This window comes from Eschrichtius robustus, chromosome 14 (genome assembly GCF_028021215.1).
Source record: "Eschrichtius robustus isolate mEscRob2 chromosome 14, mEscRob2.pri, whole genome shotgun sequence".
NCBI classification, from domain to species: domain Eukaryota; kingdom Metazoa; phylum Chordata; class Mammalia; order Artiodactyla; family Eschrichtiidae; genus Eschrichtius; species Eschrichtius robustus.
Window position 1 is genome coordinate 16,088,126 of NC_090837.1, and position 236,605 is coordinate 16,324,730.

At 41.7% G+C, this 236,605-nt stretch overlaps 2 protein-coding genes, 1 non-coding gene and 1 pseudogene across 6 annotated transcripts; 3 read left to right on the top strand and 1 right to left on the bottom strand.

Annotated features, from left to right (window-relative positions):
* Positions 1-5,817: 5,817 nt before the first annotated feature.
* RPL6 (ribosomal protein L6) lies at positions 5,818-11,597 on the top strand. The gene is given in 8 exon segments (XM_068562480.1): positions 5,818-5,926; positions 5,929-5,993; positions 5,995-6,042; positions 6,133-6,231; positions 8,400-8,543; positions 9,118-9,166; positions 10,183-10,367; positions 11,404-11,597. Coding segments are annotated over 8 exon segments (852 nt in total). The 3' UTR covers positions 11,557-11,597.
* TRNAR-CCU (transfer RNA arginine (anticodon CCU)) lies at positions 9,529-9,601 on the bottom strand. Its single transcript has one exon. It is a non-coding gene; the product is annotated as a tRNA-Arg (tRNA).
* A 19,526-nt stretch (positions 11,598-31,123) lies between the features above and the next one.
* HECTD4 (HECT domain E3 ubiquitin protein ligase 4) lies at positions 31,124-230,911 on the top strand. 4 transcript variants are annotated; one of them, XM_068562278.1, is made up of 76 exons: positions 31,124-31,464; positions 80,299-80,816; positions 84,725-84,814; positions 85,487-85,617; positions 88,755-88,863; positions 89,539-89,677; positions 92,570-92,740; positions 109,817-110,009; positions 114,281-114,439; positions 119,545-119,658; positions 120,395-120,535; positions 124,529-124,761; positions 125,523-125,668; positions 126,500-126,570; positions 127,473-127,578; positions 128,171-128,291; positions 128,980-129,108; positions 131,099-131,223; positions 132,794-132,947; positions 133,406-133,506; positions 135,089-135,287; positions 137,420-137,539; positions 138,671-138,775; positions 139,851-140,014; positions 140,605-140,838; positions 141,843-142,035; positions 142,227-142,331; positions 142,811-142,899; positions 143,284-143,459; positions 145,661-145,796; positions 145,890-146,031; positions 146,121-146,287; positions 148,529-148,675; positions 149,360-149,544; positions 151,496-151,649; positions 152,551-152,831; positions 153,063-153,252; positions 154,246-154,327; positions 155,348-155,550; positions 156,277-156,412; positions 157,216-157,398; positions 157,865-158,029; positions 158,427-158,596; positions 159,505-159,620; positions 168,296-168,399; positions 169,866-170,027; positions 170,143-170,291; positions 170,586-170,665; positions 172,753-172,916; positions 175,315-175,552; positions 176,336-176,472; positions 176,961-177,087; positions 184,216-184,353; positions 186,565-186,701; positions 188,247-188,407; positions 200,201-200,382; positions 201,615-201,820; positions 202,107-202,237; positions 202,532-202,737; positions 204,332-204,511; positions 206,825-208,131; positions 209,143-209,350; positions 213,328-213,551; positions 213,640-213,791; positions 215,449-215,555; positions 216,252-216,375; positions 218,924-219,114; positions 220,233-220,379; positions 221,535-221,654; positions 222,340-222,495; positions 224,133-224,236; positions 224,489-224,710; positions 226,635-226,801; positions 227,088-227,283; positions 227,865-228,087; positions 228,659-230,911. In XM_068562278.1, exons 1-76 carry the CDS (start codon positions 31,288-31,290, stop codon positions 228,793-228,795), a joined length of 13,257 nt encoding a protein of 4,418 aa, XP_068418379.1. In that variant the 5' UTR covers positions 31,124-31,287; the 3' UTR covers positions 228,796-230,911. The 4 variants fall into 4 exon arrangements, with proteins under 4 accessions (XP_068418379.1, XP_068418381.1, XP_068418383.1 ...); XM_068562280.1 differs by having other exon boundaries at positions 215,452-215,555; XM_068562282.1 differs by having other exon boundaries at positions 158,499-158,596.
* On the top strand, positions 118,105-118,586 carry LOC137776949 (large ribosomal subunit protein eL36-like; annotated as a pseudogene).
* Positions 230,912-236,605: the final 5,694 nt, after the last annotated feature.

Sequence of the window (236,605 nt, forward strand, 5' to 3'; positions counted from 1 at the left end):
CCACTACAACTAAAAGAATAAAATACGTATGAATAAACCTGCTTAAGGAGACAAAAGACCTGTATGCAGAAAACTATAAGACACTGATGAAAGAAATTAAAGAAGACACAAAGAGATGGAGAGATATACCACATTCTTGGATTGGAAGAATCAATATTGTGAAAATACTATACTACCCAAAGTAATCTACAGATTCAATGCAATCCTTATCAAACTACCAATGGTATTTTTCACAGAACTAGAACAATTTGTATGGAAACACAAAAGACCCCGAATAGCCAAAGCAATCTTGAGAAAGAAAAACGGAGCTGGAGGAATCAGACTCCCTGACTTCAGGCCATACTACAAAGCTACAGTCATCAAGACAGTATGGTACAGGCACAAAAACAGAAATATAGATCAATGGAACAGGATAGAAAGCCCAGAGATAAACCCACGCACATATGGTCACCTTATTTTTGATAAAGGAGGCAAGAATATACAATGGAGAAAAGACAGCCTCTTCAATAAGTGGTGCTGACAAAACTGGACAGCTACATGTAAAAGAATGAAATTAGAACACTCCCAAACACCATACACAAAAATAAACTCAAAATGGATTAAAGACCTAAATGTAAGGCCAGACACTATCAAACATGTCATGTCATAGGTAGAACACCCTATGACATAAATCACAGGAAGATCCTTTTTGACTCACCTCCTAGAGAAATGGAAATAAAAACAAAAATAAACAAATGGGACCTAATGAAACTTAAAAGCTTTTGCCCAGCAAAGGAAACCATAAACAAGACTAAAAGACAACCCTCAGAATGGGAGAAAATATTTGCAAATGAAGAAACTGACAAAGGATTAATCTCCAAAATATACAAGCAGCTCATGCAGCTCCATATCAAAAAAACAAACAACCCAATCCAAAAATGGGCAGAGACCTAAACAGACATTTCTTCAAAGAAGACATACAGATTGCCAACAAACACATGAAAGAATGCTCAACATCACTGATCATTAGAGAAACGCAAATCAAAACTACAATGAGGTATCACCTCACATGGTCAGAATGGCCATCATCAAAAAACCTACAAACAATAAATGCTGGAGAGGGTGTGGAGAAAAGGGAACCCTCTTGCACTGTTGGTGGGAATGTAAACTGATACAGCCACTATGGAGAACAGTATGGAGGTTCCTTAAAAAGCTAAAAATAGAACTACCATATGACCCAGCAATCCCACTACTGGGCATATACCCTGAGAAAACCATAATTCAAAAAGAGTCATGTACCACAATATTCATTGCAGCACTATTTACAGTAGCCAGGACATGGAGGCAACCTAAGTGTCCATCGACAGATGAATGGATAAAGATGTGGCACATATATACAATGGAATATTACTCAGCCATAAAAAGAAACGAAACTGAGTTATTTGTAGTGAGGTGGATGGACCTAGAGTCTGTCATACAGAGTGAAGTAAGTCAGAAAGAGAAAAACAAATACTGTATGCTAACACATATATATGGAATCTAAAAAAAAAAAAATGGTTCTGATGAACCTAGGGGCAGGACAGGAATAAAGACGCAGACGTAGAGAATGGACTTGAGGACATGGGGAGGGGGAAGGGTAAGCTGGGATGAAGTGAGAGTAGCATTGACATGTATACACTACTAAATGTAAAATAGATAGCTAGTGGGAAGCAGCCAAATAGCACAGGGAGATCAGCTCGGTGCTTTGTGACCACCTAGAGGCGTGGGATAGGGAGGGTGGGAGGGAGACTCAAGAGGGAAGGGATATGGGGATATATGTATACATATAACTGATTCACTTTGTTATACAGCAGAAACTAACACAACATTGTAAAGCAATTATACTCCAATAAAGATGTTAGAAAAATAATGCAATAAATGTAATATTTCACTTTCACATTTTTCAATAAAAATAACTGTAGTTTCTTCAAATAAATTTAGGGAGTTATTAATATTGTCAATATCCCCATTTTATAAATAAGAAAAGTCACGTGCAGAGATTTATCACAAAATCAGATAGCAAGTGATCCCCGGCTAGAAGGATAATACCCTTTCTGCAGCACAACTGCCTACTTGTTTTCTGTCTTTCTGTAGCACAAAGAGATACGATTCAATGTAAATGTATGTGTGACCTCGGCTAAATCATTTATTGTAATCAAGCCTCAGTTTTTTCATCTTAAAGTCCTACCTCATAGGGTAGTTGTGTTGAGGCTTAAAATGATTTAGTGTCTGCAAAAATGTTTACTTTGTAATTAATAAAGCACTGAACAAATTTATGAGCACTTTATAGTGGCAAAACCCGGTGCTTAATCATACCGTTTATAACAGAGTGATGATATTTTTCCCAACTAACGAATGCTAAATGTTGCAATACCGCAAAAAAAACACAAGAGGGTGTTCATTATGTTTTGATTTCAATGGCAAGTCATTTAACAAACATTTTGGGGCATTGACTATGTGAAAGTCTCTGAGATTGTCAGAATTTTTGAGGGGCTCAAGTAAACAATTCTGCACTTTATTCACTGTGATACGTTTTCTGAAGTCGCAGTTTCTAAGAGGTGCTTTGTTCAGGAAGCTGGACAAATAAAGGTGCTGACATTCCCATTCTCAGAAAAGAGCTGTGCCTAAGCTTTTCCTTGATAATATTACATGCCTGGACAGTGAATAATCCTAAATGGGTATGAAACGGAGCAGGACCCTAGGGTCCTTGCCCCCCTTGTCCTCAGCCTGCCTTTTGTCTGTGGAAAAACTTTAGACAAAGAATAAGTTTAATCAGAGAAGTGAGAAAATGCAGAAGCAAAGAAAATCAGTCAAACAGGACAAAACAATAATAGTTTAGTCCGTAAGCAAAGTCAAGGACCTTTAGTTCCTTCTCAAAGACTACAGATAATATTCTGAGCCATATCCTGTGAGCTGTCTTACAGATACTAAAACTCCACCAGGTGGAAGAAGTTAACTACATGATGACCAGACTGTAGCCATGACATAAGCTGCCATGATTCCGAGAATTGCCCTCAAGAAAATGGGAACAAACCAACCCTGGAACTGAGAATTAAGTGTACTTAAAACAATCAAGATGACACTGTTCAGACCACCGAAAACCCATTTCAAGATGACTGTCAGAGCTGATTGTGCTGTTTCTATATGTAGCCCCCTCCCTCAGCCTATAAAAACTCTTGCCCTTGATTGTCAGGGGTGGGTGGGGTGGAAGTCGGCCCTTTGGATAGGAGTTCCCCCCTCCCCCTCCCCCTGCCCCGTTGTCGGCATCCAAAATAAAGCAAGCTTTCCTTTTCACTAACCTTGCCTCTTTAATGGCTTTTGAGCGGCGAGCAGCTGAACCCACTTTTGGTTACAGGTATAACATGCAGCCTATTAAGATCACACTCATCCTTAATCTGTATGGGAGGCAGACATGTTTAGAAGTCACATGTTTCAGCAAACGTGGCAATTCTGCCTTTACAGTAGTCTGAAGGATCCCACTGAAATCTCTGAGGCTTTCAGAAGCATCTGATCACTGTGTTTGTATCCTCAGTCAACCAGAACCAGAAAAAGGCTACATAATTCCAAGGGATACAGCCAGGAAGCTATGGTTTGGATACATCAAGGTGAAAAGCTCTAGCCACCAGCAACAAGCAATGGAAGAGAATGGAAAATTCAAGCCAAAAGATGTCACATTGTGTACATGTTACCTTACGGGGTTCGATGCAATTAAAAAACAAACAAACAAAAACTATAAGATATACTGTGCTGTTTGTTTTGCAAAAGACAATAACTATTCTTATTTTTAATTCTAATATGAGCAAAGAACTCTCTTATTCACCTTCATTAGTCAGCTCTTTAATCTTTACAGACTATTGATTAAGAGTGCACTCTTTGGAATCAGATCCATGCTGTGGGCAAATTACTGCACCTCTCTGAGTCCCAGTTTCCTCATAATGGTATCCTCTATAGAATTTTTGGAATTTTTGGAATTTATTTTTTAAATAAAATAAAGCAAGGCTCATAGAACAGTTCTAAGTACATAGCACATAGCATACAGCATTGCTCTTATTTATCCCTGGTGTATAATATTAGCAGAATATTTGGCACATAGTAAGATCCCACAGGGTCCTGCTCCATTACATTATCCACAACCATGATGTAGATGGTGATGCTGGTGGTGGTGACAAGAACTAACATTTAGCCGTTACCATGCATCAAATACCATTCTTAGTGATTTTATGTACATTAACTTATTTAATCTTCCCAAAAACCCTGTGAGGTAGATATGGTTATCTCCATTTCAGAAATGAAGAAACAGAGTACAAAGTGGCCAGAAATGCTTGTAGAGGAAATGAACAACCATGCTATTTGATGCCTCCATGCCTCTTGCATTTACTGTTCCAATTGCCACTTTCATCTGCCAAATTTGTATCTATTATTCCAAATCCAACACAAAAACAAACTCTTCTGCAAAACTTTCCTAAATCTCCCAGAAGAAATAACTTACAATTATTAATTTACCTGTTTGCTTTTCCCTTGTATGTGTGTTCTTCAGAACAGGAATATATTTTATTCATTTTAAATTCTAGCTTTTTTCCTACTGTATAGCACAGGTAAGCAAATATAAAAAGTTTCAACTTTATGCCGGTTCCCAAAAGTACTTTGAGAATTCTATTGGTCTATAAAATGAAGCATTTTCAGAAAAAAGTTCTCCACTTTCGCCTCCTATTGAGAAAATTAGTTCTGTATACAGTACGAACGAGGAAAAACTACATTTCCCATGATGCCCCTGACCCGGAAGGAAGTGAGACGACACCTCCCGTGATTGCTTATAGACCGGAAGCTGGGGCGTTAGTTCTTTTTCCCATCTTGCAAGGTAAGAATGGCGTGGCTTCTCCGCAAGACTCGATTTCAGGATCCCAATCCTTCGCCATCCTAACCAGGAGGGTATCAAGTCGACAACTGCAGGGGTCGGACACGCTCAGGGCCATTTGGGAGGCCTCCCAGACGCTTCATTTCTCTTGCTTGGGTTTACGGTGGGGCACGAAGAGGGTGCTTTGGGGCATGAACAGTGTGAGGTGGAATGCTGCAGAGGCTCCGGGGCTCCGGTTGCCCGCCACTCTCCTGGGCCAGGGAAACAGGGATCCGTAGGGGTCCAGTGGGGCAGCAGGGACAAGGGCGGCGGCGCGCGCTCTGAATCCCGGACCTGGGTTCCAAAAGACGACGCCGAGCTTGTCTCCGCCACGTTGTGGATTTGAGGCTGAGGACAAATGCAACTTTTCCCGTCTCCCCACGTCCGCGGCCGGAAGTCGCCTCCTGGGCTTTGCGCTTTTTTCAGTTTGGCCTGAGTTTGGGCCATTTGTGTGTGTGTGTGTCTTCGCCTCCTAAACGGAATTTCTTGAGTGAGACAGTCTGATAAGAGCAAAAGTCCTGAAAGCAAACGGTTTCAAGTTCCAGCCTCGCTGCCTCCTGGCTGTGGAGATTGTTAAAGCTAAGTCTAGGATTTCTAATTCGTAAAACAGAAATAATGGAATAGGGACTTTTGACCTCTAAATATATGTAGCAAACAAATAATAGTAGTGAGATATATTCAAATCGTCAAGAAGGTTATACTGTATTGGGGAGACAATCCAAAAGTGAACCATTTATGGATGTTGTTGCAGATGTGTGGCGATTTGGAGGAAGGCCTATATCTTATAGTGGGAGGGATGTAAAGGATGGAGAGGGAGGATGGGGACTTGTAGTCTGGGAGGCCTGTCGATGTATAGCTATGAGATAATTGGTGAAATGCCTTTTTAAAAATATATGTATTGGTAGATGGCGGGTGAAAAGGCTGAGAAGCCAGATACTAAGGAGAAAAAACCTGAAGCCAAGAAGGCTGATGCTGGTGGCAAGGCTAAAAAGGTGAAGCAGGTTAAGAAGGGGAAGCCCCACTGCAGCCGAAACCCTGTCCTGGTCAGAGGAATTGGCAGATATTCCCGATCGGCTATGTATTCCAGGAAGGCCTTGTACAAGAGGAAGTATTCAGCAGCTAAATCCAAGGTAAGGGATGAGGGGAAGCCCTGAGCGTTATGTCTGAACATTAAAATGTTTGTCTGCCTTTGACTTTTTGACGCATTTGTGTCCTGCTAGGTTGAAAAGAAAAAGAAGGTGAAGGTTCTTGCTACTGTCACAAAACCAGTTGGTGGTGACAAGAATGGTGGTACCCGGGTGGTTAAACTTCGCAAAATGGTAAGATTTGGAGGAGATTGTAATTTGGGTGTTGAAGCTTGAATCCTGTGAGGATTTTTTTTTTTTTTTTTTTCCTGGCTGCGTTCGGTCTTGGTTGCTGCGCTCAGACTTTCTCTAGTTGCGGCGAGTGGGGGCTGCTCCTCTTTTTGGTGCATGGGCTTCTCATTGCGGTGGCTTCTCTTGTTGTGGAGCACGGGCTCTAGGTGTGTGGGCTTCAGCAGTTGTGGCTCGCGGGCTCTAGAGCGCAGGCTCAGTAGTTGAGGCACACGGGCATAGTTGCTTCTCGGCATGTGGGATCCTCCCAGACCAGGGCTCGAACCCGTGTACCCTGCATTGGCAGGCAGATTCTTAACCACTGTGCCACCAGGGAAGCCCTCCTGTGAGGATTTTTGTGTGTGTGCTCAGGTTTTAGAAGTGTATGTTTACCAGAGGATTATTAATGGAGGATAGTTCTGGGTTTGCAACTTGGCTTTATTATTTACTGTACTTTTTTTTTTTTTTTTAATTTATTTATTTCTATTTATGGCTGTGTTGGGTCTTCGTTTCTCTGTGAGGGCTTTCTCTAGTTGTGGCAAGCGGGGGCCACTCTTCATCGCGGTGCGCGGGCCTCTCACTATCGCGGCCTCTCTTGTTGTGGAGCACAGGCTCCAGACGCGCAGGCTCAGTAATTGTGGCTCACAGGCCTAGTTGCTCCGCAGCATGTGGGATCTTCCCAGACCAGGGCTCGAACCCGTGTCCCCTGCATTGGCAGGCAGATTCTCAACCACTGCGCCACCAGGGAAGCCCTACTGTTCTTAAGTAGAGTTACTTTTCTGTGCTTTTGTTTCTTGTAAAATGGGGAAAAAGTTTTGATTCACAGGGTTTTTGTGAGACTTACCATGCATAGAGCCTAGGATGCGACCAGGCCTGTAGAACATTTGTCCACTAGAGTGGGTGTTTCTTGGCCCCTCTTTACCATGCACAAGACCCAGCGTTTTCTCTGTGAAAAATAAAGGTTTGCTCTGTGATTTCCATTATGGGACTGTTCCAGATGTATTACACTCTTCACAGTTGAATATTACTGCACCAGAGGGAAAATGGCGCTTTGATTCCTTCTTGTTACGGGTTTTGTGAGCTGATTCTTCTATTAGGTATTAATGTTTGTGGTAAAAGCAAGACCGTCCACTAAAATGATACAGTTAGAAATAGATTATCATGAGTTACTTGTCATAAGCGAAAGAGTCTTTGTGTGGGGTCTTCTTTTAAATTTTATTTATTTATTTTTGGCAGCATTGGGTCTTTGTTGCTGCATGCGGGCTTTCTCTAGTTGCGGCGAGCAGGGGCTACTCTTAGTTGCGGTGCGCGGGCTTCTCATTGCGGGGGCTTCTCTGTGGAGCACAGGCTCGAGGCGCGGGGGCTTCAGTAGTTGTAGCATGTAGGCTCAGTAGTTGTGGCTCGCGGGCTCTAGAGCGCAGGCTCAGTAGTTGGGGCGCACGGGCCTAGTTGCTCCGCGGCATGTGGGATCTTCCTGGACCAGGGCTCGAACCCGTGTCCCCTGCATTGGCAGGCGGATTCTTAACCACTGCGCCACCAGGGAAGTCCTGTGTGGGGTCTTATTTTTACAATAAATGAACTGGCAGTCTTGCTCTAAACTAATGTGTATGGTTTTATACAATTTATTCTTTGTGGTTAAGATGGAAGTGATGCATGTTAATGTGAAGCATATGAACACACTTAATTTGAGTTGGAAAACAAGCCATGCCTTTTTCATAACATACAGAATTGTGTCAGGCGTGTGTTTCTGGAGAAGTAGGGACCCCAGAGGTTCAGGGACCCCAGAAAAGCTTAAGAATCACTGCTACACAACAGTGTATAATGATAGCTTGCCATGTAATCTCTAAAGTTTGGTTTATTCCAAATTTATAAAGGTAACTTGCTTGATGCTTTCCCTCTTTGCTTGGACACAGCTCCTTCAGTTAAATGGATTCCACCCTATGTTTTGCATGTAAAGCTATTGAAGCAGCGTTGGTCTTTTCTACCTTTAAAATCTTAGAAGTGAAAATGCAATAGTGTGAATAAAGTGTTTCAAGTAACTACAAGATTGTAGTGAAGGTTTCACTGACCTCACAACCAGCTCTACTGACTTGATTAGATTATTTAAATAAGTTGGACCTATGGCCTCTCTCCAGCCTAGGTATTATCCTACTGAAGATGTGCCTCGAAAGCTGTTGAGTCACGGCAAAAAACCCTTCAGTAAGCATGTGAGAAAACTGCGCGCTAGCATCACTCCTGGGACCATTCTGATTATCCTCACTGGGCGCCACAGAGGCAAGGTGAGCAGAGCATGACACTTGAGATACCTGGAGTACTTGATCCAAAGTACCTGGAGTACTTTGCGCTCTGGATAGGATTTGTTTACCTGTGTTAACTGCAGTTAGTAGCAAGAGGTTCTATGGGAGAGGTGAGAGTGACCCATAACAAAACCAACAACCCAGTCACTATCATAACGTGTTTAGTCAATAGTAGACAATAGCTTATTACCATTTCCTGTCATTGGTAATACTACTTGTTACAAGTGATTCAGATGTCCCTGTACCCAAAAATGTTTATGTATTTGAGCTAACTTCTTAGGATGGATTTGCAGGGATAGAATTACTGAGTTAAAGGGTATTAGTTTTTTTTAATGTTAAAAGTAGTGGCTGCTCATTAAAAATCAAGCATACAAAAGTACTGCTCGTATCCTAGAGTCACCCCTGTTATTAGTTTGGTAAGTTACTTCCAGAACTGCTGCACGCATACATATGTAGAAATTTCCTTTTTTACCAAATTTAGGAACCTGTGATTTGATTAATTCAGAAGTCAGTTTCTAATTTGTGGAACCATCTAGCATTTCTTTTTAATCTACAGAGGGTCATTTTCCTGAAGCAGCTGAGCAGTGGCTTGCTACTTGTGACTGGTAAGAAGATCCTTGGATTTAATATACTCTGAAATTTGCAGGTCTCCCCACCTTCAGTTTTACTGAGAAATAATTTATATGCATCACTCTTGCGAGTTTAAGGTGTACAACATGATGGTTTGGTTTATACATATTGTGAAATAATTACCGCAATAGGTTCAATACCCATCTTCACATTTAGATAAAAGAAAAAACTTTTTTCCTTGTGATGAAAACTTAGGATTTACTCTTTTGAAGGTTGTGTTTTTATTTAAAAAAATTTTTTTTTAATATTTATTTTGGCTGTGCCTGGTCTTTGTTGTGGCATGTGGGATCTTCATTGTGGCATGCGGGATCAGTTGTGGCATGCTTGTGGGATCTAGTTCCCTGACCAGGGAACGAACCTGGGCCTCTTGCATTAGGAGCGCAGAGTCTTACCCACTGGACCACCAGGGAAGTCCTGAAGCGTTAGTTTTTAAATGCTTGAAGTATACACTTTGCTCCCACCTAAACAGAAGTTTCAGTGTCATGAGATTCTTTGCCCGATTTCATTGCCTTATGTACACGGGAGTTCTGAAGAAGCAGGTATTTAAAGTTTGCATGGCAACATATCACCAGCTATAAATGCCACCTAAAATGCAGAATGGTTGGCTACTAACTCCAAAGAATGCATCCTTCATAAGACTTGTAATTGGTCTGCCACTTGGCACCAGGATGGAGTTCCTGGATAGGGGAAAAGTGAACTGTTTACTCCAAAAAACAGCGCTTAGTTTAAATTTGTCCTCAAGGGCCAGTGATTTTTGACCAACCTCTATAAGCAACTATGCTCTCTCCTAATCTGGGTAACTTTAAAATTTGAGGGTTGGGGGAACCTTGGACAAACAGATCTTGAAAAAAGCCTTGATGCTGACAGTAGAAAGCAGTTTGGAATTTCTTTGGATCCAGAGAAAAGTTAGAACTTCAACAGGTTTCTTCAAATCCAGTCAGTTCTTGAATCTTTGCATCCCCTTCCCCCTCACTATATTTTCCCCCCTTAGGGCCTCTGTCCCTCAATCGAGTTCCTCTGCGGAGAACACACCAGAAATTTGTCATTGCCACTTCCACCAAAATTGATATCAGTGGTGTGAAAATCCCAGAACATCTCACTGATGCTTATTTCAAGAAGAAGAAACTGCGTAAGCCCAGGCACCAGGAAGGTGAGATCTTCGACACAGAGAGAGAGGTAAGCTGTTTCAGTCTTTGCCTCTAATAGCTCTGGCTCTCCTACTTGGGAGTGAAAATAAACAAGGTTAAGAATTGTTGGAAAAAGAAAAGCTGTAAATAATGAGGACTATCTGGGAAATATTTTTCCAGATTCTGCTAAATTCAGTAGTTCTTAATGGGAGCTAGGAGCTCAACTCAGAATCCTGAGGTTTTAGTGAAACTCCATGAACTACTGTCCTGTTGGGAATTTACGATCATTTATCCTTTGGGTATTAAAGTAGACAAAAGGATAAGAGTTGCTATTTTTAGTATTTTTTTAATATATTTATTTTAATTTTGGCTGCATTGGGTCTTCATTGCTGTACGTGGGCTTTTCTCTGGTTGTGCCAAGCGGGGGCTACTCTTTGTTGTCGTGCGTGGGATTCTCATTGTGGTGGCTTCGCTTGTTGCCGAGCATGGGCTCTGGAGCGCAGGCTCAGTACTTGTGGTGCATGGCCTTAGTTGCTCCACAGCCTGTGGGATCTTCCCTGACCAGGGCTTGAATCCGTGTCCCCTGCATTGGCAGGTGGATTCTTAACCACTGCGCCACCAGGGAAGCCCAAGGGTTGCTATTATTATATTAAAAATAGGTTGTATTTCACAGCCCTCCAAGGAGAGGATTATCAAAATTGACTTCTAGGGACTTTCCTTGTGGCGCAGTGGTTAAGAATCCACCTGCCAATGCAAGGGACACGGATTTGAGCCCTGGTCCGGGAAGATCCCACATGCCGCGGAGCAACTAAGCCCGTGTTCCGCAACAAGAGAAGCCACCACAATGAAGAGTAGCCCCCGCACCACAATGAAGAGTAGCCCCCGCTCACCACAACTAGAGAAGGCCTGTGCACAGCAACGAAGACCTAACACAACTAGAAATAAAAATAAATTACTTAATTTTTAAAAATTGCCTTCTAAATATTCCTGGGTTTGAGTACTTGTGATGTAGGATTTCTTAATTAACGTGGAGTTTGGTACTTGTGCCCTTTTTTTTTTTTTTTATGATTTTTCTTTTTCTTTAGAAATACGAGATTACAGAGCAGCGGAAGGTTGATCAGAAAGCTGTGGACTCACAAATTCTGCGAAGAATCAAAGCTGTTCCTCAGCTCCAGGGCTACCTCCGCTCTGTGTTTGCTCTTACAAACGGAATTTATCCTCACAAAGTAGTGTTCTAAACTTCTTACAAAGAAGCTAATTAAATAATTCTGGTCCATTTCCTATGTGTCTTTTTTCTTTTTCTTTTTTTTTTAATCTGCCTGGAGGTGTGGTATGACTCAGCTAACTTGATGGGATGCTAGCCTCTACTAAGAGGAATGGGACTGGAGGGGAGTGCTGTCAGCTGCAGTGGAATCCCCTCTTTGGATCAACATTCTTAGCTTCCTAAGTGTCTTCTCAGCTTTTTCACCCGGCACCTACCAATACAAAGCAGTGGCATTTCCCCAGCCATCACTGAACAGGTCAGTACTAACTGTACATGGATAAGAAACAACTGTGGGCTCTCAGGCTACAAACTTTCCTCCCTTTCCATGACTTAACATCCATTTCTGCCCAATTCAGTCCCTCTCCATAGTCATTACTATTAGTTTCTTGTGTATCTAGTTTCTTAAAGCATACACAACAGATTAGTATAATTATTTACCTTTCCCCGTTTTTAACCAAAAACCCCATGTGCAGTACATGCTGTTATATAGATAACAAATGAATTTGATTATTCCATATGAAGTGTCCATCTTTACTGCTGCATAGTGTAGTAGTGCATTGTACGGATTTTTGGGTTTCCATCATTTGTAATTATACAGGTTTCCCCTGCTATCCAAAAGTAGAGTATGCTTCTGAAACCTTTTGCAAGCCAAAATGGCATAAAGTGAAGAAATTACCTTATGACCCATCTTGCTAACAGAGGCATAAAATGGGATAAAACACAGATGCTCACAGTTCAAAGTGATGGCTCTGGATGCTGAGATGCCAAAGTGTAGTTCCAGGGAAGGAGCTTGGTGGTGCCACTCCCATTGCCCAGACATGCTGCCATCTCTAGTGGCTCTCTGCAAAACAAACCGCTGTTTTCCCCCTTTGCCTCTTTTCATTAAAGTGAAAATCTTGATTTTTTTCCAGTTAACAAAGACAGGTACGAATGAAGTTCTTTCGGTTAAAGCAAACTTTCAGAAAGTGCTGGGTAACGGAGTGCGATGTAGTGAGTAATTTGCGGTGTGCATACAGATGAGCAAGCACCAGGTAAGAAGTAGCTTTTTGCTGAGTCAAAGGATTTAGGCAGTTTTGGTAGATGGTGCCAAACTGCCCTCCATGGAGGTTGTACCAATTTATACTCATGTATAAGAGTGCCTGTTACCCTACAGGCTCCCTAAAATGATGGGTCATTAGACTTGGGTTTTTGGCAATAGATAGGTGAAAAATCACTGATGGGTTTTTTTTTTTTTTTAAACCAAAGGCACATTTTGGCCAACCCAATTTTTTTTTTAAATTTTATTAATTAATTAATTTTTTTTATTTATGGCTGTGTTGGATCCTCGTTTCTGTGCGAGGGCTTTCTCTAGTTGTGGCAAGTGGGGGCCACTCTTCATCGCGGTGCACGGGCCTCTCAATATCGCGGCCTCTCTTGTTGCGGGCACAGGCTCCAGACGCGCAGGCTCAGCAGTCATGGCTCACGGGCCCAGTTGCTCCGCGGCATGTGGGATCCTCCCAGACCAGGGCTCGAACCCGTGTCCCCTGCATTGGCAGGCAGATTCTCAACCACTGCGCCACCAGGGAAGCCCCCACTGATGGGTTTTTAAAGTTGGTTTTATTGATAATTTACATTTGGTAAAATTGATTTTTTTGTGTGCAGTGCTGTGGCATCTGTGCAGTTTGGGAAGCACCACCAGAGTTCCTTCCAAAAGTCAGTTCCCACTCCTAGTAACCACTGATCAAATTTTTGTTTTTCTAGTTTTGTCTTTTCCAGAACATCATGTAATATGTTTTGTGGCATAATATCTGCGACATTTGTTCACGTTAATGGTTCAGTAGTTCTTTTTATTGTCAGTCAGCATTCTATTGTATCAATGTGTCACTGTTTATTCTAAAATAATACCCATTGAAAGATATTTGGGTGGTTTATAATTACTGGAGATTATGAATAAAGCCACTATAAACATTCACATACAGGGTTTTGTGTGGACACATGTTTTCATTTCTCTTGGGTTAGAATACTTACAAGTAGGATTGGCTGGGTTGTGTAGTTCAACTTTGTAAGAAAGTTTCAAACCCATTTTGTATCCCAGCAATGTGTAACAGTTACAATTATTCCACTTCCTTCTCAGCACTGGCTATTTTCAGGTGTTTTTTTTTTTTTTTTTTAATTGAGGTATGATTGACAGGTTAGTTTTAGGTGTACAGCATATTTGTTATTTGTATATATTGCAAAATGATCACAGTAAGTCTAGTTGACACGCAATACCATACATAGTTATAAATTTTTTTTTTCTTGTGATAAGAACTTATAGAACTTTTAAGATCTATTCTTAATGACTTTTAAATATACAATATAGTGTTATTAACAATAGTCATCGGGCTTCCCTGGTTCCGCAGTGGTTAAGAATCTGCCTGCCAATGCAGGGGACACGGGTTCGAGCCCTGGTCTGGGAAGATCCCACGTGCCGCGGAGCAACTAAGCCCGTGAGCCACAGCTACTGAGCCTGCGCGTCTGGAGCCTGTGCTCCGCAACAAGAGAGGCCGCGACAGAAAGAGGCCTGCGCACCGCGATGAAGAGTGGCCCCCGCTTGCCGCAACTGGAGAAAGCCCTCGCACAGAAACGAAGACCCAACACAGCCAAAAATAAATATAAATAAATAAGTTAATTAAACGTTTAAAAAAAAATACTTTAAAAAAAAAACAAACAATAGTCATCATGCTGTACATGACATTCCCATGATTGTCTTTTTTAATTCTAATGGTTCCAGGAAGTTTGTACTGATAGGTATGTAGTGATAGGTTCTGATGCATTTTTTGAAACAAATCCCAACATCACTTCTGACTAAAGCCCTTCAAGTGGCTCCTTATCACTCTAAGGTTTGGCTCCAAAATTATGGCCACGAGTCCGCTGATTGGCCCATTTCTCCAGTTGACTCATTTTTACTCTGCCCCTCACCATATTAAGTTTCTTTTAGTTCCTCAAATTGGGCTGTTTTGCCTGCTTCATAGCTTTTGCACACCCTGTATGTTGAACTGCCCTTCCTACCATGTGACTGGCCCCTACTAAATAGTAATGATAATTTGACTTGTCAAGTAGGTTACCCAGGAGCAAGGAAACATTGCTCAGGCCAATGCAAGCATCTGGTCCACTTGACAGATGTATTTGTTATGATAAAGAAAAGGTATTGTGATTTATCAGTGTCTGTGAGCTTAGGGCTAGAGCTACCTTCAGGGTGTTGAAAAGTAAGGTTTGTTTTTCCTGCAGATTCACACCAGTTCTTAAGTATATGCAAGAATGTTCATTGCAGCACCAAAGGTTCCATCAGTAGGGGATCAGTAGTTTACATCCATACGTTGGAGTATGATGTAGTGTTACGAAGAGTGAAGTAGCTGCATAAGAACTGTTAAGAAGGGACTTCTCTGGGGTCCCGCTGTTAAGACGCCGAGCTTCTACCGCATGGGGGCACAGGTTCGATCCCTGGTCGGGAAACTAAGATCCCACAAGCTGTGTGGCGCGGCCCAAAAAAAAAAAAAACGACAAGATTGATACCCACAAAATATAAATTGTTAAAAATTCAGATTGGTAAGAAAAAGACTAAAATCTTGATAGACAAAAAGGCAATTCACAAAAGAAGACATATATTACTAGTATTTACGAAAAAAGATCGTTTCCCTAGTAAAGAAATGTACATTTAAAATGAGATAGTTTTTACCTATTAAGATTAGCAAAATATATTTTAACACTTCATGTTGTTGAAGATTTGTTGAACATTCATGCACTGCTTGTGGAATATAGATGGGCAGAATATTCAAGACAGCAACTTTATAATATGTATCAAGACTCCACTTCTAGGAATCTTGAAGAAATAATCACAAATATACAAAAAAAAGTCATGTCAAAAAAGTACATAGTATCTCATTTTGATAAAAAAAATTATGTGGTAGATTGTAAAATTGGCCACAAGAAATCTTTCTGTACATTAAGCAGTGGTTCTCAGTTTTTTTTGGTCTCAGGAGCCCTTTACAGTCTTAAATTATTAAAGATATGAAAGAGTTTTTTGTTTATGTGGGTTATATGTCTATTGATACTTAGCATATCAAGACCAAATAATTATTAAAAGATTTGTTTTTAAATGACAACAAACCGTTCCATGTTAATGCAATATTTTTGTGAAAAACATTTTCCAAAACAAAAAGAATGGCATTGTTTTACATTTTTGCAAATTGCTTAATGTCTGGCTTAATAAAGCTGGCTTCTCATATGTGCTTCTACGTTCAGTCTGTTGCATTATCACATATTATGTCCTGCAGCCTCTGGAAACTATTCAACACTCATGAGAGAATGAAAGTGAAAAGACAGTGTCTTAGTAGCAGCATGATAAATGGATTTCACTTCATGGGTTCATTTTAAGAACCTCAGGGATGCTAAGGATTCCCAGATCATACTTAGAACCACTGCACTAGTCCCTTAGCAAGGTTCCAGAGGTGGAATCCATATCCCTACCTTGGAGATGTCCTCCTTTCCATTGCACCTGCTTCCTACAGCTCTGGTGCATCTGTGCAATACTTAGGGCAGGACTGCTTGTTGCGGACAAGGCTGGGAACCTCGTGCCTGAGATCCTACTTCCTTAGCATCCAAATACCTCTTGTTTAGTTTTCCTGTTGCTGCTGTAACAAGTTACCACGAAGTCTATGGCTTAAAGCAGCACAGATACATTCTCTTACAGTTCTGGCGGTCAGAAGTCCAAAATCAGTTTCAGTGGGCTAATGTCAAGCTGTTGGTAGTGAGGGGCCACCCATACCCCTTGACTTGCGATCCCTTCCTCCTAGGTATGCCAGTGCAAATGCTTCTGTCTTCACATCACCTTCTTCCTCTGATCCTAGATCTCTTATAAAGACCATTGTGATTACATCCCAACTGGATAATTCAGGGTATCTCCCTGTGAAGATCAGTTTCTCCACTCACAATACTTATGACACCAAAATGTGTGGGTTTTCCACACCAAGCAGTTCTCCAGTTCTCTGCAGATACCTACTGAATGTCCTACAATTCAATTCCGATGCTACCTACCCGGGGTAAGCATGGACCCCGCAAGTTAAGGGCTCGGTCCCACAAGACTGCCCCTCACATCAGATGCCAATCACCAGTACCGGGTCCCCAGGTTACCCACACTTCTGTCTGACTTGGCTACACATGGAGGGTTCCCACGACTCCCTCCTCAAGTTTGATAATTGGCTATGATGGCTCACAGAACTCAGAGAAACACTTTACTTAACATTCATTCACCAGTTTGCTATAAAGGGTACAACTCGGGAACAGCCAAATGGAAGAGAAAAATAGGGCAAGGTAAGGGTGGTGCCTGGAGCACCATACCCTCTCTGGGTGCACCACCGTCCCAGCACCTCTTGATGTGTTCACCAACCAAGAAGCTCGTCAAATCTTGTTCAAGTATTTATGGAGCTTAATCACCAGCACTACCACCCCTTCCCCACCTTCCCTTAAGTCTGGGTAGGGCTGGAAGTTCCAACCTTCTAATCCCTTGGTCTTTCTGGTGGCCAGCTAGGGGTCCCTAACCTAAGTCACCTCATTAACCTAAACTCAGGTGTGATCAAAAAGAGGTCCTGGGGCCTCCCTGGTGGTGCAGTGGTTAAGAATCCGCCTGCCAGTGCAGGGGACATGGGTTCTAGCCCTGGTCTGGGAAAATCCTGCATGCCATGCAGCAACTAAGCCTGTGCACCACAACTACTGAGTCTGTGCTCTAGAGCCCGAGAGCCACAACTACTGAGCCCACGTGCTACAACTACTGAAGCCCACGCGCCTAGACCCATGCTCCACAACAGGAGAAGCCACCACAATGAGAAGCCCACGCACCACAACGAAGAGAAGCCCCCGCTCGCCGCAACTAGAGAAAGCCCGCGCGGCAACAGGCCCAATGTAGCCAAAAAAAATAAAGTTTAAAAAAGAACTCCTTATGAATAACAAAAGACGCTCCCATCACTCAGGAAATTTCATGGGCTTTAGGAGCTCTGTGTCAGGAACCCAGGACAAAGACCAAATATATTTTTATCAGGTCTTTAACTTAATCACATCTGCCAAGTACCTTTTGCCATATAAAGTATTGATAATATCCACAGATTTGAGGGGTTAGGACAGGGACATACTTTGGGACTATTATTTAGCCTACACCACCTGCCAAGCTCTGGTTACAAGGGTTTGGGGAGGGTTGCTGCTCCATTCCAAGGCCTGATTCTCACCTTTAGAAGCTCTAAGTGGTCTGTTCCTCTGTTTGTTTTTTGGTCACACCTCGAGGCTTGTGGGATCTTAGTTCCCGGACCAGGGATCCAACCCACGCCCCCGGCACTGGAAGTGCAGTCTTAACCACTGAACCGCCAGGGAAGTCCCCTAGAAGCTCTAAGTGTTGAACAGACCCCAGTGCTACCTTCCATGTATATAGTTCAAAATAAAAACAGCGTCAAAGTGGAAAATTCTTGTAAGGAAAGGCAACCATGTTCTGAATTTCCCCATAGATTGTACAAGTATAAAATTGGAATTTCTTTGGGAAAAGAGGGTGTGGAATAATTGATTCAAAAAATATTCATTGAGTGCAGGTCAATTGAAAATGGTGTAGAGGTTAAAGTTACAGCTTTGGGGATCCAATGGACTTGGATTTGAATCCTAATTTTGCTGCTTATTCATTTACCTTTCAGATAATCAATATGCTAATAATGGCAAATGATGTGGTCCTGACTATTTGCTAAGCAAAGTATATACTTTTTTTGTAGAATTGTTTTATTGTGGTAAATTATATATAACAAAATGTACCATTTTAAACATTTTAAGTATATAGTTCAGTGGCATTAAGAATTTAATATAAGGACTTCCCCGGTGGTGCAGTGGTTAAGACTCTGAACTCCCACTGCAGGGGCCGCAGGTTCGATCCCTGGTCGGGGTACTAGGATCCCACATGCTGCACGGTGCCCACGGCATGGCCAAAAAACAAATAAATAAAAAATATGAGAAAGTCATTAAAAAAACGTAAAAAAAGAGTTTAATATGTAATATTTAATATATATGTATTTAAATATATAAGCATTAATTAATATATAAGTATTTGGTTAAATATATAAGTATTTAATATATTTAAAAATACATTTAATGTATACAGTCTAACAAAAGAGACAGGCATCTAAATTTTTATTAATAATTATTTAGTTGCAGTTAAGATAGGTACAACTAAGAAAAAGTATAGTGTGCAAAGAGATTGAGAAACAGGAGGATTTGTCATGTTTGGGGGAGCCAAGGAATTTCCCTATGAGGTAGCTGAGACCTGAAGGATGAATAGGAGTTTGCCAAGTGAAATAGGTGGGAAGTGCAATCTAGGCCAGGGAGCAGCATGTGCAAAGGCCCGGAGTAGGAACAGTTGTACAAGTGGTAAAGAACTGGAAAGAAACCAGGGTGACTTTCTTCGATCAAGATTGACATTGGCTTGAGGTGAGGTAAAGAAGCAGATGAGGGGTGGGAGCAGAGGGAGCCTGCAGCGGCTGCAAAAGGTGATACAACATTGTGAATTCATGTGTGAACTTTTTTTGTAAGGCATCTTCAAAGTCATTTAGCACTAAGAAGCCTTTACAAAGCAGCTACTTTAAGCACCATGCCAGGCACTAGGGACTTAGGGTTAAAAACTCAATAGCTGATAATAACAAGCATGTAGTTGACCCTTCCAGGGTCTGTGGGTTGGCTCTTCTTCAAGGATGAGATCTGCAGGGCTTGGCTCCAGGCTGGTGGCTCAGGGCTCCCCACATGTCCAATTCTGGGACCAGCAGCTCCCAGAGTGTGTGCTTTTCTTGACAGATGCCGAACTGAACAAGAATATTTGACCTCTGCTCACATCACGTCTGCTAAAATGCCATTGACCAAAGCACGTCACAAGGCCAAGCCCAGCTTTATGGGGCAGGGAAATTTACTCCGCCTGCTCTGATGGGAAGTTTGGGAAAGACCCTGTATTTGTTTCCTAAGGCTGAAGTAACAAAGTATGACAAACTGGGTGGCTTAAAACAACAGAAATCCATTGTCTCACAGTTCAGGAGATTGGAAGTCCAACTTTAGGGTGTCAGCAGGGTTGATTCCTTCCAGAGGCTCCGAATGAGAATGTATTCTATCCTTCTCTCCTAGCTTCTGGTAGTTGCCCACCAACCTCAGTGTTTCTTGTCTTGTAGAAGCGTCACTCCAGTCTCTGCCTCAGTCATCATGTGGTCTTCCCTCTATGGCTCCTCTGTATCTCTGTGTCCGAATTTCCCTCTTCTTAGACAAGTATCATATGATATCATGTATATGTGGAATCTAAAATATGATCCAAGTAAACTTATTTACAAAACAGAAACAGACTCACAGACATAGAAAACAAACTTACGGTTACCAAACGGAAAAGGTTGGGGAGGGATAACTTAGGAGTTTGGGATTAGCAGATATAAACTCCTATATATAAAATAGATAAACAACAAGGTCCTACTGTATAGCACAGGGAACTATATTCAATGTCTTGTAATAACCTATAATGGAAAAGGATATGAAAAAGAATATATATATGCATAACTGAATCACCTTGCTGTACACCAAAAACTAACGTAGCATTGTAAATTAACTATACTTCCATAAAAATAAAAATTTAAAAAAACTTATCATAAAAAAAATTTCAGGACTTCCCTGGCGGTCCAGTGGTTAAGACTCTGCACTTCCACTGCAGGGGGCACAGGTTCGATCCCTGGTCAGGGAACTAAGATCCTGCATGCCGCATGGTGTGGCCAAGAAAAGTTTTTTTTTCCTCTTATAAGGACACCAGTCTTTGGATGAAGGTCCACCCTAATCCAGTATAACATCATCTTAACTTGATTACATCTGCAAAGGCCCTGTTTTCAAATAAGGTCACATTCACAAGTTCTGGGTGGACATGAAGTTGGGAAACACTATTCAACCCCCAGTACAGTCACATAATAAAGGGTATGGATGTATGACTTTAATAAACGGAGAAAGTAAAGAATTGAGAACATTTTCCAATCTACCACAAAGTTACAGCAAAAGCCCAGAAAAGGGAAAGCCCAGAAAAAGGGATGATATATGTGAACTCTAAGTATTTTAGCACGTTCAGTGGGTGGAAAGGGGCTGAGGACTGTGAGAAGTGACACTTTGCCCAATAAGAGCCTGATCCTGAAGATTTTGTGGGGCCCCAGAGGAAATCAAGAGAGATCACTACAGGATTTTTTTAAAAATTAATTAATTAATTAATTAATTAATTTTTCTGCATTGGGTCTTTGTTGCTGCGCGTGGGCTTTCTCTAGTTGCGGCGAGCGGGGGCTACTCTTCATTGCAGTGCGCGGGCTTCCTTATTGCGGTGGCTTCTCTTGTTGGGGAGCATGGGCTCTATGTGGGCAAGCTCAGTAGTTGCGGGGCACGGGTTTAGTTACTCCACGGCGTGTCCCCTGCATTGGCAGGTGGATTCTTAACCACTGCACTGCCAGGGAAGCCCCTCACTACAGGATTTTAAGGCCAGGAAGTGACTTGATAATCACGCTTGCATTTTATTTTTATTTTTTAAAAAATTCATTAAATAAAGAATTTTGTTTATTTGGCTGCGCCAGATCTTAGTTGCAGCATGCATGATCTTAGTTGCGGCATGTGGGATCTAGTTCCCTGATCAGGGATCGGACCCGGGCCCCCTGCACTGGGATCGTGGAGTCTTAGCCACTGGACCACCAGGGAAGTCCCCACACTTGCATTTTAGAAAGATCACTCTAAATGAGGACTGGTTTAAGGAGGACAAGGAACAACTAAAATACCCTAGCAATGTGAACAGTGGCAGGAATCGGATCAACTTATTGATTTTTTTTTTTTTTTTGCTAATTAGAACATTCAATGCAAATTTTTATGAAAAAGAAACAAGCTCTGATATAAAAATAAGTAACTTCCAGGGCACAGCCTAAAATAATCCTAAAATTGTAGGGAAAAGAACCCCACAAGTGTGATCCTGGAGTCCTAGTGCTACTTTAGATTGAATTCCTTCGTGACAAGGATATTAAAAAGAAAATATCCACCCGCAGATTCTCCTCCTCACATAACAGTTTCCTCCTCTGTGCTTTTTTCAAGTTATTAGGTGCACACATGTGTAGTCCAAATTAGTGTAGGTAAACTCCTGTGTTTTGATTTTCTTCATAGACTATTATTTCATAAATGTTTATATTGCTGTCAAAGTTTCTTAATTATCCTTTTTAATGACTTCATACTATTTCATTTAAATGTACATCATTATAAATAAATAGCCTTTTGAATACAACTGTTTTCTTTTGAATTATAGTTTTCTGCTCTGTTCCCCCACTCATTTTCCTTCCCTAAAACATCCTATTTCAGGGAATCATAGCTCCATCTCTGTTATGGATTGAATTGTGTCCCTTCAAATTCCTATATTGAAGTCCTAACCCCCAGTACCTCAGGGTCTGATCTTATGTTATGGAGTAGGATTTTTACAGAGGTAATAAATTAAAATGAGGTCATTAGAGTGGCCCCTAATCAATATGACTGATGTCCTTATAAGAAGAGGAAATGTGGACACAGACCACATTGAGGGAAGACAATGGGAAGACACAGGGAGAGGACAGCCAGCTACAAGCCAAGGAGAGAGGCCTGAAATAGTTCCTTCCCTCACAGCCCTCAGAAGCAACCCACCCTGTTGATTATAGACTTCTAGCTTCCAGAACTGTGAGACAACTTTCTGTTGTTTAAACCGCTCAGTTTGTGATACTTTGTTATGACAGCACTACCAAACTAAGAAAATCTCCCAGGCAGGTGCCCAGCCTTTAATCCTCATAGCCCCACTCAGCCACTCCCTAAACTCCCATATCTTCTCAAGTGCTTTTGAATTCACCCACTTCATTCCATGCCACTAGACACTCACCTAAGCCCAAGTTCAAGTTCACGTCTGGATTCCTATGACAGCCCAAGTAGTCATCCAGCCTATAGGCTGAGCCATTCTCCACAGGGCAACCAAAAGGATCTTTCTAAAATGCAAAGGCAAATAATAATAATAATAATAGTAAATTAAAAATTTTTTTTTAATTAAAAAAAAATGCAAAGGCAATTCTCTCATTCTCCTTCTCAAATTTCTCCGCTGATTTCTCATTGCTCTTTGGGGAAAATTCCTTTAACATAGCTAACAAGCCCCTTCCTGATCAGACTCCTGCTTTCCTCTCAAGCCTTATTTCTCTCCAATATACACCCTACACCCTAACAATCTCTGCCCTTCAACTCTTCAGCTAGAAAGGGCAGCTTCTGGCACTAGTTTGGGGTTCAGAGGACTGGTTCCAGAATGAGCTTCCCTGGGTTCAGAGGGTTCAGATCCCAGATCTGCCTCTTCCTAGCTGTGAGAGCTTCCTCCTTCAGTGCCTTTATGTCCCCATCTGTAAAATGGGATAACAGAAGTGCCTACCCCGTTTGGTTGTGGTGAGTATATTTGAAGCATCCCTGGCACATGGGAAGTAACAAATATGAGTTATTATTCTTCTGGTCTCTAATCTACCCTTTTCTCTCTCACCTCTTAGATTTTGCACATGTTCTTCTGAAGCCCTGGAATGCTCCTCTCTGCTACGAGCCTTCCCCCCACCTGACTAATTTCAATCATCCCTTTGGATCAGTTTCTCAGCCTCAGCCCTATTGATATTTGGGGCTGGATAATTCTTTGTTGGGTGCAGGGGAGGCTGTCCTGTGGATTGTAGGATGTTTAGAAGCATCCCTGACCTCTACTCATTAGATGTCAGTCACATCCGACCCTAGTCATGATGGTAATGATCATTTCCAGACGTTGCCAAATGTCCCCGGGGTTGGTGAAATAACCCCCAGTTGAGAACCGCTGCTCTAGCTCTTCTGTGCCCCTGCCCCAAGCCTCACCCCAAATACAGATCAGCTGCTCCTGCTCTGTACTCTCAACCTGTCCCATCACTGACAGGACTTCTTGCCCTGCAGCATATATTCTGATTACTTGTCTTCTCGCCCATTAGATTTTAAGCTCCTTGAGGATAGGAGCTATGACTTAGTTATAAGAGCCTAGCAGAGGGTAGGAACTTAATAACTCCTTGTTTTTTTTTTTTTTTTTAAATTTATTATTTTATTATTTTTTAAAATTTTTGGCTGCGTTGCGTCTTTGTTGCTGTGCGTGGGCTCTCTCTGGTTGCGGCGAGCGGGGGCTACTCTTCGTTGCGGTGCGCGGGCTTCTTATTGCAGTGGCTTCTCTTGTTGCGGAGCATGGGCTCTAGGTGCGCGAGCTTCAGTAGTGGTGGCACGCGAGCTCTAGAGCACAGGCTCAGTAGTTGTGACGCACGGGCTTAGTTGCTCCGCAGCATGTGGGATCTTCCCGGACCAGGGCTTGAACCCGTGTCCCCCGCATTGGCAGGTGGATTCTTAACCACTGTGCCACCAGGGAAGCCCCAAAATTCCTTGTTGGATGAAAATTTTCCATGGGTAAATTTCTAGGAGTGGAACGATGGATCAAAAGGCACGGTCCTTTTATGCCTTTTGGATACGTGTGGCCAAAGTGCTTTCCCCCAAAGACCATGCTGATTTAAAGTGCCACCAGCAATAGATGGTGTGTTTACCCCAGAACTTCACCATGCCTGGGTTCAAATGAAAATCTTTGAATTAATAGGTAAAAAATGGTGCCACATTTAATAATAGCTCACATGTATTGATAGCTTCTTCATTCCAGGCATGGTGCTAATGGTCCTGCCCGTATTAACTCATTTAATCCTCACAAAAGCCCTATGAGGTCGGTACCATTACTATCATCCTATTTTAAGGTGGGAAAATGCAGCACAGATGTGAGGAATAACTTGTCCAAGGTAACACACAAGGGAGGTAGGACCCAAATCCACGCAGGCCATGATTCAAGCGCTACACATCCTGCATTTCATGCAAATGCTTTTCTTTGGTTACTAAATCTCCCCACCCACCATCCTCACGTTCCTTTAGCTAACTCATACACACCAGTTACCAGCATTAAATGTGACATCATGGTGGTCATTTTGTAATGTGAAGAAATATTGAATTACTATGTTGTGAACCTGGAACTAACACAGCGTTGTAGGTCAATTATGTTTCCAAAACAAACAAACGAACAAACTCATAGGAAAGGAGATCAGATTTGGGGTTACCAAATCTGTGGAGGTGAGAGTTGGAAATGGGGGTGGGGGAGAGGGAATTGGATGAAGGTGGTCAAAAGGTACAAACTTCCAGTTATAAGATAAATAAGTACCAGGGATGTAATGTACAACCTGATTAATAATCAACACTTCTGTATGTTATATATGAAAGTTGTCAAGAGAGTGAATCCTCAGAGTTCCCATCACAAGGAAAAAACATTTTTTCTTTTCTTTTGTTTGTATATGGGATGGTGGATGTTCGCTAAACTTGTGATAATCACTTCATGATGTATGTATGCAAATCATTATGCTGTACACCTTAAACTTACACAGTACTGTATGTCAGTTATATCTCAAAAAAACTGAAAGATCAACAACAACCCCCCCCCCCCCAGGACATCCTCAGGGAACCTTCCTCATTTCTCAGATCAGGTCCCTGGACTTCTCATCCCCTTTGGAATTACTTGTTCCAAGTCACTTCCCCATCCTAAGCTTCTGGAGGGAGGGAAGCTGCCTTTTTCCTAGAGAGGAGTGCCAAACCTAACATTTTACCGGCACAAAGTAGGCACTCAGTGAATATTGAATGAATGAAAACATAGAGTGTTTGCTTTTCCTCTTGTGCAAACTCTAAGATTGTGTCTTTTGCCCACTTTTCCTTTGTGAGGGCTACCGTTTTTTAATGTAAGTTTTTGCAGCAGGGAAGTGCTTGCAAATTTGTTAAGTAAGAATTGGAAATTCCAGTGCGGTACGGCCTCTGATGTCCACAAGGGGGCGAGAGAGGACGTGGCATCTTTCGGAGCTGCAAGGTGCCGATTCCTCCAATGACAGTTGCACGTCATGCTGCTTCATCGTTGGGCTTTTCATCGTTGAGCTTTTCATCACCGTGGAGGCTTGTCCCTTAAGTTACCATAATCAAGGGAGCTCTAAGGAGAATTTCTCCCTCTTCATTTTCAAATATCTTTTTCATCCGATTTCCTTTCTCTGCTGCCTCATAGACTCACCTATGAGCTGACAGAATCTTCCTTGAAATAAATTTTTTAAAAAAAAGAAGAAGAAAACAGGGCCGACCAGATCACTTGGAAAAAAAGATTTTGAGTAGGTGTGTGTGCTTCCTCTTTGAGACTGTGATTAGTGAGATGGAAATACTCAGTCTCCCCCACAGGTTCTGTCAATGTGTGTGCACGTATTTATTTAGCAGATGTAGGCATGTGTTTTTTTTCCTTGATGTTTTGAAAGGCTTTAAAAATTAACATGGCTGCTTTGTTTAAAGCTATTTCAAGCTCTATTAAGGCTTATCAAGGACCACTTATCTCCAGGCTACACTCGCATTTTTGTGGGCCTGGTAAGGATTACAGACTCATTTTAGACAGTCAGCTGGTGCAGAAAAGCCAGCAGAAGGGAGAGATATTGCAAAATCCCAGAGGGGCCCCAGCTTGAACCAAGGCCAGTGAACACTGCGTCAGCAGCTGAGGCAGTGGGGAGACAGTCTCCATCAACAAGCTTGCTCTCTCCTGGGGAGATGCCTCCCAGGGGAAACTGAAGTCCAATCTACTCATAGCTCTTCTTCCTGCTTTCTCATGCTTCCTCTAGAGGGTTGCCTAGCCAACACCTTCCCTTGATCCTTTTCCCATCCCGAGCCCCCATTCTCAAACGGAAGAGTGGAAAGGACAATTCCGAAGAAAATAAGTCATAAACCATAAACCTTTCCTTTCTATGATTCCATGAATGGATGTTTCCTGTGTGCATGGGGTGTGTGTGTGTGTGATCTTGACTAAATTTGGATTCTCTGCCTCCAGGCTTCCAGCAGAGAGTTCTTTTGAGCAGGGACTTTCTTTGTCTTGCTGATCTGTTCTAGAAATTCCCAGTAAATGGTCTTTTTCCAGAGGGGGTTCTATAAATATTAATTCATCAGCTGCCTCATCGTGGTACAGTGGCAGCCATGCAGTCCTATGACTAATTAATTACTGTTGCTAAAATATTAAATAACTATTTTTTTTGGAGAGGCAATAAAAAGACTATTATTTTAAGGTTTTTCCATTTTACAGAAAATGGTAAATATTAACTCTATGTAGACTGTGAAAGTTTAGATACATATATTATAATCCCTAGAGTAACCCCTAAATATAATACAAAGAGATACTGCAGAAAGGCTAATAGATAAATTAAAACGGAATAATAAAAGTTTTTCAAATAACCAAAAAGAAGGCATCAAAAGAGGACCATAGAAACAAAACACAAAGGGACAAATAGAAAACAGCAAAATGGTAGATGTAAATCCAAGCATATCAATAATTGTATAAAATGTTAATGACTGAGACACTAAAATTAATAGGCAGAGGATGACTGAGTGAATAAAAATAAGACCCTACTACATACTATGAGACATACATGTTAAATATGAACACAGGTTGAAAGTAAATTGTGGGACAATATATACCATGAAAACAGTAAGCATATCAAGACTAAAGTGGCTTTTTAAAACTTCAGATTTAAATAACTATTCATTATGCAGTCTAAAGACTTTCAGCCTTGGATATGTGCTGTTTTCACTAAGTGAAGTGAAGGACATTACAGACTGTCCCCGACCTAGGATGGTTGGACTTATAGATTTTTTGACTTTACAATGGTGCCAAAGCGATATACATGCAGTAGAAACTGAATCTCAGATTTTGAATTTTGATCTTTTTCTGGGCTAGCGATACGCGGTAAGATCCTCTCTCGTGATGCCAGGAAGTGGCAGCAAGCTTCCACTATAGATGAACAACCTATATACTTACAACCATCCAGTATCTATGCAACCATTCTGTTTTTCACTTTCAGTATAGTATTCAATAAATTACACAAGATATTCAATACTTCATTATAAAAGAGGCTTTGTGTTAGATGATTTTGCTCAACTGTAGGCTAATGTAAGTGTTCTGAGCACGTTTAAGGTAGGTTGAGCTAAGCTATGATGTTCAGTGGGACTTTCTACTTTCGATATTTTCAGCTTATGATAGGTTTATCAGGGCATAATCCCATCATAGTTCAAGAAAGATCTGTACTTCTTCGGCATTTAGACTCCTGATCTTGAAATATAAACAATATGAGGAGGAGAATTTATTTTGAGCCACACAGGAAGGTTATTTAGATTCCAAAACCTGAGCATTCAAAAACTGATGGTTGCCATTGGATTTGGAAGTTGTGAGACAAAATAAGGAAGCTGGGATTATAGAATCAGACAGACCTGGGTTCACATCTGAGATATGATGTTTACTGTCTGTGAGATATTGAGTAAAGTAACCAACTGAGCCTCAGTTTCCTAGCTGAAAGTGGGGGTAATAATATCTCCATTCTGTACACCTCCCAGGATTTGACACCTGCTAGGAGCTTAGCAAATGAGTGTGGGATAAATATCATGAAAATGAAATTCACAGTCATTGTAAGGCACATGAGATTGTTGTAACAGTGCAATGTATATGAATTACTTGTTTGGGAGGGAGGCAGTACAGGATGGAGCCAGCTATGTGTTCAAATCTCAATTCTGCCAATTCCTAGGCAGGTGCAAGCCACTTAATTCTGAGCCTCAGTTCCTTATAAAATGGGGCTATTAGTGAATACTTGGAAGGGTAGTATGATGGTTATATGAGTGGAGACACTTTGATTCCTAGTTGTTCAGTAGATTTTTCTTTTTTGCTTTTTGATTTTTTCAAAAGTAGTGCATGCTCTAGGAGAAAACTTGGAAAACATTGCAAAGCCCAAACCACAAATCCCCCAGTCACCTACCTGTAAATGCACTGCTGAAATTCACCCAAAGATAACATGCTACCTTCCCTGTCTTTCCTTCTGTACCTATAGTCATACATCCTTGTAATTTTAAAAATGCAATCATACAGTAAATACAATTAAATTTCAAAATTTCCTTACTACTTTAGCCTGATTTTTTCCATTCACCAATATATCTTGAACGTTCACTTGTATTAATATTCTTCATAAACATTATTCTGAATGGCTCCATAATATTCCATGTTATGGATATACTGTTATTATAGTTAACCAATCCCACACTGTTGGATATTTAAACTGATTATAATTTTTCCTCTTACAAACAATACTGAGCTGCACATCCTTGTATGTACATCCTTGACTATGGGTCTGATTATTTCCTTTGGACAACTTCTTCAAAGTTGAATTGCTGGATCAAAGGGTATGCACTTTAATGTTCGAAAGTATTCATTCATTCATTCTTTATTAAAACTTTATTTTTTAGGGCAGTTTTAGGTTCGCAGCAAAATCGAGTAGGTGCAGAGATTTCCCACATACTCCCTGCTCCCATGCACGCATAGTCTCCCCCATTTTCAACATCCCCTTCCAGCGTGGTACATTTGTTGCAGCTGATGAACCTAACTGACACATCATAATCCCTAAAGTCCACAGCTTACACTGTGGCTCCCTCTTGGTGTTGTATATTCTGTGGGTTTGGACAAATGTATAATTTCATGTATCCAACATTATGGTTTTGTACATAGTATTTTCACTGCCCTAAAAATCCTCTGTGCTCTGCCTACTCATCCCTCTCTTCCCGCATCCACTAGCCACCACTGATCTTTTTATTATCTCCATAATTTTGCCTTTTCCAGAATATGACATAGTTGGAATCATACAGTGTATAGCCTTTTCAGATTGGCTTCTCTAACTTAGTAATGTGCCTTAAAGTTTCTTCCATGTCTTTTCATGGCTTGATAGTCACTTCTTTTTATTTTTATTAATTTAAATATTTATTTATTTATTTATTTAGGCTGCTCTGGGTCTTAGTTGTAGCATGCAGGATCTTTGTTGTGGCATGTGGGCTTCTTAGTTGCGGCATGCGTGCGGGATCTAGTTCCCCGACCAGGGATTGAACCCAGGCCCCCTGAATTGGGAGCTCAGAGTCTTACCCACTGGGCCACCAGAGAAATCCCAGGTAGTCATTTCTTTTCAGCACTGAATAATATTCCATTGTCTGGATGTACCACAGTTTATTTATTTATTTATTTTTCAAATAAATTAATTTTTTTATTTATTTACTTTTGGCTGCGTTGGGTCTTCCTTGCTGCGCACGGGTTTCTCTAGGTGCAGCGAGCAGGGGCTACTCTTCGTTGTGGTGTGTGGGCTTCTTGTTGTGGTGGCTTCTCTTGTTGTGGAGCACGGGCTCTAGGCACGCGGACTTCAGTAGTTGTAGCACTCAGGCTCAGTAGTTGTGGCGCATGGGCTTAGTTGCTCCGCGGCATGTGGGATCTTCCCGGACCAGTGATGGAACCCGTGTCCCCTGCATTGGCAGGCGGATTTTTAACCACTGCGCCACCAGGGAAGCTCCTGGATGTACCACAGTTTATTTATCCATTCACTTACTGAAGGGCATCTTGGTTACTTCCAAGTTTTGGCAATTATGAATAAAGCTGCTATAAAGTTCCCTATGCAGGTTTTTTGGTGGACATATGTATTCAAGTCCTTTGATACCAAAGAGCGCTTTATTATTATTATTTTATAAGTATAAAAGCAATACAAAGATGATCTCACCTCAACCATTCCAGGCTTGTCCTACTGTGCGTGGCAATTCACATTAACAATTTGGTACTTATTCTCCCGCACATTTTTCTCTACACGCATAGTTCTTTCCTTTCTTGTTTTAGTAAAAGTGGGATGGCGGGCATATTTTTAAGGTGTATGTCAATCAGTGTTGAATACTGATGGAATATAACAATAGTTTTAACTCCCTCTCGGAGCGTTTATTAAGTGCCAGACACTGGACATCAAACACTGTGACCCATGCTTTATCTTCACCAGATTTTGAGTGCTTATTTGGTACTAGAATTTGTAGTAAATATGAAGCACCTACCGTGCGCTTCTACCAAGTGCTTATGAACAAATGTGCAGCGCTTTCTCTGCGCCAGATTTTTGCACATATCTCATTTAAACGTGAGAGTTAAAGTGAACCTCCAGGCTCTGCCCAGGGGCCCAGGGTGGGGACTCCGGCCGGAGAGAGAGGGGTGCACACCTGAGCAGGTGGGAGGAGAGGAGGCGGTGCCCTCTTCTCTTCGTGCACTGCAGACCCAGGGCGCCCTCGAATAGCAAGGGGTGTGGGAGGTCACTCTAAGGGGAAGATTTAGTGGCAGCCGAGGCGGAGGAGGTCCTGCTGAGCCAGCTGCCCCCGGTCCGCGGGGAGGAGGGCGGGGCAAAGCGGGTGGGCGGGGCCTGTATTGTCCGCCCCGCGGGGCATGCCGGGAGCTCCGCCCCCAACATGGCGTCTCACTGACAGTTGGCTACCGAGAGGCAGAGGCGGATCTTGCTGCTCAGGGCGGCGGCGGCGGCGGTGGCGGCGGGGCCAGGGTCTCCGGGGCCAGGGGTGGGAGGATGGCGGCTCGGACCTCCTAGGGCGGAGCTCCACGGGCGAGGCGGCGAGCGGGGCGCTGCAGGCGGGCGCGGCGGCTGCTGCCATGGACTGGTGATCGCGGCGGCTACTGCTCGCGTCTCCCCTGGCCGGGCGGCTGCTCCTCACCGCCAACCCCTCAGCCGGGGCCATGGGCTCGTCGGCGGCCGCGGCGGCTGCGGCGGCGGCAGCCGCGGACTCGGCGCAGTGGCTCTCAGTGAAGGAGGAGACCATCTTCCTGCACGACGGGCTGATCCGGGTCACCGACCTGGCCGAGCTGCCCAGCGAGATTCTCGGGGCCCCGGAGGCCGCCGACACCGACTTGGAGGTGAGCGAGGCTGCCCCTGGCCTCCGCCATCAGATTAGCCCACCCGCGCCGCATTCCCGGGGTCGGGCCCTCTCATCTCCGCTTCACCCCGACCCCGAGGCCCACGAAGGCTGCCCCGGCAGGTGTGTGTGGGCGCCGGGCAGGCAGGTGCGGGCCGCGCCGCGAGCCTGCAGACCACCCGCCTCCCTCCCTCCTCGGGGCCTTAAGCCCGCCGGGGATTTCATTTGTGGATTCATTTTGAACGTTCCGACTCCCAGCATTTTATTAGACCATCACCCGGCACGGCCTTGAAGCCCCGGAGGAGCCGCCGCCGCCTCCTGGGCCCGGTCTCCCTTCCCCCACGTACCCCTTGGACGCACTTCCAGGGCACACCCAGGCTGCTTAGCTTTGGGGACATTTTAATTTTAACGCTCTACACCTCCCCCCCGTCATTCCCTAGTGCTGTGCGTGTGTGTGTGTATGTGTGCGTGTGTGTTTTGTTTGTTTTTCTCGGGAGAAGGTAGTGGCAGCTGCCGGTCCGCGATGGGCAATCCAGCAACTACTCCGTGTCGTGCCTCGGATTGACACGGGGCCTTTGTCAGGGAAGCGGGCAGTGTGGACAGCGAGGGGGATGCTACAGCGGCCCTCGGTGCGCTATCCGCAAGGGTCACGGGAGTTCTAGGCCGCAAGGCCTTTTTATGAGCTCGGGGGTCGCGGAGAAGCCCAGGCTTAGGAGCTGTGGCAGGTGCAAAAGCAAATCTCAGCAATTGTGCCGCTGGGTTTGGGGTCAGAAGGAAACCAAATATGCTGGGTGGATGGGAACTTTCCACCGACTTCTCTTGGTTTCGTGTTTGCCCAGGGGTGGCAGTACTGGCAGGATCGGTTCATCGAGGCACTGCTCCCCCTCCACTTTGTGGGGTGACATTTTGATGTGTAGGTAGCATGGGGTGTCACGAAATTCTTGTTGTCGCAAGGAAGACTCTCTGGGGTAGGGCGCAGAGAGGATGGCTTGTCTTCTGGCTATAAACGGAATGCGAGGAATCTTTTGTGTTTTGCGGTTTTGCGGGCACTTTGGCTTTCAGCACAAGGAACATTTATAGAAATGGATTAAAACCCATTACTATGTGTTTCTGGAAACGGCAGTGATGGGATCCCGTTGGCGGAGACATTTGGACGTGTCTGAGATGCGAATACGTTCCTCTATATTTTTGTGTCTGGATTTGAGGTTGAGGTTACGGCATTCCCATTGTGAACTCTTAATGACTTATTTTACAGTCTGGCCACCAAAAAATAAGGCATGTGCAAATTGGTAGGGAATTCCTAACATGGAATCATAGTTTTATTATGTCTCATTTGGGCCTTTTCTATAAAAAGCAAGGTGTGTCTGAGGGTCTTATATGCTTAAAAACTCAAGGGGCATTATGCTATGATGGTGGAATCTTTTGATTTAATTGGTTCTCTTGTATGTGAAATGAGGAAAGCAGATGCTCTTTGTTCCTTAGAGACAAAGTTCACAGATCCAAAATTTCTATATGTATGTAACTTATTTATTATTAAAAAGTGTAGGGTTAGTTAAAAATACCTGAGCTGTTAAGCTAGCTTTCCTAAGATATTTACTGTACAAATGTACTGAGTGTTTGTCAGGTATTTCCACAGAAGAATGATTTAATAGAAAGAACCTCTCCGGCCTGGAAGATTTTTTAAAAACTTAAAAAATTTTTTTATGGTCTGACCTCCCAGAAACCAATATATGTATGGGTGATAAACATTTCTGAATGTAGTCAGAACTTTTTTCATTTCTTTCCATATGTTATACAGGCAACATAGTATCAGGAGAAATAGCTAAGAATGTTTTTGTGGCTGTTAGGTTTGTGTTTTGCGTATTTAATGATAATAATATTGAGTAAGTGTATCCTATGTGTCAGGCATTGTCTTACTAAATTCTCCAAGGGATCCTGGTTTAAAAAAAAGTGGGGAGGGATCCTGGTAGCTAAATATTGTTACCTGCTGTAACAATTGTAAATATTGTACCCATGTACAGATAAGGCAAGTAAAGTACAGAGCAGGTATGCAACTTGCTCAAGATCACACATAGTTGGAGAAGAGAGCCTGGACTTTAACTCAGGTCTGTTCGGTCTCAAACATATCTGCTCCTAATCATAATATTCCACTACCTTCGTGCATGTATGATACTCATATTTGTAATTGTTTTAAGTTTAATAACTGGGTAAAGATAGGGTAATAAACAGGTATCTTTATTTCCTTTCTACTGACTTACTCTTTTTACATTTGAGGAAGATTAGAGGTTCATCAACTTTTTAAAAACTAACTTCTGAAATGCTACTACCCCTATGAGGCTCTTCCAAGCCTCTCCGTCTACTGGACATCTGGGTGGAAAATGACCAATTTTTACAGGATTTTATAGTTATATAGAATCTTTCAGTTAACAATTTTGGATTAAGAAAGATGAGACTCAAACTGAGGTGACTAATTTATGATTGGCAACCTTAACGCGTAAGACTGCACTAGCTGCAATAGAGTCTCAATTTTAGAGCAAGGAGGAACCTTAGAGATACTTGTTTCTCTCATTTTAGAGAGAAGTTATCTGAGATCAGGAGAGGTTTTGCTTGGTAGCATAGCTAGTTATGGCAGGGCAAGTGACTAGACCCTGGCTTTCCTGGCTTTGAATTCCAGTGTTCTTTTCACTATGTAAGTGCTGCTCGAAGTTAAATGTCAATCCGAAAAAAGAACCCATCCTAAGAAGTAGATCAGCGTTAACTTAGCATTTTAATTTAAGCAACAGCAGAGAATTTGAATTAAAAATTTTCTTCTCAGTGAATTTCAAAGGGAAGGTTTTTTTGTTTGTCTTTCAGTCAATAGTGTTTAATCAACAAATTCATTAACAAGTGTTTGTGGAATTCAGAGGTGAGCTGAGCCCACTTTCGTGGGTGTTGGGGACATAGCAGGGGGTAAAATAAAATCCTTGTTCTTAAAAAAGCTTTTATTTTAGTGGGGGATATAGACAATAACAAACTGTCAAATATAGGACATGTGAGTAATATGTCAAATGATAAGTGCTATGGAGAAAAGTATAGCTGGGTAAGAGGGATGGAGAGTAATGGTGTGGGGAAGGGCTCTGTTTTACATACAATGGACCAGAAAGGAAAGACCAGGATGGCATTTGAGACCTGAAAGAAGTGAGAGTGTACCATATGGCTACTGGGGGGAGCACATCCCAGACAGAGGACAGCAAGAGCCAAGTCCCTGAGAGGGAAGCATCCTTAGCATCCTTAGTGTGGAGCTCTGAGCCCAGTAAGCAAAGGGGGAAAGGAGAGTGAGTGATGGGAGATGGAGGCCGGGGCTGCAGATCAAGTAGGGCCTTGTAGGTAAGGACTTTGAATCTACCTGAGTGAATTAAAGATGCAGAGTGAAGCTCTTTCTTGGCCTTTGAAATAGTTATCTGTATTTAATGTTTTTGGCAAAAAGCAGGCAGGAAATTTGTTTCTAAGTGTTGAAATAAATATAAATTCAAGAGAAATAAAAAAGCAATAGCTCAAAAATGACAAATATTATTGAATTTTGCATTACATTTCATAGACCATTAGTCTTTTTAAAATTAAGGGAATTTACAAGAAAAAAGTATTAGTTTCTTTGTGGAAGTTCCAAAAGAATTCGGCTTCCTGTCTCATTTTTCTTTACAAATTCCAGGCGGGGACAGGCGTCGTACATCTTGATGTTGATAGAGAAGCTAATTGACTTGCTCAAGGTGGCCAAGATATTTTTTACTCCGTAGTTTAGATTAATTTTGAACCCAAGCATTTTGGTTAGTGTTTCTCATCTTTCATTGTGTTTGTTTGTAAGGACACCCCCACACCTGCCCGCCCCATTCAAAGACTTGAACATGTATGTTCATGTTCATGGCAGCTTTATTTGTGTTTGCCAAAAACTGGAAATAATCAAAATGTCCATCAACAAGTGAATGGATAAACAGGTGTGGTACATCCGTATAATGGAATACTACTCAGCGATAGAAATGAATGAGTTGTTGATGCTGACAACTTGGATTTATACTGAGTGGAAGAACCCAGTCATACAAGAGTGCATACTGTAAGATTCCATTTATATGATGTTCTAGGAAGTGTAAACTAATCTGTAGTTATGGAAAGCAGATCAGTGGCTGCCTGGGGATGAAGGCAGGCAGGAAGTGTTGGGAGACAGGATTACAAAGGTGCATGAGGAAACTTTTGGGTGATGGCAATGTTCCCTATTTTGATTGTGGTGATGGTTTCATGTTGTATGTATACATATGTCGAAACTCCTGAAATTGTACACTTTAAATACGTGTAGTTTATTGTATGCCAGTTATACTTCAGTAAAACAAGCAAAACCCGCAGAAGCCCAGAATGCTTTACGGATGTTATTTAGGACGTGAAAAAGGCTCAATAGGTCTTTGGGTTTGTTTTTTGTTTTTAATCATGTAAGGGAAGGAACCTTTGGGTTTAGAGGTGATCAGCTTAAATAGTCAAGGCTTTGAATACTTATGTTACACTCAAGTGAAAGCTTTGAGATGATATTTAAATTCATAAATGTTGATCTGTCCCCCTAGGAGGATACTACCCCCTGTTTATCCTTTGGTCAGAATTCTTTGGAAAGTGTTTATGTATTTTTAGAGAATTCCAAATTCTAGATTTGGAGGAGTTAATGAATAAATGAATAAACTGCCTTTGTTCACCAACAGAATTAATTATCAGGTAATTAATGAGCACTAGAATAAGAGTCACTGAATCTTGGTACTGTGTTCTGTGACTTCAGCAAATGGCTCAAAATTTCTCAGGTGAAAGAATATAAAAAAAGAATGTATATATGTTTATAACTGAGTCACTTTGCTGTCCAGCAGAAATTAGCACAACATTGGAAATCAACTATACTTCAATAAAAAAAAAAAAAAAAGGAAAAAAAGAGCTCTCAGGTATGACTGACTAGCTGTAAAGTTAGGACGAAGTATTTGAAGACTGTGGGAGGCAGTATTGCCTAGAGGTTAAAGTCAGGTTTAAAGAGTCAGACTGGGATTGAAACTCTAGCTCTGCCCGTGACCTTGGGCAAGTTCAATTACCTTTAATAATCCCTGGTTTCTTCCACTGCAACTTCTTTGTCATCATTGTCACCACCTCTACCACCACGAGGACAACAATGTCAGCATATTGCATGCCAGGCTCTGTGCTAAGCACTTCCCACCCGTTATCTCATTTAATCCTCACTGCAACTTTATGAGGTTGGTACTATTGTTATCTTTATTTTACAAATAAGGAAGCCATGGCACAGAAGTGAAGTAACTTGACGAAGGTCATAACAGTTACTAGTAAAGCTGAGGCTGAAATAGATCTGTCTGATTCCAGCCCAGGGTGGAGGCTTCAAAACCATTGTTAGACTGCCTAGTCATCTGTAAGAGGGGGATAATAACAGGGTTAACGTAAGGATTAGTTAAGGATGGATGTGATTATGTACTTACAGTGTATGAACTCTCTTTGGAAGGTGCTATGTTGCTGAGAAGTTATTTTATGTATATTCAGTTAGCTGCCCATTGTATATGAAAGCAAAACTATCCCATCAACAAATTTTTTTTCCTAGTAGTGAATAGTGGAGATAGTGCTTTTTTTGGTGTGTTTGTGATCCCTTTGGAATTTTCTTCTTTCCCAGTTTGTTTGGAATCTGGCTGGCAGATGAGATAATAGTCTTCATTTCAGTTTTTCTCCAATTGTATGCCTAGGGTCTTGCTAAATAAATCAGTTTTGATTATTATCTGTCTTCTTGGCTTCCATATTGGCTGCCATAAAATACCACCTGTTGGCCAGGGCTACTGGGGGGATTGTCATGCACCTGTTCTTTCCTAAGTCACATAAGGTACCTGTGGTGATAATTATGAAAGGACTGTCAATTCCTGAAAGTGCCCCATGCTTTCTCCTCCCTCCCCCCCTCTTTCTGGCTTGTTTTACAGTGGTGATGGTGGGGTGAACACAAGGAGTGTAGTCTGCTTTGCAAGATGTTTAGTCAATAGTTGTAGACAAATGTAAATAACAGCAGGTGATCAACTATGGGACAAATGCATAATTACTTCAGAAGGAGAGAAGACTGCAGAAATTGTATCACTATTACTTTGATGCTGCATTGTTAACATTTTTATGTATTCATTAAATTCTTTAAAAACCAATACATAAATACATTCTTATAAAAAAATGCAGGTTAAACTGAAGTTCCTTTTGACTACCATCACTAGTCCTGTTTCCATCTACTCCCCACCCTGGTTAAATCAATGATAAATTTTTTTGGTATATTCTTCAAGACCATTGTTGAATGGGTATGTTTATGTGTGTGTGTGTGGGTGTGTGTGTGTGTGTGTGTACATAACACTTTTTATTATTTTTTCTTTTTTGCGTAATAAATTTGATTCTAGGGACTTCCCTGGCAGTCCAGTGGTTGAGCCTTCGCCTTCCAGTGCAGGGGGTGTGGGTGGGTTCAATCCCTGGTTCGGGAGCTAGGATCCCACATGCCTTGCGGCCAAAAAACCAAAACATAAAACAGAAGCCATATTGTAACAGATTCAATTAAGACTTTAAAAATGGTCCACATCAAAAAAAAAAAAAAAAAAAGATTTGATGCTAGACGTATCATTCTTTAACTTGCTTCTTAAAAAAAATCAATGATATGTTTTGATTTTTCTATGTCTCCACATATAGATCTATTGCAATTTTTTAAGTGCTGCGCAAGACTCCAGAAATGCCATAGTTTATTTAGCCGTTCTCCTACTGATGAGTGTGTTAGTTTCCTGTTGCAATGCTAACACACTGTTACAAACTTAGTGGCTTAAGACAACACAAACTTATTCTCTTACTTTTCTGGAGATCAGAAGTCCTAAGTGAGTCACATTGGGTTAAAGTCAGGTGTTGGCAGATCTGGTTCCTTCTGGAGGCTCTAGGGGAGAATGCATTCCCTTGCCTCTTTCACAGCTTCTAGTGGCCACCTGTATTCCTTGGCTTGTGGCTCCTTCCTCGAACCTTCAAAGTATATCACCCTCGTCTCTGATCTGTCATCATATCATTTTCTCCTCTCACTGACTCCTCTTGCATCCCTTTTACAAGGACCCTTGTGATTACATTTAGAGCCCACCCGGATAATCCAGGGTAATCTCCACATCTCAGGATCCTTAATTTCATCACATCTGCAAAGTCCCTTTTGCCATTTAAGGTCACAGCCACAGGTTCCAGGGATTAGGATGTGGACATCTTGGGTGGGGGGGCGGTGGTCATTATTCAGCTTACCACAATGGGTATTTTGGTTGTTTGAAATTCAGTTTTTCACTATTAAAAATGGTCCCTCAGTGCACATCCTTGCACGCCTGTTTGTGCCTATGTGGGAGTATTTCTCTAGAGCAGTTCCTGAGAAGTAGAATTGCTGAGTCATAGGTGACCATTTTACATTTGAATAGACACTGCCAAATTGCTCTCCACAGTGGCTTATACCAATTCATACTCCCAAGTAACAGTGCTTGATAGGACCTCTTTTCCTCACACCCTCATAGAGACCATTTTAGAACTTATGGATTTGCTTAAATTTATCATTTGCTTAAGTCAATGGCTTTCACTCCAAAAGATGAGTCCAATAGATACAATTGGGTACCTGGACCTGCATGCCAAATCATGCTCAGCTGAAAGAAGCCACGGTTTTCTGTTAGTGCTGCCTAGCTGTTATCACTTCACTTCAGAGGACTTCTCTTGTGGCTTGATCGCCTTCACCTCCTGGCATGTACTCATGTTAGTCAGTAATCCAGTTAATACAGACTATGTCCATATATAGGCAGGAGAGAACAACAACTTTGTATTCTGATGGTCTGGGGATGCTGCCAGAGGCCAGCAGAGCCAGGGAGCTGCCCACCATGGGAAGAGATGCACTGGCCCCTGAAGTGTGTTCAGAGGGCATAGCAGTTGTTAGGCAGACTATCTGGACTCAGATTGTCTTAAAATTTTCTCTCTTATATGCCAGTATAAGGAGTAATTCTATGTTTTTCTGACCTATATAGAAATAATTGATAGTAAGTTCATTATATTTTTATGCTATCAAAACTTTTTTGATTATAAAGAAGTAACACATGGATGTTGTAGAAAATGGAGAAAGCACTAAATGTGTAAGAGAGAAAAGAAATATCCTTTGATTGCACTATCCAGAAATAGCCATATTAACTAATTTTTTTTACTATTTCCTTTTTAAATTCACATTTATATATATTATTATAAATAAATCCAAAAGATTTTTAGCGTTTGGAGTGTCATTTTCTTTTTTTTTTTTTGCAGTGTTTTTTCTTGATAAAGTTTGGTAAATTACAAATTTGTGGTAATTATTAAAGTGTGTTTCAATCAACTATACTTCAATAAAAAATTTTTTTTTAAATTTAAAAGCAACAACAACAATAACAACAAAAAAGTGTGTTCCTGCAACATGTTATTATTGGCAGTTTATAATTGAAAAGGATTTTTATAGTGCTGTTATAATTCCCCTCCCAATAATGTTGAATACTTGTGTGGAGCTTTGAGTTTATGAAGTGCTATTAAGCACAGTTGTAGAATAATTGTGATATTTATTATTTTAGAAAAAAAGGCTTAATGTTCCATGATGGGACACTTTGAAGTGGACACAACTTGAATCCCTGGTGTTTCTACTGAAACCTGCAATCGGCTGAATTACCAGGTCAGAGCACAATGTGTAGCAATTTTAGATTAACAACAAAGAGATACATAATTTGCAAACTATTTTATGCAAATTGTAGGTTTAGCAACACTAATAACTACAGATGTGTGGTTCAAGTAGTGGTTTTATACCAACAAAATATTAACATTCAGCTTGTATTTGTAATGGATCTTTTCTGTGTTTACTGTATTTTCTTTGAGCTCTGTGGTTTGCTTTACTGATTTCAAATGAACAAAGTCTCATATAAAAGATACAGCTATTTACAGGACAGACTAGAAAATCTGGACCTCCTATTTCTATTGATATATTTGCTTTTCTTATTCCTGAAATAGAATCATTAAGGATGTTAAAGGAGAATCTGTCAACATATTTTCATCAAAACAGTGGCCTATAATAGAATAATTACCTTCTTTATTTCTTGATACTGATTCCTTCCTGATCATCCAGTTGTGGTGTGGCTGAAAGACAACTTACTGGTTTGTTTAATCTAGAAAGGAGCAAAATGGGTGGTGGAAAGGTAAAAATACATTTGGGGAGCTTTGGAGGGAGAATTTTTTTGGATGAGCTTGTAATAAAAGTTTGCTTTCCCTCAGGAGTTCCAAACCTGAATAGAATTCAGGGCGGTCTGTGAACTTGGATGGGAAAAATTATATGTTTATTTACTGATACCTTTAGCTAGAACTCAGCATTTCCTTCTATTATGAATGTAGTCAACAAACTCTAGTAGTATTGGCAGTACCTGTGACCTTGTAACCAGTAGAAATCATAGATATTTTCATGTCATATTACAGTTGTTGAACATATCTTGAAATATTGTTTATGCTCATCTCACCACCACTTAGAAATTATGGCAAGTATTAGATCTTGTTATTCAATGTACTAATAATGAAGCTCCTATGTTGATATCACAAATTTGTTTCTTAAAGTATTTTGGTACCTGTATTTTAGTATACTGTAATTGGTTTCTTATAATTCTGTGTATTTTGTTTTATGCATTTAAAAATGTAACTGGAGAAAGGTTGGTAAGCATCACCAGACTTGTGAAGGTTAGAGGCCCCTGAGATAGACTCTCTTTCTGCCAGCATCTCTCCCTTTTTTGGTCGAAGTTTGCTGACGACTAGCATAGTTTGCAATTGTTTGAAAGAAAAGTGAACCACATTTTGGAAAATCCCTAATGTCTTCTGTGGTAGAAAATGTTATTTTTCTACAGTTTTTTCCATTATCTACTAACTGTAAGCTATTAGTGAATAATAATTTTCTTGGGTAATCTGATCTTTGCCCATTTGCTAAATGTGGTATCATTAACCAGGAAACTATTTTTTTTAAGAAAATTAAATACTTGCTAAAAAGTGACAAACAGTTCTTTTGAAATAGAACAATTTTTTGTTCGCCAAATATTTTGGTTTTTTCCCCCTTGTCTGGTCAACTGAAACTATGGGAATAAAAATTCATCAACATACTTTATATTGGTATCTTATACTGCTAATAATGAACCGTTTTAAACAGGTGGCCTCAAGCAGTAACAGTTGGCATCCCAGGAGAACAGTATTTTTCAAGTTCGAAATTCATTTTGCTTTCATCTTCTCCATAGAGTACAGTTATGTGATTTTGGTTTCATTTATTGTTCAAGTTGTTGTTTTACGCTTGAATTGTCAAAAGTTTAGCAGTTTTACTTAAGTAGCCTCCAGAACTGTGCTGTCCAGTGGGTAGCTACTACCCACATGTGGCTATTGAGCACTCGAAATGTGGCTAGTCAGAAGTGAAGTGTGCTGAAAGTGTAAAAGATACATCAGATTTTGAAGACTTCACACAAAAAGGATGTAAAATATCTCCCTAATAATATTTAAATGGATTAAATGTTGAAATGGTAATATTTTGGATATGATGGGTTAAATAAAATATGTTATTTAAATCAAAATATACTAAAATTAATTTCATCTATTTCTTTTTACCTTTTTAAATGTGGCTACTGGAAAATATTAAATTCCATATGTGTTTCACCTATTTCTATTGGCCAGTGCTTCTGTATACAGAGGGCAGCAAGCTATGGTCCTCATGGTCATATCCAGCTGTCTGTTTTTGTAAATAAAGTTTAATTGGAACATAACCAGTACGTTCATTTACATATTATCTGCCTTCATGCTACAATGCAGAATTGAGTATTTGTGACAGAGACCTTATGACCAGCAAGCCTTCCAGGGGCTTCCATATATACTATTTTCATTTCATCTTTTCAGTGGCTCCGTGAGGCAGTAGAGGAGATATTTATTATTTTAGAAAAAAAGGCTTAGAGAAGCAAAATGATTTGTACAAGGTCATATAATTAGGACTCTTTCATTTCTTGAGTGATTTTCCACTATACCTCTGCTTTAGGTTGCACTTGATCTTAATAACCTATTGTCTCTGAGACAGTAGTTAATGGCAGCTATTTTAAATAAGAACTACGCAGCCCAGCCTACACATGGCTGCCAGAGTAATCTTCCTAAAGCAATTATGTTACTTTCTTGCTCAAATCTTCAGTGGCTTCCCATTTCCTGCAAAATAAAATAATAATTCAACGTAGCTATGCTTTGGCTCCATCTGCCTTTCTAGTCTTATATCATTAATCCTTGCCCATCCCCCCCTTTCCCCATATTTTACAAACTCACCACATTTACTCCTACGACCTTGGCTTAAGGGGTTCCATTGCCCTGCGGTACCCCACCTCCACCTTTGGAACACTACTCTTTATCCTTCAAGTGGCAGATCAAATGCCACTCCTCCATGAAATTTTCATGATGCCTACAGTTAGAAGCAGTCATACTCTCTTCTGTATCTCCATAGCACTGCCTTATATATACTAAAGTTATTTCTTTGTATCTTGATCACCCTTACTATATTATAAGCTCTTTGAGAACAGCCATTTCATATTGTATGTTGAGTACCTACTAATATAGTAGGAGCTCCAACTTTGGATATTGATTGAACTGAATGTTAAAAGGGGCATTTAAAATGTGTGAAAGAGTGTGATTTAATGAATAATATCATGAGTTGAGGACATAGGTGAGGAAAAATTCGTTAATAGAGAATAAGAATAGGTAGTTATTTTTGGTGAACTAAAAGTAGTTCAGGTGAGACTTTAGGAATTTTAATAATTGCAGTTATGCTTTGCATTTTAGATACGAAGAGAGAACACATCCCAACAGTTTTCATAAATGTTGTTAATGCTTGAATGTGGATAATATGGGGTTAAGACCTTTGATTTTGTGTAGAGCATAATGACTTTTGTGTAGAGAATGATGGATTCCCAAGAGATTTCTGAAAACAGCTAGATTAGAGGGAGTCAATTGAAAATACCTGGCTTTGCTCATCATTCGAAAAATCTTAATGAATTTGAATGAATTTTTGTTTAACTTAGTTGTTCTGTGGTTAGGTAGTGAACTTGAGCACTGCTGTGTTTATTTAGAACATTTCCATGTAGAGATTTTTTTTTTCAGGGTTTTCAGTCAACTGTGTCCATTTACCAGCTTTTATTGAGTGGCAGTGCCTTGAGGACTGAACTGTCACTAAAGTTATATTATAGGATTTAGCATAATCTAGTTACTGATTAGCATAATAAGGCTGCTAGTCATAATTTAAAACATTACAAAATGCTTAAAATTTTAAAAATTAAAATGTTAGAATTTTAGAAAACTTGCAAGATGTAAAAAAAGTATAAAGAAGAAAATAATATTACCACCTAGAGATGAGTTTAGTTTGTATTTTAATGTGTTTCCCTTCAGACTTTTTTCTATGCATGTACACTTACACTTCTATCTCATGTACCAGAGATATTTTAAGAAATCAGGATCATTATACATTTTGTGTCTTGCCTTTGTCACTTAACGTTAATGTTATTTGGGGGGCATTTCTCCAAAACTTTCAGTATTGTTGAGAATATAATTTTTAATACCTGCATAGATATTAAAGTCTGCATGGTATTTCATTATATGGATGTTCAATGATTTATTTACCCATTCCTCTATTGTTGGATATTTAGTCAATTCTGTTGAAACGTTTTTAAAGTTAGGGAAGTGGTTTTATAAATAGTGAAATTCTTCTCTTTAAGTATGCTATGACACACATATATGACCATCTAGGTTTATTTACCATAAGTCAGAATGAGAAGCTTCAGAACTGTGCCGTAACTGTATAAATTGATAGGATTGTTTCACTGTTTAATTGTACATTTGTATATGCATAATCAAGTTCATATTTCTGATCATGTAATAATACATAAATTACATGTGAAGTCTGTGGATTCATTAGGTGCTTTATTAAAAATTTTAGGAAAGCAACACATGGTTCAAAATTCTTAAGGTTCAAAAGGGAGTTCAGGGAAAACTCTCCTTCTGCAGGAGAGAGCGGTTCCCCCCAGAGGTATTTAACGCACATAAAAGCCGGTGCATAGCGGATATCTCTGGACTTCAGCTCCCACTACACCCACCCTTCTTCCCTTCACTCCACTGCAGCCGTCTTGGCCTCCTGGTGTTCATCATAGGTCAGGCTGGCGGGTCCCAAGGGCTCCCTTCTTCAGGACCGTTGTTCTTCCCTTTGGATGAAATTAGCTTCCATAGGGCAACGATCCACAAAGGTGATAGAGGTAGTACTTCTGAGAATATTAGAGTATGAAAAACTTAGAAACTTAACATATTAGAAAACAAAAATAGCCATATTACTAAGGGCAGCTTTAACTCTGATAGTAGACCAGTGGGAAAACTTTGAAACAACTGAAACAATGAATCTTTTCAAACAGATATGTACAGTTATATGTGTAGCACAGTTCCAGAGCGTACAGATAGAAACCGTACTTTGAGTACCACCCCATGGCAAAGGAGACAGAGGACTTTTTAGTTCAAAGGTTCTCTGGTTGCAGGACTGTGTGGTAATTCCACATAATTGGGACATACAGCGTTACTCAGAACTAGAATGGTTCTCCCCAAATTCTGATCTACAGATTCACCTTTCTCGAAGTAGTTCTGTTTGGTGCTAAAATGTCACCCTTTCTGCTACTGGAGTCAAATAGGCACTTACATGATAAGCAACTATATATTTATCTTGCACAAGACTGGTTTTTAAATGTGTATAAAGTACTATATTGTATGGCTCTTTCTTTGCCTGTTGCTTTTAGAATGAATGTTAATATGTGGGGCCGTACAGAATATCGGATTTAAAGAAGGGTGGTATATTGAGTCAGTGACAGATCTGGGACTTCTAAATGCAGGAGTCTTCAGGGCATGTGTTGACACAGAGGGCGAGCCTAGTGGTTAAGCCTTTAGGCTTTGGCATTGACACACATATCTAACCAACTTTTGATCACCTGTCAAAACTTCCATTTCTTGGTTATATTTTAATCTTTTTTTTCATGACTTAGATTTAATTATTACTACGTCCAGTTTTTAGAAACTGATTTGTTTGTAGGAGAGTTGCACCCCACCCTGAATGCTCCCAAATAAAAGCCGTGTTAGTTGCTGTTTATCCCTCTTACTCGGCTACATCTCCTCACTTTCGGTATCTGCCTCCCAGTTAAATTCTTATTGCTTTTCTCTGAGCTTATTCTTCCCTCTTCTTATTGCCTGTCCTCTTTTTAGTCACTCCACTGGGGTGACAGAAGTGGCTGTCATTAGGCCGTTTATTTGCTGGTCACAGCACGTCTTCAGCATTCAGAATCATAGAATTTGTGGGGCTGAAGAGGATCTTGAGATTATTTAATACAGCTTTTTTTTCAGAAGACACTGAGTTCCTTTAGCCTATTGTGGTCATTTACTAAGAGTTTGGAGACTTTGGAAAATTACTTTGGAAAATTAAATAGGTTGCATATAGAGCAATGCTACTCAAAGTGTAGGCCACATACCATGAACTTTTATCCGTAACAAAAAGGTAAGTACAGAAATTGAGAGTAAGCACTTAGAAACTTCATAACAGATTGCTAGACTAGTTTTATATCTGTTGAACATAATAAAACTTGGGACTTGAATTTTATGTCTTTTTTCACTTTTTTGGAGGTGCTAATTGATTTTATTGTATTTTACAAAACTTTTGTTCTACAATGGATTGGGAAAAACCAATCCTCCGCCCAAGACAGTTTAAGAAGCACTGATATAGAATATCTAACACAATATTTGGCACATAGTAGGCTCTCAAAAACCAATAGCTTCCTTGTTTCTTAAAAGTTTGCATTTATTTTGGGTGAGGAAGCTAGAGATTTGAGTAGTAGGTAAATGAAACATTATAGAAATGGGGTGATTAAAATCGACACTGCTTGTTTTCAAATACAAGCCACTCGGTTTTTTCCTTTGTAAACTTAGCCTATGCTTTGAAGAGAGATTTATACACAGTAGAACTGTAATATATATTTGCACTGATTCTTGGAGATACTTTATAACATTTAATGTGCTACTAAACCCTTAGCTCAGCAAGGGTGAAGGAACTTAAACTCTTTGGTAGCCAGCCATATCCATAAATATTTGAGTACATCATTATGCAGTATGCATATATCAATATTATCTCCTTGGATAAGGGAAGGAAAAGATCTAGCGAGAAGCACTGGGGCTTCTGTCAGTTTTCTCATGTCACTCAGCTTTTGGAAAGTACATAGCTGTAATATTTTTTGGCATTCCCCTTTTGAAGCAATTTAATGCCACATATAATAGCCCTTATATTTTTAGCAATCCTTGGCTATTTTTTGAAATTAGTCTTGTCCTGATTTTTTAATTGAATTAAATTGTAGTTAAACTTACATATGACATAGTGAATATAGACTATCAAAGGCTCTTAGCTTACTGTGGTTTACAGGTTTGAGGGACATTTTTCGTATTACTCAAGATTATGAAACTGCCACTCCCTATTTAAGGATAAAGAAAGGTCAGTGACTGAGCCTCAAATGTCACCCCTTTAAAAATTCTGTTTATAACCAATAATCCTTAGAAATGAGTCCCTTTGATTTATGCAATTTCATTTTGGCAAATTTAAAAAATTATTTGAATGTTAAGAAACCTGAAAGGATTGCTTTTTGCTTGGCAATACCATCCACCTCCATATGATACCATACACATAATGTAATAGGATAAATCTTTATCCATATAATGAAATAGAATGACACATTAAAAGAATCCTATTTGGAACATCCTTAATCTTATGCTGATTTAAATGTAGAATAAATATTTGGTCTGTAGGGCGTATCAAATATTTTCGTTTTGAGCCTCGTTTTTATTTTGACAAGGCTCACTTTTTTTTTTTTTGGTTATTTCATGTCTTTAAAAAATTAATTTTTAATTTTTTTAAATTGAAGTATAGTTGATATACAATATTTTATACAGGTGTACAATATAGTGATTCACAATTTTTAAATGTTATAGTCTATTTATATTTACAAAATATTGGTTATATTCCCCATATTGTACAGTATATCCTTGTAGCTTATTTTATACATAATAGTTTGTACCTACTAATCCCCTACCCCTATTTTGCCCCTTCCCCTTCCCCACTGGGAACCACAGTTTGTCCTCTATATCTGTGTGTCTGCTTCTGTTTCGTTATATTCATTAGTTTGTTGTATTTCTTTAGATTCCACATATAAGTGATATCATACAGTATTTGTCTTTCTCTGTCTGACTTATTTCACTTAGCATAATACCCTCCAAGTCCATCCATGTTGCTGCAAATGGCAAAATTTCATTCTTTTTTTAAATCAAATTCTTTTTTATAAAGATTTATTTTTAAAAAATTTATTTTAATTAATTACTTAATTTATTTATTGGGCTGCCTTGGGTCTTAGTTGTGGCACGTGATCTTTCGTTGCGGCAAGTGGGCTCTTCGTTGTGGCACACGGGCTTCTTGCTAGTTGCGGTACGTGGGCTTAGTTGCCCCAACCAGGGATTGAACCCTGCATTGGAAGGTGGATTCTTAACCACTGGACCACCAGGGAAGTCCCTCAGGTTCTTAGTATCAGTGGTGTTTGAGACTGAGCTAGGATTTGAAATAACCAGCATATACCATGTTTGAGAGTAGTTTTGAAGTGATGACTTAAAACAATTTGAGATTTGAAGTGTCACTCCCTGGTTTTAGTAGGAGCGTTTGAATAACACATCCAGGTTTTCCTCTCTTTCTGTTTCTTTTAGGAGTCAGGCTGAAGAACTTCAGAAGAAGAACCAGTATTATTATTATTATTATTATTTTTAAACAATCACTTTTGTTATTTATTTATTTATTTATGGCTGTGTTGGGTCTTCGTTTCTGTGCGAGGGCTTTCTCTAGTTGCGGCAAGTGAGGGCCGCTCTTCATCGCGGTGCGCGGGCCTCTCATTATCGCGGCCTCTCTTGTTGCGGAGCACAGGCTCCAGATGCGCAGGCTCAGTAATTGTGGCTCACGGGCCCAGTTGCTCCGCGGCAGTGGGATCTTCCCAGACCAGGGCTCGAACCCGTGTCCCCTGCATTGGCAGGCAGATTCTCAACCACTGCGCCACCAGGGAAGCCCAAGAACCAGTATTATTAATCCTGTCGAGCACATATTACATTTTGGCAAATTTGGCTGATGAGATTAAAATTACCCTTCACGTTTTAAAGGTTATAGATCTATAATGTCATTAGCAAGCAGGTAGATCTTAGTCCCCCTGAGAAATGAATGCTCTTTTAGCCTAACTTTTCAAAGTCAAGGTTTAGAATTTATTTTGGCATTTTGCTTTGACGCATGAAAGGATCTGGTTGTAGTTTCTTAAAATAACTAAATTTATCTCTGTTCAGCAGTCACGTTGAAACTCGAGGAAGAGCCACGTTTTGGAAAATATGAAAGACAAATAAGAAACTAGAACTCTTTTAATGGTATAATATGTTCTTCTGTGAGAGAGCTGATAAACACTAAATAGTCTATAATATAGACTAATATATATAATAGGCTACTCTTCATTGCGGTGTGCGGGCTTCTCATTGCAGTGGCTTCTTGTGGTGGAGCACGGACTCTAGGCACGCGGGCTTCAGTAGTTGTGGCACGCGGGCTCAGTAGTTGTGGCTTGCGGGCTCTAGAGTGCAGGCTCAGTAATTGTGGTGCATGGGCTTAGTCGCTCCGCGGCATGTGGGCTCTTCCCGGACCAGGGCTTGAACATGTGTCCCCTGCCTTGGCAGGCGGATTCTTAACCACTGCGCCACCAGGGAAGTCCCTCCTTTTTTTTTCTTTTAATATTTATTTATTTATTTGGCTGCATCAGGTCTTAGTTGTGGCATGTGGGATCTTTGTTGCGGCATGCTGGGTCTTTCGGTGTGGCATGCAGGCTCTTCATTGCAGTGCGCGGGCTCAGTAGTTGTGGCACGTTGGCTCTAGAGCGCGTGAGCTCAGTAGTTGCAGCACGTGGGTTTAGTTGCTCCACGGCATGTGGGATCTTAGTTGCCTGACCAGGGATCGAACCTGCGCCCCCTGCATTGGAAGGCAGATTCTTAACCACTGGACCACCAGGGAAATTCCTAGATTCTTATTTATCGAATTGTGTTCTTGGATATTAAGGAAAGACTTTGGCTAGTAGTTTATGTTTCTCTAGCAAGGAACTGTCAAAGGAATTTCGGGTCTTGATTTCAAGATGTTAAATGTTCTGAAAGAGCGAGTTTTTCTCCCCCTTTCTTAGATCATAACCCATCCTGTGTAAATGTCACAACATAGTCCAAAAGCTTTGGAACTTTGAATGTATTTCTTACCATTAAAGTGAATCTGAATGAATTTTGTTTTGAGAATTTTATAAACCTACCTTGAGGTAATGGAGAATAGATGGAGATTCTTGCTTTAAATCATAGTTTGGCAGCTCAGAGATGTCGGATGATCTTTACCATTTCCTCTTATCCTTTCATCAGAGTTTCTCATTGTTATCCTATCATATTTATTTGAATGGATACAAGTAAATAGTAGAAATAAATCAAGAAGTGAAAGACCAGCTTGAATATAGCCTTATCATAAGGTGTAGTTTCTGTGCATATAGAAACTATATATTTCTATACCATCAAAAAAACAAAAATAGCATCCTCATCAACTTTACAAAGTAAAATCTACCCTCAAAAGCTTGTTTACAAGCTTTTCCTATTTTATGTAATCTAATATTCAGTGACAGTAATTCATTCATCTAACATAGTAAGTTTTTTCGTTGGATGTTTCTGTTCCAGCCCTCCTATTTTTAGGCTTTTCCATAGGCTTGCTGGCCTATTCCTAGGCCAGCAAGGGTTGTACCTAGTCATCTTATTTTGGATTATTCTTTTTCTTTTTCTTTTTAAGGGACCTCATGTGGCCAAAACTAAACAGATGTCTTATGTTTATTGATGATTTTCTTATTTATAAGTCATATTGAAACTATGACGTATTTTAAGTTTCCTGATATATTTTAAGGGCTAGGCATTCTGTAAAATAAAAAACAAAAACCTACTTAGTGGGAAATTTCTCAGTTTTCCCATAACTGCGTGTACATTTGTGAATGAGAGCCCCTCAGCCTACTTACTATCCACAGTGTGTTATGTTTGCTGAATATTTGTTAAATTGAACTAAAGCACCAATATATGATAGAGAATGGGCATATTAGACATGTACGTTATTTAGTCACATTTCTGAAAGGTAGCCAGCTATGGGTCATTCTGTCTTTGTTTTAAAGACTAGGAAGCTGAGGAACGGGAAGATGAGTGACTGACATACCTTGGATTAGACTTTTTGCCTCTTAAACACAGTAAGTGTGTTTTCTCTGTTAAGCTGTGTTACCGAGTAAGTACATATGATGGCATTGGTAATGAAATCTTTCTTGTGCATTGGCACAATTTAAGTCAGGCAGTGTAGCATAAAAAATATGTTAAAAAAAAAAAAAAGTAAAAATATTCTGTTATGATCTTTCATGATTTATCTGTAGCTTTTTTAAAAATAAATTTATTTTATTTTATTTATTTATTTTTGGCTGCATTGGGTCTTTCGTTGCTGCACACAGGCTTTCTCTAGTTGCGGTGAGCGGGGTCTACCCTTCGTTGTGGTACACTGTCTTCTCATTGTGGTGGCTTCTCTCGTTGCGGAGCACGGGCTCTAGGCACGCGGGCTTCAGTAGTTGTGGCTCGCAGGCTCTAGAGCACAGGCTCAGTAGTTGTGGCGCACGGGCTTAGTTGCTCCGTGGCATGTGGGATCCTCCTGGACCAGGGCTTGAACCCGTGTCCCCTGCACTGGCTGGCGGATTCTTAACCACTGCGCCACCAGGGAAGTCCCTATCTGTAGCTTTAACGGGGAAAAAACCAACTAAACCTGCTGAATTAAAAACTTTTACTTTTTGGACTTCCCTGGCGGTCCAGTGGTTAAGACTCCATGCTTCCATCTCTGGTTGGGGAACTAAGATTCCGCATGCTGTGCGGTGCAGCAAAACAAAAAACTTTCACTTTTACCCCTTTTTCTAGAAATTTCTAGGTATTGAAGCATGAGATTCATTTGTATATAGCTATCAGTTTGTCACTATGAATAGTTGATAGATCTAAAAGTCTCCAGAGCTGTCTTTGTTGGGGTACCGGCTTAAATAGTCCTCTTTCCTAAACCCCTCACCTGATTTTTGTTTTGTTTTTTTTTTTTACTATTAAAAGATTCTATAAATTGGTTACCTAGAGGAGAGCTCCATGGCATTGTGAGCCATATTCTGAGATAGCAGAAGGAGGGCCAGCTGTACACCTTTATCTGTGTCCTGGCAGACACTAAACTAACTCCACCCTGGCATATTTGGTGAGAAGTGATAGTGTGTCAGAGCTGATGATGACCTCTGGCCTCTCCTTGCACTGGGGACCTCTGTTCTCACAGGAAGCTTGATTTACTTTGGAAGCAAAGAGATTTGAGTTCTTTGTAAACACTAATAAAGTGAGGCAGGAGGGCTGTGCAAGGGCTGGCTACTTGATGCATCTACACAGAAAGCTGGGTTCAGATCATTTAGATCTGCAAGGTATAGAAAATAAACCCTTACCTGAATTGAACTGATGGCTAGAACAGGAGACGAGGTGGCTGATAAATGAAGGTGACGATTTATGCTGCCATTCACACTCCGTTGGATTTCTGACACAGGATGGAGCTCTTAGGAGACTGACAGGCCCTTAATGTATTGGGTTGGCCAAAAAGGTCGTTCGGGTTTTTCTGGAAAAACCCGAATGACCTTTTTGGCCAACCCAATAGATTGAACCACAACTTAGTATTTGGTTCCAACTGACTGAGCTAGTCATGTTAGCCCGAAGAGTTGATCCAGCCCTCTCACTGAAAAGTCTAATAACCAGGAGAGCAAAGGGTGGTGTGATGTGTGGCCCAAGTATTGGCATCATAAATCTGAGCTGATTGCATGTGGACGTAAAAACTGAGGGTGTGTCTTGCTGACAGCCTTAAGCTTTTAAAATTGGATTTTTTTTTATGATGAAATAAAGTCGTATTCACTTGAGGGGTGCTGTAAAGATGTTTGATTCTTTTGAAGCCTAGAAAAATGAATCCATCCAAGAACACTACAACATAACGTTTATTAGATAAAAATATACTGAGAGATTGGGGAGGGCCTCTTCATTGGCTTCATATCCTTAATAAAGAAAAACAAAATAGACACTTTAAACCTCTAAGAAGCAAAGTCTGGAATTTGCATTAGACTGCTTAGAAGCTTAGGAGAATATGACAGTATTGCTTCCTAAATCAGTGAAATCAAAACAAGAAAAGTTACACAAAATAATAATTTTTTCTAATAACATATGCTTTTTCCTCAGAAATGATCATTACGTTCCTCCTTTCAGCATGTTGTGAGAATGGCATGTTTATTTTGGGTTTTGAGTCTAAAAAGACATTTGATACCAAAATAAAAAGTGCTGTATATTTATTACCAATAGGCTCTCCCCCCAAATAGAAAAATTTTGAAATATAAAATAATTTGAGGTATTCTCAACATTATTGCTTTTCTAGAATTAAGTAGGTTTCTTTAGTCAATTCATTTTTCTCCTTTGCACTCAGACCTTGCCAAAAATAAAATCTTCCTACACTTGCTCATCCAGTTTTACTCCATAACATTCCAGGCACTGTTTCTAGGAAAAGGTTAAAATTAAGAATAATGTATTTCCTGCTGACCACCATGTTGGTACTGCCTCAGCTGAAGTCTGCGCCAATTTCTTTTGCCATCTGTTCTCAGCATGGATAAGTTGAGATTCACTCAACAAGAGAGAAAAGCGAAACTAAATGTTTTATCTGACTTCTTCCCCAAGAAGCATGCCTTATCTTTGCCAGTTAGAGTCTTCACTGGAGAATAACTTGACATGGAAATATCATGCAACAAATTTTTTAAAATTTATTTTTATTTTTTAATTTTGGCCGCACCGTGCAGCATGCGGGAATCTTAGCATGCGGGATCTTAGTTCCCTGACCAGGGATCGAACCCATGTCCCCTGCATTGGGAGCACGGAGTCATAGCCACTGGACTGCCAGGGAAGTCCCAACAAATTTAAAAAAAAATTTAAAAAATTTTTGGCTGTGTTGGGTCTTCGTTGCTGCGCGCAGGCTTTCTCTAGTTGCGGCAAGCGGGGTCTACTCTTCCTTGTGGTGCACAGGCTTCTCATTGCGGTGGCTTCTCTTGTTGCAGACCACAGGCTCTAGGCATGCGGGCTTCAGTAGTTGTGGCACATGGGCTCAGTAGTTGTGGCGCACGGGCTTAATTGCTCTGCGGCATGTGGGATCTTCCCAGACCAGAGCTCAAACCCGTGTCCCCGGCATTGGCAGGCAGATTCCTAAACGCTGCTCCACCAGGGAAGTCCCCCAGCAAGTTTTTAAAATGTTGATTTTGGGGTATTTCATTCTAGTCTTCTCTATGTATAATTTTTTTAAGTAGTAAAAATATTTATGGACTTCCCTGGTGGTCCACGGGTTAAGACTCCCTGCTTCCACTGCAGGGGGTGCAGCTTCCATACCTGGTCGGGTAAGTTCCACATGCTGCTCGGTGCAGCCAAAAAATGAAAAAAAAATTATTTTTTGTTTTGTAGCCTGCTTTATTTACCTAATGCTATATTTTAAGTATTCTTCCCATGATATTCTATCCACCTGTTCCCCCAATTCAAAGGCAATTTGGGCTTATTGTACACAACTTGAAAAATAAAGAAAAAAGAAGATAAAAGTCAACCATAATTCCTCCCCTCTTACGATTTTGAACCTGTTCCTCTTCTCTCTCTCCCCCATATATACACAATATATATACACACATACATTTATATTTAAAACATGTATATGCACATTTGAAAAATAGGATTATGCTCCATCTAACATTTTAGTGAATATAAATTTTAAGTTTTCGATCCATAGTTCTGATTGATACAACATTTAGGAGCATCATAAAATCTATTTCGAGGACATACTAGAATCTGCTTGATGAGGCTTATTTCTCTCAACCATAAAATCAATCAGTTCCTTAAATCTTACTTTAGAGGTTGCTTACAAAAATAGAAAGCGGCTAGGGTCTCCCAGATAAAATATATAGTCCTCTCAATGTATCCCCTTGTAGAGCACTTCTTGTGTTAATCTAGTTTATTTCTTTTTTCTTTTTTGGCTGTGTTGGGTCTTCGTTGCAGCGCACGTGCTTTCTCTAGTTGCGGGAGCGGGGGCTACTCTTCGTTGCAGTGCGCGGCCTTCTCATTGCGGTGGCTTCTCTTGTTGCGGAGCACGGGCTCTAGGCGTGCAGACTTTAGTAGTTGTGACACGTGGGCTTCAGTAGTTGTGGCTCCAGAGCTCTAGAGCGCAGGCTCAGTAGTTGTGGCGCATGGACTTAGTTGCTCTACGGCATGTGGGATCTTCCCGGACCAGGGCTTGAACCCGTGTCCCCCGCATTGGCAGGTGGATTCTTAACCACTGCGCCACCAGGGAAGCCCAATCTAGTTTATTTCTTAATATCAAAGCAATCATAACTTTGTGCTGCAGTGATCTGAATAAATAAAAGATAAAGATTTTCTACTTCAATTAGAATGCTTGGTCTTTAAAAACATTCAACCTTTATGTTCACTGTGCTCCACTGTTTTATCTCTGTGGTTTGTCCAAACTAAGAAGTGAGCTGTTTCTGCTCAAGCCTGGGGCAAGGACTTGGCAGAGCCAATGAAGTGACAGCCTGAAAAAGCTCAAGCAGGGAATTCTGTGTATTGTACACGTCATCCATATAAATGGAATGTGTTTATAGTTCACATGGCAAGCAATTGGCATGAGAGCGAACACAGCTTGGGCCAACATACTGTCCTTATGTTCTAAATCAGCAATTCTTAACACCTGCCATGGGGCTCCCTCTCCTTCTGCCCCGAGCATCACTGTGTTAGGAAACCACGGTGACTGGGGGGACTGTGATGTATCTCTCAGCTCTGTTGGAATAGAAGGAAGGTTGTGAATAGTAGCTCCAAGTTCTATCCACTAGGTGTCTGATATTATTCCTAATATCAATGTGTGTATTGATGATTAGTGGTAGGTAAGTGAAGTGCAAGTAAATTCCTCATTTTACCTGGCTTAGTATTTCAATCACTAGGTTATTCCCAGTCCTGAGTTTCATTTTTCAAAGAGCCTACTTGACAGATGCCAACTCATTTATCATCAGAGGGTTTTTTCAGCTTTATTGAAGTATGATTGACAAACAAGAGATATTTAAATTCAACATTTGTCCCCTGCATGAAATATAAATATATATTTTATATAATAAATGATATATATTTTTGTCAAAAGAAACTGAGGTAACAAGAATTTGGGCCCACAGGGATTGCAAAGTGTACTCAGAAGGTCAGATTCAACCTACAAATAGGTTTTGTTTGGCATTCAGAGTTTTACAAAATGTTTGAATGCCTTTAGGAGGAACTCGCATTTTCCAGTTTGCGGTGGACCTCACCATTGCCTGTATATATGTATGTATGAAATAATAATTCAAATAATTGATAACCTGTTTCTACTAGGAAGGCTCTTATTTAGGAATATGAAATTCCGTATCCATATTTCATTTTCTCCTAGTTTCAAAAATGAGAGCAACAGAGTAGGGAGGTCACTGAACTCATTCTCCTGCTCCTTCCTCCTTTCCTCAGCCACAGTTTCCCCAGTTTGTGGTTGGGGAAAACAAGCCACCGGTGACTCTCATCAGAACAATTGCAGAGGCTGTAGAAATTCAGAAACTATGGCAGCCTCAACACAAAAGCTTTACCTCCTGCTTCATGTTATAAAGTAGTCATTGTCTCTGTTTGGAAACCCAAGAGTGGCTTCAACCAATAGACTGTCTTGGTTTTCTTTTGTTTTGTGTTTTGGAGAATGTAGTATCTGGCATTTAAACAGTTCATAGAAATTAGGGCCAATTTGTATGCTGCAATAAGCTTCATCCTAAACAAAAAGTTTGAGTGGTAGTAGAGGATGGACGGGTTTTCCAGGTTATAGCTGGTAAGAATTACTGGGACACCTATTAAATATAAGATTTCCAGGTCCTCTGATAGAAGGTGTAGGGGGGTATGTTTTTCTAACTAGTGCTCAAGATGATTCTTTTTTTTCTTTTTATAAAATTTATTTTTTTTTTTTAGTTTTGGCTGTGTTGGGTCTTTGTTGCTGCACATGGGCTTTCTTTAGTTGCGGTGAGCAGGGGCTACTCTTCGTTGCGGTGCACAGGCTTTTCACTGCGGTGGCTTCTCTTGTTGCAGAGCACGGACTCTAGGCGCGGAGGCTTCAGTAGTTGTGGCATGTGGGCTCAGTAGTTGTGGCTCACGGGCTCTAGGGTACATGCAGGCTCAATAGTTGTGGCGCACGGGCTTAGTTGCTTCGTAGCATGTGGGATCTTCCTTGACCAGGGCTTGAAACTGTGTCCCCTGCATTGGCAGGCAGATTCTTTTTTTTTTTAACATCCTTTTTGGAGTATGATTGCTTTACAATGGTGTGTTAGTTTCTGCTGTATAACAAAGTGAATCAGCTATATGTATACATATATCCCCATATACCCCCCCTCTTGTGTCTCCCTCCTACCCTCCCTATCCCACCCTCTAGGGGGACACAAGACACTGAGCTGATCTCCCTGTGCTATGCAGCTGCTTTCCACTAGCTATCTGTTTTACATTTGGTCGTGTATATATGTCAATGCTACTCTCTCACTTCGTCCCAGCTTACCCTTCCCCCTCCCCGTGTCCTCAAGTTCATTCTTTACATCTGTGTCTTTATTCCTGTCCTGCCCCTAGCTTCTTCAGAACTTTTTTTTAGATTCCATATACATGTGTTAGTATACGGTATTTGTTTTTCTATTTCTGACTTACTTCACTCTGTATGACAATCTCTAGGTCCATCCACCTCACTGCAGATAACTCAATTTTGTTTCTTTTTATGGCTGAGTAATATTCCATTGTATATATGTGCCACGTCTTCTTTATCCATTCATCTGTTGATGGACACTTAGGTTGCTTCCATGTCCTGGCTGTTGTAAATAGAGCTGCAATGAACATTTTGGTACATGACTCTTTTTGAATTATGGTTTTCTCAGGGTATATGCCCAGTAGTGGGATTGCTGGGTCGTATGGTAGTTCTATTTTTAGTTTTTTAAGGAACCTCCATACTGTTCTCCATAGTGGCTGTATCAATTTACATTCCCACCAACAGTGCAAGAGGGTTCCCTTTTCTCCACACCTTCTTCAGCATTTATTGTTTGTAGATTTTTTGATGATGGCCATTCTGACCGGTGTCAGATGATACCTCATTGTAGTTTTGATTTGCATTTCTCTAATGATTAGTGATGTTGAGCATCCTTTCATGTGTTTTTTGGCAATCTGTATATCTTCTTTGGAGAAATGTCTATTTAGGTCTTCTGCCCATTTTTGGATTGGGTTGTTTGTTTTTTTGATATTGAGCTGCATGAGCTGCTTCTATATTTTGGAGATAAATCCTTTGTCAGTTGCTTCGTTTGCAAATATTTTCTCCCATTCTGAGGGTTGTCTTTTCGTTTTGTTTATGGTTTCCTTTGCTTTGCAAAAGCTTTTAAGTTTCATTAGGTCCCATTTGTTTATTTTTGTTTTTTTTTCCATTTCTCTAGGAGGTGGGTCAAAAAGGATCTTGCTGTGATTTATGTCATAGAGTGTTCTGCCTATGTTTTCCTCTAAGAGTTCTATAGTGTCTGGCCTTACATTTAGGTCTTTAATCCATTTTGAGTTTATCGTTGTATACAGTGTTAGGGAGTGTTCTAATTTCATTCTTTTACATGTAGCTGTCCAGTTTTGTCAGCACCACTTATTGAAGAGGTTGTCTATTCTCCATTGTATATTCTTGCCTCCTTTATCAAAAATAAGGTGACCATATGTGTGTGGGTTTATCTCTGGGCCTTCTATCCTGTTCCATTGATCTGTATTTCTGTTTTTGTGCCAGTACCATACTGTTTTGGTTACTGTAGCTTTGTAATATGATCTGATGTCAGGGAGCCTGATTCCTCCAGCTCCGTTTTTCTTTCTCAAGAGTGCCTTGGCTATTCGGGGTCTTTTATGTTTCCATACAAATTGTGAAATTTTTTGTTCTAGTTCTGTGAAAAATGCCATTGGTAGTTTGATAAGGATTTCATTGAATCTGTAGATTACTTTGGGTAGTATAGTCATTTTCACAATGTTGATTCTTCCAATCCAAGAACATGGTATATCTCTCCATCTATTTGTATCATCTTTAATTTCTTTCATCAGTGTCTTATAGTTTTCTGCCTACAGGTCTCTTGTCTCCTTAGGTAGGTTTATTCCTAGGTATTTTATTCTTTTTGTTGCAGTGGTAAATGGGAGTGTTTTCTTAATTTCTCTTTCAGATTTTTCATCATTAGTTTATAGGAATGCAAGAGATGTCTGTGCATTAATTTTGTATCCTGCTACTTTACCAGATTCATTGATTAGCTCTAGTAGTTTTCTGGTAGCATCTTTAGGATTCTCTATGTATAGTATGATGTCATCTGCAAACAGTGACAGTTTTACTTCTTCTTTTCCAATTTGAATTCCTTTTATTTCTTTTTCTTCTCTGATTGCTGTGGCTAAAACTTCCATGACTATGTTGAATAATAGTGGGTGAGAGTGGGCAACCTTGTCTTGTTCCTGATCTTAGTGGAAATGGTTTCCAGTTTTTCACCATTGAGAACGATGCTGGCTGTGGGTTTGTCATATATGGCCTTTGTTATGCTGAGGTAAGTTCCCTCTATACCTACTTGCTGGAGGGTTTTTATCACAAATGGGTGTTGAATTTTGTCAAAAGGTTTTTCTGCATCTATTGAGATGATCATATGGTTTTTATCCTTCAGTTTGTTAAAATGGCGTATCCCATTGATTGACTTGTGTATATTGAAGAATGGCAGGCAGATTCCTTTTTTTTTTTTAATCAATTATTTATTTATTTATTTATTTTTGGCTGCATTGGGTCTTCGGTGCTGTGTGCGGGCTTTCTCTAGTTGTGGCGAGCGGTGGCTACTCTTCATTGCAGTGTGCGGGCTTCTCATTGTGGTGGCTTCTCTTGTTGTAGAGCGCGGGTCCCAAGCACGTGGGCTTCAGTAGTTGTGGCACGTGGGCTCAGCAGTTGTGGCTCATGGGCCCTAGAGCGGAGGCTCAGTAGTTGTGGCGCACAGGCTTAGTTGCTCCGCGGCATGTGGGATCTTCCCGGACCAGGACTCGAACCCGTGTCCCTGGCATTGGCAGGCATATTCTTAACCACTGCGCCACCAGAGAAGTCCCGGCAGGCAGATTCTTAACCACTGTGCCACCAGGGAAGCCCAAGATGCTTCTTAAGATGTGTTGGAAACACTGGTGGTGTGGTTCAGTATGTGGTCTCTAAGTTTACAGACTGCCTTTTAATCCCAGTTCACCATTTACTAGTGAAGTGATTTGGTCATTGGTTTAACCTTGTAAACCAGCCATTTTCCATTCATTCATTCATTCATTTATTGATTTATTGAAGTATAGTTGATTTACACTATTTCAGATGTACAGCAAGTGTTTCAGTTTTATATATATATATATATACACACACAGATATATATATACACACACACACACACACACACATATATATTTTCTTTTTCAGATTCTTTTCCTTTATAGGTTATCACAAGATAGTAAATATAGTTTCCTGTGCTATACAGTAGGTCCTTTTTTTTTTTTTTAAACTTTGGGTTTATTTATTTATTTATTTATGGCTGTGTTGGGTCTTCGTTTCTCTGCGAGGGCTTTCTCTAGTTGTGGCAAGTGGGGGCCACTCTTCATCGCGGTGCGCGGGCCTCTCATTATCGCGGCCTCTCTTGTTGCGGAGCACAGGCTCCAGACGTGCAGGCTCAGTAGTTGTGGCTCACGGGCCTAGTTGCTCCGCAGCATGTGGGATCTTCCCAGGCCAGGGCTCGAACCCGTGTCCCCTGCATTGGCAGGCAGATTCTCAACCACTGCACCACCAGGGAAGCCTGATCCTTGTTTTTTTTTATCTGTTTTCTATATAGTATTGTGTATCTGTTAATCCCAAATTCCCAATTTATCCCAACCCCCCTAAACAAGCCATTTCCTTATCTCATGGGGACAGCACTACTACTTACCTGCCTCATGCTATGATTTTCCAGATTAAGGACCACAGTGAATGGAAGCTTTTTGGCACAGCTTCTGGAACGTAAACATTTGGTAAATTTTGTAAATGTAGTTCCCTCACTACCAAACACTACCTCTTCTGTGAGCTCCTGAACTACAGCTTTCTAGTGCCTTTAGGAAAGACATTTGCTTTCTACTCTTTCTAAAATAACTTCTTACAGAGAACTATATTCAATATGCTATGATAAACTATAATGGAAAAGAATATAAAAAAAGAATGTATGGGGCTTTCCTGGTGGCACAGTGGTTAAGAATCTGCCTACGAATGCAGGGGACACAGGTTTGAGCCCTAGTCCAGGAAGATCCCACATGCCGTGGAGCAACTAAGCCCATGTGCCATAACTACAGAGCCTGCGCTCTAGAGCCCACGAGCGACAACTACTGAACCCACATGCCACAACTACTGAAGCCCGCGCGCCTAGAGCCCGTGCTCCGCAACAAGAGAAGCCACCGCAGTGAGAAGCCTGCACACCTCAATGAAGAGTAGCCCCTACTCGCCGCCAACTAGAGAAAGCCCGCGCACAGCAAAGAAGACCCAATGCAGCCAAAAATAAATAAATAAAATAAGAATGTACGTATATGTATAACTGAATCACTTTGCTGTACAGCAGAAGCTAACACAACATTGTAAATCAACTATACTTGGATTTTTTAAAATGAAGAAAGCTTAAAAAAAATAACTTCTTACAAGAGTAATACATGTCCTCTGGAGAAAATTTGAAAAAGCAAAAGGAAGAGAAATATAAATTAATCGTACTCCATAATTTCATGAATTTACTTGCAGTCTTTGTAGACAAATGTTATAATGTGATTAATATATAACTAGTAATTTTCTTTTGTAAAGTACTTAATTGCCCTTGCATTGCTTATTTTGCTATTTACCTTTGTGCTTCTTATATCATTAAGGTTTTGATTGGTTAGTTTTTGTTTGTTCTTATAGATAGCGTTTAGAGTCTTGTTTATTGTTTTTGTATTGTTTGATTGTTCATGATTTTTTCTTAATCCAAAAATTTTGTATGCACTTAGGAAAAACTCGAGATAGTCCAGAGACCTACAGCCATTTTTTGTTTCCAGCCTCCTTTCTTTTCTGTTATTACCTATGTGCCTCTGCTGTGTTGAGCTTTTTATGAACTCTGAGTTAAGCTAGTCTTGAAATTTGTATTTTGAACAGAGACACTGCTGCTTTGCTTAGTTTCTTACAGTGTGGCTGTTTAGCAGGCCGTATTCTTTATGCTGAACATTCATCCAAGTTGTTTTAGAAATCACAGGACCGGTTATAACCCCCCTGCAGTTTTTGGTTTACAGCTTTAGTTGTTTCACTAAAGCAGGACATTGTAGGATGCTTCTGTGGCCGTTGATTTTTTTCCTTGAAGCCATTAAGAGTTGGAAATGCTTTGGAGTTTAAGTTTTCCCAAGAGTGAAAGTTCTACGTAAATGGAAATCAAAATTTATTACAGAAATTTAAGTGATCTGAAATTGCCTCAGGAATTCTTTGGAGAGATACTTAGGATTCACATTCAGCCCTATTCAAATCCCATTCCATTGTCCCCCTGCCATAATTGGCCTCCTCCAGGCATGTTCATCTCCGCTCTTAGCTTGCTCACGGAGCCTGAAGATGCTACCTTTTGAAGATGTGTAGTATTGTTTTTTTTTTAAATCAATGTTGTTATATGCATGGTTTTTTTTTTAACATCTTTACTGGAGTATAATTGCTTTACAATGGTGTGTTAGTTTCTGCTTTATAACAAAGTGAATCAGCTATATATATACATATATCCCCATATCTCCTCCCTCTTGCATCTCCCTCCCACCATCCCTGTCTCACCCCTCTAGGTGGTCGCAAAGCACCGAGCTGATCTCCCCGTGCTATGCGGCTGCTTCCTAGTAGCTATCTATTTTACATTTGGTAGCGTACATATGTCCATATATGCATGTTTTTGCAACTTGTTTTCTTCTACTCTGTGTATCTTAGAGCTTAATTCATGTATGTGTGTGTGTATGAATTATATATGTGAATATGAATTATATTGAGTTATATATAATTGTATATGAACTGTGTATATATGAATATATGGATTATATATAATTATATTTTATATAATTCATTGTGAATTATATATAATTATGTTTTATATATACAAATTGCTTATTTATTTATTTATATGAATTGCTCAGCTTTGTTCTCTCAAACTTCCTCACAGACTATTTAGCTTTTTTCCTGTTGATAGACATTTTAGGTTAATTCCAATTTTTCTCCAGTATAATGTTCAATGTCTTTGTACCTCCAAATGTTTCTGAATCCTCACAGTGCTTATCAGTACTTTGTACATCAGAAACCACATCAGAAATAAAGTTTGTTGAATTGAATTTGAAGAATGTGGATTTATTTATTTGTTTATAAATAGAATTCAGTAGTATTTGTCAAAGTAGCAGTATTATCAAAAATTTGAAGTATAGTTTTGAGAGAATGTCAGTATCACTAGCTACCTATATGCTCTAGGACATCATGCTAGTTGAACCCATTTACAACAAATCTTTGTAACAAAAAAATATATATATATTTTAAAAATTTTATTTATTTATTTATTTTTGGCTGCATTGGGTCTTCATTGCTGCGCGAGGGCTTTTCTCTAGTTGGGGCGAGCAGGGACTACTCTTCGTTGCGGTGCACGGGCTTTTCATTGTGGTGGCTTCTCCTGTTACAGAGCACAGGCCCTAGGCGCATGGGCTTCAGTAGTTGTGGCACGCGGGCTCAGTAGTTGTGGCTCATGGGCTCTAGCGCACAGGCTCGGTAGTTGTGGTGCACGGGCTTAGTTGCTCCACGGCATGTGGGGTCTTCCCGGACCAGGGCTCGAACCTGTGTCCCCTGCATTGGCAGGCGGATTCTTAACCACTGCGCCACCAGGGAAGCCCAACAAAAATATTTTTAAACCTAGTTGGTGGTAATTTATTTTCTGTTAAATTTGGTCCAGCACATTTTCCGTGCAATAAAAAAAAAAAAAAAAATTGAATGTCTTTGGAAGTAATTTTGTCTATAGTTTTAAGAGTTTTAGTGAAATTTGAAAATTTGAGTTATATGATTTTGAAGAAAAAGAAGGAACCTCATTTTTCATTTTATCAGTAACCCCTGGGTAGCATAGAATGTTGTAAGTTAAATATACATTGCATTGATGTGGTAAATTGTAGTGTTTTTGAAATAAATTCCAAGATGTAAAATTTTTAATGCTTCATTTTGTTGTCTGTTTCATTGCTTACTAGAGAAAGGATTTCTCTGGTAAAAAATCATGTTGGAAAGAAAAATTGAACTTTAGATATTTTTTGATGTTTCAGGACATAAGTATAACATGGTATAACTTGGTACATGTGGCTTTGGCAGCAAAAATTAATCAATCCAAAACCTCACAGAAGCAGCTTCTGGCTGTTAAAATCCATAATGCGATAGGTCTTTTTCATGTGTTCCTCCTTTATCACATCTAGGCAAGGACTTTATAACTCAGAAGTGATAATAAAAGTTGCATTAAGAGGGGGAATTTTATTTTTTTTGCTGTCATAATTTATAAAACTCTTAGAAGTTTGAAGTTGTAGGTTCCAGATAAAGGCCGTAAAAAGTGGATTTTTTTCTTATGTTTTTCTGATCATGGGATGGGACCAGTAGGTCAGCAATGAATCATCCGTATTTTAGATATCAAAAGTGAAGCTATAGGTTTTGAGCCAGTTTAGGTTTTCTAATGTTCAGATGAGAGGAAAATGGACGAGCAAAACTTTGGGGTTGGTAGCCCTATGCAGTTATTTTGGAAGAGCAATGCTTGACATGTGTTAAATTCTCCAGAAAGTTGCCTTTAGACGTAAATCTTTTTTAGCCACGAGTTTCTGGATTTGTCCCTGATTTGCTAAGATAGGAGTTGCATATCTAATATGTAATCTAATATGGTTAAGTATCTAATATAGTTAAGCTTTGTGTTACCTTCTTTTTTTTTAATAATTATTTTTTTTTAATTAGTTTATTTATTTTTGGCTGTGTTGGGTCTTCGTTGTGGTGCGTGGGCTTCTCATTGCAGTGGCTTCTCTTGTTGCGGAGCACGGGCTCTAGGCGCGTGGGCTTCAGTAGTTGTGGCTCACGGGCTCTAGAGTACAGGCTCAGTAGTTGTGGCGCACGGGCTTAGTTGCTCCACGGCATGTGGGATCTTCCCCGATCAGGGCTGGAACCCGTGTCCCCTGCATCGGCAGGCGGATTCTCAACCACTGCGCCACCAAGGAAGCCCTGTTACCTTCTTTTTTTAGTGGTTTATCCTTATACTCCTTGCTCCCTGCCCCCAACAACATATTAAGTCTTAGCTACAAAAGGTACATTTAATTTTAGCTAGCTGGTTAGTTTTACTGAACATTTGTTCTTTGCAGACTGAGGGAGACAGATGGATTTGAATTCTAAAGTGGAGTCTTGATTTAGTAGAAGAAATAGCCAGTAAAGTGATAGACGAGGTTTCCAGGCAGTTTTAATTAGTCAGGCGCAGCTGTGAGCAGGAATTGATGAGAAGGGCAAGATTTCGTGGCATAAAAGATGCAGCATTTCTTAGAGGTATTTAGGGGTCAGCCATGGTCATCGGTAATTTTTACTGAGTAGTCGCTTGGTGCCTATTCATGTTCTTGCCTACCCCAGCCAAACGATTACAGGCTACAGGTTTAAAATGAACGTCTCTGATCTTATAATCTAAGTATGGATGACACTGATTTCAGCTTCTTTGTTCATGTTGACTAAAGAAGTCATTGGAAGTACTGATCTAGGAGTGTGTTTGCAAATGGTGCCTTATTGTGTCTATTGCTTTCTGTTGTTTGTTTTATTTTGTTTTGTTGGGCATGTATGCGCACTGTCAGGTAGCATCTTTAGTCATTTGCTCATTCAGTAAATATTTATTGAGCACCTGTCATGTACCAGGTTCTCTGGTGTTTGGGATACACTAGGGAACAAAATAGACAAAGTTGTAAGCCATAATGAGAGAGTTTGAAATAAATTTGAAAAAGATATTTTTCAACTAATATTAACTAATGTTATTGAGTGCTTACTACATGCCAGGTGCTGTGCTCTGTGCCTTATTTCGGGAGAAAGAATTCAAAACATGCTGAGATTTTAGTGCAGAAGATAAAGAGATGAATGAATCTAAGTGTGCACCCTTGAGAAGTTTACAATCTATCAGAATCCCTCTGGTAACAATAATTATCTGTAGAACTTGTATTTTAATTGAGCATATGATTAGAATCCCTCCTGTGCACAATTCTGAGGATTGACAAATTTTGCAAACTGGGACTTCCTATGTCCCTAATGGGAGGTTGTTCGTCACACTCAATGTCAGGTGGCAGTAGTTAGTTAGGCTTATTGCATGCATTCAATCAAATGGTTACTATAGAGCAGTATTTTTTCACCCTCAGCTAGATGATTCTCTGCTGCAGGGGCTTCCCTGTACATTGCAGGATGTCCGTCCCTGGCCTCTACCCACTAGATGCCAGTAACACCTCTGTACTTGTAACAACCCAAAATATTTCTCGGCATTGCCACACATCCCCTGGGAGGCATCAAGAGTCTCTGTCTCCCTAGACAGTCAGCACCTCCTCCAGGAGGCAGAGCCAACTGCAGCATCACCCAAAGCTTAGCTTGTGCCACCTGCTCACACTCTTCCTACAAATGGGAAGTGCTTGGGCTATTCACACCTGATACTGGGAATACTCTCGTTAGACAGTGACTGTGTTTCTAGAGAAACCACTAAGTGCTTATCAGCAGTGGGGATGATGATCTTGGTCTGCTTTTCAGAGCTAGAATAAACAATGGGAATTACAACATTTTCATTATTAAATATATCATGAATTCAAATGGTATATATGGAAGGTATGTATTTTTGGGTAGAACTTTTGAATATATAAATTAAACTAAATTAAAAAAATATATTCTGTTATTCCACCACCCAGTTAAGAAATGGGTCCTTACCAATCCCTTTAAAGACCCCTGCATGCTCCACCATTCAACCCTCCCTCTCTCCCACATAGGATACCACTATCTTGAATTTTGTGTTTGTTTTTCTTTTGCTTTTCTGTATTGTTTTATAGTATGCACACAACTCTAAACATTACAGAGCTCAGTTTTGTGTGTTTTAAGACCTTATTATGTAAATGTAGTATGCCATATGTAATTTTTGTGACTTGCTTTATTTTCTGCTCCACATGTGTTATATGATTCTTCCATGTTGATATGTGTAGCTGTACTTCTGTTTTCACTCCTGTGTAATTATATGAATACATCACAGTGTATCCATTTTGTTGATGAATATTTGAGTTGTTTCCAGTTTTTTTTTTTGTTATTGTAAACAATGTTGCTGTAAATATTCTTGTACTTGTCATCTGGTGTTAATGTGCAAGAGTTTCTGTAGGGAATTACCCAGGAGTGGGTTGCTGTATTGTAGGCTATATGCATGGAGCAGGCTGAAGGATGGCCCCTAAAGATAACGGGTCCTAATACCTGGAACCTATAAATGTTACCTTATGTGGAAAGAGGATCTTTGCAGGTGTGATTAAGTTAAGGATCTTGAGCTGGGGAGATGATCCTAGATTATCAGGTGGGCCCTAAATGCAGTCACAAGTGTCCTTAATAGAGGAGAGGCCAACGGAAATTACACCAAGTATAAGAGAAGGCCCTGTGATCACAGAGGCAGAGATTGAAGTGATGTAGCCACAGCCCAGGATGCCAGCAGCCACCAAAAGGTGGAAGAGCCGAGAAACAAACTCTTTACTAGAGCCTCTGGAGGGAGTGCAACCCTGCCAGCAACACCTGGAATTTGGCCCAGTGATACTGATTTTGGACTTCTGGCCTCCAGAACTGTGAGAAAATAAATATCTGTTGTTTTAAGCCACTAAGTATGGTGATTTGTTATAGCAGCCACCAGGAGCTAAAACAATTCTTTTTTTTTTTTTATTTTTTATTTTTTTCATTTTCATTTTAACTGGACAATACCAATTGTTTTCTAAGGTGTCTGTACTAATTTATGTTTCCACCAGAGGTGTCTAAGAATTACTATTGTTTCACATTCTTCTCAGTAGTTTGATACTTTTGCATTTTACCAGGAGATTTTTCTAAGCAATTTTATAAAGTTTAGTACAAACTTCAAAAAATTTAGTTCAGAATGCAAAAACAAACAAAAAACTACACTAATAAGGTAAAAATGTTGATATTGAATACTGTAGTAATGTAGAGAAGGGGTTTGGTTAAATTAATACATATGCTACAGATACTGTGTTATACATATTATTTCTCTTGCCTCATCTCCTAACCACTAAACTTAATATTTTCTGCACACATTCTTCCTTCTCGTGAAAATAATCCAGTGATTCTTTGGTACTCATTACATGAATTGGCATGCTTTTTAGGTTTCTGTTTGGTTTGTTTCTGTTTTTACTCTATCCCATGTTCAATCTTTTTGGCTAAACATAAGTTGGTAAAATAGTATTTTGAGGGGGGAGGCAGTAACTCTAACCTAGCTGCTCAGGAAGATAGTATATTTGTGCATGTATTTTGAGGGAACAGATGTTTAGTCATCAATCCCAGAAAATGTTATCATGCCCTTGTCTCATGAAGTATATTGTTTGATGATAAACATACTGCACATACTAACAATAATTGTACCTTAGGGATGAATTGCATTTGGCACTTTAAAAAGTAATTTTAAAATGTATATCCTCATTTGATTAATTTGTTTGTTCTTTTGTTGTGTTCCTTAAGGGTAAGCATTTAAGCAAATATATTTACTTAGGAAACTAGATTAATCATAGTTGTTTTTACACAATTTTGAGAGTCTATTAGCAAAATTAAGTTTTTATTAAAGTTTCTATTAGCAAAATTAAGTGGCAAATTGAGGTGATTTAGCTAGTCTTTTTAAAGACTGCTCACTTTAATAGAATCCTAGCATTGGAAGAAGAAATCCTTGTGTGTCATTTACATTACAAGAACCATAATAAAGAGCCATCCAGTTTCTTCTTGATTGTGACCAGTGGAGGGGCTCTTAGAGCCTCTTAAGCTTTTGGTTTTGACAAGCTTTTTTTTAAAAAACCCTTTTCTTATAAAAATTTGGAAAATTTCCCCAAAATATTAAAGTAGACAGAATTGCATAATGAACCCTTATGTACCCATCACCACCTTCGACAATTTTCAACTCATGGCTGATCTTGTTTCACCTATGCTGCCACCTAGTTCTCTTTCCCGTATTATTCCCATATTATTTTAAAGTAAATCCATGACATCCTGTCACTTTATCCATAAGTATTTCAATATGTATCTAAAAGATGAGGACTCCTTTAAAAAACATAATCAATAATATTTCATATCTTTAAAAATTAACAGTATTTCTTTAATATAATTAAATATGCAGTCAGCATTCACATTTCCAATAGTGATTGTGCTAATATTTTTAAAAGGTTGTTTGGATGAGGATATAAATGAGGATATAATTTTTTTTTTTTATAAAGGTACATTTATTCTCCAGTCTTTTCCTTTTTTAAAAAATAATTAATTAATTTATTTATTTATGGCTGTGTTGGGTCTTCGTTTCTGTGTGAGGGCTTTCTCCAGTTGCGGCAAGCGGGGGCCACTCTTCATCGCGGTGCGCGGGCCTCTCACTACCGCGGCCTCTCTTGTTGCGGAGCACAGGCCCTAGACGCGCAGGCTCAGTAATTGTGGCTCACGGGCCCAGTTGCTCCGCGGCATGTGGGATCTTCCCACAACAGGGCTCGAACCCGTGTCCCCTGCATTGGCAGGCAGATTCTTTTTAGGGGGGGGGTTATTTGTTTATTTATTTATGGCTGTGTTGGGTCTTCGTTTCTGTGTGAGGGCTTTCTCCAGTTGTGGCAAGCAGGGGCCACTCTTCATCGCGGTGCGCGGGCCTCTCACTACCGCGGCCTCTCTTGTTGCGGAGCACAGGCCCTAGACGCGCAGGCTCAGTAATTGTGGCTCACGGGCCTAGTTGCTCCGCGGCATGTGGGATCTTCCCAGACCAGGGCTCGAACCCGTGTCCCCTGCATTGGGGGGCAGATTCACAACCACTGCGCCACCAGGCAAGCCCAGAATATAATGTTTTTTAAACTACATATTACTTCTCCTTCTCTTCTCTCTTTTTTTTTTTTTTTTCTCTGCCTTGCAATTTATTTGTTGAAGAAAGTTGGTTCTTTGTCCTGTTGAGTTTCCTATGGTCTAGATTATGCTTATTGCACCCCCTTGGTATAGTTTAACATCTTTTTTCTGTCCTCTCTATTTCCTGTAAATTCACATTTGGATCTCACTTCTAGACCACGGTTCCATCAGGTTTAAGTTTGATTTTGTTTTTCCCTTATTTTTTGGCAAGATTGCTTTACGGGTGGTGGTGTATATTTTCATCATTAGGCACATAATGTCAGCTTATTTTTGTGTGATGTTTGCAGCTGCTAAAGCTCAATGCCTAGATCTAGTACACTGAGATTGCAAAATGGTGATAGCCTGTCATTTCTTCATTTATTAGCTGGAATTTTTCTATACAGAGAAGTTTTCTTTTATCAACTGTTTGCTTACCTAGGTGGACAGGTCATATAAGAAAGGCAGGGTAAATGATTGACTCTTTCCCTATATTAACCAGTTTACCAAAAATAGAGTTGGTTTGCCAACATCCTCCAATGGTGGGGTTTTTAAAAAATATTATAAATTTGTGGATTTAAATGTATTTGATGTGTTTCTGTCCATTGAACTTACTGTCCTTACTGGCTTGGCAAAATTATTGTTTCTTAAAATGGACTATCCTTTTTCCAAAGAAGATATGTGAATGACCTTATGAAAAGATGAAAAGCTTATGAAAAGATGCTCAACATCATTAGCCTTCAGGGAAATGCAAATCAAAACCACATGAGTGGGGCTTCCCTGGTGACGCAGTGGTTGAGAATCTGCCTGCCAATGCAGGGGACACGGGTTCGAGCCCTGGTCTGGGAGGATCCCACATGCCGCGGAGCAACTGGGCCCGTGAGCCACAGCTGCTGAGCCTGTGCGTCTGGAGCCTGTGCTCCGCAGCGGGAGGGGCTGCGATGGTGAGAGGCCCGCGCACCGCGATGAAGAGTGGCCCCCGCTCGCCGCGGCTGGAGGGGGCCCTCGCACAGAGATGAGGACCCAACACAGCCAAAAATAAATAAATAAATAAATTAATTAATTAAAAATGCAACTGCGGGGGAAAAAAAACTAAAAAAAAAAAGTTTAAAAAAAAAACCCACATGAGTTACCACTTCAAGCCCCCTTGGATGGCTCTAATCAAAAGACAGATAATAACAAGTGTTAGCAATAATGTGGAGAAATTGAAAACTTTATACATTACTGGTGGGAATGTAACATGGTGCAGCCACTTTGGAAAACAGTTGAACAGTTCCTCCAAAAGGTAAACAGAGTTACCTTATGATTTGGCAGTTTCACTCTTATGTTTTCATCCCTCTTGGTTATAAAGCTATGTCCATACAAAAACTTGTACTTGAATATTCATAGCAGCATTATTCATAATTGCCAAAAAATGGAAAGAACTTGTGTCCATCAACTGATGAATGGATAAATAAGATATGGTATATCCATTAAATGGAATATTATTCAGCAATAAAAAGGAGTGAAGTACTGATACATACTACAACATGGACGAATTTTAAACAGTATGCTAAGTGAAAGAGGGCAGTCACAAAATACCCCTCAGAGTATGATTCCATTTCTATTAAATGTAAAGAAAATAGGTAAATCTATAGCAACAGTAGATTAGTGATTGCCTAGGGCTGAAAGATTTGGGGGGACATGGGGAGTGACTGCTAATGGGTACAGAGTTTCTTTCGGAGGCGATGCAAATGTTCTAAAATTGTGGTAATGAATGCACAACTGTGAATACGCTAAAAGCCATTGGATTGTATACTTTAAGTGGATGAATTTTATGGTGTGTAAATTACATTAAAATAAGCCTTTTTATAAAGATCATTATATTAAAAAAAAAAAAAAGGACTACCCAGAGTCATCCAGAGAGCCTGCTTTAGATGCAGATTACAGGGTATATCCTAGACCTTTTGAAACAATGTTTACAATTGGATCCCAAGAATCTTTTTTAAAGAGTAAATACATCCAGGAATTCTGTTTGAATTATTATCAAGTTGTTTATTAGGCTGTGCATCCCAGTAACTTCCTGTTTCTGCCTCTCCTGGAGCAATAAGGGAGGAGAGTAAGTCTTCCTCTTCCACATGACAGCCCTTGAAACTTACGAAGGCAGCTCCCCCTTCCAACTCACCTTTGTAGGCCACGCATCCCTAGTTCCTTACCATTTCTCATGTGATGTGATTGCCAGATTAGTCAAATCACCTCTTCTGGACACACAGTCTGTTAAAGACCTTTTAAAATGAGGTACTTTGAACAGGATATTCCAGTTATCGTTTGACCATTGCAGAATATAAATGGGATTATTACCTCCCTTGCTTCTGACACTGAAATTCTACTAATGTATTAAGATTATATTAACATTTTTAAAAATAGTGGTGGCTCAAATGAAGCATGTGTTTAATTCATACCTCCTTTACCCCACCCTTAACACTCCCAGGTTTTATCTAGTCGGGTCTTCCTTATAGGGTTATCTGGAAAAGTTCCCTTTCTTTGTGGTGACCTGGTCCAAAATAAGGAAGCATCTTTAATGTCCTAACAATTATTTAGCAGTTTCAAGTTTTTCAGAGCACTCCCTATACATTATTTCCTTTGATCTTAACAGTGTAAACCCGTCATTTTATAGATGTAGAAACACAGGCTGAGAGAATTTAAGTAAAATGCCTAAGGGGAGAGTTATTTGCAGAGGCTGGGCTAGAACCTAGTTTCCTTAACTCAGTGGTTTGTAATCTTGGCTCACATCGCATTCACCTGTGGAGTTAAAAAAAAACAAAAACGAAAACTAGGTTCCATCCCTAGATATTTTGAGTTAATCGGGCTGGGGTGGGACCTATTCGGTATTATTTAAAAGCTCTCAAGGCAGTTCTAATGTTTAGCCAGGGTTGAGCAACTGCCCTAACTCATATCCTCATGTTCCCTCCCTGTCACGTATATTTTCTTCACCTTATTGAAATAGTCTTACGTGGAAGAGGAAGAATTATTTTCCATTGCTCCAGAAGGCAGAATTACAATTAGTCCAAGTGAGAGAAGGTTACTCAGATGTACAGTGGGAACCAGATGTACATCTTAAGAGAATTATTCTTGGAATTTATGTATCTTCTCATTCATTAATTTATCAAACTTTTATGTGCCAGACACTGTGCTAAGCTCTGGGGGTACAAATATGAAGAAGACATGGTTTCCCCCTTTCAGAGCTCACAGTTGAAAGGGGGGACAGATTTAAATAACATTATAGTAGAGTGTGGTATGTGTTACACATATTGGGAGCTCTGTAATTTCCTTCTTTGTTATATTTTTGTATTTTTAAATTGTCAACAGTGATTTTCTTACTAAGATATATTTATGCTAAGCATTTGGTGAATATGTCACAATAGTCTTTACATTAAGTATGTAATTCAAGCAATAACAGGTAAAGTTAGTCTCTGCATAGATATCTTTTTTCTTTAAATACTCCTAATAATAAAATTTATAGTGTTGAAACCATTTTGAGAGTTCATTTCTACATCTTTCTCCGAATTTTATTCTGTTGATTACTAAGCATAGGAAGATGATCTGTATTGGCTTTGTCAAGATTTTGTGTTGGTGAAAAAAATGATTTTGTAACAGAGAAATTTTTAGATTTGGACTCTATGCCTCAGATCAGCTTTGAAGAGTCACTCTATATACCACTCACTACATTTCCTTTATGGACATCATTTATTAAAAACAAATCATTGATACATTTCCTATTGAAATACCAGACACATTTATCCTTAGAGTTTGTATCTGACCCTCTGATAGAGGTATCTGACCCTCAGATAGAGGTATATCCTGGACAATATGGGAACACCAAAAAATTATTCTGTGGAGGGGAAGAGGGAGGAAGAAAAGAGGGAGGAAATCAGAGTTTTTCAAAGTTGGCGGTGGGGCAGAGCTGGGTTCTGAATGATAGGTGGGATTTAGACTGAGTGGTGTGGACATTCAGGCCACATTAGCAGGGAGATGGAAAAATGGGACCCTGATCATGGAACATGACAAAAGATGAAGACTGGGCAGGGACAGGACAAGGTGGAACTTTTATGAAAAAGAATCTGAACAGTGATTTCTTATATGTGGGAGTCCTCAGAGTCCTAACAATCCTGCTCTCAAAAGCAGTTGGACAGAGATCTAGGAAAAATCACCATGTGCTGGAGAAAGCTTTATAGGGCTGAGCCAAAGCTAATTAGTCTGGTGACAAGTCAGGGTCCATTCCTAGTTTTGGCACCAAGCTAGGGGCTAAAACTCATGAGTTAAAATAAAGTGAAATTTAATTGTGGTTATCAGTTAAGACCCTTAAAGGCTCTTTTATTTTATTTTATTTTTTTAAACATTTTTTAAAATTTTATTTATCTTTGGCTGCGTTGGGTCTTTGTTGCTGCGCATGGACTTTCTCTAGTTGTGGCGAGTGGGGGCTACTCTTAGTTGCGGTGCACGGGCTTCTCATTGCGGTGGCTTCTCTTATTGCGGGGCATGGGCTCTAGGCGCGTGGGCTTCAGTAGTTGTGGCTCGCGGGCTCTAGAGCGCACGCTCAACAGTTGTGGTGCCCATGCGTAGTTGCTCCCCAGCATGTGGGGTCTTCCCTGACCAGGGCTCGAACCCATGTCCCCGGCATTGGCAGGTGGATTCTTAACCATTGCGCCACCAGGGAAGTCCAAGACCCTTTTAAAAAAATAGGTGATGTTGAGAGTTTGAACACGTATTTCCAAGATTGGATAAGGTCATGCAGCTTCAGGGTCTAATTTAATTGATAAGGGATCCACTCTTGATTTAGGCTTTCGTTTTAGAGATAGAATTCCATCCTTCTATTTGTGATTCATTTACTTGGTTCACATGAAATCTTTCTGATCTTTGAGTTGCCACATGCAATTCAATTTGGCCATGATTGCCATCTTCATAATGTAAAAATGGTAGGAAAATCTGTAGAAGGGTTTAAAAACTCACTCTAACATTTGAGAGGGTTTCGGTATGCTATAGACTCTACTGAAAAGTTTTGTCCTGGGCTTGTGAGTCTGGCCAGTTGATCTGCTTTGGAATAATCCAGGTATAAATTTCTTTTATGCTGACAGGTTCATATAATGAATTGAATCAGTTACTGTACCATACTAGGGAGTATAGTAATTTATTTGGAGCTTGAGTGATCCTGAGTTTTAAATATCATTTCTTTTTGGAGAGTGAAACGTTTTATTGTTCACTGATAGTTCCCAGCATCTGTGGTGGTCTCTCCCATCCCACCACCAGTCCTACAGTGAGAGAAACTGCTGCCAAAGTTCAATAGATGGGACTAGTGAATTGATTTAAGGAAAGTATTTCCTATGGTACTTGTGATTGTTCTTTGTCAGATATGTCCCCCAAATGTTGATTGTATCAATTGTGTCACTATTTGTTTGACTAGCAGTTATTTAAAGGTAGTGTTTGCTTCTGTAAAATACCAGCTCTAGTTAAGACTGCTTTTCTTCAATATGAACTATTCAACTTGTCATCACTATTTCTTTTTTTTTTTAACAGAGGAAAAAAACCCCTCATGTTTCTATTACCACAAATACCAATGACATTTCAAAATTGAATAAGCATGTTTTACATAGTCCTTTTTATGGGGCATATACAGTTTTTATACTCCTTTTTATTGCTGTGTAGTTTTAATTATTTTTTATTTATTGCATAATATTCCACTGTGATATGTTATAATTTAATTGAACACTTCTGAATATTGAGATTGCTTCCACTTTTTCCACTATAATAAGACTGCAGTGAAAATCTCTGTGCATTTTTATTTCTGGAATGTTTCTTTAGGATAAATTCTTAAAAATGGGATTACTTTCTATTTCTTTCAGAGGTAGGAGATAATATATCTTTTAGCGTCTATCTTGATTGACCCTTTTAGAGAATTACATCTCTGCTATTCTGAAGAGCAAAGTAGATGGAAATTGAGATTAACATTTAGGGGAATATGGTTGTTCATTCCCTAATCTTGAATTTTCTACTAATTATTAGTCTAGTTAATTTCCTTATGTGTTTATACAGTATTCTCTGTTACTTGAAAAGCCTCTATATGCTTATTCTCCCTACCATATTTACTTGAAATGCATGTTGGCGTTTTACATTTCTCATCATGGCTGACAGGTATATGTTCTGTGTTTTCCCAAATGAAAAAAAAAAATTGGCTAAAATATGATCCTCTATACTTCTTTTTTTTAAATATATTTATTTATTATTTATTTGGTTGCGCCAGGTCTTAGTTGCAGCAGGCGGGTTCCTTAGTTGTGGCACATGGGCTCCTTAGCTGCAGCTTGCAAGCTTCTTAGTTGCGGCTTGCTGGCTTCTTAGTTGCAGCATGTGGGCTCCTTAGTTGTGGCATGCGAACTCTTAGTTGTGGCATGCATGTGGGACCTAGTTTGCTGACCAGGGATCAAACCCGGGCCCCCTGCATTGGGAGCATGGAGTCTTAACCACTGCGCCACCGAGGAAGTCCCGATCCTCTGTACTTCTTATGTCAAATATTGGAGTCTTGTTCAAAGCCAGATTTGGCTGGCAAAGAATATTTTGCCTACCTTCTCTTAGCTTTCCAGAATGATTGTTGTTTAGCTTAAAAACACGTATGTCATGTATGATAAAATTATATTAAGGCTACAAGTTGCTTTGAGTGTCGTTCCCTTAATTGGGGTGACTTCAGCATTATCACCAAAGTACAGTTAGCAAACCTGTCTTCTGATTAAGGGTGACAGGGATCTTCCCTTTTCCTTAAATAGCCTTTTTCCTTTTTAAAGAAAAAGTATTAATTTTATAATGACATTACAGTCTTTTATCTTGGTCAAGAGCCATTACTAAGAGCAGTGGTTTTATATGAGGATCTGAGACAAATCATTTAATATTCATAAGTACCAGAATAGATCCTCCATAGCTGACTTACTAAAACCCAAAGGTATGATATCTTTATGAAATGATTTTAGGCCATGACCTTCAAACTTTAGAATTCTTAAAAACAGCAGCATATCAGACAGTTCTTAGTTTTCATAAGGCCATTGAAATGGATAATGCTGAGTAATCTAATGGATTTCTGAAAGCATAGTGTGCTTTAGATACTGTTAAATCAATAAACATAACAGTCACTTAAGCGTGTATATTATATAATATTTGGTTAATTATATTATAACTCAAGTCCTTTCAGAATATTTGTCTTTCAAGTGGAATGCCAAAGATATAATTGAAGTGCTTGTAAAAATAGAACCATCAGAAAAATACAGAAGTATAGTATATATTTTTTCAGATAATCTTAATATTTGGAGTTAGCTACAGATTCTGTCATATACATCATTTTATGAACCATGAAGTATCGTATTTCAGAAGCACTTATGTTTGAGATTGGTAATAAAACTAAATATCTGGGTTTAATGTTACTGAATTGTTCTTTGATTCTTGTGTCCAATAAAAGCCTGTATTGAATTTTTTAGTAGTTGCTTCATATAACATAAGTCGCTGCTCAGTGTAGCATAAGTAAAAATGTATTTGGAGCACATATGTATTTAATTAATTAATTTTTAAATAATTTTTAAAAATTAATTAATTTATTTATCTTTGGCTGCGTTGGGTCTTTGTTGCTGCGCATGGACTTTCTCTAGTTGTGGTAAGCGGGGGCTACTCTTCGTTTTGGTGCATGGGCTTCTCATTGCGGTGGCTTCTCTTGTTGCAGAGCACAGGCTCTAGGTGCAAGGGCTTCAGTAGTTGTGACACGCGAGCTCTAGAGCACAGGCTCAGTAGTTGTGGCACATGGGCTTAGTTGCTCTGCGGCATATGGGATCTTCCCGGACCAGGGCTCGAACCTCATGCCCCCTGCATTGGCAGGCGGATTCTTAACCACTGCGCCACCGGGGAAGTTCACATATGTATTTTATATCAAAGAGTTGTATTGGGTAGAGATCACAAAATCAATATTGAAAAGCATTTTAAAAATGTAAGTACTCAATAAAGGCTGTTTCATCATGACTTTAAAAAAAAAAAACCTACTGTATAGCACAGGGAACTCTACTCAGTGCTCTGTGGTGACCTAAATGGGAAGGAAATCCAAAAAAGACGGGATATATATATACGTATAGCTGATTCCCTTTGCTGTACAGCAGAAATTAACTCAACATTGTAAAGCAACTATACTCCAATAAAAATTATTTAAAAAAAAAAAAAAAAAAAAAAAGAACCTACTATATAGCACAGGGAACTATATTCAATATTTTGTAATAAAGTTACAAGGAAAAAAAAAAATGCAACAAAATTTATTTGTTTAGATCTTCATACCTTGAGATGATCAAATTTAAAATTTTGTCACTTTTCATAACATTAAAAGTATCTCAGTCTTTGGTTGTTGATCATAATGGTGGAAGCTGGTTACTGACTTTTTTGGGGAGCGATCTTAAAAAAAAAAAAAAAAAGAAGGTAATCTAGCTTCCTTAGATACGATTACTTCAGGGTAGATGGTTGCCCTTGAAATGCGATCGTTTTTAAAGGAATTTGGAGTTATTTTATCTGCTGTCATGTGAAAAATAATCAAAAGGGTAATTTGTGTTTGATGAGTCAAGACAAAAGGGTAGGGAAATACAATTTGTATGACTTGATGATAAAGGACATTTAATCAATCATTATTTGATACTGTTGTATTAAAAACTAAATAAAAATGTTCCTATTTCTTATTTTTAATAATATGATTTGCAATATCGCTTTACCCAATGATACCTAGTTGAATGCAACCATAGCCTGATTAGAACTGTTTTAAATTTTATTTTAAAATTATCATATGGTAGACTTGACCATTTTTGGGGGGGTGGGTGTGCAGTTCCATGAATCTTAACACATGTATAGATTCATGTAACCACCAGCACAACCAGGATATAGAACAGTTTGTTTGCCTCCCCAAACTCCCTCATACTATCCCTACATAGTCACACCCTGCCTGTACCCCAGCCTCTGGCAACCACTGATCTGTTCTCTATCACTATAGATTTTTTTTTTCCAGAAAGTCATATAAATAGAATAATGCAGATGGAACCTTTTGAAATTGACTTCTTTCACTCAACAAAATGCCACTGAGATTCACTGAGGTTGTGGATATCAGTAGTTCATTTCTTTTTATTGCTACGTTGTTGGTTGAAATTTTATGGCATTTGGATATTATTTCTGATCTGACACACTAGAACTGAAGCTTGAATTGGTTACTTATTAAAACAATGAATATTTTTTCAAATCAGTTAAATGAGATGCATATGTAGTTCATTTTTTGAATTGGAATTTGTTTTCAAACTGAACATTTTTTCAGTTCAGTTTAGCGACTTGCATGTATAGCTAAGCTAGGCAGTTACAGGGTTTACATTTCTCTGGAAGTTCTTGTTGTTTTATTGGGCTAACAGTTTTAAGGGCAAAATTTGAGATTAAAAAAGAAGTATTTTGCAGGTTTATGAGAGAAATAAAGTGACCTGTGACCCTTTAAAATGTCAGTGCCAATGACTTGACAGAATTTTCTTTGCTTTTACTCCAAGCCTCTCCCCACCCTGACTTTCTGGTCTACTGAGAACCAGACACCTCTGGCGCCTGATAATCTGTTTTAATGTGCTTGTTCCAAGAGTGGCCTCTTATTTGCTGGTTACAACAGTCTGTTCATTTTAACTTAGTCACACTTACATGCGTAAATTATTTGCATCATAAATTTAGTTTGATTCTTTATCTTCATAGCTGTTTCCTTTCCTAGTTGATTGAGGATTTAATGGTTTTATCATTTCCCCAGCTGCTGAAAATCTGAAGGAGGTCTCCTGATAATTGTATGTTTTTGGTGAGAAAATAAGGGTGGATCCATTATCAGTGTGAACTGGATAAATCTATACCATGTCACCAATTGAAATAATGGATTAACAGTAGTAAGAATGGAGTGTTCTTCAAAATCAAAGAATAATAAACAATCATTTATTAGTTGGTATATTAGATCTTGAAGATGAAACTTGTTCTGTTTTCACTGACAACCTACCTGGTAATAGAAGTTAGAGACTTAGATTTATAACCTGAGCATTGAATAAATATTTATACCTCAACTTTCTAAAATAAGCTACTCAAATTAACTTTTGACCTCCACACTTAATTATTTTCATGATTTGGGTTCTAATCTCACTTTTAATAGGAGCATTAGCAGAAATGCCAAGGAAAAAAATCTCCATCAGCAACCTGGCTTTGGCCACAATTAAAAGATTTTTTGATGTGGACCATTTGTAGATGCCACTGGATAGATTTGCTTCCATAGATGAGAGCAGTGGTGAAAGCAGTACATACCAACTTCTTCTCTATTGGTTCTTTCCTTAGATTTTAACATTTGAGACCAAGAATCCGACGGAATTAGCAGAACGTTTGCGCTCCGTTTGTGGGAATCAGAGCAATGCGTATGCCCGCCTGCTGGAATACCGCCTGAATGCCTTGCGAGGACTGTGGAATGCCCAGCGCCAGCTGGCCTTGGAAGAACAGCATGAAAGGGAAAGTTCGGGTGACGAAGAAACTTTGGCCCTGCTCAAACGCCAGGGCTTGTTGCAGCAACCCGAGCAAGCTCCCTTCACGTCAAGGATGGGGCTCCTGCTGGTCTTCCCCCTTATTCAGTCCCAGAGTAGAACGGACCCTTCTCTCTGTAACATAACTGCTGAGGTGCTATTGAACTGCCTTCGCGACTGCCAGCCTTTGAGCTTGACCAAGGAGCCTGCTGACTGTCTGAATGGAATCGAAACTTTGCTGTGCTCTTGGCTAGAGGAGACTTCTGACACAGGCCGACACATCCCACATAAGCAAAAAGAAAATGCTGCTGCTGCCCTGGTGGCTTTGGCATGTGCCAGGTAAGGAAAATCAAAGGTACCAACTGGTGACCTCGTGATGGCTGCTTCCTGGGTTGGGTGAGTGAATAAGAGGGCAGGCGTATTAGTTGGAAGTCTTAACATTCAGAAGTCCTTCTTCGTTTTCAGTATTGAATTTCGCAGCCTTGACAATGCATAAGATGCTTCCACCAAAACTTGGTACCAGGAGCTGGAGTTGAAACCCAAGTTCAAGTTTTTGCTTTCTGTTATACCATGATAACAGCTTAAACAGTTTAAAATGGAGAATCAACACTTGCCATTGTCTACTCAACCTTAGATGGTTACTGTTTTACATCAGGTAGTTAGTAGAGGATGTTGTATCTGTATTTCTCCTGGAAGGACAGTCAAAAAATATGTAGAGCTTTTAATTTTTTTTCCTGCATGTCTGTAAGGAGTATGTCAGTGAGTGAATGGGTTATTACTCGCCTGGACTCAGTCACACAGACTTGGTCACAAATTATATTTCTGGACCTTGATGCTTGGCTCCATCAATTTAACTGAAAGATCTCTCTGTGTGTAGCAAGATTTAATAGTATACTGTCCTTCGTTTGTAAGTTGATGTTACTGATGTACTGTCAATAGGAAACGTGCTTGGAGTTACTTTTCCAGGAGAGGATTTCTTACATTCTCCTGCCCAGTAAACTGTATGATCATTCTCACATATTTGTGAGAAAAAATTTCACTACCTTTGCTTTCTTCTAACCTAATTGTCTGGGGACCAATTAGGACCACGGTCTGATAGATTAGTGTCACTAATCTCTCTCCCTCCATACTTTTTTCTTTGATTGAGTTCTTCCTTTTGTTAGCAAAGCAAATGTGGAAAAGTTCTTCTTGGAGGATTATGAAGTTCCTAGCTATAAGACTCCTTTCCCTATTTTTATGGTTTCAAAGTTGACCTTCAAATGGTTGAATCTGAAGCTATTTTTAAGGCACAATGGCACCAGCATTTATTGTCAGTTTCTTTGCCCTGAGCAAACGGTCATAGCCTAGTTTTAGATCCTTGAAGACTGTGGTTGATTATGGAAATCCTGACATGAGCTTAATTCTGGAGACATTATTGGGCGGTACTGAAATAAGTTTCCCTGTAAAGGCTTTATATTGGACTGATTTATTTTTTTTTGGATATGCAGAAGACAGTTTTGAGCCCTAAATAGATTTGTTATTAATGCAAAAGTCCTACTTTGGGAAGTTTTGCTTTTAGATAGTCCTATCTTTAGACAGATTTAGGATGTTTGGAGTAATTATCAACTCTTTAGTTTCAAATGTTTTTAATGAACATGGGATCATAAAACTCACTTTTTTATTATGTACCCTAATTTAGTCTGAACCAAGAGAGAGTTATTGAAATCGCTTCATGTACTTGAGATTCCAAATTCCGTTCAGCAGAAACGTTGAAATGAGTGTTTTTTACTTTCTTCTTCTTGGGTGTGTATTTTTGTTTTTGTTTTAGATGGTACCTACATTATTGCTAATATTATCACCTTGTTCTGGACTTTATTTACCTCAATCATGTGCTTTTCAGTGTTAGATCATCTCCTTAAATGAAGTTATTTAGGAGCATATCATTGAACTTTTGAGATTGATGCTCTCAAAGACAGAACAACGTTTCCAAAAAAATATTTTGAAGATGTTCATTCATTTCAACCAGCTAACATTTATCGAACATCTTTGATGTGCCAGGAACCTTGCACGTCTTAGGGAAATAATGACTCATGGTGACTCATGGTCTCTAATCTTACAGTTGAATGGATTTCATTTTGTCAGTCATTATTGCTCATTTACCACGTGCAAGAGACTCTACTAGGCAGTGCGGATACAGCAGTGAGCAAGGTAATGGTCCCTAAAATTGCAAGGTTTACATGAGACTGAGAGAGGCAGACAACTAGCAACAAATGCATATATAGGATAATTTCTGAGAGGGATGTTCACTGTAAGAAGACAAATCAGGATATTTTAATAATAGAGAATGACTTAAGTGGAGGTGGGGGTCCAGCATTAGCTAGAGATACCAGAGAAGGCCTTACTGAATAGGAGACATTTGAGCTGAGGCCTAGATGATGAGAGAGAGCCAGCCATGCAAAAAAGCCAGTGACAGGGAGTTCCAGGCAAGAGGAGCAGCAAGTGGCACAAATCTGATGCTTTTTCTGTGCTTGGGGTAGGACAGCAAAGTGAGCAGGGTGGCTGGAATGCAATGGTAGGAGAGAGGCAGGAGATGAGAGTCCAGACCATGTAGGGGCTTAGGAGTCATGGAAGGAGTTTAAATTTTACTATTTATTTATTTATTTAGGCTGTGCCAGGTCTTAGTTGCAGCATGTAGACATAGTTGCAGCATGCATGTGGGGTCTAGTTCCCTGACCAGGGATTGAAGCCGGGCCCCCTGCATTGGAGCATGGAGTCTTACCCACTGGACCACCAGTGAAGTCCCTAAATTTTACTCTTAAAATCTGAATCTGGCAGCTAATAATATCTTATAGTTGGTTTAATGTTTTAAATGTTCCATTGTGCCTTTGCCCCTTTCTTTTAACCTCGTTGTACCCTGGGGAGGTATCCCTATTGGACAGATGAAGGACATAGGAATTTGGCAACAGGACTGACATGGTGCCGCTGGTGAGTGGCAGAGCCGGGTTTCAGAGCCTGTGGGTCCTGACTCCCAACTTGTGCTTTTATACTGTGTCTGCTGCCTCCCTGCCTTATATGGTTCTTTGGTTTTGATTCTTTGAACACCAGAGATAGTGAAAGGGGCAATTAAGAGGAGGGTTCGGGCTTCCCTGGTGGTGCAGTGGTTAAGAATCCGCCTGCCAATGCAGGAGACACGGGTTCAAGCCCTGGTCCGGGAAGATCCCACATGCTGCGGAACAACTAAGCCCGTGTGCCACAACTACTGAAACCCGCGTGCCTAGAGCCTGTGCTCCCAACAAGAGAAGCCACCGCAATGAGAAGCCTGCACACCACAACGAAGAGTAGCCCCTGGTTGCTGCAACCAGAGAAAAGCCCACGTGTAGCAACGAAGACCCAGCGCAGCCAAAAATAAAAAATAAAAAATAAATAAAATTTAAGAAAAAAAGGAGGACTCTAGGCCTTCTTGGTCCTGTGTTAGGTATTCCATTTCTTTTTGGGGTTTAGGCGCATGATACCTAGCAATTAAAGCCTTGGCTAAGAGAATAAGGTAGCAATCTGAAGTCAGCCCATCTGATACTGGTGATCATTTAGCTCAGGAAATGTTCTTGGGGTGATTTATACTTGGGATCTGGCCAGGTAAGTCTTGTGCATCTTAAAAGCACCTTCTTTTAGATGCTGCTGACCAAACTATAGACTTCCCAGAGCCTCAAGCTTTGGGAACCAAAAGGAAATGGGGTCTTAGTGAGCTCTGCAAGTATTACAGTCACATACTGCACAGCCGGGGGAAGCAGAAGGAACACCTCTTAGCACAAAGTATTAATTATTTTTGAATGTTTTCCTCTTCAGTCATATTTAATGTGTGAGATGTTTATGTAAAATGGATGAACTTAACAAAGATATTAAAAAATTAAGCCTAGAAATACTGCTACACTTCAAATATGACCTCTTCCTATGAAATATCTCCTTCAGCTAGAGATCAACTTGATGATGAAACCGTATCAGGCATAATAGCCACACATTCTTTGTGCTTGAGCTTTATGTTTTGAACTTTTATGTTAGGGGAACATTATTTACCTTTGCAAATACAAGAAGAATATCATAACTGGCATGGTAAGAATCACGTCTGTTTTGACATTTTGTACAACACATCTACTGATTGGCAGAAGCAGACCAAATTTGGAAGCTCTCCGTGTGGTTAATAAAAATGACATTAACAACCTTATTTGACGTTTCAGTTTTGATGATTTTCTGTTCCTTCCTTTTATTTTTAGGGGATCATTGAAAACTTTTGTTCATACAGTCCATCTATTACAGAAACAGACAGATCTAGGGTCCCTGCCTGTAGCCGATGTGCTGTATAGGTAAGTTGTCACTTTGGATCCTCACCCTCCTTCTACACAAGGGAGCCTTGTGCATAAAAGCTCTTGTAATAAGTAAATTGCTAAACTCTTTTTTTTTGTCAATTAATGACTCATATTTTAAAATAAGTATGTTATTCTTTTCATCTTAAGTGAGAATTTTGTTTCTTTCCTTCTTGGAAGGTGTTCCTAGAGCATGTTATTTTTCATTTTTTAATTTTTGTGGTAAAAAAAGTGCAATAGCTTGTAATGAATTCTTATTGTAGGTTTCAAGATGATAAGATGTTAAGGTATAAAGAAAAACGTGAACGTCATTCATAATCTCACTACTCAAAGATAACCACTCCTAGTGTTGTATGTGTTATATGTGTTTCCTAGTTCATACCCCTTTCTCTCCATCCCTCCCCTTCTCTCTCTCTCTCTCTCTCAGATATGTATACGTGTAAAATATATACATTTTACACACAGCTACAATTTTATTATAACATTTCCATAAGCACTACTTTGTAATTTTCTAATTTAAAAATATATGTATTGTTAATGTCTTTTCAGATGTATAGTATTTGTGTAGAACTATTTTAGTTTTCTGCTCTTTGAGATGTTAAGTAGACTTTTATCTTCTTGCTGAAATGGATAGTCTCGGTGTCTTTATGATTCTCTGTCTCCCCTATTTAGGCTGTTGCTTTTGGAAGGGGGACCTGGATCCCCCTCCTGTTTGCTTGGTGGCAAACACATAGTATCATGGGGGTATGAAGACATGTTGCCTGCACCAGATAGCAACACTGGCTCCAGTTCTGAAAATAAAGGTAATGCAAGGGTTTTGGTCCTGTGATTGAAATTAAGATATGAAAAGAGTGGTTTTAGATAACTGTGGCAAACGATTTAGATATAACTCTGTATTCCTTTTAATTAAGAGCTCAAGGTTCCTATACAGGGTAATCATTGTCTGCTTTATCAGTAAAAGTATAAAAGCTGATACTCAGTGAGGTAAGAAAATGGATAGGTTTTACTATCGCAAGGGAAAAGGATCATCCATACACTCCTGCCAAGGAGGCATGAATTACTTAAATTCCTGGGTATTTGAATTTGGGCATGGGAGCCTTAAGTCCACGAATAGAGTATCAGGTCTTGTTGCCTGATACTGTTTCTTTTAGTAATTTATTGTGTGTATGCTGGTGAACCTCTTGTCCTAAAAGCAAAAAAAAAAAAAAAAAAAAAAGAGATTGTTCAAAGGAGCATGAATTGTTAAGTATCCCCTTTAAATAAAGGGGACTAGATTAAAATGTTTTTACACAGTTTCACAGGTATTACATATCTGTTTATTCTGTGATCTCAGTGAAAATGGCAGAAGGTCTCTGAAATGACCTGCAGTTAACTGACTTACCAGATGAATTAGGCCTCTTTATTTGCTTGGTAGATGTACTGACCGGTGCCGTGGCACACAAAACCCATGAGGCCAGTAGGCTCTTCTTAGAGTCTGTGCACTGCTGCTCCCACCTACGGAGCTGCAGGCTTGCCAAGAGTTTGCCTTGCTTCCAAACCTGTTTGTTATTGTAATTGGTACTTGTGATTATATCATTAAATATTACATAAGTGATAAAGTAGGAATTTAAAAAACCCTAGGAAATTATTTACATTTAGAAATGGAATGCTTTTAGGGCTTCCCTGATGGTGCAGTGGTTAAGAATCCGCCTGCCAATGCAGGGGACATGGGTTCGAGCCCTGGTCCGGGAAGATCCCACATGCCGCGGAGCAACTAAGCCTGCGTGCCACCAACTACTGAAGCCCGTGCGCCTAGAGCCCGTGCTCCGCAACAAGAGAAGCCACCGCAATGAGAAGCCTGCGCACCGCAATGAAGAGTAGCCCCCGCTCACCGCAACTAGAGAAAGCCCGCATGCAGCAATGAAGACCCAATGCAGCCAAAAAAAAATTAAATAAATAAATTTATTTTTTTTAAAAATGGAATGCTTTAGAATGATTCAACAAAGCCAATCTCTAAGAAATTGGTATTCTCTAAGAAATTAGAGTGGGATTCAGAGTCTATTCTGCCCACCCCTTCTTCTCACACTTTTGATGGGGGCAGCTTTCCTAGGTAACTATAAGGGAATGGGGTTCAGTCTAAGCAGTGGGCCATCCGCACACCTCTCATGCAGTGCCTGTGCCTTTTCACGGTCCACTGTTTCTTCCAGACAGTCATGTGAAAGTGATGAGAGGAACAGAGGCAAGACTTCCGGATATGAGTTACTATCTTCACTGACTCAACTGGAGTCAATAGGAGAAGCAAAAAGCCTGCAATGCCCAAGAAGTTCTTAAACATTATAGGCGGAAATTTATAAATTCATACAAAACCAAAACCCCTTTCTTTACTCTCTCCTTTTACTCCTTTTAATATCTCCTTTGGAGTAATTTCTTACTGAGGATGATGGTATTAAGCTGATCTGTATGCTTTTCACTCTCTTGTACCTTTGGTTTTGCTCCTGGCTAAAGGATGTTTTTCTTATAAAAATTTAAAAAGTAGTCTTATTTAATTTTTAATATGTGGAAACGTTCAACATACCCAGATGTTGAAAGCATACTACAGTAAACCCTGTATACCCATCACTCAGCTTCAACAAGTGTCAACTCTGGCCAATCTTGTTTTACTCTGTCACCTTCACTCTCACTCCTTGTCAGATCCATACTCAAAAGGCCTTGGCCTTAATCTAAAGAGTGATGAATAAATGTATTTTTATAAGTTTTAAGTTAAAATAAAATGTTTAAGGAATGAAATTAATATTTTGAAAATGATTACCTACTTTTAACTGTTTTTTGAAGAACTAATAGGAACAAGTCTCGGTTGTCTTGGATTAGTAGACTGAATTTTTAAGATAACCACATACTTAGTACTAATTTGAGTGCTATTACACTGGATTTCTTGTAATATGACAAATAGTAGAGAAACTCCACTTAAACATAGTAAGTGGATTAATTTTGAAAAAAAAAAAAAGTTTTATTTGTAAGCTCTCTTAAGGTAAATTCTCTAGAATATGATAGTAAACCACGTACTATCATTCAGAGAGATACTATTTGTTTTAAGCTTGGGGAAGATATACCTAAGGGGAAACATAATTGCTCTTTTTAAATAGAAGTGATATTGTACTTTTGTGCTGTGTCACTCCAGAAATTTAAAATTAGGATCTCTAGATGGAAAATCCACAAAGAGTAGATTTTAGTTCAATGTATATCATCAGTCTATCAACATAAAATCATTTGCCATTTATGGGGCACTGGCTTTGTACCAGAGAGCAGTGTGGGTGTTTACCTATGTTGTCTCATTTAACCATCACAGTAACTCTTGAGGTACATATTATCTTCGTCTTACAGATGAAGAAACTGAAGTTCAAAGAGGCCCAATGTCAACTAATAAGTGCCCCAAACTCTTAAATCTCACACCTTTTTTATTACACAATCCTTAGGGAAAGTATTGTATGCTTAGTCATTTCAGATTAGAGTTAGGAATGTATTTTTGCTATTCAAAAAAAAAAAAAAAGAAAAATAATCTTTGGCAGACTGAACCAGGTTCTCCTGCTAATAACTATCTGACCTCTTTGCCTGATCTTGGTCTCTAATCCTACATGCATTTTGGAGTTTTGTTTTAGGTGTTCAAGCCATCTTCCCTGGAAGTCACATTGAAGCACTTATTTTATTATTTTTATTTCTGGCAGTACAGTGCATCTTGCAGGGATCTTAGTTCCCCGACCAGGGATCGAACCTGGGGCCCGGCAGTGAGAGCACCGAGTCCTAACCCACTGGACTGCCAGGGAATTCCCAAGAAGCACTTATTTAAGAAATGGGAGATTATCTTTCATTCAGCCTCCTAATGGCTTTTTCATTCGAAAAAGCACGTTAATAATTTCATTAGAAAAAGCATGTATATAATTTACTTGTGAAAAAACGATTTCAGATGCTGACTTGGGACGCTGTGTCACGGCAGATGGTCTTTACCTGTATACTACTAACTCAGTTGGAAGAGGAGTAAGCAAATTGGGGTCTGGATTACATGGTACTCTCAGGTCAGTTGCATGGAACTTGCTGAATGATTTGGCTGGAACGTTTTCCTCGTTACCTGAATCTGTGATGAAGACACCTGGGAGTGCGTGCTAACTCCCCATAGACTGACGAGTGACTAAACAAGTCTGAATGGCTGGTTTTCTCTTACTGTCACTTTCTCTCTCTGGTTCTGTTAATGCATTTCAGCTTTGTTTTGACTCTATAAAGAGTTTGGTAGCCCTAAAATCATTGTTTCTAGCTTCTAGCCAGAAATTCCTCTGTGATCAGAATTTTTATATTAGTGACTTCTCCATGTTGATAAATGGATATTTTTCGAGTTAAGTCTTTTTGTTCTTGGATTTGACATTGGCTCAGCGGTGATTTTTTTTTCTTTTTCAGTTGGGATATAAGATCTATGAATTGCTGCCAAAAGAAACCACAGTTTGAGATCCTTATGTATATTTAATTAGACCGTTTCCCCAACTTTTTCTCCTCTCCACTTTGTTGTGGGAAATTAATATTTGCCATAGTTTGTCAGTCTCAAAGTTAATATAATATGTTTATTCTCCTTCAGATGTTTTGCATACTTAGTCATTGAAAACAAATTAGGAGGGAAATGTTGTTTTGTCTGTTGTAGCTCATTGCAAGGTTTCAGACATGACCTGGTGACTTAGCCTGTATACTGTTTTTCCCCACAGAGGTTTTGTGTACTGCCGGAATGAGGAGCTGGAACCAGGATGGATTGCTTTTGGCAGTGGCAGTCTTCTCCACCGGCCTGTATCTTTTGACAATAAACCTCACTCTCTTTTCCAGGTCATTGACCAGAATACCCTTCAGGTAAACAGAACACCGAGGCTTTGTATTTTATATTTTGGAGACAGTAAGGGAAGTTTGTGACATCATCAGAAGGAATAATAACACAGTTGATATAGTTTCCTGCCGGAGTGGCATCCTTTTAACTGTTATCGTTTGGGCATTCTGTTTTTTCTCTAATGTCTTAAGTTTTCCCACATGATCTGAGTGAATGTGCTCTCTAAGAGTTACTAAGGCCGACAGACTTTTTTAGGATTAAAAAAATTTTAGAGAGTCAAAGATGGTATAAATCCCAGCTTTTTTTTTTTTTAACTAGATCTATTTTGGGAAGGCTTTATTTCCCTATTCAATTTGTTCTAAACAGCCTTTCTGTGGGAATTGGAGCTTTGAAATGAGTTTAGATAAAATCATTGTGCGCTTGGGATTGAGCTCATCCTTGGTGCTCTTAAAGCGCTCTGTTATGGTACTTGCTATATTATACTGAAATCGCCTGCTGTTGTGCCTAACTCCTCCCCAAGACCGCACACACCTTTAGGTCTGGACCCTGTCTTACTCATCTTTGTGTCCTTAGAATGTAGCACAACATTTGATTGATAATTGATAATAACAGTGTCTCTCTTTGCCAGGCCGTGGGTTTGGCAATTTACATATACTTCCTCTCCTTATCTGTGAGGTGTGACTATGGCAGTTTCATCTTACAGTTAAGGCACCTGAGGCTAGGCATGTTGTAAGCACTCAGTAAGTGTTTGTCCTTCAATGAAGGAGTGAGCTTAGAGAGGTCAAGTATCTTGCCACACGATAATGGCAGCATGAGAACTTGAACCCATCCTCTCTAGAGTTTGAGCTCTTTATGCTACAACTTTCTGCCTTTCAACCAAAGTCAAACTGAACGGTTAGAGTTACCATCTGTGGAGTGAGTGCCCTGAGAGTAGTCACATCCAGGATTTAAGTGGGATGTTACATCTTTTCTTGTCTGTCACTCAACTGTGCCTTTCCTGGAGAACAGGAACTGAGTCTTGCTCACCTTTGCATCTGCAGAGCACATAGGTGCTCAAAAATTGTTTTTTTTTTAAATTTTATTTATTTTATTTTTGGCTGCTTGGGTTTTTGTTGCTGCGCGCGGGCTTTCTCTAGCTGCAGCGAAGGGGCGCTACTCTTCGTTGCGGTGCACAGGCTTCTCATTGCAGTGGCTTCTCTTGTTGTGGAGCACGGGCTCTAGGTGCGCAGGCTTCAGTAGTTGCAGCACGCGGGCTTGGTAGTTGTGGCTCACGGGCTCTAGAGCACAGGCTCAGTAGTCGTGGCGCACGGGCTTAGTTGCTTCATGGTATGTGGGATCTTCCCGGACCAGGGCTCGAACCCGTGTCCCCTGCACTGACAGGCGGATTCTTAACCACTGCACCACAATCGAAGCCCCCAAAAATTGTTAGATGAATAAAATGAACAAATAGATGCCAAATTAACTTCATTTCTTATCAGTAATGCAGATAGATGAGAACATTGCCTGTATTTATTTGAAATAGCCTGGGGACTTAAACAGATGTTAAATCTTGGAACGTGGTTTACATTTGAAGTAATGTCAGTATCCTCTGTGTTTTTGCAAAAACTTTGTTGCCCAAGAAAGCAGTGTTCTCACTAACTAGATAGGTGCATTGGAACAATTTGTGGGTAGCTTAAGCCATTCAGTAGCTGTCAACTTTCTAGATTTCTTGGCATTACAAATTTCAAAGTGTGGTTATAGCAACTAAATGACTTTTTTAACTTTTGAGGTAGCCAAAACAAGTCTGGAAAAAAGTTCATATGAAATGAGTTCGGGGGTCAAAAGTAATAACCTTAGGAAAACTAGTGACTCACCCAAAGAGATGGAGTAACTGAAGGTCATTCTTACTGTCTCCTGAAGGCACCTGACCTTCTCTAATTATTTTTATTTGGGGATTTTCAGTTCTGTTCCTAGTCTTGGATTTTTTTTAAAAAAACAAAACCTACTCAGCAGTTCTCTTGATTCTCATTTTCTCTTATTTTAAGTGCTTTTCTCTGGCAGTAAAAATTAGTATGTAACTGCACATTTAATGTGAAATGATGCAGAACTTATTCATTACACTGAAACTGAAAGATGTTTAGTATTAGAAACACATGCTTCATGTCTAATACAGAGAATGGGTGTTCATCTTTTCCCTCCTGCTGGACGTGGTGAATTTCAGTAAGCCCTCATGTGCTAAGTTAGGATCTGTGTCTACCTTCATCTTTTTACTCCTTCTCCCTCTTCTCTGCTTTCCCTTTTGTTTTCCTCTCGCCTTCGCTTTTTTCCTTCCTTCCATAATGATTAATTTCTGAGTTAGACTCTGAATTAGGTGCTGGGAATATAAAGATGAATAAAATATAGTTCCTGTCCTTTAAATATACTTAAGCCTTAAATTTATGTACTAAGGGAATTTCAGAAAGTACTGTTTCTCTAAAACTTTGGTTTTTTCTTTTTTTTAACATCTTTACTGGAGTATAATTGCTTTACAATGTTGTGTCAGTTTCTGCTGTATAACAAAGTGAATCAACTATATGTATACATATATCCCCATATCCCCTAAAAAGCTTTGTTTTTAATAAATGTTTGATAAAACACACATGCATAGCAGATTCAAAGTGTTTAGTAAAACTTTTTCCTATTAAAATGTAATTTGAATTAATCTCAGGAATCTTTTAATCTATTGCATGGCGCATTGTATGAACTCTTATATTTCTGTCATGTAATTTTCATATATTATTCTTAGAGATAAATGTCAGTTTTATTTTGACCAGGAGGCCTGGTCCAAGAATTCAAGAATCCAAGAATTCTCTTCTTGGACTTAATGGCATTAATGATGAACTGATAGAATCAGGATTTACATGTCACACTAATGAAGTTTTCCTCCCTTTCATGTCCAGGTGTGCCAGATGGTGCCAATGCCAGCCAATCACCTCCCTGTGGGCAGCACTATGAGCACCGTGCACCTTTCTTCAGATGGTACTTACTTCTATTGGATCTGGTCTCCTGCCAGTCTGAATGAGAAAACACCTAAGGGACATTCTGTCTTCATGGACATTTTTGAACTTGTGGTAAGTTTCACTTTCTCGTTTTATGTCTTTGCAGAGACATTTTTTACTTGCTTTCTTTTTATAATTGGTTTACAAAGGACCTAAGAAACTTGGAGTACTTGTACACTGTATTCACTCTTGCCTCAGTTGACTTTTCTCTTGGATGTCTTTGAAGATTTCTTTGTTTGGAGTTGTATGACACAAATAAAGCCAAGGTTTTTGAAGGTTAATCTAGCAACAGAGTGGAGATAAGGATAGTTAATGTGTAGACAGTGGGGCTTTTAAGTAGAAATGCTCATAAGCTTGTTGGAAATTTGGAACTAAATTGCACTAGCAAGAGTGGGTCTACAGATGGATATTGGGAGTCCCCAAGAGAGATGACAGTTGATATTGTGAGAAGGCAGTCATTCATTCATTCATTAGATATTGGCTAAGTATCTACTGAGAGCCAGGCATGGTGGTATCTAGGTGGTGGGAATACAGTGATGGGCAAGGGGGACAGGACCCTTGCTCAAATGGAGCTTGTATTCTGGCTGGTGGGTGGGTTGAGTTGTGGTGGTGGTAGTGGTGGAGAGACAAAACATTAACCATAAACAAGTGAACAGATACGTGGACAACATAATTTGAGGTAGTGAAGGAAAAGTAGTAGCTAACCAGATGAAGAAGTTGGGGAATAGGGAGGGAAGAACATGGTAGGAAAGGGAGACCACAAATGGAAAAGCTCTGTGGAGGGAGCGAGCATGTGTTTTATTAGAAATGACAGCGGGCCAGAGTGGTTGAGTGCAGAGAGAAGAGCTTGGGGCAAGGAGAGACTGGAAACCATGGTGGTCCAGATCTGCACTGTCTAATATAATAGCCAGTAGCCACATGTGGCTATTTAAATTAATCAGAATTAAATACAATTAAAACTTTAGTTACTCAGTTGCATTAGCCACATTTCAAGTCCTCAGTAGCCACATGTGGCTGGCTAGCGGCTACCATGTTGAACATCAAAGATAGAGAACGTTTCCATCATTGAAGAAAGTTCTATTGGACAGCACTGGTCTAGATAATATTTGTAGAGACTTGTAAGGAAAAAATTGCCCCAAGCCAGGTATGTGACAAACCCTTTTTACATAATGTAATTTACAGCCTCATTCTGGGAAGAAATTAGCATTCCTGAAGGAAAAAAAAAAAAACACTGAAGCAATTTCTGATAAACTTTAATGGGGTTAAAACTTGTTCTGGGAAAGAAGTCATCCATCCTGCCAGTTAACTATCAGTCTAGTAACTTTTAACTGTACATTCTTTTTTTTTTTTCTATCTAGTTTCTCAGTATTCTCAAATCATTATCTTTTCTTATAAAATGTCTTAGCCAGAGTGAGTCTTTGAATTGATCTGCTAGAGATTGTACTACTAGAAGATGTGTTCATAATTAAATTGTTAGAAATGCCTTTTTTTAAAAAGTTGTTTTTAAACAGACCTAACGAGCTAGTTAAAAGATTTAGGTCTTTGTCCTAAGAATAATGGGAAAACATCAAAGAATTCCCCTTTCCCTTATATGCTTTTGTTAAATTAAAAAATACCTATATCAAAGAAAAACATGTACATGGATTGATTACAACTTGAGGTAGCACATCTAGGCTCATAATGAAAAGTGAGAGTCTCTTGCCCCATCCCTAGCATGTTCCTTATAGACAGTTACTTTAATGGTGTCAGCTTTTCCTTCTTCTGGTGACTACTTTCATATCTCTAAGTAAAAGGCTTATATTGCTGTTTCTTGGTTTACTAACCCCATATATTGTGTGTGTGTGTGTGTGTGTGTGTGTGTGTGTGTGTGTGTGTTTGTTTTTTTGTTTTTTGCTGTGATAGATGAGCATTTGGCTCAGTTCATCCCCTTTCTTTCCTCCTTCTTCCTAATGTATTTATTTCATTCATTTTAATTCCTCTTTGGAGGAGAGTATCTTTGTAACTTATAGTTAAATCTTTATTACTTGTTCCTCAGCTCTAGGTAGTATCTCTTGTCCCCCAACTTTAGAAGATGGAGATAGTAGTGTCCCTTCCTGTCCTTCAGTGTGGGCAAAGCCAAAACTAAAAGTATATGTTCAGGGGAATCCCAAGAGAAAGAGATGATTCTTAAGACTTAGAGAGTCTTAAGAATTGGTAGCATAAGGTGTGATACAGAGCCATCGTGTGACAGGGGTATAAACTGAAGTTTGCAAAAGGAACTGTCATCACCCTTCCTGGTGCACACAACATTTTTGCTCAGATGCCAGCTGCCCCGGCAAAAGTCTAGATGTTTATTGTCTGAAGAAACCAAACCAAACCTGGAAAAAAAGATCCTAATATGCTGACATTGTGGTTCATCTAAGGAAAAGACTTGCTGCCCCAGTGAATCACCCACAAGTGATGCCTTCCAGTAAGCAAGCCTCAACCATGTGCATAGTATTCCTGACTAGTGCTGAACTGTTAAAGACAGATACAAAAACCCCCCAAACAAACAAAACCCAAAACTTTGAAGAGGTATGAGTGTGGAGGGGAGAGCAATAGATTAAAAAAGGTTGGCAAAATAGTGATAATTATTGAAGCCAGGTGATGGGTACATGGGGGAGCTCATTATACTATTCTTTCTTCTTCTGTGTACATTTAAAAAGTGCCCGAATAAAAAGTTCTTTAAAAAAATTTAAAGCAGATCATTGAGAATCTCTAGACAAATAAGGGAAGTCTCCAGTTTGGAAACAAAAAATAAGAAAAAGAAATCAGAAAAACAGCTAATAGAGTAAAATAAAACTTCATAAGCACTTACTACTCTGTGAGATATGAGAAGGTATTGTATTCATAAAGAACAGGATGTCATGAAAAAAGAACTATCAGAATGAGAAAGAGCTCCTGGGAATTTAAAACTGTGATTGTCAAAGTTTAAAAATTAATAAAAGGATTACAGATAAGAAATCTCCTAGAAAGTAAGACAAATAAAGAACAGTAAATATGAGATGATAGAAGATAAAGGAGTAATCCATCTAAAGTCTTGGTAACAGGAGTTCCAAAAAGAGAACAGAAAATAAAGAGGAAGATATGATCAAAGAAATAATAGAAGAAAAATGTCAGATTGAAGGGCACTGGTGTCCAGATTAAAAGGTATCCGGCACAGTGAATGAAAAATGTGCATACTGTGGCACATCATCTTGAAATTTCAGATTATCAGGAACAAAGAGGATTCTAAAGCTTCTAGAAATAAAATAAAATCATGTACAAATAATGAAGAATAAGAAGAGCACCAGGCTGTTCAGTAGCATTACTGGATGTGAAAATGGGGCAGTACTTTCAAAATTCTGAGGGAAATCAATTTCTAACCCAGAAGTCAGTAGTCAAGCAAAGTATCAATCAGTTGTAAAGACAACATAAAGATATTTTTAGACATATAGTTATACAATCAAAAGCCCATCCCTGACCTGGAGGAAATAGAACAACTAAAAGCCTCTGCCAGTGGCATGGAATAAAAAGTTGGGGAGGAAGGAGCCTGCTCTAGATTAAAAGAACACCTTTGAGTCACTTTTGGAGTCTGAATCAATCAAACCAATTGTAGAAAAAAAAATTTGGTGACAGTTTGGAATTTGAATATAAAATGAGTATTAGAGGAAACCAAGGGGTTTATTCTTCTTTTTAAAGTGTGATAATGGCATTGTGATTATATAAGAAAATGTCCATATTTTTAGAGATGTGTAGTGAAGTATTCAGAAGTGGAATTACATGATATCTAGGACATGCTTTATTTTTAAAAATTTTTACTGGAGTATAGTTGATTTACAGTGTTGTGTTAGTTTCAGGTGTACAGCAAAGTGAACCAGTTATACATATACATATATCCACTCTTATTTAGATTCTTTTCCCATATAGCCCATTACAGAGTATTGAGTAGAGTTCCCTGTGCTATACAGTAGGTCCTTATTAGTTATCTATTTTATATATAGTAGTGTGTATATGTCAGTCCCAAGTCTGGGATATGCTTTAAAATGCTTGAGCAAAAAGAGATGGGTGGGTTAAACAGATTTGGCCTTGTCTGGTTAATAGTTGAATCTGGATGATGGATATATGGAGGTTCACTATACTATTCACTATTTTTGCATTTTTGAAATTTTTCATCATAAGATAAAAAATTCTTAAACATCACCGGCCACTAGTTTAGCAGCTTCTAAAATGCTGACTTCGGGGACTTGGTGGTCCAGTGGTTAAGACTTAGCCTTTCAGCGCGGGGGGTGCGGGTTTAGTCCCTGGTCAGGGAGCTAAGATCCCACATGCCTTGCGGCCACAAAACCAAAAACATAAAACAGAAGTAATGTTGTAACAAATTCCATAAAGACTTTAAAAAAATGGTCCACATCAAAAAAAATATTTAAAAAATAAAATAAAATGCTGACTTGGGAAGGTAAACATAGATAGATATCTATCTGGCTTTCTGCCTATGGTACTTTCACAGAAGGGAACACTGTGTAGCCATTAAAAAGCATGGGGCAGATCTGCATCGATTGAAGTAGATTAATTTCCAAGTTATATTGTTTAGTACAAAAAGCTAGGTTCAGAGCACTGTGTGTAATCACTACCTGCTGTGTGATAAAAGTTGTGGCTGGCGGGGAGGCGCGGATTCTCTCTGGAATTGTCCTTCTCCTATGATAACAGCTTTCCTCTCTCAGTGGATCACTCCCCACAGCATACAAATACATGAGAGAATATCCAGCCTTGAAAAATCAAAACCAACTCCCTTGACCCACACCCGCCTCCACTCCCCTATCTTTGGCTCCCATTTACAGCAATATGCTTAAAAGAGTTTATTTTTACTGTTCTGTGTTCTTTCCTCCCATTCTCTCTTGAACCTGCTCCAGGTTCTTGTATCCTCATCACACCACCAAAACAGCTCTTCCCGAGTTCATCAGGGACTTCCACAATAGTCAATTCAAGGGCATCTCAGTTTTCTTTTTACTTGACCTTTTAGCAGTATTTAACGTGGTTTCACCCCCTCTGCCATTCTTGAAACGGTTTTCACTTGGACTTTGGGACACCCATAGGACTTCTCCTGTCACTGGTTGTTCCTGCCCAGCCTGTCTTCTCTACCTCTCAACAGTCATGGGCACCAGGACCTATTTCCAGGACCCTTTCTCTCTACTCTATCTGCTCTTACTCCCTTGTTGATCTCATCCTATCTTGTAGCTTGAAACACATCTCTATACAGATAATGCTCAAATTTGCTTCTCAGCCAAAACCTGTCCCTGAAGCTCTAGATGCGTATTGATGTGGGTGGGTGTTTGTATATACACAGAATATGAGACTTTTCCGGTTGGAAGTCTGATAGTTCCCTCACGCTAAACATGCCCTCTACCAAACTCCTGATTTTACTCCAGACCTGCTTCTCCTGCAGGCTTTCCCATTTCAATTCATGGCATCTGTGTCCTTTCAGTGCTGGCCAAAGACCTTGGTGTCCCTCTCTATTCCTCTTTCTTTCCTTCCCAAATTCCATGTCCAGTCATCATATGCTGTCTGCTTTACCTTCAGAGTGTCTCCCAAATCCCATTCACCTCTGTAAAGGTATTGTGTGATTTGGGCCCCCTCTCACCCCACTCTAGCCACACCTGGCCTCCTTGCTGACATACAAACACACTGAATGTGCTCCCCCACTCTGGGCCTTTGTGCTGGGCTGTCATTGTGCAGATAACCAGTTGGCTTGTTCTCACTTTTTTTAGGTCTCTGCTCAAATATCACCTTATCAGAAAGACCTTTCTGACCATTCTTTATAAATTATTTTATGCAAGATATAATCCTGTCCCTCCTTATCCCTTTTACCTTGCTTTTTCTTTGTGGCTCTTATTACTACCAATTTATTTGCTTATTTATTGACTGTCTCCCTTGCCTAGAATGTCAGCTCTAGGGCAGGGATTTTGTTCTCTTTTGTTGACTGCTGTGTCCCCAGCACCTAGAACAATGTGCCTGGCACACAGTAGGTGCTTACTAGATATTTGTTGAATGAGTGGAAGCATCACAAGAAACTGGCAACATTGGTTGCATCTGGGGAGGGAATGTAGTGGGGAAGGAATTGCTTTCCACCGTTCATCTTTCTTTGTGTTTTAAAAGTTTAAAAATGGGCTATAAAAAATTAAATTTGGGGGACTTCCCTGGCGGTCCAGTGGTTAAGACTTCGGCTTCCAATGCAGGGGGTGTGGGTTCGATCCCTGGTCGGGGAGCTAAGATCCTACATGCCTCGTGACCAAAAAACCAAAACATAAAACAGAAGCAATATTGTAACAAATTCAATAAAGACTTTTAAAAAAATTAAATTTTTATAATGTTTTATAAATTTTTATAAGAAAGAGAACTTGGTTAACAGCATTGAATTCTGTTTAGAAGTCAAGATTGAGCCTGAAAGAGGTCTTTTGAATGGAGAATATGGAGGCTATTGGTGGTAGCCTTAGCAAGAGCTGTTGGGGAGGGTAAGGGGTGGAAGCCAGATGGAGCTGGCTGAGGAGTGAGGTGGAGAAGATGGTGGTGAAGAATAGATAATTCTCTCCAGATGTTTGCAATGAAAAAAAGAGAGAAATCAGCGGGGAGGTAGTGGAGTAGACTGTGGGGACGTGGAAGTATTTTTAACTTTGCTTTTTAAACCTTAAATTATTGAATAGATAATAAAATAATCTGCTTCAGAAATCACAAATTACAGGGCTTAGCCATAGCTCTCTGGTGAACTGCCTAGGCCAAACCAGACACCCCCCACCCCTGCACAAAATTATCTATAAAATGAGGGCTTCAGATTGGATGATTCCAAGGGTTCTAGCCCTGAGATTTTTTCCCCAGCTTTATTGCGGTATAACTGACAAAACTGTATATTTTTAAGATTTACAGTGTGATGATTTGACACATGTATATATTGTGAAATGATTACCACAATCAAGTTAGTGAACAAATCCATCACCTCACATAGTTGCCATATTTTTGTGTGTGCTTGTGCTAAGAACATTTAACATCTACTCTTTTGGCAGATTTCAAGTGTACAATACTGTATTATTAACTATAGTCACCATGCTGTATGTATATTAGATCCCCAGAACTTATTTATCTTCTAACTGAAAGTTCATACCCTTTGACCAACATCTCCCCATCACCCCCCACCCTGGCAGCTACCATTGAAACTACTGTTTCAGTCAGCTCAACTTTTTATCTTCCACATATAAATGAGATCGTACAGTATTTGTCTTTCTCTGTGTGACTTATTTCACTTAGCATAATGCCCTCAAATTTGTTCTTTTTTTTAATTTTTATTGGAGTATAGTTGATTTACAATGTTGTGTTAGTTTCAGGTGTACAGCAAAGTGATTCAGTTATATATATACATGTATCCACTCTTTTTTTTAGATTCTTTTCCCATATAGGCCTTTACAGAGTATTGAATAGAGTTCCCTGTGCTATACAACAGGTTCTTATTAGTTATCTATTTTATATATAGTAGTGTGCATATGTCAATCCCAATCTCCCAATTTATCCCTCCCTCCCCTTATCCCCTGCTAACCTTAAGTTTGTTTTCTACATCTGTGACTCTACTTCTTTACTTTGCAGATTCATGAAAAATTTTGGTTTCTAATTCATTTTGTTATAAAGCACAAACTAACACACCATTGTAAAGCAATTATACTCCAATACAGATGTTAAAAAAAAACACATTTAATAAAATAAAATAAAGGCATTAAAAAAATTTTGGTTTCTAAATAGTATAAATATTTGCTACATAAATGTGGCTAATGATTATTATTGGAAAGAATTAGATTTGCTGTGAATTATGATTTCAGCCAGATACTTGGAAGTATGGGTAAGTTTCTCTCCAAATTTAGTGATTGTTATGTTGTTTTAATGTTTTAAAAATATTGTCTTTTAAAAAGATAATATAGTGCTAAACAATACACTACTTAATAACCAAGAGATCACTGAAGAAATCAAAGAGGAAGTCTAAAAATACCTAGAAACAAATGACAATGAAAACACGACTACCCAAAACCTATGGGATGCAGCAAAAGCAGTTCTAAGAGGGAAGTTTATAGCAATACAATCCTACCTTAAGAAACAAGAAACATCTCAAATAAACAACCTAACCTTACACCTAAAGCAATTAGAGAAAGAACAAAAAACCCCCAAAGTTAGCAGAAGGAAAGAAATCATAAAGATCAAGTCAGAAATAAATGAAAAAGAAATGAAGGAAACGATAGCAAAGATCAATAAAACTAAAAGCTGGTTCTTTGAGAAGATAAACAAAATTGATAAAGCATTAGCAAGACTCATCAAGAAAAGAAGGGAGAAGGGCTTCCCTGGTGGCACAGTGGTTGCGAATCTGCCTACTAATGCAGGGGACACGGGTTCGAGCCCTGGTCTGCGAAGATCCCACATGCCGCGGAGCAACTAGGCCCGTGAGCCACAACTACTGAGCCTGCACTTCTGGAGCTTGTGCTCCGCAACAAGAGAGGCCACGATAGTGAGAGGCCCGCACACCGTGATGAAGAGTGGCCCCCACTTGCCGCAACTAGAGAAAGCCCTTGCACAGAAACGAAGACCCAACACAGCCAAAAAAATAAAAATAAATAAATAAATAAATTTAAAAAAAAAAAAGGGAGAAGACTCAAATCAATAGAATTAGAAATGAAAAAGGAGAAGTAACAACTGACACTGCAGAAATACAAAGGATCATGAGAGATTACTACAAGCAACTATATGCCAGTAAAATGGACAACCTGGAAGAAATGGACAAATTCTTAGAAATGCACAACCTTCCGAGTCTGAACCAGGAAGAAATAGAAAACATGAACAGACCAATCACAAGCACTGAAATTGAAACTGTGATTAAAAATCTTCCAAAGGGGCTTCCCTGGTGGCGCAGTGGTTGAGAGTCTGCCTGCCAATGCAGGAGACACGGGTTCGAGCCCTGGTCTGGGAGGATCCCACATGCCGCAGAGCAGCTGGGCCAGAGAGCCACAATTACTGAGCCTGCGCGTCTGGAGCCTGTGCTCCACAACGAGAGGCCGTGACAGTGAGAGGCCCGCGCACCGCGATGAGGAGTGGCCCCCACTTGCCACAACTAGAGAAAGCCCTTGCACAGAAACGAAGACCCAACACAGCCATAAATAAAATAAATAAATAAATAAAATTTAAAAAAAAAAATCTTCCAAAAAACAAAAGCCCAGAACCACATGGCTTCACAGGCGAGTTCTATCAAACATTTAGAGAACAGCTAACACCTATCCTTCCAAACTCTTCCAAAATATAGCAGAGGGAAGAACACTCCCCAACTCATTCTATGAGGCCACCATCACCCTGATACCAAAACCAGACAAAGATGTCACAAAGAAAGAAAACTGCAGGCCAATATCACTGATGAACATAGATGCAAAAATCCTCAACAAAATACTAGCAGACAGAATCCAACAGCACATTAAACGGATCATACACCATGATCAAGTGGGGTTTATCCGAGGAATGCAAGAATTCTTCAATATACGCAAATCAATCAACGTGATACACCATATTAACAAATTGAAGGAGAAAAACCATATGATCATCTCAATAGATGCAGAGAAAGCTTTCGACAAAATTCAACACCCATTTATGATAAAAGCCCTGCAGAAAGTAGGCATAGAGGGAAATTTCCTCAACATAATAAAGGCCATACATGACAAACCCACAGCCAACATCATCCTCAATGGTGAAAAACTGAAACCATTTCCACTAAGATCAGGAACAAGACAAGGTTGCCCACTCTCACCACTATTATTCAACATAGTTTTGGAAGTTTTAGCCACAGCAATCAGAGAAGAAAAAGAAAAGGAATCCAAATCGGAAAAGAAGAAGTAAAGCTGTCACTGTTTGCAGATGACATGATACTATACATAGAGAATCCTAAAGATGCTACCAGAAAACTACTAGAGCTAATCAATGAATTTGGTAAAGTAGCAGGATACAAAATTAATGCACTGAAATCTCTTGCATTCCTATACACTAATGATGAAAAATCTGAAAGTGAAATTAAGAAAACACTCCCATTTACCATTGCAACAAAAAGAATAAAATATCTAGGAATAAACCTACCTAAGGAGACAGAAGACCTTTATGCAGAAAACTATAAGACACTGATGAAAGAAATTAAAGATGATACAAATAGATGGAGAGATATACCATGTTCTTGGATTGGAAGAATCAACATTGTGAAAACGACTCTACTACCCAAAGCAATCTACAGATTCAATGCAATCCCTATCAAACTACCACTGGCATTTTTCACAGAACTAGAACAAAACATTTCACAATTTGTATGGAAACACAAAAGACCCCAAATAGCCAAAACAATCTTGAGAAAGAAAAACGGAGCTGGAGGAATCAGGCTCCCTGACTTCAGACTACACCACAAAGCTACAGTAATCAAGACAGTATGGTACTGGCACAAAAACAGAAATACAGATCAATGGAACAGGATAGAAAGCCCAGAGATAAACCCACACACATATGGTCATCTTATCTTTGATAAAGTAGGCAAGAATATACAGTGGAGAAAAGACAGCCTCTTCAATAAGTGGTGCTGGGAAAACTGGACAGCTACATGTAAAAGAATGAAATTAGAACACTCCCACACACCATATACAAAAATAAACTCAAAATGGAGTAAAGACCTAAATGTAAGGCCAGACACTATCAAACTCTTAGAGGAGAACATAGGCAGAACACTCTATGACATAAATCACAGCAAGATCCTTTTTGACCCACCTCCTAGAGAAATGGAAATAAAAACAAAAATAAACAAATGGGACCTAATGAAACTTAAAAGCTTTTGCAAAGCAAAGGAAACCATAAAGAAGACGAAAAGACAACCCTCAGAATGGGAGAAAATTTTTGCAAGTGAAGCAACTGAGAAAGGATTAATCTCCAAAACATAGAAGCAGCTCATGCAGCTCCATATCAAAAAAACAAACAACCCAATCCAAAAATGGGCAGAAGACCTAAATAGACATTTTTCCAAAGAAGATATACAGATTGCCAACAAACACATGAAAGAATGCTCAACATCATTAATCATTAGAGAAATGCAAATCAAAACTACAATGAGATATCATCTGACACCGGTCAGAATGGCCATCATCAAAAAATCTACAAACAATAAATGCTGGAGAGGGTGTGGAGAAAAGGGAACCCTCTTGCACTGTTGGTGGGAATGTAAATTGATACAGCCACTATGGAGAACAGTATGGAGGTTCCTTAAAAAACTAAAAATAGAACTACCATATGACCCAGCAATCCCACTACTGGGCATATACCCTGAGAAAACCATAATTCAAAAAGAGTCATGTAAGCAACCTAGCCAGGACATGGAAGCAACCTAAGTGTCCATCAACAGATGAATGGATAAAGAAGACGTGGCACATATATACAATGGAATATTACTCAGCCATAAAAAGAAACGAAATTGAGTTATTTGTAGTGAGGTGGATGGACCTAGAGTCTGTCATACAGAGTGAAGTAAGTCAGAAAGAGAAAAACAAATACCGTATGCTAAAACATATATATGGAATCTAAAAAAAAAAAAAAAAATGGTCGTGAAGAACCTAGGGGCAAGACAGGAATAAAGACACAGACTTACTAGAGAATGGACTTGAGGATACGGGGAGGGGGAAGGGTAAGCTGGGACAAAGTGAGAGAGTGGCATGGACATATATACGCTACCAAACGTAAAAGAGATAGCTAGTGGGAAGCAGCCGCATAGCACAGGGAGATCAGCTCGGTGCTTTGTGACCACCTAGAGGGGTGGGATAGGGAGGGTGGGAGGGAGGGAGATGCAAGAGGGAAGAGCTATGGGGACATATGATATGTATAACTGATTCACTTTGTTATAAAGCAGAAACTAACACACCATTGTAAAGCAATTATACTTGAATGAAGATGTTAAAAAAACCCCAAACAAGAAAAAAACAAACAAAAAAAAGTTGAATTTGTTGGGAATAAAATTTACTAAAGAAATTGTGTGGTGAGCCAATATGCTGCTTAAAAACAAAAAAAAAGACAATATAGTTACAAAACTCAAATGGTACAAAAGTCTCTCACCTACCCTGCCTCAAGTCCAATTTCCCTCCCCAGAGGCAAGTAATGTTAACATTTTCCTCTGTATCCTTCCAGAGGTAATGCGAGAACATAGGAACAAATATACACGTATGCTTTTGTTTTTCTGTTTTTACATGAATGGTGATTTGTTATTCACATTCTTCTGCACCTTGCTCCAGTGGAGTGATGAGAGGGTTGAGTGATGAGTGGTGAAGTTGGAGAGGTAGCCAGGGCCACTTCTTGCAAATACCAGGGCCTTGCAAGGTATTTGGATTTTATCTCAGGTGACACGGGAAGCTCTTGGAGAGTTTTGAGCAGGATGTGGTTTTAAAAGTTCATTGTAGTTTTTGGGTCAAGAATAGACTAAAGCAAGATTTAAAGATTCTTAGAGAGACTAAACAGCTGTAGAAGGGACCATATATTTTATAATCAGAAAAAATATTAAAAACATATTTTTGGAAGCTTGAACACCACCAGTGTTCTTCCATTGTGTCATTTTTCATGAAAATCAGCTGAATTTGATCTACACACTAGCTCAGATTGAGGGAGAACTAAAGGATTGAAGGGTTACCTAAACTGAATAGGTCAGAGTAGGATCCAACAAGCTATACTTGTCTCTCAAAATGATTTCTTATTAACTCAGAATGAAATTAGATAACTAATTGTTATATAAGGTAAACTATAGAAATATGGTCTTAAGCTGTAATTAATACTGAAACTATTATTAATATAAAACAACCTCTAACATTTGGGTCATAGAATTTCTCTGACTTGGGGTATCTGCTGCTGCTCAACAAACCACCCCCAAAACTAAGTGACTTCAAGCAACAGTGAATTAAAGGTTAACGGGACTCAGCTGGGTGATTCTTCACCACATGGTGAAGCTGAGGTCACACCCACAGCTTCACTCAACTTGGAGCTTGACTGGGCCTGTAACATTCAAGTTGGCTTCTTCCAGAGTCTCTCTCCACTTGATGTCAGTAATCTAGGTTGAGCCTGTTGACAGCACAGAGGCTGGCTTTCAGATGGGAGCTTTTCAAGATGACAAGTGCTTATCAAGCTTCTGCTTGCATCATGCTTTCTAATGGCCAAGCCCAGACTCTGTGTAGGAGGGGACTAAAGAAGGGCATGAATGTTAGGACACATCATTCACCAGGGCCACCAATGTGATAGTCTACCACTTGCAGTCACAGGCCTTTTGAAGCTCTAAGGCACTTAGAATTCTGGCCTTTAAGATTATAGAATAACTGAGGCATGGAATCTTCCTGCCTGATTTGGTTACCTGTACACCGGACACATCCCTGCTTGAGAATCTTCTATGACTCTCTTTTACCTTTTCAGGGCACATGTTTTACATCTTCACTTCTATTTTGCTCTGAGAGTTCTTCCTGCCCCCATGTGCTTTGTATAAACTGCTGTTCTTTAGATAGATTCAGTGACAATTTGACTGCTATCTTGTCTTGTTTATGTCTCTTCCTAAACATATAGTCAGTATAGTAACGGACACACGAGGTCCCTCTCCCCCTTCACCTGATGGGTTTATTATTTCCTTTAAATTATGATCTGGCTGACTGAGATGCCCTTCATTCATCCTGTGTTAATCCAGTGCCTTGTCTGGGTAGCAGGGTAATAAGCATTTGTTTTCAAGGTGCTTACGTTAGAGTGTGGGGAATGAGTAAGAAAGGAAACAAAAAGGACAAAATAATTTCAGCAAGTGATAAATGCTGGGGAGAAAATAAAACAGGATAATGCGATAGAGAGTGAGGGGGCATGAAGGTGGGGAGCCGCTCCAGTTTGCCTGGCAGATAGGGCCATTCTGAGGAAGGACATTTGAACTGAGACGAGAATGATGAGAAGCAGCCATCCATCCTGCCAGAGAGGGCAACCAGCCATCCCCGTTGGCCTGGGCCTGAGAGATTTCTTGGGACATGGGACTTTCAGTGCTAAAACCAGGACAGTCTCGGGCAAACCAGAACTAGTCCAGTCCAGGAAGAGGGATCAGCAAGTACAGGCCTAGCGTACAGGCGTTTTGGAGGGGCGACAGAAGGCAGTGTGGCTGAAAGTGTGGTGAGAAAGGGGGAGCAGAGGCAGGCCAGCCGGGGAGGTCAGTGGATGTTGGACCCCATGGACCTTACCAGTAGGTTGGATTTTATTATAAGTGTGTTGGGAAGCTGCTGCAGGGTTTCAGACAGGGAAGGAGATGGTTTTATTTACATTTGTAAATAAATCATTGGCTGGTGTGTGGAGAATAAAGCATATGGGGTCAAAGTGGAAACAGGGAGACCAGTTGAGAGGCTGGATGGTCATTGGGTTTGAGGTGGTGGCTTGGGCCAGGAAGGGAGCCAGAGGGAAGCTTCTCATCGTTACTAACTCTGTGCTGCTTCTTACTCCTCCCAGGCTCTTCCCCTCCTTTCTAAATCAGTAGTAGCTTCTTCATCCCAAAGAGCTTCTTAGCTAAGTACAGAGGTCCCCAGATTTACCACTTGGGCACCAAAGCCCAGTCCTCCTTGCTTCTCACAGACGCTTTATCAGGCTTTCTTTTCAGTATTTTCAAAGTACTTGAACACAATGATATAATTTTTTTCCTTAAGTTATCTGTTGTTTTTCTCATAGGGCTAGACTGGGTAATGCTTTTGAATGCCAAGTGATTGATTTTTATCTGGATGCCTTTGAAGGGTCATATTTAGAGTTGTGCAGCATAACTAGAGCTATACTTGGTAAAGGGTAATTTAGCTGGGGGGGGGGGGGGTAAAATGACGTGGTAAGATGTGGATGTGTTAAATTTTAGGCGACAGCAGGCTGCTCCAGTCGAAATGCTGGGGAGTGGGAGGCAGTTGGAGAAGCAGCACTAGATCTCAGTAGCAAGGCTGGGTCTGTATATAGAAACGTGCGAGCCACCTCGGAGAGGTGGGATTGGATTTGGGCCAGGGCACCGATTTGTTTACTCAGCAAAGCTTCAAGTATTTACTGTGTGCCTCTGAGTGCTAGAAATGTTATGGTGAACAAGGCAGGCAGGGTCCCGGCTCTTGGGGAGCCAATATTCAGTTGGGGTGGGGAAGGTAGAAGGTCAAACAATAAATGAATTAATGAGTAAGATAATTTCAGAGAATGGTAAATGCTGTGCAGATAAAACTGGGTGCTGTGCTCTGGCTTGTGGGGGGTGGGTGGGTGGGTGGAGGAGATTCCTCTTTAGATTGGTAATCATAGAAGGCCTCTTTGAGGCGGTGACATTTTACCTGAGACCCGAATGATGGGAAGGAACCAGCCACACATAGAAGGATCTAGGGACAGAGGGTTCCAGGCAGAGGTCTTAGACACCAGAGGCTGGGTCTAACTCTAAGCAAACTCCCATTTAGGTAAGTGGAGATGGGAACCAGCAAATAAGAGGAGAACAAGGAGGGCAGGAACTATCTTGGCTTTGCTCATTAGAAGAGTCCCTTACACATAGGTAAGTGTTCATGTTAAAAAGAAACAAACTGGGATTGTGTTCTACCACCGAGACTGAGGAAGGACAACCTTAAGAGTTCTGGCAACCGTGGCACACCTACACGGAAGTCAAAAAAAAGGTTGATTTTGGTTTTAGGTTACTCTCGGCCCATCAAGAATGTCCACTTGTTAGAGGGAGCTGAGTTAAGTAGCTGCAAAGTGTTAAAAAGCAGAGGGGAGGAAATAGAAACAGCATTTCAAGCTCTCTAAGAAACTCATTCCCTTACCATTTGTGAATGTCTTGTAAAAGCCTCCCCCCACCAGGTCCAGCCCCTCCGGGAACCTTGCCTGGCTGTGCTCCTCAATTTGCTCTCTTTCTCTTGCCTCTTCTCTGTTACCACCCTTTCACTTTGGACTCTTTTTTGCTTTTTTATTTGCTTCTGGAAGCCTTGCCACTTTATACTCCTGTTCTCTCTTATCTCTAGTCCTGCCCACCTTTGCTAGTGGCATCTGTTTCTGAGACTGCAGCCAGACCCAGGAGTCTGGGTCTGGAGGGGGCAGTGGGTACAGAGGCTGCATGAGATATATTTGAGACATTTGGCACTGAGTGGGAGTGGAGAAGAGGGATGGTATTGCAATGGGCCACCAAGGTTTTGTTTAAGATCTCGGAGGCCTGTGAATATTTGACACCAGGAAATCAGAGAGGGAGACCTTGAGCGTGAAGGGGCAGATGGGAGATAACTGAGGGAGCAGTTAGAGAGGAGGCAGAGTGCTTCTTCCTTAAATAACATGAGGTGAAGTGCTTCTTCCTCTGGATTAAGAGGAAAGGAATAAATGAGGCTGGATACAAAGATTCTTGAGTGGGAAGAGAGATGAGTGGGAGCAGCTTATAGTAAGTGGTCTGGATCTTTTTAGCAATAAAGAAAGCCAGGTGGTCTGCTTAAAGCCAAGCTCAAAATTTGGTGAAGGAATTTTGGAATCACCACTCCAGAGATTTTGCTGGGGAATAATCAAGTGATGAAGGAAGAACTGCCAAGTACCAGCAAGGATCCAGCTTAAACTGGCATATATTTTTAGCAGACAAAGTCTGCCTTTCTCCACAATTGCTCTGCCAATACCCGAGCAGCTGGGGTTAGTGTTGACTGCTGTTAATACAGAGTTTGGATTTTAGCCACTAATTATATTTCAAGAAGACATTATCCTCATGGTTGTACTTAATGGTAAATCAAGATCTGATTGATTTGTTTTCCTCTCATCTTACTTGTACCTGTCAGAAGTTTGTAATTAGTGAGAGCTGCCTGTGGAATTCAATATAAGGAATTTTAATCAACAGCCTTTCATAGAACCTATTAAACTTAGCTCATTACTTTTAAAATCTGGGCTATTATGAAAAATGAAAGCTCTCAAACTTCTTGTAGGCTTCCTTTTGTTCTCAGTTTTTGTAGAGCACCTACTCAGGTACAATTTTGGGAAATGTTTTTGAGTAACCAGATGACAATAATACACTTCTCAAGTAGAAATTTGCTAAATGAAAGGAAACAGATATCATTTAAGGACCTCTTTTTCTTTAAATATTAGGTTGAAAATGGTGTATTTGTAGCCAACCCGCTTCAGGAACGCACAATTCTAATGAGAAAAGAGGGCGAGTCTGCAAAAAGCATTAATGAGATGCTTCTGAGCAGACTTTCACGCTACCGAGCCTCGCCTTCCGCAACGCTGGCTGCCCTCACCGGCTCCACCATCTCCAACACCCTGAAAGAGGACCAAGCAGGTAGGCTGCCCGTCGTTTTTCATATGTTTACCTTGTACAGCTCCATTCAGCTATATATATTTTAAGACCTTATTTTTTAGAACAGTTTTAGGTTCGTAGCAAAATTAAAGGAAGGTACAGATTTCTCGTCTACCTCCTGCCCCCACACATGCACAGCCTCCCTTATTATCAACATCCGCACCAGAGTGGTCCATTTGTTACAGCTGATGAACCCACCCTGACACATCATAATCACCCAGAGTCCATAGTTCACCTTAGGGTTCACTCTTGGTCTTGTACATTCTGTGGGTTTGGACAAATGCATAATGACATATGAGCATTATTATGGCATCATATACAGTGCTTTTATTGCCTTAAAAATCCTCTGTGCTCTACCTGTTCATCCCTCCCCACCCCGCAAGCCCTGGCCACCACTGATCTTTTTATTGTCTTCATAGTTTTGCCTTTTTCAGAATGTCATGTAATTGGATTTATACAGAATGTAGCCTTTTCATATTGGCTTCTTTCACTTAGTAATATGCTTTTAAGATTCCTCCATGCCTTTTCATGGCTTGATACATTCAGCTTGTGATTAGTGCATGCTGCCTGTGGAATTCAGGCAATACTTGTTATTGAGCACTTACAGTGTGCCATACAAAGCACTTTGCTTTACATAGTTCACCGTTTTTAATGTCCTTCCAGTCATTTTTCATTTTCTAAAATTCCAAGCTAATACATACTGTTGGCTGTGGATATGAATTAGCATGAATCTGTAATAATTCAAAGCAGCTCTGTGTTTAATTGTAAATACCTTATCATTACTGTTAGTATAAACTGTTTTCACGTTTAGCATCTGCTTCATGAATGTAAAAACTCACATTTAGCATCATCTTCACTAAATACATTCTTTTTTTTTTAACATCTTTATTGGAATATAATTGTTTTACAATGTAGTGTTAGTTTCTGCTGTATAACAAAGTGAATCAGCTATATGTATACATATATCCCCATATCCCCTCCCTCTTGCATCTCCCTCCCACCCTCCCTATCCCACCCCTCTAGGTCACAAAGCACCGAACTGATCTCCCTGTGCTGTGCAGCTGCTTCCCACTAGCTATCTATTTTACATTTGGTAGTGTATATATGTCAATGCCACTCTCACACTTCGTCCCAGCTTACCCTTTCCCCCTCCCCCGTGTCCTCAAGTCCATTCTCTATGTCTGCGTCTTTATTCCTGTCCTGCCCCTAGGTTCATCAGAACCTTTTTTTTTTTTTTTTTAGAACCATTTTTTTTGGACTCCATATATATGCGTTAGCATACGGTATTTGTGTTTCTCTTTCTGACTTACTTCCCTCTGTATGACAGACTCTAGGTCCATCCACCTCACTACAAATAGTTCAATTTTATTTCTTTTTATGGCCGAGTAATATTCCATTGTATATATGTGCCACATCTTCTTTATCCATTCATCTGTTGCTGGACACTTAGGTTGCTTCCATGTCCTGGCTATTGTAAATAGTGCTGCAAGGAATATTGTGGTACGTGTCTCTTTTTGAATTATGGTTTTCTCAGGGTATATGCCCAGTAATGGGATTGCTAGGTCATATGGTAGTCCTATTTTTAGTTTTTCTAAATACATTCTTGACCAAGAAAATAAGAGGCAAACCTTCCACAACAGAGGTTGCTTTTTCTGGAATTTGGCATTTAGTGTTTGCACTTTAATATTTGAAAATAGATAGTATGTTTACAGAGTTTGAAAGTGAAACCAATATAAAAGGTGTATGCAGAGAAGTCTTACTCTCGCGTCCTTGTATATTCAGTACTTGCTCCACCCTACCCCCTATAGGTAGCTCTATTTATTAGTTTTTGTTTATCCTGGCGGTTTTTTTATGCAAAGAGAAATTAAATTAATTTAGAAAGACAAATTTATGTATTTTTATTGTCCTTCTTTTCTCAATAAAAGGTAGCCTTCTAAACACACTGTCCTGTACTTTTAAAGCAGGAATTCTTAGCGGAGATAAGCCTTTCAGGGGTTCATAAACATGCTCTCCCAAAGTTTTAAATAACATATGTATCATCATAATTTCTATCAGATTTTCAAGGTCATTTATGACCCCCCCAAAGTCAAGAACCATTATTCTTGAGGAGTTTTCATATTACATACCAACTATATGAATTTATAACAAATCATGACCTGTAGTAAAAGATCAGGCCAGAAAAAGAGCCATGTATAGAAAAATGTATCTGAATTAATATATGTTTAATGAGTTTAATGCAGTTTTATGCTTTAATCCTTTTATATATTGAAATGTTAGGAAGAGAAAATATTTGTGATTAATTCATTGTGAGACTATCAAATTTTAAATACTTATTAGTCCATATGAGAATTTAAGGATAGTATTTACTTCCACAGGTCTCTATTGTATCAAATATAAGTAGGGAATTTATTAATAGTTGTTATAACTTGGGTATGTGGATAATTTGAATTATAGGACATACTTTGTAGAGGACAGTCCTATTACCTAAATAAACATTTTCCTGACAAGCTGAAGGCTTGATCTGGGTTTGTCCCTTGGGAGAAAATTGAATACTAGCCTGCACAATAGAAATACTAAAGGAATGTTTGTTACATAAGAAAACATGGGTGATATCAGAAAGTGGACTCAGAAGGCAAGGGTATATCTAGAATCCTGTGAAAACTGGTATCTGTACTCTAAACATGTGATTTCACTCATACTTTTATGCACATTCTCTATGTATTCATTTAACCTGAGGTTGCTACATAAAAATTCACCAGTTATAGGCTAAGTGAACTTTTGACAATTAATTCAGCATTCAGAGGGTCTAGGATTTTTTATTCTGTGATAAACTAATACCTATTACCATGTTAATAAGAATATGTGTATTAAAAACATCTTGGTGAAAACCACGATTGTGTGGTTATGCTCTTTGTGTGGTTATGCTCACAAAGTTGCTAGTTTTTCAGTCGTTGCCCCTTTTGGGTTTCTTACTTATGGAAATTTATGCTACTGGATTTATGTCCTAAATGAAGAATATACTTGTTGGCGGCTTGGAATTTTAAAAAATGGAGCTTTTTAGAACCACAGGCATTCAAAGCAAATGACAGATTAGGTTTCACTTGTCTCATTTTTCTAATCTAAACCATCTAAAGATAGTTTTATGTCTATGTAGGCAGTCATATTTTATACCTTGACAGCTTCCTAGGTAAAACACTCTGACTTTCTGTTGCCATCGTCAATCTTCACTGGACTAATATATAGAAAATCGTTAAATTCACCCTACATTTTCAGATCTGCCAGTGAGTAAGGGAAATTAAAGTACACTTTATACCTCTTGATTAGATACAATAATTATTTTCCTAATGATAGTTTATGTCACTGACCCTAAAAAAAAGAAAATACATCATGGGTTATAAATTCTGCAGACATAAAATTATTTTGTGATAGACATTGTGAAAGCTTTTATTAACTAGTTATGGGTTGAAATTTCTGGTAGATTCCATGTTCAGAGCTGTTTATAATGAATGTAATATCACAAACCTGTTAACAATTTGTTCTATATAAAATGAAAAGATCTCTACTGGAGCACAGTTTCCTAGGGGGAAACATAAACAGTAGGATTCTTCTTTTATTTTGAGATTTAGTCCACGTGAGGGTTCATTCTTTTGAAAGATTTTTATTTTATTTATTTATTTATTTATTTATTTATTTTATTTTAACATCTTTATTGGAGTATAATTGCTCTACAATGGTGTGTTAGTTTCTGCGTTATAACAAAGTGAATCAGTCATACATATACATATATCCCCATATCTCTTCCCTCTTGCGTCTCCCTCCCACCCCTCTAGGTGGTCACAAAGCACCGAGCTGATCTCCCTGTGCTATGTGGCTGCTTCCCACTAGCTATCGATTTTACAGTTGGTGGTGTATATATGTCCATACCACTCTCTCACTTCGTCCCAGCTTACCCTTCCCCCTCCCCATGTCCTCAAGTCCATTGAAAGATTTTTAAAAGGCATAAGGACATATTGAATACTGGGAACACCTTTGAGAAATGTTCAGATCATGTAACCAGGAGGCTTGGGACCAGGCTGTGGAGACAGAAGATCATTATTTTTCCCTTAGCTTATTATTTCTTGCTCTATTTTTTGAGTCTGAGTATATTCTTGTTAGAATTGGGGGCCCCTTCGTTATACTCTAATTTGGTTTGGTAATCAAATTAATCTGTGTGTCAACTATTTCTGCTCACCATTTTCATTCCTTTTTACCAGCGAATACTAGCTGTGGGCTTCCTCTAAAAATGCTTCGGAAGACACCCATTTACACCTGTGGTACATACTTGGTGATGCTGGTCCCACCTCCAGGGGGATCAGGCAGCTCTGCTACCCGGTCTCTTTTTGGTGGAACAAGTGGTTTGTCGTCTTTAAAAAGTAAGTTAAATTTATTTGTGGCTCTTTTCCCAATTTGTCCCTAACTTTGAAATTTAAGGTTTTTCCTAATAGTGATTTTACACTTGCTCTGTTTACAGATGCTCTTTGATAACAACAAAAATCCTTATCAGTATAGTTATAGGCTAGGAGGAATTAAAAATAGAATTTTTGAAGGTGGTATAATAGTACACTTCTGAAAACTATTGTCCTGTAAAATTACTAGAAATAATAATGAGGTCAGGAAGATTTAAGGAAATAAAATAATCTGTTGCCACTTTATTTACTGACACCGAAAGAACTCTACCCACTGGAGAGCTATGAAAATAAGTCTGTGAAATACCTCCATTTTAGGACACATAAAAATGTATATGATACAAAATAATATATGCAAAAATTCATTAATGTTAAGTGTACATATATATATTTTTTATGTATTTCTTTTTTTTTTTTTAACATCTTTATTGGAGTATAATTGCTTTACAATGTTGTGTTAGTTTCTGCTGTATAACAAAGTGATCAGCTATATATATGCTGCCGCATAGTACAGGGAGATCAGCTCGGTGCTTTGTGACCACCTAGAGGGGTGGGATAGGGAGGATGGGAGGGAGATGCAAGAGGGAAGGGATATGGGGATATAAGTGTACATATATTTTTATAAAAGAGGGAGGCATACTATAGTAATTAAAGCAATGTGATTTTGGCTTCAGAGTGGACAAATAGTTAAATTGAAAATAATATAGGGCTTCCCTGGTGGTGCAGTGGTTAAGAATCCGCCTGCCAATGTAGGGGACACAGGTTCAAGCCCTGGTCCGGGAAGATCCCACATGCCACGGAGCACCTAAGCCCGTGCGCCACAACTACTGAGCCTGCGCTCTAAAGCCTGTGAGCCACAACTACTAAGCCCGTGTGCCACAACTACTGAAACCCATGTGCCTAGAGCCCATGCTTCATAACAAGAGAAGCCACCACAATGAGAAGCCTGCGCACTGCAACGAAGAGTAGCCCCTGCTCTCCGCAACCAGAGAAAAGCCTTCGGGCAGCAACAAAGACCCAACTCAGCCAAAAAATAAATAAATAAATAAAATAAAAATAAATCAATTTAAAAAAAAAGAAAATAATATAGAATAAAAAAATGTTCCTTTTACATTGCCATTTTCTGTCTTTCTTACCTTAGGGACATCATTTAACCCCTCTGAGCCTCAGTTTTCCCATCTGTAAAAAATAAAAGGCTAATAGTATCTCACACCATTGTTTGGTGATCATGTGCAATAAAGTATGTTAGAGTATTTCCAAAAACAAAAACAAACCCAAAATATTCCTTTTATATATGGTAACACCTTTTTTTTAACATTCCTTTTTTCCTTAAAATTTGTTTAGGCACATAAAATTAAAATGTTTTGAAATCAATTTACTTATTTTCATTTCCCAAAATTTCATTTTCTGTCTTTTTAAAATAATTTACTTACAGTAATTCCATTGAAGGATTATATTTCATATTTAGATGTTTAAAAAAGCATTTCTTACCCAAACTTTAACCTGCAGATATAAATTTAACCTCAGCAGCTTAAATAAAACCATTTATCTAGTATCAACTTAACTTTTAGGCCATTTCAAGTAGTTGCACGTGTTTGGGATTTAGATACTCATAACAACTCCAAAACTCTTTTGTCTTTACTTTTTAAAAGTTAATTTATTTAAATATTTATTTTCTTTATTTGGTTGCACCAGGTCTTGGTTACAGCAGGCGTGCTCCTTAGTTGCAGCTTGCAGGCTCCTTAGTTGCCGCTGGCTGGCTCCTTAGTTGCAGCCAGCAGGATCTTTAGTTGCGGCCAGTGGGCTCCTTGGTTGCGGTTCGCCGGGTCCTTAGTTGCGGCACGTGGGGTCCTTAGTTGCGGCAGGCGGGCTCCTTAGTTGTGGCTTGCAGGCTTCTGAGTTGCAGCTCACCAGCTCCTTAGTTGTGGCATGCGAATTCTTAGTTGCAACATGCATACGGCATCTAGTTCCCTGACCGGGGATTGAACCCGGGCCCCCTGCATTGGGAGCACGGAGTCTTAACCACTGCACCACCAGGGAAGTCCTCTCTTTTGCTTTTAGAATTAAATGGTTTAGACTTTTTCTCAACAGCCTGTTTTCTCTAACATGTGACCAGGATGCCCCCTTTAGCCCTCGGGTAAATGATGTAAATTTACTACTCTCTTTAAAAAAAAAAAATAACAGCTTTATTGAGTTGTAACTTACATACCATAAAATTTACCCCTTTAAAGTATACAGTTCAGTGGTTTTTAATATATTCAGAGTTGTCCAACAATCACCACAATCTAATTCTAGAACATTTACATCACTCCAAAAAGATACCCCATACCCATTAGCAATCACTCCCTTTATCCCCCCTTTTCCCCAGCCCCTGGCATCCACCAATCTACTTTCTGACTCTATGGATTTACCTATTCTGGACTTTTCAAATTTATGGAATTATACAATATATGTGCTTTTGTGACTGGCTTTTTTTTTTTTTTTTTTAAGCATAATGTTTCCAAGGTTCATCCATGTTGTAGCACAAATCATTACTTCATTTCTTTTTATGGCCAAATCATACTTGATTGTATGAATATAATCCATTGACATTTGAGTGGTTTCTGCTTTTTGACTGTTTTGAATAATGCTGCTCTGAACATTCATGTACAAGTTTTTGCATAGACATGTTGTCATTTCTCTTGGGTATATGTGTAGGAGTAGAATTCTGGGTCATGTGGTACCTGTATGTTTAAGCTTCAGAGGGACTGCTAAACTGTTTTCCAGAATGGCTGTACCATTTTAGAGTCTCATTAGCAACGGCTCCAATTTTTCCACATCCTCTCTGACATTTGTTATTTTCTTTTTTTTTTTTTAATAGCTGTACTCCATAGTGGGTATGAAGTGGTATCTCATTGTGGCTTTGATTTGCATTTCCCTAACAACTAATGATGTTGAACATCTTTTCTTGTGCTGATTGGCCATTTGTATATGTTCTTTGGAGAAATATCTATTCAAATCCTTTGTCCATTTTAAAATTGGGTTATTTGTCTTTGTATTGACCATTAATCATCTGAAACTCTTTTTTAGTATCCTTGGCATGGTTTTTTCCACTCAACTGAAATTAGCCCCATTTGATTAAAACAGGCCTTCACGGTGCCATTTTTTTCATGAGGATATAGCTTACCCAGTGATTCTATTTTAGACCAACAAATAAATAAATGCTTAAATTTCTTCTATGTCCTATTCCACACTGGTCACTGTGGTGGCTACTCAGTGAGTGGGAAAAGTGGTGCTTGCCGTGAGGATCTCATAGTCTGGTTGGGAGAAACGATGCAGGTGTGTGAAACAACTAGAAAATGATATACAATGCTCTATCACTGCCTGAACCATGGGGAGCAGATGTAAGTGCTGCAGAATCAGAGGAAGAAAGGGTCATTGTTGAGTGGGGTAGAGGGGAGAGACTTCATGAAGTTTTGAGTTTAAGTCATGAAAAATGGCTATTATTCATATAAGTGGCCACATAGGGGAAAGGCATATGCATGGTAAATACAATGAAAAAGAGATCTGGAGAAGACCATTTTGTTGGTGTGCAGGACAGAACAATAGAAAATAGAAAAGAAACAAAGAGTACAGTTTAGATTATAGCTCAAGTCAGGCGTGATGAGAATCTGGATTACTAGGGTGATGGGAATAAGAAACAGGAACTTGAGAGACAGTGCTAGAATTTTCTGTTGGAAAGTGGGGAAGAAAGTTTTATCAATAATAGCAGCTAGGCCCTTCTGCCATGGCAGCCATTGAAGAGCAGCCGCCATGGCTCCTTGCTGCCCCATGGCCGTGGGCCTCAACAAGGGCCACCAGGTGACCAAGAACATGAGCAAGCTGAGGCATAGCCCTGCAAGATGTGATCCAAAAGGTGTGTGGCTTTGCCCCTTAGGAGCTGCATGCCATGGAGCGGCATGCCAGGGTCTCCAAGAACAAGCAGGCCCTCAAGTTCATCCAGAAAAGGGTGGGGACATACATCTGTGCCAAGAGGAAGAAAGAGGAGCTGAGGAGTGTCCTGGCCGCCATGAGGAAAGCAGCAGCCACAATAAAACCTTTTCAGGAAAAAAAAAAAAAAAAAGCAGATCCTTGATATATTTTAACTCATTTAATCTTCACAATAACTGTATAAAGTAGGTAACTTTTACTATCTCCACTTTACACATGGGGAAACTGAGAGGTTCAGTAAATTTCCCAGGGTCACACAGAAGTGGTAGAGCTGGAATTCAAATTCAGAATCCTAAAGCTCATGCTTGTCATCACTACACTTCCCTGTGTTAAGGGAAAAGGCCGAAGTGTTTCCAAGTTTTAGAGCCAGGGCTTGGAAGGATAGCAACTAAACATCCACTAACCTGTTTTGAGCACCAAATATATGTAAAGTATTTCTTGTAAATATTGTTACCTTGTGATGTTAATAATCATAACCCCTCTTGCAATTACCCTTTTGACAATCTATCTTGAAAAAAACCTGTATGTGAAAGTTGCCATTTTAAAAACACTCTCAAGGGCTTCCCTGGTGGCGCAGTGGTTAAGAATCCGCCTGCCAACGCAGGAGACACGGGTTCGAGCCCTGGTCCGGGAAGATCCCACATGCCGCGGAGCAACTAAGCCCGTGAGCCACAACTACTGAGCCCACGAGCCACAACTACTGAAGCCCGCACGCCTAGAGCCCGTGCTCCGCAACAAGAGAAACCACCACAATGAGAAACCCATGCACTGCAACAAAGAGTAGCCCCCGCTCAACGCAACTAGAGAAAGCCCGCGTGCAGCAATGAAGACCCAACGCAGCCAAAAATAAATAAATAAATAAATTAAAAAAATAAAAAATAAAAAAAATAAAAACACTCTCAAAAATATGGTTCACTGTATTGGAAAAGGCTTTATGACAGTTTTCTTTTCGTGGTCTTAATGTGTGTCTTTTGTCTCCTCATTGTTACCACCAATAGACAACCAAAAAAGATGTGATTTTTATAAAGTCTTGCTAAGAGGCTGAAGTTTAAGCTAACCATCATCTTAAGGCTTATTAAACAGCTTAATATTTGTTTCTGAAGTCCTAGCTTCTAGCTTGGTGTATAATATTTCGGATGGTCAATTCACAAGTCGTGCCGATCTCATAGATGCTGCTGGAAGCTCATTGGGGCGTGGTGCTCTTGTACCAGGATTGGGTAAGAAATAAATGCCCACATTTATTTTCCTTGGAAAATTCAAAATTTAAGCAATTTCTCTTAAAAAATCTTGCTAATTCTCTATGGTATTCTAGTTTCCTTGAAAGAATTTTTTTATGCTACTCTTTAATTGTGAGGATTAATATAAGAAATTGTCATATGTGAAATTCCTCTGCATAAATTACTATTGAAGATACTGTCCATTAGGTTGTGTAATGTTGTCTATAACAAATTCTTCTTAAAGTTCATGCCATAAAAAGATTTCTTTCCCCTGAGGGATTAGTATACTTCTTATTGTTAGAAAATGAGCATTATGTTAGCACATTGGATTTTCTCTTTGCCTTGGCACCTAGGAGCTCATATCTAAGTTTTGGGCTCAGTTACTAAGGCTTTTACTGTGTGTTAATGTTAATTAGTCTTGTAGTACCTGGGTTTTACTGTAAGCCACTTAAATCCTTTTTGGAATTAAAAAGGTCACATGTAAGTCAGTTACTAAAAACTTTCTATTCCATGAGACTTATTCCATTCTCACATATGAGTTAAGCCAAGTAGACATTGAATCCTGCCTTCCTACTGAGCCCCAATCTAATGCTTTGCCAGCACTGGGGGGATGTGGGATGTGGCTTGCCAGCACTGGGGAGAATCCTTGCCCTTTCATTCTTTAGCACTGCTTATGAGAAGTATGTATCAAGCAGTCGATGGTATGATAGTTGAATAAAGGATGTTCTTTTTGCAGGTGCCTGTTACGATACAGTGAACAACATGCTATGGACATGCTCGAATGACTATATCGATCAATGGTGTAATCCTGGGAATCAGGCCTTCCATTACGTCTGTCAGAGACTTGGAGTCAGCCATATCATCACTGAGCCCAAAGGTGAGGTGCACTCATAGTCCTACAGGAAGAGATTTTCCCCCCATGAAATAGGAGAGAGTACAGCAGCATTAGTAAGTGGGAACATAGCCCAAGCAGCAAAATGTGTCAACAGCCTTCCCTCTTTGAATTTAGAAACCTAGAATTCTTATTATCTGATTGGTTTATGATTAAGTAAATAAGTGTGTAAATAAATAGAGCTTTTGAGGTGGTCCACAGACTTTTTTAAAGGAAAATTGTTATGTCCCTTCTGAAATTGTCAGAACTTTGGGACAGAAGTTCGTTCTTTATTTGTACTTGGCGTGGGATTATATATGTTGTTATAATGTTTTGCATTAATAACAACTTACTTATACACAGACTTACAATTTTGATAGACTATCTGGTAAAGGACCTTTATATTTCTTAATATTAAGATTCTTAATATAAGTTAATATTAACGTAAAATCTTTTGACTTCAAAGTCAACTATAGTGGTATATATGGTGTAGTGAGTAGCTCAGCAAATCCTCTCCTGATAAAGCAATGATAAAAAGAACTGAATTACCAAAAATAACTATTTCTGTAAAATTAAAATGCCAACTAAAAAAAAATTAACTATTTCTAGGCTCTGGAAGTTGACCAAAGGCATATACCAAATTGAGACGCGGTATTCATAAAAAAAGCCCACTGAACTTTGGCTAAGAACAGTAGAAGTCTGTGATGTTCTTAGCTGCGGACACTCCTGTCTCCTACCTTAAGCTCGGTCAGTGCAGTAATTCCATCAGGGTGGGGCAGATCATGGAAGCCAGCAGCTTGGCTGCCAGAAGGGGCTGACTGATTTGGAGCAGAGCATGGAAAAAAACTCACACACAGCAGCAATGTCAGTAACAGTAGTGGTCTTGGTGGCAAACAAACAGAGACAACCAGTGGCTTAGCTAGCCTGAGGTTGTGGTCCTGGTTAGGGCAAGCATCGAACCAGCAAACTAGCCAGAAATTTACTAGTGAGATGTGGGTAGTGAGAAAGCTACAAAGGGCCTTCGTAAGCTCCCCAAACATCTGCATAGAAGAAGCCAGAGAAGGCCCAAGCTGTTCACACAAGCCTGGCTGAAAATGAGCCTGCATACACATGCAGAGATTTGAGAGGGCCCACAGAAGGTGAAAACCATGGAATAGTTTAAAACTGCCTAAACTTTGATGTGCTTCCCCCAGAAAACGTGGCTCCATCAGGGTGGAACTATTACTGGCTCAGGGTGTTTGAGCACAACCTCTGACTCAGACGAGGTAACCACTAGGAAGGCAGGCTTAAAAATAAAAATGAGAATAATAAAAATAAACAAATGAAAGAAAGTAAAAACGAAAATAGAAATAAGAATTTAAGAAAACAAAGTGAGTGGAGAAATCAGTAGCTAAACACTGCAGGCAAAACTCAGATATTAGACTTAGCAGATGAAGACTTCAAAGCAACCTTTAGAAATAAATTCAAAGAACTAAAGGAAACCATGTTTAAAAGATTAAAGAAAAGTATGATGACCATGATTAAACAGAGAATTTCAACACAGAATTTATTTAAAGAAGAAAAAAAAGACGAAGAACCAGTTGGAAATTCTGGATTTGAAAAGTTCAATGACTGAAGAGAAAAAATCACTGGAGTAGCTCTATAGCAGATTTGAGACGGTGGGAGAAATAATCAGCAAACTTGGATATAGATGGATAGAGTTATTCTATCTGAAGAATAGAAGAAGACACTTTTAAGGAACACTGGTCAGATATTTTGTAGAATTTCCCTCAGTTTGGGGTCATCTGTTGTTTTCTCCTTTAAAACTGGGGTTATAGATTTGGGGGAAGAATACCACAGAGGTGAAGTGCTTTTCTCATTACATCATATCACAGGGTACATGATAGCAACATGACCTATTACTAGTGATATTAAAATTGATCACTTGGTTTAAATGCCAGCTTTCTTCACTGCAGAGTGAAGAAAGCTTCTTCCCCTTCCATATTCAGTTTGTTAGAAGCAAGACATTAAGCCCACACTCATGGGAAGGGGAATTAAGCTCCACCTCCTGGAAGGAAAAACATCAGAGACATATGTTAATTACCACAGTAATTTATATTTTGGAGGAGGTGATACTGAGACTTTGGAATTATCTATTAGATTTTCTGTTTCTTCTTGTGTTCATCTTGGTAGTTGTGTCTTTCTAGAAATTTGTGCATTTAATCTAAGTTTTCTTATTTGTTGGCATAAAGTTGCTCCTAGTATTATAGTTAGTTTAATTTTTATAAGGTCAGTAGTAATTTCTCTGCTTTCACTCTTGATTTTGGTATTTGTATAAATTTACTAAAAAACATTGTTTTGTGCACTTAGAATGGGTGAACTTCATGGTATGTGTAAATTGTATCTTGTAAAACAGCAAAAAAGAAGAAATTTATATATTGTGACTCCCTAATTATTATCTCCAAGCCTCTTGCCTCAACTCCAATCTATGTATTCGTCTCCACTTGGATATCTAACATCTTCAACTTAACATGTCAAAAACAAACTCCCTGTATCTCCCCCCTACAAATCTATACCTACCGAGTCCTCCATATTCCAGTATGTGGATCACTATTCTTTCATATGCTCAGACCAAAAAATTACGGTTATCTTTGACTTTCTTCCTCTAATACCCCACATCCAAATGGACATCAGCAAATCCTGTCAGCTCCCATCTTCAAGATGTATTCCAAGTCTAACCATTTCCCTCTATCTCTGCTGCTACAACTCTAGTCTAGGCCATCATCTTCACCCGGATTATCATAGTAGCCCCCTCACTGGTCTTCCTACTTCCCCTGCAGTCGCCCTCCTCCACCCTGCTTAGGCTTATCTCCACACAGCAGCCAGAGTCTTTTACAATCTACATAGTCAGATCTGTCACTCTTCTGCTCAGACACCTCCACTGGCTTCCCATCTAACTCAGAATGACATTTAAAGACCTCAGTTATTTGGGTAGATCCCAAAGCTACCTTTCAAAAAGTGTTTGGTGAAGATGAACAATACTAACCTGAATTCTGTTGTTGTAAGATCAAGGACTCATGAAGGCACAGAAGAGAGGGGGACCCAGCCAGGCCTTAGGGTTAATATGCAATTGAAAAGTTTAGTTTTGGCAAGGTTTACCTTCCAATAGGTTTTCCTTGAGTCCTTTCCTCATAGCTAACGGTGCCCACAATCCTTTTGCAGCTCTAAGGTTACCCCACCCAAGCCTGACTCTCCAAGGTTACCTACTTTCTTGTTTCTTTTATGCAGTTCATTTCAGCTGGTTTAGGGAAAAAAGCAATCTTTTTTTCCTGTACTTTGCCTGTTTAGATTATTTTCACCTCCATTCCCTGAATGTCTGTAACTATCATGAGGCAGTTATTATTATATAAGAGGATGCTTGTCAATTCTCTTTAACCAAGGTTGAACTGATGTCTGTCTAGGCTGTGGTGACTAAATGAGATCAAAATGTTTGAGGTACCGTGGGAGGAGATATTTCTCGGCTGGCGAGGGTGGTGGGTTTTACCAGAGAGGAGCCATAGAAGATGAAGAGATTTTTCTAGAATAGTTACCACCATGGGATCTGAGCTGAGATGGCCTGAATTCAAATCCCAGCTCTACCATTTAGTAGCTGTGTGACCTAGGGCAAGTTACTGAACCTCTCTAATTCTTGAGTCACTCCTCTACAAAACAGGGCTAAAATAGTCTAAGTTGATAATGATATTGTAAGGTAAAGCATGTAAAGCATTCAGCCCATTGTCTAGCATATAGAAAGGACTGAAGAAGTGGTAGCTACTTATGCTCTTTAAAAAAATGGAAATTCCCAAGTGTTTTCACCCCAGCATTCTGTGGCAGGGAAAAAGGTTCTCCAGCAGTAGTGGGAGAGATTGGAGCCAAGATAGTCTCTTCTGGTGGGCATGCACCTTTTGCAAGTCAGAGGTATGTTCCTTGGTGGCCACCCAGAGATGTCTTTCCTCACTAACTTTCCTTTTCATCTTCTAGAAGAGGCTATAACCACGAATGAGGTTATAAACCAATTATTGCACCATGTTGGTGCGATGTGCATACACCAACTCAATCTTCTTGCTACCAACCCCAATCTTCCAATCACAAGTGTCTTGGGCAAGCAGCATCCAATTGAAGCACACCATCTTAGCAGTATTTGTGACATTATGGAGAAGGCCATGGTTAATGGAGACACCTGTATCATACGCTGCATTCTCGTTGTCTTTCAGGTAAATACACTGTTTTGAGATAAATAAAATAGAGAAAAAGAAACACAAACCTTGGCTTCAGTCAGCTAATTTCTTTCTTTTTTTTTTTTATAAATTTATAAATTGATTTATTTTTGTCTGCGTTGGGTCTTCGTTGCTGCACATGGGCTTTCTCTAGTTGTGGCAAGTGGGGGCTACTCTTCGTTGCGGTGCGCGGGCTTCTCCTTGCGGTGGCTTCTCTTGTTGCGGAGCAGGGACTCTAGGCGTGTGGGCTTCAGTAGTTATGGCTCGCAGGCTCTAGAGCGCAGGCTCAGTAGTTGTGGTGCACGGGCTTAGTCGCTCCACAGCATGTGGGATCTTCCCGGACCAGGGATCGAACCTGTGTCTCCTGCATTGGCAGGCGGATTCTTATCCACTGTGCCACCAGGGAAGCCCAGTCAGCTAATTTCTACCAGAAGAAAAATGTAATAACATTCCTGTTTTGCATCTTACCACATTCTAATCCTGTAATTAGAATTATCATCATATTCATAGCACTGCAGTTAATGGAGTATTGCTATATGTATTGATAGCTCATTGCAATTAATATATGTAAAGTATTTACTATAATTATACCATTACACAATAGAAGCGATTGTGGTTAAAAATCCACTTGGGTATTTATTCATAAGAATAACTAGCGTGGAAAAAAAAAAGAATAACTAGCGTGTTCTTTCTTCATAGGGATAATTTTATCCCCAGTAGAATTAGCATTTTCAGATATACCCCTTATGTTTCTGTAGGTGGTGTTTAAATTTTTCTTCAGCCCACAAACTGAAAGGAATCGAGACATCATTCGACGGTCGGGGTTGCTTCTTTGGCAGTTGTTGATGGCACCAAAAGATCAAATTTGCCCTGAAATTCAGAAGGAAGTCTGCCTTGCCATCAGGTAATCAGCACCTGATTTTCTCAGTGCTCTCTGCAGAAGGCTTCTCGGGCACTGCATTGTAACTTTCCCTTCAGACTGGTAGCCTGAACGTCTCTTACCCCATCCCACAGTCAGGACCTCACGTGTAGAGGATAATTTAACTGGAGAGAAGTTTGTGACCCCACTCCCAGAGGACTCAAGCTGTCCATGTACATACACTCCTCATCTCACTTTCGGATCTTAAAACAGACACAGAAAAAAATCCCTTTAAATAGATGTTTTGGTGGTTTGCAAGTGGATATTCTTCTCATTTGGGTCAAAGTGTGGCAAGGTGGTTAAGAAACAGGCTTTGGCAGCAGATAGACCTAGACCTGGATTCTAGTCTTTGCTCTGCCACTGACTTCCCAAATGATTTTTTGGCACATTCTGCATACAGCTGGTTTGACTACATTGACTTTTTTTTTTTTAATTAATTTTTATTGGGGTATAGTTGCTTTACAATGTTGGGTTAGTTTCTACTGTACAGCAAAGTGAATCAGCTATACGTATACATATCTCCCCTCTTTTTTGGATTTCCATACATTGACTTTTTATAGTTCAATTCTCTTTAACCAGTTCTGCATCTAACCTCAGATAAGTTATCATTTTGGTAATTCACAAATAGGAGAAGGAGAGGGATACTGTTTATCAGGGAGGTCATTGGACTATATCACAACAGTGAATTTAGTTTCAGTTGCTTTCTTAGTGGTGAAACTGTACTCAAACTGGCATCTTTTAATAATAATTTAAATATTTAGAGTTTGGATTTTCTAGAACATGTTTAAAAGCTTCTCGACTTTTCTGTCATTTCAGCTCTGGTTTAAATATCTTGTACCCAGGTGAAACTGAAATCAATAACTTACTTAAACTGGTCTTAACAGAAGGTGAGAATTTATCCTTTAATTACCCTTGAAAAAACATCCTTTTTTGTCCCTAAGGAAATGACTGAATTTAAAATTTTTTTTCTTCATATCTGTTAGTGAACATTATTTTATAAACTTCCCTCTTAGGACTGCTTTTGCTGCATCGCATAAGTTTTGGGTCCTCATGTTTTTGTTGTCATTTGTTTCTATGTATTTTTTGATTTCCTCTGATTTCTTCAGTGATCTCTTGGTTATTTAGTAGCGGATTGTTTAGCCTCGTGTGTTTGTGTTTTCTACAGTTTTTTTCCTGTAATTGATTTCTAATCTCATAGTGTTGTGGTTGGAAAAGATGCTTGATATGATTTCAGTTTTCTTAAAATTACTGAGGCTTGATCTCAGTGTTATTTTTAAAATGCACATATGCCAACACTTAAACTAGATTGAAAGGAGAAACCATGTTCTATGTATTGTCAAGCTTTATAAACCTCTTTCTATCCCCACTGTGTAGCATAATGTACCTGACTGTAGATGTTTAATGAACGTTAAAGATAATGATTTCTTGGGATTTCTAAGCCAGTTTTTTCCCCACACATTAAAATCCAACTTTTAAAGTTAGACTCAATGACAACAACAAAATTCACCATGTTAAAGACACTCTGCATTTATAAGCAACATTAGTTTGAGGAATTAGAAATTACACTTCCTGAAATATCAAGACAGTTACTACACCTAAATCAGGATGTACTGGTTAAAGAAAGTCTGATTGGTTGTGATGTAGTTTTTGCTGCTGTTGTTTGTGTAAGTACATATGCCTGGTGCCCCTAGATTGTCGACAGTCTGCTCGTTTAAAAACTTTTTAAAAAGAACATCAGTTTTCTAAATGTAATTATCAAGGTAGTTTATGGAACTTTGTTCTGTGTTAGGAGAGAGAAACAGCGGCCTCTCCCAGCTGCGGGATGTGATCCTAACCAATTTAGCTGAACAGCTTCAAAACAACCGATTTGGCAGTGAGGAGGATGATCATTACAGGTGATGTTATGTTATGTTATTCACTGCTAGCCTTTTCTATGTGTTTTTCTCAGTAATTAATTTACAGTTAAATGTGTTTGATCAACTTCAGTCTCCTATAATATCTTATATGATAATTGGTGTGTCAAGTCTAAACTGTGGATCAGTTGAAAGATAATAAATCCCACAGTTGCCCTAAGAAATGATAATAGCACATTTCAGTTTAATGAGTAAAATAACTTGAGCCTGGAAGAAGGGTACTTAGCAGAAATAATAGGTGGAGCTTATTTAAGAAATCTTGGTGGAGGGTGTCATCAAATTGCTGGCCTGTGAGAGAGGGTGAAGGTGTGGTTCGAGCTGGAGAGGGGAAGAAGGTGTGTCTCTGCTATTTATAAAATTCTTGAACTAGGTGCTTAAGTACCATTGTGTTTCCGTAAATTTGATTTAGATAATATACCTAGTTGTTAGAATCATTACTGAGTAAGATGATTTACTTAGAGAACCAGTGAATTTTGTATCTTCTATTTGTCATCTTGTACCCATTGTATAAATTTTATCCTTTTATTGTTAAACAATTAGTATCTTATTGTTACATTTTTCCTGCATTTTAAAGACTAAATGACGAACTTTTACACTACATTCTGAAGATTGTTGTACGAGAATCCTGTATCTTAATCACCAAGTGCCAAACTGTCTCTAAAGATGATTTTCAAAAACTCCTTTCAACTGTGCCTGTAAGTAAAAATGTGTTTAATGAAAGCAAAATTATATCAAGTTTCCCTGTTCTCCTTTTACTGTATTGAAGTGTGTGTGTACACACATACTTATACTTTGCAAGGACAGACTTAATTGATGAAAGTCAATGAATGACCGTGCTTGTCTTAGAAATGTAGAACTAGACAAATCCACTTCAAGGACTTTCTCCAAAGACTTTATTCCTCCTGCTTAAATGTCTTGATGCAATAAATTGTTAGACTGAATTTGGATGTTTTCATTGTGTTTAAAATACTGGGGATTTCCCTTCTATTACTTTTTAATTTAGCATTGTTTTCTAAACCATAAGTGTTTTACAGAGACTGATAAGAAATAAAAGATTCTTTTAAGGGTTTGGGTAGAGTCTTCTCTCATGGAGATGCATGTGAGGGGAAGAGTGGTAGGAAGAATTAATTATTAAGAGGCAAAAATTCAAGTATCGGAGTGATTAGTGAGAAATATGTAGCAGAAGGCAGAAAGTTATGGTTAATGTGTCAAATTATGTATCAAAAGCCATGTGGAAATAAGCCACCTGAGAAACTAACTTGGTCTGTTTTCTGTACTTTCTCTTTTGCTTCCCTTGTCGAAATCTTTAAAAAACATGAGGATTACGTGAGCCCTTCTTTCAGTAGGGTTTAGGTCATTTAAATGCCCTTATTTGTATTAAAGGCTGCATCCTCCTGCCTGCGCTATCTGATGGCAGTTCAGAACCACCTTCTCAGTAACACTGTTTTGATTAAACCTGATGAGAATGATGACAGTGACAACTCCTTGCAGGGAGAGACATTGAAGGTACAGGTAAACACCAAGCTTTATTCTAACGATGCTTTCTACCCAGTGCGTAAAGCACAGCTTAAATGGCTAAATTTCTGTGTATTATGACGTCAGGTTTCACCGTGTGGCTTATATTTTTGTGCGAGGTAACATTAGGTCGCTCATTTCATAGATTTTTATGTCATTGCACAGTGGCTACCATACTTGTGACACTCTCATAATGTGTTATCCACGTGCTCCTGTCAGTCTTTTTGTGCCTTTGTTTATTTTCATCTCTTTTTAAGAACTATAAAATATGGCACTTACAAGTGATCTCATACGTACCTGAAAGTTTTATATATAAATGTATATACATCTGTATGTGTATGTATATATGTATAGATAAATCAGGGAGCATAACATTTTAAACAGTTTTGACATTTTGGCTGGTTTATTATGTTCTCTTGATTCAAATAATTTAAAAAGGTGATAATTTTCTCACAATCCTTATGTTGAATAATTTCTGAACCTATAGTTCATCCCATTTTCGGTAATTATTTTTACGTTAGCGTCTGTGTAAACTCAATAATTTGTTCCCACATGGCAATTTATAGCAATCCACAGATTCTTTTTTTATAGCCGTGGTTGTTATAATTTTGACAGATGCTTGAGGCTGTTGTTTGCATTGCTCTTCAGAATTTTATCTTTGTGGGAGAATTAGAGAAATCAATAACTTGATTCTTCCTTAAAATGTTGACTAAAACACACTGAAAAATTAACTAAGGAAGCCATAGTTAAAGATAAAAGCCACTATAGTTTGCCCTTTTCTTACCCCTTTTATTCATGTATACTATATAAATAAGAGATTTCATATATCTGCTAGTTCATATTTATGGGTTTATCTCATTATGTAATCAATTTTTAAACAGGCAGAAACACCTGCATTAATCATTTAGATTGCTGACACTATTTATTAACTTATCTTGCCTTAGTTTCCTAATCAGTAAAAAGGGGCCATAACATCTCCCTTGTGAGGCTGCAGTGAGGATTAGAGCTGAGGCCTTTGCAGTAGCTGGATGTGCTGCTGCTGGCGTGTAGTCAGTAGGTGAAGGCTGATAGGATTAGTATGACTTAAGCCATGATTCTTCTCGTCTAGTCAGTTCAGAATTCCTTTTCTCTTAATGATAAAAATATCTAAATAATACCCCAAAAAGACTCCAGAAAATTCCAACAATGAAAACCAATGTTTTTTATTTGAAAGGCTAAATGTTATAAATTCTTAATTAACCCATGGACGGAAATACTCTTGGTAAAGGCAGAGTAGGCTGGCTTGTCTAGGAATTCTGGGAAAAATAAAAGAGACAGATTTCACCTAAAGGGTTAGTTTGGTTGTATTTTTTTTTCCCTAATAGAAAATAACTGTAAACTAAACATTTCTATGATCTTAACTAGTGTTTCTTAACACATTATTTAGTATTTGTACCCCCATGAACTCTCAAATAGTTATTTTTAATGTTTAATAGCCTGTAACTGCCTACTACTTTAGTTGAATTTTTTAACTTGCCTGTTTTCAAGTGTAATGGTTTAAATCATTAAGTAAAAAGGTCACTTGTACTGTTTCAGAATGTTGTGTTTTTGTCTCATTTTATTCACCGCCTATACATGCACCTTTTACTGTTCTGTTTTTCTCTTTAGCTATCCTCATACCACCCAAGGCAATCTTCCACCTGGACATTTTCTGGGCTGGCCACCGGGAGCTCTCTTGTGCTGGAGGGGATGGGAGAAATGCCTTTTCTCCTAGGGACTCGGTGTGCTCTCCGTGAAATACTGCGTATTTCTGTCAGCACTCCAGACCTTAGCCTCCCAACTCAAGTTGTTACTTGCCATCCTAGCAGAACTTACTGCTTTGGGCTTATTCTGGCCACCTCATTATTTAATTTGGAAATGCATCATTAAATACATCATTTCATGTTGTCATTGTAAGTGTATATTCATCACAAAGCTTAAAAATAATTTTATGATATTTTCTACCTAGGAGCTAAAGGTCAGTATTTTGGCTCTTGCCACCCAAATCCTGACTGGATGTGATGAAGTGTTGGAAATGCTACAGCAGGTCACAACTGCCCTCATAAATAGTGACATAGCTGACCGGGAGCAGAGGTGAGGAAATGGGTTGTGAACTGTGACCTGCTGCCATTCAGGAAGAAGAATTTGCTTATGAAAGCGAAATCTTTTAGAAGAGAACGTCAAGTGTTCATTTAATATAGAGGGATCTTTGTGAGAATAGGTTGAAATGGCAAGTGTTTCAAAGCCAAACACAGTTGAACTTTCAATTAATGGTGCTTTTAGGTGGGACTGGGCTGACAGTCATGATCTAAGGGTAGCAAGGTGTGGTGGACACCATCGTCTTTGTCACTTGGGTCTTCTACCATCATCACTCCCAAATTGGCCTTTCCTTTAATTATCTAACTCAGCACTATGTGCACTTAGTTCCCTTATGGTAAGTACTTCAGGGAGGTAGAAGTGACTTAGTGATACAGATAATTAACTGCTATGCAAAAGATGACACTGACGTGATATCTCAAGATTTTACTGTAATTTTATTTCTCCAAATACAGGAGTAATATATGTAGAGGGTAAACTTCTCTTTCCTAGTACTAAAGCTCTTTCTCCGTACTCCCCATTAAAATTTCTGCTGTGGTTTGTTGTCAAAGATGAGTTACATCCTGTGTTTATTGATGATTTCAGTGTTGAGATGATGATCTGAAACAATCATGCAGTGTGTTTTTCCTCCAGTAACCCTGTCTGTCCCATGTCCCTGTTTCTCGCCCACTCCCAGAGAGTAGGTGGGAAGGTTGGAACTGAGAACAATATAATCCAGAAAGGTGTTGCACTGGGGCTTGTTAGGACGTGTAAGGTTCACTGCTGGCACGTGGTGCAGATCTGCCCTGGGGAGGAAGTACAGTCTGAGAGCCGGGGAGACGTGGGGGTTGTTTCCGGTTCCAGCCCCAGTACCCTAAGCAGTTTTAGAGAATTTACATAACGCACATGTTTCTTCGGGTGAGTCATATACCTTAATTCTTCTAGCAGAGGATTGGGATATTAAGAGTGTGATTTTAGGTGATCATTTCATAATATACACATATATCAAATCATTAATTGTACATCTTAAATTTATACAGTGATGTCAGTTATATATCAGTAAAACCGGGGTGGGGGGGTGGAAAGAACGTGATTTTAAAGGCAGATTAAAAATCTGCCTGCCTCTGTCCCCAACATGAACCAGTTTCTCTAGGCCAGAAGTGGGTATCGCTGCTCTGGGCAGCTGAGTCAGTGTTGTAGCCATTCACTGGCTCCTTATCAGGGACTCAGTGCAGCACTGTGACCTGCAGCCCCAGAGGCAAGGAGACTTGGCAGGTGGTAACTAGAGTAGCTGTTTGCATTTTAGAGTCCATTTATAAAGTGCTTCGAAGGTGCTGTGAACTGCACCATGTAAACTTTTTGGGGGGCAAAATCACAGGTCGGAGGTGAAATCTATTACTAGATTTCTGTTCTCTCCCTCTCCCTTGTGGTAGGTGGGAAATTTGTAGACTGAATTGCTGTAACGGTAAGTGCTTAGCTAGTTTAAGGAGGTGCAGTTTAAGAGAATTTGTTAGATAAGAATGACAATAGTAGCTTCTTTGCATGCTTGGGAACTGCTTAAGCTGTGTGTTTTCTTGAACTTTTGTAGGTTAAAAGGCTTGGAACAAGTTACTAAGGCTACTATGCTCGGTCACCTTCTTCCTGTGTTACTGACCTCCCTGATGCATCCAAATTTACAGACTCTGACCATGGCCGATGCCCTGATGCCTCAGCTAGTGCAGCTGGTACTTTATACCAGTCAGGTATGATCCTAGGCGTGCCAAAGTGAACTGCTCTTCAGGAGCAGGAAATAAAGCGAAATAAAGATGGAATGAAGAAAAACATTGTGTCATAAAAATAAGCTGAAATATTAAAGGAAAACATTTAATTTGTTTGACTCAATTACTTACTGCAATCTTTTAACAAATATTAATTGCCGGTCAGCTGTAAAAATGCTGTCTACGATGCAACTGAGATCCTATCATTATATTTAGTCTCCTGAGCCCTGGCTGGATATTAGTAACTAATATAAATGATATATTCCATTCCAGTGTTGAATAAAACAATATTAAGTGGTCTAAGTAGCAAAGCATTTCTTAGTGAAAGAGAGCAGGCTAGGATTGTAAAAAGATGATTTAAGTGAGAATTCTAAGTTTGGCTGTAGTACCATCCCAATAACTGACAAGTAAGCACTTTAGGACATGATGATTTTGTGTTTCAGACGGCTTTGCTGCTCAAAACCCAGTGTCCGGTTTTTGCTGAGGTGGGCTGTTCCCCATGTGGCGCATCAGACCAGAAGGGCAGGCTGTTCCCCGATGAGAGGTAAGGGAAGCTGCTTCCTTGCAGGAACCTCTGCCACGTTTTCTTCTGGTGAAAGCCTAGTACTCCTTTTACAGCAATGATTTTTCTAACTGGGAAAAGAAAGAGACTTCAGGGGCAAAATTTTACAGATAACCATAGAATTGCTTTGGAGATTATAGGAACAGGTTAGAACAAATTTCCCCACAGATCAAGAGATGAGTTCAAAATTGAAAAGTTCTCATATACAAATAATGGAGATGTTTGACTTTGACAAACAGTTTGACAGTTTTTTAAAAAGTAAACATACATCTACCATATGACCCAGCTATTGCACTTCTAGGTATGTACACAAAAGAAAAGAAAGCATAGATTCTTTGTGAAGGTTCATTAACAGCTTTAGTTAGAATAGGCCAAAACAAGAAACAACTCAAATGTCCATCAACAAGTAAAAGGGTAACACACTGTGGTATATCCATACAATGGAATGCTACTCAGCAATAAAAAGGAATGAACTACTGATATTTTCAACAACACAGATGAGTCTTAGAATACTTATGCTCAGTGAAAGAAGCCAGAGCCACCTAAGAAGTATAAACTGTATGATTCTATTTATATAAAACTCTAGAAAATACAAAGTAATTTCTAGTGAAAGAAAGCAAAGAAGTGATCACCTGGATTACCAAGAGGACGGAGGAAACTTCACAGGTGTATACATATGGCCAAACTCACCAAATTGTACACTTTAAATATATGCCATTTATTATATGTCAATTACATCTCACTAAAGCCGTCTTTAAAAATATTGATCAGAAAGGAAGGACTTCCGGGTTTCTCTAGAGCAGCGTGCTGTCCCGTTGAGCTTTGCGCAGTGATGAAAATTTGTATCTTTGTTGTTCGGTGCTGTTGGCCACAGTCACATGCTGTTACTGAGCACTTGCTGTGTGGCCAATGTGAACAAGAAACTGAATTTTACACTGTGTTTCATTTAGATTCAACTTAAATGGCCACATTTGACTAAGTAGCCCCCACATTGGATAGCGCAGAGCTGAAAGGGAGTAAGAGAATTCCACAACAGCTAAGTTTAGGGTACAGGAGTTTGTATTCCACAGCCTTGGGCTGTGAAGTCCTTGAGAGTTCAAATACAGTAGAGAAGAGGACCTTTGAAGGCACTTTAGTAAAAATTGTAGTAAAAGTAGTCATGCAGACTCATGGGTTTTTCAACAATTGACATTTAGATATAAACAAAAGGAAACTTTACAGGACACTTCCTGTGGGATTTGGAAAGTGGCCAATCTTAAAGGTCCTTTACAGTATCTTCCCCCCACCCCCCCGAGGAATTTTAAATGAGAGTTGGCAAGATCTTCTCCTGGATATGAATTGGGATTCCCCCTTGAAAAAAGGGGGGAAAATGCAAATATATTGTCTAACAAAGAAAAAAGAACCTTAGATATAGGAATGTTAAAAATGTTTCTGGTTACAGTGTTGTCATACTGTATGTTGTGGAAAATTAAAGCAAAATTTCTTAACCTTTTGTATTTTATTGTGTATACATTTTCCTTTCCTTGCTGTTAAGCTCAATCACTTTCTCTTTGTCTGGTTTTAGAATGCTGGAAGAGAAGGAAGAGCCAGGGTTTCTCACTGGTTTAAAGATTCCTGCTCCATGGGCTGCTGGGAAGACTGTGGAAACAGTCCATCCCGTCAGAGACAACTATAAATTTAAAGAAACTGTCCATATCCCCGGAGCTCGCTGCCTATACCTTAGATTTGATAGCAGATGCTCTTCACAATATGACTATGACAAAGTAAGCAAGAACTGATTTAGTATTGGTTTCACCTCTAGTAAGCTGATTTCTTAGATGCTTCTTATTTTTCTTTGCTGCTGGTCACCATTCTTGACTTATTTCTGTCTGTAGATATATCTTAGGAGAGCTTCCTAAGATAATGCCTTGAAGGGTAGTGACTGGGGGAGTCAGAGCCAGCACCTCTGCGGTCTAAGAACAGTGTTTTAATGACGTGTTGAAAGTGGACTTTTGTAAGCTTTCAAAGATGTAGATCCAAGTCAAAGGAAATTTTCTTTTCCATGCTGTTCCACTCTTGCCTTCCCTCTGTGCTTGGAATTCCTGTAGATGTGGGTGTCCATTCATCTAAAAAGGTCTTACTGCCCAATTCTTGGGGCTTCTCATGTATCTTTTGGGAGAAGGTGGCTTTTTAGAAGGGTTTCAGATGTGCCTAGGATCTGGTTTATATTTATTTAAATTATTTGTTCTTCTTTGCCATTACCTCAGGGCCCACATAGATTTTGAGGAAGTATAGTTTCCAACCTACTGGCTGAACAATTATAAGTAAAAGGAAGCATTTTAGGGGTTGAAGTATTTTCTTCTGTCTCTAATTGTTGCATTGTAAACCATCGTGTTGAACTTATGAGGCAAGGCTAATGAAATTGTGATATGTAACATATAAGAACAACGGAAGGATTGTCTGATAGTGTTTTATGTACACAGGATTTTTTTTTGTAGATTGTTAGCTATCTTGTCTTTCTCTGTGAACTGTAAGGGCAAATGGTCTTAAATCCCATCAAGGGAGAGTTTTAGGGTAAAAATAGGGAACTTCTTAACTGTATATACTGAGATGGTGAAACACATTATTGGGCAAGTTATAGAATCCTCTTTCCCCTTATCTTTTAGGATAGTGAAGATTCCCAGATGTCTGGAGGGGTTTAAGACTTGCCCCTCAAACTCTCACCTTAGCTGGAAGCAAGAGAATTTAGAAAATTCTTTAGTGGGCCTTTCAAAAAATATATCTCCTGGCATCAGTCTGTCCCACTTCACAGCTCCTGGCAGTAGCTACCCCCATTTCCTACATTCAAATAATATGACTGTTTAAAATGGAAATGGAAGAGGTTGCCATTTTAGAGGGTGTCATTTTGTTTCTCCTTTAAAAAACAGTAACTTGCATCTTCTGATGTAAGCTAACCTCCGCCTGCAGTAGACATTAGTGTTAAATGTGGAGGCTTACTGCATGGATAAAAGTAACTCTTACTTTTCCAGTGGTCCCTGGCCGGTGTCCCCCAAAGGTGCAGAAGGGTAAGAAATCACAAAATGATTAAGCATCCAGGGCTAAAAGTGCAGCTTTTAGATCCAAACTGAGCTCAGAGGTGGTCAGAGTGTGCATTACAAGACAGAATTTGGTATTTACAGAAGCCAGAGCCTTATTCTTCCTGTGGAAGTATTTGAGTGCCAAATGATGTCTAAATGTTTTTTCTTCCATATTAGAAAGTTGGTTAATTGTATATAAATGAATAGCTTTTATTGAAGAAAAATATTGATACGTGAAAACTGACCCAAGAAGAAGCAGCCCCCTTTCTGGCCCAAATTTGTGTCATTTCTTTTTATACCATTAAGCAACATTCTAAGAATATATGGCTTATTTTCAATTTGTTGCATTTTTTAAAATCCTTACTCATTGAATTTTTTTTTTTTTTACTTTTATTTTTCATGTTAGATATAACCATCTTGCCATCTGTATTTGTTCACTTTATTAATTTTGGGGAGGATTTAAGGGGGCAAACTATACCTGTTATTAATGGGCTATATGTCATTACTTAGGATTAAAATAGCTACTTTTAAAAATACATATAATAGCTGAGTATAACTATTTTAATGTGAGGTCCCCAAGCCAATTAAATTGTAGTAATACTTGATACTACTCTGTGGCTGCCCTGTAAATACCAATGGCTGGTTGCATCTAAACAAGTATCACTTGTACCTAAAATAAAAATAAATAAATAAAAAAAATCAGGAAATATTAGTTATAATGACACCAGTGCCTGGTTATAAATGTATTTTTAAACGAACGTTTTTTTGCAGCCTTTTTATTTGTAGATGTTGTTTTTGTTTTTCTTTTACAGTCTAACAGTATATTTTCTGTTTTGAAGTTGGTGATATACGCGGGGCCTAACACAAACAGTAGGAAGGTTGCTGAGTATGGAGGCAACACACTGGGATATGGCAGCCGTAGTGTCTTAGGAACTGGTTGGCCGAAAGACTTGGTGAAGGTATGGCATCCAGGCACATTTGCTTCCTAGAAAAGAAAATGAACTTGCATTCCCTGTGGGCCCAAGTATTAACTCTAATTCTAGAAGACATTTGCCACGGGGGCTTTTGTTGAGGTGGGGCTACCTCGGTAGGCCTGTAAACTCACTACTTTGTTCAGAATGACCCTCCTTTCACTCGTAAGGCATCAGACCCCTATCCGCTCCAGAACTTGTATCTATCTGTTCCATAGGTTACTCCATGGGCTGAGGTTGTCACAGCATTTCTTTCCCTGTCCATTGAAAGGACTGCTAGTTCTTCCCGCTCACTTGTTCTCTAGACTCCCTTATGATGGGTGTCCTAGAACCACAGGGCCATTGCCATTTTAAAATGTGGAATCAGTGTTTTCAAATGAATTGGGGCCTTTGGAGCAAAAGTAACTATCCATTCTCAGACTGATGAGATTGGAGCCATGCTTTGTAATATGGGCCCTTGAACTGTAACATATCTACCTAGAATATGAATATGAACTGAAATGCCCACTAAAACCTGAAAACCTCTCCAGAGTCTGCTCCCAGAGCCTTTCTCTCACATATATTATGTACCCTCTTTAATTCAGCCATAGGCAGCAAGTTACCTCCAGAGGTATAGTCCAGATGCGTCCAAATCTGGATCAGCACAATACTTTTAATTGTTCTCTGATTTCCTGCATTTTGTTTCTTACTCATGGTATTGATTCAACAATACAGAGCAAGGTCTTTCATCACTCTCTCTGTGTTCTTCAAGCTACTGGCTATTTGCCCACCTTACTGGCACAAGTGAGGTGGTGAAATGGAGGAGGGGGAGGACAGAAAGTGTAGAAATCTGAGGAATTTATTGAAATTACGTTCAAGATTTGATCTTTACTCTGACCCTGCTATTGGGCAATCGTGGCCATTTCACAGATGCCTCATTCCCAAAGCTACCTGGTCAGGAGAGGCAGCTGAAAGGTTGGTGTCCAGATGAGAGGGGATAGAATTTGAATCAAAAAGCGAGTGAGAAAAGAAGTGAAATGTTGCTGTGGTTCTTCTGAAAGTAAATCTCTGAAATTCATTGCTCTCTTGAAAATTGTGTGTCTTGTTTTTAAAGTGCATTTTCCCCCCTTAAATTTTAAGGTGGAAGGAGATACAGTCACCTTCTCCTTTGAAATGAGAAGTGGCCGTGAACATAACACTCCCGATAAAGCTATGTGGGGCTTTGCTTGCACAGTTCGCGCTCAGGTACTTGAATCTAACCACTGGTATGGGCATAGTGTACTTTTTCCTGTGTGCCTTGGGTACATACATCATATTTGCCTTGGAAACAAGGCAAAATATGAGCTGCTGTTTCATCCATCTCTTCCATTTGGCAGTAGTAGACCACTAATAGAAGTAGTAGTTTTATGGAATAAAACTAGCTGGGACCTAAAATCAATACAGCACCACAGAAAGAATCCCTTGCTAGGGGCTCCGTCTTCAAAGCCTGGAGAGGTGGTCTGCCTCCACCATCTTTCCAGAGGGTGAAGAAGACTCGAACACCTGGTAGAAGTGAGCCCTTGGATTCTGGGTTTTAAGAGTAGTAGAATCGGATTATTTTTATTCTGTTCCCAAAGGCTCTTCTTGCTAGTCTAGATCTGTCTCTGCTTAATCACTCATGTTACAGTCTGTATATAGGTTTAGTCTACTCCTTTTAACAGTACCAGTTACTTTCCTCCCAGGAGTCTATTTAAATAAATTAAGTCTATTTAAATAAATTAAAATGTATTTCAGACTTGGCGGTTGCTTAAGTTTAACCAAGCCAAGACTCTCTGGAGTGGGATTATCTGCTAGGATGTAAACTCCATGAGGGCAAGCATCTTTGTTTTGTTCTCTGCTTTATCTCAGGCACCTAGAACAATGGCTGGTACACAGTAGGCACTCAATAAATATGTATTGAATGAATTCAGTGCAATCATTGACAGCATCTTCGCTCAAGCGCAGAATGGAGGTGACAAAATGGAATAGTGATTTATACCTGGATAGGTACAGCAGAGAGGAAGCTAGCCAAAAAATCTTGCATGTGATTTATGCTGTTTCTAATACGGAGTCTTACTGACTCCCCTCTCTCCAGAATTGTGTTGAGACTTCGCGCTGTGGTCATTCCAGTGCCGCCATCTATCTACTCATGGTGTTGGGTGCTGTCTCTGTGTCCCGTAGCAATGATACTTGGCACTGCTCCATGAGCCCCTGTGGTTGGGGACAGTGCAGTGTGTTGCGGCGCAGGTGAAGCGCTCCTCCGTGTAACTGACCAGTCTGCTTTGCCCTGTCTGCGTTGTAGGAGTCTTCAGAGGATGTGTCGGGAGGCTTGCCTTTTCTGGTAGACCTGGCTCTAGGTCTGTCTGTGTTAGCTTGTTCCATGTTAAGAATCCTATACAACGGACCAGAAATTACCAAGGAAGAAGAAGCCTGTCAGGAGCTGCTGCGGTCCAAACTTCTACAAAGGTAAGAAAAGGCTCAAAGTGGACTAGTTTTGCTCGCAAAGGAAAAAGGACTTTATGTGCAAAACTACGTTTAGTACGTTTCCCAGCTGACTGTGCCTACTGCCTGCCAATCCCATGGGCACCACTGTGTCTAAGAAATAAGATGAAAATTACATCAAAGTGCCTTGTGGCCCTTACTTTACTAAGTTTGAAATTACACCCTTGAACTGTGTAAGCTCTTCTCCAACCCAAATACTGTATCATTAAATTAAAGGATCCCCAAAAGGATGGGAAGATGGACAATAAAGCAAACATAGCAAAATGTTCCTTCTAGAATCTTGGCTGTGGGTATATGAGTGTTAACTGTGTAATTCTTCCAACTTTTCTGTATATTTAAAAGTTTTCATAATAAAGTGTTGGGGAGGAGGTAGAGTCCCAAAGATGGGGTTTCATATAATGCTCATTTTTCTTTAGCCTCTGGAGGAGGTTTGATGAATAAATACTTAATACATAATGCGATCCTTCAAATGTTGAATATCGATATATCTGCAAACTTCAAGTAGCTTTCCAGATAGAAGAGGAAGTGAAGAATCTCTTCTTCTTTATGTTCAGGTGCCAGTGGCAGGTGGAGGCCAATGGTGTGATCTCCCCTGCCCTTACTCCAAGCCCGTCTCCACTGCCTCTGACCATCGAGGAAGACAGAGAATTCACTTACCCCTCTGACATCCTCGTGCCTCCTGTTGGAAACTACTTTGACCTGCCCCGGATCAGGCTGCCTCCAGGAATCATGATAAAGCTCAGGGAAATTTCTGGGCGTGCCAGACCTCAATTTAGACCAAGTATAAAGTATGTGGCTATACAGCACTTTATTTTCCCAATGAAAAAAATGTTTAAACAAGTGAAGGGAGTATGTTTCTTCTTGTAGTCTAGCAGATGAACCTTTCATTTTACATGTACTTGACGAATGTTAACCAGGTGCTCTGGAGAGTACCCCCAGGTGGTGTTCCAGGTCGGTGGGTTCAAAGCGTGGGCTCTCAGTCAGCAACGTTAGTATCGCCTGAGAACTTGTCAGTTCTTGGGCCCCATTTCACACCTGCTGAATCAGAACCTCTGAGGATGGGGCCTAGTAGTAATCTGTGTTTTGACAGGTTTTCCATATGATTCTGATGCATGCTAACATTTGACAAGTTCTAGGTTTTTCTCAGGTAGTTTGACCTTCTACTTGAAGGTAGTCATCAACTTTGGTTTCCATAGGGTCTAAAGACATTTCTTTATTTTCAACGTCTGGCGAGATGGTAATCTTTAATCTAGAATGTGAGGTCTTGCAGTTACCAATGTCTTTGTGGTATTCTAGCTTAAAGTTAAGTCTGTTTTGCAGGCCTCTGCTCTGCCTTCTGAGGCAAGATTGGCCATTTCAGAGAGAAGAATTTAAAGAATAGATGAAATTTAACATGACAAAATACAAAAGCACCATTGTTTTCAGCCCAACATCCATACGCCCAAAATACTACCAGCCATAATACTGCATAAAATTAATTGGCAGATAAATCGTGCCACAGATCTTTTATTAACCTCAGACCTATTCCAGCTCTAATATAACACCAGCTCAAAATATACAAATCATAGAAAATGAAGTCTGTTTAATTTTGATTTTCAGCTTCATCGGCCAATGTCAGTTTTATCAGTTAAATATATCAAATTATTGCCAACTTGTAATAAAGAAAGTGTGGTGAATATTTAACATACTTAAATCAAAGCGTACATTCTTCCATCTATAAAATACAGTATTGGTAAGTTGAGCCCTTGCCAATACTAGTCATATAGCTGACTGGTTTCCCCTGTGATCGCAGAGAAGTAATCCAGCCAGACGTGATGGAGGAAATGGTGGTATCATGTGTCATTAAGCACTTGAACTTGGTTGATGCACTGCAGTCCCTAATAAATTTCCAGTATCAAGAAGAACATGCTGAGGAATATGATTTATTGTGTAAAATCATGGGAGAGACATTTAAGAAACTCAATGCCATGGAGAGACAGCTGCAGGTAAGTGAAAGTTAAAACATTTAGATGTCTCATAACTGTGGGAAATGACTTCTTTCCTGGAAATTTAATGAAGTTTAAAAAGTGATCTGAATTTTAAAAAGATTATTGCGACTAAAATTTCTGAATTTACAGATTGCATTTGTTTTTATTTTGCATCTAGTTTCACGTTGTTTTATATTTTAATGTGTCAGAGTGTTGCAGAATTGGAACAGAAATGGCAAAGTGAGGTTGATGATGCCACGCAGGGGAAACTGGAGAACAACATGCCTTTCTTCTATGATTACCATTTTAATGAGGTGAGCAAGCTGTGTGACTCATCACTGGGGCATTGCTATTTGTAGTACAATGGTATATACTGTGTGCGTAGAGATAACATCATTTTTAAAATGTTGCGTGCCTCAAAACATACCCATTGTTTAAAAAGGGTTAAATAAGGTTGATTAGATCAGCATGTCAGTGATACAAAGAAAAAGTTACTCGTTATTTAATTGATTAATAGTTTTATAAAGCAGTTATCATCATTATCAAATTCTGCTTTCAAGCCTTTAAAAAAAAAAAAAAAGTTATAAGCACTGAAGAAATCCCCGGAAAGTAGTCATTGCCATTTTTAATCATTAAAATATCAAATAGTAACTTAGAAACGTGCTTCTGGTGTAGAAATATGGACCAAAGGTGGGTTTTTTCCCTGAAATTTTCTGTTCCTTTTAACATGTACAGTAAAACTCGGTTTTTGCAGATTCTGCATACCATCTTTTCTTGACTTTTCCTTCTTTAGAACAAAATGAAAGAACTAGAACTTTTGTGTTCAATGAAGGAAGTCTCCTTTGATGGAAATGATCTTGAAAACATGGTCCTATCTCTGAGGTTAGTGATGTTAGTAACTGTGTAAAGCTAATATATCACCTTGATGCTCAAAACAAAATGCAAAGATCTCATCTCTTAACAGATATTTTAAAAAATATTGTGCATTCAACTAAATATTTTAGAGTTGGAACTTATTTGGTATTCGGAAATTTTGATTTTAGCCTTCAAAAGTTAGCATATAGGCACTTGAAACTGGGCAAAAGGAACTAAAACTGGCCAGTTTATAGCACTGCTCTCCTCGGATGGGGAAGGGGGAAGGCGAGCAATATTTATCAGGTTACTTTTGCTTAGGTTCCCCTCTATCTTCTCATAGCCTTTGTAATTAAACACTTTAGTTTTGGTAAACCAGAGGACAACTAAATGCACATCAGTCTTTCTTTATAGGGAGAAGTTCCTACAAGAAGTGAATTCTCTTATTCAGAAACCCTCGCACCCACTGGCTAAAACGAAGACGTTAGTGAAGAGTCTAATGAACCGAGCTGAGCTGTTGCTGCACGTCACCATTGCGGCCCAGGCCGGCCTCACAAGAAGCATCTCAGGGACCCCCGCAGAAACACCGGGTACTGCTGACAGCCAGCCCTGCAAGGCTGTCTGCGCTAGTCTGTTCATAAAACATACATCAGCTGCTTTGAAGAAAAAGAAAAAGAAAAGAAAATCACTCTTGTGTACTCGTAGAAAGGAAAAAAAGGAAATTTCAGCTTTTTTATTTTGCCTTTTACTTTTTCCAGCCAAGAAGTACTTTTCATTGAATTCATGTGGTGTTTTGTGAGTCATCTGAGCATCAGGGGTGCCTCGTCATCTGCCTTGTTTAGTCTTGAGGGGAAGCATCTAAGGAGCCCAGTGACATGTGTTTTTATGATCCCAGTGCCCCTCATTTTTAGATTATGGATTGTCGTTTTCATAGTAACATATAATTAGTCAACATTGTGAATCCTGGAATGCATCATATTTTTCTCTGGAAGCTGAGTTTGCATTTCCTCTTTAGTAATTATGTGGAACCTTCTGGCATGAATTTCCACTATTAATTTTTTTCCTGGTCACATTTTTTTTTAAATTAATTTATTTTATTTATTTATTTTTGGCTGCATTGGGTCTCCGTTGCTGTGCGTGGGCTTTCTCTAGTTGCGGCGAGCAAGGGCTACTCTTCATTGTGGTGTGTGGGCTTCTCATTGCGGTGGCTTCTCTTGTTGCGGAGCACGGGCTCTAGGCACGCAGGCTTCAGTAGTTGTGGCTCGCGGGCTCTGGAGTGCAGGCTCAGTAGTTGTGGTGCACGGGCTTAGTTGCTCCGTGGCATGTGGGATCTTCCTGGACCAGGGCTCGAACCCGTGTTCCCTGCACTGGCAGGCAGATTCTTAACCACTGCGCCACCAGGGAAGCCCTCCTGGTCACATTTTAATTGCTAGCTTGAAAACGCATTTCTCAGGGAAATCAACGAGCCTTCTTACTCAAGCCAGATCCACAACACTGGGCAGAGCCCATAATAGCAAGTGTTAATTATTATCCTGAGAGAACAAGTCATAAACATGTTCTTAAATGAAAGACTCCATGTTGTCTAGACCCATTGCCCGATGGACACTATGGAGCAAGTGAACCGTTTTCATCCCATCTGATTGCCCAGGGCTCCTCTCACTAGGGAGAGAAGTCTAGGATGACTCCCAGGTTTCTGACCCCAGTAATAGGGTCCCCCTGCAGCAGGGGAAGCATGCCAGGTGTGCAGTATGATCACATGCTAAGATGGTCAGCTACACCATGTCCCTGGCCACAGTAGCCCGTGTTCATTAAAGGTCCCATAAAAGACTTACCCACTCAGTAAGGCTGGTGGTGCTTTCCAAGAGGCTTTTGGCATCAGAGATGATGAACCAGTAGTTTCCTAAGAGATAGTGTCTTCAAAAGTTATAATTTTTTTAGATTGAAGCTATCTAACCATTTTTAAGACAGATTCAAAATGACCTCAACTTTCTTAACATCTTTTTTTCTTAGCCTATCTTCACATGCAGTTTTGTCTGCTTCCATTAAAGTGTTCTTTTACAAAACAACTATTTCCTTGATAGGAGTATATGTCTTATAGGAAGGGCTGGTCAGATTCTAGCTGAAGTGTGATATTTACTCACATCAACTATGATCAAAGCAGAGGTATCACCAAATGGCAGTAAGTCAGCTAAATAAATCCAGGATTAAAGGGGGAACAAAGGCCATATCTAAAAAAAAAAAAAAGATCTGGATTTATCTGAATTAAGATTTTTTGCTTCCAGAAATTACTTTCTCTGTCCTCTCTTGCTTTTTGGAATGCTTAATATTAAAGTTAACACTGATGGTTTACAAAATTAAATGAATTTTTCAGCCTTTCTTTGGAAACCCAATTTGATAAAAAGAGTTTAGTTTTTCAAGATAAAGTAATTTTTAACCTTGATATTCGAGGTTTTAAACCTCAATATTCAAGGTTTTAAAAAATTGGCCTAGGGAATTCCCTGGCGCTCCAGTGGTTAGGAGTCCGCACTTTCATTGCTGAAGGCCCGGGTTCAGTCCCTGGTTGGAGAACTAAGATCTCACAAGCTGTATGGTACGGCGCCGCCCCCCACCAAAAAAAAAAAAAATTGGCCTAAAAATCATCTGTGTGCCATGCTAGCTGGTTGGGTGGCTGAACTGGAAAGCAAAGATACTCTTAGACAGTTTGGTGGTTCCTTGTTACTTTTCGCTGTTGCCGCCATCCTTACAAATAGGATAGCAGATATGTCAACGTTCTTCTTCCTTTCTGTTGCAGCTTGTAAATCAGCCTCTGAAACAAAGGTGATATCTCATGCTGTGCGGCAGCCTGTTTTTCTTCGCAGCATGTCGGCTCCTTCTGACCTGGAAATGATTGGTAATGAAGATTTGGAATTTACTAGAGCAAATCAGAGGTAAATAGCTAATGGCCAAGGTCGGATTCCCACCTGCGGCTGAACGCTGTCATCGCAACACACTCCCTGAGCGGCTTTCTTGTTTGGCTGTAGGCGGCGCCACGTGACCAGCCACCGCAGCAGCTCCTTCACGCTCCTGCAGTCATTGGCCATCGAGGACAGCAGGGACAAGCCCACCTACAGCGTCCTGCTGGGGCAGCTGTTTGCTTTCATCGGCACCAACCCTGACCAAGCTGTACGTCACGTTTTGCCGACCACAGGTGGATAGCGCGAGGGGTCGTGTGACAGCAGGAGTCAGGTGTACTTCCTTTTCATGCGTTTCAGGTGTCCAGCAGCAGCTTTCTTTTGGCTGCGCAGACAAGGTGGCGGCGGGGAAACACTCGCAAGCAGGCACTGGTGCACATGCGGGAATTGCTGACGGCTGCCGTGCGAGTCGGGGGAGTGACGCATCTTGTGGGTCCGGTGACGATGGTCCTTCAGGGAGGACCCAGGTCAGTCGCCAGTTGAATGGGCGAAAGCCATTCCAGAGATTACTCTTGGGGCAAGATTTAGATTTTAATGTTTTCCCGTAAAATAATATACTTTAATAAAACTGGTACAGGATTTAATTTTAAAAATTCAGTGCATATAACAGAAAGTAAAAGTCTCCTTACTCACCTTCCCTTCCTAAATTCCACTCTGTTCATTAAGAGCTTGTTGTATCAGCTACGCATGCATAATAGCTATTTCATTCTCTTTGTATGCTTAAGTGTGTATGTGTATGATTTTTTAAAAACTCAATTCAGATTATATTACACAGGACTTAACTGTAATCAGTTGTTTTCCTCAATATATCTTGGATATCTGTGTCTTTTCATGTTAATATGTATAGATCTGCATTATAGCTTTTAAGAACTTCATGGACCTCCGTTGTAAAGATGGTTATATTTTATGTAACTCATCCACTACTGATGTACACATAGGTTCATTTATTGTTTCTTTCTCTCTTTCACTTTCCCTCTGCTTCCTTTCTTCCACCCTTCCTTTCTTCCTTCTTTCTGTTTTGGTTTCCTTTTGCATTAACAATAGTGCTGCAGTCAACAACCTTATATCCCTATATTTTTGGTGCTTATTTTTACTAGATCAAATTTCTTTTTTTTTGAATTTATCTATTTATTTTTGGCTGCGTTGGGTCTTCATTTCTGCGCACAGGCTTTCTCTAGTTGCATCGAGCGGGGGCTGCTCTTCGCTGCAGAAAAAACAAAATTTTAGTTCTTGCTCACATCCATTGCAGGTCTGTCTTGGCTCATGGTAATCACAGAGAGCTCAGGACAGAGGAGGAGACCACCATCTCGAAAGCTTTCAGGGCCCTTGTCAGAGCTCTGGCTTGTTGGCCAGACTAGTCACATGCCCACCCAACCGCAGCGGTGCCCAGAAGGCGTAGTGAGTAACACTAGTGACTGCCACAGCTTACTTCCAGAGTAGTTTCTCTGTAACACTGGCAGCATTATTCCTTTTTCCCTCATTACATTTCCCTCATGACATTATTAATGCCATGTGTCAGACATCTAAAAAAAATGCAGAAAATCCCAAAGTATAAAATAAAAATCACCTGTAAATCCAGCATCTTAAAATAAAACCTGTTAATGTTTTAGTGTATTTGTTCAGTCTTTAGTCTAACCGTAGTGATCTCCTGTAATGTTTTTAGTGCTCGGATAGCACTGCATCATATCCCTGGACCTTTTTTAAGCCAATTTCCTATTTTTAAACCTTAGTTTTTATTTATTTTTACTATTATAAACAATATTATGTTGTATATCTTTGTAGATAAATCCGATAGTTCCAGTTTTCAGCCAGCATTAATTGCCATAGAATCTATCCCAGGTTGTGTTTTTACACTGGGTAAGTCTTATTTCCCAACAAGATTCTCATATTCTGCTCATAATCAGAGTACGAACTTGCAAAGGACGCTTCGCTAATCCTATTTGTGTCTTGGTTTTCTCATTAGTGCAATTGCATTTACAGTATTCAGTGCTGCATGGAATGTCGTAGCCATGCCTCAAATGAATGGTTTCATTGTTAAATAAGTTTGGGAAATGTTGGGTGCCATTCTCTTGCTGCTAGAGATATGAAAGACTCTAACCTTAAAAGGTTCTGAGTAGTCCTGCAGTGAGGAACCCTACTTACCTTTACCTAACGTGGGATTTCCCAGACTTTTCTCTTTTTCTTTGGTTGTGTTGGGTCTTCGTTGCTGCGCACGGGCTTTCTGTAGTTGTGGCGAGCGGGGGCTACTCTTCGTTGCAGTGCGCAGGCTTCTCATTGCGGTGTCTTCTTTTGTTGCGGAGCACGGGCTCTAGGCGCACGGGCTTCAGAAGTTGTGGCACACAGGCTCTAGAGCGCGGGCTCAGTAGTTGTGGCGCACAGGCTTAGCTGCTCCGTGGCATGTGGGATCTTCCCGGGCCAGGGGTCGAACCTGTGTCCCCTGCATTGGCAGGTGGATTCTTAACCACTGCGCCAGAAGCCCTCCCAGACTTCTCTTGAGTGTGGGCATTGTCTTTGAGGCACACTTAGAAATCCCTTCCAACAACCTTCTGTGATCCTGAAGTTTGGGAAACACTGATCTCCAAGATTCCTTCAGTTCTGGATTCATCTAGACACTCTTGGGTTTCTCAGAAGAACTCTCTTGCTCTTGTGTTCACTATTGCCGTTCTTGACATGGTTGAGGAAGTCTGAGCTTTGGTTCTGTTCCCTAGAATTGAAGAACTAACCTGTGGTGGGATGGTCGAGCAGGTCCAGGACGCCTTCGGCGAGACCATGACCTCTGTTGTGTCTTTGTGCGCCCGTTACCCTATTGCTTGTGCAAATAGCATCGGACTCTTATGTACTATACCTTACACCAGGTAAGCAAGGAAATGCTTTTTGTTGTTAGTAAGGTACACCACAGTGTAGTTGATTAAATAGAAATATTTTTTAATTAAAAAAATTGGATTTTTTGGTTTTGATTATCCAGTGACACTATCACTCTGATTAAATGAGCTTGTCTCCTGACAGACACTTAAAGTTACTATGTAAATTCCTTATTGTTGAGTTCCTGCATGATCAAATGTGGATCCCCATTAGGGATTATATTACATTGTCAAAATGGAGAAGTTTGAAGGAAAGAAATAGTTCCCTAGGAAATTACTTATGTATTGAGCAAAACTTTTTGCCTTTGCACATTTATTTCCTCTCTTAGTTACTTGATTAATAGTTTGAAGATGTCAAGAATTCATGAAGTCATTCTTTGAATCCCCTTATGATAAAATGTGTAGTTTTTTTCTATTATGGTAACCTTGTGTTGCTTCCATCGACTTTTACTTTGCTCTTCTATACGAACTAACCAGAACTTGAAGTTCATTACTTATGAAGGAAAATACTCATTCTAAAAAATTTCTATGTTGAGTTATACATTGGTATCCTAAGTTGTGGACAAGGAACTATACCGACATGTTTTATAGCCCTTTGATAACCTGAATCTTAAGTGAGAAGTTCCTAAGGGCTGGTCAGTTATATTTCTTTCATTCAACCCTTTCTGCCTGGCCCAGGAGTGAAGAGAAGTGCCTGGTGCGCAGTGGCCTTGTTCAGCTCATGGATCGACTGTGTAGCTTGAGCAGTCAGACTGAGTCCGGCTCCAGTGAGAAACAAACCAAGAAGCAGAAGGTGGCCACCATGGCCTGGGCAGCCTTCCAGGTGCTTGCCAACCGCTGCGTTGAATGGGAAAAAGAAGAAGGTGAGAAACAGGATTCCTTTCTAGAGCTCACTGATTTCTTCTATTGATGTGTTTATGTATTAAGTATTCGTGCTGGTTGGGGGAAAGAAAAGCTATATTAAATTACATAAGTAGATTGGTTGAATCAATTATGATTTCATGGGAGCCTCTTCATCGGCATGGTTCTATGAAAATTTATCACTACTCTATGACAGTAAACAGTATCCTAACCTGGAGGGCATTACGCTAAGTGAAATAAGCCAGACACAGAAAGACAAATACTGCAGCCATCTCACTTATATGTGGAATCTAAAAAAGCCAAACTCATGAAACAGTAGAACAGTGGTTGCCACGGTTAGGGGGCAGGGGCAAATGGGGAGATGTTGTTCAAAGGGACAAACTTTCAGTTATAAGATGAATAAGTTCTGGAGATCTAATGTACAGCATTGTGATTAGAATTAATAATACTTTATTTATACTTGAAAGTTGCTGAGAGAATTAATCTTGTGTTCTTATCCCCTCCCCCACACACAGAAAGGTAACTATGGGAGGTGATGGATGTATTCACTAACTTGATTGTGGTAATCATTTCACAATGTATATGCATATTAAATCATCACGTTGTACACCTTTTAAAAAATTCACGTTCTACAATCTGAATATATGCAATTTTTATTTGCTAATCATACCTCAGTAAAGCTGAGGGGGTGGGGAGGAACGATAACCACCTGAAGGAGTACAGTAACCCCAGGAAATTGAAGACATCTTTCATTTCCTTTTTGTCAACACTGCTAACGGTGTCCGAATAAATATTTTTATGCGATGATTTTTCAGTTGCACTTTTGAGGTGCTATTTCCAGATTATATTTTCAGTCACCAATCCAATTTAAAAAGTAAACTTGAAGGATAACTTCTCCATAGTATCCCAGGTATATAGCTTGTTTATTTATTCATTCACTGTGCGTTTTATTGTCCTGAGAGCCAGGCATAAGATGACTAAGGCATCGTTTCTCACCTTAAAAAATATGGTCCAGTGGGGGAAATAGACCAATGAACAAATAATTACCGTGCAATCAATGCCATGATCAAGGTGCACACAGAGTGCTATGGGAGCATAGAGGTCCCTACAGACCAGCTGTGCTAGGGATCAGGCAAAGCTTCCCAAAGAAGGTGACATGTGAGTTCTTCTTGAAGGATAAAGAAGACTTCCAGGCAGAATGAACAGTAAATGGCAAATAATTTTTGTGGCTTTTACGAGAGATGTTTGGGGAAGGCTCTGGAACTACAGTGAAAATGGAAAGACCAAAAAAGGTCTTTTATTATGTTTGAGAAGAGGTAGGGTGTGAGTTAAACATCAAGGTGTTTTCCAAAAAAGAAACAGACTCGCAGATATAGAGGGCAAGCTAGTGGTTACCAGTGGGGAGAGGGGCGGGGAGGGGCACTATAGGGGTAGGGGAGTAAGCAGTACAAACTATTGTGTATAAAATAAGCTACAAGGGTATATTGTACAACATAGGGAATATAGCCAATATTGTATAATAACTATAAATAGAGTACAACCTTTAAAAATTACGAGTCACTATATTATACACCTGTAACTTATATTGTATATCAACTGTACCTCACTAAAAAATATATATATATATATCAAGATGTTTCCGTCACAGTAAAATGGTGATTCTTGCCTGTCAATCAAAGTGTGTTTCTGGGTTTTGTGTGGATTAATTATATTCAGTTTTAATTAAGAGGAATGTCTTTCCCCAACACTGAATCATTTTTCAAGTTACTGTTACCTTGTTTACGTGCAGTTGTTATCTAATGAGGAGACACTAATTGGATGGCTAATGAAATACTGAGCAGGTTAAAGAAACATTGGGCAAAGGGAGGGCTTTAATGCAGGCTCGCCACACCTGCAGACTCGCCATGCCTTCCTGGGGTTTTCACCACGCTTCTTCTTTCTTGAACTCTGAAGGCGGCTCCACAGAGGCTGTGCACTCAGGTCTGGCCCGTCAGGTGTCCAGCCTTCTCACCAACCACCTCGCCCGAGCGACAGAGTGCTGCGGCAACCAGGCCGCCGGGAATGATGCCCTCCAGGACGTCCTGAGTCTTCTCAATGACCTCTCGAGGTAAGGAAGGCCCAGCTGGAGCTGTGGGAGGAGGTGGCTTTTCCTCTGAGTGATTTGGCTTCCTTTGCGGGTGGTTGTCTTTAGAAACATCTAACTTACTAGGCCATCCTGATATGCTCTTGCGTCAAGAAAAACAGTAGAGGATGAAGTCATTGAAAAATAGCATTTAGTTCCAAAATAAGAAAATTATTTAGGTGAATATCTACATCATAAAATAACATATTATCATTTGCTTCAATACTTTACTGGCAACAGCTGCTAGCCTTTTGAGTCAATACAATTGCATTCAGTAACCAAACATCTTTACCTTCATTATAGCAAGATTAAAGAATAATCAGCCAGGACCTGTAATTAATTCACCTTCTCATGCTGTGTCTTTAAAAAGAAGATATTCTGTGGATGTTTAATCATGTGTGAGCTGTGAGGCCCACAAAAGCTTGTCCACATAAGGCTGCTTATTCTTTGCTTTCTGCTGAAATGTAACAGGTTCAGCTGTGGCAGATCCCAGACTCTTGAGGCCAGTACAACACAGTATGATCTCTTTGGTCTTGAAGCACTTCTTAAAAAGGAATAAAAGACTAAACTAAAAGCCTCCTAGCTTGGGTTTCTAAGTCTTGGTGTTCTGTGAATCGTGCTGAACCATAGGATCTCAATTAAATAAACATCAGGTATCAGAAAATATTCAAAAATCTTTTAAAGTATTGTTGGTCAATTATGAGCTTTCATCAGATGTTTACAAAAACCCTTAATTCTCCTTCATACAAACATATTGCCAAATCTGTGTCTTCCTCATTAAATATGAAGTCATCAGTTTGTTTAACCTCATTTAGGGAACTTTTGCTTCTGAATTTCTGTAGATAACATTCTCAGCATTGTGGACCTTTTCTTCCTCCTTTTGCAGGAGTCACATAGGTAAAGCCATCCTGAGCCAGCCAGCTTGTGTGTCCAAACTCCTCTCCCTGCTGCTTGACCAACGCCCATCCCCAAAGCTGGTTCTTATCATTCTTCAGCTGTGCCGGGCGGCACTCCCGCTGATGAGCGTAGAAGACTGTGGGAATGTGGAGCTCCCACCCTGGAGCTACTCTGTCCCCTCCCTAAATAGCGAGCAAGAGGATCCCAGCGACCCAGCGTCCAAGATCGCCTCGTTGCTCTTAGCAAAGCTAGCAGATTACGTGGTCCCAGGTGAGTAGCCTCCTGGACGGAAGAATGGCACTGAGGCGCTCACTTCCTGTGGACGGTCAGACCGAGCTTTCCCTTGTCCACAACTGCAGCTGTGCTTCCTGTGATAAAAGGGAGAGAGAGCGGAGAAGGGACAGAGCGGGAGAGAGGGAGGAAGAGAGATTCCAAAGCCAGTGCTTTCCTTATACAGGGGAGCCGCACAAACAACTTTGCAATTTTTCTATTTGCTTAAAGGATGTCAGACAGTCCTTTCTCCAACCGCTTCCGAACCTGACACCACGTTGACAAAAACCAGCCCCAAGAGTTCCTTAAAAGGAGATAAAGACCCTGGAGAAGAGAGTGAAGCAGTGGATGGCAAGCTCTCTATCTTTATCCATAAGCGGGAAGACCAGTCATCCCATGAAGTTCTCCAACCATTACTAAGGTGATGATTGTAATAGCTACATGCCATCAAGCACTAGCCATGTCGCAGGCACTGTGCTGAGTAAGCCCCTTGCAGGTATCAACTGTCTCAGACCTCTTAACACCCCTAAGAGGTAATCAATGTTACTATCATCCCTGTCATTACATACGGAGAAACTGAGGCAGAGCTGAAATATAAATGCAGGTCCCTCTGACGCAGAACCCAAACTTTTAACCACAACTCGGTACTGTCTCTCCAGACCCAACAGAGTGAAAATCCTGTTGAGAATGTATCATTTGTGTCCTACGAGGAGTCTATAGTGTGACCTGGGCTTTGAGAAGGAATAATGCAGCTTGGTTTTCAGTTTTTGGCATCCTTCAGCCATCAGTAAATTTAGGGATACCATTGACTGTGAGGTGAAGAAATAAGAAACTTTTTTATAGCTTTATTTAATCGAAGGATGAATGGTATGATTGCTCAACAAGGAAGTAAAAATATATAATTACTGTCCAAAGATTACAAATCTACAGGGCCCTGTCACTGGAATCCAGGACAACGAGAAGGTCCCACAGAGCACAAGGGAATTTAGGAGAGGTGTTTATGTCTCAGATGAAAGAGTCCTCTCTTCAAATAAATGATTGAATGATGGTGTCATCCTCATAATTGGATCCCTTGTCTGCCATCATGGCAACCGAAAGTACTACCAGGCTGTTGGCATAGACTAAGCGGGGTCAGGGCAAGTCAGCACATAGATGAAGAAACTTCCAAGGAACATTCCTGGGCACTGTGAAACGTCATAGTACAAATTTGGTGAAAGATTTTTTTGAGAGCCAGGTTTAGGAGGCAGGGGGAGCTGAATTATTAGAAAGGAAGATCCCGTCATTCACACCAAGGCAGCAATCCAGGCTGTTGTTAAAATCCCCTCACTGTGGGATTTAGATCACTCACTGAGGCCTCCCCAACCTGTGACCATGCCTGTAAAAATCATTGCCTCTCTCTACCTTCCCATTTTAGTAGCTCAGAAGGACGGCCCTTCCGACTTGGTACTGGTGCCAACATGGAGAAAGTCGTGAAAATGGACCGAGACATGACAAAGGTAACCCCAATATGGAGGAGGCTGCTCCGCCAAGACCCACAGTCGAAGAACATGTGCCAGGCTTCAGGTTGTCAGGAGAAATGTTTTAAAAAAATTTCAAGTTACCACAGGGTGAGAAATTGAAGACAGTGGCTTAACTGAGGCCATTTTCAAGAGAACTAGTCAAAATCAATGTATCATTAACGCTGAAATGTAGAAGAGAACTCTTGGTTTTGACCTAGAAATTTTCTTAGCTCTGTCAAGAAAGTTCTACAGCCTAAAAATTCTTTAAAAGTGATCAAAAAAAAAAAAAAAAAGAAGTGACCATAGGGTGAAAGATTAAAAGAGTAATAATAATAGATAATAAGAAATAAAGACAAAACAGCCCATGAAAATATAAAAATATGCTCAGGCTCACAGATTACACGATAAATAATTAAAGGGGAGTAATAAAACAACAGTAGTGTTATCATTTTTACCTGTCGCACTGATAATGTTAAGATCGATGGTACCCATTATTGCCAAGGTGAGGGTAAATAGGCATTTTCAAGTATCCAGAGACAAGCCTGTCCTTGGCAGTTCTGTTTGTAAAAAACAAAGTAGAATCTGTGTACCCATAAATAGGGGATTTGTTAAAGAAATTATTACATTCCTATAATGAAATACTGTACAACTATAAAAATAATCAGGTAGGTCTAAATATATAGACGTGGATATTCACGATATTTTATGGTATCAGGTTCATATCAATTATAAAAATTCATGATGTTTTGATAACTGATAAAAAAGAAATGAAAACTGTGTAGCGTGGCCTATGATTATGTATGTCAGAATCTGCATGGAAAAAATTCTAGAGGACTAACAGTGATCTCTGACTGGGTGAGGACAAAGGATGTTTGCGGAGATTTAACTTTCTACATATAATATTTTAATATACGAATTTATAAAAATGAGCCTGGATTAGGGGAAACAGATTTTTTTAAAGTATAGTGCTGAGAAGAGCGAAAAGAATATCATGAATGTCTTCAATCTGATCCCCAGGGTGGCTGCTGTGAGGTGATTACAGAAGAGGCGGCAGCTGCTCTGCGAAAAGCAACCAAGTGGGCACAGTCAGGCCTCATCGTCAGCGTCGGGCCACCCGTGGAGTCGCTCAACCCAGAGACTGTGAGTGGACTGTCCACAGGGGACAAGAAGAAAACCGCCCAAACTTCCATTTGCCGAGAGAGGAACTCTGAACTTGCCAGGTAAAACCTTTCACAGGGTGGAAGCTGTCTGCACTCTTCTCAGACTTACTTTGTAAAGGATTTGTTTTGAGGGTTTTAATTTTATATCCTCCCCTTGACCTGCTGGAAATGAGATCTGAGGGCTTAAAATACCCATCCGTTGTAGTAGTTGTTCTCAAAGTCAAGTTAGAAAGTGGTGACCATCCAGGTGGGTCCGAGGTTGTGAGGGACGGATAGGGAGGAACTCCAGGCTGAGTGGACATCTGTGGCAGGAGAAAGGCCACCACCAGGAGCACCAACTATAGTTTTTCTGAGAAAGGCCACCACCAGGAGCACCAACTATAGTTTTTTTGAGAGTAGAAATAGTAAACTCTGTCCTTGCTGCCTTTACTTCATCCAAACAATACTTGTCACCATCCCAGCTGTACACAGAAGCTTCTTTCTAGTTGGAGGAAGGATAAATGCGTGTTGCCCCTGGGAAGTTTGTGTGAGGTTCTGTGCTTGCCAGCCAGAGGCAGATGTAGTGTAGGTCCTTTCCTTGATCACGATGGTTTATACAGTTAAAGGTTTAGGGTCCATTGTTTCCAAGGCTTCTTCAGTTACCAGAAAGAATGGGAGTCACCGAAACCCACTTTTTCCAGTATTTATAACTAGAAAATGTTTGCATCTGGTGCCAAGCCTGAAGCCACTCGTCTGCCTTATTCGCCATCACTGGGCACTGACACTTTTCCCTGTTGACACTTGCAGGACCGACCCTGTCCGACCTTTCATCAGTGGGCATGTGGCAAACAGCATGGCCGCAGAAGTGATCGCCTTGCTTCACAGCTTGCTGATGGCACCTGAGTCAAATGCTGCTCAGATATGGACCACGACAGCAGAGAAGGCTAGTACGCTGTTGCTGCTTAAAAGAGGAAGCAAGACAGGAGTTAATGTTCTGTTCTAGCAAAGGACATTCTAACAAAGAGAGAGTTCCCAAACTGGCCAGATAAACTTGTTAACTGTGTTTTCCCTGAAATTTGCTTTGATCCAGTAGCTTCAACTCTGTTAACCCACATCTCCTTTCACGGCCAGTTCTGATTTCACAGAAGGCAGGCTAGTGTTCTCAGGAAAAGAATGGCACTCCTTGTTTCTCCTTCTTGCTTGTATTCGATTGGTACTAACATTAGGAAATCATGCAGCCTTGGTTTATTGGATTTGTTAAGTGTACTTACTAAGTCCTAAGGAGGCCTCTGTGTGATTTACACTGAGTGCTCTGTCAGTAATTCATCTTTACAAACAATAGTTCAGTTTCCTGAAAACTAGGGTTTGGTAATCAATTTCCCTTTTCCCAGTCATTCGTGATGTGAACACCTTATAACGTGTCCTAAAGATACTTGGGTGTTGAGATGTAGGCAGTATGCTGTTAAGGTTTTCCTGCAGATAAATTTTTGCTTTAGTCTAGGGGTTTTATTAACAGTGTTTGATTCTCCCATATTTTGAGGTTGTGTATTTCCAGTTCTGTCCAATCACATAAGGCAAATATGCCAAGAATGTCAGTGGTCATACCTGATAATTATTTCATGCCTCCCATATCCAGAGTTCCTTTAGCACTTGGGACCCAGGCACCGTTGTAGACACTGCATCATGCTTAGTATCAAAACAACCAGAGCTTTATCTCCCGCTGCATGGGCTGCTTCTTACATTTAGGTTCTGTCTCGTGCGCTGATGTACATTCCACAATTGGGGAAATATGCAGAAAGCATTCTGGAAAATGGCAGCAGTAGTGGCAGAAAACTCGCCAAACTTCAGAGAATCGCCCGCCAGGCTGTCGCCGCACTGTGTGCACTTGGAGGCTTCAAAGAGACAATCAAGATAGGGTCTGAGGTTCAGGTAACCAGCCACCGTTTCCCCAAGTCATCGCTTTCCCCTGTATATAAGTCCATTGATTAATTGCTCATCTCTAAGACAAGTATCATCCACCCAGTTGGACAAAAATCCTTGTTCCTTTAAGCTAAGAAACTCGTGACTTCTAATCCACACTATGCTGCAGATTAGTCAGATATTAGTACAATACCGTGTAATGTTAACTACAATACTTGTGTCCTGTGGTGGTGTTAATATTGGCAATATTTTAGAATTGCAAGTTTGAATTTGTATCATACTGTGATCACCTTGATGTAAGGTTTTAGGACCTATTATTTTAACTCGTGTTCAGGGCTTGGTATCTGCGTTATAAGAAACTATTACTGTAATGCTGGTAATGACAGCTGTAAATTTCCTCTTCCCACTTGTCACATCAGATAATTGCTCACACCATCAGAGCTGGTAGGTAGTGCTAATCCCTCTGTGTCTCTAGGTTTTAGGTAGAGGAATATCAGGAAGTGTCGGAGCAGTGGCTTCTATCAATGAACAGGAAGGTATAGCTACAGTCAAATTCCCACCCATAGACTGTAGAAAGACGTCGCAAGCATCAGACACACTGACTATTCCATTGTCTAGACTTTGTGTTCCAAGATCAGAGGTAAGGTGATTTTTAAATGCATCTTAAAATGTTACTGCAGATGGTAACCGTACTGTAATGAGTAATAATGCACATACACGGTACAGAAGCACAAATACTTGGTTTTCTTAAATTTTACTTGTGACGTGTATTTACCTATTGGGCATAATCATTTAATAGTAACATTTGTTTGGAAATTTTTACCTAGATGACAAAATTAATTTCTTTGGTTTGGAACATTCCACAGTGTATTGTATGTTTAATTGTTTGGGTCTAGCTTGCAATTCTGTATGGTGATTTGATTCTTTTTAACTGAAATTTTGAGAATTAACTCCAGATGATAATAACACCCTCATTTCTTATAAACTAACTACTTGAATTTAACTTTTTGCCATGCCCCTTCCCCCACCGCCATCAGGCATTGCCTCTTCATAAACTGTCCATTACTGAGAAGGTAGTACAGGCAGTCCAGTCCATGTTGCTTCCTCAGGAGGGAAGTCTCTCTATTCATACCTCACTTCCTGCAACAGGAGATGGGTCAGCTCCTGTGATGGCAGTCGTTCGGCTCCTGGCTGAAATAAGAACAAGGTGAGCACCCTCCAAAGATCCCCTCATGTGCTGAGGTGGTGCAGGCACAGAGACAGGGGTCTTCCATGGGCCCCTCTGCACCAGGCTTAGTGGGTCTGCAGCATGAACTTCATGCCAAACTGAGTAACAGAAACCATCCTCTTGTGCTATGTTTACTATGGTTTTTGTTGCATTCCCCAGTTTCTGCACTTTGAAATAAAGTTTAGCTGTTTCCCTAAGAAAGTAAATAAACTAAATATGATTGATATATAGAGCACATACATAAGGCTCCACTGATTTGCTTTGGTTAAAGAACTTTGTCCTGTCACAGGAATTCTTCTGCAGCTTTGCCTTTTTTAAAGTGGTTCGGACCACATTAGTACCTATCTGGTCCATCTGCTTTCCAAACTGCTGAGGAGAAAATGAGGGAATGCTCACAAGTGTTGGAGTTGGAAAGAAAATACGTTTATTTACAATTAAACAACAACAAGTTTCTTTTGACAGTGAAACTTATCAGAAAGTTCTAATATGTGTTTTGAATCAGGTGAGAGAGATCAGCATACAGATTTCCCAAGCGTTTGGACCTCTCTTTTTCCCAGAACATTAATATTGCCCGTGGAGCGCAGGTTAGGAAGAGCTGTTACGAGATGGTGCTGATTTCTCTCCTGGCACTTGGTGGCTTCATTTAGGGAGATGGCAGCCATTTTTCCCTTTTCCGATTGTGCACGCAGTGTCAGCAGTTACTATGCGGGGAAAAGAGAAGTTACGTACTTCCCAGCCAGTCCAGCTCAGAAAAAAAGCAAGAGGAATGGGGAGTTTGAACCTTGTTTAAATTAGAGGATAAAATTGATTGAAATGTTTTTCACAGTTGACTTTTTAGAGAATGACCATTGATGACTTTGAAATATTGTAAATCTTTTAACATTAAGAGCATGCCTGGTCATGGCCCAGCTTTTAGAAGACAGCTTATTTTGTGAAGAATTCATACAGCAGTGTCCAGCAGCTGTTGAAGTTCTCAACCTAGTAGCCCAGGAATGCAGTGCTGGTAAGTACCTGTTACTTTCCTTTCTACCCTATTGTGTTAAGTTTTGTCAGCACATTTATAATTTGATAATGGAATGTTAACTGTTTTCATGTACACATCCAACAGCTGAACTATAAACACAACACTTACCACAATTTACTTTCATTTCAGATCTAGAAATGTAAATAAAAACCTTCAGTATATGCCAACTAGGAAATCAGCATTTTTCAATTTAACCTTAGGACCACTATGTCAGAGTGTTTTCTTTTCCCCATTCATATTAATTAGTTGCCTTTATTTCTCAGTTAGAATTATGTATGAGCTGTCCTTAGAGCTGCAGATACTTTCTGACTATTATCATTGGCCACATTTGAATTCAGAATCAAGAATTTACACTAACATCCATCTTTGTGTGTGTGTGTGTGTGTTCCTCTGTGTCTGTGTGTGTGTGTTTATGGAAAAGTTCGAACAAATACAAGAATAGAGAGACTTTTTTCGTATAATGAACCCTCACGTTTCCATCATCTAGTTTCAACAGTTATCAACTCATAGCCAATCCTGTTTCATCTACGCTACACCATCCTGGATTATTTTTAAGCAGATTTTTAGATATTCCTTTATTTTAAACATAAATATTTTAGTATGTGTTTCAAAAATAAGGACTCTTAAAATAACCACAATGTCAGTATCACATCTAAAAAATTTACAATAATTCTTTAATATTATTAAATAGCTAGTCAATGTTCAACTTTCTAAAGTTCTCATAAAGTAATACTTGTTCTTACATTTGTTTATTTGAATCAGGATCCAAATAAAGTTCATCTATTATAATTCATTGCTGTCTTTTAAATCTCTTTTTTAAAAAAATTCCCCTCAGTATCTTTTCTTCCCTTGCAACTTATTTGTTGAAGAGTTTCCCACAGTCTGGATTTTGCTGATTATATCCTGTGGTGTCATTTAATGTGTCCTTTTGTCCTCAAATTTCCTGTAAATTGATAGTTGGCCTGGGTGTTTTTAAAGTGAAAATGTACCCTTTATCCCCAAGGACATAGTAGGACTCTAAATGTAATTGTTCACAATTAGATTAGCAGTTCTCCAATGCTCTAGTACTAGCATTTTCATAAACTGTAAGGAAGAAGTGGATATCCTTACCTTCCCTAATGGTTTTAGTTTTACCCTTTTTTTTGTTTTTTGGTCATTTTTGTTATCTATATTATTTACTGCGTCTCATGCTGTTTGCTTTTTTTCAGTAACTCTCTAATCTCTTTTCTGTCCTTAAATTTTTGTCCTTTTTCATGTGGCAGTGATTTCTGTTGGTTTGTTTTTGCTTTTTAATTTGTCTTCATTCTGTATCTGTTTTACTTCCGAAATCTCCTTCCCTTAACAAGCATGGTTCTGTGGAGTCAGCAACTGTTAAAAAAACCTCAGAGAGGGACTTCCCTGGTGGCGCAGTGGTTAAGACTCCATGCTCCCAATGCAGGGGGCCTGGGTTCAATCCCTGGTCAGGGAACTAGATCCCACATGCATGCCACAACTAAGAGTTGTCCTGCCACAACTAAAGAGCCAGTGAGCTGCAACTAAGGAGCACATGTGCCGCAACTAAGGATGCTGCCTGCCACAGCTAAGGCCTCGTGCAACCAAATAAATAAATAAATAAATAAAATATTTTTAAAAAAACCCTCAGAGAGACCCCAAGAAAAGGGAAAAAGAACAAAAGAAAAGGAGCTTGCATGCTAGGCTTCTTGGGTGAAATTACTTATGCTAAATACTTGCTTATAATTTACTTTTGTACTTGTGGTATGTAGTTCCCTGCCTCTGCTTTCAATATTCTTGGCTTAGGTTGCATCCTAAGACTTATTTGACTGATTTTTGCAAGCATATAACTTGCTGAATGAATCACTTACTATTCTATAGGACTCTTTCTGGGTATCTTTTATACATTTTATGGAATAAAGGGGTTTTACTCTGTGAAATTAACTTTGGTACTTAATGTACAAGCCAGGAATCGTAATAATTTAGAGCAAATGGTTTTAATAATAACCCACTAACCCATTTTTTTCTGTGGAAAAGAACCCTGTGGTAAGAAAGAGTTGGAAAGAAACGTGGGGGAAGTGCTTATTAATTGCTACAAAAGAGAAGACTATGAGCTTATACACAGCGATTTATATTCTAAAATACTGTCCTATGTCAAGTATAACAGTCCTTAATCACTCATTTATTAGATTATCAGAAAGAGCTCTGAGGTTAAATGTTGGTGACCAAGTTTGCTGATTGCTGAGTCATTTACCTGTATTTATAAAAAAACAAAAACAGGGCTTCACTGGTAGCGCAGTGGTTAAGAATCCGCCTGCCAAGGCAGGGGACATGGGTTCGAGCCCTGGTCTGAGAAGATCCCACATGCCGCAGAGAAACTAAGCCAGTGCGCCACAACTACTGAGCCTGTGCTCTAGAGCCCGCGAGCCACAACTACTGAGCCCGTGTGCCACAACTACTGAAGTCCACGCGCCTAGAGCCTGTGCTCCAAAGCAAGAGAAGCCACCACAATGAGAAGATCGCACACCGCAACGAAGAGTAGCCTCCGCTCGCCGCAACTAGAGAAAGCTGGTGCACAGCAACGAAGACCCAATGCAGCAAAAAAAAAAAAAAAAAACAACCTATATCTGAATTACTTTTCAACACAGTAGTGGATTGTTTTTTTTTTTTAATTTATTTATTTATTTGTTTTTATTTTTGGCTGTGTTGGGTCTTCGTTGCTGCACGTGGGCTTTCTGTAGCTGGGGCGAGCGGGGGCTACTCTTCGTTGCGGTACGCGGGCTTCTCATTGCGGTGGCTTCTCTTGTTGCGGAGCACGGGCTCCAGGCGCACGGGCTTCAGTAGTTGTGGCTCACTGGCTCTAGAGCACAGGCTCAGTAGCTGTGGCGCATGGGCTTAGTTGCTCTGCGGCATGTGGGATCTTACCGGACCAGGGCTCGAACCCATGTCCCCTGCATTGGCAGGCATATTCTTAACCACTCCGCCACCAGGGAAGCCCCAGTAGTGGATTCTTATAGCCTGCTAGGGAGTCATAGCCTGTGCTCAAAAGAAATGCTGTTTAATAAATGAGATCCAAAGTGGTGGGTAGAAGAGAAAGAGTTCTTTGATTATTTATTTATTTATTTATTTAATAAATTTTTTAATTTAATTTTATTTTTTTTGGCTGCGTTGGGTCTTTGTTGCTGCGCATAGGCTTTCTCTAGTTGCCGTGAGCGGGGGCTACTCTTCATCGCAGTACGCAGGCTTCTCGTTGCGGTGGCTTCTCTTGTTGTGGAGCACAAGCTCTAGGTGTGCGGGCTTCAGTAGCTGTGGCACACAGGCCCAGTAGTTGTGGCTCGCAGGCTCTAGAGCGCCGGCTCAGTGGTTGTGGCGCTCGGGCTTAGTTGCTTCGCAGCATGTGGGATCTTCCCAGACCAGGGCTCGAACCCGTGTACCCTGCATTGGCAAGTGGATTCTTAACCACTGCACCACGAGGGAAGTCCCTGATTTTTATTTTTTAATGTATCAAGATTTTTAAATTTCATATATGAAAGTGTCATAAAATGTATATGCGATAATATATTGATTCTCTAAAATGAAAAAATTTTCAATGAATTCCTTTTATTATTTTACTTCATCTGGGACGAATTAAGCCACGGACTTGGCCATTGTAACGTTAACTCACTCATAGCTAAATTTTATAGCTTCTCTAACACAAAGAAAAGAGTACCTAACTCCGTTTGGTCTAGGAAGATAACACTACAGAGCTTTTTCTCATAAAGAAATATTCCTGGGGACTTCCCTGGTGGTCCAGTGTCTAAGACTCTGGGCTCCCAATGCAGGGGGTCTGGGTTCGATCCCTTGTCAGGGAACTAGATCCCACACGCTGCAACTAAAGATCCCGCAGCTGTAACGAAGATCCTGCATGCCGCAACTAAGACCTGACGCAGCCAAATAAATAAATAAATACTAAAAAAAAAGAAGAAGAAAGAAAGAAGTATTCCTGAGGAGCCAACTGGATCCCTTGGTTGAAACAGCATAGGAAACAGATTGTGAAACTGAAGAAAAGACACATAGAAACCGAAAAAGTTCTCAACTTTTTTTTTTTTTTTTAAATTTTTATTTATTTATTTATTTATTTATGGCTGCATTGGGTCTTTGTTTCTGTGCGAGGGCTTTCTCTTGTTGCGGCAAGTGGGGGCCACTCTTCATCGCGGTGCGCGGGCCTCTCACTATCGTGGCCTCTCTTGTTGCGGAGCACAGGCTCCAGATGCGCAGGCTCAGTAATTGTGGCTCACGGGCCTAGTTGCTCCGCGGCATGTGGGATCTTCCCAGACCAGGGCTTGAACCCGTGTCCCCTGCATTGGCAGGCAGATTCTCAACCACTGCGCCACCAGGGAAGCCCAACTTTTTTTTTATACTCTTACAAAAGGCAGAATCTCTCAGATTTCCTCTTCTCCCTCCTTCCTAAATGTACACATTCCCTGAGCCAGAGGTTCTCACACTTGGAAAGTTTGTAAGAATCTCTGGGAGGCACGTTTAAAATGCTTTCCAAGATCCACCAAAAAGTCAGAAGTCAAGGGTGGGCCTGGGCAGTTGTGATGCAAGTGGCCCTCACAGCTCACTTGAAGAAACTGCTCTAAGTTTTGCCTTGACCCACCTTCTTTGCTTTGTCTGCCCTTCCTTGTGCTTTCATGGCTTCTGCTGTGGGCAGTCCTTCTCTTGAGGTGCAGGCCTGGTAGCTATTTTTCATAGAAGGAACCCCCCGCAAGCCCCAGCCTCATGAATATACCACATTTAAACCCAAAGTCATCATTTACTCTGGAATCCACTCTCCTTTCTGAATTCCCTATTCTTGGTTATGCTTGGGCTATTGCTGACCCTCAGACACTGAGTCCTTCCACATCCAATCAGTTGCCATATCTGATTCTTCCTTTGAAATGCTCCTGAAATTTATCTCTTTCCTGTTCATCTCCACTACCAGCTCTTTAAGTCGGGTGCTTTTTATCTCGTGTTTAGGCATCCGCATTATTCTCCAAACTTTTCCTTCTTGCACTTTGTATTTTCCCGTTGTCATCACAGTTACCTTCCTGAAGCCCCGATTTGAGTGGCTGATTGTCAGGCGCATAGAGCTGTCACTGAGAGGCTGGCTTTCCTAAGTGCTGTTACTACTGTTGTCATTTATAGTTTGGAATGAATTTACAGCCAGGTCTGGCAGTTACTTGTTACTATGGCTAAAGTACAATACAATCAGCCTTTTCTTTCTTGAATTTGTAGCATAGGAGCTTTTTTTTTTTTTTTTTTTTTTTTAATTAATTAATTAATTAATTTATTTATGGCTGTGTTGGGTCTTCATTTCTGTGCAAGGGCTTTCTCTAGTTGTGGCAAGTGGGGGCCACGCTTCATCGCGGTTTGCGGGCCTCTCACTATCGCGGCCTCTCTTCTTGCGGAGCACAGGCTCCAGACGCGCAGGCTCAGTAATTGTGGCTCACAGGCCTAGTTGCTCCGCGGCATGTGGGATCTTCCCAGACCAGGGCTCGAACCCGTGTCCCCTGCATTGGCAGGCAGATTCTCAACCACTGCGCCACCAGGGAAGCCCAGCATAGGAGCTTTTTATTCTCATACTAGATGCTATAAAAATCTCCTCTTACGTTAAGCCTACTTCATGGTAGACATGCCTCAGCTCTGCCAAACAGCCCCCACTCCCTTTCTTCTTCCTAAGAATTGCTTTTCCCTTATTATTTGGTCTGATCCCACCTATCTGCATTGAAGTATCTCCATGACACTTGTTACTGGTTGATTATAAGGACACTGCTGCAGATGTTATTCACTGTATCATCCAGCATTCTGTGTATAAGATCTCTCAGAATAATTTTTAAGTAATTTTAGCAAAACTAATTGGAAAATGTTTATTAAAAATAATTGGGCTCTTTATGACTAGTCAGTTTACATTTATGTAATGGACTCCATGAATCTATAACTAAATAGTTTCCCCTTCTTTGGTTTGTCTATTGGGAAGCACAGATCTAGACTTGTGTCCCTGACTCCCAGGTGTAAATAAAGAACACTAGACACATACCTCATGGCCTGGCCTCGCTCCTGGCTCCACTTTGACTATTTTATCTTTGATCGCTGTCTAATCCATATCATTGGATTGTATTAGGTGTCTTGTGTCTGTAGGTACTAGGTATAAGTCAATAAATCTTTCTTGCGACTATCCTAAACATATTCTGTAGTTTACTTTTATTAGACTACATCTTATTCTTCCTAAGACATCTTTTTAAGTTGAAATATAATTCGCATACCACACGATTTACCATTTTAAAGCGTACAATTCAGTGGGTTTTAACATTGGGCTGGCCAGAAAGTTCGTTCAGGTTTTTCCGTAAGATGTTACAGAAAAACCCTAAAGAACTTTCTGGCCAACCCAATACGTTCAGAGCTGTGCAACCATCATCACTAATTCCAGAACATTTATAACCACCCCCCGCAAAGAAAACCCTCTATATTCATTATCCCCACCCCCTTCCCTCAGCCCCTGACAACCGTCAATCTACTTCCTGTCTCTATGGATTTGCCTGTTCTGGGCATTTCATATAAATGGAATCATATAGTATGTGGCCTTTTGTGTCTGGTTTCTTTCACTTAGCATAATGTTTTCAAGGTTCGTCCGTATTGTGGCAGGTATCAAGTAGTTCATTACGTTTCATGGCTGAATACCTTTCCATTGTATGGATAGACCATTTTGTTTATCCATTGATCAATTTATGAATACTTGTGTTGTTTCTAACTTTTGGCTATTATGAATAATGCTGCTATAAACATTCATATATAAGTTTTTGTGTATATGACTATGTTTTCAATTCTGTTGCATATATATAGGAGTGGAATTGCTGGGTCTTACAGCAATTCTATGTTTTATCTTGAAGAACTGCTTCCTTTTTTGAGGGACCATTTTCAAAAGTGGCTGTGCTTACATTCCCACCAGCAACGTATGAGGGTCCTGGTTACTCCATACTCTAGCCAACACTGGTATTGTCTTTTTGACTATAACTAGCTTAGTAGGTGTGAAATGGTATCTCATTTGCCTTTCCCTAATGACTAATGACGTTTAGCATCTTTTCACATATGTATTGACCATTTGTATATCTTCTTTGGAGAAATATCTATTCAGCTTTGCTGCCTGTTTTTAGCTAGTTTATTTGTCTTTTTATTGTTGAGTTATAACAGTTCTTTATATATTCTAGATATACTTGTCCCTGATCAGATATGATTTATAAGTACTCCCTCCCATTCTGTGGGTTATCGTTTCACTTTCTCAAGGGTCTTTTGAAGCACAAAGATTTTTCATTTTTATGAATCCAGTTTCTCAAATTTTCTTTCATTGCTTGTGCTTTTGGTATCCTATCTCAGAAACCATTGCCTAATCTGAAGTCATAAATATTTATACCAGTATTTTCTTCTAGGAGTTAGAGTTTTAGCTATAGGTTTTTTAGGTCTTTGATCCATTTTGAATTTTTTGTGTGTCATGTGAGGTACTCCTGAGACATCTAACTCTTGACTATTCTAGAGTAGTCTCACAGTGCCAAGCCATCCAGAATTCCCTTCCTTCTCTGCTTATTGAAATTCTGACTTCTCTGAGATCTGATTATTAAGCCTTTCTAGCTCCTGTAATGAAGTCACTCATCTGTGCCTGTGTTTGTGTCTTATGTCACATAATAACACACTCTAGCCTTGCACTATGTTCTTTATTGTATGTGTGTATGCATATACATGTCTTATCTCTCCCAGACTGGGGGCTTCAGCTCGTATTAACTTTGTATTTCCCAACACCTAGCACTGTGCCTTGCTCATAGGAGATGTTCAACAGGTTATAGACTTTTAGAAAATCAATTTAGATGATAAGAGTAATAGTTTTCAGGAACTTCCCTGGTGGCGCAGTGGTTAAGAATCTGCCTACCAATGCAGGGGACATGGATTCGAGCCCTGGCCCAGGAAGATCCCACATGCCGCGGAGCAACTAAGCCCGTGTGCCACAACTACTGAGCCTGCACTCTAGAGCATGCGAGCCACAACTACTGAGCCCATGTGCCACAACTACTGAAGCCCGCGCGCCTAGAGCCCGTGCTCCGCAACAAGAGAAGCCACCGCAATGAGAAGCCTGTGCACCTCAACGAAGAGTAGCCCCCGCTCACCGAAACTAGAGAAAGCCCACACACAGCAATGAAGACCCAATGCAGCCAAAAATAAATTTAAAAATAAAGAATAGTAGTTTTCATTTAGTAGATGATAATAAGAGCCTTCATTTATTGAGTGTTTGCCCTGTGCCAGGGACTTGGCTAAAGGCTCTACTTGTGTTATTTTAGCTCATCTTCACAACCACCCTGTGAGGCACAGGTACTATTATTACCCCTATATTGGAAGTGAGATGGTAAATATCAAGTAATGGAGCCAGATTCTGAATCCAGGCAGCCTAATGCCAGAGCCCATGCACTTGACCCCATTGCTTTGCTGCTGAGCTACACGTAGTAGGCAAAGATGTCTCAGGGTATTTGCTCTTTTGTAAGAATTTGAATAGTCTTCTTTTGTAAGCATTTTATTGCTCTGACCCTACTCCAAAAGAGTTGGAGCCCTCTCAGGAGTTGTAGGACTTATTTTCACATATTCAATGTCTCCCCCTCCAGGAGAGCGACTGGCAGTTGTGGAAGTGCAGTGTGAACGGCTGAGGATGCTCTACCGAGACTGTGCTCGGCCCCCGCCACCTCCGCTGCAGGCTGACCGGAGACAGGTGAGCCCTCTGCAGTGTTCCACACCTGCCGCCTGTCTGCAGCACGCGCCTTAAGAATTACAGAATGCCAAGCAGCACGTTGATGGCACTGAGAATGGGTGTTTGCAAAGCCATTTGGAGGTGTATGCTCTGCAGTGACATGCCCTCATCCTTGAATGTCAAAGCACATTGATTTGTCATTCTGAATATCGAAAGCAGGGGAGCAGAACTCATTGATATGTAAATAATTTCTGTGTTATCAATAACAGAAAAAGAAAACGTTTTCAAAATTGTAGATCTATAGTTCATCTCGTAATAATAAGTATACATAGAGAGAAAGAGTGACTAAAAAGCCAAAGTGGCACAGAGAAAGTCAGTACTGTGTGATATCACTTATATGTGCGATCTAAAATATACAACAGGGCTTCCCTGGTGGCGCAGTGGTTGAGAATCTGCCTGCCAATGCAGGGGACACAGGTTCGAGCCCTGGTCTGGGAAGATCCCACATGCCACGGAGCAACTAGGCCCGTGAGCCACAACTACTGAGCCTGCACGTCTGGAGCCTGTGCTCTGCAACAAGAGAGGCCACGATAGTGAGAGGCCCGCGCACCGCGATGAAGAGTGGCCCCCGCTTGCCACAACTAGAGAAAGCCCTCGCACAGAAACGAAGACCCAACACAGCCAAAACTAAATAAATAAATAAATAAATTTATAAAATATACAACAAACTAGTGAATAAAACAAAAGAAAAAGCAGACTCACGGGGAAAAACAAGTTTCACTGGGGAAAAAAAAAGCAAAAGAGGCAAAAATGTTCAATATTGGCATTCTGTGAATGTTCTTAGCAGCATTATTCATAATAGCCGAAAAGTAGAAACAACGTAAATGTCCATCAACTGATGAATGAATGTGTAAAATGGGTATATTCATACAATGGAATATTATTCAGCCTTTAAAATTAATGAAGTGGTAATACATGCTACAATATGGATAAACCTTGAATTATGCTAAGTGAAAGAAGTCAGTCACAAAAGACCACATATTGTATGATTCCATTTCTTGTAATGTCCAGAGCAGGCAAATCCATAGAGACAGAAAACAGACAGATAAGTAGTTGCCAGGGACTGGGAAAGAGAGAAGGATGGGAATTGACTTCTAATGGGTACCACTTCTTTTAAGGGGGACAGAAATGTTCTAAAATTAGATTGTGGTGATGGTTGCACAACTCCATGAATATACTAAAACCCATTAAATTGTACACTTTAACTGGGTGAATTGTACATTATGTGAATTTTATCACAAAAAATCAGTGCATCTAGGTAAGAGTATACAAAAGTTGCTGTATTCTTGCAATTTTTCTGTAGCTTTGAAATTATTTCAAGATAAGAAAGTTAAAAATCTGTAAAAGAAGAAATGTCACTTGAAATCTCAACATCTCCATTTTGTGTTTGCAATTCTATTGAATGAGGGTGTCTTTCCCCAATGCAGCCCAAAGAGATTACGTGGAGCCCCTCACGAGTGTTTCCACCTGTCCGAGCCTGCATGTTCTCATCGCACCTCACTTCTGTCACCTTCCTGGCTGACCCCAGCGCTGGGGGCGGTCTGCCCCGGGGCACATTTATCTATGCCACCTCACCACTGCCCATTCAGGTGAGAAATCACATGACATACTGTCTTCTGCCTCTTTCCTTCAAATGTGAGAGAAAGAGGAAGTTCAAGGGCCCACAGTGAGCCCTCTGATTGCGCACTTCTTGTGTTTCTTCAGGCCCCATCTTTCTACTGGGAAATTGAAATTGTTTCCTATGGAGATAGTGATGATGACACTGGACCAATAGTTTCCTTTGGCTTTGCTACAGAAGCAGAGAAAAGAGATGGGGCTTGGACTAATCCAGTGGGCACTTGTCTTTTCCATAAGTAAGTGGCTACTAACGCTCTTATTAAAAAAAAAAGAAAAAGTAGTGGATGTGGGTGTTTTCCTTTTTTTTTTTTTTTTTTTTTGATGTGGGTGTTTTAAAACTAAAGTAATATATTTTAATCTCTACTCTAAAAAATGTAGAAAATACCAGCTGGAAATATACTCACGTTTAGTGAATGAGAATAGCTCTTAGGATTTCTCTTCTGATTACTCTCATGCTACTGTTCACTACTTACCTTCCTCTGTGTTGACTGATTAGCCTTGTCTTTGACTTCTCTTTGTTTTTTTCACAGCAATGGCCGAGCCGTGCACTACAACGGCTCCAGTTTATTACAGTGGAAGAGCGTTCGCTTAGATGTGACTCTCTCTCCTGGTGAGTGTGGTGGGAGTTTTTTTTTTTTTTTAACCCTGTGTATTTCTGTTGTTCCCAGGTCTGGGTCAAAATAGGTTAAAATTAATGAAACTTGGCAACTGAAAACGGACACTGTCTTCCAGTGAAAATGAAATACTTGTCATTGTTGTCCCCTAGTTTACACAAAACCTCTCATTTTATGAGGCACTGTTATCATTAAAGCCTCCATCTGGTAACTTAGGAGTCACATTGACTTTCGTTCCTCCATCATTAGAAGAATCTGAGATTTTGCTTTTCTCCGAAATTTGGTCTTTCATCAGCTTTTCATTGATGAATAGCTTCAAAAAAAAAACCCTCTACCAGTCGCCTTGAGGCACTCAAGAAATACATTATCAATAGGTAAAGATACATGCTGTAGACTTTGCTCTTGGTAGCCTAAACATCTGGTCCAGCTTCAGCACATCTTCTGCCCAGATGTTTCAGTCACATAGTCAATTCAATAAAAAGAAAATCTTTCCCCTCTTCTTTTTAAGCCTCCACATAACTAACTTCATCTGTAATAGTAGATGAATTGGGATCCGTCCTACCTGCTCCAGAAGTAGCAAAATATAGGCACTGTCCTCTTGACATTAGAAGCAGCCGAACATGTTGGCTACTTATTTTCAGACAGTACATCTTAGCATCATCTCTGATAAAACTGAAGTTATTAAATATAATAGATGATCTTGGATGCTTGGGTAGGGGTTACTAAGTCACTGAACCCAATAGATAACTTCTTGTAGCAGTCTGGGGGGTAATTTTGCTTATCCTTGAGGGAGCCATTTATTAAATTGCACTTTTCCAGTGAGCATGGTATTTTCAGTTATGGTCAAGTTATGCCTTGGAAATTACTTCCTGGCAAGTTGTTTCTCTCTTACTTTATGGAGCAGAACTCTGTAATCTCAGCTGAGTACTTAAGTGCTTTAAGCACAAAGCGAGGGGTAGTAGAGACAGCAGCGGATCCATAGTGGGCGTTCTATTCGTTTGTTATAGTTGATTGTTATTTTGTTTGATCATACTTTAGTTTTTGAGAAAATTTTGGACCAGACCTCAAGCAAACATGCTACCCCTTTCTTAGAGAAATGTGTCTGTGTGGGAATATGAATCAAGAACTCACTTTTTACAACAGGATCCCAATCTCTGTACCAACACTTTCAGTGTCCGTTGATCAACAGATACTCTTTGAGCATCTCCTACATGCTGGGCCCTCTTCTGGGCCCTTCGGGTGCCATAGTGAACAGTGACAAGTCCCCAGCCATTGGGAAGCCCAGCCTAGTGGTTTCAAAATCATATGAGACTCTGATCCAAAACAGAATCACAGAACTTCATGCGCTTATTGGAGAGTTTACAACAACAGGCTAATTATAAAGTTACGTGTGCTAGCAGCTTGCCTGAGACAGCCTCTAGTAGTGCTCATGTGGTGGATATGGTCCCCTTGGTTCTTTAAGTTCTATCCCAATATCTAGTCACTTCATCAGAAAGCAACTTGGCTTATATGATCTTCGCTTCCTGCAAAAATGCCTTAAATACATGTAAGTAAGGGGACAGAATGTGATTTAATGGTGTATGTTTAGCTTACATTGTAGGTTGAGTTTAAAATAATAATTTTTTAGATCCTTTCTAAGTCTTCTGCAGACTTACTGAGAAAATATTACCTTTTTACCTTTATGCATAAGTAATCTGGTACGTGTCAAAAGAGAAAAACTTGTATTCCTCTATTAAAAAATCATACCCAGTGTTTTCCCTTTTTGTCTTGGCTGCCTGGAAAATAAAAGCTAAATTTAATGTGTAATTGTGGTAAATAACTCACCTCAGACACTAGGTATTTTTGTTCTTCTAAACAGTTTCTGACTTCTCTTTTTAAAATTGTTTATTTCTATTGTGTTACTCTCTCTCTATATAAATATAAATACAAGGTACTCTTTTTCAGCTGTAACTGATGGCATGAATAAATAAAAGCCAAGATAGTCAATGATATGTAGTCTCATGCCAGTTGCAAATTGAAAGTTTAGTTAATAGTCAATAAAAGGAAAAAAAAAAGCGTGTTTCCGTCCTGTTCTCTGCCCTAGGTGACGTGGCGGGAATTGGCTGGGAGAGAACCGAGGGAACGCCTCCTCCTCCAGGGCAGCCAGCCAAGGGCCGAGTGTACTTCACATACTGCGGGCAGCGCCTCTCACCGTATCTCGAAGATGTCTCGGGTGGGATGTGGCCTGTGGTTCACATTCAGAAAAAGGCAGGTTATCTTTTTGGGAAAGGAAACAAAATTCTCCTCAGTAATTTATTCCATCAAGAACGGAAAAATTAAAGACACCAAACGTGGCCTTGTTGACATAACATGTGGTACCTGATAACAGAAGGAACCACAAACAAACCTGAGGAAGTAGGTCCTTCCTTTGCATTGAACCTGAGTGCTTAACTGCTTTGACTTCCTTTTGGCAGTCTTTCCAAAACTACAATGCAAGGGACACTAGTGTTCTTTCCAATGGCAGTAAAATGAGTCTGTCGTTAAATAAGTTTTGAACGTGACCCTCTTGGGTCACTTTGGTATGTCAGACGCTCAGAGGAATCCTTCGGTAAAGATTCAAAACTTCAACTTTATTTAACCCAGCATCCCGGCACACATACTTAATCATGGAACTCTTTTGTTTTTAAAGGAGCATCTATTAACAGTTAATGTTCCGTGAAACATTACTACTTACTACACGCCGGTAGCTCCCAAATCCTTATCTCCAGCCCAGATCTCTCCCTAAATTCCAGACACAAATATTCAGCCATCTAGGCAACATTTAGAAATAGATGTTCCATTGGCATGTCAAAGTTAACATGTCTAAAACTGAGCCTAACTCTGCCCCATACCCTAACCTGCTTCTTCCCTAGCCCTCCTTGTCTTGGGAAATGGCAGCTCCATCCTTACAGCTTCTGAGGCCAAAAACCTTGGCGTCCTTGATTCCTCTTTTCCTCCTGCTCCACATCCAGTCTGTCAGCAAACCTTGTTGACCCTACCTTCAAAATGTATCTGGAATCTGACCACTTAAGTCATGGCCCAGCCACCCTTATCTTCTGGGTAGCATATTACAATACTCCTCTATCTCCCTTCCCTACCAGCCCCTTAGTTCTTGCCCTTTTACACATCTTTTCAACACAGCAGCCACAGTGATTCCTTAAAAATGTAGGTTAGATCATGTCACTCCTCTACTCTCAACAAGTCAATGGCTTCCCATGTCTATGTTGTAAAAGCCCAAGTCTCTATAATGACTTAGAAGATCTTGTAGAATCTGGCCCTGTACCATGCTTCTGATAGTAGCATCTTTTCTCACTTTGTTCAGTGAATTAAAGATGTCAGTAATTTAAGGCAGCCTGTTCATTCATTCAGCAAATATTTATTGAGTACCTACTATATATTAAGTACTGTGCTAAGCTCTGGACATATAATCACAATGAGCAAAACAGATATGGTCTTTGTCTTCATGAAGTTAAAACCAGTTGGAGGAGTCAGACATTAGTCAAACATTTGCATAAATATATATGTGTATGTATATAATCAAAAACTAATAAACACTGTGTGTATCAGTCAAGGTTCTCCAGAGAAACAGAACCAGTAGGACAGGGGGACTTCCCTGGCGGTCCAGTGGTTAAGACTCCACGCTTCCACTGCAGAGAGCATGGGTTCCATTCCTGGTCGGGGGAACTAAGATCCCACATGCCACGTGGTGCGGCAAAAAAAAAACAAACAAAAAAACACCCCACAATAGGAGCTATATATATAGCGAGAGAGAGAGAGAGAGAGAGAGAAAGTGTGTGTGTGTGTGTGTGTGTGTGTGTGTGTGTGTAGACAGAGGTGGGAGGGGAGATTTATTTTGAGGAATTGGCTCCTGTTAGTATGGAGACTGAGAAGTCTCATGACCTGCTGTCTGTAGGCCGGGGACCCAGGAGAGCCAGTGGTGTGATTCAGTCTGCATGCAAGGAGGGCAATAGAAGATGGGATGAGATATCCTAGCTCAAGCAGGGGTGCAGGGAAAAAGGGTTGAATTCCTCCTTCCTCTGCCTCTTGTTTTATTCAGACCCTCAATGGATTGGATGGTACCCACTTACACTGAGGAGGGCCATCTACTGTATCCACCGATTCAAATGCTAATCTCACAGACACACCCAGCAATAATAATGTTTAATCTGGCACCCCATGGCCAGTCAAGCTGACACATAAAATTAATCATCACAATATGATTGAAAATCGTAGACTTTATGGAAGCAAGTAGCAAGCAAATCTGATCACATCCCCATTACCCTGAAGAAGTGATGTTTGAGCCAGGTCTGGAATATTAACCAGTTTAAATGGACAAAATTGGAGGAAAGAATGTTCCAGGTGAAGGGAACAGCATGAGCAGTGGCATCAGGTAGAAAGGAACAGTGCTGGAAACAAGAAAGGTCACTGCGTTTGAGCAGCAAAGAGCTTGAGTGCCAGGCGAGGGGCAGTGGGGGCCGTGCAGAGCTCGAAGTGCCGGCGTCCGCAGGTGCACCAGCCCCTCTGCCTGGGTTCACAGACTCTCCGTGAAGTTCACCTCGAGGGGTTAAAAATGAATGCATAAATAAACCTAAGTCCTTTCAAATCCTTTCCTTGGTCTCCTTTCCAGAACACCAAGACGCGAGCTAACTTTGGCTCCCGCCCATTTGCCTATGCTGAAGGGCAGGCCCACCGCAACGCTGCCGACCTGTGCACCGACCTGGCAGAGGAGATCAGCGCCAACTTCGAGGCCCTGCCCTTTGCCATGGCATCTGACAGTGACAACGATGCTGGCACCAGTATTGCGTCAGACCCGGGCACTCACGGGCCACCGTGCCGGATTGCTGCCGTGGCCACTGCTCAGCAACGTAAGCCACCTCCTCCCAAGGCCCCACTGCTTCCTGGGAATGCGAATGCTGTTAATTCCATAAATCCATTTAACTTGGACATACCCCAGTGCCCAGTGGTAATGGGGTAACAGGCCCGGTGAAACAAAATTGGGAGCAGGAGGAAGCGTGGCAGGCTAGAAAGCGCGTCCCCCACATACAGGAAGCCTGCCCGCGGCTCAGGGCCAGCAGAATATTGCCACATGGAAATGCAAGTCTGAAAGATTGTCTACTTTTATAAGACAACTAAGAGCCCCAGAATTTTACATAAAATCTCCTAATTTTAAACGTTAATCGTTTTTTAAACTTTTTAAAAACTGAAGCCATCAAAGAATAATAAAATGTTAATTGTGGAATCTGGGTGATGGGTGTATAGGTGTGCACTAAAAAACATTCCTGATAATTTGAAAAGTTTTATAATAAGATTGAATAAAAGTGAGCTTCCCGAAATGAGATGTCTGCAGCCATGTTTGGCCTTTGAGATACTGGTTTGAAAATCATTTTAAGAGTCTGTCTAATTCTTTATCATGATGAAGAAGCTTCCAAAGTCTTCTCTGAGTTGAATGAATTATGCCCATAAAAACTAATTTAGGATTCCCAAATAGGAAATGATAGATGATTAGTTATTCCTTGACACTGAGCTTTAAAATTTCTCCGAGAACTAAGAGTCTTTCTATCACGCAAATTAGGAGAATCTGGTCTGTCCAAGGGTAAGAAGTTCATGTGTTCTTGCCTAGAATTCACTGTCATTGTGCTTTGTTACAGAATATGATAGTGACACTTCCTGTCATTATAAAGTAGAGCTCAGCTATGAGAATTTCATCACCTCTGGCCCAGACCCCCATCCGCCCCCCATTGCAGATGACGAAAGTGATGACGATGATGACGATGACATCCCGCAGGTAAGAGCCCCACTTAAGAGCGTTTGCTTAGCTCCCTGGTGACCAGGACAGGCCACGAGGAATATTTTGATCTGAGCGTGCAAGGCTAGAGTTGTTACGCTTTCAGTTATGTCATTGTGTTGGAACAGTGGCTCTGGGGTATTCATTTTTCTAAACCACATATCAATAGCCATATCTGTTTGGTTCCATTGCCCAGTAGCAATCCGGATGTTGGAGAAATGAAGTACTTTGATAGTAATTCAGCAGTAAAGTTGCGGATCATGTGAAGTGTTTATATGGCTTTAGAGGAAAAGGAAGAGCTTGCCCCAGGCCAGCTGTTGCCTCCCCTGGCTTCTGAGGGTGTAGTTAGTTTGGTGGTCTGCACGGTGTGTTTCTATCACTGGCATTTGAGGGGGGTGAAGACCTCAGGGTGAGAGCTGTAAGTCAGGGAAGGACTGATTCTTGCACAAGGCGTTCCTTCCCTGTTCACGTTTGCCTTCTCCTTCCAGGAGGACCACTACGCTCTGCTGGTGAAAGCATGGGAGACCAAGGTTTTTCCTACTATCCGAAGACGCTTCCGCAATGAAGCAGAGCGGAAATCGGGCCTGGACCAGATAAAGGGTGCTTTACAACTAGGTCTGGTGCTCTATGTTTTCCTAGGGAACTCACTTCATGACTTGAAGAGATGTGTTTAGATGAAACTCAGGATGTAAATCAGAAAAGAGGGGCTCATCTAAAGTTGGGCCAGACTTAACAATGTCTTCTACTTGGGCCTTTACTGAACTCTATGGTCTTTTGCTTTCTTTGCCAGGCTTTTCTTTGCTTGTCAGTTTGACTCAGTATTTTGGGTTGATGGGCTGCTGGAATGAAGCTGGCATGGTTATACTAGGAAGCTGGATGGCCTGATGGTTAATAGCTTGGGCTCTGAAGTCACACCTGTGCTGTTTACCAGATTTGTGACCTTGGGAGAGTTACTTAACCTTTCTAGACTTCCCTCACCTTTAAAATGGAATCAATAATGGTAACCACCTCATATGTATATGAAAAATTAACAAGTTAATACAGATAAAGCTTTTAAGAACAGCGTCTGGCATATGGTCAGCATTCAGTTAATGTAGTTCTAAATGTCACAGTAACAATGATGATGGTGAGATTTTTCTCCCACTGGGCACATAGAATAATGCAAAGTTTGACTGCAGACAGTGGATTGTTAGGGAGTCTTAAGTGCAGATAGCTGATTTCTGTTTTCAGGCTTCTCCTCATCTGTGAAACACCTGCTTTTTGAGATGCAGAGATGCCTTTTCCCAAGAGGCACAGCTGCCCTTCCAGTGGAGCATCAGTTGGGTTTCCTTTCATCATTGTGGCAGTCAGAGGTGGTGTAAGGAGATAGTATTTGCTCTTTTCTCCTCTTAACTTTTGTCCTGACTGAGACTAGGAACAAATAAGGAGAAGAACCACCAAAAGACCTTTATTTCTTGACCAACTGATATGCCGAATCCCTGATTCCAGTGATAGCTGAGTAATTCCTTTTTCTCAGATTGGTGTCAGGACTAATCTGTGTGTGTGTGTGTCTCTGTGTGTGTGCATGTGTATATATATATGGTTTTTTTTTTTCTTTTATGCTTTCTGTCCCCAAAGCTAAGACCTATGACAGTGGAATGATCGTGTTTATACTTAACCTGTGGGAAAAGCCACACATCCTATGACATGGTGTAATTGCTTTCTGCTCTTATCAGAGCCCTCTTTTAGCTGCTGACCCAAACCAGGACAGATAATTAATATTCTTCTTTTTTCTTCTGTCCTAAGGGTTTCAGGCAGCGGGAGCAACATTAGGAAGATCCTCGAGTGGGAGTCAACTTGGGTGGTTGAGGGAACGGCAGCCAGGCCAAGCCAGTGTCTCTGAAGAGGAGAGGGTGGGGGGGAGTGGGGAGCAGCAGGAAGGAGATGAGAGGAAGCAGGGAGAAGTGGCAGCCTCGGGAAGGACTTTGGATTTTATTCTGTGTAAAATGGGGAGCCTTTGGGAGGTTTTAAACAAAGGAGCAACGTGATCTGCTGTAGTAGATCCTGCAGATAGAGAATTCGTTCCTCTCGTTCACTCTCAACATCTGAAAGAAAATGCCCTTTCAGACTGCAGAATAGACCTCATCTTGTTTTCAGATGACTTTCCCTTAATCAGTGTGATGCCTTGAAGCACCAGTGCAGGTCAGTGGCTTTCAGAGTTAGGAGGCTTTGTTTCAGTTGTATTTATTCAGTCAGCGGTTCATCCACTTACTTGTTCACACATGCAACACGTGCCTCCCAGGGTCAAGCCCTTTGCTAGGGATTAAGGACTGTCCTGCGAGCAAGACACAGGTGCTTCCTTCTCCCAGAGCTCACATGCTAGTGGGAAATAGGTAATGAAATGACGCACTACTTTGTGGGAAGGGCTGTGCGGTCGGTCAGGAGACCACCGTGGGTATAACTGGGGTGCCCAGTCTAGCTTGGCCCCTCTCACAACATAGTATTGAAGCCGAGACCTGGGGCTAATTCAGCAAAAGCAGTGCTGCGTTTAGAAACAGGAGGCACTAGCTGTTGAGGGAGACTGGTACTTCTTACTGCTCCGGGAGAGTAGGAAAGGGGGAAAGAGTCTTTACAGTATAAGGATGGAAAGCTCTTGTGTATGATCATGGGTTACTGTGCCTTTATTTTCACATAAGTTCTACTTAACTCAGGATGTCTCTTTCTTTTACCATTTGGTCCCAGAGCCATCCTGAATGTCTGTGGCCAAGTGTGCCTTCTCCTTCTCTGCTCCCAGTTTGGAGGAGGGAAAATGTGGACAGCACAGCAGGAAATTTGATTATCCAAAGGTGGCTGCCAGACCAGAGCCAGACCGATGACTCCTGGCCTCCTGAGTCACCCAGAAATACCTCTGGTCCCTGACACAGTTGCCAAGGCGTCTTCTCGGGACCCGTCCACGTGGCCGTGGCAGATCATCTGAACTATGTTAAATTAAACATAAAACATTTACCTTTCAAATACAGGCTCCTTAAATATAACCAGGGCAAATGCTGAAAGGAGAACAGGGAGATGGCTCTAGTGCTCAAAGGACCACCTCTGTGAGGGTGGGTCAGCCTCCTGTTGTCAGGACCCCAAGAAGGGCAATGAAACCATCTCGGTGCTGTGCGTGCTTTAATTTCACATTCTCCCCGTATTCCCAGATCCCTGCTTAGTAGACAGCAGAGTATTTTTTTCTCCTATCCCCATTCCTCTGGAAAATGTTGCAAAAGACTATTTTTCCATAATCTTCTGATATCAGGCCACAGTTCTTTTTTTTTTTTTTTCAATCTTTTGAAAACTTTTTATTATGTGAAATTTTTTTTGATTGCTCAATATTTTTATTTAAAAAAATTTTTTTTTAACATCTTTATTGGAGTATAATTGCTTTACAATGGTGTGTTAGTTTCTGCTGTATAACAAAGTGAATCAGCTATACGTATACATATATCCCCATATCTCCTCCCTCTTGCGTCTCCCTCCCACCCTCCCTATCCCACCCCTCTAGGTGGTCACAAAGCACCGAGCTGATCTCCCTGTGCTATGCGGCTGCTTCCCACTAGCTATCTATTGTACGTTTGGTAGTGTATATATGTCCATGCCACTCTCTCACTTCGTCCCAGCTTACTCTTCCCCCTCCCCGTGTCCCCAAGTCCATTCTCTACGTCTGCGTCTTTATTCCTGTCCTGCCGCTAGCTTCTTCAGAACCTTTTTTTTTTTAGATTCCATATATATGTGTTAGCATACGGTATATGTTTTTCTCTTTCTGACTTCACTCTGTATGACGGACTCTAGGTCCATCCAGCTCGCTATAAATAACTCAATTTCGTTTCTTTTTATGGCTGAGTAATATTCCATTGTATATATGTGCCACATCTTCTTTATCCATTCATCTGTCGTGGACACTTAGGTTGCTTCCGTGTCCTGGCTATTGTAAATAGAGCTGCAATGAACATTTTGGTACATGACTCTTTTTGAATTATGGTTTTCTCAGGGTATGTGCCCAGTAGTGGGATTGCTGGGTCGTATGGTAGTTCTATTTTTAGTTTTTTAAGAAACCTCCATACTGTTCTCCATAGTGGCTGTATCAATTTACATTCCCACCAACAGTGCAAGAGGGTTCCCTTTTCTCCACACCCTCTCCAGCATTTATTGTTTCTAGATTTTTTGATGATGGCCATTCTGACTGGTGTAAGGTGATACCTCATTGTAGTTTTGATTTGCATTTCTCTAATGATTAGTGTTGTTGAGCATCCTTTCATGTGTTTGTTGGCAATCCGTATATCTTCTTTGGAGAAATGTCTGTTTAGGTCTTCTGCCCATTTTTGGATTGCGTTGTTTGTTTTTTTGATATGGAGCTGCATGAGCTGCTTGTAAATTTTGGAGATTAATCCTTTGTCAGTTGCTTCATTTGCAAATATTTTCTCCTATTCTGAGGGTTGTCTTTTAGTCTTGTTTATGATTTCCTTTGCTGTGCAAAAGCTATTAAGTTTCATTAGGTCCCATTCATTTATTTTTGTTTTTATTTCCATTTCTCTAGGAGGTGGGTCAAAAAGGATCTTGCTGTGATTTATGTCATAGAGGGTCCTGCCTATGTTTTCCTCTAAGAGTTTGATAGTGTCTGGCCTTACATTTAGGTCTTTACTCCATTTTGAGTTTATTTTTGTGTATGGTGTTTGGGAGTGTTCTAATTTCATTCTTTTACATGTAGCTGTCCAGTTTTCCCAGCACCACTTATTGAAGAGGCTGTCTTTTCTCCATTGTATATTCTTGCCTCCTTTATCAAAAATAAGGTGACCATATGTGCGTGGGTTTATCTCTGGGCTTTCTATCCTGTTCCATTGATCTATGTTTCTGTTTTTGTGCCAGTACCATATTGTCTTGATTACTGTAGCTTTGTAGTGTAGTCTGAAGACAGGGAGTCTGATTCCTCCAGCTCCGTTTTTCTTTCTCAAGATTGCTTTGGCTATTCGGAGTCTTTTGTGTTTCCATACAAATTGTGAAATTTTTTGTTCTAGTTCTGTGAAAAATGCCATTGGTAGTTTGATAAGGATTGCATTGAATCTGTAGATTGCCTTGGGTAGTATAGTCATTTTCACAATATTGATTCTTCCAATCCAAGAACATGGTATATCTCTCCATCCGTTGGTATCATCTTTAATTTCTTTCATCAGTGTCTTATAGTTTTCTGCATACAGGTCTTTTGTCTCCTTAGGTAGGTTTATTCCTAGGTATTTTATTCTTTTTGTTGCAGTGGTAAATGTGTTTCCTTAATTTCTCTTTCAGATTTTTCATCATTAGTGTATAGGAATGCAAGAGATTTCTGTGCCTTAATTTTGTATCCTGCTACTTTACTAAATTCATTGATTAGCTCTAGTAGTTTTCTGGTGGCATCTTTAGGATTGTCTATGTATAGTATCATGTCATCTGCAAACAGTGACAGCTTTACTTCTTCTTTTCCGATTTGGATTCCTTTTATTTCTTTTTCTTCTCTGATTGCTGTGGCTAAAACTTCCAAGACTATGTTGAATAATAGTGGTGAGAGTGGGCAACCTTGTCTTGTTCCTGATCTTAGTGGAAATGGTTTCAGTTTTTCACCATTGAGGACGATGTTGGCTGTGGGTTTGTCATGTATGGCCTTTATTATGCTGAGGTAAGTTCCCTCTATGCCTACTTTCTGGAGGGTTTTTATCATAAATGGGTGTTGAATTTTGTCGAAAGCTTTCTCTGCATCTATTGAGATGGTCATATGGTTTTTCTCCTTCAATTTGTTAATATGGTGTATCACATTGATTGATTTGCGTATATTGAAGAATCCTTGCATTCCTGGGATAAACCCCACTTGATCATGGTGTATGATCCTTTTAATGTGCTGTTGGATTCTGTCTGCTAGTGTTTTGTTGAGGATTTTTGCATCTATGTTCATCAGTGATATTGGCCTGTAGTTTTCTTTCTTTGTGACATCTTTGTCTGGTTTTGGTATCAGGGTGATGGTGGCCTCGTAGAATGAGTTGGGGAGTGTTCCTCCCTTTGCAATATTTTGGAAGAGTTTGAGAAGGATAGGTGTTAGCTGTTCTCTAAATGTTTGATAGAATTCGCCTGTGAAGCCATCTGGTCCTGGGCTTTTGTTTGTTGGAAGATTTTTAATCACAGTCTCAATTTCAGTGCTTGTGATTGGTCTGTTTATATTTTCTCTTTAAAATACACACAATAGTGGAAGAAATTATATAATGAATCTGCATTACCCATCACCCGACTTCAGGCAATTTTCAACGTATTGCCAAATTCATTTTACTGCACCTCATACCCTCTACCTTTTGCTGATTATTTTTTACAACTTTATTAGATACAATTTGTATCCTATAAAATTCACTCATTTTAAGTGTGGAGTTCAATGAGTTATAGTAAATTAACAAGTCATGCATCATCACAGTACAGTTTTTGAGCATTTCCATCAGCCCAGCAAGCTTCTCCAGTGTCAGTTTGATGTCAATACCTGCTCTTACCCCCAGTCCCAGTGCTTTTTCTGGATATTTCATATAAATTGTCCTATGATATGTAGTCTTTTGTGTCTGTCTTCTTTTACTTAGCATATATTTCACTAATGCTGTATTATGTACCAATATTCTGTTCCTGTCTATTATTGTTATTATTATTTGGCCGAACTGTGCAGCTTATGGGATCTTAGTTCCCTAACCAGGGAACAAACCGAGGCCCCGGCAGTGAAAGCACCAAGTCTGAACCCTTGGACAGCCAGGGAACTCCCCGTTCCTATCTCTTATGAAGTAGTGTTGCTTCGTATGCATGAACCACATTTTGCCATCAGGCCACATTTCTTGTTATTCTCTCTGACACTTCTTTCTCTACGCATCCTCCTCTAAGGGCAGCTGCCTTCTTAACTGTGCTCAGAAAATTGCTATGCCTTTTCATTACAGCAAGGCCAGCAAAGAAAGGAGCAGTAGATGAGTGTGATAGAGATAAGCCCTGTTTAAAAGCAGATGCTGTCAACGGGTGTTTTTTACCCACAGCTTCTCAAGCGGTGTGTGGGGGGCAGCAGTGGCAGCCACCCCTCTGTCCTCCCCACAGTGCTATTTTCTTCAGGGCCTTGGACATTTATTTACTTGGTTTATTAATTAATTGTGGCTGTTGCTATTGAATATAATGATGTCTTCTCCCTCTGAGAAGGAAGGACAGAGCAAATTCCAGTACTGGATAGAAGAAGTTGATGAAGCTCTGTGTCTCTCTTAAATAAGCAACATGTGTTCATTGTAACAATAATCAAACACAGTACAAAAATGCATAAACTAAGAAAAAAACACTACCCTCACTTTCTTCTTCCTCTCCATTTGTCCTATAGTTTGTTCTCTTGACTTAACTGAAATGAAATGACTACATAATAACGTACCATCGTTTTTAACCATTCTCTATCAATGAATACTTTCATTATTTCCTTCTTTTGTTGCTGTTATATTTCCCAGCAGTGCTGCAGGGACTGTTCTTATACCTTTACACAGTCGTGCTTGTATTTCTGTGGGAGAGATTTGAGAGATGCCTAGAAGTAGGGCATTGAGTATTTTAAACTTGACTGACACTGCATAATTACCATTCCCAAAAGGCTACATACTCCCACAAATTCCCCTTATCTCTTCATTTTAGGTATGGGTCAGTGTCATGATTGGACTGAAGATTGTGTGCTCTTCGGAGAGTTACCAGTTCTGTTATATTTTTTAGGCATGGTGGATATTGCCCGGCAGACGGTTGAATTCCTCTACGAGGAGAACGGTGGCATCCCAAGAGACCTTTATCTCCCCACCATTGAAGACATTAAGGACGAAGCAAACAAGTTCACAATTGATAAAGTTCGAAAAGGTTTTGCTTCGCCCGCTTCCTTCACCTATGAAACGTCCTCTGAAATGAGAAATTGCGTTTTCCCAAGCATGAGTTTGAGCCAGGCAGCTGCTGGCTCTTCTAGGGTGACTCTCCTCACTCTGGGTGATGTGAGCTCTTCCAGGCTCTCCCATGTGAGGCCCTAGGCTTCCTGGTGGGGCACGAGTAGAAGCTGTCTGGCCTCTGGGGGCCTCTTCCGCATTCCCAGAACCACTCACATGAGCAGGGTGAGATAAGGCACTTGAGAAGTGGAGCGTGGGTGGAGGATTGCAGATAGGCCTCTCGGGCTTAGTCCTGGCTGCCCAGCTAATAAACCATGAATATGTGGCTGTACTGTGCTTTTTAGAATTTTATACAATGTATTTATTCATTTGATTAAAAATCTATTGCATATCTTGAGGAAATGAAAATATAGAAAAGCACAAAAAGGAAATAAAACAACTCATTATTAGACCTTCACAAACATCATGGGCAGGGGCAGGCATATATATTTTCTTTTTTTTTTTTTTTAATGAAACTCTCTAGGAGTTAAGCCAGCATTTTATTTATTTATTTATTTTTGGCTGTGTTGGGTCTTCGTTTCTGTGCGAGGGCTTTCTCCAGTTGGGGCAAGTGGGGCCACTCTTCATCGCGGTGCGCGGGTCTTTCACCGTTGCGGCCTCTCTTGTTGCGGGGCACAGGCTCCAGACGCGCAGGCTCAGTAGTTGTGGCTCACGGGCCTAGTTGCTCCGCGGCATATGGGATCCTCCCAGACCAGGGCGCGAACCCGCGTCCCCTGCATTGGCAGGCAGACTCTCAACCGCTGCACCACCAGGGAAGCCCCTAGTTTTCTTTTTTAATTCCTCTTTTTTTGAGAGAGAGAATTCACATACCATAAAATTCACCCTTTTAAAGTATACATTTCAGCGGTTTTCGTATATTCACAAAGTTGTGCAACCACCAAACCATTGCCTCTAATTCCAGAACATTTTCATCCCTCAAAAGGAATTCTGGGGGCTTCCCTGGTGGCGCAGTGGTTGAGAGTCTGCCTGCCAATGCAGGGGACACGGGTTCGAGCCCTGGTCTGGGAGGATCCCACGTGCCACGGAGCAGCTGGGCCCGTGAGCCACAATTACTGAGCCTGCGCGTCTGGAGCCTGTGCTCCGCAACAAGAGAGGCCGCGATAGTGAGAGGCCAGCGCACCGCGATGAAGAGTGGCCCCCACTCACCGCAACTGGAGAAAGCCCTGGCACAGAAACGAAGACCCAACACAGCCAAAAATAAATTAATTAATTAATTAAAAAAAAAAAAAAAAAGGAACTCTGTACCCTCCCCACTCCCCATTCCTCCTTCCTACTAGCCCCTGGCAACCATTGGTCTACTTTCTGCCTCTATAGATTTGCCTAGTCTGGATGTTTCGTAAAAATGGACTCATGCAGCGTGCAGTCTTTTGTGTCTGGCCTCCTTCACGTGGCATAATTTTTCAAGATTCATCCCTGTTGTAGCTCATATTGTTACTTCCTTTTTATGGCAAAAATAATATTCCATTGTATGGATAGTACCCCATTTTGTTTGTCCATTTGTCAACTGATGGACACTTGGGTTCCTTCTACCTTTTGGCTATTATGAATCATGCTGCTATGAACATTTGTGTACAGGTTTTTGTGTGGACATGTTTCCATTCCTCTTGGGTATATATGTAGGAGTGGAATTGCTGGGTCATATGGTAACTTTATGTCTCACTTTTTGAGGAACTGCCAGGTGGTTTTCCAAAGTGCCCCATTTTACATTCCCGTCAGCACATATGAGGGTTCCAATTTCTCTACATCCTGGCCAGCACTTACTATTGCCTGTTTTTTGATTATAGCCATCCTAATGGATGTGAAGTGGTATCTCATTGTGGCTTTGACTTGCATTTCTCTAATAACTAATGATGTTGAACAACTTTTCATGCATATCTTTTCTCTTTAGAAAAATGTTTATTCACATTTTCTGCCCATTTTTTAATAGGCTTGTCTTTTTATTGTTGAATTGCCCGAGTTCTTACAATACTTTGTTTTATTATCTTCCGGACTGAGCTGTGTTCCTTTTGGGTTATAACTAAACTGAGGGTATTGGTAAATGCCGTAGAGTTATTTTAGACCCTAAAATATAGGGTCCCAAAATAATAATGGTACTTGCTCCTGAAAAAACTTCTCCCTCTACCCTCCTCAGGTCTCACGGTAGTAACCCGCTCTCCAGACAGCAATAACGTAGCCAGCAGTACTGTTGGAACTGCCCTGCCAAAATTTGCCATCCGAGGGATGCTGAAAACCTTTGGGCTTCATGGAGTTGTCTTAGATGTTGATTCAGTGAGTGAACAGTCTTTTATATACACTGAGACTTTCATGCCCAGACTCCAAATACCTTAAAAAGTGATTATACAGGTAGATTATTCTTCAAATTAGGGATAAAGAAACCAGGCTGAGTGCTGTCATGCCAGATGAGTTGCCTGAGATTTTCTCATGGGCCCAGATCAGCGCTGATTGTAGAACATAAGCTCTTAACTCTCAGTGCTGTCAGCGCCTTCAGACCATGCTGCCACTGCCGTTTTTTTCCGTCAACCATGTTCAGACTGCCCCTACCTTATATCTTCCAAGTTCCAAGGGAAATTTCTCCTGTTGGCCTTGATGAATGGATGATCTGTCATTGTCATGATTGTTATACAGACTCAAAGAAATAGTTTTGTGATTTTGATCATGTCATCTTACTGGTTCTCGCAGCCTCAGTTTCCCCGTCTGTAAAATGAGTGTATTAAACTAGATCAGTTGTTTTCTTCTCAGCTTTGCAGAGCCCTCTCCTGGGGCTCAGCAAGGATTAAGGTGGGGTGGGGTGGCAGGGGGGAAGGAATAGAAGAGAGTAAGGGCCAAGCCTAAGCTTTCTTTTGGAAACAGAGGCCTTGAAGGCTGTGACTACATGATCCTTAGGTTACATATACATGCTTGCATTTCTGTTTCCCATGCAGGAAAAACTGATGAAATAATACACAGATCAAGCCTAAGAGTCTCAGATATAGAAGTATCTATCGCCACATAAATAAGCTTTGGTATCTGTCTGCCTACGGATACAGATAATGTTAGGTATCACTAATGCTTTGAAATTGAAAATTTAACATCTTCAACTGACTCCATTTTACCAGAGTATAATTTAAATCATTACATTTTTAAGAGAGGCTGTTGGCTGGTGATTTACTAAGGTGAACTTTCAAGTAGAAAATTCTATTAGTAATATTGTTAATTTCCCACTGCCTTCTGAGACAAGCTCTGATTCTGGTTAGCAGAAAGTATGTAACTGACAGTATTTTTCAGCAATGGAAATGTGTGAAAGGAAAACTAGAAAAATAGAAATTTTGTTAAAGTAATAATTCTGTTATGTCTCAAGTGGTTTGATTCCCTTTGTTTTAATAGTAGTCCCTAAATAAAGATTACATTGCTATTTGAATCCGGAATGCATATTCATGAGCTTACATTTTTATTTTCCTAGCAATAAAATAGAGCTATCAGACAGATTCCCTGCTTTTACAAAATTATTAACATAAAAACAATGAACATAAATTTTACCTGGCAACAATGCATGTTGAACTGTTACTGAAATATAGCACTCTTCTCTTTAAATTTCTAACTCATGATTACATTGAAGTTCTTTAATTTATTGTACCAATTAAAATTTTCCAACTGGTATGAAAAAACCAAATACACTATCCAGATATCTTTGAACTTTTAGCCTCAATCAGTGACATGAATCTAGTATTTACTGCTATAAAAGTTGGGTCTTACATGTATACATATGTATTTTAAAACTTGGGGAAAAAAGTCAGTGCTCAAAGAACAAATAGACATTTCCTTTTTCTATCGTAGGTAAATGAATTGGTGCAGGTAGAAACGTACCTCCGAAGCGAAGGTGTGCTGGTCCGATACTGGTATCCTATTGATATGTTGGAAAGGCCCCCAGCAGGCTACCGAAGGACTGCCACCAATGGGCTGGTCACCCTGGACAATACCAACCTTCAAATTCACAGGTAAGGGAATGCCCTGGCAGTCCAGTGGTTAGGACTCTGAGTTCTCGCTGCCGAGGGCCTGGGTTCAGTCCCTGGTTGGGGAACTAAAATCCCACAGGCCACGTGGCATGGCCAGAAATTTTTAAAAAATAAATTCACAGGTAAAATTGAGCCCTTCTTTCTAGCGGGTCACAGAAATCCACTTACTCTGTTTTATCACATGTGCCATTCATCGTTGACAAAGAAGGCTTTTCTTTCAAAGCTAAGAGAGAGACAGAGGCAGCTGGTAAAGATAACAGCGAATTGCAAGAGTTAGGAAGAAAAGTTGCAGGATCCAATATCACCTGACCTATGCCATGGATACTCTGCCGTAAGTTGGGGGTATTGAGGGGTGTCTGGAGATTTGAAGAGCGTGGAAAAGTTCTAAAGTGTAAACCAAGTCAAGAAGAGACAACTAAGAGGAGTCCAGGCACTGTGTGAGCAGCCAGCTCATTTCTGTTAAACTAACAAGGTATTCCTTGAGTGCTCCTTTGTGCCCAGCACTTTGCGGGGGTCTCTGAGGGGACCGGTGCCTGCCCTCTGTGGGTTGAATCCTAAAGATCTGGCAAAATTCCTTCACATGCACCTGTAAATTCCTTCTTTCAGTCATAAAAATTCTTGCAACAATTCAGACGAAAATATAATGATAAATGGAGCTCTCTGATAAAACTTCCCCATAAACTATTTTTCATACTGTTCATCCAATAGCATTGTAACTTCTCATTATATTGTCAATTATGAAGCAACTTGAGTGTATCTCCAACTTAGACCTCTCCCTGGAACACCAGATGGACGTATCCAACTGCCTCCTTGCCATCTCCACTCAGATATTTCATTGCCCCATTTGGGTGGTCTTAAGTTCAACTTGACAATCAAATTCACAAGACCCAAATAGGCTATACTTGGCACTAGCTTCACCTAGAAAGATCCAAGATGGGAAGCATGGCGTGCCACAGGGAAGTGTCGTGCATACATTTCAGCAGGAGTCGTAGTCATCCACACAGAAGTTCAACGGCTATTCTCTGACCCCACCCACCCACCCAGTGACAACCCAGGTGTGAGGGGTAGACTCCACGTCGCCGTGTTCACATGATGGCTGAGCAGCCCCACGTCCCAAATAGAAGCCGGTATCTTTTGTAACAACTCCACAGGCATAGCTTCTAGGGATTTCGGCAAGAGGCATGCCCAGTTCGTAAGAGTCACCATTTTCTGGAAAGCCCGAAACTGTAGCTTCCCACCAAGAGCACTCTTTCTTCAGTCCTCCCAGTGCAGCTTGCCAATCGGGGGTTGTTTTGCCCATAAGCAACATGCCTGGTAATATTGCTGATATTCGGGAGTTCCCTGGTGACCTAGCGGTTAGGATTCCCAGCTTTCACTGCCATGGCCCAGGTTCAGTCCCTGGTCAGGGAATTGAGATCCTGTAAGCCGCACAGTGCGGCCAAAAAAAAAAAAATACACACACACACACACACATATATATGGCTAATACTACTTTTGTCAGGTTTTTAGAACTGAGCTAAAAACAAGTTAGCCTAAGTCAGTTCTTACGTGGACAAGGCTCTGGTTTTGTTGACCCTTTACTCACAGATAATCTAATAGGTGCCTAAAATGTCGCATGTGAGGTGGAATTCGGGCCTTCTCCTCCACCGGTCTTTCCACATCTGTGAGGGGTGCCCAAGTCACCCTTTGTCCTCACTGCCTCACGTAACCAATCGGCAGGTCCCGTTGACTCTTCCTCCAAAGTACATCCCAGGCTGCTTCTCTCCATCTCCGCCTCCACCACACTGGTCTAGGCCTCAGCTCTCCCTTCTCCCCACAGCAGCCGAGTGATCTTTTAGAAACACAGATCAGATCATTCATCTCTCTCCTCTAATTCAAACCTTCCCATGGCGTTCCACTTCCCGTGGAGTGGAATTCAAACCCTTAACCTGGCTAACGAAACCCTCCCCGAGCCTCAGAGTCTGTCTGCTTCTCCCTGCGTACTCTCCTTCTGCAGTTTCTCTCACACACCAAGCTTGTTTCCTCCTCGGTGTCTCTGTGTATGCTGTTCCCTCTGCCTGCAATGCTTTGCCCAGTACTTTGCATGGCTGTCTCATTCTTTTTTTTTTTTTTTTTTTTAATTTAATTTTATTTATTTTTTTATACAGCAGATGTATGTTTTATGTGTCCGGTCTTACATTTAGGTCTTGAATCCATTTTGAGTTTATTTTTGTGTATGGTGTTAGGGAGTGTTCTTATTTCATTCTTTTACATGTAGCTGTCCAGTTTTCCCAGCACCACTTATTGAAGACACTGTCTTTTCTCCATTGTATATCTTTGCCTCCTTTGTCATAGATTAGTTGACCAGAGGTGCATGGGTTTATCTCTGGGCTTTCTATCCTGTTCCATTGATCTATATTTCTGTTTTTGTGCCAGTACCATATTGTCTTGATTACTGTAGCTTTGTAGTATAGTCTGAAGTCAGGGAGTCTGATTCCTCCAGCTCTGTTTTTTTCCCTCAAAACTATAGGTGTCTTTGCCAATAGCTTTGGCTATTCGGGGTCTTTTGTGTCTCCATACAAATTTTAAGATTTTTTGTTCTAGTTCTGCAAAAAATGCCATTGGTAATTTGATAGGGATTGCATTGAATCTGTAGATTGCTTTGGGTAGTATAGTCATTTTCACAATATTGATTCTTCCAATCCAAGAACATGGTATATCTCTCCATCCGTTGGTATCTTTAATTTCATTCAACAGTGTCTTATAGTTTTCTGCATACAGTTCTTTTGTCTCCCTAGGTAGGTTTATTCCTAGGTATTTTATTCTTTTTGTTGCAATGGTAAATGGGAGTGTTTCCTTAATTTCTCTTTCAGATGTTTCATCGTTAGTGTATAGGAATGCAAGAGATTTCTGTGCATTAATTTTGTATCCTGCAACTTTACCAAATTCATTGATTGGCTCTAGTAGTTTTCTGGTGGCATCTTTAGGATTCTCTATGTACAGTATCATGTCATCCGCAAACAGTGACAGTTTTACTTCTTCTTTTCCAATTTGTATTCCTTTTATTTCTTTTTCTTCTCTGATTGCCGTGGCTAGGACTTCCAAAACTATGTTGAATAATAGTGGCGAGAGTGGACATCCTTGTCTTGTTCCTGATCTTAGAGGAAATGGTTTCAGTTTTTCACCATTGAGAATGATATTTGCTGTGGGTTTGTCGTATATGGCCTTGATTATGTTGAGGTAGGTTCCCTCTGTGCCCACTTTCTGGAGAGTTTTTATCATAAATGGGTGTTGAATTTTGTCAAAAGCTTTTTCTGCATCTATTGAGATAATCATATGGCTTTTCTTCTTCAATTTCTTATGTTAAAATGGTGTATCACATTGATTGATTTGCGTATATTGAAGAATCCTTGCATCCCTGGGATAAATCTGACTTGATCATGGTGCATGATCCTTTTAATGTGTGATTCTGTTTGCTAGCATTTTGTTGAGGATTTTTGCATCTATATTCATCAGTGATATTGGTCTGTAATTTTCTTTTTTTGTAGTATCTTTGTCTGGTTTTGGTATCCGGGTGATGGTGGCCTCCTAGAATGAGAGTTTGGGAGTGTGCCTTCCTCTGCAATTTTTTGGAAGAGTTTGAGAAGGATGGGGGTTAGCTCTTCTCTAAATGTTTGATAGAATTCACCTGTGAAGCCATCTGGTCCTGGACTTTTGTTTGTTGGAAGATTTTTTTTTTTTTAAACATCTTTATTGGAGTATAATTGCTTTACAATGGTGTGTTAGTTTCTGCTTTATAACAAAGTGAATCAGTTATACATATACATATGTTCCCATATCTCTTCCCTCTTGCATCCCCCTCCCTCCCACCCTCCCTATCCCACCCCTCTAGGTGGTCACAAAGCACCGAGCTGACCTCCCTGTGCTATGCGGCTGCTTCCCACTAGCTATCTATTTTACATTTGGTAGTGTATATATGTCCATGACACTCTCTCACCCTGTCACATCTCACCCCTCCCCCTCCCAATATCCTCAAGTCCATTCTCTAGTAGGTCTGTGTCTTTATTCCCGTCTTGCCACTAGGTTCTTCATGACCTTTTTTTTTTTTTTTCCTTAGATTCCATATATATGTGTTAGCATACTGTATTTGTTTTTCTCTTTCTGACTTACTTCACTCTGTATGACAGACTCTAACTCCATCCACCTCATTACAAATACCTCCATTTCATTTCTTTTTATGGCTGAGAAATATTCCATTGTATATATGTGCCACATCTTCTTTATCCATTCATCCGATGATGGACACTTAGGTTGCTTCCATGTCCTGGCTATTGTAAATAGAGCTGCAATGAACATTTTGGTACATGACTCTTTTTGAATTATGGTTTTCTCAGGGTATATGCCCCGTAGTGGGATTGCTGGGTCATATGGTAGTTCGATTTTTAGTTTTTTAAGGAACCTCCATACTGTTCTCCATAGTGGCTGTATCAATTTACATTCCCACCAACAGTGCAAGAGGGTTCCCTTTTCTCCACACCCTCTCCAGCATTTATTGTTTCTAGATTTTTTGATGATGGCCATTCTGACCGGTGTGAGATGATACCTCATTGTAGTTTTGATTTGCATTTCTCTAATGATTAAGGATGTTGAGCATTCTTTCATGTGTCTGTTGGCCATCTGTATATCTTCTTTGGAGAAATGTCTATTTAGGTCTTCTGCCCATTTTTGGATTGGGTTGTTTGTTTTTTTGTTATTGAGCTGCATGAGCTGCTTGTAAATCTTGGAGATTAATCCTTTGTCAGTTGCTTCATTTGCAAATATTTTCTCCCATTCTGAGGGTTGTCTTTTGGTCTTGTTTATGGTTTCCTTTGCTGTGCAAAAGCTTTTAAGTTTCATTAGGTCCCATTCATTTATTTGTGTTTTTATTTCCATTTCTCTAGGGGCTGGGTCAAAAAGGATCTTGCTGTGATTTATGTCATAGAGTGTTCTGCCTATGTTTTCCTCTAAGAGTTTGATAAGTGTCTGGCCTTACACTTAGGTCTTTAATCCATTTTGAGTTTATTTTTGTGTATGGTGTCAGGGAGTGTTCTAATTTCATACTTTTACATGTACCTGTCCAATTTTCCCAGCACCACTTATTGAAGAGGCTGTCTATTCTCCATTGTATATTCTTGCCTCCTTTATCAAAGGTAAGGTGACCATATGTGCGTGGGTTTATCTCTGGGCTTTCTATCCTGTTCCATTGATCTATATTTCTGTTTTTGTGCCAGTACCAAACTGTCTTGATTACTGTAGCTTTGTAATATAGTCTGAAGTCAGGGAGCCTGATTCCTCCAGCTCCATTTTTCGTTCTCAAAATTGCTTTGGCTATTCGGGGTCTTTTGTGTCTCCATACAAATTGTGCAATTTTTTGTTCTAGTTCTGTGAAAAATGCCAGTGGTAGTTTGATAGGGATTGCATTGAATCTGTAGATTGCTCTGGGTAGTAGAGTCATTTTCACAATGTTGATTCTTCCAATCCAAGAACATGGTATATCTCTCCATCTATTTGTATCATCTTTAATTTCTTTCATCAGTGTCCTATAATTTTCTGCATACAGGTCTTTTGTCTCCTTAGGTAGGCTTATTCCTAGATATTTTATTCTTTTTGTTGCAATGGTAAACAGGAGTGTTTTCTTAATTTCACTTTCAGATTTTTCATCATTAGTGTATAGGAATGCAAGAGATTTCAGTGCATTAATTTTGTATCCTGCTACTTTACCAAATTCATTGATTAGCTCTAGTAGTTTTCTGGTAGCATCTTTAGGATTCTCTATGTATAGTATCATGTCATCTGCAAACAGTGACAGCTTTACTTCTTCTTTTCCAATTTGGATTCCTTTTATTTCTTTTTCTTCTCTGATTGCTGTGGCTAACACTTCCAAAACTATGTTGAATAATAGTGGTGAGAGTGGGCAACCTTGTCTTGTTCCTGATCTTAGTGGAAATGGTTTCAGTTTTTCACCATCGAGGACAATGTTGGCTGTGGGTTTGTCATATATGACCTTTATTATGTTGAGGAAAGTTCCCTCTATGCCTACTTTCTGCAGGGCTTTTATCATAAATGGGTGTTGAATTTTGTCGAAAGCTTTCTCTGCATCTATTGAGATGATCATATGGTTTTTCTCCTTCAATTTGTTAATATGATGTATCACGTTGATTGATTTGCATATATTGAAGAATCCTTGCATTCCTGGAATAAACCCCACTTGATCATGGTGTATAATCCTTTTAATGTGCTGTTGGATTCTGTTTGCTAGTATTTTGTTGAGGATTTTTGCATCTATGTTCATCAGTGATATTGGCCTATAGTTTTCTTTCTTTGTGACATCTTTGTCTGGTTTTGGTATCAGGGTGATGGTGGCCTCGTAGAATGAGAGTTTGGGAGTGTGCCTTCCTCTGCAATTTTTTGGAAGAGTTTGAGAAGGATGGGGGTTAGCTCTTCTCTAAATGTTTGATATAATTCACCTGTGAAGCCATCTGGTCCTGGACTTTTGTTTGTTGGAAGATTTTTAATCACAGTTTCGATTTCATTACTTGTGATTGGTCTGTTCATATTTTCTACTTCTTCCTGGTTCAGTCTTGGAAGGTTATACCTTTCTAAGAATTTGTCCATTTCTTCCAGGTTGTCCATTTTATTGGCATAGAGTTGCTTGTAGTAGTCTCTTAGGATGCTTTGTATTTCTGAGGTGTCTGTTGTAACTTCTCCTTTTTCATTTCTGATTTTATTGATTTGAGTCCTCTCCCTCTTTTTCTTGATGAGTCTGGCTAATGGTTTATCAATTTTGTTTATCTTCTCAAAAAACCAGCTTTTAGTTTTATTGATCTTAGCTATTGTTTTCTTTGTTTCTGTTTCATTTATTTCTACTCTGATCTTTATTTCTTTCCTTCTGCTAACTTTGGGTTTTGTTTGTTTTCTTTCTCTAGTTCCTTTAGGTGTAAGGTTAGATTGTTTATTTGAGATTTTTCTTGTTTCTTGAGGTAGGCTTGTATAGCTATAAACTTCCCTCTTAGAACTGCTTTTGCTGCATCCCGTAGGTTTTGGATCGTCGTGTTTTCATTGTCATTTGTCTCTAGGTATTTTTTGATTTCCTCTTTGATTTCTTCAGTGATCTCTTGGTTATTTAGTAACGTATTGTTTAGCCTCCATGTGTTTGTGTTTTTTACGTGTTTTTCCCTGTAATTGATTTCTAATCTCATAGTGTTGTGGTCAGAAAAGATGCTTGATATGATTTCAGTTTTCTTAAATTTACTGAGGCTTGATTTGTGACCCAAGATGTGATCTATCCTGGAGAATGTTCCGTGAGCACTTGAGAAGAAAGTGTAATCTGCTGTTTTTGGATGGAATGTCCTATAAATATCAATTAAATCTATCTGGTCTATTATGTCATTTAAAGCTTGTGTTTCCTTATTAATTTTCTGTTTGGATGATCTGTCCATTGGTGTAAGTGAGGTGTTAAAGTCCCCCACTATTATTGTGTTACTGTCGATTTCCTCTTTTACAGCTGTTAGCAGTTGCCTTATGTATTGAGGTGCTCCTATGTTGGGTGCCTATATATTTATAATTGTTAGATCTTCTTCTTGAATTGATCCCTTGATCATTATGTAGTGTCCTTCCTTGTCTCTTGTAACATTCTTTATTTTAAAGTCTATTTTATCTGATATGAGTATTGCTATTCCAGCTTTCTTTTGATTTCCATTTGCATGGAATATCTTTTTCCATCCCCTCACTTTCAGTCTGAATGTGTCCCTAGGTCTGAAGTGGGTCTCTTGTAGACAGCATATATACGGGTCTTGTTTTTGTATCCATTCAGCAAGCCTGTGTCTTTTTGTTGGAGCATTTAATCCATTCACATTTAAGGTAATTATCAATGTGTATGTTCCTATTACCATTTTCTTAATTGTTTTGGGTTTGTTTTTGTAGGTCCTTTTCTTCTCTTGCGTTTCCCACTTAGAGAAGTTCCTTTAGCATTTGTTGTAGAGCTGGTTTGGTGGTGCTGAATTCTCTTAGCTTTTGCTCTGTAAAGCTTTTGATTTCTCCATCGAGTCTGAATGAGATCCTTGCCGGGTAGAGTAATCTTGCTTGTAGGTTCTTCTCTTTCATCACTTTAAGTATATCATGCCACTCCGTTCTGGCTTGTAGAGTTTCTGCTGAGAAACTCTGTTAACCTTATGGGAGTTCCCTTGTATGTTATTTGTCGTTTTCCCCTTGCTGCTTTCAATAAATTTTCTTTGTCTTTAATTTTTGCCAATTTGATTACTGTGTGTCTCGGCGTGTTTCTCCTTGGGTTTGTCCTGTATGGGACTCTCTGCCCTTCCTGGACTTGGGTGGCTATTTCCTTTCCCACGTTAGGGGAGTTTTCAACTATAATCTCTTCAAATATTTTCTCGGGTCCTTTCTCTCTCTCTTCTGCTTCTGGGACCCCTATAATGTGAATGTTGTTGCGTTTAATGTTGTCCCAGAGGTCTCTTAGGCCGTCTTCATTTCTTTTCATTCTTTTTTCTTTATTCTGTTCTGCAGCAGTGAATTCCACCATTCTGTCTTCCAGGTCACTTATCCGTTCTTCTGCCTCAGTTATTCTGCTATTGATTCCTTCTAGTGTAGTTTCCATTTCAGTTATTGTATTGTTCATCTCTGTTTGTTTGTTCTTTAATTCTTCTAGGTCTTTGTTAAACATTTCTTGCATCTTCTCAATCTTTGCCTCCTTTTTCCGAGGTCCTGGATCATCTTCACTATCATTATTCTGAATTCTTTTTCTGGAAGGTTGCCTACCTCCACTTCATTTAGTTGTTTTTCTGGGGTTTTATCTTGTTCCTTCATCTGGTGCATAGCCCTCTGCCTGTTCATTTTGTCTGTCTTTCTGTGAATGTGGTTTTTGTTCCACAGGCTTCAGGATTGTAGTTCTTCTTGCTTCTGCTGTCTGCCCTCTGGTGGATTGGCTATCTCATTCTTGTCATTCAGATTGCAATGAATATGTCACCTTTCCAAAAAAGCCTTGCCTCACCATCTAAAGTAAGCCCACAGGAGCACGTTGTTTTAACACTGTATTTTATCAATACTTCCCTTCCAGGACCTGATATTTTTGCTTTTTTAAAAAAAAAAAAAAAACTTGTTTATTGTGTGTCTCCTCCCTCTAGAACATAAGCTTCCTAAAAACAGAGACCTTGTCTGATTCTTTGCTAGAGCCCCCAGTGCTTAATCTGGGCCCTGGCTCACTCTGTAGACTCCAAATATTTGTTGAAGATGATCCCCAAACATATATGCTTGAATATCAATATGGTACTCTTAAAGTTTTTAAAAACTTCTTTAATAAGACTTTCAGTCATATTTTTGGCAAATTTCTCTGATAGATGAAACCTATTGACTGTTGACTAGCAACTTAGAGAAAAGGCAAGAAAGTGCTTTGCAAGGTTACAATCAGACTACAGATGTAGGACATTTACAGTCAGTATTAATGTGGTGATCTCAGTATTGGGAGAAATATGAAACATGCCATAGATTTGTTTGATCAATACAGTGACGGAATTTCTGGTCATAGTATGGGTTTTCATCAGAGGTATACTCTGCCTAAAGCACTCACGTGGGTTTGAGAGAGGACTTTAGAGAATGAAGAGGCAGGGGGGCTCCTCAGCAGAGACTTCAGGGGCATTAACAGTCTGCAGAGTCGACCGAAAATAATCTCACTCCAGCTTCATCCTGGCAACTTGAGGCTTTGCAATCTGAGGAGAGAGCTGGGGGGAGTCTGTAGGGCTTTCAGCTTTCATAGTCAGACCTCATCTGTTTTGCTGCCCTGGTCCTCATGAGCTGTGCTAGTACCGTTAACGGACAGACTTCTGAGGAGGGAAGAAGCAGGTGGAGTTGGTTTGTTTTATATTCTGGCACAAGAATATTACAAACTGGTGGAGCCGAGAAAGAAACCACCTAACATGTACCATCTTAGCTGGTTTCTTTTTTGTCTTCACTTTATATGATGGACGAGCATTACCTTTAATTTGGGTCAGTAGGTAATATCAAGTGATCCCTGTTGGCTCCGAGTGGGTTTAGACCTAGACTTTATAGACACAAAAGGGCTACTTCTTTTTTTTTTTTAATTTTTTATTGAAGTAGAGTTGAATTACAATGTTACGTTAACTACTGCTGTACGTCAAAGTGACTCAGTTATATATATATATATATAAAATGTTCTTTTTCATATTCTCTTCCATTATGGTTTATTACAGGATATTGAATATAGTTCCCTGTGCTGTACAGTAGGACCTTGTCGTTTATCCATCCTATATATACCAGTTTGCATCTGCTAATCCCAAACTCCCAATCCATCCCTCCCCCAACCCCCTCCCCCCTGGCAACCATCAGGCTATTCTCTTATGTCCATGATTCTGTTTCTGTTTCATAGATAGGTTCATTTGTGTCATATTTTAGATTCCACATACAAGTGATATCATGTGGTATTTGTCTTTCTCTTTCTGACTTCACTTAGTATGATGATCTCTAGTTGCATCCATGTTGCTGCAAATGGCATTATTTCATTCTCTCTTACTGCTGAGTAATATTCCATTGTATATATGTACCACATCTTCTTTATCCATTCATCTGTCAGTGGACATTTAGGTTGTTTCCATGTCTTGGCTATTGTGAATAGTGCTGCTTTGAACATAGGGGTGCATGTATCTTTTTGAATTATAGTTTTGTCTGGATATATGCCCAGGATTGGAATTGCTAGATCATATGGTAACTCTATTTTTAGTTTTCTGAGGAACCTCCATGCTGTTTTCCACAGTGGCTGCACCAATTTACATTCCAAAAGGGCTACTTCTAACTTTCCTTCTTGATTAAGTGCTTACTACCAGCAGAATTTTTAATTATGGTGATTAGCTAATAAAATACAGGGAGCCTCCCCTATGCTTAGTATTAGCTAGATTAGATTCTTTACCAAGAGATGCATTTCTAAATGAGACCTGCTTAGTCACTAATGAGCTATTATTCAAGGTGAATGCCAATCACTTCATAAATTCATCACATAAAAAAAAATGCCCACACTGAAATTTTTATAATAGCTTTACAGAGATACAATTCACATACCATGTAATTTACCCATTTAAAGTACACAGGCCAACAATTTTTAGTATATTAACAAAATTCTCTAACCATCATCACTGTCAGTTTTAGAGCATTTTCATCACCCCAAGAAGAAACCCCACACCCATTAGTAGTCAGTTCCCCTTCTCCCGTCCCCTAGCTCAACCCTGCCAATCTAATTTATGTTTCTATGGACTTGCTTAATTCTGGACACTCTATATAAATGGCTTCATAATATGTGAGCTTTTGTGTCTGGCTTCTTTCACTTAGCACAGGGCTGTCCAGGTTCATCCATGTCGTAGCACGTGTCAGTGCTTCATCCCTTTTTATTTGTGAATAACATTCCATTGTATGGATTTACCATGCCTCAGTTGGACATTTGGGCTGTTTCCACTTTTTGGCTACTATATATATGCTACTATGAACACACATATATGTGAGTCTTTATGTGAACATATATTTTCATTTCTTTTTCCACGGTGGTTTTTGAGTTGGGAAAAATCAAACACAACTAAATGTGGCTTTTTGTTTAAAACACGAGTGTCTAACTTGGAGCACAGAACATGAGGCCAGAGAAGCCTGAGATGTGGTCCTTCCCCTTCAGCGGCCTGCGGCCCAGCCCAGTGTGGAGGCCGGAGCGTCAGAGCTCAGTGCCTGTCCCCTGCCCTTCCCTTGCAGGGAGCTGCTGCGCTGCGAGGCCGCACTGGCCAGGCTGTACTGCCGCGTGGCCCTGCTCAACATCTTCGCCCCCAAGCTGCCTCACCTGTTTACCCGCCTCTTCCACATCCCTGCCATCCGGGACATTACCCTGGAGCACCTGCAGCTGCTGTCCAATCAGCTCCTCGCTCCTCCCCTCCCAGGTAAACCTCGGCTTTGCCGCTGTCACTGCAGAAATTAGGCCCAGGATGGAATAGCCCTGAGGGTGAGCTGGGCGCCAAGCAGGAGCTGTGCTTAGTGTCCTTGTTCTCCACGTGAGCAGGGGGAGGAGTCCCAGCACAGGACCTTTAGACTTAGTGTAGATAAACTGCGCGAAAGATTGCAGCTGTCTTTGCAGTACTTTCTCACTCTTTGAAAAATCTAAGTGTATTAGATGACATATTTAGTCATTAACCTATTAAGCATTCATTAAGCAAACTAATCGTGTATCAACGAAAATGAAGTCGTATTTATGAAATCTAGTCACTGTACTGTTGTCACAGACATTCTGTTTGACGTGTAAAGACAGGAGAACGTTCCTGCCATCAAACGCCACCAAAGAGACCTAATTGATTCATCGTGACCTCAAGCGGAGCTGTTTTAATGGGCCAGCCTGTGTGCATCTGCTCAATGTGGGGCCCTTGGAGTGTGGGCTGATGCTGTGTGTTTGCTCCCTTGGTGAATACTAAGTGATGACTCTGCCCTCAACCCGGTTGAAGACTGAAGGGCCCCTTCTGTCTTCCTCTGGAACCTTGGCCTCCAGCCTGCTTCCCTTGACCTCCTAGCTACTAAGATGGGAGCAGGAGTGAGAGGGCAGGTGGCATTGTAAGCATAAAGGACATCTCTCAAAGCCATGGGGTCCCAGCCAGTGCCTGTGTGAACTACATCTCCACAGGCCACTTAAGCACGTGGGGTCCACTGGCCCACCCCAAGAACTTAGAGGCTCCAAAACAGACCTGAAAAGCTTTAACGTGCTTGTGGAAGAAGCTTTGCCACAGTGACTAACACTTGCTTTATAAACTCCACTCTGAGCTACCCCAGTGGTTCCTTGGTGGAACTCCAGGTTGGCCAGGACAGCCGATAGGTCAGGCTCTGGGAACCCCTGAATCCAAGCAGCTCCACTTCTACCTGCTTAATAGACCTGGGCTTCAACTCAGGTTTTTGTTTTAGGCAACCGTTTTGTAGCTTAAAAGAAAGCAAAAATTTAAAGACCACCAAACTCCTGAATCCCCCACCCCCTGCAGGATCTGATTGGTAACGTCTATTATCCAAGACGTATGTCCAAGCTAACCCATCCTGATTTTCTGGACAGAATGCTCCTGGTTCGTTACTCAGGATCTGACAGCCCTTGGCTGCTGCTGTTCTTGTTGACTTGTGTTTTCTTTCCTGTCCCCAGACGGCACCATCAGCTCCAGCTGCATCCTCCTGGCACAGTCCCTGCAGCACTGCATCCATTCCCAGAACTGCTCGGCCACGGACCTCTTCTACCAGGGCAGCTCCCAGACAGTGAGAGAGTGGCTCAACGTGGCCATCACTCGGACCCTGCACCAGGGTGAGGAGAGCCTGTTGGAGCTGACAAAACAGATCTGCTCTTTCCTGCAGGTAAAAGTCCAAAGTTCTGATGTCCCTAAAGTGGGGTTACAGGTTTCAATTGGAAATCTTATTGGCTGGCTGAAAATGACACTTTCTTCCCCAAGCCCCACTAGTCTGCTTTTCTTCGCAGCTCCCCTGCCTTGTCCCATCCGTAGTGTCCTTCCTCCCAGAGGGCTTTTTTGTCCTCCTGATCCTGTTACAGTGTATGCATTGGCTCTCCTTTGCCTGGGAGCTGGGAAAAGGAAATGCTCTCTTGTGTTTAACCCGTGGATTTCCCTGTTAAATGTCTCTGCAGACGGCACCAGAGCAGTTCCCCTCCGAAGAGTTTCCAATTTCCGAGTCCAAGGTCAACATGGACGTCAATTTCCCGGGGGCGGCTTTCGTCATTGTATCTTGCAAAGAAAGTCAGTCTGGATTCCGCAAAGAGTAAGTTGCCCGTACTGCAGAAGATGGTGATGGGGAGAGAAAAGTAAGACAGATTCTGGTGCAATTTACAGAAGAAAAAAAACTCATTGCTTTTATTCTTTAATGCATACTGTACTTGAACATGATTTACAGTTTTTCCCTAATTTCCATGTTTTGGAAATTAGTCTATATAAAGAATGACCTTCTAAAATGTAATGGAGGTGACTTACGTGTGCCCAGTTCTAACCCCCCCTCTCACAACAAAGTGTTTGTTGACGTGGTTGGACTCTGCTGACACTCACCCCTCCTCCTCAGCTCCTCTCTGTACAAGGCGCCGTGGGCGCGGGTGCTCGTGTACGGGCTGGGCCACAAAGTGAAGCGAAATGGCCAGCTAAACCTCATCGAGGCCATCTGTTACCCGCGGGATGCGTCTCCGGCCAACACGGGGCTCACGCCGCCTCCCACCACCAACCAGTACCCTTCTGTGATCCTCTCCACAGACAAAGTCCACATCAAACTGGGTAAGTCTCCGAATTAGCTCACAGTAGTAAGAACAGCTTGAAATTTGTGAAAATTGAAAGGATTTTCTACCGTGCTGCGTTCCAGTTTCCTATGGGTAAAGAATAGGACTGCTTGGGGCAGTGTATTTCAGAGACAGTGGATTAAAAGTTCTCCCTTTCCTGCCAGGGGAAGACCTGGCAGATGCTGCCCAGACTACAGTGGGGATTTCCTTTCCTTTCACAAGCGTGTGCTGTTCAGAATGATCTACACAGAGCAGTGCCATCATTTAGCTGTAATAATCCTGGCTGCCCTTCAAGTTCTCATTAAAACTGAATTCTCTCAGGTATAATGTGGCTCCCTGGGGCACGGGCCTCAGTGATCATCTGCTCCCCATGTCAATGGTAAACAAAGCCTGGTGGTGGCCAGGCTGGGAAGCCCAAGTGGTCTTGTCTCCCTGGCATCCTTTGTTAAGCCTCTGCAGATTTGGATTTAGATGAGGTCTCCATCTCTGTGAATCCTGAAGCTCTCGCTGACTGTCTGCTTTGTATACTGGGGCCAGCTGACTCTGTTTCTGAGTCAATACGCAGAGGAAGGGAAACCTAGTCTCAGCCTTGCACTGCACGTCCTTGGCATGTTGGACAGGAGAAGATGGACACATGTTTGTTAGAGACAATTATAAAGATGTATTTGAACTTTCAGCCAAAATTGGGCCTTGGCTTCTGCACAGCTCCAATCCTGGAGACATTGCATCCTTAGGGAATAAAATGAAAGGACATTTCTTAAGGTGTTTGGTCAATGCTAAACAAGTTTATGATCTCTTTTTATTGGGGTCTATTTTTTTCATTGTATTTTGCCTACACTCTTTTTAAAATTTATATTAAACACAGAAGATCTCTGTCTTACCTATCATTCCCCAAATAAACATTCACCCCAAAGTACAGGCCAGTCAACATGGTTCCTCCTGACCCGGCCAGAGACCCCTGGTACCCCAGCTTATGTCTGACCAGTGCTTGCGGAGGGGGTTGGGGTGCGGTGCAGGGAGTGACAGGGATCAGACCTCAGGGTCTTTCTTCTCTCGTCGTAGGCAGCTTCGGTCAGATTCAGGCCATGACAATGACCGAAGGCAGTAAAAGAGAATTCTGGTAGTTCCTGAAGTCTGGGGGCCCCCTTGCTGGTCCACTCTGTAAGTCTAAAATAAGCTGATGCTCCCATGGGATTGCAGCTGCACCAAAGGGCTGGTTATTTCTTTACCAGGCTGGGACCATTCCAGTGAAGCGTCTTTTAAAGTCTGACTTACTATTTCCATGCCAGGTCATCAGGCTGGTTGGTATCTGACTGACTGGGAAATGTTTATCCTTCCCTGTCCCCACTGCTGCCCTTTGTCCCATTCTCACACCAGCAGGTGGACTCCTTGGAGGATGTCCTCCGCTCCTCCTGCGCCTGCAGCTGACTCCGTCTGGAGTGTGGGGAGTGGCATTTCCTCTTGCCCCCAGTGCAAGAGTGGACAGGCTTTCTGGCCCTGTTTCTCTGAGCACACCTGGCAGGTCTTTATCGCAAGCTTGTTTTGATTGGGTGCTACCAGTCATGAGCTTTCCTTCTGGGCGCTTCTTCTAGGGGTATCTCCCCCTCCCGGAGCCGTGCTGGTGTTACACTCTCTGCCCCCTGAGTTCCCACTGGCGATGGCCTTCGCAGAGCAGCTGCTGTCCTGGAAGTCGGAGGACGGCGAAGGGAGATCTGAAGACGAGCCTGACACCATCCCAACGTCTGTCCTCCTGCAAGTGGTGGAGCTGCTCGGTGAGGCCTCCCTTCCCTCAGGATCAGGCTGGTGGAGCTGGCTGGGTGCCTGGGGAAGGAGCTGGCCAGTGTGCCTGGGGTGGCCACAGTGGCCTGGATGGCGACAGCTCTCGTCAGCTTGCTGTCAGTTGGGCTTGGGGAATTGAGTGGAAAGTGTAGCCTAGACTTCCAAATCCATGATTTGCAGGGTATTTTCATTATTTTGAGGGGTGGTATCTAACCTGGAAAATAAGATTAATTTTATCATACTTTACTTTAAAACACAAACATATGCCATTATTGTAACTTTGATTCTGTAACATTGTTCACTTCCATACCACCCTTCACCTTCAAACATTATGACCTCACAGCACCTGAAAGGTTACAGAGAGATGGCATTTTAGCAAAACTCATGGAATGGTAAACTTAAAGAGTTGTGCACTTAGCATATAAATTTACCTCAAAATTTTTCTAAATATTGAGCTTAATTAATGATATGATATGTCTGCTTAAGTGGTTAGGGATAAAAATACTGATATCTGCAACTTATTTTGAAATAATCAAAAGCTAAGATGAGTCTATGGATGAATAGAGGGATAGATGGATGTGTAATAAAGCAAACACAGCTTTATTACACATGTAATAATGTTAATGGTAGAATCTAGGTGGTGAGCATCGAAATATTGACTGTATAAGGTGTTCAACTTTTTTATATTTTTGTATTTTTTCATAATAAAATGTTGGAGGGAAAAACATGTTGGCAAACTCAGGTGCCCTGAGGGGTCAGGGAGATGATGTAAGTGAGAGAAATTCGAGAGGAAAGTGGACCCAGGACCTCCAGGGAACTGGAGGGCACGTGTCCTGTGGGGCAGCCACTGAGCCCTGCCACTCATTTGCTGTATAAGAACGTGGCCCTAGCCCTGCCAGATACTGTCACTTTTTATTTCAAGAAAAGCCAGAAATCTAGATATTGATGTGAATTTCCCGGTTTCTAAATGTTGACAACTAATTCACATTCTTTAAAACACATTGGGCAGGGGGTCGGAAGAGGTGAGCAGGGAACCACTGGCTGTGGGAACAAGATGTATGTGGCCGGTCTCAGCTCTCGGGCCACCATTTGCAATTTTGGTGGTGATTTCTCTCCAAGGCTGTCGTCTTCCAAAAATGTCCAATGGCAGAGGAAGGACCACAGAGAAGGAAATAGGAGCACCTGAGGGCCTGGCCTTAGACCCCATTGGCCTTTGTTCCCTGTCAGTGGCTCCATGAGCACCATGTCCCGTGACAGCCATGAGTTCATTACCAATTAGAATTATCAAAACAGCACCACCCCTGAGAGTAGTCAGCCTAGTCCCCTCCTTCGTGGGTGCTGGGCCTAAGTGGGATTCTCGGTAAGTCAGCCAGACCTGGCCGTTGGGACTCCCTGTCCGCAATGTGACTGGGGATAGAAGACACGCATCTGGCATGAAGGGGACCTTGGCACAGATGTGTGGCCCATGGTTGTTCTAGACAGTATTTCCTAGACTTCAGTCATTCTCATGCCACCTTTATGTGATTTCTGCCACGTCTGCGAATCATGCCTATCAACATTTATTGATTTTTTTTTATGGCAATCAACTCCTTTCTCCTTTTTTTAAACTTATACTGAATTTTAAAGGAAACTTTATCTTGCTACTTGAAACAGAAAATTAGTATCCCTTGCCATAACTAGAAGATAACTATAAAAATAAAAAGTTAAGCAGTTACTGTTAAGAAATTCTGGCTAACTACTGTTCCCTGTGGAAGGCTCTGGGTCTCTGGGCTATTCTCCATTAAGAATATTCTAGCCCCAGAGTGAGGCTTTCTTGTTGACAAAATCAGGACTGAAAGAGGAGTTTAAAAGGAATCATTTTTCCGTGTGTATTTCTGAGCTATCTGATAAAATTGGATTGTATGCCCCCAGTAGTAAGCGTCCCATGGTTCAGGAAACATTATGCTAGTGATTTGTCACCAACCTGCTTAATAACTTTATGAGAAAGAAAATAATGATTTCGGGGTCAGAGCTGCAGAAGCTGGCTCCATGCAGTCACCTGGCACAGGGGTGAAGGCCACCGGCTCTGGGGCCAGCCTGCCCGGCTCTGCCCTGTGAGACTGTGTGACCGTGTGGCAGCCGTTTGAGTCCTTCAGCTCTTTGAGCCTCTGTTTCTTCATCTGTGAGATGGGGATGAAGGATGTAATGTTTGTTTCACGTGGTCGCTGTGAGGGCTGACTCCAGTAAAGTGCCTTAGAACAGTGCCTGGCACATAGTAAGCTCTGTATAGGTGATTTTTTTTTTTTTTTTGCTTTCATTCGCCTCAGGAAACTTCCTGTGGACCACGGACATGGCGGCCTGCGTGAAAGAGCTGGTGTTCCACCTCCTGGCAGAGCTCCTGCGCACAGTGCACAGCCTGGAGCAGAGGAAGCACCCTGCCGGCCTGTCCTCGTCCATCGCCCTCCAGCTGAACCCCTGCCTGGCCATGCTGATGGCCCTGCAGTCGGAGCTCCACAAGCTGTACGACGAGGAGACGCAGAGCTGGGTCTCGGGCAGCACGTGCGGAGGCTCGGGGACCGTGGCGGCCACCGACCAGGGCAGGTTCTCTACGTATTTCCACGCGCTCATGGAAGGGTGCCTGGCGGTGGCCGAGGTGACCCTGCCTACCAACATGAGTGTCACTGCCAGCGGGGTGACCTCGGCGGCCGCCCCAAACCTCAGCGACTCGTCGTCCTCCTCGTCGTCCTCCCCAGGACAGACGCCGCAGAGCCCCAGCCTCCTGTCCAAGAGGAAGAAAGTCAAGATGAAGCGGGAAAAGGCCTCCTCCTCCGGGAAGCGCCAGTCCTCGCGCTCGGTGGACTCGGACCCCGCCGTGCTGAGCATCGGGGGTGGCAAGCCCGAAGACATGCTGTGGTTCCATCGCGCCCTGACCTTGCTCATCATCCTCCGGCACCTCACCAGGAAGGACCCGCAGGGGCTGGGTGTGACGAGCGACGCCATCGCCGATGCCTGCCAGGCCCTGGTGGGTCCCACCGCCCATAGCCGCTTGCTGGTGATCTCTGGCATCCCCACCCACCTGGACGAGGGCATCGTCAGAGGCGCCATCCGCAAGGCCTGCAACGCCCACGGCGGGGTCTTCAAAGACGAGATCTACATCCCCCTGCAGGACGAAGACCCCAAGAAGCCAAAAGACAAGGCCGAGGGCGGTGATGGGAAAGCCGAGCCAGAGAAGACCCTTGGCTTCCCCAGCACAGACAGCTTGGAGGTCAGCACGTCCCGCAGCCCAACCCCCGCCATGAGCATCAGCGCGTCCGCATCCACCAGCCAGGCCTCCATCTGCAGCTCCCAGGGCATCTTGCAGACGGTCAGCGACGCCTCCGCGGAACCGCTGCCCTCGGGCCTCGAGCTGCCCATCCCTGCGGGCTTATTGGAGCCCCACGTAGTGTCCAGCCAGGAGAGCCTGGACGTTTCCCTATGCAGCACCGGCAGCCTGGGCAGCCTCGGGAGCCTGGGGGAGCCACTGGACAACGCAGAAACGGCCTCAGTGTCAGACATGGGCTCCATGTACACAGTCACGTCCCTGGACAACCAGCCCCTCGCAGCACGCCCCATCAAAGGCTTCGCGGTCGTGGAGGTAAGCACCTCATGCCTTGGCAAGCACTCAAATCATGAGCGGTTAGAATCCCCCAGGCCTCTTTAAGCCTTCCAATATTATTTCCAAGGGACTAACTAATAGGTGACATTGGGGCACTTAGCGGGCTCCCTGAGGCAGCTCTTGGAAACAGTAGTGATTCATCATGTTGATTATCTGTATTTGAGGTCCCATCTCTGAGTGTGATAGCAAGTCTGATGTCAGGAAGTAAATACAGTTCATTGCGGAGTGTGGGAGGGTCTCCAGGGGCTGACCTTTCCTGATGGGTGGGCGTCATCGAGTGTTTTCCAACTCAGGCCCCAGTGGCCTCTTTTTGAGTGGCTTTGGGTTGTTTTAACCATTGCCATTGGCAGGAGGGATCCCCACTGAGCAGGGTGAGAACAGACTTGCCGTTCTGTTCTGAGTGATTCTGAGTTTCAGATGCTGCGCGTGTTGCCAGATTACATTTCCACTTCAAGATCCCATGTGTTTCCTGGGCCTCCTTGTTTAGAAATCCTGCATCCTGTGTCTTCCTGCCCCCTGTGTAACGGGAGTCGGGTGCAGAGTAAAAACCATCCTCTCCCTTATTAGATATGGAGGGGAAGGCGCTAGGAGGAGAACTTGCACCCCCTTGCTCCCCACCCCACAGGCTCTGACAGGAGAGCTCAAAATCCAGGGGTTGGCTTCCTCCCAGAATCTGTCCACCTTCTCCCTGGGGATTTTCTCAGAGCCAAGCGTGGACTTTAACCCCCTGGGCATCTGTGTAGAGCCACAGACCTGACTGGGGTTTAGCAACAGAGAAGTCCAGTTGAGTTGTTCTCCTGCAAGTTACCACTGTGGGCACATAAGAGAGACTTTGCCGGGAAGGCCAGCTCGCCCAAGTCAGGCTGCGCTCACAACGCTGAAGACAAGTAGAGGGTTTCAGGGACAGACGGGAGGGAAAGAAAGTTCACACAGCTAGCTGAACGACTGGTCTCTCCACTCAAATCCTTACCCTTTTCCTTGTTCACACAGATTAGATCCCGAGCCAAAATCGAGAAAATCCGAGCAAGTTTATTTAACAATAATGACTTGATTGGTTTGTCAAGTTTGGATGGTGAAGATGAATTGATGGAAATGTCAACGGAAGAGATCCTCACTGTGTCTGTAGTAAATCAGAGTTTGTTTGATACGCAGGGGAGCCCAGGGTTAGAAGATTATTTCAATGATAAGTCAATTAAAGGTAGGTTATAGATTTTTTTTTAATTAATAGACTTTTTTTTTAGAAATTTTAAATTTATAGAAAAAAAAACTGAGCAAAAATCATACCCCTCTTGGGAATTCCCTGGTGGTCCAGTGGTTAGGACTCAGTGCTTTCACTGCCACGGGCCTGGGTTCGATCCCTGGTCAGGGAACTAAGATCCCGCAAGCCACGCAGCGCAGCCAAAAAAAAAAAAAAAAAAATCATACCCCTCTCCATGTCCTGTTTTCCCTATTTTTAACATCTTACCTTAAAGGGGAGCTCTGGGGGTCAAAGATTTAAGAAGTGATTCAGGGAATGTTGGGGAGATGGTTCACTGCTTGGTTAACAGAAGGTGCCTTGTGTACATGATGTGAAGAGAACACTCCTGCCCCCCAGGAGAGCTGTCAGGGCTCTGAAGGCCAGCGGGCAGGCCCTGCCACAGGCAGCCGAGGGACCACCAGGAAATGCTATGCCACAGCCTTGAATGTGGGCTTGCATTCAAGTGCTTTTTTCCTTTTGTCTAGTCAGGCTTCCCCTTGTTTGAGTTCAAGTGTATTTATTTTGTTCTGTCCTCTAGAGCTAGAATGTACCATGTACGTTGCTGGTAATCATTTAGTCAATATGCTCGAGGACAGCTAACGCCTCGCCCTTTAAAATGAATTCTTGGGGAAGAAACGGTTCCAGTTCCTTTTTCAGAAAGTCCCACTTTGTCATTCTGGTGGCTCTTATGTGGGGGGACCCTACCCTGTCTGGCTTCCCCACTTCTTCTGTTCAGCCAGGACCCGGGCTCTATCGAGGCCCCGCAGAGCTGGATCTAGCAGATCCTGAGGCCAAGAGCTCACCTCCAGCTTTGCTTCAGAAGCAGCAGCAATTTTTCTCCTTTCTTTTTATAACTGTAGTTCTTTGTGTTGTTGTCTTTCTTTTGCATCAGTCTCTCTCAAATTTTTAAATTTATGTTTTTTCTAACTCTTTAATATTGTTTGAAATTTCATAATAGAGTTGTTGAGTTCGTTCTGTTTTATGTTTTCTGAGGACAGAAATGTAATACTGATTATGGATTTTGTTGTTGTTTCAAATTATTATCCCCCAGTCATGAAATTTTGAAATACTCCCTCAGGGCTGGGACCAGAGTGAGGTAAATGAGGCCACAGAATTCAATGGGGCTCCAAAACAACTCAGTAATCTAGATAAATAATTATTTTAATATAATACTTATGAAAGTCAAAATTAATGCAAAATATCCACGGTGAACAAACTATTAAAATTTTAAATAAAGACAGGATCAGTATTAATGATTTTTCCTTTTGTGTCAGGCTTTAACATGGCTCAGCACCATACTTTTAATGTTTTGCTCATCATGGGTTTTTTGTATTAATTTTGATTTTTTTGAAGAACCGCGTTACAATGTGTATCTTTTTTTTTTTTTTTTTTTAATTTATTTATTTATTTATTTTTGGGTGTGTTGGGTCTTCGTTTCTGTGCGAGGGCTTTCTCTAGTTGCGGCAAGCGGGGGCCACTCTTCATCGCGGTGCGCGGGCCTCTCACTGTCGCGGCCTCTTGTTGTGGAGCACAGGCTCCAGACGCGTAGGCTCAGTAGCTGTGGCTCACGGGCCCATTCGCTCCGCGGCATGTGGGATCTTCCCAGACCAGGGCTCGAACCCGTGTCCCCTGCATTAGCAGGCAGATTCTCAACCACTGTGCCACCAGGGAAGCCCGCAATGTGTATCTTGATCTCTGAGTTTTTTGGGACTCTTGTGCATGAGGGGCTGCCTCTCTATCCTCGCCCTGGTTTCAGCCCTGCTCCCTTATTAGTGAGTACGGTGCCCACTCGGCTCTCAGCTCCCCACGTGGGAGTGGCTAGTGTACGATCTGTGGGAACCCTGGGGTCTTTTTCTGCCATAATTAATGCTTTGCCAGTCTTTTCATGCTTTAATCCGAATTTAGTTCTAGCTCCTGATTGTATTATGGTCAAACCTTCCACGTAAGATACTCAGTCTTTTGATAACACATTTGCCACGTTACAGCCACACGCATTTTGCTCAAGACTCTTTAAGTTGTGGTTCTACTGAATCAGCTCTTAGGTCTCGACCACGCCTTCCGCACACCTGTCTCCTCACCCTCAGCCCAGATGCCCAGGGGACCTTTGTGCTCTGGCTCCTGAAGCACGGCCTGAGCTGGGTGTGGCTCTGGAGGGTCAGACCCCCAGAGAGAGGGGATGAGGAGGATGGGCGGGAGGACAGGGTGTGATGAACAAGTCAGTCCTGCCCGCAGGTGGGGGCCCTTGGCCACGAGGAACATGCAGATGCAGTGGAACAGTGTTCCACTGGGAACATTCCTGACTGGCCCCTTAGGAAAGGTGAGAGCATCTTCTGGAGTGCTTATTTGGGGACCAAAAAAAACAAGTCTTTTTTTTCTCGTGCTCAAGGACAGTTTTCTTGTATCTGAGAGAACTTTCTTTTCCACCTGCTGGCTGGGCCAGGTTTCAAATGCATCCTCTAATAATAACTATTGAACAACTTGTACTTTGCACTAAAAGTACTTGCAGCCTCTACATCCTCTTGCTCCCTGGGGACTGTCCATCACAGACATGTTGAAGCTAAGGGAGGTTCAACCTCCATGATAAAGAGACCCTAGAGTACAGTAACTCAGACCCAGTGGAAGTTCATTTCTTGCACATGTAAGAGTCCAGGGTGAGCCCCGAGGTCTGCCATCCGGGGGCTTGTTATCTCCACGCAGCCAGTGGCGGGGATGAGTGCAGAAGAGAACATGATCTCAGAGAAGCAGCAGTGAGCCGTGGCGTGAAGTGAGATCTTAGTTCCCTGCCCAGGAATTGAACCTGGGTAGCCTGGATGAAAACCAGGAATCCTAGCCGCTGGACCAGCAAGGGCTAGAGGCTAGAAGCAAAGTTCCCCTGGCCCTCACCCCCATTGAAAAATGTGTTTCTCAAGGAGGCAAGAACTGTAAAAACAGGTACAAAGTTTATTATTGGGGACACAGAACAACAACATGTGGGAGAGCACACAGAGAAACAGTTTGTTGAGTTGACAGAAGCAAGGCAGAGATGCACACCCCGGAGAGAAAGGGTGTGGGCGTCCTCCCTAATGAGGAGGAGCCCAGTAAAGAGGCGGTTAAGTCACTTATACAGGGCAGTTATTCCGGGTCTTTGTTTACCTTTGGCCAATTACCTGGTTTCTTTTTCCACACCTGCCCTGCCCTAGGACCCTCCCCAACAGGCGTGCGCAACTTTTTTCCAAGATGGATTCCACCCCAGAGGCCTATGGGAGGGCCTTGGCATCACATATTATGGGGTGGTGCCCCTTCCTTTTTGACCCCCAAGGAGCCTTTCTGTGCATGTGCAATGTCTCCCTTGCCCCAAGGATGGGAAATATATTATGTGACCTCTTGATCTTTACTCAGAACAGGGTTTAGCCCCTCTCTGTCCCTGCCATAACTGTTACCTCAAAGTGTCCACAGGAAACAAAGCCTGGCTATTTACCCCGTTCCTGTTGTTATTTCTATTTCGAAGTGCAAACAGGAGGCTGGTTGTAAATAGCTAACCTGGAGCCCACCTATCTCCTGTCTCAGGAAATGCAAACAGGGGGCTGGTTGCAAGTGTCCGGCCTGAAGTCCATCTTTTTCTCGCCCCAAGAAATGTAAACAGGAGGCCAGTTGTAAATGCCTAGCCTGGAGCCCATCTATGTCCTGCCTGAAGCAGACTGGCCCAGGAGGGGCCCACGTCACGGGGCCGCACCTCACGGCACCACACCTCACGGCAGAGAAGGCTGGGCGTGTAACTGGGGTGTGCGTGCAGAAAGGGGACACCGGGTCTCGGTGGACAGCTCGTCATCACCACTCACCACCCATTACCCACTTGCAAAAGTAAATCGCTGATGAAAAATAAATCAGATGCTGCAGGGCTTATCCTGACGTAGCGTGTTCACGGCAGAATCGTTTGCCCTCCCTCCATTCTGTAACAGGTGAGAAGCTGGTGCCCGGGGCCAGAGAGGTGCTGACGGAGATATTTAAGAGCTGCGCCCACTCAGAGCAGATGCTGAGCCTGACACCGGCAAAGCCCATCAAAGTGTCTGACATTTATCTCAGCAAAGAGCAGATCAACTCCCAGACGCCAGGCAACCTCCTCCACCTCTTCTTCACCAATGTTCGGCCCCCCAAAAAGGTGCTGGAGGACCAGCTCACCCAGGTAGCCACCCCATCCCCACCGCACCTGTGCTGGGCCTCGGGTGCCCCTGGGGCTGAGTCTGAGGCCCCTCCCCTCCGGTGCTCCGCAGATCCTGAGGAAGTACGGCGTGCCAAAGCCCAAGTTCGACAAGAGCAAGTACAGCAAGGCGGGGAAGGAACAGCACCCCGGGAAGGTGGTGAGCACCAAGCGGCCCATCACCAAGCCACCCGCCAAGGACAAGGCCGTGCTCAACAGCGTCAGGTGGGTGACCGAGGAGCTCGGAAGGTGGGCCGGGCGGGGGCACGCGGGGCCACCTCCTAGCAGGCTTCCTGGGAGGCTGTCGGCACCTCGGGGGAGCCAGACATCCTGGCTCTTCTCTGCTCTGCTGCCAGGGTCCTTTTCGCCCTTGGCTTCGTCAGCTGGAAGAGAACGTTTCATTTTACCCACAAGGATAGTAAAATCTGGACCATGCAGGCTGGAAAGCAGACCAGTCTGAATTAATAAAACATCTAAAATGTACAGAATTGTTTAAAAAGTCTAACTTCTCTTACCCACACAATAATGCAGTTATTGTAGAAAGACTGTTAAAGTGCACCCATGCATACTGGAAAACACTGAAATACCCCCCACATAGCAACTGCTTTTAACATTTAAGTGCAGAATGTTTTATTTGTGCATACATATTATCTTGTTACTTTTTTTCTTTTTGGCTGTGTTGGGTTTTCGTTTCTGCGCAAGGGCTTTCTCTAGTTGCGGCGAGCGGGGTCTACTCTTCATCACGGTGCGCGGGCTTCTCATTGTCGTGGCTTCCCCTGTTGCGGAGCACAGGCTCTAGACGCGCAGGCTCAGTAGTTGTGCCTCACGGGCTTAGTTGCTCGGCGGCATGTGAGATCTTCCCAGACCAGGGCTCGAACCCGTGTCCCCTGCATTGGCAGGCAGATTCTTAACCACTGCGCCACCAGGGAAGCCCCTTGTTACATTTTAAATGGCTAAAATAGTACAATATTCAAAAGCATATGCAGTGAAAAGCCACTCCTTTTCCTCTCCGTCCTTAAGCCTCCCAGCTCCCTTCCCTGAGGCTGCAGTGTCACTTTCGTAGCCTTGCAGAACTGTTCTGGGTATACACAAGCAAGTGTACGCATACCCAGAGGTCGGGAACTGTACAAAATGCCTGTACCTTTCTGTTTCTGTTTACTCCTGATCTTAGAGACGATTCCATATCAGCACAAAAAGAACTTCCCCCGTTCCTCTTTTAAAGTAGCTCCATAATATTCCATGTGTGGATATGCACACATATTTAGTAGAATTTTCTTTAGATACAAGTTTATGACTCTCAAGTTGAAATTCAGGTAGTGAAGTACTACCAAGCAGGAGTCTCTAGAGGACTTGTTTAAGTCATCAGAGAAAAAGAGTGTCTTAAAATTTTATTAATTAATTATACATAAATGGGGCTTTTAAATCAGTACTGTCCCATAGAGCTTTCTGTGACGATGGAAATGTGCATTTCTCTGTCTGTGCTACTCAGCACAGTGGCCACTAAGCACACATGGCTACTGAGCACTTGAAATGCGGCGAGTGCCACCAAGGAACTGGGCTTGTAATTTTAATTAATTTAAACTTAAGTAGCTACATCTGGCCAGTGCCTGCTTCTTGGACAGTACAGCTCTGAAGTATGTAGAAAGAATGTTTGAAAAGTGTCTCTTTGAGATTTTCCACATTTTAAAGCATCAATTTGTCCTCATAATTTGCTCAGGAAACTTTTCTTGGTCAGAACAAGGCTGATCTTGACCCCAGCCCCCTCTGAACCATCAGCCGTAGTTGGGGGAGGGTGAACCAATGCCTGGTGAGGTTCTGCATTCCCCCCACCAGGAGGAGGTGCGGGCATGAGGAATTCTGATTCCGGTGCTTTGGTCTACAGCAGGACTGCCTTGAGCGAGAAGAAGCCCACTGTGAAGCCGAAGTCACCGGAAAAGAGCAAGCCGGACGAAAAGGACCCAGAAAAGTCACCCACCAAAAAACAAGAAGGTGAACAAGCAACTTGGGCCTGATGCGGGCTTGGGGCTGCTTCCATCCTGGAGATGGCGGCGCAGCCTGGGATCCAGCCTCTTTGCTTTTCCCTGACCACCTGGCTCCCTCGGGTTTTAGTTTAGGCAGGGCAGCCCTGCCCAAGACACGGAAGACATACCTGGCCAACTGTGATTATTGCTCCAGGACTCCATCTCTGCTGACCTGAACTGGTGGAGGTTAGAATAGCAGCTCCAGAAATACCATACTCCCAAGGGAAGAATAGATGATTGCGATTAAAAGTAAAGATTGGAAATCTGCTCAGAAATTTTCTTCCAGAAGGGCACTTACCTGGGACATTAGAACCTTATCTTCCTAAAGGCCCAAGCAGACTTGGAGAAAGCTATCATTGTCACAAAAATTGCTTAGTCAGTCGGGAATGTTTCTGAGATACAGAAAGACGAGACTGGGGGGAAAGCGCTGCACCACTTGATCACCAGCCCGAGAAGGTGAGGCTGCAGCTCAGACCCGTCAGGTTGGGGGTTATGTGTGTCACTGAGCAGTCGGGTGGAGACAGTCTGTTAACAGACCCTGGAGTGACGGCAGGAGACGGGGGGGTTAGATGAATTGGGCCCTGAAAGAGAGGGTGCAGTGAGAGCATGCTGTGGGACCCCCACTTCTCACCGATTCCTAACAGTGTGAACACTTTTCCATCAGTCCCTGAGGAAAAGTACCTGACATTGGAAGGATTTCACAAGTTTGTTATTGACCGAGCCAAGCAAGACATCCGTAGTGTCTGGAGGGCGATTTTATCATGTGGTTACGATCTTCATTTTGAGAGGTAAGAGGCTGTCAACCCAGTTGATACCTTGTGTAAAAATTGTTCACAGAGTAGCATGGACATATATACGCTACCAAATGTAAAACAGATAGCTAGTGGGAAGCAGCCACATAGCACAGGGAGATAGCTCGGTGCTTTGTGACCACCTAGAGGAGTGGGATAGGGATGGTGGGAGGGAGATGCAAGAGGGAGGGGATATGGGGATATACGTATGCATATAGCTGATTCACTTTGTTATACAGCAGAAACTAACACACCATTGTAAAGCAGTTATACTCCAATAAAGATGTTAAAAAAAAAAAAAATTGTTCTCAGCTACTAGACGCTTCCCCAAGCAATTACTTCCTGGGAAGCCATTCCATCTGGCCTGTTTTTAATACCTACTGAGTTATTTTCTAATTTTTCCTAATTGTTAATGTGGACTTTCCAACCCGTTTGAAACAGTGTTCTATAGAACGGAAATTCACTATCTCACAGTTTTGGAGGCTGGAAACCCAAGGTCAAGGTGTCAACAGGGTTAGTTTCTCTGGAGGGCTCTCCTTGGCTCACAGACGGCCACCTTCATGCTGTGTGCTCACGTGGCCCTTCCTCTGTGTGCCTGCATCCCTGGTGTCTCTCCCTCTTCTTATGAGGACAACAGTCCTATTGGATTAGGGCCCCACCCTGTGACCTCATTTAACCTAATTACCTCTTTAAAAACCCTGTCTCCAAATACAGTCACATTGGCGGTTAGAGCTTCAGCATATGAATTGGCAGGAATGGGACATTTCAGTCCCTAACAGGGATGATTTCTTATTCCAAAGAATCTTTTTTCTTTGGACTCACACATTCTCTCCCACTCTCCATTGCCCTCTCTCACTCCCAGGCAGGAGCACAGCAAGGTCACGAGTCACCAGGTCTCCAGGGCCAAACTAAATATGGTTTCCCCTTTCTAGCTGTAAGTGAATCCCAAGCAGGCAAGATGTCTGCAAACCAAAAGAAATCTCCCTGCCCTGTCCCTCTGGCTCTGCCACACACAGGCCTACACGCCCATTCCCACAGCAAGATGTACTGGGCCTCAGAGAAGGAATGGCTGCCAGAAGCATGCTTTTTTAAAACCCCGTTTTCAGAGTTGAGAAATTGTTTACTGCTTGGCACCAGCACTTTGTACCTTCACTGAAGGCTCAGAGTCGATGCCCAGATGGGCCTTGGATCATGGTGACAGGGCCAAGTTCTCTGACTGGTTTTAGAAACCAGCAAGAGACATGACTTTGGGGGTCTTCGTTAAAAGCAGAATCACCTATTTTGGACTAGAAACTGCATTCCAAGTGAAAAGGGAACAAATTGGACTGCACATTGATTCCAAGGTGACACATTTGTAACAGCTGGAAGGGCTGGTTCATGTGTGCTATGGGGCCACGGTGATGACACATCCAGCCTGGAAGAGGGGATCACCGTCTGAAGGAGCTAGGTCTCTCTCGGAGCACTCCTAGGGTAGGACAGAGGTGGCCTGCAGTGACGAGAGCCTGGCCCCAGGCTCCACCACCTCCCTGAGACAGGTCCCTCTGCGCGATGCACCCTGTGTGGCATGTGGCCCCCCTCGAGGTGCCACAGGTTCTGGAATGAGGGGCACCTGTCCACCCACCTGCCTGCCTGCAGGCCTTTCTTGGGTTAATAGCTCAATGTTTGTAGAATAAGGACACACACACTCGATAAAAACCTCATGCAGTATATTCAAACACAAAGGAGATTTCCTGTGATTCTGTGCCCAGGGGTAATCACTTGGAAAGGCTTCAGTAAACACCTCTCCCAACATTTTTCCAGGAGTAGATGTTTTCAGTACTGTAGCGTGGGATCAGACACGACATAGTGTCCTGCAGTGTGCTTTTTTCATTTTTCCACATCATTTGATACTGTTCTACCAGATGATTTTAATGGCTGCCGAGCGTTCCATCATTGGGGGTGGTGTAATTTATGGCTGATGTTGCTGTAGCAAGGCAGCCCTGACAAACACACCTTTGCCTGCCTGTTCAAGGAGCCGCGTAGGGGAACCCTGGGGTGGGATCGCTGGGTAAAAGATGATGGCTTCAGTAACACCAGCAGCTGGCACTTGCTGTGCCCTCGGAAGGGGCGGGGCACCGTGCTGTGTGCATCGCAGGTGTCCTCTCAGTGACTCCTCCTGACAGCGCGAGGCTGTGCTATCGCCAGCTCCATTTCATAGATGAAGAAACTGAGGCTCAGGAAGTAGGTGTGCTTTGTAGCCTAGATTTCACCCAAGGACTCCAGAGCCCCATCTTTAACCCTAAGACCCTGCTGCCTACAGACAGCAGGGAGGCACGTGGGGATGCGTGTTGCCGTCCCCCCAGCCTGCTCAGCTTGTTTCTTTAGAAAGGAGCTTTCCCCTCAGGACAGGCAGTTCCACTGCAGTCAGCACCTTGGCTGAGCACCAAGAAATGCCTGGGAGGCAAGGCTGTCTTATAAAGGTCCTCCGGGAGCTGGGACGTGGCTGCGGAGGAACCCAGCAGTCCCCCAGCGGCCGCCGCCCCACCTTGCCTCTCCCCGCCCCCAGGTGTGCCTGCATCGACGTCCGGCACGCACACAAGGCCTCCAGGAAGTGGACCCTGGAGATGGACGTGGCGCTCGTGCAGTACATCAACCGGCTGTGCCGCCACCTGGCCATCACGCCCGCGCGGCTGCATCCCCACGAGGTGTATCTGGACCCCACAGACGCCGCCGACCCCAGAGTGGCCTGTCTCTTGAGTATGTGGCCCCAGGGGGATGCCTTTCAGGGTCCTCCCCCTGGGCCGCCTGTGGGGGCTGCCCCTTGACGGCACGGGGTGGTTTAGAAGGACTAGATGCCCTTTCTGTGCCCGTTACAAAAATCCTTAGGAACACCTGCTGTGAACCGGGTGGGTATAAAAAGAGGGAGAGAAAGACAAGAAGCTGTGATTGTGGCCATTGAAGTTTGTGAGGCCTTATTATGTGCTCCTCGCAACCAAGCCAAGCGGCAGACACAGAAGTGCGGTGGCTGGGAGACAAGACCCCTGCTATCACACCCAGGCCCCTGCCTAGAGGCCGCCTTGGATGCCAGGCTGGTGTTGGGGGTGAGAGGGGGTCAGGGCAGTCTGGTAGTGTGTGTCCGAGACATTAGCCTTAATTACAAGAGAGCAGCATGTTTCTATCAAAAGCTAGGAATGCACACAAAAATAATGCGCACACAGAAACGGACATTCTCCATAAATCCACCCCTGGAGAATAAGCCCTGTCACACACAACAGGCCCTGGGCTGGCTCCGGTGCCGGGGTGTGTGTGCGCCTCGGGCCCCACTTACCCTGCTCACCCTCACTCAGCCACAGTCCGAGCCCTCGCTCTCTTGCAGATACGCGACAGTGAACGTGGCCGTGAACTGTCCCAACGTCAGTCTCACGGTCAGAGAGGAGACGTACTTGAGGGCAGACAAGTAAAAGTCAGTGTGCCGTGTAATAGTCTCCCGGTTTCGATGTGTGAGGTCACACCATGGGGAGCTGGGGGAAAGGTACACAGGACTCTACTTTGTTCTGCAACTTCCTATGAGCCTGTAATTACTTCAGAGTTAAAAGTTAAAAATCAAATGGTATGCAGCCCCGGCACAGCCGCAAAGGCCGGCTGAGCGGACCCTCGGGTCCCCTCCGAGCCCGGGCCTTGCCCTCTGCTGCTGCTTGGCACAGGCTCAGGGAAGCCGGGCTCTCTCACTCACCAACAGCCTCTGGGTTCCAAGGATAAAACCGCGGGAGCCTCCCGGTCCCTCCCCGCGACCGGGCCACCTGCGTCGTTCACAGACGGAGAGTCTCGGCCTCTCTGGGCCGAGCCCCCGCCTGACCGCCCCTCATGCCCTGCAGATGTGCCCATCGAGAGCCTGCGCCTGCGCTTTGCCCTGCTGCAGTCCCTGAACACCACGCTCGAGACCTTCTTCCTGCCACTCGTGGAGCTGCGCCAGACGCCCATGTACACGCACAGCATCGCGGCCCTGCTGAAGGAGGCCAAAGGTCAGTGCCTGGGCCTCCCGGGCCGACCCGATGGGTGGGGTCTCTGGCATCACCTGGCCTCCTGCGGCTGCCCAGGGTCCCACCCCCCCACCCCCAGCCTGTCCTTGGACGCACGAGTCTTTTCTGGAGCAGTGGTTCTACCCAAGGGCAGTTACTTTAATTATGCTCTGAAGAAAACAAATATGCTCTGAAAAAATAAATTTACTATAAGAGTTTTCAGATTATTTAGAAATACACAAACGTAAAGCTCTGACTCACTAGCTGCCCCCAACGTTCCTGCATCCCAGAGACGACCATCACTAACAGATGAGTCTGTCCTTCCAGACTTTTCTATTCACATACAAATAGACACACACATTTGTCATTTTTTTTTTAAATCAAAAACTGGGTATCCTCTTATACATTCTGTTCTGCACCTCTGCTTCACAGATCTCTGCGTGTCGACACACACACCCTTCTTGCCTTGCTGTCCACAGCGTAGGTGTCCATGTCCTTATTTTTTTAATATTTATTTATTTATTTATTTTTGATTGTGTTGGGTCTTCGTTTCTGTGCGAGGGCTTTCTCTAGTTGCGGCAAGCGGGGGCCACTCTTCATCGCGGTGCGCGGGCTTCTCACTATCGCGGCCTCTCTTGTCGCGGAGCACGGGCTCCAGACGCGCAGGCTCAGTAGCTGTGGCTCACGGGCCCAGTTGCTCCGCGGCATGTGGGATCTTCCCAGACCAGGGCTCGAACCCGTGTCCCCTGCATTGGCAGGCGGAGTCTCAACCACTGTGCCACCAGGGAAGCCCCATGTCCTTATTGATAGACACTTCCGTGGTTTTTATTTTTTGCTGTTTAAGAAGTGGCCACAGAAACCTCCTTATTCTTTATGTATTTGGGTTTGTATTCCTGCAAGCGAGCTGTCTCGTGGGCATGACAGGGTCCAAGGGTTTAATCCTGCGTTCACATTTGGGTGGAGACTAACTAATCACCCTCCAGTGGGGCGGGACCTCTTATGCCCCCAGCAGCACATCCCCCTAGGGGCCTGCAGTCCATCCCAGAAGAGACTGGACGGACCCACAGGGGACAGCGTGGCCTCCGCCAGGCCTCAGGGTGACTGGGAAGGAAGGGAAGCCACCCCATCCCAGCCTCTCTACCACATTCCTCCCTTCAGGGCTGATCTTTTATGACACGAAGGTGACCGTCATGAATCGGGTGCTGAACGCCACAGTGCAGAGGACGGCTGACCACGCGGCACCGGAGATTACTCTGGACCCACTGGAGATCGTGGGAGGTGAGATTAGCTACACAGACCAGAGGATGCAGGCAGCAGTGCTTGAACTAGTTGATTTCTCGCACATAAGAGAAGCCTCTAGAAGAGGGAGTCCCGGGCTGCTCTGACATCCCTCGTTGGCGTGGGTGCTCCTGTTGCCCTGCTCTGCGTCCCAGCCTGTGACGTCCCCCTCCAGTCCCTCCCAAGCTCCCAATCCAGGCAGCAGAGGGAGTGGGCGTCAGCGGCACAGGCCGTGCCTCAGTGCAGGGGAGGTGGGCTTCGTTCTGGCCGTGGACATGCTAAAATCAGGAATCTAGCACCGAAGAAGCGGGGAGGCTGGATACTGGGGAGGCTGGATACTGGGGAGGCAGCCAGGAGTCTCCACCACAGCCTGTGAACGGACAGACGTCGGGAGGGGCACGTGAGGGGAGCCCAGGTGCGGGGCCTCCCCCGAGAGACACGCGGAAAGATGGGAGGGGCTGACCACGTGGAGAATGGGGGGTGGGGGGGGGGCAGGCTCCTCAAGGGACCCATGTGGCAGACATGAAAGATTGAAGATGTTCCAGGAGCAGAAGGGAGGCAGTGGCTGCCCCAGGGAGTGGGGTGAGGTGGGAGCAGCAGGCCGGGGCCTGGCCATGCGGCTCTCCTATGCTGGGATGCAGGAGGTGGCCACCCGGAGGTTTTGGCACTTCCTCTCTCGTTCCAGGGGAGATCAGAGCCTCTGAAAACTCCTACTTCTGCCAGGCGGCCAGGCAGCTGGCCTCGGTGCCATCCTCCCAGCTTTGCGTCAGACTGGCGAGTGGCGGTGACCCCACCTATGCCTTCAACATCCGCTTCACTGGGGAGGAGGTCCATGGCACCAGTAAGTGGCACCCTGCAGGCCCTCCGTCAGCCAGTTCAGGGTGAAGGCTGTGTTTAGAATGTAAACATTCCTGGGGTTATTTTCAGCCTAAATGGCCCAATATCTTACCCATTAACAAGAGTAAAGCCACATCCTCATTACCCTGCTCTGCACAGAAGCCAGGACTGCCCCCAAGTGACCATCTGTCCAGACTCTCCAAACCCAGCCCCCCTGGACTTGCCCCTGTCCCCTGGGGATGTGGCACCTGCCGCTGGCCTGGAACTTCAGCCCAGCGCTGTCCGGGCTTGGGGACCGGGCTTCTGACCAGTGCTAGGAGTGCATTTCTTGCTGAGGAGAGACGCCCTCAGTGTGGATTGCACTTCTTTTCCAGGAAGAGCCCTTGGCTGAGGGTTGGTTGGGCCAAAAGCTTGTGTGTGCCCCATGAGAGACAGGGGTCTGGGGAGCCCTTGATCAGAATGGCACATCCTGCCATTTCACGCTGCAGGGAGGAGGAATGGCCGCTCAGAACATGCTCCTTCGTGGTCCTTTCAGTCCGTTTAGCCCAGACGTTCAGGAAATGCGCTGGATGGGAGAAGACAGTTCTTTCACTGGGCGCGCTGGGTGGGAAGAGCTCTTGGGGCAGCTCTGTTTCCCATTCCCGCCCTGATCATGGGACACTTCCCGCAGCAGCCTCCCTGACGGCCAGCGCCGTGGCGTCCTCTGGGCACACCTCGGAGGCTCTCTGAGAACAGCTCTGTTCATTGAGATACCAGAACGTGCGAGGCCCAGGCTCAACACCTTACGCTCCTCATGACACCAGCACTGTCCCACTTTACAGGCGGGGAAACTGGGGCTCCACCGGGTTAAGTAGCTCCCCCAAGGTCAGCAGCATCACTGGGGTGCAAACCCAGGTCTGTCCGATTCTAAAGCCCAGCCCTTGGCGGCTTCAGCAGGCGGGAGTCTCCTGCTTCTCCGTGGAAGCGGCCAGGCCCTGACATCTGTCCCCAAGCAAGTCCTCCGCGTGCACAGCTGTCCTCAGTGCTTCCTGACCTGAGGACACTGATGGGATGCATGGGGAAGGGCAGAGGAGACCCAGCCACAGAGAGGAGTTTTGCAAGAAACCCAGAGGCACATTTGGAATGGCAGTAGGAGAGGAGCTGATCATTGCCGTTGCCCTTTGCGTGTGTCCGTGCGTCCATCCATTTATTTATGCCCTCAGTGGACACACACTGAGCCCTGGGCTTGGCAGGAGGCAGTGCTGAGGAAAACATGGGGCCGTGCTCTTGGCCCAGCGCAGGGGACAGACACGGGTCCCGCAAGCCCTTGTATCGGTGTCAGCTTGCAGCTGTGAGAAGTGACCCGCGTAGGATCTGCCTTTGATCTCGCTGAATCCCTGGAACTAGCCTGGGAGGTGGGCACAGTGACTGCCCCCATCTGCTAGGTAGAGGGGCTGAGGCTGGCTCCGTCAGAGAAGTGATTCCCCAGGAGCCACGCAGCTAGTTAGTGGCCCCGCAGATTGGAGCCCGGGTCTCCCAGCCCTCGGGCGGGTTCTGTTTTCACCTGCCGAAGCCACAGCCCAGGGGGCAGAGGAGTTGACTTCCCGGTGGGGACAGGGCCTGCAGGCAGGGTAGGCTGATAGGTCCCCATCTGTCCCGCAGGCGGCTCCTTCCGCCACTTCCTGTGGCAGGTGTGTAAAGAGCTGCAGAGCTCCTCGCTCTCCCTCCTCCTGCTGTGCCCCAGCTCAGCCGTCAACAAGAACAAGGTAAGACGCGAGGCCTGGGCAGCCAAGGCTGGTGGCCCAGCGGTCGGCTCCCTGAGGGGCAGGGGCTCGGCTCATGGGTGCGCGTCCTCATCAGCTCTGCGCCCTTTCACGAGCCTTCCTGGTCTGGGCCGCGCTCTCGCTGCTCTGGCTAGACATGCTCCTGCCTGCCGTGGGTCCCGTGGGCCTGGGACCCATGTTCCTGCGGGGAGCAGAGGCCCATGTCAGTCACCTCACCTCTGCCTCCACTTGCAGGGCAAGTACATCTTGACCCCAAGCCCCATCACCTACGGGGAGGAGCAGCTGCTGCACTTCCTGGGCCAGTTGCTGGGAATTGCGATTCGAGCAGATGTTCCTCTTCCCCTGGACCTCCTGCCCTCCTTCTGGAAGACGCTGGTGGGCGAGCCCCTGGACCCTGACCAAGACCTGCAGGAAGCAGACATACTCACCTATAATTATGTCAAGAAATTCGAGAGTGTAAGTGAAAAGCCCATGTTTTCTGGGGGGCAGTGGGGCCCGGAGCAGTGCCCCTGGGGCCCTTCTTGCCACCCCATGGCCTCTGTGTCCCCACCTGGGGACTGACAGCCATCTCTTGAAGAACATTAGGCTGCATAAGGCATCTCTGCTGGCGTGGCTTGCCTCAGGCTTCCCTCCCTGCCGACAGCAGCAGCCCAGGGGTGACTTAACTAGCCTGCTGGGCCTCATGAGGACACAGGGGTGAAGGGTTCCCGGCAGCTAAAGGAGTAGAAGGGTTGGGTGGGAACTGCTCCAAGCAGAGCCGGTTTCACTTTTAAGAGCTTGGTTTCAGAGTGTCACGAAGAGCACAGGAGATCAGCTCTTGGGTATCACCTAGGCAGGGCGCTGGGAACGGAGCTCTTCCTCCCTCCCCTGTGCCTTGGGACACACAGAGATAATGAGATCACAGCAGTGTCTGACCGTTCCCCTCCGCACGCAGACCCGCCCACCTATGGTCACTGCTCGGGCTGCGGTCGGGTCCGTCCATTGGTTCGGCAGAGTCGCTGAGGCCAGGCTGGGCTCACGTCTGTTGTCAGGGAGCTGCCCCGCTGCTCTCCGTTTACGTAAGGCCCACGCTGGAGGGCTGTGTTCAGAAGCCCTCACAGTGAGGCCAGGAGGGAAGTGAGGCTCAGAGCGGTGGGCTGGCTGCGAGCGAAGCCACTAGCAGGGCTCGGGTCTGGCCAGCTGGAAAGCCTGAGCTTTTTGGCCCACACGCGCTCCTCAGGTTAGAGACCGTCCCGGCAGAGTGTGGAGGTGGCCCGTGATCCAGCCCTCCCCAAGGCCGGCGGCTCTTGCTCACCGGGGGCAGCCTTTGTGTCAGAGGCCTTGCGAGGCTGCTCTCCAGGGGACATCTGCTGAAGGAGGGGTCGGCCGATCGGCCTCCACTGGCGCAGACTTGAGGGCCCTCGGAGGGGCCTCGTTGCCACGCTCTCCGTAGTCCCCTTAGCTGCCACTTGAGGGAAGCCAGCGCACGGGAGCAGCAAAGCCGGGGTCCTGGACAGCAGTTGGCTTCTCAGCAGAAAGAGGGCCGACGATGAATTGTTTAAAGGGTCAAAGCAGGACGCCCTCCACAGGCTGGGGATTTATGAGTAGCTGCCAGGCGCTGCTCTGAGAAGTCCTGCCGGGGGCGTGGGTGGCAGCAAAGGCCTGAGGCAGGCAGAGGATGGAAGAGGCGCCCAGGCAGACCGTCCAGCCAAGGTTTCTGTCTGGAGGGGATGGGCAAGGCCCCAGAGGGTGCTGGGAGACAGAACCACCTCGGGAGAGGCGGGGGAGGCACATGAACCAGAAAGAAATGCCCTGAACTTCTGTCAGGGGTGCCTGCCTGCGGCCTTCACCGTCCCAGAGCTACAGGCTTGTTCTCCCCTGGGTCAGATCCCGTCCTCTCCTCGGTGGCCCAGCATGCACATCAGTGGGCCAGATGGTGGAGGGGGTAGCCCGTGTACCTTCCACAGGTGGAATTAAGCCAGGGCTCTCTGGTGACAAGTGATAGAAACCCCAGGTCAAACCAGCTTAGGAAAAAAATTTTTTTTAGTGATTTGATCTTAAAACCAGAAGTACAGATATAGATTGGCTTCAGACAGGGTTGAATCCAGGTGCTCCAACGATGTCATCAATGAGTGATCTCAAGATGGCCCCAGCAGCACGAGGTGCACCGCCTTCAGCCGTGTCCACGCCAGTGAAAGAGGGCAACTGTAATTTGGGTCTCGTTAGCCAGGCCTCGGCCACGTGCCTAACCCTGAACTGACGGCAAGGCTGGCGGGCCAGGCCACGGTAGCCCCCACCCGAGCAATGACCGACATCTGCCCAACTGGGGAAGGGGTTCCCTCTTCCGAGGGCCTGGGAGGCAGGGCGGCAGTCAGCCCTGCCCTGCTGTGCCTCCCTCCAGATCAACGACGAGAGCGAGCTGGAGGCCCTGTGCGCCGAGATTGCCTCCCAGCACCTGGCCATCGAGAGCCCCGACGGGCCCAGTAAGCCCTGCTGCCGGTTCACCTACCTGACCATGGCGGGCGAGGAGGTGGAGCTGTGCAGCCGCGGCCGGCACATCCCTGTGGCGTGAGTGCGCGGGGGCCTAGGTCAGGGGACCGGCGGCTTCCACTGGGGGGAGGGTGTGAGGCAGGACGGTGGGCGTCAGGAAAGATGGTGGAATATCTTCAGTGGAAGGACTTTATTCAGAAACACCAGCTCTGGGGCGGGTGACACCCAGAGCAGGAGAGGAGTTCACTGAGGTGCCAGGCCTGGGAAATCTGGGTAACGGCCTGGGGCCTCTGCCCGAGCGGGTGTGGGCCCCAGGCCCCAGAGCAGCCTCCTGAGCGTCGCCCCTCACCCACGACCCCCGCAGGTGGGAGAACAAGGACATCTACGCAGCAGCCATCCGGAGCCTGCGGCTGCGGGAGCTGCAGAACGTCGAGTGTGTGACAGCCGTGCGCGCGGGCCTGGGCACCATCATCCCCCTGCAGCTGCTCACCACGCTCAGCCCGCTGGAGATGGAGCTGCGGACGTGCGGCCTCCCTTACATCAACCTCGAGTTCCTGAAGGTCGGTGGCTGGGCCGGCCGGGCTGACAGGCATGTTGGCAGTGGCCTGTCATGTCTGAGTGCTTCCTGGGCCCCAGCACTCTGTCCTCCTCACATGTGAGAGGAGCTGTGCTCACCCCCCATCTCACTGCTGTGTAAACTGAAGCTAAGACAGGTCACTTACCCAAGGTCACCCAGACAGGAAGTGGCAGATCACCTGCCTCCAGAGCCCATGAATTAAGTCACCAGCCTGAGGTGAAGCCCCCTCCACTGTTCCGCCTGGCCCGTTTTTGCCCGTGCCAGCTGGGAGACCTTGCCCAAGTGACTTCACCTCTAATGGGAACAGTGACAAGACCTGCCCAGCGGGGTGAGTGGGGTAATGTATGGAGAGCCCCTGCTGCCGGGCCTAGTGCATAGGCCACAGTCACACAGACAGACGCTGTTAGAACTGCCTTTGCAGTCCTTGTCATCATTGTAACCTCCCTGTGTCCTGCAGCTGTCGATTCCCTGCTGCACCCTGCCCCGGGATTGGGCCCAGCCTTGTCGGGGGGGCACTGGGTTAGAGGCCCAGGCCTGCTCATGTCTGCGGCCTTTCTTCCCCAGGCCCACACCATGTACCAGGTGGGCCTGATGGAGACGGACCAGCACATCGAGTTCTTCTGGGGGGCACTGGAGATGTTCGCCCAGGAGGAGCTGTGCAAGTTCATCAAGTTTGCCTGCAACCAGGAGCGCATCCCATTCACCTGCCCCTGCAAAGACGGGGGCCCCGACACAGCCCATGTGCCCCCATACCCCATGAAGATCGCCCCCCCGGATGGCACAGCAGGTACTGGCCTCCCCTGGTCATGTTCCAAGTAGGGACACGTTGGCCCCGTTTGGAGCTGGGGCTGCTGGGCCCTGCATGAGGGGGGAAGAACAATGGACACGGACCCGGAACACCAAGGCCCAAATGTAAATGAGAGAGAGGCCAGGGGGTGGTGGGGCGGGCTTGGGGCCATGTGCTTCCCAAACCTGACCTTCACCAAGTGGCAGTATAGGCCCGACGCTGACATGTCTTCTGAAATTTTTAAGAGCTTAAAATCCAGAAGTGTTTTAATCTTCCAACTTTTAAATGCAGCAAAATAAATTTAAAAAATCAAAACTCTTTGCCAGCCAGACAAACCTGCCTGCGGTCAGACTCTGTCACGGGTCAGCCATTTGGTACCTGTACTGTACAGCAGCTGTGTATCTGCCCTTTCCTGCTCCAGAATCCAGCCTCCCAGGCCCTCATCCCCCGACTGGGCCTTGGGGTTGACTTGGAGCGGCCCGGAGAGGCAAACCTGGAGGCAGAGGGTCCAGCCAGGCCTACCTGGGATCCAGTCCCACGCTCTAACGCTGGCCCGATGTCTCTCCTATAGGTTCCCCAGACTCTCGCTACATCCGAGTGGAGACCTGCATGTTCATGATCAAGCTTCCCCAGTACTCCTCTCTGGAAATCATGCTGGAGAAACTTCGTTGTGCCATTCACTATCGCGAAGACCCCCTGAGTGGCTGAGGGGAGGGAGCCCGAGTTAGGCTGTCTCCAAGGCACCGCTCTGCTGGCTTAGGAAGCCTGCCACTGCGGGCACATCCCTCCGGGGCCCTGCGTGAGGAGTTGGCAACATTCTGCTCTTCCGAACCTTTGTCCACATTCCAGGACCTCCTGGAAGACTTAACCTTATGTATTTGTACGTTTCGTGATGGGTTGGTTCTTTTGCTACCTATTTGTGGTATGTTTGTAGGATAGTTTAGTCCCCAGACAGCTCCTGTCTCATTTGATCTTCCTGGATGTGTTCCTTCGTGGCCACCAGGTTCTGATGCTGTGAGGCCCCAGTTGGTTCCACATCACAGAACCACCCAGCAGGAAGCTGGTAGTGAGATGCCCTTGGCCCACAGAGCATCCTGTTCTTTCTGCAGAGCGTCTTCACAGACAAGTCTGTGGCCAGCCCTGCCCCTCCGCCTTGAGCTGGAGTTTCTCCTGGACGTGGCTCCTGCAGGCCTCCTTCCATCTTGAAATGGTTGGGCCAGTTACCCAAACATGGGAGACACACACAGGGAGCTTTACGTGTTAATCTTCCGGCTTTAGACCCTTGTCCATGGTCTGGGTTTTCCTGAAGAAAAGCCCACAGTGGTTCCCCCGTCCCTTCCCACCCAGACAGCCCTCTCTGCTGTCCGACTCTTCTGGGCCCCGGTCCGACAGTTTCCCACTGAGTGCTGCCCAGGATTAGAAGACCAAAGGGTTCCTCCCTGACCTTAGTACGCAGAGCCAGGCCAGGTGCGTCCCAGCTCAGGAGTTGAGAGGACCCCTGGAGCTAGAGGGACAGTGCTCAAGTTGGGGGCCTTTTTCCGAGACTCAGAACAGGAAAGCACATGATTTCAAGCCTACCCCACTTTTGTACTCAGAAATGTCCCTTCCTCACTACGGTATTTGTGATGTGAGGAGCAGAGGAAAGGCTACACCCCATTTTAAAAAGAGCTGTCTGAGGTGCTCTGCTCAATTCAGGGCCTACCGCAGTGACTAAGACCTTCAAGTCCAGATGGAGACACCAGGGTCCTTCTGCCCCTCTGGCCGGGCCCACCCGGCACCCCCTCCCCACCCCATGTGAGTGTGTGCCAGGGCTGAGCTGCTGCAGCCCACCTGCTGCCCCAGTGCATTTGTGCCCCGAGTAGGTCTTTGTCCACTGGTACTTTGCTCGAGAGCGGCAGATGCCATCTTGCTGGACACTGTCATTTTGGGCCTTGCCAGTTCTCACAGAATCACATCACTGTATTTATTGTATAATATTGTGAATATTGGAAGTTCTGAGTGAGTGCTGTCTAGAAGGCTTTGGAGCGTGAATGCTGGCGAGAGAGGATTTGCTCCTCCTCCGTCTGCCGGGGCCCGTTGGGAAGATGTGTGGATTTTAGAGTTAGAGGCATTAGCATCCACCTCCTCCCTGTTATTCTTAGGAGATGCATTAAGGACCATTATAGAAAAGATTCCCTGACCTAAGGAAAGGGTAAACCTGGATGAATCGTTCCGGTTGCATCAGTTACATTTGATGCAGGATCAGTCATGTCTGGAGGTGCCTGCAAGCAGTTTCCCTAATTGGAAGGAATACGGTCGGCCATTGCCTCCTGGGGGCGATAGCCCCCTTGACTGGGGGGGGGGGGGTCACACCAGGATGTAGTCCTGACAACAAGGATCCTCTTATTTCATTTCTGCATAATGAAAGAGCCTTTGGATTTACTAGAAGTGGTTTTTCCTCCCTGTATTTTTAAATCTTGGTCCCCCCCGCCCCCATCCTTCCCATCCCTTGAATGGACTCAGAATTGTCAGCTACCTCCCCAAGAGGGGTTTGGGAAGCTTCTGTTGGCCCATAACTTGACTAGATGACAGCTGTGAGTAAGATACCTGCTGCTAACACGACTGCTTCTCCCAGAGAGCACATTGAGGTCCAGACAGATCCAAACCTTGGCCCTAAAAAAATGTGTGCTGTAAAGTTACTTGATGTATATTTATTATAATTATTTATGGTTGCATCTAACAAACTTTTCATTCAATTTGATGCTATTTACACCATTGCTGTGTAAAAGAAGCTCATGACAGGAAAAGTCACACCAATAAATAACCTTCCTCTAATTTTGATTTACCTTAAGAGTTGTGTGATCATCTACTCTTGCTGAGAAGATTCGAAGGCCAACATGCTTGGATGGCTCTGATACTTGAGGGTCGCCAAGAAGCTAGGAATTGAAAGTATTTCTAATTATTATGGTCTCTTTACACTTGATGTGATTCTTACTCCATTATGCTTATAAACTACCCCTTGCCCCCCACTCGACTCCCTATAGTCTATGGTTTTCATACAGAAAGTCTGATTAAAGGGATGGAAATCCAAGGTCAAAGGTAAATCTAACCCTGCAGGTTCTGCCCACTCCTTGTCCTGGAGCTGGTCTGTACTCTTGTGCCAGTGTGAGGATTTTCCTCAAGTGGACTGTTGCACTGGAAGAGTCTGGGCCTCTCTTAGACCACGTGTCCTCCTTTGGGCACAGGCAGTGGATTTAGAACTACTTTGTGCAAAAGGAAATGCAGGGAAGCGGTAAAGACTTAGCTCAGAACTACTATCCAAAATCAGTGCTCTGCCCTCTTCTCGCTGTCCTGTGTCCGTCCCACACATACCGCACCACACACACACACACACACACACAGAACCAAAACACATTGTAAAGGGAAGGAATTGGAGGCCTCATGTGCCAGGGAAAAACAAGGACTGGAAACGCATGTAGGAAGCAGAAATTCAAGTCCCCACCACCCTGCAGAAGGCCGAAAGTTATTTCTGGAGAAACTACCTGAGATGCTCAGGGCTCCAGCCCCTGCCCCCACCCCACCCCAGGCTCCTACAGCAGGCTGGAAGACCCTGCCCTGAACTAACCCAGAGGAAAAACCTACAGATCCTGCCAGCCTGGGCTCTCCAGTGAAAATGCCAGCCTACTGTTCAGTGAAAGTGAACAGTGAAGAGAGCTCATCACCTTCAAGTGCCTCACTCTTAAGTATATAGATAGCCCAGAAACATCAGAGGTTTGTGCAAAAGTACAACATAAAAATACCAAAACAAAAATAAACAAATCCCAGGAAATAGTACAGAGAGTAGAACAAGATATCCAAGAAACAACTAAGGCACAAAGTGTAAATATTGTGTCCATCAAGTAAGGGGAGAAAAAGGCTGTGAGAGAAGATAAAAAACAAAAGCTTTGGAAATTAATGTCAGAAATAATATGATGAAAGGATAAAATTGAGGAAATCTCCCATAAAGTAGGGCAAAAAAACCAAAAGAGAATATGAAGGAAAATAAAAAATGTTCAGCCTAAGAGGGCCGACATCCAACTATAACTGGAAATCTGCAAAGAAAGAACACAGGAGAGAAATTACCAAAATAATAACACAAGAAAATTCTGAAAAAAGAGGACATGAGTCGCCAAAGAATCTATACCAACATACAACATGGGGAAATTTCAAAACACCAGATAGACACCCTAAAAAGCTTCAAGGGAAAAAAACCAGTTACATGCAAATCAGAATGGCATCAGATTTTTATAACAATCTAGAAAGTAATGCTTTCAAGACACTTCTAATTCTAGCTAACATAGATAAACAGAAACCAAACCTTACCCTCCCTTCTAAAACAAAACAAAACAAAAAACCTGACAAATACACCATCAGACAACAGGCATGAAGGACAGAGACCTGAGAGAAGAGAAACAAATGTGGTGGGCCCTACCACTGCCTCTGCTTACAGTTGGGGCAGAGTTGTCAGCAGCAAAGGGAGGAGAAACTGAGGGTGGAACCCAACAGTCTCCCTGAGATGAGAAGCCAAGGCATCCAAGGAGACCAAAGCAGCTAGTTTACAGGGCAGGGTATCAACAAGGAAAGAGTTAGTTACACAGAGAGAGAGCTCTATGGATCTGCTGAGAATCCCACTCAAGTGTTCACTGAGTACTGATAATCCCATGCATGTAAGGAAACTGCCAGAGGCTGGGGAAAGAACCAGCCAAAAGGATTAGAGCTGTCAAAGAACAGGAAATAGTTCCTTTTCCCAAGAGCCAGTGTGGAAAACATCACAGTTTATGGGGCATCAGTTTTGCTTTAGTAGTGGAGCAAAATTAGCCCGAGGCTGCTCACTGCTCAGGTCCCACTTAATAAAGCTTAAAAGTTTGATCTAGAAGGATCAAACTGTTTCCAAGTAACTAAGTATGAGAAACAAAGCTCAAGAATATTTATAGGAATACAAAAATACCCAGCACCAAAATAGGTAGAATTCAGAACATCTGGCATCCAATCAAAACCACCAGACATGCAAAAACTCAACACAAGAAGACCCAGAAAGTACCCAAATGATAAATTAGTGAGCAGGGGAATTAAAACAGTTATTATAACTACGTATTAAGTAGCGACCTGAGAAATATAAAAACCCAAATTTAACTTCCAGAGATGAAAATTACAATGTCCCAAATGAAAACTACACTGGATGAATTAACAACAAATCAGACTACAGAAGATTTAGTGAACTTGGAGACATATAATAGAAACTATCCATCTGAACACAGACAGAAGAATCCAAAAACGTGAAAAGAGTACCAATAAGCTATGGGGCAACTTCATGTGGCCTAATATATGCGTAAATTTAATCCCCCAAAGACAGGGAAAATGGAGAAACAGAAAAAAATATCTGAAGAAATAATGGCTGAAATTTTTCTGAATTTGGTTGAAAACTATAAACTCAAAGATGCAAGATGTTTAGTGAACTTAAAGAAGCAAAGAAATAGGTAGTAGTGATGGTTGCAGAACAATGTGAATGTACTTAATGCCACAGAATTGTACAAAGGCACATTATAACCAAGTTGCTTAAAATCAGTGATAAAGTGAGGAGGAGACAAGATGGCGGAGTAGGACTTGAGCTCACCTCCTCTCACTTAAAAACAAAAATCACGACTAACTGCTGAATAGCCATCGACAAAAAAAGACTCAAACCTACCAAAAAAGATATTCTACATCCAAAGACAAGAAGCCACAACAAGATGGTAGGAGGGGCACTTTCATGATATAATCAAATCTCATACCTGTCAGGTGGGTGACCCACAAACTGAAAAATAATTACATCACAGAGGTTCTCCCGCAGGAGTGAGAGTTCTGAGCCCCATGTCAGGCTCCCCAACCTGAGGGTCTGGCATCAGGAGGAGGAGCCCCCAGAGCATTTGTCTTTGAAGGCCAGTTGGGCTTGAGTGGAGGAGCTCCACAGGACTGGGAGAAACAGAGACTCCACTCTTGGAAGGTGCACACAAGGTTTCACGTGCACTGGAACCCAGGGCAAAGCAATGACTCCATACGAGCCTAAGCCAGACCTACCTGTGGATCTTGGAGGGTCTCCTGGGGAGGCAGAGGTCGGCTGTGGCTCACTGTGGGGGCAAAGACAACGGTGGTGGAGGCCCCAGCCAATATTCATCAGCATGACCTCTCCCAGAGGTCACCATTTTGGCACTGAGACCTGGCCCCACCCAACAGCCTGCAGGCTCCAGTGCTGGGACACTTCAGGCCAAACAAGCAACAGGGCGGGAACACAGCCCCACCCATCAGCAGACAGGCTGTCTGAAGTCCTCCTGATCCCACAGCCACCTCTAAACACACCCCTTGATACAGCCCTGCCCACCAGAGGGACAAGACCCAGCTCCACCCACCAGTGGGCAGGCACCAGTCCCTCTGACCAGGAAGCCTGCACAAGCCTGGACCAACCTCACCCACCAGGCGGCAGACACCAAAAGCAAGAGGAACTATGATCTTGTTGCCTGAGGAACAGAGGCTACAAACAGAGAAAGTTAGACAAAATGAGACAGCAGAGAAATATTTTCCAGATGAAAGAACAAGATAAAATTCCAGAAGAAAAACTAAGTGAAGTGGAGATAGGCAATCTTCCTGAAAAATAATTCAGAGTAGTGATAGTAAAGATGATCCAAGATCTTGGAAAAAGAATGCAGGCACAGACCGAGAAATACATGAAATGTTTAACAAAGAGCTAGAAGATTTAAAAAACAAATAAACAGAGATGAACAATATAATAACTTAAATGTAAAATACACTAGAAGGAATCAGTAGCAGAATAAATGAGGCAGAAGAATGAATAAGTGAGCTGGAAGACAGATTGGTGGAAATCACTGCTGTGGAACAGACTAAAGAAAAAAGAATTAAAAGAATGAGGACAGTCCAAGAGACCTCTGGTATAACATTAAATGCACCAACATTCACATTTCTCTCTTCTCCCAGAAGAAGAGAGAAAGGGCCTAAGAAAATATTTGAAGAGATAATAGCCGAAAACTTCCCTAACATGGGAAAGGAAACACTCAAGTCCAGGAAGTGCAGAGTCCCATACAGGATAAACCCAAAGAGGAACACACCAATACACGTAGTAATCAAATTAACAAAAATTAAAGACAAAGAACTCATATGTGGAATTTAATGTTTTTTAAATGATATAAATGACCTTATTTACAAAACAGAAACAGACTCACAGATTTCAAAAACAAACTTATGGTTACCAAAGGGGAAACATGGAGGGGGCGGGGATAAATTAGGAGCTTCGGATTAACACACACACACTACTATACGTAAAATAACAAACAAGGACCTACTGTATAGCACAGGAAACTCTACTCAATATTCTATAATAACCTATATGGGAAAAGAATCAAAAAAGAATCAATATATGTATATGTATAACTGAATCACTATGCCGTACACTTGAAATTAACACAACATTGTAAATCAACTATACTCCAATAAGTTTTTTAAAAAATTAAAGACAAAGAGAAATATTAAAGGCAACAAGAGATGGGCTTCCCTGGTGGCGCAGTGGTTGAGAATCCGCCTGCCAATGCAGGGGACATGGGTTCAAGCACTGGTCCGGGAAGATCCCACATGACACGGAGCAACTAAGCCCGTGCGCCACAACTACTGAGCCTGCATGCTGCAACTACTGAAGCCCACATGCCTAGAGCCTGTGCTCCGCAGCAAGAGAAGCCACCGCAATGAGAAGCCCGTGCACCACAACAAAGAGTAGCCCCCACGCTCCACAACTAAAGAAAGCCTGCACGCAGCAACACCAACACGGCCAAAAATAAATAAATAAAATAAATAAATTTTAAAAAAAAAAGCAACAAATAACATACAAGGGAATCCCCATAAGGTTATCAGCTGATTTTTCAGCAAAAACTCTGCAGGCCAGAAGGCAGTGGCATGATATATTTAAGGTGATGAAAGGGAAAAACCTGCAACCAAGAATACTCTACCCAGCAAGGTTCTCATTCAGGTTCGATGGAGAAATCAAAAGCTTTACAGACAAGCAAAAGCTAAGAGAATTCAGCACCACCAAACCAGCTTTATAACAAATGCTAAAAGAGCTTATCTAGACAGAAAAGAAAAGGACAAAACTAGAAGATAGAAAATTACGAATGGGAAAGCTCACTGGTAAAGGCAAACATACAGTAAAGGTAGAAAATCATCCACACACAAATATGATTTCAAAACCAGCAATTGAGAGGAGAGTACAAATGCAGGATATTGGAAACGCATTTCAAATTAAAAGACCAGCAACTTAAAACAATCTTGTATATATATAGACTGCTATATCAAAACCTCATGGTAACTGCAAACCAAAAATCTATATGGGAATAACCTTCTGTCTGTTTAAATTATTATTTATTTATTTATTTTGGCCGCACTGCACAGCTTGCAGGATCTTAGTTCCCCAACCAGGGATTGAACCTGGGGCCATGGCAGTGAAAGCGCCGAGTCCTAA

Coding starts and splice junctions, on each gene's coding strand:
- HECTD4 (XM_068562278.1), top strand. CDS start 31,288: ATGGGCTCGTCGGCGGCCGCGGCGGCTGCGGCGGCGGCAGCCGCGGAC. Junction 128,292..128,979: donor AACTCCTTTCAACTGTGCCT/GTAAGTAAAAAT, acceptor TTTGTATTAAAG/GCTGCATCCTCCTGCCTGCG. Junction 175,553..176,335: donor CGTGGCCACTGCTCAGCAAC/GTAAGCCACCTC, acceptor GCTTTGTTACAG/AATATGATAGTGACACTTCC.